Genomic DNA, 257,472 nt, shown 5'->3' on the forward strand with positions numbered 1-257,472 from the left:
AAGGGCAAGCACAAGGGGCATCCAGTGTCCCGTCAACGTATGGCTCATTGGCTGGTTGAGCTGATCCTGCTGACTTATAGACTACAGGGGGTTGCGCCTCCCAAGACTATAAGGGCCCATTCTACTAGGGCGTACTCGACATCAGCAGCTCCTCTTTCAGGTATTAAGATGGATGACATCTGCATGGCGGCGACGTGGTCAACACAGCAACCATTCATCAGACATTATGCTGTTGACCTGCGTATGGTACGTCAGGCTGATTATGGGAGAAGTGTCTTGAAAAGGGTGCTACCATGAGGGGCATCCTTCTGCACCCGCCACTGGGCAGGGTAAGCTAACTAATCACCCATTTACTTATGGGCTCAACGGATCACGATCCAGAGAAACAGGTTGCTTACCTGTAACAGGTGATCTGGTAGTGATCCGTTGAATCCATAAGACCCGCCCGAAAACCATCCCCACTGCAGAAGGATGGCTACCAATAAGCGGATCGCATACAGTAGGTTAACGAGCGCAGAGAGCGCGAGGGGACAGTTGGGCGTCGCGAGGAGCTACTTAGTCGGCCCGCGAGGTGCCTGCGCAGGCGCAGAACCCCATTTACTTATGGATTCAACGGATCACTACCAGATCAGCTGTTACAGGTAAGCAACCTGTTTTGTCCTGCCATTTCACCTCACTCCCTAAAACAATTCTGCTGCCGTGATCATATAACGTGTACTCATTTTCAGCACAAGAGACAGGGATGATACAAGAGAGCTGTGGCAACAGTAGAGTGGCTATGTGGGCAAAGCCAGAGTTAATTTTACCTTCATCTCCTACAGTAGCCAAAAATGGTTGGGGAGGTGGTACTTTGCGACCCCCACCCATTATTGTCCGGCATCGTGAGGCAGTGGGGTGCTAGAGTCGCATTGTGAAAGTGCCTGGCTGCCAAGTACAACTAGAAGGGAGTAACGGCTGATCAGCCCACTCCGAGCACTGCTGGCCCCACAGCAGCCACACCCCTGCACAGTGGGGCTCCAGCTGCCCTTGTTGCCCAGGGTGTCTCCCCCACTGTGGTCTCTGTGGCATCTTTCTCACTGCAGCAGGACACTTAAAAGGGGTATGTTGACTCTGGAGTTGCCAGCCTGCCCACCTGTGGGATCAGTGCTCCACTGCCTGGCAAGGCCTCAAACACCTCTTTCCATTTGAACAAGTAAAGAGACAGTTCACACTGACTGGCAGCAGTGAGAGAGAGCTCTTTTCCTGGGGCTTGTTCTCACAACCCTCCTGGAACATATGCATGAAGAAATCACATGGAAAGACCGCGTGCCATGGGGTGGGGTGGGGGGCGGCTGAACTGTAATGTTTAATATTGAATTAATTTGTGCAGGGTGGGGGGAGGAGTCCCAGCCTGTTCCTTGAACACTTGCACAGGGAATCTCAGGACACTGCTCCAGCCATTTCTAGCTGTTTGTCTCAGCACTGTTTAATTTCAACAAAGAGATTATTTTATGCCGCATAATTTGAAACAAAGCAAGCGCCTTTGCAAGGGAACCTGAGGGTAATGCTTACCAGCCGCAGGACTGGACTCCCCATTTCATCACTCTCACAATTTTGTTTGTGCAGCTTCCACATATACAAGAATGCAGCACTTTTATTGCTAGGCCTGCACCACTGTGCCCACACAACCCATAATGGAAATTCCTTTCCCTTCTGCTGCAACAACAAAAGAAGCCACTTGGACAAAAATTAAGAGGACCAATACTGGATTTGAAACCCACTCAAGAAGGAGGAAGGGCAGAGTAGCCTGACTCAGAAATGGACAACATCCCTTCTAGCACACATATAAGCAGAATTCTGGAATAAGAAGGGTCAGAGGCCACCTGTATTCCATTAAAATGATGGCAATATGGCTCAGAACAAAAATATACACTTTAATACAGAAGACAGGAAGTCAACCTCCCAGCAAAGTGCAGAGCCAAAAGCACCTGCAGGGAACCATATATAGAAGTAATCTCCCCTCTCCGGGAAAAGTGAACCAACATTGCACTAACTGCAGGTGCAATACCCTTCCAGAGGACAGCTGACATTTGGCTTATCCCCTTCTAAACAACCCCTATACAGAATATCACTGGCTCCTGCAAGATATACTGCAGGTGGATTTAGGATGCCAAGCAGCAGATTCAAATGCTGTATCAGCAGGTCCCTCAACTGGGCCTGGTCCTTCAAATGTTGGAATGCCTACAAGACAACCACTCCTTGGGGAACATTGAAAGCCAGTTGGATGCAGGTGGATTCATGTGCAACATCTTACTAACACTGATGGTTTGAGCAAAAGAGTTCAGTGCAAAGCCCCATTCCTCAGTACTGCCCAGTTCCTACGGAAGTGCCTGGAACTTGCACAAGTCGATCAGACAGTGAGCAGTGCACACCAAGGACTGTCCAGAAGCTGTTGCTATTGACGCTTGGCTTTGTATGGCCGGGAACGTTTCCGCCGGTCAGGCTTCCGTTGTTTGTGGAGACGCCCAATGCTAACTCCTTGCCGTCTACGTACAGAGATGTTTTGCTCTACAAGACTAGCCAGCATTCCTGCAGAAAGAGATATTGCAAGGTTGGTTAAAGAAAAAACTAAAGAGTGCACATAAGGATGTTCTCTCCCCATTTTTCAGCCAGTTCAAGACACGAGTATTTAGAGGGTTGGCCTTGTTAGTAAACTACAGGAAAGGCAAGAAGGTAGTCTTGAGGCACCTTAAAGATGAACAGATTTGTGGATTAGGACTTTCATGGCTCTAGTCCAGGACAGCTTCTGCCAAAGGAAAATTTCCACAATAAGTCTGTTCACGTCACAAGACTCCTTTTTGTTTCACAAAAACATACTAGCTGACATCCTAGCAAAGTGAGGATGCAGCTGGAGGCTTCCCCACTATTGGAGGCAGATGGCTATTTTCACTGATCTTCCCTGCCTCTGGAAGTGTTCTGTGCCTTCCAAAATATGTCCCTGAGTCCTAAATGACCCATGGGGACATATACTTGGGAGGAACAGAGCACTTCCAGAAGCAGGGACGATCAACAAAAACTGCTCCCCCCACCCCTCATTTCATTAATTTGGATGTCATCCAGTGTGCTTGTGAGTTACCACTAGCCAAGTCTTGGAAAACCTGAAACAGCAAGATAAGCTTGGTACTGTAGGTTAGGAACATCAGTGTATTTATCCAACACAAGTCCATGAAACAGTAGCACAGAAATCCACCAAGCATGAATGTTCCTCAAAAGGTCCTCCTTTGCAGAAATACCTTCCAGAGAAGACTGCAGAATTAGAGTTGCTATTTAAGCATGGTTTGACCCACTATCCCCGCAGACGATCACTCAGTCGGCTGCCCAGATGGTTACTGGCTCCATCATGGAGCCGGTGCAAGTAGCAGCGTTTGGGAGCCTCCTGGCCCCCCAAAATCCTTGAAAGCACCGCACTTATGTAGTGCCTTCTGGGGAGCCTCCCAATGCCAGGAGGCTTGTCGTAGCGCGCCCCCCCCCCGCCCTTGGAGGAGCTACTCTTGAGTCAGTGCAGCATGAAGCCACGCTGCACCAACACATGATCATTTAGTTCCTGAAACACGGGTTAAGCGGTGGGTTACCCAAGCGGGTTTGCCATCGAGCCACTGCCAGGAGCCACACGGCTCCCACTGGTTCTCATGTGTGGCTAAAATCAGGCTGGGCTTCCCTAGCCTGATTTTAGCCACGTGTGAGATGAGCCTCTAAGAGTAGTAGAATACCTTGTCATTGCCTCACTTATAACCAAGAAGAACTGAACTACTGAGCTGGAAATAGTAAACACTGTAGAATAGCCATCCAACCCATTTCAGCTTTTGGCTCTTCTCCCTAAGGTAGAAGAGCTAACAGGTTTTAATTTCCAGCAGCCTTCCAGTGGATTAGCTTCCCTTCCTTTAAGGATCTGTTTGCAAGACCAGCATCCTGTTTATCCAAAGGGGCTTCAGCTGTTCCTTCAAAACAGGTGGTGAGCAAATGCTGGCAAAGAACCAGACCGACAAGAATGCAGTTCCTAACCACGCAGCCTGTTTTCACTACTGGCTGCAACTCAAGATTAAGACAGAAAGTACTAAGTGATTTATCAGCAAGCAATTCACCTCCTTGCTGATAAACCACTTGGTACATTCTGCCAGTTACTTTCTAGCCAGTTAAGACAGCTGCCTCAAGGTATTGCCAGGAGTCAGGCAGAAGATACTAAGTGGTATTCTCAGCAAAAGGCCCAATTGCTGGTCCAGGAAACTGCACATGAATAATGTACTGGTCCATGATTTCAAAAACGTCGAGAAACACTGATCTAGGATGTTATCAATATGCTGATAACACCCAGGCCTATTTCTCCATACCAGCTTCATCAGGAACTGGCATGACCACCCTAAATGCATGCCTGGATGAGGGATAACAAGTTGAATCTGAATCCAAACAAGATGGGTGTACTATTTGTAGGGGGTCAGGACCTGAGGATGGTTTAGATCTGCCTCTTCTGGATGGGATTACACTCCTCCTGAAAGATCAGGTACATAGTCTGGGAATGCTCCTAGATCCTAAACTCTCCCTGGTCTCTCAGGTTGAGGCAGTGGCCAGGAATGTTTTTCATCAACTTCAGATTATATGCCAGATACATCTATTTCTGTAAGTAAATGACCTTAAAAACAGTGGTACATATGCTGGTAACCTCTAGGCTTGACTACTATAATGCACTCTACATGGGTCTGACTTTGTATACAGTTCAAAAACTACAATTGGTGCAGAATGCGGCTGCCAGATTGATCTCTGGGTCAACTCGAAGGGACCATATAACACCAATTTTGAAAGAATTGCACTGGCTGCCGATATGTTTCTGAATGAAATACAAAATGCTGGTTATTACCTATAAAGCCCTTAACAGCTTAGGCCCAGGGTACTTAAGAGCGCCTTCTGTGTCATGAACTCTGTCGCCTATTAAGATCATCTGGACAGGTCTGGTTATGGTTGCCACTGGCTCATTTGGTGGCGACTCACAACTGGGCCTTCTCTGTGGCTGCCCCAGGGCTCTGGAATACGTTCTCTGCTGAAATATGAGCATCTACTTCTCTGTTTGCTTTTAGGAAGAACTTCCAGACGTACCCGTTTTCCCAGGCTTTTAACATAAATCTAAATATGTTTTTACTTATTAAGATTATTTTTATCTGTTTTATGAATTAACTGTTTTATATTGTTTTTGTATTATATTAACTTGTACACTGCCTGGAGATTTCTATATCAGGCGATATAGAAATATAAATAAATAAAATCCCAAACTGAGATTCCTAGAGCTGCCTCCCCTTCATTAGAGCTAAAATTCAAGATTTCCTCTTGAATTTGAGATAGTTTTCCAAGTTCTGAATGCAGCAGCTCTGAGTATCTCATAAACCATGTCACCAGAAGTGGGTGCAGATGAATAAGTATGTACATACGTGTGTGTGCACACAAACACACAATATCTTCCCACCAGAAGAGAGTAAGCGGGAGAAGGAGTAACCTGCTTTCAGATACCATATTGCACCGATGGAGAAGGATGCACCCTCTCGCACAGGTGAATTCACCACCACCCATTCTAAACATGCTTAATCCTCATCCTCAAAAATTCTGTTCTAGTGCCATAACTACACAACCAGCATCTTACCTTCTTGTGCCAGCATGGAGATAAAGGTGCAAATGAACTCATCATAATTGTGAGTTCTTCGCTGGTCATCAATCTAAGAGGAACAAATAAACAAGGAGTTCAGTGGTCGTGTTGAAACATTTTACAGGGAAAAATTTGCCAACATTATCTTTCTGACTGGCAAGATTGAAGCCAATTAAGTCTGCAATGCAACAAAACGGCCAAGAAAAGTTTGGGCAATCATGGTCAATGGCAGACCAGTGCCAACTAGGCAGGCAAGATGGCAAACCTCCACTTTTGTCAGATGTCCAGGAAGAAGAAAAAACAAACAGGATTTCCAGCTTCAGATGGAAGGCACTGCTTTGAATACTGGTATTAACTCAGATTTAACAAGGCTTAGAAAAAGCCACACGCTAGCATAACTTCAGTTAAACACATAGGATGTTTGTCTTTAGAGTAGCAAAAATAGCAGAGGCAACAGGGACAACACACTTACTCCTACTTTGTTCCCATCAGAAGTTATGTTGATGGCCAAGGACAGTCATTGTGCACGAACCAAATTTAGCATTTCAGACCGAATCTGAACCAAAGCGCTGGTCCACGAACCAGCTCAGTCGAACCAAACAGGCAGTGTGGTCTGTTCAACTGAATCAATTCAGCAGTTTGAGGGGCTATGCTTGTAAAGAGGAATCCGGTGAGGAGTCTGCTTTACAAGAAAAGAGGTGGGGGGATCCTTGAAAAAGGTATTCTAAAGGGTAGCCGGGGAGGCGGTGAGAGAGCTCCTTTAAAAGTAGATTAAGGTTCTTATTGTCTCAGTGGCTGCTCCTCCTCAAATCCCCCCTGGCAGGTGGGTTGCTGGAGAGTGTGCCACGCACTTGGGCTGCACCAGGGGGGTGTCGAGAAGCCATCACCAGCAGGCCAGGAAGAACCTTAAACTACTTTTAAAAGTGCCCTCTTGCCACCCACGACCGCCCTTTAGAAGAGTTTTCAAGGATTCTCCCATCATTTTGCTTGTAAAGGGGAATCCTCACTGGAGCAAGAATAGCTCCTCAAACTAGTCCACCACGGAGCGGACTGGGTTTGGTTCAACTGTGGACCAGACTGCCTTTGGTCCAGTTTGTGACTGAATCATTGAACCAGCCCAGTTTGAGACGAACCTGTTCATGATCAAAGCGTTCATGCACACCCCGACTCCTAACCTACCTGGAAAACCCTCAAGGAATTCCACCGTCCCAAAACAAACATACCTTGAACTTTTTTCTTTTCTCTACCTCCTCCTTTAAGCAGGCTTCATAATTAGCGATTTCAGCTTCCACACACTTCAGCAGCGCCAGCAGCTCCTGCCAAAACCAGATAGAAATATGAGCCCTCCCAATCCGTAGCTGTGAATTACACCAGCAGGGACAGGAAGAGGAGGAGGAGCAGCCAACCCACTTCAGCACATAATCACAACACAGCCATCAGAAGCACTGCAAATCTCATTATAGCTTCAGCATCAGGTTAGTCCATCTTGTAACCAGACCACGTGAAATAAACAAATAAGCCCAGCAGCATTGGAAGAGGCTGTGAAGAAGAAAGCAGTTTTACCAAACTGGAGCCAAAAAACCCAACAACCCGTTATTAACATTCACAAAAAGGTGGGGCAAAGTTATCAAGCCTGAAAGTTTCATTTTAATCAAGTTCACAGGCATTAAACTATCTTAAGCGTAATTATGAGAATTGGCAACTTCTAGAAACTCTTGCTACAAAGAAACAACAATTCTATTTTCCTTGTTCTGTTTAGATTTCAAGCACTCCTGGGTATTTTCAGCTAGACATTATTGGCCCTTGCTTTCAAATTCTATCTGGCAAGGTGAGAGTTCTAAAATACTAAACTGAAGAGGAGACCTTCTCCAGCAGAAACACTTTGCATAACTGAAAGTTATGCAATCTAGTAGTAGGGTTGGTTTTTCAAAAACATAGTTGCTTAGCTTATACACTTCATTTTGGTTTTACAGTTTGGGGATGAGGGATTTTTAATGGTTTTATTCCAAGCTGATAGGATTTAAAGAAAATCCCTCCCAATGCTATTTAAATGCCAAGTGAAGAGGCCAAGTCCAAGGACATCTCACACATGGGGGTTATGCTGTACACGTGACCCTAAAGGCAGGACTATGTAAATTAGTTAGGCTTTTTAAGGCTAGGATGAGCATGACCCCCTCAGTCCTTTTAGTTCAAGAGGCAATAAGCATCTCAAGGCAGACAAAAACAACCTCTACTAGTAAAAAACAGACCAACAAAACTGTTGGAACAAACTAAACCAAATCTTTTCACACACACACACACACACACACACTTACTTTATTTTAAATATTTACACCCCATCCTTCCAGTACACTACTGCTCGGGGAAGCTCACAACAATGAAAAAAAATCCCTTGGTGCCTGCCTCAGCAGAGCACAGTGGTATAAGGCCAAAAAGAGAAATGGAGGTCAGATAGCAGGTTAAAGAAAAAAGGGGGTAAAGTACTCCCAAGGTCCCTGCAAAGTAGGCGCTGGTGCTGAAGGATGGGTCGAGACACTCTTGGACTCTGCAGCAAGAAGGAGCCTTCATGGTGAGTAACCTATGCTCCATTCTCCGCTGCTGTAGTCCAAGGGCGTCTCATGTGTGGGGACATACATGGTGAGTAACCTATGCTCCATTCTCTGCTGCGGTAGTCCAAGGGCATCTCATGTGTGGGGACATACCACAGTCCTAAGTCCAACCAGGGAGGGTGCACCACACCGACTCTGAAGAAACCTGCTGGAGGACTCTCCTGCCAAACGCTGCTTCAGCAGAGGCGAAGGCATTCAATCTATAGCGCCTAGTAAACATGGAAGGCCTCCTCCAAGTGGCAGCCCTGCAAATATCCTGGACAGGTGTGTTCATAGAGAAGGCCGCAGACGTAGCTGCCACCCTTGTGGAGTGTGCAAACACCTTCGTGGGTGCCCTGAGGTTTTGCAACTCGTAGGCCAAGGCTATACAGGCCTTCAGCCACCTAGCTATGGTGGCAGGTGTGATGGGCTGGCCCATGCCGTGCGGTAAATAGGAGACAAAAAAGGGACTCTGTAGATTTCATGTGCCTTGTACACCTTAAGGCACCTACGAACATCCAGCTTGTGCCAAGCCTTCTCTGCCAGATGAACTGGCTTAGGGTAGAAAGAAGGATGGATAAAATCTTGAGAGACATGGAAAGACGAAGCCACTTTAGGCCAAAAGAAAGGGTCTGGAATATGTTTAACTGAGCCCCCCCCCCAAAAAAAACCCAGTGGTTTTTGTGCACCAATAAGGCCCTGGGCACAGGCACCCTATATGCTGAGGTAATAGCAATAAGGAATGCCAATTTGAAAGCAAGTATGAGGAGCAGAATCGTGGACACTTTTTCGAAGGGGGGACCCTGGAGTGCCTTCAAAACCATATGCAGATGCCAAGTAGGCAATGAACCACAGGAGGAGACAGAAGAGTAGCACCCCTCAAGAAACGTTTCAGGTGAGGATAATGTTGCATGGATCATTTTGTCGTCCGTTATATGAGGCAGACGAGGGAGGTGGCCTGGCATTTCAAGGTATTTGCAGAGAGACCCTGATCCAGTCTGTCTTGTAGAAACTGTAAAAGGTGTTTCATATTGGCCAATCCCCTAGGGACCCCATGTCATGCTGACCATTGCAGGAAGGCCCTCCATGTGTACTGGTATATTCTGTTAGTGGATGGCTGTCTAGAGGAGAGTATTGTGTTGAGCACTTTGGCAAAGTACCCATGACGTTTTAGGATGCACGGCTCAATTGTCGGCCTGGATCTGGTTGACACACTGGGCCTATTGTTCTCTCTAATTTTTCTCATCTGTGTGCACAACGAGTTTTGTTTCTACCTCAGGGCCCAGTGTGTCAACCGGATCCAGGCCAGAAATTGAGCGGTGCATCCTAAAACTTCATGGGTACTCGGCCAAAGTGCTCAACACAACACTCTCCTCCAGACAGTCGTCCACTAACAGAATATACCAGTGAGCCTGCGTTCTGATGGCAGGAACAGCTTGTCTTGCTGGGTGTCTAGAAGGACTCCCAGATGAAGAAGCTGGTGCACTGGTTGCAGTTGGCTCTTTTCCCTGTTGGTCAGGAAGCCGTGGTACTCGAGGATCTGTAGGGTGGATTGCAGGTCCCTCTGATCTGTCTGTATAGATGTAGACTGGATCAGGAGATCCAAGAGATCAGCTAGCTGTGCAAAGATTCTCACACCTTGGAGCCGGAGATGGGCAATCACCAGAGGCAGGATCTTCGTAAATACGCATGGGGCTGACGGGAGGCCGAATGGAAACACCCTGTACTGGTAGTGGAATCCTGCGTAGAGGAAACTAAGCAGGTGACAGCTGTCTTGGTGAATTGGCACGTGTAAGAATGCCTCCTTGAGGTTTATGGATGTGAGCAGGTCCAGATGGTGGAGAGCCTCCACGATGGATCGAAGGGATTCCACACAGTGTGCGCTTGCGCACAAAGCAATTCAGATGCTTTAAGTCCAACACCGCCTGAAGGGAACCGTCCTTCTTTGGCACTTTGAATATTATCAAGTAGATGCCTGTGCCCTGCTGCTCCACTGGAACAATCTGTATAGCCCCTATCACCAGAAGGTGTTGAATCACCCCCTGCAGGCCTTGAAGGCACGAGGTTGGGGTGGGTAGAAACCGGTGGCGGGCGGGGGTGGGGGAGATGGCTGGTCAGCTCTGTGGAGTAGCCCTCTTTTATGGTGGTGAGTACCCAAAAGGTCTGATGTGGTGCCCTCCCAAGCATTGCCACCAAGGCACCACCCTGCAAGAGGTGACCACCAAGGGGAACCCCCCACCCCACCCCAAGTTATGCCTGTTGCTTGGCCTGGGAGCTGAAGAACACTCTGCTCCCAAAGCTCTGTCTGGTTATTCTGGATCTACCCAAAAAGGGACATTGAGACCTGAAACCCCAGTCACTGCCTCCAAAAGATTATCTAAAGGGGTGAAAGAACTGAAAGGGTTTCCTCCCTTGAGGGCGGTCCTGCTTCCTGGTAGAGGAAGGCATGGATTTCTTTTTATCTTTAGACTCCACCAAAATATCTTTCAATGCCACGTCCCCAATTTCTCCCCATCATAGGGCACGGAGGTATGGTTGCTTTTAAAAGCAGCATCCATCTGCCAGTATTGTAACCATAAATTGTAGCGGCCCACTACTGAGGCTGTAGCTGCTCTGGATGCAAAACGTAGGGAGTCAAGAGTAGCGTCCAAGATGAAGGCCCGTGCCTTATGCAGTTTCAAGAACGTTTGGTGCAACCTGACCGGGTCTGAGGGAGGATCCTGAATCAAATCATCCAGCCAAATTAGGGATGCTCTTGCCACCATAGAGGCGGCTACAGAAGCTCTCATTGAAAAAGCTGTGGATGCATGAGTGCATTTTAAGTGCCCCTCCATGAGTTTGTCTGCGGGGTCCTTAAGGGCAGACTCCTCATCTCTGGTCAGGATCTAACCAGAAATCATTTGCACCACAGGAGCACCTGTAGGAGGCGTGGTGAAAATCTCTCCCCACTCCTGCTAAAAGGCACAAAACTTGTTTGCTATGGCTAGTGCCCTTTTAGAAGATATGGAAACTGCCCATTCCCCTTTTGCTGCTTCTACAAGCTGTTTAGGGATTGGGAGAGTCACATTGCTGGGCTTAGAAGCCGGGAACACCAAGGCACTTTTATTAGTTGGCTGGATCTCCTGAGAAGCTAGAAGATTAAGACCCAAAGCATGCACTGTCTTAGACATGAGAGGTGCCAGGTCTATAGCTTGAAAAAGCCTCTGTGGCACCTCTGGACCTTCTGGTTCCTGGCTATCCGACCATTCCCCCCCTGATTTAGGTTGCTCAGGATCCCCTCTCCTCAGGGGGTCTGTAGGTAGCTCTGGATTTCCTGGCAATGTGGGTTCCTCATATAGAGGGATGATGGCAATAGGTCTTAGTGGGGGCTTTGGTGTAGGTCTCTGGAGAGGGTTGGTGGGCAGATCCCCTTTGTCATTGGGAACTGGGGTTGGGGGAGCCTAGTTCAAAGTGTTCAGATGAATGTACACTCCTTTCCATCTGTTTTGATTTGGATCTCCGTTTTTTTAATTTCTTAGTATGTTTACGCTTTTTCTTAGCTTTTTTTAGGGGCCGGAGTCTCTGAAACAGAAGAGGCTGTACTGGAGGAGGAGGAAACCCACTTGTTTCACTTCCTTTTTAAAGTTTTAGTTGGTCATATCTTTTAAAGGACGTGACTAACCAGTCCTCAAACCATGTGCCCCAGGCAGGTGGCATGTCCCCCCAGTGGCTGCGACAAGGCTTGGCCCCCTGGGGCAAGGTGGGACAGGTTAGATAACCTTGTGGGGCCCTGGGGGGGGAGGAGGGGAGTGGAGTCAGAAGGTCCAACCTGGGCCGATCTCACCAGAAGCCGAGCTCCAGGTCACCATGGTGCGAGGGGCTGGTGCTGTTTTGGGAGCCGCTGGGCCCACTCCTGCTCCCTCTGTCACTGCTGCTGCTTTTGCATGCCCAGTCTTCTTCGAGGCCTTTTGACCGCTTGAAGATGCCACAGCCGGTGGAGCCAGGCCCAGCTGTTCCTTTGCGCGCCCCAGAAGGCCTCGATGAGCGAGCAGGCGTAGCTGGATCGCTGCCACAGTTGGCGGGCAGCTCGGATGGCTGGCGGGAACTGGCAGCAAGGTCAATGCCTAGGCCGCTTCCCTGCCCTCCACAATGGCGGCTAGCTTTCTCCTACTCCGGAACGCCGCCAAATAGCTGATCAGTGGCGGCTGAGCATTCCAGAGCCCCCTGTAGTGCCGCTGAGCAAGCCAGTGAATGAAGCCTCAGGGGCGGTTTCCCGGCTGCTCTGATGGTCGTTGGGAGGCCTCACTGATTTCCCCACTCTGATATTTGGATGTGAAGTACCTGAGCTGCTCTTTCCATGAAGCGAGGGGAGGAGGCAAAGTCGGAGGGAGAGGAGAGAGAAAGCGAAAGTAGCAAAGGGCAAAGAGGTTTTTTGTTTCTTTTTTTGAAAGAGACTGAAGGAAAAAGAAGAGGGAGGAAAAAATCTGGTAAGAAACTCAAAAGGTAGTGAGAAGACAAGATCTGAGAGAGTTGAGAGCTGCCTTAGAGCCCCACCCACAGCGCTAAAAGATGTGAAGGGGTCGTACTCATTCCAGCCTTAAAAGGCCTAACTCCACTGTTCCCAGATATTGATTCCCAGATATTGTTCACTACAGCTCACAGCATCCCCAGCTGTAATGGCCTTCGGCTGGGGATTATGGGAGTTGTAGTCCACATTGTCTGGGAATCCCTGTTAGAGGGAACATTGCCTAACTCATCTACATAGTCCTGCCTTTAGGGTCATATGGGCAGCACAACCCAGACATGTAAGACGCCCTTGGACTACAGCAGCAGAGAAAGGCGGGTGGGGGAGAGAGAGGGGACTGAGGAGAGGAGGAGAGAGTTGTGTCAAGCAAAGAGGTCTCTTCATTTAAACCAAACAGCTCTCTCCGATTCTCAGCTTTAATTAAAAAGAAGTCTTCCTCTTTTTCAAGTGCCCTACAGTGATCAACTTTGTTATTCTTTAAAAGGAAAGGAAAAACCACATGCCCCCTTAAACCCCACCTCTGTTTCTACAGAAGTTACATTAGCATCAAAGCTTAGGGTATCTATCAGACTTTAGTCTAAGAGAAGGGCACAACTAGCACCCACAGTCTCCATGTAAGCTGTTCAAAGTGGTGCTTCCAGTTGGCACTGGCCTCCCAAAGAATGGGTCCAATACAGGCTAGGCATCCCTCACTGCTGCAATAATGCCAAGATGTGCATCCAGTTTCAGGTACTCTTCAATGGCTTCCCATGCTTCTGATTCCACACAGGAAACTACTACTTGAAAACATCTTTTGGAACCATAATATGCAGTTTAAGAAGGAGTTAATGACACCCAGACTCCCTGGCCATAGGAAAGGGATAACTTTGGCAGGAGGCATGCATAGCCCCTTTCCCACTTCTCCTATATCTCCAGCCAGAACTGGCATCAGGAGTTGTCAATGTCAGGCATCTGCTGAGGGCCCTCAGGCAATCCTTGAGACTACATCTGTGCCCACAGCCTTCATTCTCTGCTCAGAGTGTTGCTTCTTCTTCATCATCATCTCCCTTCTCTCATCCACCAAGATACAACCCACTACAGAAACTGAGGTGGGACAGGAAGTGAGGGCAGATAGGAGGCCATTGAAACTTGGAGCCAACTCTGGCTCCAACAGCCCCAAGAATCAACTGTTTGAGGAGGCCACCCATCAATACTCCCAGAGCCACATTCCTACAAGGAAGGCCTAACCTGTATCTCATGCTGTTACAATGAAATCTCAGCAAGAGGCTTACACGAGAAGGTCAGCTATCACCTCTCAAAGCATACCTGCTTTAGGAGTGGGCAGGCAAGAGACTTACTTTGGGAGAATACTTTTCCCCACAAGGCTGATCACTAGCTCGGCTCAATCCAGCCTTCTCCTTGCTATCATTTGGTTCATTTGAGTCTCTCCCCTCTAGTTTGACAGTGGACTGGACCTCTTCACTTGATTTGCTGGAAGGGGAGGAGCTTTTTCCACCATCTAGCAAGTACAGAGAAAAGAAAAAGAAGAAACATTAAATCCACAAAGTGCATTCATAACTTTAGTATTTTACACAATTTAATTACATGTTGTTTTTAGTTCAGGAGTACATAATGATGCTTCTTCTCCTAGGGGAATAATATGTACAACCTTAGGTCAGACTCTTGTAACTGAAAAGGTTATAGCCATGCTGAGTAGCTGGAATTTCAGGCATCTTTGCACATTACAGTGACACAGGCAGAGAAGAAGTTTCACTTAGAGTACTCTGGGGCTAGAAGTTGGGGTAGAAGGGGCCAAATTTGCAGATGGCACTAAATGTTTAGGGTAGCAAAATCCAAAACAGATTGTGAGGAGCTCCAAAAGGTTATCTCCAAACTGGGTGAGTAGATGACAAAATGACAAATGTGGTTCAATGTAAGCAAGTATAAAGTGATGCATACTGAAGCAAAAAAAAGCCCAATAGATTGTACTTCACATATACACTTATGGGGTCTGAGCTGACTGTGATTGACCAGGAGAGAGATCTTGGGATCATGATGGACAACTCATTGGAAGTGTCAACTCCATGCGTGTCAGCTGTGAAAAGGGCCAATTCCATGCTAGGGATCATTAGGAAGGGGATTGAAAATAAAAATGTTAATATTATCATGCCCTTATACAGTCTACGGTGCAGTCACACTTGGAGTACTGCACGCAGTTCTGGTCACCATATCTTAAGGAGGACATTGAAGAACTGGAAAGGGTGCAGAAGAGGCAATCAAGATGATCACGGCCCAGAGCACCTTCCTTTTGAGGTAAGGCTACAGCATCTGGGGGTTTTTTAGTTTGGAAAAGAGGTGACTAAGGGGAGGCATGATAGAGGTGTATATGAATGGACTAGAGAGAGTGGAGAGAGAGAAAATCTTCTCCCTCTCTCACACCACTTGCAGGGAAGCAACAGCAAGAGAGAGGGCACGGCCTCACCTCTTGCCTGTGGGCTTCTCAGAGGCATCTGGTGGGCCACTGTGTGGAACAGTATGCTAGAAGAGACAGGCCTTGGGCCTGATCCAGCCAGGCTGTTCTTATGGCTATATACAAATGAACATAAACAATATTAGGTATTTCTACAGGATATATTTATAAGGGTATGTCGCATTCCTATATTTTTCACACATGTGTGGTTCTGGCCAGAGTTTGTTCCTGGCTCTGCTTCTGACAATACAAGCAGCCACTCCCTCAGTGCTGGAGAAATGGAAGAGAACAATGTGCCTACCAACTATGTGAACAATGTGCCTACCAACACAAGAGTCAGGATAGGACTCTTGCCCAAAGAGGTGTCTATTCTTGCTCTTCTGACAGTTGGCCTCTTCTTTTTGAACACTACAGGACTTTAAAGTGCACATTAAACTCAAGGGCTTGTTTGTATGAACATAGCCAAAGCTGCACTTCTTGGAGAGACCACATTACTCCTTTGCTGAAGGAGCTACACTGGCTGCTAATAGGTTTCCAGGCAAAATACAAAGTGCTAGTTATAAAGCCCTAAACAGCTTAGGCCCAGGGTATTTAAAAGAGCATCTTCTTCACTACGAGCCCCGCCGCCCATTGAGATCATTTGAGGAGGTCCGTCTCCAGTTACCGCCAACTCGTCTGGCGGCTACACAGAGACGGGCCTTCTCAGTCGCTGCCCCAAGATTGTGGAATGCGCTCCCTACTAAGATACAATCCTCCCCGTCTCTGGCAATTTTTAGAAAACATCTGAAAACTCATCTTTCCAAACAAGCTTTCTCAGCTTTTAAAAATTTGTTGGTTTTAATTTTGTGATTGATTTAAATTGTTGCATTGTTTTAACTTTTTATATGTGTTTTAATTGTTTTGTTAACCACCCAGAGACAAAAGTTTGGGCGGTATATAAATTTGATAAATAAATAATAAACTACTTTCTGGCCCTGACTTCATGCAAGTAGTCTGAATCCAGTTCACACACCTTCACATTGCTGGCCTTTTTCTCTCTGTTCATCGTGGAGACAAGACTGCTACAGGCCTCTGGGTCAGCCCACCATGACCAAAGCCAGAAACCTCAACACAATGTGAGAAGATTCCAGGGAAAGGCCATGGCCTTTTCCCTTAGCTTTACCTGTAATAGTCAGTGGGCAGAAAACTCCATCTTCTGAGAGGTGCAGCAAGCCTGTGCTGATTATTGGCCCCAAATCCCTCACAGCCCGATTGTAGCGCATACAGTCCACACGAATCAGGCCATCTTCTTCCCCAAATAGCACCTTGGAGATGTGAGAGGTGACAGGGCTGGAGGGGCGAGTGGGATTGGCTGAGCGGATGGGGGAGCGAAGCGGTGAATTGAAGGCACTCCCAATCTCTGATGCAGTGTCTGTGCTCTCGTTGCTGGGTGTCGGAGATGGCTGGGAATGGGCAACTACGGCAACTGCAGCGCCACCACTGCTGGTCTTAATAGACAGAGGAATGGAGAGATCCTTCTGAGTTTCCTTGAGCTTCTCGGCCAGGACATTGATGGTGTTGGGCTGGAGTATGGAGAGCTGGCCATCTGCACTCCCCACCAAGTGCTCCTGTGCCACCTGCCCCTTCCTCTTGTATCTGGTCAAATCAGGGAACAGAAAAGAAAAGACCAGGCTGAGAAGGCAAAGGACAAAAGACACAGCAAGCCTATTGTCAAGCATTAATGGATATGGTGAGCAAGGTTCCATGCATCCCAGTTCTCTGCACTCAAACGCTGGAGGACTAAGAGGTAGTCAGGCAATTGCTTTGTAGGCAGTTCTTTCTGCAACTGATCAGAAGCTACCTGAAAGGACACCAGAAAAGCAAGCTTCTAGTCTAGGAATGGAAAAACATCTGGAACAAATCAGATGGACAAACGACCCAGCCGACTCCAGATAGCACAGAAACAGATTTCTTTTATATAAATATATCCAAAAATGGGGGGCGGGGGGGTTGGTTTAAAGATTTAAAATAAAAACAGACCCAAAAAACCAGAACAGGAAAAACACAAAAATTGCAGAGAGGAAAGACTGAAGAGAGCTGTTCGCCTGTCACCATCTTAACTCTCCCCCACAACCACCTGCTTCTGTAACACAAAGAGAAACCCAGAGCTCCTAACCCAAGCCAGAGTCTGAAGACACACAATGCAGCCACACTTTGCTGAAGCTAAGCAGGACTAGATCTAGTCAATGCCTGGACAGGAGGTCACTTGGGAACTCCCATGTACATTGCCTTGAGTTTCATCATGGAAGAAAGCTAGGATATAAATGTAACAAGCAAGCAAGCCTTGAGCCACCCAAGGACTCTTCCAAGCTATGCAGGAGTACAAGTTTAAAAAATGAAAGCCAGCTACATCTCTTGCCATCTTTCCCCTACTTATACTACCATCGCCTTTTTTCAAAGTACGCCTAATTCTGGAATCATATCACAAATTCCAGAGGTCTGCCCTTGATGACATTTCTGAAGTTGTAGAATATTGCAACCCACCCACTGGCAGGGTTTAGGTAAGGGAGAACATATTTCCAAACAGCTATGCTCCAGCTGTGCTGTGAGCTTCCAGACCCAAATAAGGTGCTAACTGTAAAGTCTCCGTGTCCTAGGACTGACACACCTTAGAGATCACCTCTTCGTACATAAGATCATCCTTCAGAACCTCGCCCCAAGTCCCTTCTATTCAACAAGAAAGAAATTGCCATGACCCAGGACTTTCTTGGTGGTGGTCCCAGTTGCAAGGAATGATCTCCTTCAAGAGAGGGAAGTTATTTATAAAGAGCTGTCTTAAAAGCTTGGGGGGTGGGGAGAGAAACTCGGTGTGTTATGTGGCAGGAAAAAGTTTGATTTTTGTTCAGTCGTGTCCTTTTGTGTTTTATTTTGCTTTCACACACACACACACACACACACACACACACACACACGTATTTTAAATAGTGTTTCAGTTTATATAATGTAAGACATCCTGAGTAGTTCTGGGAAGATAGAATAGAAGTGCTCTAACTAAAGTATAGACATTTGTATTATATACTGTATATGACTTCCATCTTGCACTGAAAAAAAGCTTCCAAGATTTTGGGCTCTTTGCCAGCTGCACTGAGCCCCCAATGCAGGCCTGTCCTCAAGCCATTACCTCATGGCAGGATTGGCACTGCAAACTTCCTCCTCTTCCTCCTCATCATAATCATCCTCATCGTCTGAGTACTGCTGATGCTGCCGCACTGAGACCCGGCTTCGGCCCACTCCGGCTGCAAGGTCTTCTTCCTCCTGCAAGACAAACCACATGGGCTATCTGAAGAGTCTGTCCTAGGAATCGTATCAGCGAGGACACAAACGCTGCCCTCCAAACCCATCTTTCAACAACAAACAGAAGAAATCTCTGTGGCTGCATCATCATGAGAGCCCTGGCTAAGCTTTTAGAGAACATGGATTTCAGTCTCCTTGCTCAAGTAGCTCAACACAAAAGCAAGCCTAAAACCAGTGAGTGTTTGCCGCCCCAATCCCTTGTGAAAAGCATTCTGGTACCGTACTGACATAATTTGAACATTTCTAGCAATCTGACCTGAAATTATTCACATCTTGGAAACAAAAGACTATAATAATTATATTCCCGTACTTTGCTAGCAATCAAAATCCCTTTTCATAAGGATTCTTTCACCAAAGCTGCTTTGCATGGGCAAAATCATACTCAGAGTGTAGTATGGCTTTGCCACCAGATGCTTCTATTACAGAGACAGGCGGCCTGTCTTGTCATTATTGCTTCTGCAGCAGATGCACTTTCAGGTATTGTCTGTGCTTTCTACAAGCCCAGTTTTTGCTCTGAAGACCAAGCATTCATATTAGGCATGCAAATTCCAACTTGCATAATTTATTCTATACTTAGAAACTGGACTTTCTGCCCCAGAATTGTAAACATCTTGGACACAAGGTAAGCAGCGATGCCAAACACCTATCCACAGAGAAGGAACAATTTTCTCTGGGGGGTTCAGATGCCACAAGTTCGATCCAAGAAAGCACCATCCAAGCAGCTTGTGCTGCTAGGGAGAGCACAAAATCTTGATCAACCCCCACTTACCTGCATGGGTGATTTAGCATAGTTGTGGTTATCCAGGAAAGCTGGCAGTCTCTGCACAATGGGACTGGGGTTTGCCAGTGCCCCATTGATACTGCTCACAGGTGGCCTAGGGCCCACCTTGGACTTGCTCAGGGGACTCCGAGTTGAGGCAGGCTGATCCTGGCCTGTGGAATCCTCCGTATTGTCTGTAAAGTACACACACTTTTTATTCAAGAGGCAACTCCTGCAACTTTAGAAGCTGCTTCCAAAGTATTTACTTCTCTAGAAGGAATGAACTTTTTCATATTCACTTCACTGCTTTCCAGAACTCCACAGCCTTACACCTAATCCAACAGAAGCAAGCAGGAACATTTACTTTAGAACTATACAATTTGCAACACTGCTTGCATTAAAATAGGCTTGGTTGCATGTAATTCTTTTCAGCAGCAAAGTTTAGCACAGTAAATACAAGCCTTCAACCACTGCCATCGACAATGTGGATCCAGACGTCAAACCTTTATGATCACATTCTGAGCACAGTTCTTAGTACTACTCTTTCGCCTGCCCCTGCATTCCGAACAGCAACAGTACCTGCATCTAGACCCGTAGACGAAGTCCCATACCTGCCTGTGAGCTTTCTGCGACCAGTTGAACTCTCCCCAGCTCCAGTGCAGCAGGGATCTTGCTGTTAGCTGACTTGGGCTCCTCAGAAACCTGGGGATCCTGGGATTTCTGGGTATGGACTAGCTCTGGCTGAGTCACTCGGATTAGCTAGTGTGGAAAACACAAAACTAAAGCTAAGCAATTCACAAAGTGAAAAATAGTGATATGCAAATTAATTCATTTCTACTAACCCACCTCCCTTTACTCTCCAACTAAAAATGGGACTGTAGCTCAGTGGTAGAGCATCTGCTTTGCACACAGAAGATCCTAGGGTCAATAACTGGCAGCTCCAGATATGTCTGGGAAAGACTTCTACCTGAACCCCTAGAGAGCTTCTGTCAGAGTAGACAATACCGGGCTGGATGGTAGAGATGTCGAAACAGGTTCAACCCAGAACTGTTTGAGGTTGAACCAGTTTGGTTCAACCATTTGGGGTTAAACTGAAACACACACACACCCCAATTCGGTCCGACCTTGGACCGAAACACACACACACACCCAACGGTCCGGGAGTTCATGATTTTTTTTAAAAAAATTAATTTTTAAAAAAACCTTTAGCCCTTTGGGGGGGCTTTCTCTAGGCCGGGGAGGGAGGGGTCCATGAAGATTAATTTTTTAAAAATGTTTTTTTTTTAAAAGCCACCGCACATGCGCAAATGGCCCCTGTGAGGCCCTGGGCCATGCCAGGCCTCGCAGAGGCTGTTTGTGCATGCGCGGCGAGGAACAAAATGGCCACCGCACCAGCATACAGAGGCCCAAATGGGCCAAATAAAGCAGCCGAACAGGCCATGGCAGTGATGACCCAAGCTGGCGGGGGGAGGGGGAACCTTCGCGGACCCTGCCCCTCGCGGCCTAGAGGAAGATCCCCAAAGGGGCTAAAGGTTTTAAAAAAGTGGGTTTTTAAATCATGAACCCCCCTGGACCGAACCGAAACGGGAGGGGGGTTCAAAGGGGTGCCGGATCGAACTAGGCCATCCGATTCCATGCACATCCCTACTGGATGGACCAAGGATCTGATTCGGTCTATGGCAGCTTCCTATGTTTACAAATCTTCTTACAAATAGAAAAAGACTTAGCTTTTTTTAAAAAGTAAAAAGAAAAGAGTAACATTAGCATCTCTCTCCTTTTTTATTTTTTTTAGAGAATTCTGGAAGTTAGTCCAGTTTTGACATCCAATACTAGTTTGGGGGCTTTCTCTTACTTAATTCAAAAGTCTCTTAGAACACAGTCATTTCTGCTGGGCTATTACTTTTAGATCATAAACAAGGGAAGAGGATGTTTCCTCCTTGTGAGCTCATTTTAAAACTAGTTTTCCATTCCTCAGATCACCTGTACACATTTTGTACCTCCCCCAATTTTTTCATCATCCTTTCAAGACATGTGGCCTCCACAGACTGCATTAAGTCTATAGCATTTTTAAACAATGGAAACAAGCATTTCTGGCCCAATAGCTAAGCTGGATAGCCAAGTAATGCTGCACAACAAGCAGAACAACCAGAGTGCAACATAAACACTACAGAAGAACAGGACATCTGATGCCAGAGGCAAACACATACTAGCGAGGTCTGCCTGCAGAAGCAGCTAAGTATTCTCTTCCACTTTCCAAGAGGAGCAAAGGTGGCCACAACCTAGAGCCTGGAGAACATACATTGAGAGAGAGAGAGAGAGAGAGAGAGAGAGAGAGAGAGAGAGAGAGAACAAGAACAAATACAGCCCCTCTTTTTACAGCCAGATGCAGCAGAAGAGACAAGAATACCCAGTCATTTGGCTTATCCCACCCCTCCTTACCTGCTGCAAAGCCTCCAATACAGTTTGCCTATTCATCTTCAAGATATGCAGCTTGGATTCATATTTCACCCTCCTGTCAGGCACCACTGCCATCAAGTTAAAGCGGATGTCATGATATGGCTCCCTGCAAGGGGAGGGGGGGAATAACATCAGCTGCTCAATATTCAAAATTCTTTTTTATATTTTTTGAAGTTTGTTTGTGCAAAACAAAATCATACATCCTGATTACCTACAGATATCAGATTCAGACAATCAATCCCGAGACTTAAATTAGCTGAATACACTACTTTTTACACCATAATACTGGGTGAAAGGTTTAAATAATGTTTTGGTATTTTTAGAAAAAATTCTGAATATATTCATCATGTTTTAAAGGTTCTTGTTCTCAGATTTTAACACTCAATCAGATCAATAATTCAAAAATAACATCACGCCCAAGAGAAGATGATCTTTCTAAGATTCAAATTTACTATGACTATGTATAGTCATTGTTCAGTAAAATGAACATTTGAAACTGAAATCCTACAAATTCCCAACTGTTCTTTTACTTCCCTTTTGCAAGCAAATTAATTTTTTTAAAAATCTATGATATATTTAATTTTTTGAATGTTCCTATAAATGTAATCTACGCAAATGACTTTGCCTGGTCAACATTGGGCCTCATCTCCTAGTCCTAAATATTTGTGTGACCATAATGTCACTCCAGTTCACAATCCTCGCTGAACTGATTAATCTGTTGGAATGTTCCATTCATTTGTGAAGTTGCAACAAGTCCTAGGACTAGGTGTTTGGCCTCAACAGTATCCTGCAGACGGCATGAATAGAATTACAGCACAAGAAGAAAATACTTGCAGATCATGAAAACCCAGGGGAAATGGAGCATTGGTTCACTCACTGCGAAGGCTTCTTTTTGCTGCTACAATCCAAGTACGTCTCAGTGGGGTTAAGCCTCTCCACATGGCTCGAAAGCAGGACTATGCAAATTAAGTTGAAGCCTTTAAGAGCCAAGGGAGCATAGCCCCACCCAGTTCTTTTAGGCGAAGAGTACCTCGAAGATAAACACTGATCAGTAAACATAAAACAAGCAGAACCGCAAACCATGACAAAAAATCAACCCCAGAGTGTCAGGAACAACTGGCAGACAGTCTGAAAAAATAACTCCCAAAGATTCTCTAGATTAAAAGGAGGCGCGGGTGCTGAAGGGAGGGTCGAGACGTCCTTGGATGCAGCAGCAAGAAGCAGCCTTCATGGTGAGTGAAGCAATGCTCCATTCACTGCTGCTGCAATCCAAGGACGTCTCAGTGTGGGGACAAACCACAGCCCTCAGCCCCAACTAGGGAGAGAACACCCCCTCTTACTCCGGAGGAAGCATCAGCGGGAGAACTCTCCTCCCAAAAGCCACTTGGGCGGTGGTGAAGGAGTCCAATTCATCTTGTCTGGTGAACATAGAAGGAGCCCTCCAGATAGTTGCTCTACAGATATCCTGGACAGGAGCGGTAGTAGAAAAAACAACCGAGGTAGCTGCGGCCCTGGTAGAATGAGCAAACACTTTAGTGGGAGTCCTAAGGTAATAGGAGTCATAAGCCAGGGTTACGCAAGCCCTTAACCAGCGAGCTATGGTGGCAGGGGAAACGGCCTGACCCATCATTTGAGATAAAAATGAAACAAAACATGATTCCATGGTACGAATATGTTTTGATGTTTTACATACATCTTTAGATATCTACAGATGGCCAACCTGAGCCAGTCCTACTCCATCGGGTGTATCAACTTTTGGCAAAGTGAGGACAAAACCACATCTTGTGACATGAAAAGGTGAGGCCACTTTTGGGAGAAAAAAGGAGGCCGGAATTAGCCCAACAGAGACCTCAGAAAAAATACACAAGTTCTTGTGCACCAATAGGGGACAGAGCTGACACCCTGCGGGCCGAAATGACTGCTATGATGAAGGCAAGCTCTAAAGATAGGAGGCGTAGAGGGATCAAAATTCCCTGGTTCGAAAGGGGAGAGCCTGAAGGACAGTATGCCACTTCCAGGTAGGGAGACAGTGTCAGGAAGGGGAGACAGCAGAGTTGCCCCTCTGAGGAAACACATTAAGTGAGGATGCTGTTGCAGAGAGCATTTGGAAACCCCTGAGATGAGTCCCACCAGGGCAGCAGCCTGGCATTTTAACATGTTTGCAGAGGGACCCCAGTCCATCCTGGAGGAATTTGAGGAGGTGCCTCATGGTAGCCAATCCCTTGGGGATTGCATGCTTGGTAGACCATCTTAGGAAGGCCCTCCAAGTATGTTGGTAAATCCTACTTGAAGGATGTCAGGAGGCTAACATTGTGCCAAGCACCTTGGATGAACAGCCATGCCATTTTAGGAGGCACTGTTCAGTCTCCAGGTGGCTAGCTTTGACTGGCCTGGATCTGAATGACACACTGATCCCTGCTGAAGAAGGGCTCCTTGACCAGTAGCATCAGGTGTTCTGCTGTGGCTAGGTTGGTGAGTTCTGACAAAAGGGTATTTTTGGCCAGAACGGAGCCATAAGGATGACTTGTGCCTTGAGTTTTACTCTCCAAAGTGCCCGGGCAAAGAGCAGGGTTGGCAGGAAGTCATTCAGGAGACCCTCCAGCCAGTGAGCTGAGAGTGCATCCACCGCCTCTGCCTGAGGGCAGGGGAACCTGGAGAAAAAAGGCTGTAGCTTCACATTGGCTGGAGTCACAAAAGGGTGCACAGACAAATGGCCAAAGCGTGTTGCGATAAGGTGGAAGGTCTTCGAGTTCATCTCCCATTCCCCTGGGAGAACTTCCTTCCAACTGAGCCAGTCTGCCACCGTGTTCAAATCTTTCCTGTACACGGTGGGCTGTTATGGATGTCACATGATGCTAGGCCCCCTGGACTGCTTCTGCCTGCAGGGATCCTGATCTGGTCCCAGTGGAGATTCATGTGCGCCTTTGCCATGGTGTTGTCTGCGCGTATCAACATGTGTTGATAGACTGGAGCACCTAGAGTGCCATCAGGATCGCTCAGAGCTCCAGCCAGTTGATACTGTGCTGCTTTTTGTCTTTTGACCACTTTCCTTGAACTGACTCGCAGAGGCAGTGGGCGCCCCACCCGTACTTGCTGGCGTCTGTGGCAATGATGATCTATGGCAGATCCAGGAACTCATTTCCCACCAAGAGATATGGAATAATTGTCCCCCAGTGCGGGGACCAAAGTACCAGAGGCCTCAGGGTGACCCATCTGCTGGTACTGCAATTTCCGGAAGGAATGATAGGAGAAACCGCTGCAGGAGCCTCAGATGAAAGCGTGCCCATGGCACTGCCTCCATGGCTGTCACCATCATGCCCAGGATCTGGAAAGGGAGAGCTCTTTACTAGGGACCTCTGTACTAGGACTTGTCTCATTTCATTCTCCAGAAGTTCTCCATTGCCTGAGCTCTGGGGGCAGGAATAGTTTGTCCCATTGCATGTCTATCGGAATGCCCAGATGGAGCAGTTGGTGAGATGGGGTGAGCTGGCTTTTCTCTCTGTTGATCAAGAAGGTCCTGGAGCACCCGAAGGGTGCTTTGTAGCTCCTTGTCTGAAGTGAAGGAGATTTTAGCAACAGATTGTGCAGATATGCAAACATCCCTGTGCTCAAGAGGCAGAGATGCGCTAGCACTGCTGACCAGATTATTGTAAATATGCGCGGTGCTGAGCAGAGGCCAAAAGGGAGTGCCTTATATTGGCAATGCACACCTGTGTAAAAGAAGTGCAGTAGGTGGCGACTGTCCTGGTGTATTGGGGTGGCCAGTAAGCCTCTTTAGGTCCATTGCTGTTAGACAGTTGAGATGCTGGAGGGCCCCCGCGATTGACCTTAGGGACTCCAAGCAGAATTTCCATTTTTGTATGTAGCAATTGAGAATTTTAAATCGAATACCGCCTGTAGGGAGCTGTATTTTTCAGGGACCGTGAAAATGGAGTAGATGCCTGTACCCCGTTGAACTGTTTCAACATGCTCTATGGCCCCTATTGACAAGAGATGCTGAATTGTCCTGTGAGACCCTCATGTTTTAAGGCTAGGCGGGAGGTTGGAGTGGGCAGGAAGCGTTGAGGGGGATTTATGTCCCACTCTTATGGGGTAGCCCACCTTGATGGAGATGAGTACCCAGAAGACCGAGGCGGTACACTCCCAGGTGTGCAAGTGTACAGAGAGGCGACCACCCAAGAGCACACACACCAGATGTCAGAATTGCTGCTTAGATTATTTTGGGGGGGGGGGTGTCCGCTGAAGGCTCCTCCTGTGTGCACTCAGGTTTACATGTTGAGGAGGGCAGAGCTTTCTTCTTGATTGTATAAGTATTTCTTTTAAGGCCTCATCCCCAAACAATTTCCCCCCACTGATGGATGGCGGGAGGTTGGGCTTTTTGCGTTCTCTGGAGCTCTGGGGGCTCTCTAGGTAGTTGGGGTAATGTGGTCTCCTGGGTGGGTTACTGGCTGCCTGGACGGCCTTTGGAAGGCCTTGCTGGTGCTTTCCCTTTGGGACCCCAATGTGAACATTGCATTTAGCTTGGTCCATGCAGCAAAGGGAAAGAAAGAAGACAAGAAAAAGCAGTGGAGGAGAGGAGGAGGGGAGCAAAACTGAAAGTAAAACTAAAGCTAACCTCTCCCCTTTTCCTTTTTTGATAAGATAGAGTTTTAGAAGATCTCTGAACAAAGAAACAAAGCAGACAGTCAAAAAGAATAAAAGGAAAAAAGGTGAAGAACCAAGGAAGCAATCAGAGAAAAACTGAGAACACACTGCCTGGAGCCAAACAAAGGACTAAAAAAAACTGGGTGCTATGCTCCCCTGGCTCTTAAAGGCTTCAACTTAATTTGCTCAGTCCTACCTTTGAGCCACATGGAGAAGCATAACCCACACTGAGACATCCTTGGATTGCAGCAGTAGAAGCATTGTCTTTTGTCAAGAGTGACTCCAAAACTCCCCACAATTTTAGTTTATGTTCACCCCAGACTGATCTAGGTATTTACCCTGCTGTGGCAAGTCCAATCCTCTCCATGATAACTCTTCTGGCTTTGTCTGTCCATTCCTCATCTTCAGCCCAGGGCCCTGAAAAAACAAGATGCAAAACTATAGAAACATACAAAATGGTGATTCTTGCTATCATATTAATTCTCTAATTAGGCTTGAACTGCAGGGGAAAGAGAGGTATTTTTGTTTAAGAATGACAGGGTCCATCACGTACATCCATTTGGAATTGGGTTAACCATCATCCAATTCAGATTTATTCTAAACCATGTGTACTACTTCAAGATAAATTCAAAGGAGATGTGAAACCAACCCCTCTTCTGTAGAAAAGTAATTTAAGCTGTTTATCTTCATCTGAGATACAGAACATAAAAGAAACATACACAAAACCCCAGGCATACACATTTATTTGTTTGTTTGTTTGTTTGTTTAACATATTTTAATACCACCCAAAACGTATGTCTTTGGGAGGTTCACAAAAAAAACCCCCAAAGTAAAACATTAGTTAAAACAAAAACAAAAAGTTTAACACATTACAACACTTCTAAATTTTTAAAACAATATTTTAAAACAGCATTAGAACCATTACAATAATATTAATTAAAAACCTGGGTGAACAGATGCGTATTTAAAGACTTTTAAAAAGTTATCAGAGATGGGAAGGCTCTTATTTCACTAGGGAGCGCATTCCAAAGCCTCGGGGCAGTAGCAGAGAAGGCCCGTCCCTGAGTGGCCACCAAACGAGCCGGTGGCAACTGCAGACAGACCTCTCCAGCTGATCTCAGGGGCAGTGGGTTCATGACGAAGAGGACACTCTCTTAAATACCCAGGGCCCAAGCTGTTTAGCGTTTTATAGGTTTTAACCAACACCTTGTATTTTGCCCAGAAACATATCAGCAGCCAGTATAGCTCCTTCAATACAGGAGTTAAATGGTCTCTCTGAGATGACCAAGAGACCAACCTGGCTGCCGCATTCTGGACAAACTGTAGTTTCCGGACTACATACAAGGGCAGCCCCACATAGAGCGCATTGAAGTAATCCAGTTTATGCTGGTCTCTGACTGTAATAAAGCTTGATTGATTGATTGTAATCCAGTCTAGAGGTTACTAGCAGATGTACCACTGTTTTGAGCTCATTCATCTCAAGAAACAGACTCAGCTGGCGTATCAGCTGAAGCTGACAGAAAGCATTTCTGGCCACCACCTCAAGCTGGGAGACCAGGGAGAGGCTCGGATCCAGAAGCACCCCTAGACTGCATACCTGTTCCTTCTGGGGAAGTGTGACCCCATCCAGAACAGGCAGATCAAAATCGTCTCTCGAGTTCCGACCCCACACAATGAGTACCTCCATCTTATCTGGATTCAGTCTCAGTTTGTTATCCCTCATCCAACCCATCACCGACTCCAGGCAGGCATTTAGGGAGGTTATGCCCTCTCCCGATGATGCTGACATGGAGAAACAGATTTGCGTGTCATCAGCATACTGATAGCACCCTGCACCAAATCGCCTGATGATCTCTCCCAGCAGCTTCATGTAGATGTTAAGAAGCATTGGAGAAAGTACAGAACCTTGAGGGACACCATACTTAAAGTCAGATTTTGAAGAACAGCAGTCTCCAAGGGACACCATCTGGAACCTGCCCAAGAGGTAGGAGTGGAACCACCGCAAAGCAGTGCCTCCAACTCCCAACCCCCTCAGACGCTCTAGAAGGATACTATGGTCTGTAGTATCGAAAGCCGCCAAAAGGTCCAAAAGAACCAACAGAGTCACACTTCCTCTGCCCATTTCCAATTGGAGATCATCCATTAGGCCAACCAAGGCAGTCTCCACCCCATAGCCAGCCCGAAAGCCAGTTTGAAATGGGTCAAGATGATAAGTTTCCTCCAAGACTGTCTGGAGCTGGGAGGCCACATTAGGATTAAAGAGCCAAATCACTCATTCTCTTTGTACCCCAGTCCTTGCCCCATCTTTTTCTCACAGATCAAATCAGTACTCCTCCACACTCTCACACAAACCAGTTGTAATACACAACAGGCTTGTATTCATTTACTCTGAGCGGCATTCTTCAGCAGCTGCCCCTTACTTTTATGAGCCTTTGACATGGCAAGAGCTGATTTCCGCTATTGCAAAGAGGTGCAACATGCTGACTAGTGCACACATTGCTATGAGATACCAGTGACAAACCCAAGTAGGTTTTTAAAAAGAAAGAGATGGGAGAGCATTGGTTGCAATTACATGGAGATAGGCAACAGTCACAACACACTAAGAATACTGATGGGAAACAAAGCAGCAGCCCTGACAACTCAGACTGAAAAGCAAGAACTGTAAAGAACTGTATAGCACTAAGCCGCTCAGAGAACAATCTGTTATGGGGCAGCTAACAAATAATGTTGTTTATTAATAATAACAACAACAGCTTTTGAAATGGAAAAAAGTGATTCCTTTTACAGAAGAGAAAGGCAAGCAGAAATCTGACACAAATTTCACATAGTCCCAATATGCTAAAGACAGGTAAAGCACAGATAAGCAAAAGAACTTTACCATGATCAATGGGATAAACCTTCAGGCCATCCAGTTCAAAGAGTCGCCCTTTGATAGGAACATAGCTGACAAAGTGAAAAGCCTCCATGGTCCGCACAGCACTGATCCCATTCTGTTTTTCTGGCAAGTGCCGGGGTTCTGGCCTGCAAAGAGAACATATAAGGAGTCGGAAAAGGCATGGCCCATTTTACTCACCAAACAGTGTTCTGCAACCATCACACCTACCTAGCATGGCTGTTATGCGCCTTGGCCAGTTCTGGGGCATTTCCAATGGCATAGCCTTTACTCTAGAAAGGAGGAAAAGGAGCAAAAAGGTAGGACAGATTTTGACAATCACATACAGCTTTACACATTACACATCTCACTTATTTTTCTATGCAAACCGCTTTGAGAACATTTTAGAAAAGCAGTATATAACTATCCATAGTAGTAGTAGTTCTTTTGCCAGAGCTGCCTATCACCTAAAGGAGATCCTCCACCCCAGACATCTATAATTCTCTCCCTTCCCGTACAGCAATCTAGAAAAACAATAAAAATGGCCTTGATAGAATTCACCTAGCCAAGAGGGCTGCTCTCTCAGAGTGGAGTAAAGTTCATCTAAATACAGTTCTGTTTAGAGACCATGGCCACTTTCATCTGACAAACCAGAAACAGGAGTTCTCCGATGTGACTCTTCATTTCTGACACACCAGAACAGCAATTCATTATTGTGCTTGTCAATAACTGTATTTAAGGAGCTTATGGACCAAGTCCCTGCAACATCCACAAATTTCATGCTACTCACATTTCTAGGACTCTTCCTCTCTGAGGAGAGGATAACTTTAGGTTAAAATCCCTCATTTCAACATTTCCATCTCCCATGTATTTAATCTCTTTCTCTGGCAATATTGAAAATGAATACACATGGTTAAGATAAGTTTCCTTAAACTAACAGGGCAAACAAGAAAAAGACATAGAGAAAAAGGTCAAATTAGCAGGGAGAGGAGATGCTATTAAGAAAACCAGATTCCACCAACACCCCCTGGGAGATCTGCAGCCTACAATGATCTCAGCATGTCTCAGGCCACGTACTGCGGCACCATACCTCTGGACTGAACCCTTTGGTGAACTCTTTCATTCGGCTCAGAGTTGGCCCCAGGTCCACGCTGCTGCAGTTCAGGAGGACACTCAACAAGGCATGTGTGGCACAAGAATTGGGAATGAGCTAAACCAAAAACAGAGATCACTTACAGGCAACAGGAAAAGCAACACGGCAGTTAAGACAGTGCCTCTTAGTTCAGTCTTTACCTCCCCCCCCCCACCGCCTCCCTTGGCTGTTGTCTTTCTCAAAACCAAAAATTCTACTCTGAAAATGCAAAGCCAAAAATCAGTTAACTGACTGCATATTCAGACTATATCAAATTCATCTTTAATTGATGAATTTTTCCTTGGTAGAGCTTGCACACACTCTCTGCTTAATATGTTTCTTCCAACATGCTTCCTGATGGAGAGAGAAGTGCTGCAGAGGAAAATGCTGAAAATTAGATTCATCTTTTAGTCAGCTCAGTAACCTGCTCTCTTAGGAACCGATATTTTTAAAAGATGCTGCTTTGACTAAGAAACAGCTTTCTAATATTACCATCCTGCACTCTCTTCACTCATAATGTCACTTGAATGGGGGTGAGGCTGTAGTTAATGCAGTTAGTGTAGAGTTTGTCCTCAGCTGACTCCTTGGAGTATATAAGTGGCCTTGCTCGGGCAAAGCTACTCTCTGATGACAGTGGCATGATATCATTGTTATTACTGTGGTTTGACTTGTGGAGGTCGATCCTTATAGGGCTGGGGAGTACATGGGCCTTGCAGCAGGGAGCTGAACTCTATGATCTTTTGGTTCCTTTCAATTCCATAGCTCTCACTGAGCATCCCTGTGTAGTAGGGATCGATGTTAAGCACAGGCAGGTCACCCATAGTTTGTTGCAAGGGCAATGAATTTGAATGCACAGGAGAGGGAAGTCCCCAATTCCAGTTTTATGCCTAAATACTAAACTGAGAAATGCTGAAGCTCAAGCTTGCCTGAAGACCTGCCCTCTACCCAGAAAGACCATGCCTTTATCCCAAATGCATAGATGGTGGCTGCAGTTAATCAGTGTGGAGGAAAAGGAGGTGCTCAAAAACAGATTGTTTACCAATACTTTACATGTTGTGGAACCGACTTTAGGAATGTATTTCACTGCCATATCAGCTCACATTAAACCCTGTCCTCTGCCTCACTGGGGAGAACTCGCTTTATCCATACCTGATGAGCAAAGAACATGTTATTGACAATATCATCATCAATCACCGATGTCTCATCCACCAGAGTAGAGACCTTCCGCCGAGACCGACGCTCTTCAATCCATTTGAAGAGGAATATGAACCCATAGACTGGTCTGGAGAAAAGAATGGAAACGTCAAGGTAAGGTTTGCAGCTGCCTGAGCTGACTTCTCAACATTTCTTTAATCATTCAAACTCATGTGAATTCTGAGAGTTTCACTCATTCACACAGCTGATAAGAACAGGGGGCATAAAAAAGTGAACAAAGCCAACCCTATCCCTCAGGAACCTTATATTCCCTTTACAACCTCCCTCAGCAATCTCTTTCCTGATATTGCCACAAACTGGATATTCAGACAACCACCAAGCACAGCACAGTTCGATACCACTCTTGTGCTGCAGCATAGAAGGCTTGGAGAAAAGTCAATCACTAGGATTTTTCAGCCGTTTGGGTGACTGCAGAACAGGACTGCACAACTTTGGCCCTCCAGCTATTGTTGGACTACAACTCCCATCATCCCAAGCCACAATGGCCAATAGCCAAGAATGATGGGAATTGTAGACTAACATCTGTTGGAGGGCCAAAGTTGTGCAGCCTTGCTGCAAAACCTTATATAAAAGCTGTGATCTGAATCTAATGGGGAACATCAGGAATAAGATACTACAAATCTAAGCTGTTAAATCATAATGAGTTTCCCTGTTAACAGTCTTTTCCTGTTTTCAGTTCTGCCATGACTCTACTCATTAGCGGCCAACCCATTAAGAAGACGCATGGCATTCCAGATCTGACAGAACTGGAAAAACATTCACAACAGTTTCATCTATATTATTAATTCCTGTAGATGGACCAGGGGATGCGTGGGGATGTGGCAAGCCACGCCCACCCTGAAGCCGTGACCAATGGCGGGCCCAGAGGGGGAGACTACCAGTTGGGAGGAGGCGGCGGGAGACGGCGGTGAGAAATAATGGTGGCAGCGATGAGGTGTGTGGAGGTGGGAGGAGGCGGCGGGAGGCGGGGAGAAATAATGGCGGTGGTGGACGGCTGCCTCACAAGGGAGACCGGCAGTGGCGCACGCTGGCAGAGAAGGCAGGCAGGTGAACATGGCGGGGAGGGAGGGAGCCTGGCGGGGAGAGAAAGCGCTGCCAGGGGGCGGGGAGGGAAAGCTGCCGGTGGCGGAAGGAGGACGGGGACCTCCGGAACAATGGGGAACGGACTGGGGCAGAAGGGAAGGTGGAAGCAGCGGGGAACAGACTGGGGAAGGATGGAGAACAGACTGATGCAGAAGGGAGGGGAGAAGTGGTGGGGAGAGAAAGCGGTGCAGCCTGGCTGGGCAGAGACAAACTAGCAGTGCAGATGCTATGCACCGGGTCTGCTAGTTAATAATTATTCACAGATGTCAGGACAAACTGCAGAAGAATAGTTTGGTTTTCTCAGTTAGAATAATTGATTATTAGCAGCTGTTAGTGATTAGTAAACATTAGTGATTTACCCTTGACATTTGCTCTGTAGATCATAGATTTCTTCGACTTGGACCCCCTTAACACCTACAAGAAGATACAGCAGAAGTTAACATATGAAAAGTTAACATATGAAATGTTTTAGACTCCTGGAAGGGAGCCTCTTGCTAGTTACATTGTTGCTGCCATGTAATTAGCTGAGCCTGGTACAGGTATGTGTCTTGGGTAATCCAGAGAAGGGGAAGCAGGGGGCATCTGTACAGCAGCTATTCCAGTGGTGGTGGTGAATCAACGAAGATTTGGCACTGGTAGATCAGCAAGTCATAATAGGGGAAAGGAATTTAGAAATTTAATCATGGTTTCCCCCTCAATCAGGCCTACCACCTCCTTGACCTTGGAAAGCAGTGCCTACAACCCACAGAACCTCACCTTATTACTCTGCAATGCTAGGTTGGTCCAAAATAAGCTTGAGATCATCCATCACTTGATCATGGATGAAGGTGCTGACCGAGTCTGCATTACAGAGACCAGGTTGGGAGAGGCTAGTGGCCTGGTTTGCTCCCAGCTCATCCAGATGGGTTACTCAGTGGTGAAGCAGCAGAGAGGATGTGGGCTGGGAGGTGGGGTGGCTGTGGTCTATAAGAATATCATTTCCTTTACCAGGATCCCTGTCAAGGAACTGGTCTATATCGAATGTGTGCACCTAAGTCTAGGGACCAAGGATATATTGGGACTTCTGTGGGTGTATCGATTACCACACTGTCCAATCAAGTCCCTAACTGAGCTGACAGACCTGGTTGCAGAGTTGGCACTGGAGTGGCCCTGGTTGTTTGTGGTGGGGGACTTCAATGTCCATTTCGGGACCAGGTTGTCAGGGGCGGCCCAGGAGTTCATAGCAGCCATGACGACTATGGGCCTATCCCAAGTGGTTTCTGGACCAACGCATGATGCAGGTCACATGCTCAACTTGGTCTTTTGCTCTGATCAAGGTGGTGTTCCGGGGGTGGGGAATCTTGTCATCTCCCCACTGACATGGACAGATCACCATCTGGTTAAGGCAAGGCTTGCAGCTACAACCCACCTCTGCAGGGGTGAAAGACCCATTAGGCTGGTCCAGCCAAGAAGGTTATTGGATCCAATAGGATTCCAAGAAGCCTTGGAAAGGTTTCAAGCTGGCTCTGCTAGTGATTCTGTCAATGCTCTGCTACAAATATGGAATAATGAACTTACTAGACTGGTAGACATAATCGCTCCTAAGCATCCTCTCTGACCTGCTTTAAAGTCAGCCCCATGGTATTCGGAAGAACCATGGAAGCTGAAGTGGCAAGGTAGACTACTAGAGTGCAGGTGGAGGAAACTCAGCGTGAATCCAACAGATTGCAAGACAGAGCTCATTTGAAGATCTATGCTCTGGCAGTGCGGGTGGTAAAAAAAGCAGTTCTTTTCTGCCCACATTGCTTCTGCAAATTCACATCCAGCTGAGTTGTCTAGGATTGTGAGGGGGCTAGTTCATGCCCCCTCCGCCTTGAATTTGAACTTGAATTCAATCTGTCACTCACTGTGAGGCTTTTAACAATTTTTGTGTGGATAAAAACTCTTGCATTCTTGCTGAACTAGACTCCACAGTTATTGCAGAGTCTGTCGTAGAGGTGTACAGCAACTCCTCTTGTAGGATTGGACTGGATCACTTTCAGTTTGTTACTTCTGAGGATGTGGACAAACTGCTTCGGACTGTACGCCCTACCACCTGCTCTCTTGACCCTTGCCCAACTTGGCTTATTTCATCTGGCGGTCACATTATTAGAAATAGTCTGGTAAATATCATAAATGCTTCTCTGAGGGAGGGCAGGATGCCTCCTTGTCTAAAGGAGGCTATTATTAGACCTTATTTGAAGAATCCTGCATTGGATCCCTCAGAGTTGGCTAATTAGATTATCTAGACCCGTTCCAAAATGGCTTTTGGGAGAGTATGGGGTTGAGACTGCCTTGGTCGGCCTGATGGATGATCTCCAATTGTCTATTGACAGAGGGAGTGTGACTCTGCAGATCCTTTTAGAGCTCTCGGCGGCATTCGATATCATTGACTATGGTATCCTGCTAAGTCGCTTGAAGGAGGCGGAATTGGGTGACACTGTTCTACAGTGGTTCTGTTCCTATCTCTCTGGCAGATTCCAGATGGTGCCGCTTGGAAACTGTTATTCTTCAAAGCAAGAGCTAAAGTGTGGAGTTTCACAAGGCTCCATACGGTCTGCAATGCCTTTTAACGTCTACATGAAACTGCTGGGAGAGATCGTCAGGAGGTTTGGTCTGTGATGCTATCAATATTCTGACGACACCTAGAGTATAGATTTCTCCATACCAACTTCATCAAGAAATGGCATGACCCCTCTAAGTGCCTGCCTGGAGGCAATAATGGGCTGGATGAGGGATAACAGGCTGAAGTTGAATCCAAACAAAATGGAGGTACTGTCTGTAGGGGGCTGGGATCTGAGAGATGGTTTAGATCTGCCTATTCTGGATGGAGTTACACTCCCCGTAAAAGATCAGGTGAATAGTCTGGGAGTGCTCCTGGATCCCAAACTCTCTCTGGTTTCTCAGGTTCATGCCAATGGCCAGGAGAGCTTTTTATCAGCTTTGGCTAATACACCAGATATGTCCATTTTGGGATACAAGTGACTTTAAAACAGTGGTACCTGGTAACCTCTAGGCTTGACTACTCTAATGCACTCTACGTGGGCTGCCTTTGTACGTAGTTCGGAAACTACAATTGGTACAGAATGTGGCAGCCAGATTGGTCTCTGGGTTTACCCGAAGGGACCATTAAACACAGATTCTGAAAGAACTGCACTGGCTGCCAATATGTTTCAGAATGAAATACAGAGTGCTGGTTATTACCTATAAAACCTTCAACAGCTTGGGTCCAGGGTATTTAAGAGAACGACTTCTCTGTCATGTACCCTGTCACCTGTTAAGATCATCTGGAGAGGTCCGGTTACAGTTGCCGCCGACTCATTTGGTGGCAATTCAGGACCGGGCCTTCTCTTTGGCTGCCCCGGGGCTTTGGAATGTGTTCCCTGCTGAAATAAGAGCATCTCTTTCTCAGTTTGTTTTTGGAGGACCCTGAAGACGTACCTTTTTTCCCAGGCTTTCAACTGAAATTGAAATTTTAATGTGTTTTTATTTGAGATTTTTATCTGTTTTATATTAATTATATGTCTTAACTTATACACTGCCTGGATAATTCTCTATCAGATGGTATAGAAATAAAATAAAATAAAGTCCTGCAGGAGGCACCAGAATAGACTGAGAGATCACTTTACTGTCAGACTCACCAAAATCCTCCACTAAGAGTGTGAAGAGCCCTGCAAAGGAACACAAGACAGATTATTACTGGCTGAGCAATACACATTCTGCAGACAATATCTTTTGCCATTTATTTCAGCCTAGTTGACTCATCATGAATGTTAAACCCCCAATAAAGATTAGGAATTCTGCAGTCAAACAGTGTTAAATGCTTTCATACAGACTTCAGATGGGTGGTATTTCAACCTACTGAACGACTGGGGTCAGCTTGACAACTGGCAAAAAAAGAAGCTGCTTGAAGTGAAACAACTCAAGGAGCACCACAGCATGCCCTCCACTTCCATTCCTGTCTCGATGTTAGCCATTCTTTTTGTTGTTTTCCTCCCTCTTACTGTGATGCATGTGTGTTAACTTGCTATTTTTACTTACCATCCAGAGGGGTGGAGCAGCAGTAGTAGCAGCACATGTATCTTCTAGTGTGACACCAGTCCCATAGCACTTGGCTACAATACTATCAGTGTGGGACAAGGCAATCAGTTGCCCTACAGTATCAGCCACAGGCGACCTGGCTGACCCTGATCTGTGTGATCTGATTCCTCTGTGTGTGCGAGGGGCTAGGTAGACACTCACAAAATGAACACAAGGAAGCAGCAGTGTAGTTTGCCTCACAGATGATGTTACTCCTCCAACTCATAATGGGACTTGTGTGGGAAGAGAACAGCAAGGGTTGACTGGAATGAGCAAGCAGGAGGAAGCTATCAGGCCTAAGGGAAGAGAGGGGCACACAAATACCCTCTGACTTCAAGCATTATCAATTTGTTTAGTTGAGAAAAGCATATGGAGAAGTAGGAAGGGGGTAGTCTCGAGTGGCTGCAGAAGGAAAGTAACTGTCTAAGAAATCTGAACCATTCCTCCTTTCACACTTGAGCTGGAGCAGACAGTGCATACAGAGTAGAGAACAGAGGAGCTCAGTTTTCACAAAAGACCGTATGCATATGTGTGCATGTTTTGAAGAGGAAATTTTACCTCTTCAGCCTCCTAACCTCAGAGAAAAGAATCGCTCCTCTCTACTACTATCACCCCTGCAGATCTTAATATATTTACTCACAGGTAAGTTCCACTGGTGTTCCTGGGTTTTACTTACAAGTAAATAGTTAGTTAGGACAAGAGTGCTTTCCCATCCTAACCCCTTTTTCCTGAGAACTGAGGGATATGCAGTCAGGGTACAGGGGACAAGAAATGTTGGCTCTGTTCATCAACCAAAGAAAAATGTTTACTTATCGAGCTATGTCAGTACATTATTTGTCTGGATTTTTTTCATTCATCACAGACAAGCAGGCTAGTGGATTTCCTGAGCCCTGATGAGGGATCATGGGTGTTTCTATTAATTCAGTTCCCCAACAGAGGATTCCCATGGGGTTGGGGGAGAGGCTCCTTTGTTGAAGTGGAGGACTGATGTTGAACAGTGCAATAACTGGGTGTGTAAAGATTCTCCAATTTTAAAGAAGTATATGCCACTTCAGAAAAAAAGGCAAAACATAAGTGCAAATAATAAATTTGTATATCTTAGTTGTTTTCTGAGGAAAGCATCTACTGCCACAGCAGCATAAACCCTTTGTGTTGCAGCCTTCCCCACTTTCAAATAAATCTGCTGCACCTTTTCATGGTGTTTCCCACACTATTTGGTACTGCATGCATTTTTAAATCCTACTTTCACCGTTTGACATTAGATATCTGGACTCTTCTTTCACATGAATTTTGTCAAGTGTAGACAGGCAAGTGTATGGCACAACAAGCAAATGGGAACAGATCCTGTCACCATGGGACCCATGACATAAGTTATAAACGTTTACATAGACCAGTGTGATTTTAGAAACAGCACCATCTAAAGATTCAAAACTGCCTGGTGCACAGCAGCATGAGTTTCCCACTGAGATGAGGGGAGGAGATAGCAACCGGTCACTTATAATTGGCTAGCAGGTTCCCCCCAACTTTCCATCTAGGAGTCCCTTAAAGTTATAATCACTTGATCACCATCATAGCCGACATCAAACACGTAACCATAGGAGGTTCCCCAGTCATCACCAACCATCTTATAACCACCAGCACTCCACTGTTAGCATCCTAACCGTGCTTTTCCTCGTAGGCAGCTTCCATAAACCGAGTCAGACCACTGGTCCACCTAGCTGAATACTGTCAACACTGGCGGGCAGTCATTCTTCAGAGTTTCAGACAAGAGCCTTTCCTATGCCTACCTGACTGAAGCTGAACCTAGGACCTTCTGCATGGGCTCTGCCACTGAGCTATCTAACCTTTGGGTGGGCGGGCGGGTGGGGGGAGAAGAGAGCTCCCCCCACCCCTACTCTCAGAGTCTCTTTCGCCTCTTTGCTACCCAACCTTGCCACCTTTCCCTTTTGGGGGCCTCTAACCGTACTGCGGGGGGGGGGCGCTTGCTCGCTCGCTCGCTCGCTCGCTCACCGGGGTCGCTCTCCAGCTCTAGCCAGCCCTTATTCATCTTCCCCCTGGGTCAGGCCTCAGCGCCATGACCGGCCCCAGGCGCCTTCAACCACCGCCAGCCGTTGGCAACTCCAGCCCCAGAGCCGCCTCTTACAACAACAGGACCCCGTCAGACTCATCACACCGCCTACTACTCTGCGTCATATTAACGCGACTCCGTGGCACCGCGAAGAAACACCTTTAGCGCAGGCGCACTTGCTGGGAAGGCGCGCAGAAAAGTCGTGACGTGAGAAAAAAAGTCACAGTGGGCAAGGAGGGGTCTCGCAGTGAGGATATCCGGTTTTTCTCTGTGCCGGAATCTCTCGTTCTCGAGTGGGCGGGGCTGAGGTCTGTATTCTGTGTCTGCGCCCCAGTGAGTCCCAGGCTCTGACTTCCCCGACACATCCTCCTAAAACGGGGGAAGGGAAGGAAGGGAGGAGTTCGGGGAGGGGTTTTTCGTTTTCCTGTGTACCGGTTGCCCCCCGCCTCCTCGGGCTCTGCTTACGTGCCAAACAACTTTTGACCTAAACGGGAGGGGGACAAAGGAACAATAGGAGAGGCACAGGCAAGTGCATGAAGGGGAGAGCCAAATGAGACACACACAGGCCTGAGCATCAAAAGAGTGCCGTATCTGTTAGCATGTCTCCTGCCCAGGGGTAGTACTAGACAAGTATAATGGAAGTGCTGCACAGTGTTCATTCTCAATGCCTAGTAAAGAAAGTGCATATTAAACTAAACTTAAATAGAGTTTTTAAGCTGCTTTGTATTGGCTTTTGTATTTTCTTTTCTTTTTTCCCTGTTATTATTTAATGTGTTGTGTGTTTTTAATTGTGTGTTTTAATCCTCTGTTGTGAGCCGCCCAAAGAACAATTTGTTATGGGGTGGCTAACAAAGTTTATTTATTATTGCTATATATTATTGCTTTAAGGGCATGTCTACATGAGACTGGACTTTCTATCCATAATCCCAAACTGACACTTAAGTGCAGAACTGGAGGTATTCAAAGCTAAGCTGGCAATTAGAAGGTACAGTGTAAATTGAGACTTGGTGGGCTAGCATTGTGCTTTTATTCATGTGACTTGCATCATCCACACACAACCCTGCATCTGCTGTTGGACATGTAGTGGGGGGAGCACAGAAGATCTATGAGGGCTATGTGACTACTGATGGACTTAATGAATATACCCAGGAATTTGGAAGATACTGCAATACAACTTATACAAAAACCATTTCACTTAAGAGAAGTTCTAGCATCTGAATTGGCTTCTGAAGTGACACTGACACTGTTGGAAAGCAATAGGGCAGCCGGACTAATGAGTCTCAGGGAAGACACTGGCTCCCTTGTCCTGCTCTCCCTTCTAAAATATAGCAGTATGCAATAGGCACCTTGCTTTTCACTACCAACAATTCCCAAATACTAGCAGAATTAAATATCAAGAACTACAATTTTAAAATCTAATTTTCAAAAACAGTTTTACACAGAAGGGTCTTGCATTTCATTTTTAAAAGCATTACTCCCTGTGAATTTTGGCACTCAGCACTGTAGGCAATCAAACTGTTACAGGCCATAATTTGCAAATAAAGAACCTGAAAATCAGACACTCTGGCCCAAATACGCAGAAAGTTGTGTGTTGATAAATTTATTATTTATTTTATCATATTTTTATACTGCCAGATATATACATCTCTAGGCAGTGTACAAAATTCAAAAGCAATATAAAAGTCACAGATTTAAATCCACAAAACACAATAAAAACAATACAGTTGTCCTTCGCCTATTGCGGTTTTCCCAATAGCAGATTTGCGTATCCGCGACTGGGAAATTGTGACCACCCTCACCAACTGTGACCTGAGTATCCATGGCTTGGCGATTTTTTTAAAAAATGGGTTGGGGGGGTAATTTCAGGGATCAGGGTCATTTGGGGGGTTGAGGCAATTCTTTCAATTTTTAACTTTATTTTTGGTTGTGTGACCACGATTCCCCTAACCCCCTGTTTACCATTGAAACCAATGGCTCATCTACTACGAATTCACCAATCGTGGAGGTTTCCAGGAATTGAATCCTCGCGGTTGGCAAGGGATGACTGCAGCATAACATAGTTATTAAAACAAATTATTAAAATTAATTATAATTAAAAGCCTGCAGGAACAGGTAAGTCTTGAGGGTCTTCCTGAAAACAAATGGAGAAGAAGATGCTCTTATATCAGCAGGGAGCATATTCCAAAGCCCCGGGGCAGCCACAGAGAAAGCCCAGTCCCAGGTCACCACCACATGAGCTTAAGTCTCATTAATTGCAGTTGGACTTAGGCATAACTAACATTCTTTGGATCAGGGCTCCTATCTAAATCTCCATGGATCTGCTTTGATGCTAGTCTGAATTAAAAAAATTTGAAATATTTATTCATGCTTGTGGTTCAGTCACTTGAGACTTGGTGTAGACTCATTTATATATGAAATTTTTTTCCCATTTATTCAAAAAATTGAAAGAGAATCAAGAAGATTTTTCCCCCCTGTAATAAATATTGGCGGTTATGCAGGTAACAGAAGAGAATATTGTGAGAAAATAAAGCATCAGGTTGGCCACATGATGGCAGTATCACTCCTAGAGTGGGTTTTGTTGTTGTTTGTTTTTTTAAATTAAACCCTGATATACTTTGACAACATTTTACAGTTTTGGTTCAGTTTATACTCCAGCCTCAACAATCTCTATGTTTTACAAGGCAGTCCCTCTTCTTTTGGGTAAGTTATCCTAGAATAGTTTACTAAACGGGAAATATAGCCTTAATATTGGCGGCATCAAAAGGCCACGTAGTGACTTATATGGCCCCCAGCTTGAAGAGAAGACAATAATCTCTGTCCCTCCCTTGTGTCAGTTTGTATCTTTCATAGAATTCCATTATCAGAAGCTGTTCCACAGATGGTACCAGAATAGCAAACAGCTCCAGATGGTGCAATCATGTGAACAGACACAGATGAGTGTAGGTAAGAAACTCAGGCTTACTAACCCATTTCCTTTTCAACCCTCGGATATGCCTGTTATACCTTTCTGAGCAAAAACAATCCTCCAGGACTTCCTGAGGGATTGGTGGGGGCAGAAATAGGCCACATAATATCAGTGCCCTTGGATTATTTGAAAGGTTGTTGTGGAAACAACTATAGTGTATCTTGGTGTACACTCACCTTAGAAAAACATTCACACCTGCAAGCTCCATGATCAAAATGTATTAATCAAACCCAAGTTTGCCTTCAAAGTTTTGGTTACAAAAAGAACAATGTTGCATTTCTTTCATCTAGTTGACAGGTTCTGAGCTTTTAAACTACAGTGTGTTTAGGCTTCAGTTATGTTCCTCTCTGTCACCATGTGGACTGGAAATGAACACCTTAAAGAACAGCTGCTTAGAGCCTCTCGGTCAGGAAATGAAGGCCCCTGGGAAAATCTGGGCCCCTGAGGGATGTCAGCTAATTGCCAGCCTAGATGCAAAAAAGGTGCGGAGAAAATGGAATTTGTGGCAACAGATCAGGGATGGCTATATGTAAAGGACCAATGTGGCAGCTGCTTGATAGGACATACCACTTTTGGAAATTTGCAGGGTGTTGGAACACAGACAAGTGTGAAGGAGTAACTATATACTTCATGAGTTCTGAACCATTCTAATCCTGGAGTATATTCTTTGTCTTTCCCCTTGTAATTTGGACCACCAAACTGCATGTGGTGTCCACTTTAGCTTGTGCCATGGCAGCTGCAGCAAACGGGACCCATTCTGAAATAAAGGACTGGAAATGAAACTAAGGGGTTTCCTTAGTTTCAACAAGAAAGTAACATTGGATACCTATTCAGGACAGACTATCTAAATTCTGCCATGTTTCCACTACTGAGTCAGCTAGTGATTGCCAGACCAGCTGATTACAGTTACACATCACGCTTAGATTATGCTTCCTCCACCTTGTCCTCCTTAGAGATATCCATGAAATCTTCCTAATACTAGAGTGAATGTTCTCCCATGAGTAAATATTATTTGTGCAGTCATCACATTTTGTGCTAGGAATTACACGCATGTTATTGTGAAATAAATAAGCAATGGCTTAGCCGGTGGGGGGCGGGGAGGAATTAGTTCCAGTCATCACTTCTTGGCACTGGTACTCTTCAGGGATCTTTCTTTCCAAGTGAGCAGAAGCCTCACTTGGGGCTAACAGCTGCCAGGGTTGTGGTGGACCAAATCTTTTCAATGAAGCGGCTGCTTAAGGGAGTCCACAGGGAATGAATTGAAGTGCCCGAGTAGCCAGAAGCCAGCAGGCACTTACAAGCAGTATACTCAGGGATGTGTGGCAGACCAGCCCCACATGGAAGGCATCACATGCATTGTAAGGCCTGAAAGGATTTGCCTAGTCAGTGTATACTCAACAGACCAGGCATATTCACACGATTGCAAAACATGATTGGATTACTTTTAAACATGTATATACTTTGAATTTTATTCACTTTTTATTCACTTAATGAACTTAGTTCAAGACAGATAGGTAGGTTTAGCAGTGCATAGTTAAGGTGTTAGATCAGTCTCAGATAGATCCACTGAACCACTCAGTGAACTACTGTCCCTTTAAGAATTACATGGGTGGGAGAACTTAGTGGGTTGTGGATGTAAGCACCAAAAAACTGCAATTACAGAAGATGCTGCATCTAGTGCAATGCTCTGGTTTTGAGCAGCATGCTCTGCCCTCACCACCACTGCCCCAGCATTAGACGGTCTACTTGCCAACAGACATGAGGAGCCCTGGAAGTGTCCTGTCACTGTACACAGAGCCCAATGAGGAATTGTCTGCCACCAGGACATTGAAGGACACATGTTATAAGGTTGTAAGGACACAGATCTTGAAGCTGATTTCAGGTCTCCTGGACTGTGCAACAATGACTAAACTCCATTCCCCACTAGATCTCTTTTCTGTCTTCCATTTTCTGCCTTGATTAGGGCATTATTCTCTCATCCCAACTTTCAGTTTTCTTCTTGGTTGTCACATTCAAAAGCTGTAATTATACTAACAAGACCACACCCTTCAAATTATGGCGCTACGGAATCTGTTGGATGGTACAAGTAAGGTATGCTAATTTAACTTGCTCAGTTTGCATGTTCATCACTTGCATAAATCCTTGCCAAACCTCTGGCACTGGTGTAGTTCTCTGTTTTGAATGGTTGCCCTTCTTAAATACGTATACAAAAATGACAAATGTATATTTTAAAATGTCAGGAAACTCTTCGATCAGGACAAAGCCATTCCTTCAATGCAAATGCAAACTAAACAACAACAAATGGCAACTGTCCTCAACAGAATGGGAACTAACTAAATGAACAGATGATACTAACATATCAGAACTAATAAATTATGTTGCACACACAAGTATTCCATGTTCCTGAATCCAAACTTCACACAAACAATTAGAACCCAACCTTCATCCTTAGGCATGCATTGAAATGATGGGGAAAATCTGTCTTCTCATTCTTTACAAAACCATATCATGTAAGAGTATTAAGAAGTAACACATGATCTAAAATGATCTTCAGTTTGCAGCACCTTATGTGATTGGAGTATACACATCGTGAGGCTGTATTAGCAGCTCAAAATGTAGACCTATCAGCCAGGTGTTCTGTGTGGTCACACGTATCTTTAAGGCTTATGAACTAGGGTTCTCATCTCAAGACAGCACACTGGACTTCCAGAAAACAGAAATAGGCTAGTCAGTAGGAGGCATTTCCTTCCTAACTGTAATAGCTTTTCAACCATGGAACAATCTGCCTTGCACAGTGGTGGGCGCTCCTTTGCTAGAGGTTTTCGAACGGAGGCTGGGTGGCCATTTGTCAGAGATGCTCTAGCAGATTTCTGCACTGATCCAACAGTTGGATTAGATCTCCAAGCTCTCTTCCAGCAATAACATGCTATGATTCTATGAAGCTGTTCTCATGAGCAGCCTAGTCCAGGGTTGGTGTGCAACTTTGTTAGTTGAGGGATAGTCAGAGAGCCACACATCTCAAACATATGTTTGGCAAACCTCACAGAAGCTGGCCAGTCAATCCTATAGGACTACTCCCAAGATTCTATTTTTGCTATTAATAATTTGATTTATTATAACAATAAAAGTAGCATGCAAAGAATTCCATCTTACCATGAATTTTTAAACAATATTATATATGAATGCATGAGTGTGTGTGTGTGAGAATGCAAGTCATCATCAGGAATGAATAAATGTTACATTAAATAAGGAATAATCACCCCAAAAAAGTCCAACAATAAAATAAAGTTATGTAAATTTGCAATATATTTAAATTTAAATTTATTGGATTCTATTGGGGTGATCATTACTAAGTGCGACTCCAGTATATATCTCCCTTGTGATTGCTGTTTGTTTACACTAGATGGTGAAGACATTTAAAGAGAAAAACAATCAACAGAAAAGAAAAATGCATGCATTGTGATTAGACACATGCACCTCACTGCAGCTATGGGCCATACATGTGCAAAGCAAGTCTCCATGTGTGAACATAACCGGATAGGAAATCACACACATGCACAGATGGTGTGCATGCAATTCCTCTTGTCAATCCAGTAGCCAAGTCAGGGTACATGTAGCCCATCTGTGAGTTGCCTGGCTGTTCTGAAGGGATAAGAGAAGGAGCTGGAGTCAATTTCCCCTTTCCTGCCAAACAGCTGAAACTTAGCTTCTTAAAAAGGGCTAAGCATATATTCTTTTATGGACTGGAGCTGCAGAAGAAGAGAGTGGCCAAAGCAGAGCGGCCAGGTGCAAAGGAGGACAGGATTTATCTGTAAGAGCGGTGTAGAAGAAAATATTTTGGCAAGCTGCACCTGCTAAATACCTGGTATGTATTACAGAGACCTGGCTGGGAGAGGCTGGGGGCCCAGTGTGGTCCCAGCTTCTCCCTCCAGGGTACTCTGTTGAAGAGCAGGGGAGGTGGAGTGGCTGTGGTCTATAAGAATAATATCTTCCTTATCAGGATCCCTGTTAGACCATATCGAATGTGTGTACTTACGTTTGGGGACCAGGGATAGACTGGGACTTCTGTTGGTGTACTGATCGCCCCACTGCTCAACAGAGTCCATAACTGAGCTGACGGACTTAGTCTCGGGTTTGGTGTTGGAGTCCCCCAGGCTTGTGGTGCTGGGGGACTTCAATGTTCTTTTGGGGACCAATTTGTCTGGGGCGGCTCAGGAGTTCATAGCAGTCATGACGACTATAGGCCTATCTCAAGTGGTCTTGGGACTGACGTACATTACAGGTCACACGCTTGCTTTGGTCTTTCACTCTGATCAGGGTGGTGTTCCGTAGCCTTGGAGGGATTTAGTGTTGGCTCTGCTGGTGATCCTGTTGATGCCCTGGTGGAGAACTGGAAAAGCAAACTCACCGGGGCAGTAGACATGATCGCTCCTAAGCATCCTCTCCGACCCGCTTCAAAATTGGCCCCTTGATATACAGAAGAACTAAGGGGGCTGAAGAGGCAAGGTAGACGACTGGAGCACAGGTGGAGAAATACTCAGCTTGATTCCGACAGATTGCAACATAGAGCTCATTTGAAGATCTATGCTCAGGCAATATGTGCAGCAAGAAGCGATTCTTTTCTGCCCGTATTGCATCCGCAAGTTCACGTCCAGTGGAGTTGTTCAGGGTTGTGAGAGGGCTAGTATGTGCCCCTCCTCCCTTGAATCATAATCTGGAACCATTGATTACCTGCTGTGATATGTTTAATGAATTCTTTGTGGGGGGAAATCTCTCGTATTCAGGCCAACTTAGATTCCGTCTCCACAATTACTTCAGCATCTGATGTGGAGGTGTCCAGCGACTCCTCTTATGCGGTTAGGTTGGATCAGTTCCAGTTTGTGACTCCTGAGGATGTGGACAAGCTGATTGGAACAGTGTGGCCCACCACCTGTCCTCTTGACCCTTGCCTGACATGGCTTATACTATCTGGCAGGGCGGTTGTTGTAGAAGGCCTGGTAGAGATCATAAATGCGTCTCTGAGGGAAGATAAGATGCCTCTTAGTCTTAAGGGCAGAGGCGCAACTTCGGGGGGGGGCAGGCAGGGCACGTGCCCTGGGCACCACTTGGGGGGGCGCCAAAGTGCCATGTGGACCCCCGTGCCACCCCCACCCCACCCCAAATTTTTAGTTTTAGCTTTGGGGAGCCCGTGCATGGTGCCGCGTGCCCCAGCGAGCTCAGCTCCGGGCACCTTCATTCTTGGGTGAATGCAATGACACTTTATTGTTGTTGAGAAAGCAGCAAGCTTCCCCGTCCTCCTTTTCCTGGCTCCGTCCTCAGCTTGATTGTCGTAGTCCTCTGCTCCTTGCTCTCCCCGCGCAGCAGCCAGGCAGCCTCTGTCCCGGAGCAACAAAAACACATACGCCTCCCTCCCTCTCGCGAGCAGCCTCAGTGTGCAATGAAGCACGTGCGGTGCAACTAGAGATTACAGAGGCGCGGGGGGCTCCAAGGCAGCTCACATCTCTGCTCACTCACTCAGCCCCTGCAGCGGGGAATCGCCACCGCCGCTGTGGGTGCTCCTGAATGGGCTCCGCTTCTGAAGGCTGCTCTCTGCTGAATGATCAGGGTCTGGGATGGGCCGCGCGGCATATGAAAGTAAACGGAGCTGTTCCGTTTACTTTTAGGTGCCGCGCGGCACACACTCCGCCCTGATCATTCAGCAGAGAGCAGCCTTCAGAAGTGGAGCCCATTCAGGAGCACCCACGGCAGTGATTCCCCGCTGCAGGGGCTGAGTGAGTGAGCAGAGATGTGAGCTGCCTTGGAGCAGCTCATACAGGACAGAGAGCCCAGTGCGGCGGAGGCGATTCCCCGCCCGCCGCAGCAGGGCTGCTGGCCACCACCTTTACTCCTACAAATGCCACTCGCCCGCCCCTCCTCAGGCACATTCACGGGCCACACGGTGGGCACACCGCCGCCGCATATTTAAGCTCATGATGAGTGACCACCAGAGAAGATAGCTTCGTTTTTAGAAGATAGCCAGCCATCATGCATTCCCCTCCCCCCTCTAATGCATGCAGAGATAAGAACTTCATTTTACTCCCCGTCTTTTTTATTTGTGCTGAGGGAGGGGGGTAGAGGACGGGGGGTGGCTGCTCTGTCAAAGTTTTTGTCTGTGGCGACATTTTTGGGTTGGCATCAGCACCAGTTGTTACTTCTGCCAGTTCACATGGGATGCAGGGTGAGTATTACTGGTGTGCCTCAGTGGTGATACTATCTCAAAAGCCTTGTAATAGGAAGTACCTATAAGATTTAGTTCATTGTATTCCATCCAACGAAACGTGTACCATATGATGTCTTCCTTGTCACTTCCAAGTTGGTGGCAACTCTTTCCCAGATAACAAAACTGGTCTATTTATTCAAGGTAATAGGATGTGTAGAGTTGGGGGGCAAGGGGGCAGTATGAAAGATGTTCTAAAAGTTGCTGCAAAAAGCTGTGCTATATCTCTCTGAAATGCCTTTTTAAAAGCAGAGGTCAAATAAGCTTTGGTGAAGGTGACAGAAATTGCACTGACAGTGTGCAACCCAACTGTGTCAATTTTGCAGAGAATTCTAAATAAACATGATCAGGTAGACATACGCAGATTTTTTCATCATGCTGTTTAAACTTGCAACAACTTCACAAGATGGTGCTGCCTCAACACTGTGAATAACATCCTGAATTATTTTAAAACAGTCTGCTTTGCAGGCAAGATAATGTGGTAAGCATTCATTGCACAACAAGTGTCAGGAAGAATAATAAAGGCTTTCTGATACATTGGGGAAAGGCAAATAGGTTGAAGGTTGTAGTAGTGCAGGACTAGCAATAAATTAGTCAAAATCACATTTGCCTGGAAAGAACCTTATAAGCCATGAACCAAGGATATCTCTTCTTTATAGTTCCTCCTGGTAAGCTGCTCTTTCTTTCTCTTTCTTTCTTTCTTTCTTTCTTTTGGAGCTAATATTATGATCAAAGACAAGTTTTCTGAAAGATGGGTGTTAGATGTTTGGAGGCGGGGGAGCGGGGGCGCAATTTCAGTGCTTGCCCTAGGCGCCATTTTCCCTAGTTACACCTCTGCTTAAGGAGGCAATCATTAGACCGCTTCTGAAGAAGCCTACCTTGGATCCCTCAGGACTGAGTAACTACAGGCCTGTCTCCAACCTTCCGTAGCTGGGCAAGGTAATTGAGAGGGTGGTGGCCTCCCAGCTCCAGACGGTCTTGGAAGAAACGGATTATCTAGACCCATTTCAAACTGGCTTCCGGGCTGGCTATGGGGTGGAGATAGCCTTGGTTGGCCTGATGGATAATCTCCAACAGGGAATTGACAGGAAGTGTGACTCTGTTGGTCCTTTTGGACCTCTTGGAAGCTTTTGATACTATCGACCATAGTATCCTTCTGGAGCGTCTGAGGGGATTGGTGGTGAGAGGTACTGCTCTGCAGTGGTTCCGCTCCTACCTCTTGGGCAGGTTCCAGATGTTGTCCCTTGGAGACTGCTGTTCTTCAAAATCTGAACTTTTGTATGGTGTCCCTCAGGGCTCCGTATTGTCTCCAATGTTGTTTAGCATCTACATGAAACCGCTGGGAGAGATCATCAGGAGATTTGGTGCAGGGTGTTACCAGTATGCTGATGACACTCAAATCTATTTCTCCATGTCAGCATCATCGGGAGAGGGCATAACCTCCCTAAATTCCTGCCTGGAGTCAGGAATGGGCTGGATGAGGGATAACAAATGGAGACTGAATCCAGATAAGACAGAGGTATTCATTGTGCGGGGTCAAAACAATTGAGACAATTTTGATCTGCCTGTTCTGGATGGGGTCACACTTCCCCAGAAAGAACAGCTATGCAGTTTGAGGGTGCTTCTGGATCCAAGCCTCTCCCTGGTGTCCCAGGTTGAGGCAGTGGCCTTCTATCAGCTTCGGCTGATACGCCAGCTACGTCCGTTTCTTGAGACAGATGACCTCAAAACAGTGGTACATCTGCTGGTAACCTCCAGCTATGACATCGTTTATCCGGCATTAAAAAGGTGTTGTTTTTCCTGGTTGTTAGTTTTCGCGAGACTGCTCCCCCTTCAGATTTTATGTTTTGACTGCGATTTGCCTGAACGAGGCATTTAAATATTAATTAAAATATTAAATATTATTAAATAAATAAATATTAAATAAAATATTTAAAACCCCATCTTTTTACTCAGGCCTTTTCAGCTTCTTAATAATGTACAGTGAGGGAAATAAGTATTTGATCACCTGCTGATTTTGTCTGTTTGCCCTCTGACACAGAAATGACCAGGCTATAATTGGAATGGTAGGTTTATTGTAGCTGTGAGAGACAGAATAACAACAAACAAACCCTCAAAAGCCCAGTGCCCAAAAGTCAGCGATGGATTTGCATTGTAGTGAGGGAAATAAGTATTCGATCCCCTATCAACCAGCAAGATTTCAGGCTCCCAGGTGTCTTTTCACTATATGCAGGTAACAAGCTGAGATGAGGAACACCCTCTGTAAGGGAGTGCTCCTAATCCCAGCTTGTTACCGTACCTGTATAAAAGACACCTGTCCATAGAGCAAGCAATCACTCAGCTTCCAAACTCACCACCATGCCCAAGACCAAAGAGCTGTCGAAGGATGTCAGGGACAAGGTTGTAGACCTGCACAAGGCTGGACTGGGCTACAAGACTATCACCAAGCAGCTTGGTGAGAAGGTGACTACAGTTGGCACGATAACTCGCAAATGGAAGAAACAAAATAACTGTCAATCTCCCTCAGTCTGGGGCTCCATGCAAGATCTCACCTCGTGGAGTTGCAATGATCATGAGAATGGTGACAAAGCAGCCCAGAACTACAAGGGGGGGAACTTGTCAATGATCTCAGGGCAGCTGGAACCATAGTCACCAAGAAAACAATTGGTAACACACTACGCCGTGAAGGACTGAAATCTTGCAGTGCCCGCAAGGTCCCCCTGCTCAAGGCAGCACATGTACAGGCCCGTCTGCAGTTTGCCAATGCACATCTGAATGATCCAGAGGAGAACTGGGCGAAAGTGTTGTGGTCAGATGAGACCAAATCGAGCTCTTTGGCATCAACTCAACTTGCCGTGTGTGGAGGAGGAGGAATGCTGCCTATGAGCCCAAGAACACCATCCCCACCGTCAAACATGGAGGTGGACACATTATGCTTTGGGGGTGTTTTTCTGCTAAGGGGACAGGACGCCTTCACCGCATCGAAGGGACGATGGACGGGACCATGTACCGTCAGATCTTGGGTGAGCACCTCCTTCCCTCAGCCAGGGCATTGAGAATGGGTCGTGGATGGGTATTCCAGCATGACAATGACCCAAACACACAGCCAAGGCAACAAAGGAGTGGCTCAAGAAGAAGCACATGAAGGTCCTGGAGTGGCCCAGCCAGTTTCCAGACCTTAATCCCATAGAAAATCTGTGGAGGGAGCTGAAGGTTCGGGTTGCCAAACATCAGCCTCGAAACCTTTCTGACTTGGAGAGGATCTGCAAAGAGGAGTGGGACAACATCCCTCCTGAGTTGTGTGCAAACCTGGTGGCCAACTACAAGAAACGTCTGACCTCTGTGATTGCCAACAAGGGTTTTGCCACCAAGTACTAAGACATCTTTTGTGAAGGGATCGAATACTTATTTCCCTCACTACAATGCAAATCCATCGCTGACTTTTGGGCACTGGGCTTTTGAGGGTTTGTTTGTTGTTATTCTGTCTCTCACAGCTACAATAAACCTACCATTCCAATTATAGCCTGGTCATTTCTGTATCAGAGGGCAAACAGACAAAATCAGCAGGGGATCAAATACTTATTTCCCTCACTGTATAGGTTTTAATTCTGTGATTGATTTTTAAATTGTTAGTTTTAAATTGTTAGTTTTTAATTGTTTTTATGTGGTTTTATATGTGTTTTAACTGTTTTATCATTGTGAACCGCCCAGAGACACGTGTGGGGGGCGGTATAAAAGTGTAATAAATAAATACATACATACATACATACATAATTTAGCCACTTTTGAGTGGCTAATCTGGAAAGCATCCAGGCGGAAGAAGGTGAACATATACAAGTAACATTTGTACTTCTGCTCCTTTGCTCTGTATTCAGAAAGGTTAGCACTATGAAGGCATGGATCAGGCAGATTTTTCATGGTTATATCGCAGCTTCTCTGTGGAATACAACATATTGGTTCTCTTTATTTTCTGCACAGTTTAGGGTGTTTTCATTTAGGGAGACTTTTGATATTCTTCATCAATCACCATCATCATCATATTCCACAGACAGCCTGAGCTAGTTTTAAATGTCAGTTTTGCTTTGCTTTTAAAGAGAAATGTGATTTTATACCTTTTATTGTGCACTTAGGGTTTGGAATGGAGACACTAATATGTTTTATAAATACATAACTAGTGCTTTTCCTAGTTCCCCTTCTCACAGCAAACATTAGCTTAGCTTCACTTAAAAACAGAATACAAACAGGCCTCTTGGTGGTATTTTCAGTGTGTTTGCCCACTGTAGTAAGATTCTGTGAGATTCTGCTGAGTTGCTTGGCTACATTAGCTTTCTTCCCTGCCTGGAAATAATTCCTGGTCAAGCATTTTAGTGTGTTGATGGAAAGGCACAATTTCACTCCTATTGCAGATGGGGTGAAGAGATTGTAATTAAGATGGATCAGGGTCCTTGAGATTAAGACTAGAGTACAATCCTATAGATGTCTACTCAGAAGCAAGCCCTGTGTTTAACAAGGCTTACTGCCCACTAAGTGTGTTTAGGATTGCTGCCAAAGAATGCTACAGTCACTTCCAGGTAATTACAGTTGTTAATTGGCCATGTACTGTACTTCCATTTACCTTTTCTCTTGGGACAAAACGCTTTACATTTCTGCGAAGCCAGTAGTGCTTGGATATTGTTTACTTTTTCCATCTTAGTAGCAAGCTGTGCCAGTGTCTCTTGTTCCATTGCACAGGTTCTAGCATGGAAATGCAGACCCAGGAGGCTTTCTCTATTGTTTCTCTAACCACATGTAATCTAGTAGCATGTGCATTTCTCAAATGCCTAATCTACATTGCCTGGGAGTTATTCACACATGGCTTCATGCTGCGGGGTAAATGTTGAGTGAAGCCACTTCAAATTACACTCACGGTATTGAGGGAAGCAGCCCCTCCCCTCTGCTCTCAGGTTTTATTTTATTACAGGTTCACATTGCATGCCTCCGTGTTTTCATCCTAGCCAATGGGGTGAGGGGAGAGATTTCTAAAGCCTATATCTGCATTCCTAAAGACTGTTTACCTCTTCTCATATTAATGATTCTACATCAGTGCCTCTCCCTATTTGCTCCAGCGTTTTCAGAAAAACCCACTTAACACCAGCATTTTTAAAACCCGGAAATACATCGAGATAAGTTAGAATTCAGAAGACAAAGCCCGGTTTGTGTGTGGAGTGCTTCCAAGGATCTCAAATGGACTTTGGTCTAAGTTTTGCTGGTGTGTGGGTGCGCACACTCTCTTCCGGAGGAGATTTGGAGTAACAGCCCTGTCTGTAGAGCCTGAAAAGGAAGGTTCCTGAACCTGTATCAGTTGTTTAGAAGAGAGATTTTCCTCAGACTTGCCTTGATAGGAACATCTATACTGGGTGTAATTTTCTGTTCTATGCACCCTGTGAAGGTGCAGGTGTCCTCTTAGGGTTTGGGCATATTTTAGTGACAGGGCTCCTAAGTCTGCTCCTTGATAGAAGAAATAGAACAAGTAAAAACAGGTTTCCTTTCACTTCAACATCATGACAGGAAAAGCATCACTTTTTTACTCAGGGAATGATTAAAGTTTGCAATCCTGCTCATTCTCAGTCACTCACATATGAAGATCAAGGCAAAAATCCCATGGGGCGGTCAGTGAAGTTATGGGAAGATCACAGACAGCCACCTCTCATCCCAACTATGGCACAACCACAAAGATTCAGAGAAGGAAAGGAAAGCCAAATCCCATGCACATTTACTCAAAAGGAAGCTCCAGCATATTCAATGGGATTCTCACACACACACACACACACACACCCCGCTGCCAGGTAAGTGTGCATAGGACTGCAGCCTTAGCATGTTTGTGGGAAGCTTGAATTTCATGAAAGTTATTGGAGTGCTCAATTTAACCACAATACAGCGTTGGATCCAGGGGCATAGCAACACCCAGGAGTGAGATTTTTGGTGGCCCCAGCCACTCAGCTGCCACTGCTTTGCCAGGTCACATTGCAGTCTAATTATATTGCCACACTGGCACAAGCACATTACCTCGTCCCAGTGAGAACTGGTGCTGCTGTGGTGATGTCATGAGACCATTTCACAGCCCAGCAAAGGGGGGCAGGCTGGTGGTCCCTGGGCATTGGCAACCTGTGTGCCGCTGTACTACCTGCACTTATTATAGCTGCATGCCTGATTGGAGCTATTCCAGTTCCCGTTCATGTTACCAGTACGAGTTTGACATTATTTTATGTGTGTGTGTGAAATATCAGATTATTATTTCTTTTTTCTGTGTCAAAATGTAAACTCAGGTTGCATCTGCATTAATTTCTGTTTGTCAAAGAAAATAAAAGGTAGTAATAAATCAGTACAAACATGAATAAAATACAAACGCAAGTCTATTTGTCCTCCTGGGCCTGTTCTCGGGAACAAAGCATGTCTTTTTTCTTTGGCAAGAGTCTGACACATTATGAGTGTTCTACTCACTGAATATGGAAAGGTGAGAGTGCTCCCAGAGAGCCAAAAGGAGCGGAGATTAAACCAAGCTTGCTAATGCCAAGGAACATCACAAGTTTCAACAGGTAATCTGCTAAACACAGCTGTTCCTCAGAGCTATCTCAGCAGCTTTCTTTTGGTCCAGTTTAAGGAAGTTTGTGGTGGGGGGGTGGGGATTCTCCTACCTTTATGGCATTCAAGACCATGATCTAAAGCTAACTGGCAGATATGCACCATTTGTTGAGATGCCTTCATGTGTTCCAAGATACAAATACCCAAGGATAACAGTGGTGTTTGCATTTGTAGCTAAAGTGGGTAGGAAGACAAACAGGGACATTTGAAAAGAATTTAGCTTGTGAGGTCTTGCTGAAGAAAATCTATTCAGGAGCTGGCAGAAACCAGTGTTAACCAAAGGTCATCAAAATTAGGATCAGGGGCGTAACTATAATAGGGCAAGGGGAGACAGTTGTCTGGGGGCCCACTGCCTTAGGGGGGGCCCCCAGAGACATGTCACATAACTGACTCCCCCAGCTGTGCACCCGCCCGGGCTTCCTTCAGTTGTATTCATCCTCCGAAAGTGATGTGAGTGTTAAGACCTGGAGCTACCAGAACAGCATGTCTTTCTCTAGTACCATTAAATGACTTGCATTGTCCACAATTTACAAAAACTTTTAAAAAATAATTTAGGATGATGCTCTATTGTGGAACATAGGTGATATAGATATAGATATATGCTTTTTGTTACCACTATTCAGCCTCATTTAAGATTTCTTTACTTCATGAGTCGAGCTTCAGTGTGGGGGGAGGCATTATAAAATCTTGACTCTGGGCCCACTCCAACCTTGCTACGCCCCTGATTAGGATGCAAAGAAGTGGTCTAAGCAGAGGTGCACCTAGGTAATTTTGGAGCTTGGACCTAAAGGCCTTTGGAGAGGCCTCTCTCACACAAAGGCTCTACACATGATCAGTGTGTGGAGCCGAAAGGGGTTTCGTGGGGAGAGCAGAACTGACCCACTCTCCCTGCAGACAATCACGGAACCCTCCTCTAGCGGGCAGATCGCCTGCCCAGATGAGCCACGGCTTTGCTCCAGCTCTCCTGCACCCAGCCACAACTTGGCAGCTCCGGGGGTCTGGCAAAGAGAAGAGTCCCACCCCCGGGAACCCGGGAACTGCAGGTGCATGGTGCATTCCTGGGATCCCCCCCTCCCCAAGTGTGTCCGCTGCGACTGCAAGCAGCCACAGCAGACACATGACCAGGAAAACAGGGTTAACGTTAACCTCATTTAAGGGGGGGGTATTTAGGTGGGCTTGCCGCCAAGCTGCCACCGGGAGCCATGCGGCCCTCATTGCTGCACACGAGCAGCAGACACCGGGCTGGGCTCCCTTCGCCTGGTTTCTGCTGCGCGTGAGAATCACCTCCTGGTATTTTTAACACATTTTTAACATGCCCACACCACCTGGGACAGACCAAAAGGGATTTGGGGAGGGGCCCAGGGGATGTGGAGGCCCCGGACGTCTGGGGGTAAGAGTGCCTCTGGATCTAAGCAGCAGTTGGATGAGGCTCATTTTCTGTTCTCAGTGGCAGGGTGCCAGAACAGGGGGTCGGAGTCTGGCAAGAGGACGTTAATATTACCCTCTAATATGCTGTGTTAGCTGTCTTGCTCACACACACATATAACCTGGCTGATTCATCCAAGGCTTAGGTGACTGAAGCTTTTCAGTGGGGAGCAGTGGGCATGTTTCCTGAAGAATCTGCTGGAATTGAAATCTTGCCAGCTGAGACCTTGCAGTAGTAGTCACTCTGATGCAACCACTTCTCTCATGTCCCCACTGTGCACTGCAGTAGACTCAAGTGCAATGGAGGTGTCTTAGCAGCCCAGAAATCTCAGAACCCTCCAAATGAAGATCTGAACAATGTCACTCACACTCATCTTTGAGAGGACTCCAAAGCTTAAATTTGAGGGAACTGTTTTTGGACCCGAGGAACTTTATATACTGCTCTATCCCTATCTAATCCCCATTAAAGACAACTGCATTATATCCATACACACAGTCTGTGTTAAGCTGTTGCATCCAGAACTATGGCACACAGCTGGAGGACTGAGCAATTTCCTCTAGGCATAGAGTGCAGGATGCAGGTGTGTGCCTATTCTGTAGACCGCAAAGTCTGACCTTCATTTTGCAGCTGAAATTCCTTTTATAGGCTCCACAGTATGGTTTCTACTTCTTCCAGTGGATGGGGAGACATAAGAGCTATTGTTCATAACCATGTTAATTTGTGCTTTCTATGCAGCCTTTAAACTGTTACTTTATTACTGATTTCAGTCTTTTGAAAAATGCCTGGATATTTAAAAAAAAAAAAAAAAGATGTGAAAATCCCATTTATTGTGTATTACATAATATGGGAATAAAGGAGACTTGCCTGCTTTTAAACCAACCTGCCTGCATGAGGAATGATGTATGCTAACTAAATTGGTTGTGTAAGCCATTTTCTAATTCTTTCTTTCCTTTACTAATTCCCCTAAATAATTTCCTTTGTCATAGAGACTCAGTTCCCGATCCAGCATATCTGTGTAGAGGTTCGCTACAAAAATCTTTTCATTATCTCTCTGATGGAGATACTTTAATTTGGGCCTCCTTTCCAAGATGTCTGTCTCTCTTGCACATATCAAAGGATGACCAGTAACCAAGCAGCATTCCTCCCAACTTAACAACTGAAAATGTGGGGTGGTTTGCTGTAATTAATGAGATCTTCACATCCTGAAAGGAATGGACACCAGTAAACATGGAACAATTCCTCATTGTGCCCTCCTTTCTCTCCGTATTTTAGACACCCATTCGGAAGCACTGACGTCCATAAACAACTCTGGTTTACTTAGTCCAAGTCAGGCTGGGATCTTTGTTTTGTGTGCGTGTGTCTGTTTCTCCTTTAGTAACAATGTTCTTCCCAGCAGAGCCGGGGGTTCACACTATTGTGTGACGCCTGGTCGACTACAGGAAGAAGCAAGATCCTTATCGGCCTGAGGGAGTTCACTGAGCAAGTGAGATAATGCTGTCCCCATAAAAACACATTTGCCTTTTCCAGCCAGAAGAACTGTTGCCGGCTACAGAGACTTCATTTCCCTTCCTTTGGCTTGCTGTAGAAGTTCCTTTGTACTGCTTCTGCTTCCATATGCAGGCTCCTGCAGTACAGATTTTCAGGAATATATAGGTCCAGGTTACCCCCTAACCCTTTTAAAGCATCCTGTCATCATTTGCTGGAGCCTGGAAACTGGGCTGCCCACTTATGATGGACACAGACATATTTAGTGCCAAGTCAAAAATGGGGAGTAAAATTTAATGGACATTTTCATCCCCAATAAAATGCACCCCTTCTTGCTGATTTTTTGCATCTCTTTGTGGAAGTGTATGAAGCGGTTTGCAATGGAACCAGTGTCACGGAAGAGAAAACATATCCTCAGTGCCAAGGCAATCAGGCTAATGCTTTCTACCCCATCCTGTTGTGTTTAGTTGATAGTAGGAGCAGAATGTGGAAGAAAATGCACGTTTGGATGTGTTGTGACAGTAGCACAGCATGGAATGTACATGTGAATATGGATGTTGCCTACATTGCTATTGAACAGCATGGCTTGCAATGGGATTTGCATGTGAATGCATATCTGAGTAACTGGCCCTATCCATGTGGCCCTATCCAGATTCCTTGAATCGGAATCTGGAACCATTGATTACCTACTGTGATGTGTTTAATGAATTATTTGTGGGGGAAATCTCTCGTGTCCGGGCCAACTTAGACTCCGTCTCCACAATTACTTCAGTGTCTTCTGATGTGGAGGTATCCAGCAACTCCTCTTACGTGGTTAGGCTGGATCAGTTCCAGTTTGTGACTCCTGAGGATGTGGACAAGCTGATTGGAACGGTGCAGCCCAATACCTGTCCTCTTCTCTTGACCCTTGCCTGACATGGCTTATACTATCTGGCAGGGGGGTTGTTGTAGAAGGCCTGGTAGAGATTATAAATGCGGGAAGGTAGGATGCCTGCTAGTCTTAAGGAGGCAATTATTAGACAACTTCTGAAGAAGCCTACCTCGGATCCCTCAGAGCTGAGCAACTACAGGCCTGTCTCCAACCTTCCGTGGCTGGGCAAGGTAATTGAGAGGGTGGTTGTCATGGGCATGCTGGAAGACTCCGAAGAGGAGTTGGAGATTGAGACAGAGCAAACAGCAGATGAGGGTGGGCAAGGACCAGAGCTTGCTAAGGAGAGTGGGTCTGCCGTACAGGGAATAGAAGAAGAATTACAGACAGGTGAGGCAGCTCTTGTGGAGGAGGTGCAACCAATCCCAGCTGTGGAGAGGCGCTGATCCAAAAGACAACAAGAGCACTCAGCAACTCTTAATTGACAGCACCAGGGGGCTCAGCCTATTTAAAACGCCTGTAACAGAACTTCCCTGCTGATAGCAACAACAGTTTCTTCCCTGCTACTTGGCTGTGTTTCTGTGTTTTTCCTTGAAAGTGTTTAGACCTTGGACTGACTGACCTTGCCTCTGGATTTCGCTTTGGACCTTGTTGAATTTCGGATTGACGGACTGGTTTGGACAATTTATTCCCATAGCAGTTTGTTATTCTCCTTATGCTTCTGGCTGCGTCTGGCTAAGCCCGGCACTTTTACGACAGCGGTGGCCTCCCAGCTCCAGATAGTCTTAGAAGAAATGGATTATCTTGACCCATTTCAAACTGGCTTCCAGGCTGGCTATGGGGTGGAGACTGCCTTGGTTGGCCTGATGGATGATCTCCAATTTGGAATGGACAGAGGAAGTGTGACTCTGTTGGTCCTTTTGGACCTCTCAGTGGCTTTTGATACTATTGACCATAGTATCCTTCTGGAGCGGCTGAGGGGGTATGGGGTGGGTGGCACTGCTCTGCGGTGGTTCCGCTCCTACCTCTTGGGCTGGTTCCAGATGGTGTCCCTTGGAAACTGCTGTTCTTCAAAATCTAAACTCTTGTATGGTGTGCCTCAGGGTTCCGTATTATCTCCGATATTGTTTAACATCTACATGAAACCACTGGGAGAGATCATCAGGCGATTTGGTGCAGGGTGCTATCAGAATGCTGATGACACCCAAATCTATTTCTCCCTGTCAGCATCATTGGGAGAAGACATAACCTCCCTAAATGCCTGCCTGGAGGCGGTAATGGGCTGGATGAGGGATAACAAACTGAGACTGGATCCAGATAAGACAGAGGTACTCATTGTGCGGGGTCGGAACTCGGGAGATGATTTTGATCTGCCTGAATTGGATGGGGGTCACACTTCCCCAGAAAGAACAGGTACACAGTCTAGGGGTTTCTGAATCCGAGCCTCTCCCTGGTTTCCCAAGTTGAAGTGGTGGCCAGAAGTGCCTTTTATCAGCTTTGGCTGTTACACCAGCTGTGTCCATTTCTTGAGACAGACGACCTCAAAACAGTGGTACATCTGCTGGTAACCTCGAGACTGGATCACTGCACTGCGCTCTATGTGGGGCTGCCCTTGTACATAGTCCAGAAGCTACAGTTGGTCCAGAATGTGGCAGCCAGGTTGATCTCTGGGTCATCTAGGAGAGACCATATTACTCTTGTATTGAAGGAGTTACACTGGCTGCCAATATGTTTCCAGGCAAAATACAAGGTGTTGGTCATTACCTATAAAGCCCTAAACAGCTTGGGGCCTGGGTATTTAAGAGAATGTCTTCCTCCTCATGAACCCCACCGCCTATTGAGATCATCAGGAGAGGTCCGTCTGCATTTGCCACCGGCTCGTCTGGTGGCTACTCAGGGATGGGCCTTCTCCGTTGCTGCCCCAGGGCTTTGGAATGCGCTCCCTAGTGAAATAAGAGCCTCCCCATCTCTGACAACTTTTAAAAAGTGTTTAAGGATGCATCTGTTCACCCAGGCTTTTAACTGATATTGTTTTGTTTTAATGTTTTTAGAATATTGTTTTAAAATTTTAAATTGTTGTGTTTTAAATTGCTTGTTTTTAAATTTCTTGTTTTTGTTTTTAACTAATGTTTTATTTTTGTTTTTATCTTGTTGTACACTGCCCAGAGATGTACGTTTTGGGCGGTATAAAGATATGTTATATAAATAAATAAAATTCCACCCCCAGCACAGTACCTCCAGTGACTATTGCTGGTGTCTATCTTATGTTTCTTTTAGATTGTGAGCCCTTTGGGGACAGGGATCCATCTTATTTATTTATTATTTCACTCTGCAAACTGCCCTGAGCCATTTTTGGAAGGGTGATATAGAAATAGAATAAATAATAATAAATAAATAATATCTCCATCTGCATTGTGCCCCAATTAGTTAAGTGCAATGAACACATGACTAGAGCACGATCATAGCAAAAGTCCTGCCATGCAGCATTGGCAGACAATGAACCTGTTTGTGCAACATAATAAGGCAGAGTCTGTCAACCTGGTTAATGGAAAGGCTTCCCCTCACCCCATCCCAGTGGAAGTCAAAGAAGATTGGGGTAGTGGTGCAGCGCCATTGGAGACATTTTCACACACAGCCCAATGTCAACTTTTGTTGCAAAAATCGGACCACATTAAAATCTAGCACTGCACTGCTAACATTGCATCATGATTAAATGGCTTTAAAGAAGATTGGTACTGTACTGTGGAACTTGGTAACTATGGAGCAGGCACAGCAGTTTGCCTCCATGGAAAACAAATGAGTGTTCTGTATAACCACTGTCTAAGGAGATCCCAGGAAAGCAACTCATGCGATAGTGATAAACCCATTAATGCAAGTCCACTATCAAGGTAGAGGCAGGCAGAGAGACCATCACCACACCTGGGCCCCTGGTGGTGCAGTGGTAAAACTGCCGCCCTGTAACCAGAAGGTTGCAAGTTTGATCCTGACCAAGGGCTCAAGGTTAACTCAGCCTTCCATCCTTCCGAGGTCGGTAAAATGAGTACCCAGAATGTTGGGGGGTAATATGCTATATCATTGTAAACCGCTTAGAGAGCTTCCAGCTATAGAGCAGTATATAAATGTAAGTGCTATTGCTATTGCTGCTGGATCTGCTGGAATGTATTCCTTTATCACCGGCAGGATTTTTTTAAAAAAATCAGGTAAAATATGTGTGCTGAATCAACATTTAAATGCAATCTCTTTGTTGTTTCCTCAGCCTATTTATCGGAATCATATGCAGCTGCAGTTACTCATCTGGAGGCCTGAGGGTAATGGAAGGCTGGAAATAAAAATAAAAATGAATAATACTAATTCTGAGAATTTCTTGTGATTTCTCTCTCTTGAGATATAGCAATTCCTGGAACTCCCAAATAATCTTGAAAGAAAGCAAGAAATGGCCTGCAGAAAAAGCCCAAATGCCACAGAATATTAGACATCCTTCCATTTGGAGTACAATTTTCAACATAATGCACACCCTCCTGGAGGTTTTTCACACATGGCTTTATGCTTCGGGGTATTTGAGGAGCAAATCTACTTTGCGGCTGCTTCGAGGCAGTTTAATTTGGGGAATTAGATGGACAGTTCACATGGCCATCAGCTTCCCCATTCACTCCCTGCAATCTTTCTCCTTTGCTACGATCATCACAAATGGTTGCTGCATCTCCAGACAGAATGTTTAGGTGGCAGTAGTAGTTTACACTCCAAACACATTGCTTTTCAGAGTGGCTTTGAAAATGATGGTGAAAGACAGCACAAACCATCTTACAGCACGTCTACCATAAGAGTGAGCTCAGGGTTGATTTCAATCTTGCATGGTCTCCTCTTTTGCTCCAGAAGCTCACGGATGTGGTTTAAAAGTTGTTGTTTTTTAAGTGCATATTTGGAATCACATAACCCTTAAGGCATATGTAATCTCCATTAAATTATCCTGAGTATGTTGAATTGCTTAACATTGTTTTAGACAAGGTTGTGCTCACCTTGAAGCAGAGGTTTGGTGCTTGGGATTACTTCTGGGCATGGCACTCCTACTGGACGCCCAGGTAGAAGCTGTGGCCAAGAATGTTTTTTACCACCTCCCTCTGGAGAAATCAGACCTGACCTCAATCATTCACACCCCAGTCGCCACCAGATTGGGTTACCATCATGTGCTTTATGTGGGGCTGCTCATAATTTACATTTGAAGTTGGGCGGAGAATGTTGGGCAAGTTTTGGGAATGTGGCATGGGAACCAGACTTAGGCAGGTTCAGATATCGTGATCATGCCTCCCAGGAGTGTGCACTGTCACATGTCAGAAAGCCTGGGATGTGAATGGTTTGCGGGCTTGCAGGAACTTTACCTGCCTACTGCTTCTATTGAAGCCCTTCAACATGTTTTCCCACTGCCAGAAGTGTGGGTGGCTGGCTGACAGGCAAGCAGGAGGGCACAAGAGATGGACCCTTCTCAGCTGTGATACCCAGGTTATGGGGTAACCTTCTAACACAAGTACACCTTCTCCCCATCACTGCCCCAATTTAGGAGGGGCAGAGAAGACTGGTGCTCTCTTTTTTTAAAAAAAAATGCTAAAGTAATTATTTTATTAGGTTTGTCCTATTGCTTGCCCTGCTGCTTTAAAAGCTGTCATTTTCTTTTTTCATCATAGGTTGTCAAGCTATTTTGAATGCACAGAAATGCAGAAAGATATGTTATAATGATAAAAACACATCAGACGTGTTTTGCTGGACCAGATTAAGACCTATTTGCTCAAGTATTGAATCTCAGCAGTTAGCAGGCACTATGGGAAACACCTATATTGGGCAGCCGTGATATAGGAAGATGCTGAAAGGCATCATCTCACATTGCGCGAGAGATGGCAATGGTAAACCCCTCCTGTATTCTACCAAAGACAATCACAGGGCTCTGTAGTCACCAGGAGTCAACACCAACTTGACGGCACTTTACCTTAGTGGTCTACCAAAAACTGGTCAATGGTTCCCCAATGCAACCCACTCTCTCTGCTGCCCATCCTTACACTAGGACACTTACTCTTCTAGTCCTCAGGCTTCTTTCTGGGCTAGCCACGATCAGTCCAGCCCCTCTATGGCTTCCAATAATTGGCACTAAGGAAACCTTCCATATGGAAGTCCATTAGGTGGGGCAGAGATACAAACAAGCTGAGCTATAGTATGAGATAGGGAAAAGAAACAAGGCAGCATGATGAAAGCATGCCACCCACTTGGAATCCAGGCCTGAACAGGATCCAAAATCTCCCAGCCTCAATGGACCCCTGATAATGAAACATCTCATGAGATTTTTCTGCCTTTGTGATTTTGCGTGTCAGTCTGAATACTGAGCACAGATTCATTCTAACAGTGACCAGGCATCTGGCAGCGGCTGTAAAAAGACCAAAGAGGACAAATCCAGATACTGGAATGCCAGATTAGAGGCAGTTTCACCCTTCACTGTGGTTCAGCCAGTGACCAATACTGTACTGCTAGATATCTCAACACCCACCCACCCTCCAAAAATACCTGCAGCACTTTCTGCCTTCTATCTCCTCATACCTATAGAGAGGCGCCACACCCCTGGATGATAGCCTAGATACTTCATTTTTAGCAGGACAGAGATGCTTTAAAAAAAAGTTTTTTAAAAATCAGATTTTGAATTTTTCAGTATATGCTAATTTTTAAAAGAAAGCTACACTTTTTAAAAAAAAACTGGTTTAAACTAAAATCCGCATTAAATGCAAACATATTATCTTAAAACTGAACATATGATCCTCCTCTGAAAAGAGCCTTTGTAAATGAGAGGATTAGTTGCAGCAGGATCGGTTGGTTTGTACACTTTATTTAATCTAGAGGCAGTGTGGGCTGTATACACTCTCCACGTGTGCCCCCGCTGTTGTACAATCCCGGCTGGCACTAACTCCCTCACTTCCAGCCCAGAGCCTGGCTTGCCTTTCCTGTTCTTTCTCTTGGCAGTGGCAGGGAGTGGGAGGGCACAGGCAGAAGAAGGGGAGAGGGAAGAGAAAGAGAGGCCATGTGGGGAGTCCAGGGTGTGCCATGCCAGGCCAGGAGGGAGAGCAAGGGGAGGAGTGAAGAGAAGAGAGACGGAGGAAGTGCATACACTAAAATGCACATGAAACAATCCTCTCTCGTCCAACTCGGGAGAAATGTGATTTATTTATTTATTTAGCTCCATTTCTAGAGTGGATCTGGGGGCCATTTGTCACAGAAAAGCATGGCTTTACACGTGTGTCATGTATCTGGGGAGCAACATCCTCCATAGAAATAAGCCCTGAAGCTGAATCAAACTGCCATTTAGAAGACCTCAAAGGCTACTCTCTTGTGCAAAGGGGAAAAAAAGTGGGAAAACATCTTTGCCAATCATCATACAACATAATAGTTCCTATACTTATAGTACAATATTGAGTTAGATGGACCAATAGTCTGACTTGATATAAGGCTGCTTCCTATGTTCCTTTGACACTTACCTTCCATGTCATGGTGAACCACTTTTTGTGTGGAGGGGGGACAGGGCAGTTCTAGACAAAGGAGAAGGCTCAGAATAGACTAAAACAGAAAGGAACACTTGAAAGGAGAAGCTCCTTCTAAAGTTGATTCCAATGAGGACTTCTCTCCAAAAACCTGTCATAGGTGCAGGCTGAAAGAAAGACCTAATTTGGGAGTATTTTGAAGAAATACCTTCACTGCGCAAAAAAGAAAAATGTGGAAAATGTAAAGAGTGCAACAGTTAGATGCAAGGCACTGTTGTCAGAATGAAGCAACATTAAAAACAATATATTTTAATGCTCATAGCAATGAATTAGTATAGACTTTTATTTTGAAAGTATCTAAATAGTTAATGGAGATTTTTTATATATATTAGTTTTAAACTTGGCTCATTCTTTGATGATTTAAATCAGATTTAAATTGACTTGATCTCAATCAACTCTGGTTTTTGAAGGAGGATACTAATGCTCCTGTCCAATATGGCACACATCCCCAAAGTGACTGACTCAGCACCTTAAGTTTATGCACGTAAATCTACTTTTAATCCAGACCCCCACTGAATTTAAACTGGTTCTCTAGCTATTAATATACTACACTGCAGGAAATCAGAAGTATGTATAAGTAACACAAGACAGGCTAAAAGGCATTCTGGCAGCCCGACCTTATGCTTGTTTTCTTGGAAGCAAGTCAACTGGAGTTTAATGGCACTTACTCATGGGCAAATGTGCACAGGAAATAACAGCTTCAGGTGGCAATCACAGAGAAATCAATAGGATTTATGTATAAATAAACAGACTTAGGATCAGATTGTTCGGGTATCTGCAATAGCTTGATGCTGTTGAACACTAGAATGCAGTGCCCGTTTACTTAGCAGGTGGCGCATGGCCATTAAAAAAAAAGTGCTGCTGCAGGATTTGTAAGGTATCTGAATGGTGAGAGATTTTTTTAAAAAATTCTTCCTTAACTGAGCCAAGTGGAGCATTGTCTTTAATGCTGAAGAAAAATGTACTGCATACACAGATAACAAAACCCCACTCTTTAGCCTCTCTCACCCTATGTGTTGTTTTGCCTCAACTTATGCTCACTTTCCACTTTGTAGGCATTCTGCAAAAATAAACTGAGTGTAATTCTATTCCAGCAGATGCAGGAAAGAAGTTCATTGTCTGTCTGTCTTCTCCCCTGACCCCTTCACACACGCAGCTTCAAAGACCTGCCTGCACATTAGCTCATGGGGCTGTATCTAGAGAAGGCAAAGATCACAAAGGCTGTCTCCTTTCAGAAGGAGTTCTCTTGACAGCGGATAGATCACATATCAAGTATACACTAGACACACAAGGCTTCAATTCCCATCTCTCTCCCCACAAACATAATAATGGTAGTCATTTCTATCAGTCATGTTTCTGCCTTGAGAACCTTTATATGCTTAGCAATTTGGCCTTCCATTGAACTAGAAAATGCTCTGATCAACAAACAGAACAAGTCTAGGAGAACTGAGGCAAAGGGGGAAATAACCCTTTCCTAAGACCTCACAACAAATCCATGACTATGCTAGCAATCCATTCACATTAAACTTGAGGTTACATTTTATCCAACTGGTGTATGTGATTGTTAGTTACTATCCACAGCAATGGATGGATAGATGCACATCTGTGATTGGGGAACATTCATAAGTATTTCCATAATGAACAGAAAGCCAAGGTTTGGTGCACATATCGTGCTCTTCTTACTAGCAAATTAGTGCTTGAATTCTCCTATCATTATTATAGAAAGGTAGGGGGGTGGTTCCTTAGATTTTATGATGGCCCCTTTAGAAGAAAATGGGGCCCATGATGTGGCTTCAATTAGGAAGAATCAAGAGGCGGGGCTTGCAAATTACATCAAGGGCTTACTTTTCCCTCCAGAACTTGTAGCAGTCTGACAAACTACCTCCCTTAAAATGTGGGGTACGAAGTCTACCTCACAGCAGCAGCCAGTACTGCAAGCCAAGAGCAAATGAAGGCACAAAGCCAAATGCTGAGTTTTTGGCGTCCCCATTTCACATATCTTCATAACCCTCAGAATGGGGGGAGGAATATTCCCAGCGACAGGCAAGTTTATGCTTGCAGAACACAAGATGTATCTGTTAGTGAGCTGGTCTGGACGATCATCTGCCGGCACACGCGATCAGGACAGGGACGCGCTGAGAGAGCACCCGCCTTGACCTCACTGCAGGAATTCTCAACATGCGGTAAACCCAGAGGGTTTTGGAACACGTAGGGGGAATTCAGATGAATGCCCCCCCCCTCACATGATTAAAGAATGCTCTGACAGCACATCAAACGTCCTGCAGTGATGTCAGGACAGGCAGGCTCTCAGCGCCTCCCTATCCTGACTGTATGTGCCAGTGGGCAATTGTTCAAACCAGCCCAGAATCTATATCAAGCTATTCCCAATAACTGTTCACACTACTGTATTCACATACAATCACATGTATAATATCATGTGACCTCAATATCTCTCAGTACTGTTTTGTTTTTCAATCACTATGCCACTCTGCTCTCCCTGCATCTAGAGCTTGTGACAATTCCCCCCACCCCCGCCGGCACTCAGTGTCCATCCTTGCCCCCTGTGATTCATACTTCTTCCTGATCAATGGGGTGTTGTTGATTTAAAGGTGAACCATACAGCTGTTCCTCTCCTTTTAATTAGAATCTAGGCAAACTGTCATACTTGCTTTCCCCTCAAGCCTTGTAAAGGTTGTATGGGGTAAAACAGCTATTTAGCCCCAATATTTAACCACAATGATATTTATGGCATCAATATTTCTTTCCCCCAAAATTGCACCCAGGTGAGGGCCACTCCTCAGGGAGTTCCTGCTGCATAGAAACTGAGAGAGATCTTTTTAAAGGGGAGCTGGTTGCAGAGGCGTATCTAGGGAAAATAGCGCCTAGGGCAAACACTGAAATTGCACCCCCTGTCCAGGCATCTGACACCCATCTTTCAGATAACTTTACCATAATAACAGCTGAAAAATACAAGTCAGGCTCGTTAATCTTTTACTATTTCAAAAACTATTTTAGCAGTGGACTTAGCCAGACCAAAAAATGCTGGAAAACTACAAATTTCAGTATGCTGGGGCTCATGAAATACCCAAATACTATGTGGAGGTGTACTTGGAAAACTAAACAGAAGTGCCTGTCTAATTCTCTACTATGCATTGTAGCATCACCATTACATAAGTTTTAAAAATAAATGGAGAATTTGACTTTTTCCAGATACTCTGTAAATAATTAAAGGATATGCAGAGTAAACTGTGTCACTGCTTGGAACATATTCTAGTATTTCAGAAAGACAGTTAAAATGAGAGAAAGAGAGCAAGAAACTCCCAGTGGGCCTTAATATTAAGGATTTCACACTGATTCAAAGACAAATTCACCATTAATAGCCATATTAGCAAGACATCACATTTAACTCACTTATCACAAGAAGCAAAGTAAGAGCAAATGAATACAATCCTAGCTCATAAGCATCAGCTCAGTATTCACAAGCCCTGATTCTCTGTACATAGTGCCAATCTGAATATGTGTACAGTGACTTATATTATATATTATTATTATTTTACCTGTAGCCCCTTCGGGGGGCTTCCTAAATGCTGGGGGGTTTGCAAAGGTTCCTCCTCCCCCCACTGGCCTCTAGGGCCTCACAGGGACCATTTGAGCATGTGCGGTGGCCATTTTTAAAAATCTTTTTTAAAAATGGCTGCCAAAAACAAAATGGCCACCACGCATGCTCAAATGGCCTCTGCAAGGCCTGGCATGACCTAGGGCCTCACAGAGGCCATTTGAGCATGCATGGTGGCCATTTTGTTTTGGGCAGCCATTTTTTTTTAAAAAAATTAATTTTACAAAATGGCACCCCCCTTCAAGTGGTGCCCAGGGCACGTGCCCTGCCTGCCCTACCCCTAGATATGCCCCTGGTTGGTTGTACATGGAAACTATTCTTTATATAAACAGAAAAGCCATCACCACAAAGAACAAAAGTCCATTCGTAGAGCTACTAGATTATATAAAAGCTGAAGCAAAGACCCACCCTGAACACGTTCTTGTCAGAGAGTTCCTCTGGACACAAAGAATGTACCAAGTTCTATTGACTCCTGTCTCAGAACTAGACATCTAGGTAGACCTTAGAATTCAAGCTGCATTAGACATTTGTGTTATTAGTAATATTATTAGTAATTACAGGAGAATGGTGTCCATGTATATGTCCCTTGAACGCTTTGATATCTCTTGTGCTTATGGTCTGCTTTCTTTTTCAACCCACTGTTTTATCTCTAATTTGGCTTATACAGTGCAAGTAGAAAGTTATTGCAGTTCTAGACACTTTTGGAAATTCCAAAGTAAAACTGTTGTGCCATGCAAACAGAACCCTTAGTTTTACAGCTTCCATGGGCAATTTTTTGGCAGGAAAAGTTGATGCATTTGTTCTGAGTGCCAAATTCTGAGGGATCCTTTTGATGCAAAGACAGCTTCAAAGATCAGCATGAATAAAACAAAATACTCATCTGCTGAACTAGCAAGTGATGGTTGTCTAAAAAGGAAGTAGATCTCTCACTAAATAGTCCTGGAAGGACAGAGGTGGTTGTTGTGAAGCAATACTTTAAAACAGGGAGTGTTTGCCTATTGAGGTAATTGCTAAGGTGAATGTTTGATAATTGGCTCAGATTAGCACATTTAACAATTTCATTGTTCTCTTCTAAAGACAGAAGCACTAGCTTTGATTATCTGATCAAATTCCAGGATTATTTTCCTTTCTCTACATTGATTTTTCAGATTCAATTGGACAGATTTTTTACCCTTCTTGGTTGATTGATAGGACTTCACACTGCTCTGAGAAATATTGTATGTTTAGCAATACACATACAAATCAAACAGAAGGGGAAAAACCACCCAGAAGCCCTTATAATAAAATCTGTCAGATACTTGACAAAATGCAAGAGTTTTCACTTGGCATCAGGTCAATATGTTTGCATTCCAAAATGAAGGTCCTGACTCTGGTAGATATCCATCTAACGTCTGCAGGGGAACATATGCCAATGATCTCCAAAAGGGCATATATTTCCATAGGGCCTGAGAAAAATCCAACATGCTTGTACCAAAACTGTGTGGTTGGATTCTATATTTCATGTGAGATACGAGTTGCATAATTAGAGTCTACACCTGCTGAATTTTTTGTGCTCCTTGCTTACACATGAAAAATCCAGCCAGTGTAGATAAGCATTCACAGTGGCAAGGGTGGACTGCTGTGATCTACTTCCCCACTACAGGTTGTGCGTACAAAATGGCCTGGTAATTGGATCCGATTCAATGCAAGGTGTATCGGCCAACTATGCATCAGATCGGATCTTGGTAATGACAAGGACTGATTAAATCCACTCCAAATCAAGGTTGCCCAATAGACCCTGCATCCAATCATATTGAGTCAGACCATGCCTAGTATGATCTCCCCCCCCCTTTTGATTAAAAAAAAAAAAGCTGCTACCTCTGTGGGTGGCAGCAGAGCAGCGGTGGTGTTTAAAAGCACCACCTTTCTCCCCAGCAACTGCCCCACGATCACTTAAGGAAGGAGGCAATATCATTATGTTGCATCCTTTCTCCAGTGCATTACTGGGGGGGGGGGGCGGCGGGATGGCTGACCTCTACAGCAAAGTTTGTCAGAACCAGCCCAGTGCTGCAAGGTAACAATTTTCAGAAGTATTTTTAGAAGCACATGCAGTGGTGCACCTAGGTAATTTGGGGGCCTAGACCACTCCCAGCATGAGCCCCCCCATTAAAAAAAACCCTGAAGGAGGGGCTCTGCTGTTGCTGTCCCCACCATGCTGAACCACCAATCTTTTCCATAATTTTAGCAGCCATGCGCATGGCCAGGGGTGGGGATGAGCCTAGCAGGCCTCCCCGACCCCATAGCGGCGGGGGTGGATGGAGTGGCTGCTAGGCCTGTCTGTCTGGCCCAGTGGCCCTTGAGAACTGCAAGGTGCTCCAGTGCACCTGCACAGTTGGAATAGCTTATCGCAAGTGGGCTTTTGCAGTCTATCATTAACCAGTTAAAGTGGGAAAAGAGGGCCCCAATCCTTTCTTCCCGCGGGAGGAGCCCCCCAAGTCCCTTCCTCCCCAACTGGAGAAGACAATCTATCTTTCCCCAGGGACATTAAAAGAGGAAACCCACAAGAAGAATGCAGGGATCCTCACAGCCAGAAGTGATAAGCCATTTTTAGGGATGTTTAACGCCAACTCAACAAGCAGATTCCCCCTAGGGAGAGTCCACTTGCTGGTTGTAGACTCACATCCAATGACGGGAAATGGGTTATCACTGGAATTGCGACCAGGGGGAATCCCCATGACAGCCCTTTTAAATGCAGCGACTGCAGACTACAAGCAGAAACACTCGCCCTTGTCTCCAAGCTGGGATGATACAACACAAGTAACCCTGCCTACTGAAAGGTGGTGGTTACAATGGCTTCGCCAGGCACTGCCTTTCTGGACAGAGTGCAGTTCCCAGAAACACCAGCAGCAACTAATTTTTATCAGGTCTGCCCATAGGTCCCAGGAGCAGCTGTGCGGACACCACACAGCATCCATTTTCAGGGGAAAGCATCCCTTCTTGCATCTGCCAAGCCAACAGTCCACTGCCCACTTGCTTCCATTTCTCAGGTACTGCTCAGCATCCCTCCCCCAAGACCCCAGGACAATTGGAAAGTGCCCTTTGCCATCCTGCAGTTGTCAGTGATTGTGCTTGTGCATGGCTGTCTGGTTTCATAGTTCTTGCATAAGCAGTGCTGTGAGTGGTGTGATGAAAGTGTTAAAATGCCTTCACCCTGCTAAGGATGGGTGATCAATGCTGAAAAGGCATGCTCGCAGTGGGCACGACCCCCTAATGCTGTATCCAATGGTTGCAGCTTCACTAGCATGCTGCCGCCTTGGCCGCAATATGGCAACACGAGTGGAACAGAGCAGACTAGGAAGAGGAATGGACTCCTTTTCCCAGAAGCCACAGGCTGCGAAACCTCAGTTGAACAATCATCTTCAGCATGATTTCCAGCTTCACCGATTAACCACAGCTTCGTCTACCCAAGGTTTCACACTATGTCCGAATGGGGCTGTGGTAATTTGAGCTTTATTATCTTGCCTCTGGGCACATACACTCTTCTATAAGTGTTTGAGAAAAACAATCAACTTGGGTTGCATACAGTGTCATTGTAGGAAGAGGTTCTAACAATAAATCTCAGTCTCAGGCACAGCTTGCTATGAGACCATTCATTGTGTGGATGAATGTCAAATCATTGAAAGCAAAAGAGGAAACTTGCCCCACAGCCTGAACCTGCTGCATAAGGGTTTGATTTATTTGTTGAACAAACTGGTGGTTTCCATTCAGCTGTTGGTGTTTAATCAATTTCATCTAAGGAATCAACACAACCTCAGAGACAACAGGAATGGAAGACAGAGGTAAATAGCCTTCCAGGGCTCTGACACTGGGCCATGGCAATGTTGCATGCCCTAGTGAATCTTGCGAAGGAATGGCTGAAAGACACAGACTGGGAAGATCCTGTGTGTGGATTAAAATATAAGGCTGTTCTGGGGTTGCATGCAAAGCACAGGGCATTTTGCATACATAAGGCCAAGGACCAAATTTCACTTTAAACTGCAACCACGTGTAATGGCAGCTCAGGGACTCCTCCTTTGCTGCAAAGTGCCTGCAGGGAGCACACTTTGTGGCTGAAAGGGAAAGGGAGAAGGAGGTGCTGAACTCTTCTCCTGCCACCCTCATTTCCCTCCTGAAATTCCTGCTACTACTACAAATTGCTCTCTGGCTTTGCAACTGAAAAGGATTCATCTGGCTGAAATGCAGCAGGTCATCTGGCCAGAAATTACTTTTGAGCCTCTCTTGCACTATTTATGTGACAATCTGATAGTTGTTCGTGTGGAAAAGAAAGGAGAAGAGTCATTTGAAATAAAAATGATCAGCTTAGCCAATGTGGTTTCATATTCACATTACAAACATAAGTGGAACAAGAAGAGCCACTTTAAGTCTTATATATGAAACCTTTCCAAAGCTTTCTGCCTGTTAACCACAGAAGGGATGCCAACCCTTCAGAACTAGCCTGGAGTCTCCAGAAATCAACATCAATCTCCATGTGACGACTGAAACAATCCTGGAGATTTTAATGGCTTGATTGGGGGGGGGGCAGATTGGATTAAAAAAATGGGGGAGGGGGAAATCAAGGAATATCTTCAGTCAACGTTGACAACCCCAAACCAGAGCCATAGTAAGCTTGGGGCAATGAGGTTCCTAGATCTACAACTAACATTGCCTTCCTCCACCTCCCCGCAAGGACAATCACATCCATTCACTCTCTCATATCATACATTTCAGGCAATTGCACTGGAACTGGGCATCTGCCCCCCCCCACCCCCAAAAGGACCGATCTTGTCACCCGGTGTTGATAGCTGATGTTTCTGGCACTTGTCACTCCAGCAGAGCTCTGTTCCCTGTGTCCAAACCCAGCTGCAATTATCCATCATTCCCACCTGTTGTGGCTTCTACCACTACTGCTGATAGTCTCCCTTTGCCTGTAACCTGACACATGGTTGGGTGTCCCCTCCCAGAACTCATGCCTCTGCATCATGTAGTTCGGTCATCATTAATGCCCTACCCATAGGGTTCAGCACTGGATATATACACTATATCCAATATACACTGCATTGGGAAACCATGTTGTTCATGAGTAAGGCTATTCAGTGCCTTTCCAGGTATGAAATAAACCACCACCAATATGTGAGTGAAAGGCACCAGTCAGGGATAAGGAGGAAATGCTCCAGCTCTGGTCTTGAGTCATTGTCACCAATGCCAGGGGCACAGGGAAGTCGTGTGCTCCCAGCAAGAAATGTCTCCAGGCTCAGCTGATCAGCAAGGTGGGCCCTCCCATCTGGACAAGCCCCGTCATAAGGACTGTTGCTAGAGACGGTGGTTCTCATTCATGAGGAGGAAAGCCGGTCCATAATGATCTTTCTCCTCTCATGTTCTCCTCTTGCCAAGTACTGGCTCTCCTTCCTCTTATGTGGCTGCTGCTTGCCTAGGCACCCGGTTTCTCTCGCTGTGCTGCTTGCCCCGCCCCTTTTTGCCACCATCCAACATGTTTTTGCTCTTCGAGGGCCTGACTTTGTGCCGCAGTTGGCGGTCCCCGCACCATACACGCTCACAATACTCCTCCACTCTCTGCAGGTTGGCATAGCCAATAAGGTGCATGATGTCTTTGAACCACACCCTCTGGCCATGAAGCATGCGGGGATCAGGCACCAGGCAAGGTGGGCGAGGCTGCTCCTCCTCCTGCTCCCGCTGGAAGACCTGCTCCAGCTGCTCACTTTCAATCACATCCAATGTGATTTTGGTGACCGTCTGAGTGAAACTGTGCTCCTGAGCCTTGCAGTAGTAAGTCCCAGCATCCTGGCGGAAGAGCTTGCGGAACAGCAGTCCTTGCTCTGTCTTCATGATCCGCTCATCAGTTTTCACCTAGAAGAAGAAATAACACAGAGGCCAAATTGGTACAGTTTCCAGTGGGGAGCCATGACTGACTCACAGAAGTTGAGTGAATGAATAGACTGACAGCCGGTTAGGAGGAGGTTGTGGCAGAGTTGAGAGTATTCCACGCAAGCATTTCACATTTGGTACTGGGTGCAAATTCAGCAACCTCAAGGCCAAAACATGTTATATTAAATGTATCGTTAAAGCAGACATGAATGGGTTTTTTCCCCCTAAGCAAGAACTGTGGGGGACCAGTCTGGATCAGGACCAAAGTGTTGGGCAAAGAGGGCTTTAACCTTTTGCTCCCACCATGGACTGGCCTCCCCACAGCCTCCTATTTGCCTCAGGAGGAGGGCTTCCATTGGCAGTTTTCTTCCTAGGGCAAGTAGGAGCCATGGGGAGCCCTGATCCAGAGAGGGTTAACGGGTTAGAGCCCCTAGCACACTGAAGTCCTAATGAGGATTCCTCCCCATGGCTCCTACTTAGGGTGAGGGGTGGGGGGAGTGTGTCCATTGTAACGACGCACCCAAGGTAGCATGTAGTTTGACTCTCACCGGCAGCTGCTGCTGGAGATACATTTGCACATCTGACTTCATGTCTAGTTTGGTCCTGAGATTTGGTGGCCTGTAATTTTCAAAGAAACCAATCCTTCTCATTTAAAACTCCCCAGGCTGTACACATTCCCTCTTCCTGCCCATCCATCCTTTGCAATGTTCTGTGAACTTCTCCAGATGCTTCACTCCTCCTTGTATGCAAGCAACAACTTTCTCCTCAACCCCAAATGGTATCTCCGGGAAAACAGCACTCGCCTGAGCTAGCAGCAACACCCAGGAAGGCCACCCAAAGTGCACAGTGCTCTTAGACAGATAAGCATCCTTTACAAACAAAACACCACGACAAAAGAGTGGCATAACAGGCTGGGTCTTGAGGGAGCCTTTGTTCCCCTGCTATTAATGTCTTTTACCTGTAAAAATCCCTTCCAGTCAGTCTCATGACACAAGCCTTGCCTCATAAAGGAAAGCTGTTGCACCCAAAGTCTAAGCTGAGGAAAAGAAGGTGGCAGCAGGCAGGAATCCTTTTAATTTATTCTTTCTTTTTGATGAGTGACTTGTATTTATTTGCCTTACATGCAGAACAAGGAACCCCGGCATGAACGGCACATTCCATTGCTCTGTGTGGTCCTTTAGAAAGCTACAGCAGTTGGGGGAGAGGAGGGGTTTGACACCACTCCACTCTCCCTAGGACACCAATCCTGTCCTTATTAGCAAGCGGCAGTCTTGAAGTGGAACTAAGCAGCTGTGTTTACTGGTCAGTCCTGCCTTCTGTGCCCCTTTTGCTCCAGGGAATTCCCCTCAAACCTCACACTATTATCACTTCTTTCTCAGCTCAGCTCCCTGAGAACTGAACTGGCCTGCTAGCTCTGGGAAGAGAGGGGTGAGACCTCACACAGTAGGAGCGTGGGCTTCTCTACTTTCAGTTTAATTCAAGAATTCCTAGTGGAGTTCGATGGAGCAAGGAAGGCTACGAAACTAAAACGAAGAAGGATAATGGAAGCAGGAACCTCCTGAAAAAGTATATGAGGTAACAGAGGCCAAAGGGAAGAACAAAGAGATTCTAAGTTTAGGCCTTTGCTAGGCCTCTAAGTGCCATGGTGGTGCATTATAATGACATCACTGTGTGATTCAATGACATCATTATAACACGCTGCAGCAGTTAGAGGCCTAGCAAAAACAGCCAGCAAATGGTGGCAGCAGAAGAGGAGGAGGTGGTGGGCAGCAGTGGGTAGCCGGTGGGCACAACAGCACCTTCCGCCGGTTTCTGCCCTTGGCAACCACCTAGGTCTGCCCAATGGCCTGGGTGTGGCCATTGGTATGCATTTAGAGGGAGGCAATAGATTTCTGTTCTGATGACTACAGAAAGTGTTCCCTATTGGAAACAACCAAACTGAATGCAATGGCACTCGCCTCACCTCATCTCGTAGCTCCTCTGGAGACCGGTGAACAAACCATTGCACTGTAGCCTGGGATGACTTGGGGATGCACTCCAAGAAGGTGCTGTTGTGCTCTGTCCCATACACGATCTTTTCCTCTGTGCTGTCAAAGTCATCTACTACAAAAACAAGAAGGTCCACATCAGAGACCAATAGGTCAGCATTCCCCCAAAGACGATCAGGGATGCCCACTGAGCAGAACATTGGTGCTGAACATGGGAGGCCTGGCTCAAGGGGTTACTGGGTAGCTCTTCAGCCCAGCCAGATCTGTCTAATGTACAAAAAAGGGACCACGCTCAGAATTTAAATTCCACAAAGTAGTTGCTCCCGAGGTTATCCAAGACAGGAAAGTATGTATGAGGATTATGTCTTCCTCTATGTCTTCCTAAGTAATTTAGCCTCATTTTTAGTCTACTTTCCAGTAAGCTTATGAGATCACCTGGCGTTCTGTGTGTGTGTCCATGTGTCCCCCACTATCAACTTCAAAACGCCTGGACCAATATGAACCAAATCAGATACAGTTGTAGGGACACGTAGGGACACCTCAACGGTGTAGTTTGTGATGATGTCATCCACCCTGATCCAAGATGGCGGATGTGTAAACTTTTGAGGTGCAAGTGAGCTAACTTTTGAACCACTTAACTGATTTGTACCAAATTTGCTACAGCTGTAGGGACATATAGGGACACCTCAACGGTGAAGTTTGTGACGATGTCATCCACCCCGATTCAAGATGGTGGACATGTAAACTTTGGAGGTGCAAGTGCACTAACTTGTAGACAATCTAACCCATCAGAACCAAATTTGCTACAGCTGAATGGACACACAGCGGATGCCCCAACGGTGTATTTTGTGATGATGTCATCTACCCCAATCCAAGATGGCAGATGCATAAATGTTTGAGGCACAAGTGCACTAACCTGAGGACTCCCTAACCGATTAGAACCAAATTTGGAACAGCTGTAGTGAGTGACACACAGGTACACCTCAATGGTGCTGTTAGTAATGATGACATCCACCCCAATAAAAGATGGCAGACACATGAACTTTTGAGGCTCAAGAGATCTAACTTGTGGACCTTGATTTGCACCAAATTTAGTCCAGTTGTAGAAACAGTGAAAGGAAAGTAGACTGATTAGTTCTTACTAGAACAACTTGTTACCAAACTGTACAATGAAAATATGGCTTCCAGGGAAGTAACCTGCCTAGCGAGCAAGAGGTTGCTAGTTCGAATTCCTGCTGGTATGTTTCTCAGAATATGGAAAACACCTATATGGGGTAGCAGTGGTATAGGAAGATGCTGAAAGGCATCATCTCAGACTGCACAGGAGGAGGCAATGGTAAACCCCTCCTGTATTCTACCAAAGAAAACCACAGGGCTCTGAAGGCGTCAGGAATCAAAATCGACTTGCCAGCACACTTTACCTTCACCTTCTAAGAACATGGTGCTGTATCTTTACATTTTTCAGACCACAAAACATATGCTACCCAAAGCAAAGGTTTGGCACAGGTGCCCAGGAACTATAACTTCCTCATAGGTACATGGAAGACTCACCTAAGATTGATTTAGATATTTGTGATTTTTTGCTCTGTCCCATACAACCCATACATACCACCTAGAGGTTTTTATTAGGTAGTATTATACATGTAAGAAAGACATCAATACATCTGTATGCTGCTTTTCATCTACGCTGGAACTCAAGGCAGCATAAATTACATGGGGGTTCCCAGGCAGTCTCCCATCCATGTACTGGCCAGACTCAGATCAGTTTAGCTTCAGTAAGGTGCTTGCTTCATGTGCCTTCAGACCAGACCCTGGGACCATCACCACACAACAAAGGCCTCGGCTGATACCTGACCAGACTCACAATTTCTCACCCTTTCCATGATTTGAGAACCATGGGTCGTGCAGGTAACATATGAAGGGTCCCTCCAGACACATACCCAACTGCCTCATTCCCCCCATTGTCCATATCACTCATTTCCCTCACATGTCAAATTCTGATCCAGGCACTGGTGCACAGGGTTCCCATTACGGATGTCTTGCCGACGGAACCGACGTTTGCCAGATGCCTGGTACCTGGTGCAGGAGAGCCCATCCCAGGCACAGTAAGGGTCCCGTGCCAGGCAACACTCAGCGCAGGCTGAGCCATAGGTCTCACACTGATGCAGTCTCACCTGGGCAACCCCCAGCCGGGAGCCCACGTAGAGCATTTGCTGTCAAAATAAATAGAGACACAGTAAATTAGACAATAATAAAGAGTCAAGGCCTCGTTCTTCAACCAGCTTCCAAGTCTCCAGGAGAAACCTGGGTCCCATTCCCACTAGGTATTAAAACCAACTTCTAGAAATTGTCTAAAGACTAATCATCCTTAATAACAGTCACCATCATAGGAACATACAAAGCTGCCTTATACCGAGTCAGACCATTGGTCCATCTAGCTCAGTATTGTCTACACAGTGTAGTATCAGCTTCTCCAAGGCTGTAGGCAGGAGTCTCTCTCAACCCTATCTTGGAAATGCCAGTGAGGAAACTTGGAACTTGCATGCCTCTTGGGCAATACTCCACTTTCACTACCTGGCTGGTGGATACTACATTAAAGATTTGTGAAAACTCAGTCTACAACAGCCAGAGTGTAGCTGGCTGTTTTCATGACCTATATGAAAAGGAGCAATGGAAATTTCATATCAGGAGGTATCAAGACCTCCTGGAACTGAGACATATCATCAGTGTGATTTAAGGGACTGGTAAACAGTAGGGAGTCTCCAACCAGTTTCACTATTTATTCTAAGGATTCATGATCATTAAAGTCATGGGCTCTTTTTTTTTTTTTTTAAAGGTCTAACCAAATACAACAAAAACAGATGAATGCCATCTGTTCAGACAGAAAAGAATCAAGTGGTAAAGAAGAGCAAAGAAAAGGATAGACAATTATGAGAGTTTCTGAATAGTAGTAATGTATTAAAATGAAGATATCTCAGGCATGTTTTATGAATATCTCTGTGTTTAATTGAGTGGCATAACTATGCATTAGTCCTTGGGATGGTCATGGTGTCCAAGTATCACAAATCCCAAACTGAGCTCCATCTTTCTGAAGAAACAGAGTTTTTTCCTCCATTCAGCCTTCCAGCAATGATGGGTTCTGGGTATGTATCTAATTAACCAGCACTTAGGAAGAACTCTAGAAATGTCTGCCCTGCAATGAGATCTATATGCACATGCTATGTCTCTGAAACCGGCATGGAGGTATGGATTAGTTGGTTCACGGCATTTGCTAGAAAAACAGAAGCAGCTTTACTTAGAACACCATAACTGGGGAGAGGGGCTCCCTCCCTCCCACCACTGCCTATCATATGGACAGGGAGCTCTCTCGCTCAGTGTGTGTGTGTGTGTGTGTGTGTGTGTGTGTGTGTGTGTGTTGTAATTTAGGAATCCTAGAAAGCTTGATGGGTGGACATGTGTGGTCACATTTGGACAATCAGCTCCCCAGCAACCATTCCATTTGGGAGAGGGCATTATTCAGCAGCACAGCCCGCTGCACACAACATCCACAGCCAGCAATAGTTCTAGGGACTCCCTTCTTACACAGTGGTTTCTCCACCATCCAGCTTGTCCCGTAAAGAAGCCATTCATTACTCACTCTTTTGACAGAAATTTCCATCTCCGTAATAGGGATTGGCGCCTGAGGGAAGGAAAAAGAAATGGTCTCTCAGTTCAAATGTGTCACCAAAATGACCCCTGCCCCATCCCACAGCTGCACATTTCTGTCCTGCATTTCCTACAGACATTCAGGGTCATTCAGCTTTCAGTTATGCTTATACAAATACAAAAGCACAAAGCTGCAAACACACAGACACGCACACAACTGGGCAAATAACTCTGTCCAAGTCAGAGCTTTATTAGAGCTAGAAAGAAAGAAATGCCCTAGGGGAAACTCAACCAATCTTCTTCCTAGCACTACCCATAGTTTGTTCTTCATAGGTCCATCCCTGGGAGAAACCCATGGGCTAGCGGACATAGCGCTAGACATGAGGCTTGGAAGACTGGAATTTAAAACCTACTCAAGCTCCACCATGAACACACCAGGCGGTGGCACTGGGCCAGTTACCCTTCCTCAGCCTCTGTTTTATAGAATGGCAATGTTGACTTGTAAGGATGAATGAGATTATGACCCTAATGCAAAGAGATGCTATAAAAGTGATAATGATAATTTGAACATGATCCTGAAAATATCCAATTATCCCTGCTGCATATGGGAGCTGTGACGATTCAGAACTTCATTAGGCACATGTAATTGACGCTTGAGAACAATTTCTATTCACTGTAAAAAAAATGTAGGTATCTGTATTGGCCCATTAAAAACACAAACTCCAAAACCCAAAGTAGGGTAATACCTTTATTGCTGACTACTTTGTGTTCTTTTAATTAGTCCTAAGAAAGATATTGCCCTACTTTGGATCCCCCCCCACATTCATTGTGGTGCTCATATATGGGAAAGCTTCATCTCTTTCCTTGTCATTAAGTCTTCAAGGTAACAAACTGTATATTGCATAGGAGCATCTTCTATCCACAAGGGCTACACTAGAGTTATACTATACTCCCAAGCTCACTATGATAGAGTTTTTTAATTCTCACTTCCCACTAAAGCCTATACATCTGGCCATACCTTAGTTGCAAGGCACACACTTTGCATACATAAGATCCCAGGCCCTATCCCTCGTATTTCCAGTTAAGAGAGCCTAGGCAGCAAGAGAGGGTTGGACCTCAGCACAAGCCTTGAGGCCAGGCAGTGGCATGACCTGGGAAAAAGTGATGCTTTTAATCCTTGAGTTTTTACTGTCCTCTCACTTTTCACCCTTTTCTGTGAATGGAATGCAATAGTAGGACAGGCAATAGCCTAGAAGCATCCAAGCTGCATGTATGATCAAGACAGGAGGAATATATGCCAATTGCACGTGGGCAAAGATAAAGAGAGTATTAAATCAATGATACATCTAAATGCAGGCATGCTGACCTGGGTGACATGACTGCTCACTCAGTATGACTCTCAGCAGTTTGCATACATGCTGCATTTGTAATTCACCTTAAACACCTGCAGCTCCTCCAAAATGACTTCTTCAGCAGCTGCAAAGTTCCCTCTCTGAAGAGCTATGACTTTAAGGACTGAGCCAGCATCTAGAAGGCAAGGAATGAAAGAGCACACTGACAATCAAGACAATCTCTGTGGTCCCAGATATTCTGAGAGAGGCAAATCTTCTCCTCTCTGCCACAGACACATTTGCTTCTCCTTGGGAATCATGCCATGCCCAGGAATAAGCATTTTAATGACACAAAATGCAACCTTGGAAGTTAGGAAACCTTTGACTCCTGGTTGCACATCTGGTCTCAGACATCTTTATTACTCTTTTTAGCCTTGAATCCTCTTAATGTATAAGCTATTTTTGTAGAAAGTCTTTGGTAACCAAAAGAAAATGGGTTTCTGGATAGACAGAGGTTTTCTTACCCAATCTCTAACTACAGAGAAAACTGGAGCAAGATAAAAGTGGAGAGCCCCTAAAAAAAACCCCCTTCCTTCAAAGATTGTTTCCCCTTCCTACACCTAGTCAAACACACACATCATTTATCGCACTTTAGAATGGGTGCATTTTAGGGCCAAATGACATTTAAAGCATTATGAATCAGAGCTCAGCCCTGGAACATGTGAAGTAATAATAAGGAAGATATTGCCTCTAAATACTTAGTATTCCTTTCCATTACAACTGGCCCCACAGATCTGAGATTAAAGGAAAGGGGGTCCAGGGCCAGTGGTGGTGATTCTGAGGTCTAAGTCCTAACACTCTTCACTATCAGTCTTCAAAACCCGACCTGTGCCAATGAACATGACATCGTACTGCCCATCCTCCGCTTCCACACGGTCCACCACTATCTGTCGCAGGCGGTGCTGCAGGTTGGTTTTCACCAGCACAGGTTGGCGATGTAATGGATACACAGATTTGCTCATCAACGGGTGGGCACGGGCAAAGTGAAGAACCTCATCAGGGAAGTCCTTGGTGGAGGAGTACTGCCGGCTCGGCTGGTTGGTGGTTTTGCTGGGGCACTGGTAAGGAGCAGAAGGTACACCATTTCAGCCAAATGGGAGTCCTCTTTATACTGCTCATCTATCTGCGAGCAGGATCAGTTGCCATAAGAAAAATCCAATATGAATCCTGCCTTATAAAAAGGACTTCAACAAAGCTTATGATAATAGAATTGCCTTGCTAGATCAGATTAAGAAGTCCATTTAATTTTGCTCTGTCTCCACCCACTATCCGTCAAATCTGGAAAAATCTTTTATAAATTAGCCAAATAGCACAGATTCCAACAGAGATTCTTGGGAGAGATGTCACTGTCCAATTGTATCTTACAGCTTAGAAAGGTATCTAATGTTAACATTGGATACCTCAAGCATTAATGATTCTGATGGGCTAGAGCTGTTGTCATTCTATCCCTGATGCTTAGTTTTGGAATCAGTAAAATTGATGACTGCCTCTTTTTTCTTGAAACTTGCTCTGCAGAGACCATGGTGCTTTCCAGATTAAACCCTAAAAGAGTGTCACTACGGTCCTGCTAAGTGTGCCTCCATTACTTCCTGTGTTGTGACACCGCAGTCCCTGCATTGACAGCAAGGTGCAATTCGCATTTCCAATGCCTTCTTTCAGATTTTATCTTTGTGTTCTAGTGCTACAACATTGCAAGTCTGTTGCAGAAAAATAGCTGTATTTCACCGTTGTAGGAGTTTGAGATTCTGGGGATTGTTTTCAATACGATACCACCAAATTAAAGCATTTTACCCCTGTTGTAGGGTTTAATCTGGAAAGCACCCATGCTTTTGTCTTTTGAGCTCCCTCTCTGACTGAGGGACACTTTGGCCAGTTGCAACAATGCCTTGGTGACTATAGGTCAGAAGTGTCTACGTCTTGACTAGAATTTGGCGATACTGAAAATGTAACTACTTGCAACTGTTCATCTTGAGTTATTGCTTTGGCATGAGCCCTAACACACATAGCCAATGTGCATATGCTTATTTGTTAAAAAATAAATAAATCCTAATGCCATATTGCTGGGCCTGTAAGTCTATGATATATTTTTCCTGGAAGTCCACTTGCTCATTTTGAATTGTGTTTCCAGTTCACCCCGTGCCTTAAGATACTGCTAGTCACAAACTTCTTCAATATTAAATAATAATGGAAGGATATGAATGTCATGGGGCGAATAATGACACAGAAGAGAGCTTAATCCAGAGTAAGGACTGCACTTTTAAGTCAGGCTGAGATTCCCTCATGATAAACTGGTGACAGCTCTACCAAAGTCTAATACCTCTGTGTGCTGTTTTGTTGTATGTGTGTGGGAGGGAGGGATTATAATCTATCACAGACTGAGTCTAAAGGGAAGAGAGCCAATTTCCCAAGATTAGCATCTTAGTTTGTGACAGACCATGAAAAGGAAGTACAAGGTAAAGCAAAACAAAAAAAAGCCAATGGAAAAAGCAGTGGGCCACTTTGGTTCAGTGCCAAATGAACTCTGTTCTGAATTCAATTGGAAAGCACCAATGCCCTGCAGCAAGTATGGATCCATCAAGCTACCCCTTCATGCATCTACTCCAGCCACTAACAAGAATTTTTCAAAATAGAAATTTGAGATACTTACAACTCCTGGCCTCGGGTAAGGCACTTTGCCCTCATAGGCTGCCCACTGATGATCAGGGCCATCTTGATGGGCAAATGGCCCATTAAAAACTTCCCAGATGTCAGCCATGCGATATACACAGATGGCAAAGCCTTGGAAGACATTGCTGTAACGAGAGAGGTTTAACCCACACTTAAAACCTGTCTGGGGGAAAGTGCTTCATAAACACATCCACAGCATTGCGAAAGGATTGTTTTTATGTTTACTGAAGTGCGCATTTCAAAGCAAAAGTATATTGGGGTGTGTGTAGCAATGTAACAGTTACATTCCCATTTACATTCCTTACACTTAATTCCACAATAATCTAGGAGGAGTTTGCTTTGTCAATTCTTCAGAACAGAACTTCACAGCATCTATATTTACAGTGTGAATATTGCTTGGGATCTGGCCATCACTCAGTGGAAGAGCACATGCTTCACATGCAAAAGGTCCCAAGTTCAGCCTCTTGGGAAACACCCCTGCCAGAAACCCTGGAGAGATGCTGCCAGTCAGTATAAATACTGAACTAGATGGACCAGTGGTCCGACCCATTATAAGGCAGCTTCCTATCTCCCTATATTCTGAAAAATGGCAATTATAATGATTCCTTAACTCATGAAAAATAGATATGGAGAGAAAACTGGATGCATTGGCATTGCTGATACTAGGCACAAGGGCACATGCCCCAAATGTCCTGAACCTCTTGACTGCCTATCTGTGTCCCCATCAATGACTTTGGCTGAAGCAGGAGGTGGGCGGGGGGCATGCTCTGGGCTGGAGTTAAAATTCCAGCTCAGCAGGTGCTCCCCGCCATTTCCTCCATTGTGCATTGCTCCCCATTTCCTCCATTTTGCATGGTTTGTAATGGAAAGTGGGAAGGATGGAGCCAAGCACCTTCTCCCCAGTTCTTCTTCAACTCTCTATTCCTTCCCTTTCCACTTGGGCACAAAGGGGAGGGGGAGGCGGTTGCGCTGGAGGTTGGTTCTTTTGGTAGAGGACACCCTCAAATTGTGCCCAGCAGCAATACAGCTCCCAGGTTCAATGGAGGGGGCAGCAGCTGGCCCTCATAGAGGCAACCCAGCTGCTGGGCCCAATGGAAGGGCTAGTGCATGGCTCTTGTGCCCAGAGGCAACCCAGCTGCTGGGCTCAATAGAGGAGGTGGCAGGCAGCCACACCACTGGGTTGGTGCTCAGCTCAATGGAGGAGATTGTGGCAAAAGCCCTGGAGAAGGAGGTGAGTAACACACACACCCCAATACTGTTAATCCCCACCCAACCCCCAAATTCTGCTTCGAAAAACTGCATGCCAGCAAAGCTATCAAAAAGAAAAGGGGGGAAAAAGTTGAGGAATAATATATGAATTTACAGTAAACTCTCTCAGACTCCCCAAATTTAATGTGGTGGCAAGTCCACTGCAAGAAGTGATTGCAAAGGGGAAGGGAATTTGAAAATAAAACACTATGGGCCAGGTGCCGGATCCTAATAGGACCCTAACAATGCAGAGTGTGTTGAATTCCTTTAGAGAGCATGAAGGGAAGGTTGTGAGTCTGAGTAAGGCCCTTTCAGCCCAGGGCTCAGATCTTTTAAGTATCTAGCAATAGGGATGTGCAAACATGTTCAACTTCAAACCAGTTCAGAACTGAACTAATTTATTTACGGTCAATGACCAAATAAACACTGCAGCAAAGAGCAATACAGTACAATACAATAACATAAGTAAAAATTTAAAAAAACAGTTTGCAGACACCTTATTTTGCATGCCTCCGAACAAAAGCAAGCAATCCTATGAGTAACTTCTTCATGCTTATCTCCTACAAAGCAAACAATAAAATGTTCCTCAGACCAATCCAAATGTTTCTTTTGATAGGGGGCGATCTGAATGGAACAGGCAATCTCATAGAAAGGGCAGTTAAACAAAATATGTGTTAATGTTTCCACCTCAGCAGCTCCACATGGGCACAAACATCATCATCATCATCATCATCATCATTAAAAACTCAATTTCTATACCGCCCTTCCAAAAATGGCTTAGGGCGGTTTACACAGAGAAATAACAAAGAAATAAGATGGCTCGCTGTCCCCAAAGGGCTCACAATCTAAAAACGTTCCTCCAAGGGGATCCATCGAAATCTGCCCTCCAGCACAGCTGAAGAGACGACATTAAAACAGGCCTGAGAGAAGACCCTTCTCAGCCTGGGTGTAGGCAAATGTGTAAGGTACGCAGCTGGCCTCGGGTAATTTGAAAAGCTGAGATAATTATATCTGGAAGCAATCAGGCTAAGATCACTCTGCTTTTCTATGTCTCTTACCCTCTTTGTGTAATGATCTTTTTTGCCTGATCATAATTTAACGACCGTAATATATTGCTCCTAGAGGCCACAATTACCCAGGGTGTCATGTATATTCCTCTTCCAAGTGGAGCAGAAATCATCCACCAAAGTTAGTGAGCCTAGCCCTTGGGGACAGCTAGTAAGTTTAAGCCAATATAAGACTGCTTGCAGCCGGGCCTGAACAGTTAATCTAATAACGCCTGCTTCCAAACGCAAAGCTGCACTCAGGACGCAGCTGGGAAGCTGGAAGATGTCCTGTAAGAACTTTGACTGAACAACTTCAAAAGATTGTAAGTTCCCAGCTAAAAGAATCTAGGCACCATATAGCATCTGAGCTCGAGGTTTCACCTGATATACCCTTAGCACTGCCGGGATGTTCTGAGTGCCTTTAGAGTAAAAAAATTTCTTAATAGCTGCAATGGATCTTTGAACATTTGCAGTCACAAACTCACAATGTCGTCTCCAGGAATTCCTTGAATGGAATATGAGGCCCAGATACTTATATGCTTTAACTTGTTGAAGGCTCCTACCATTGATTAACCATTTATAAGATCTCCTACGCTTACTGAAAACCATTATTTTTGTTTTTTGGGTACTGATGGACAGCACCTGCTCTTCACAAAACTTTGCAAGGGCTCTCAAAGCGCGTCTCATTCCTAATGGCGTGATAGATACAATCGCCGCATCATCAGCATATAATAAAATAGAAATGGCTCTCCAGGCTATTCTTGGTTGATGGAAAGAAGGCTCATTGAGACAGAAAACGAAGGAGTTTATATAAAAACTAGTATTTTTTAGCCCGTTTTAATAACGGGCTCTAGTGGGGGGGGGTTGCTGCTCTTGTGTTCTGAAGCCGCCACCAGCGGGGCCAGTCGTTCCTGCCGCTGCCGCCGTCTTTCCCTGCTCTCTGCTCCCAGTCCGGGAGCCAACATGGCCGCCTGTGTCTGGGCAGCCGTATCTTTCTCGGATGTTCTGGGCATGCGGCCGAGAAAGACACGGGCCGAGAAATGACACGGGATCACGATCAAGCCTTTTATTATAGAGGATTAAACAAAAAAGGGGCCAAAATACAGCCCTGCTTTGCCCCCCTCTGTGAGGGGACTGGATTTGAAAGGTGTCCTTGAATGTCACATTTGACTCTTTAAAAGGTGTTTTCATATAATGAACGAATAAAGAATAGCAAACGAGGGTCTAATGAAGTTTTAGCGGGTTTATACCATAGATGGGTACTAGGGATCGAATCAAATGCAGCCTTAAAATCTATAAGGCTACATATAGGAGCACATCAAACCAGTTCAGTTTGACAGTTTGGGGTCAAACTGAACCACGCCCTGTTCAGTCGAACCCCGGGCTGAATGCCCCCTCCCCGCTGTTCGGGGGGTTTGCATGTTAATTTGAAAAAAGTAGTAGTAGTAGTAGTACTTACTCCCTCCAGGGGGCTTCTCCAAGGCCTTGGGGGTGATGTCTATGGAGGTTCCCCTCCCTCCCCCGCCGGCCTTCCCCGTGCCAAAGATCGTCTGGTTCGAGCATTCTTTGGCCCTTTCCGGGCCTTTCCCCCATCGCGGTGGCCATTTTGGAAGCTGCTGTGCATGCGCAATGGGCCCCTGAGTGGCCAGGGCATGACCCAGGCCACACAGAGGCCCATTGTCCATGCACCACGGCCTCCAAAATGGCCACCACAAAGGAGAAAGGCCTGGAAAGGGCCTAAGAATGCCCAAACTGGGGGGGGGGAGGGGGAACCTCCACAGACCCCTTCCTGCATACTCGGAGGAACCCCCTGGAGGGTGTAAGTACTAAAAAAAATCTTTTTTTAAAAACTGACTCGCGAACCCCCTTGAACCAAACCGGGGTGGGGGTTCAATGGGGGGCAAAACTGAACTGGCCCGGTTCTGTTCAAACTCAAACCGAACCAGGTCAGCCGGTTTTGTGCACACCCCTGTCTAGCAACACCCTTTGAACACTCCTCCTTCCCTTTAATGTTTTATGGATTGTTTTCTTTGGTTTGTTCCCTCTAAGCTTTGCAGGGGCTAAAAGGTTGCTGACCAACAGCCAAGTCTGAGGCAGCAAGTTGTGGGCTGCAGAGTTTTGGAGGGAAGGTTACTAAGTGTTCAGGCCGAGACAGAAAGTTCTGGTTGCCTGAGGGGAGAATCTCTCTGATTTGGTTCATGTATGTCTCTGGAATGGGATAAAAAGGACAGAACTGAATAGCAAGAGGAGAGTACTGGAGAGAGCTGCTAAGGAGCAGGGTGATGTGTGAGCTGGAAGGCTGGAACTAGGGATGTGCACAGATGGAGATTTGAAGTGCGATTTGTAACACAGCCCCTGCACCTTTAAAAATGGAGGAGGGCAGCCTAGCTGGAACACTAGCAAAGGGGGGTCGGGCTGAAGCTGCTGGGGAAAGTGGCAGGGAGGGAGCGAGGCTTACTGGAACCTGCTAGGCCTTGGATGAGAAGGCTAGCGGCTTGTTTGTTTTATATTGTTAACTTATACTCTTGCCCGATTGAATTTTTCAGTTTGTTCCTGTACTATTTTTTGACTTATTGGAAGACTTTATTACAGTAAGCTTGTTCTTGGTTTTTCACTATTTTACTGGTGTCTCTCTCTGTTGTTTTATTCCCGTCTCATGTCTACTTGCCCACTTTATTTACCACACTGCTGAGTTTTTTGTTTGTTTGTTTGTTTGTTTGATATTTTCTGACAGTTCAGTGACTGGGAGTGGAACCAGTCAAAAAAGCTACTACTGGTGGCTTTGGAAGCTAATACTGGTGGCAGTCTGAGGGCTGCCCTCACACATCCCAACTGGATGCTTTCCATTCCAATGCATTGCCAATGTCCAAGACTGGAATGGTTCTGTGGGCAGCGTACTGGACATGGGCTGAAGTGCTTCAAGTTAGCCCAGAGTTCTAACCCCAACTTCACAAGGTCTATGCATAATAGTAAACACATAGTTTGTGAGCCCTTTGGAGACAGGGATCCATCTTATTTATTTGTTATTTCTCTGTGTAAACCACCCCGAGCCATTTTTGGAAGGGCGGTATAGAAACCAAATAAATAAATAAAAATAAATAAATAAAATAGTTTGGCCCCGTGTGTGTGTGTTCTTAAAAACTTAAATAGGAGCTGCAGGGTGTGTGTCTGTGTGTGATTAGATTGGGATACATGGGGTGGTGACATTTAATCTTTTCCCTTCATGCTGCCGTCCTGGTGAAAATGCCACCCTAAGCTGCTATTTGCCCCAGGGGCGAGGTGCCCAATGTCTCTTCCGGTCTGATCTGAGGAGGAGAGAAGCCTTAGGCCTCTAGGGACAAGGAGAAGAGAAGCTCACTGGCTGCAGTACCAGGCCTCCCTGGATTCCCCTTGCCCACTGGGTGGGGAATTCCCGAGGAGAGGGAAGTGGGGGAAATCTCCCTTCTCTCTTGGCCCAACCTTCCCCTCTCCCCATACAAGTTCCTTGCAGATCACCACTTGTTCTTACATAATTCTGCTATTTGCAACCAGATAACGCCCCCCCCCCCAATCAGCAGTATAGATAAAACCACAGAGGATCAAGAAACAGGAGCAAAAATCTCACCTGATGGTGCTAAAAAGGGCATAGACCTCAGGGCTCTTTCCATCTTTAGTTCTCAGAAGAAAGACATCCTCTATTTAAGAGAAGTTTGGTTCACAGCATTTAAAAGTCTCACGTCTCCAGAGTACATCCCATGCACCTACTCTGACTGTTGGCTCATCAACACATGCATTCCAAAGACCTAAGATCTAGTTTAGTTCTAGTCAATAATTTCTTCCTTTTCTTTCCTTAGAGGTGAGTTAGTGGAAGCAGTATCAGCTATGGAGGTGTGTGCATTGCAAGCAGTCGAGCTGATGAGCTCTGGTACCAAAGAGACAACTACCTTTTGGCTCTGCTGCAGCAAATTCTAAACATTCTGCTAAAAGGAGACCGCCTGACCTAGAAGTCATTCACGTGGTCCATTTTGCCACACTGCTCCCAGCTCACAATTCCTGCAGTCTGGTGGCCTACTCAGGAGAGCTGGTCTTGTGGTAGCAAGCATGAATTCTCCCCTTTGCTAAGCAGGGCATCCCCTCTGGGGATGGGGAAGAGCACCTGCATGCTTGCATGCAGAAGGTACCGTCCCCTCCCTGGCACCTCCAGGACAAAGCTGAGAGAGACTCCTGCCTGCAACCTTGGAGAAGCCACTGCCAGTCTGCGCAGACAATGCTGAACTAGATGGACCACTGGTCGGACTCAGTATAAGGCAGCATCCTATGTTCCTAATATGACCGCAGGCTGCAACACACCAGTAGAACCTAACCTATAATTTAGGTGTCCCTCTTCTCTGATTACTTCTTATAACACAAAGGCATATTATCCTCATATTATTATTTTTTTACTTATTCTACTTATAACCCATACCCAAGACTCCCAAAAGATTCGCATTGAAGGGACTGATCTGATCACAGCTGCTGAGCTTCAGTATTGTTACAGCATCGAGAGCAGGGTCTGTCCACTCATGAGGCAGTTGCCTCAGGTGGCGGATTGGCAGAGGTGGCAAGATTGCCCTGTGCCTGTAGCTTCCACCAGCTGCCTCACTTCACCTCGCCACCCCAGTGCCTCCCCTTATTTGGTGGTGTGAGCAGTGACATCACTGCTCTGCCACTGCCATCTCTTCTTCTTCCTCCTCCTGCTCCCTGGCTTTGTAAAGGTGAGGAACAGGGAGCAGAAGGAAGGCTAACTCACCACTCTATTCTCCTTCCTCGCCCCATTCCCAACCATTTCTAAAAGCCAGGGAGCAGGAGGAGGCAGAAGAGCTGCAGCAGCAGGGCAGGGCAGAAAGCACCCTCTCTGCTCACAGACTGATGGCGGGGGAGGGAGAGAAGTGCTCTCTTTCTGCCAGAAGGAGGAAAGAGCTCCCCGCCGCCACCTCCAGCATGTAGGGGAAGAGTGGCACAAAGAGTGGTTTGCACGCTGCCAGAGGTGGGGGGCTCCACCTTGCTGCCTCAGGTGTATTTCAGGCTCGGGCTCGGCCGGATCAGGAGCTATCAGCCCATTCATTGGGCCCCATAAAGCAAGTTGCAATATTCAGGGCTTGACTTCTAATGAAAGCAAGGAGCTGGGGCCCCCAAAAGAAGGAGCGTAAGTTCCTCTTACCCAGTTCATCAAAGTATGTGTCAATGCCATCTGGTCCTGGGACGGAGCACACAAGCCGGGCCTTGTTGAAAGTGCTCCACTTGTTGACTAGCACTCGTTGTCCCCCGGCATCATTCTGGAAGGAGATGAGTAAACATTGCTCAGAAGTGGAGGCAGCTCAGCGAATACTTCTAATCGGAGGCCTCTTTACAATCAAAACATTTAATATGCTTAAGTTGTGTTTGTGGAATCCTTCCAGGAAGAATCAAGGCTAAAAAAAACCCCGGGAGAACCAAAAGGACAGATCTGGCTTCCATTCAGATCATTCTAGTCCCTGCTCTTTAGATCATTCATTTTCAAGCAGTGCAACATCACACAGATCTGTCTGCTGAGGAACCCCCGCGTGTAGTTAAATATTTCTGCATTACAGAGGATTCTAGGAAGTGTTTTAGGGTGCACCATCCGTTTAGGCACACACAAGATAGGCCTGTTGGACAGGGGCATAACAAGGCTGGAGTGGGCCCAGAGACAAAATTTTAAAATGGGCCCCTCGCTGATACACACACACACACACACACACACACACACACACACACACTTCACAATATACAGTCATGTGACTTGCCTCTGGGGGCCCCCTCCCCTTGCCTAATAGTAGTTACGCCCCTGCTGTTGGACTTTTCCATTGCCCAGAGTACATTCTAGATCACAGTCAATACTTCCCTATGCACTGACTGCAGAGGGGAGGGCTTGGCAGTGCGATGGACAAACTGTCTTTCATGGTTTCTACCATTATTGATCTTCTCTTTGAAAATCTCTGATAGCCTTTACTAGAACACCTTTTGAAAACTACTGCTTTAGAGCATGAAAACGTTGTTTACTCTATTATTGAGCACATTATGAAACTTAAGCTATGGCAGAACCTAGAAAGGCATAAAACGTATGACATCACCTCATACTGAGTCAGTTCAGTGGTCCATCTAGATTAGTATTGTCTACTCCGATTGGTAGCAGTTGTCCAAGGCCCCAGGAAGAGTTGAGGATTCAAGGTCATTTTAACTAGAGTCTAGAAACAGAACCTGGGGCCTTGTTCATGCAAAGCATGAATCACTGATATACCACGGATCTATGGGTCCTCTCCTCGTCGGTAAAAATTGATTAATACTCAGAGACACTGCTGACAAACCAGGGGAAAATAAAACATAGGCTTTAGTTCCCATGTTATGATATTTAGCAACATTCAAGATCAGTGCTTGTTTCTTATATTGGTCTACATGTGTCCTGAGCATTACTTCACATCTCATAGTATACATGAATCTAAAGATTTAAAGTGATTTCCCTTGATCTGAGCTCCAAAACATGCCCCCAAATTCACACCCATCATGTCAGTAGCAGAAGTGTCAGATGTCATATCTTTGCAATTAAATGTAATATCTTCAGACTAGAAGCCCTACTATCATCTGGGCCTGCAAAACGAGACCGGCTTTGCTAGAGTACAACGCAAAGTAGCACTTTCTGACTGGAAGCTCCCCAGTTGTGAAATGCCATCCCTGAAGAGGCCTCCACAGCCCTATGTGATCGGCCTTTTGGAGGCAAAACTCTTTTTTGTGCTAAGAGGCACTTCTACTATAAAAGCACTTGGTTCAATAGGCCTTCAGCACAACGGAATTGTTTTTTTCTTTTTTTCAGAATGTGTGTGGGTTTTTGGGAGGAGGGGCAGTATTTTAATTTTCAACTTTCGACCCTAAAGTATATGAATCTGGATGCTGAACAGTTGGTGGTTTGTTTGTTTTTTAATTTATCCCAAGACATGTGTTTTATATCTTTCTTCTCACCACTCCTAAAAATAGTGGAGTGTATCTGGGTACCACACAAGCACAGATCGAATAGAAACTTCCAAACAGGCTTGTCTCTCTGAAGGGAACTGCTGGGATTCTGTACTGCTCATGCCGAGACCGCTTTCCAATGAACTGCACCTCTGACTGCATTCCAGGAAGGCTGGACCAAGTTCCATCACAGTGACCTAACAGCACCAGTGTGGTTTTTCTTCTTTTAAATAAAACTGAGAAAACATTTGCATCTTTTTGTAACCCTCTTTTTAGACACCTACCAAGAAAAGCTGTTCCTATTTTCATGCTCTCATTGCCTGCAGTCATATACTGACAAAAACAGTATACTATAGTTATCCACTTTATGGTATTCCTTTACTTTGTAGTTACCTGCTGCTACTCCAAACCCCATAGTTAATAGCATGGTGTAGTGGTTAGAGTGCCAGACTAGGACATGGAAAACCCAGGATCAAATCCCCACTTAGTCAAGAAATTTACCCAGTGACTTTGGGCCTCTCTCTCTCTCTCTCTCTCTCTCTCTCCATTAATTGTTGAAAGGATAAAATAGGATTGGGTAGAGAATGACAGACACCATGTACAATTCTTTGGAAGAAGGGTAGGATGAAAATGAAATTAATAAATAATTTTCTGTCTCATTGTTGACCAGGTTCCTTTCCATCTGCCTCAACACTTGAGCAATCTTATCTCCATTTTCTAGACTTTTTGGCATGTAGTGCAGTTCTGGAGTGATCACAATGAACACGACACATACAATTGCAACATCCTCTGTGGGCTGCCTTGAAGATTGTCTGGAAACTACTACTGGTGCAAAATGCTGCTGCCAGGGCCCTGTTATTCATAGCGTATCACTCTGACCCTTTTCAATTGGCATTGACTCCTGGTTTGTTTCCAAGCACAGTTCAAGGTTCTGATTATTACACTCAAAGCCAGAAATGACTTGGGTCAAAAGGTATCTCAAGGACTGCTTGCTTTCTCACGATGATGCCTTCAGAGGGAGGCTCTGCTCACATTCCACCATGCCTGAGGTCTGATGGGTGGCTACATAGGACAACCATTTTCTCGGTGGTGGCACCAAAGTGCCAGAAGCCACTCCCTGGTGCTCTCCAGATCAGACCCTGCAACAGTGTCACGTTGTATCTCAGAAGTGTGCTTCCACGCTTCCTGCGTTGTGACACCACAATCCCTACGTGGACAGCAGGGTGCCATTCACATTTCCAATGCCTTGTTTTGAATTTAATCACTGTGATATAGAGCTAGGATGTCATATATCTGGCATAAAAAGGTTGCTGTTTCTTCGGGTTGTTAGTTTCTGCGAGACTGCTCCCCTGCTGTTTACGTTTCGAATGCAACTTGCCTGAATGGAAACATTTTGCTGCTGTTGAGCAGTTTGTCTGGAAAGCGCCCCTCAGAGCATCTGACTGCACAACCCTCAGAGACATGTTTTTGATGGCAAAGAGCACTTATAGTACAGGGGGAAGTGACAAAAGTCTTCCTCCCTTTCCCCACGCATACTCTGCTGCTTCGCAATACTCTGGCTGTGCTCCAAGCAGCCTCTCTGTGCTGAACACAGCTTCACTACTTCTCAACTTGGCCGCTCTGCATGTCAGCCATTGGTTGGTGGGTTTTGTCCCTTTGGTCCACCAGAACCTTGATTTCTTAACCTTCAAGTTACTAAGAAGATTACCACAGTGAAATATGTAGATTCACAGAAGGGTATCCAGACTCAATTTACCATGCATTCTGAAAAGAGTTACGTTTTCTTTGTCCTCTTATCCTTGAGCAAAACCTTAGCTCTCATACCACCTTCCTTGACTTATTCAGTTGAAAAGCTCAAGATTAGGTATTAAATGAGTAATCTTGTTCACAAATCAACAAGCCGGGGGGGGGGGCAGATCCAGTAGTGTGTCTCCCCCATCCACTCACTCACTCTGCAGCAACACTTTGGTGGCATAAAGTTATTCAAGTCTATGCTGTCAAAATCACTTCCCTTTCCACTCCACTGAAGAACCAAAGCTGCCTGAATCAATCTATGTTTCAACAATAACAGGCCAGCAAGTTCCAGCGATGGTGCTAATCTCAGTATGGGAATAAATATGTCTATAAAAGATGTTTATTTCCCTTAGACAAAACTCAACAAGATGCAAACAAAACACAGCTGCTAACTGAGCCCTGAATCCTCTGGGCATAAGGTTATTGTGTGCAAATGCTCTGGAGAGATGATGGGTGGTGCAGCTAAACCTGTTCATTCTGCATGTGTTCAGCCGGCCAAAGACATGGGAGAAGGTAAGACAACAGATTGCCTTGGCTGCACTGAGCAGAGCATCTCTTTTGACTCCTTTGGCAATATACCAGCTCTGGAAGTCTGGTTGCATCCCCACTTCTGCCTCTCAAACACACACAGGAATCTCTCTGTGCAGGGATTGATTAATGCAATAAATAACCATTTCAGTTTTGTCTTAATGTTTATTTCCAGGATTAGGGGGAAAGCAAGGAATTCACAGCCAGCAGAATTTTTCTATTTGTATGGAAAGCTGCCATCTCCTCTTCTCTATCCTCGGCCTGGTGCACGCTGCCTGGTGCTTGTTCCAGAGAAGTCGAGTTATCACAGGCAGGCGCCGCCATGATAATTTCCAGCTGACAAATGCTTCTCTCCAGAATCTCAGCAGCCTGGAGGTTTTTGCTTGTGAGTGGCAGAAACCACAACTGAAGCAAGCTCTTGGATGCTGGGAAACCTGGATGCTCTCAGATTTCCCAGAGGCCAAAAACCTCTCCTATTCCTCAGAGGCCAAAACCTCACTCTGCTCCTATTTAGTGACTCTAGTTGACTCTATCAAATTAATTTTTAAATAAGTTTATTTTTAAGAACTTCTTGGACCCCTAAACTCTAATCAGAACACAAGCCATTGTGGTGTGTTCGCTAACACTAACTCTGTTGTCAGGGGTGGTCCAAGACACCTGAGATGGCCTGACATCTTGTTGCCTGAGATGGACCACAGGATGCCTCCCATTTCCAGACAGGTGCTCAGCATTTTCAGGCCATGCTGCCAAGACAATGGCGGGAACATGCGAGTACTCTCAGACTACGCCACCCAGACAGGCAGTGGTGGAAGCAGAGTTCTTAGCTCAAGTCGGTGGGAGTGGGAAGAAGAAGTGTGCCCCAGCAGAACAAGGAGGGGGAAATGAAGAGTGTGCCCCAGTGGGGCAAGGAAAGACGGTGGCACTGGATGGTGGGATGGCACCCTGCTGGTGGGGACTCAGCACTTGCTGCCCCCCTCCCCGCACCTATGGCCGAGGCAACCACCTCGCCCTGCCTCATAGAAGGGCTGCCTCTGCCTGCTGTCCTGCTTGCAGTCTCAGTAACCTCCAGAGAGTAAGTCATTTCTAAAACATCAAGACAACAGATGAGGAACATTAAAGTTTCCTGTAGGAAAAAGACCTTGCATTTTAAAACTAACTTGTATTCAAATATTTCCCCTAGCTAATCAGTACCAATAGATCAAGAAAAGAACTCCAAACTCTTATAATCTTAATTGTAAGGAATGTGACCTCTCATTAAACATACACAAAGGTCAGGTCTAGGTGGTTTAAATAAATGTTTTTAGCCATCAAGATTGCAATGGAGCAATAATAGCAATGAGGCCTGATGACATAGAACAGTGAAACTCATCCATTTAGATGCTAATCTGGCAATGTCCCTCCATGAGTGAATGCAACAGCTGTGGAATCCCAAGAGACAAAAAGAGTGGAAAGAAAGAACAAGCGTATTTTGCAGATTTCTTATCCAAAAGTACTGGAGTAATCCCAACCAAATGGCACTAGGAGAAGGGAAGCTAGGCAGGGGGTAGACCTTCACTGTTCCATATGGTGGAGATTCTCATCAACATTCCAAGTGTATGATGCAGATATACTTGCAGGGACAGGGGCCTCTTTCAACATGCAAGAAGCACTGCTAATATCCTCTTGTCCAATGTTAATTCCTCAGTGCCTGCCTTGATGTTCATTCTCCCATTGTTTCTCCATTTATTTATTTATTTTGCCTAAATGTTGCTTGACATATGCAGGAGTTCATATGCAACATGGAACTGTAGTTTAAAGCTTCAACTTTTTAGTTTGAACTAACACTTTCTTTCAGATGCATAAGAGGTGGAGCGCCCAAGCCTGTGGTCCTTCAAGGCTCACTCTTGTAGTGAGAAACCACAGCTTGCCATGATCTCTTAGGCAGGTCTGCATGCGAAGCAGAGGCTGCTAACGGAGAGGGAGATCAGAACTTCCCCTACTGGGCCCAGAAGCAGCAGAGGAGGCGCCATCCCACCTGCCTGAGCCCACATGCCCGCTACTACCCCTTTTCCTTGCCATCGCCACTGCAAAGAGGCCAGTAGAGTGAGTGCTAGCCTTGAGTCTTTTCACAGACCCTCTTGGTCAACACTCTACTGGCCGATTCCTTGAAGCTAGTGCTCTGCTGGGCACCACCTGAATACACCTCCACTCCAGTGGACCTTTCCAAAGGGACAGCAAGAGCCTAGAGCAGAGGAAGAGAGAGAGTGCTGCCAGAAAAGATAGGCCCTTGCTGGGAAGCCAGGCGGATGAGCAGGCAGGGAGGCGACCTGCGCTGGGGGTGGGTGGAAATAGCTGCTTGGCATGCAAAGCAGCTTGGAGGCAGAGATTTGGAACAAGAAGTCGGGCAGCAGAAAAAGCTGCCCAATGTACTTTGCATGCCGAGATGGGGGGCAGCAGCAGCCAACCATACAGTTGCCAATAAATGGCAGCAGCGGGAGTGGGGAATCCAGGGGGCTCCGAAAATCCTGCTGGCAGACCTAATACTGCTACTACTGGGCAAAAAGGAACTTTTTAAAGTGATGGTTTTCTTATATTTAGCGGGGCGGCGGGACTAACTGTCCAGCACAGACAGTCCAGCACAGCATCCCTCCAGTCGATTATTTGTGTATATGTGTTTATATGTGCTCCTCTGGGAATAGAGAGCCATTTTGTATACCTTTTGCTGTGTAAACCACTTTGAGAACTTGTTTGTATAATCATCATCATCACCTCCTCTACCATCATAGCTCTACCACTGAGCTATGGACAGCTCCCAGTAGCCTGAGAGAGATGTGTATTTCTTGTGAAAGCCATCTTGATTTATTGAACTCTTTTGCTTAGCACTTAGTCACATCTATAAAGTGAAGCTGTAAATTTCAGACCAGTTTTAAGAAAACAAGCACCTAACCATCAGCACTGAAGAAGAATTCACGTACTGAGGCTTGTTTAAACAAGCTCCCCTTAAATCTCAGTTAGAGAAGTTTACTTTGCCTCCAAGAAAGCAATTGTTGAATTCAAAGAGGCATTTATGTATGCAATGAATGGTGTTAATTCAAGAGAGGCTATAATTAGGAAGTGTGCATTTGCTCACTCTGCACGCACACATACAGTATCACAAAGCAGAAGCAGCCTGGGTTAAATGGTGAGATGGTGGGGGCCACACAAAGCAGTTTAAAAATCAGAGATAGGGCAAAAGGCAGTGCTCCTGTCACACAAAGCATGAGATGAACAGAACGGAAATATTAAAAATATAATTGGCTTGATGCTGGATTAAAGGTTGGCTTGCACTTTTGGCACTCCTTTTTATTCCATACTATTATCCTCTGGCATGTGTGTAAATTGGTCTGTGCTACACGGATAAACTTTGTGGCATCTTGTGTAGCTGTTGAGATGGTGACATTGCTGTAGTGTACACCCACATACCACTTGTTTACACAATATGTTTTCTCCATCTGTTTAATACATTTATATGCTGCCCTTCAATATAAAAATGTTCTCAAGGCAGCTAACAAAACTAAGTGCAATTGAATAAGACACACAGAATTAGTGCTTGCACATATGCACGAGTGCGCGCGCGCGCACACACACACACACACACACACACACACACACAGTAGATTAAAATGCCAGCAACAACAACCTCTCAGAAAATTTTTAAAAGTCTTTACTCATTACCTAAACAGCAGCAAAGTAGGTGCCTGGGGGTAGAACTTCTCTGGGGGTAGAATTCCATGATGGCGCTGCCAAGACTGAGCAAAGCCCTCTTCTCCCCAGTCCCCACCCACCTGGCAAAGGGGGCACCAAAAGGAGGGCTTTTGATTATGATGTCCATACTTGGGCAGGCTGATGTGGAGGCAATGATTCCTCCAGGTATTCAGGCTGGATCCAAGCCAGATAGGGCTTTAAAAAAGAGTATCAACTCCCTGTGCTCAGAAAAGGTCTCATGTTTAAACACAGGCGAGGTATGCCACTGAGTGTGTCAGTGTGAGAAGACGTGACTAGCCGGCACACTCCCGCTCGCCCCCTCTCCCCACATTCAATAAAACAGGGAGATGACAACTGAACAAGGATAATATATCCATCTTATCTGGATTCAGTTTTATTTTTTCAGCCACATCCTGTCACTTACTGCCACAAGACATCTGTTCACAGTCTTTGCTATCTCCCTGAGATCTGATGAAAGGGAGAAATGGAGCTCAGTGTCGTCAGAACACTGACAACACTTCAGCCCAAGTCTCTGGATAACATCATCCAGAGGATCCATGTAGCTCTTAAAAAGCATAAGAGACAAAACCGAGCCTTGCAGCAAACCACTGGCCATGGGGCAGAACAGCATTCCCCCAACACCACCTTCTGGGACCTGACCTCTAGGAACAACCAGAGCACCCAGATGGTGCTTTCCCATCACCCAATCCTGCAAGGTGAACCAGAAATTAGCATGGTTGATGGTATTATACACAGCAGAGAGAATCAAAGTGACATTCCTTTCATCTGCCTCTCAGCTTAGGTCATCTAGACTAGAGTGACCAGGGCATTTTGGGTTCAAGAACTGAACTGGAAACCCAGATTGAGAGGGATTCAGATAATCTCTCATCCAGGAAAACCTGGATGTCTACATTTGATGATAGTTTATTATGCCGAAAGTATCACTAAAAAACATGACCACAGAGTGCTGCAAGTTTCATAGGATCAGAATCAGCTCCTTCATTATTTTTGCAGTTAGTCCTTTTCCTTGCAGTTCATTTCTAGTAAAGATACACACACCTGATGTACTAGAACCTAAGAGCGGGAAATGGTGTCAAGAATCTTTGACAGAATATATTGGAAGCAAGGCAGAGCTCATGAAACAGCTGTGGGGAGAGAGAAAAAGAACCAAGAAGAAAGGAAGGTTGGAATTGGAAGTGACTTGTATGGAAAACTGGGGAGTTTCCATTTGGATGAAAGACAGAAGAATGTAAAGCTGACATTCAAAGGCTTGAGGGGACTGCCCCCTCCTTTTCTCCTGTTTTGCCAACTACATTAAAGAGAACTACCAAAAAGAAAAATCCCATGCTCCTAATTCTGGCTGAAAAAGAAACACTTACAGTCTTGAGAGATTTATGCAGCCCTCATGGGCCAGGCACTACCGATGATGAGGTCTTGACTGAAATGCTTAAAGTATGCTCTATGTGCCAAACAGACTTCCTCTACTGGACTAAGCTCTGCATCAGGCACCAAAGGCAATGGGGAAGCAGGTCTGATTTCAAAGCTCAGCACAATGTAAGTGAGGGGAAGGGCCATTTTCTCCCCCTGTGAAATGGCACCTACAATTTTCTATACTCTTCAGAGGTGGGGCCTTTAGGTTTTTGGCGGGGCAGTAGGTTGCACTGTGAGGCACTGTAAAGAGAAGAAGGTGGTGGTGGCGGCGGCAGCAGCATCCATAGGGAACCTCCCTTCAGCCAAATTAAGATGTAGCTTTGGGGCGGAGGAAGTGGGTTCAAAAACGGCATAACCAAATCTGATTGGTTGTGTGATGACATCACTGGTACTAGGAAGAAGAGCTGTTTTCAAACAAAAAGTACAGATATGCTTTCACCAATGCTAGGTAATGCTCATATTCATTTAGAAGCCAAAACCTCAGGAGAAATCTCTGAGGCAGCCCAGTGGGATTTCCATACATTCAATTCCCAGCGCAATCCTTATCTCACTCTGCACATAAAATGGCTCTGAAAACTCACCGCACAGATCCTCCCAACACGGCTAAAGATGGCACGTCCTTTGTTGTCTGACTCTGTTGCCTTTTCAGTGAAGAAGAAGTAGATCTTATCGTTGTCCCGATCATCATTGTCTGGGATCAGATAAGCAGCAACAAATTTGGGTGCTGTACAAAAGATTACAAGGCATGTGAGAAAACTATCGCAAAAGGAAGTCTGCAGCTCAGCACACTCTAAAATATTCCCATCTTTGCAGACTCTTTCCTAGCACTATTGGTGGAGCTCCTGTCAATGGAGCTCCACTTATTAAGAGGGGCCACATTCAAAGGAGCTTTACTATAAAACAAACACCCACCTCATCCTTATTTTCCAAGTTCAAATTCCTTATAACCCTGACCTCTAACCCACCTCCACTGTATTATTAGTTCTGCTGACGAACATTTCCTTTTTCATTCACCATTGTCTAGAAAATATGTGCTTTATTCATTCACCTTTCCTCAAGCTACCTACTTCCCCTCAAGCTCATGATTCGGTGACTAAGTTATATGTAAAGCACATGTACTTCCTCATTTGTCTAAAATGGAAAGAACTATTCATCCCACCCTGCTGCAGAATGGAAAGTACACAACATGCTCTTTGGCATGATAAAGTGGTGTAACTATATCAGTCATGTTATGTCAGACAGCATCAGCTACATAACTTCATCAGAGGTTACATACATAGGGTATGGGGCCTTAGCTAAGTAGTAGTGCACCCGCTTTGCATGCAGAGGTTCAATCCCAGGCATCTCCAAGTAGGACTGAGAAAGATCCTAGCCTGAAACCCTGGAAAGCCACTGGCAGTCAATGGAGACAATGCTGAGATAGATGGACAAATAGCCTGATGCAGTATAAGGCAGATATGTATGTTCATACATGTAACCTCCTACCATTAAGCAAACGCTGGTCCATCTCAGTGCGCAGAGAGGAGCGGTGCCCCATGGTCCGGAAGATCACAGAATCCCTGCCCAAGAAATCTGCTGTTAGTCCAGTATACAAGTCTCCACCTAGGAAAGAAAGCCCACAGAAACAATAAGGACTTGAACAACATCCCCATGCTTATAGGAGTAAGTCTACAGATTCTTAGCATTATAAAGCACTTTGAACATTCCAAAGAGTTCAACATGCATTATCAGCTTACACAATCCTGTAAGGTAGACCAGCAGGATTACAGATGGAGGGTGGAGGTTGAGCAAAAGTGACGTGGCTAAAGTCACCACGTGAATGTTGAGAGCTGAACTGGAGACATCCTGGCTTGGATCACGACCCACACTCTTGACCCCAGTGCTGCTGGACTGCAATTCCCATCATCCCCAGCCATAATGGCCATTGTACTGGGGATGACGGGAGTTACAGTCCAATATCTGGGTGCTTTCCAGGGCGTTTTCCAGACTAGCTGCTCAACAGCAGCAAAATGCCTCCATTCAGGCAAGTTGCATTCAAAACATAAACAGCATGGGGAGCAGTCCCGCAGAAACTAACAACCCCCCAAAACAGTAACTTTCTTATGCTGGATAGACAATGTCCTAGCTCTATATCACAGTGATTAAATTCGAAACAAGGTATTGGAAATGTGAATGGCACCCTGCTGTCCGCGTAGGGACTGTGGTGTCACAACACAGGAAGTGTGGAAGCACACTTCTGGGATACAATGTGACCCCGTTGCAGGGTCTAATCTGGAAAGCACCCAGATTAGCCGCTCAACAGCAGCAAAATGTTTCCGTTCAGGCAAATTGCTTTCAAAACGTAAATAGCAAAGTGCCTAACAGGGAAAACAGTCTTGCAGAGACTAACTAAAAAAAACCAAGCAACTTTTTAATGCCGGATATACGATGTCATCAGAGGTGCCCCTAGGTGATTTTGGAGCCTGGACCTAAAGGCCTTTGGAGCCCCCCCGCCCCCCACTGCATCATTTTTTACATGTAGGTTCTTGAGGGCACAAACTACACTACCCAGGACAGTCTAAAGAGGATTGGGGGGGGGGGGTAGGGTGTGTGGAGGCCCTGGACTTAGGCCCTGAAGTCCAGGGGTAAGAGTGCCTCTGGACATCATAGCACTATATCACAGTGATTAAATTCGAAACAAGGCATTGGAAATATGAACGGCACCCTGCTGTCAGCGTAGGGACTGCGGTGTCACAACACAGGAAGTGTGGAAGCACACTTCAGAGATTCGTCATGACCGCGTTGCAGGTTCTAATCTGGAAAGCGTCCTGGGGACCTTCAGTTGGGAACCTCTTCATTACACCAGCTTTCTGAGAGCATGGAATCTGGAAAAACCTGATGAAACTAGTTTATCCAACTACACCAGAGAGGCAAAAATGTACGTCTTCACTTAGAACACATCTGTGCAGAGTTTCTGAAAGGGTTCAAAAAGGCATTTGATGTACTTCTGAAACCAATAATACACGTACACACACACGCCTACCTGTCAATGCATTGGTACCGGTTCTTTTGGCTCCTTTATATAATCAGTCTTCATAATCAGAGCTGAAACCTTTCTGATCTTTTTCTGTGAAAGCCTTCCACAGACCAAGATGAGAAAGATTTCAGGTCTGATTATGAAGACTGATCATACAAAGGAGCCATGTTTTCAGAGCACCTCTTCCTTTATGCTCTCTGCCGTTCCATACTTTAGAACAGAAAGCAGTTTTGTATATATGCCCTTAGAAAAAGCTTCTCCCAGTTTGCACTCATTTCCAGATGGACACAAATCAGTCCAAATATCCGTAATGAAAATGTAAAAGCAAGAGAATTAGGAAACAAATTAAGAGAAGAAAACAAACTGTGCAAAACTGGAATGGATTTTAGGCAGTTTAAAGTCCCCCAAGGTTAGAAAATACCAAGTTTGTGTTGTGCGTTCATCTGCTGAAAGATTACCTAAGAAGAATTCATCACTAGGCTCACATTAGTTTTACATGGCAGGTATAATATATTGGCCATGTCTAAACAGGCTTGAGGCCACTAAACAGGTTTGGACCCAGTGCTGCCCAATCTCCAGTTTCCAGGGCCAATTGCAGAGAGCAGCTGAGTGCAGTCTGGGCTTACAGGTGTTAGAACTTTGTGTATACACTGCCATTAGTATACAAGACCCATGTTCATCTAGTTTGGCACCTACCAACAAAAGTGCTCGCAAATGCCCTATTGGGCTCATGAGGACATCTGCCTCGGCCACTTTCTACACTTGTAGGATCCAAGCTGAACACATGCTGGGAAAACAAAGAGTACAAATTATTAACGAAGCAACACATTAGAGCTGAGAGAATCAGGTTGGTACACAAAGTCTGAGAGATTATGTGGGTGTACTCCTGTGGAAGAAATGAAGGGAGACTGGAAAGATGCATTAGATGGAATGTGAAAAGGAGCATGCCACAGCATCACACATCTACTTGGATTAAGCCTCTACAGCTTTTCTTCGAACAATAAGTAATTCAGGCGATACAGGCACTGTTCAATGAAAGTTAACTGTCAACGTATTTTTAAAACATGTAGTTTTCTCAATATTGACAAAACTTGAACTTCTTTAGCTTTGAAAGCATTGTGACTTTGGTGTATTATTGTAATAAGGAATACTACTTATTTCAGATTTGGTGACAAAGAAAAATATTACCAATGGCCTGAGCAATGTCCATCTTTCCTGTCTTACAAAGGAACATAGGAAGCTGCCATGTACAGAGTCAGGCCATTGGTCTATCTAGCTCAGTATTGTCTGCGCAGACTGGCAGTGGCTTCTCCAAGGTTGCAGGCAGGAATTTCTCTCAGCCCTATTCTGGAGATGCTAGAGAGGCAACTTGGAACCTAGATGCTCTTCCCAGAGCAGCCCCATCCCCAGAGGGGAATATCTTACAGTGCTCACATGTAGTCTCCCATTCTAATGCAAACCAGGGCAGACCCTGCTTAACAAAGGGGAGAATTCATGCTTGCTACCACAAGACCAGCTCTCCTCTCTTAAAAACACTTAAGGGAGGATCTCCTCTTCCTCCTATAAATTTAGCTGGTCATAATTTCGAAGCTGTGGAGATAACTTGGATAGCGAGAAACAAAGAACTTTCTGACACAGTAAGATGACCCTTTGTGCATTAGAGCCTAGCCCGATTTATATCCAGGGTCTAAACAAATCCACTTTTTGCCTTGTTGTGAGGGGGCGGGGGACTTTTATTTATTTGTTTGTTGGGGTGGGGAGATCTCCAGGAATAGCTTCAGTCAGAGTTCACAACCTTAGGCTCAAGTCTTGAAGATTCTTACTCTTACCCTGAGATTGTGACTGAGAAAGGAGCATGACGAAGGAGCCTTTGTCAATGCCACCTTTTGGGCAGGAAATTTTTTCTTGTGCAAACAATATGCAGTTGGTCCATTTTCAAGAAAGCAGTTGTGCTAATTTTAGCCTTAGCCCTGTGGAGCATCACAAGACTGTGTCTCGTAGGAGATATAGATTAGCGATAATCCTTTGAGCTGCAGTCTCAGAATTCTAGAGTTTCCTTTCAATTTAAAGAAATTTAAATTAAAAACATTAAAATCAAAGAACTTAAAGGAATAGTTTTCTAAAGATGGAAATTTAGCCTCTGACCACCAGTAAAAGGACCTATGTGAGACTATGGGCCTAATAATGGTGAGGATCCCTGTTATTCCCCTTCTGCTCTGCAGTGCTGCTACAGAATGTGCAGCATTTGACATCTGCTTGCTTCCCTGCCAGTTATCCACTTGGCTAGACAAAGCAGGCTCTTCAAACTGCCTAATTATGGGCCGACATCAGGCCCACTTGACTGTCCGCCTACACTCAGACCTAGTATTATTCCCAAGGCAGCTCACATGCCAAGAGAAGGCCAAGGCGAGGCCTTGTTAAATTTCTGGGATGCTGCAGCAGCAAACACAAACAGGGCCCCAATTGTGTTTAGTTGTGGGTCTCAATACCAGGTTAAAACAGTGTGAACGTGCACCGGGGTGGGGTTGGTGGTAGCAGATAGGGTTGTGGTGCGAGAGGTCAGGGGGACAGTCTGTGATCATCCCTTTTGCTCATGATAAACAGTGTGCTGAAAGGGCCCTTTCTCTCACGCACTCAATAAAAGCTTCTGAGTACGGAATCCTCCGAAGTGAGAGGGGTTACAGGGTGACGCTGGATGACCTCCCTGCTAAGGCCAGCTTGATTTATGAGCAACGACTCAGAGGGAAAGCAAAAGATTGAGGGGGGAAAGAAATGCCACCCACACAGTTATATAACCCTCTAGCACAGTAAGGAACAAACATGGTCTAAATCCCTAAAGACAAGACAAGACTTCAGGGATTCATCCAAAAGAGGGATCATGTGGGAAATTGAATCCATTGTCAGGCAAACAGAACTCCTGGGCCTTCCTTGCTTGGAGGAAGTTTGGCTCTGTGAAAGGTTCTCCTGATCTGAGGCCAACTGGCGTGTTCCCAAAGGCTCCTATCTTCTAAGGGCTGACACTGCTGTGTGCTGGTCTGCTATAGCAGCAATCGTGTAAGACACTCAAGCAATGTCCTAGAGCAGGGACAAAGAACAATACCTTCTGAAGGCAGGCGCCTTAGTACTAATCTTTCAGGATAGGTTGCTGCACTTCTGAGTACATTTGTCTGGATCTCAGTTTCACCTGCTTCTACTTTCCTTCCCAACTCTATCCCTGTTCCATGCTTTACTTTCATCATCATACAGTCATCTCTTCATTCCCTCCTCTTATCAACAGCACCTGGGGCTGACCAAACATGCTTGGTAGAGGATAGGGGATTTCTTGTTAAAAGAAAGGAAAAGCACTGTGAGTTGGAATTAGATATGCAATGGAGCATCAATCAGCCTGACAGCTTAATAGATCCAAAATCCATTTCTTTCCTGGATGCTTGCAAGGCTGGACTAATTCCACAAAAGCAGCCATGTTAAGCTGTAGCAGGAAGAACACCATGTGCAATGGGACGTAGACTGGTTTATTGTGCAATGAGTTTTCATATGCAAGAGTCTACTTCATCCAATACCTTATCAAAGGTTGAACAGTTCAGATTTTCCACAAGAGATGAGATCTAGTTTTGCATTTCCTCAACACTGAATCTCCCCTCATCACACATTTATACTAAACAGAGAGAGGCGGGTTTTAAGTGCTCATATCTCCCTCTTATCTTAAGCAGAAAAAGATGTCACAATTTGGCATCCAGTTTCTATGGTTAGTATTGTAGGAGATAATATAGCTGTTAATACTGCTCTGGCTAAAACGTGATTTGATTTAACAGCAAGCGAGCTCAATCCTTCACTGTGGAACTCAGTGAAGAATGTTGCAAAGACCGATCACAAAACGCACTACGAAGATTTGGGGGCTGAAAGATTGCTTCCTCCCATAAGAATCTGGTTGTACATTGAAATCTGTTGTGGAGGCATCTTATACTTCTGAGGCTCGCTTGATTCGGGATACAGAAGCAGGCCTTTTCTGTGGTCACATCCAGGATCTGGAACTTCCTTCTCAGAGAGGACCATCTTACTCCCAACCTGTCTGTCTTAACACTGCAGTGGAAAACCTTTCTTATGTAGGCAGGCTCTTAACCTGCCCGTGATTGTTTGTGCCAGATTACTGGCACAACTTGAGATCTGTTGTGCCATTTTTGCTGCTGGGTCATTTTTGATTACTCTGTTCTCTTTTATTATTTTATTATTACAGTGATCTCATCAAGGCATCTTACAAAAAGGGGGGTGGGAATCAGAGAAAAGTGGTGTAAAAAATCAGTGTAAAAATGCTAATGAACAACAACAAAATGATGTGAATGTCAATACCCTGCTGTTTAATGTCCAAGTACAGAACACAAACATGGGCATAGTAGCTACGTCTCCTAGTATCCACAGTAAAAAAACAGTGCATGAGGACGGGGCAATTGGAAGTAGGATTGCAAACTAGGGACCTTTATAGGGGACATGCAAATAATTTGGGGACCAAACAACTTTTCCCCCATGTGTTGTGGTGTCCAGGTTCTGGGAGCAGCGGGAACATTTCCTTTGCTCAGAACACTTTGCTCTCATGAGCAGCTTCTCTTCTGCTGTCTCCTTCCCCTTCCTACTGACCATCCATCCAATGGGGAAGCCAAAGGGGAGGGTCTGGCTTCAGTGGCAGGCGGCAGAGCCCTGTGATGCAGGAGCACAGATAGGTGGGCCCGGCAGGTGCAGCTTGCTCTTTTCATGGGGTGGCAGTGAGAAGTTAGCAGTTAGCTAACTAACTTTCCTCAGTTAGCAGCTAGCCCTGCTAACTGAGTAAAAAGCCACCTTTTGGTGAATCTTTTCTATGGTGAATCTTTTCTATTTATCATGGGGGGAGCAACTGGCCCCATTCAACCCAAGCAGAGCATTCCTTCAATGGCTGATGCTGGTGTTACCTTGTGTTTCTTCTTAGATTGTGAGTCCTTTAGGAGCAGGGGAGCATCTTATTTCTTTTTCTTTGAAAACCACTGTGAAACTTTCTGTTGACAAGTCATATATAAATGTTTGTAGTCATACAGAACAGCATGCGAGTGGGAGACCGACTGTGTATGCACCACTGTGTCAGTGTGCAAAGAGGCTGGCTCGGCAGCTAGCTGGATGCCCTGCCTTGCTGGCCTGGCTGGGGAGAGCAGGCTGGGTGACCCTTGCGGGAGGAGGACAGAAGACTGTGTGTGTGGTGAACCTAACCAGGGAGTTATTCACACTTGGCTTCAGGCTTCGGGGTAAACGTTGAGCGAAGCCACTTCCAAGTACACTCGCTGCATTGAGGGAAGCAGCCCCTCCCCTCTGCTCTCAGTTTTATTTTGAAACAGGTTCACATGGCATGCTCCATGTTCTCCTTCTAGCCAATGGGAGTGTGGTGGGGGGAGAGCTCCTGCAGAGACAGATCTGTATTTCTGAAGAGAGCATGCCTCTTATCATGCTAATGATTCTATGACAGTTCCTATCCCATTTGTTCCAGCGGTTTCAGAAAAAGTATCTTAAAACCAGCATTTAAAAAACTCGGACATATGTTGAGATAAGCTAGAATTTGCATCACAAAGCCCGGTTTGTGTGTGGAGTGGGTTCAAAAATCTCGAAGTGACTTTGAGGTAAGTTTGGTGTGTGTGTGAATGCACACACTCTCTTCTGAAGGAGATTTGGGGCAGAAGCCCTGGGTGTAAAGCCTCCAGGAGATGGATTTACATTTAAGAAGGAGGGGCCTTGAGAACTCTGCACCTAGACAGCAGGCTGAGCAGACATACAGCTCACCTGGTCATCAGCTTCACAGTGGTGAGCTGTATTTATGTTATTCAATTTTATCAAAATATGCATATATAACAGCAATAAACATATGCACATTTTATGCAAAATGGAGAATTTTCGGTGAAAAGTGTCCTCTATTTCCACTTTTATTGGTGATGGAGATCAACTTTTTTCACCATCTGGACCTGGAAACTGGAAGTGGAGCAAGTCACATGATGCAGGAATAGGGACAAAAGGAGGATGAATAGAGACTGGAAATACAGATCATGGGCACTGCCGTCTCAATTATTATGGTGAAACAAAGTCACAGTACATGCAACGCCACAGTCAAACAGGAAGAAAAACATGGAAGAAGGAAAATCATGCATCCAAATACAGTATAGAGCAAGAAAGGAACATGTACCCCTAAAGTCATATGATTATGTATGTCAGTACACTATTGACACTGTTATCTGGTTTGGCCCTTAGACTAACTGCAGTAGATACCACTGAGAATTTAAAATAATTTAATTGGTCATAAAATGACCACTAGTCTGCTTCATTCCATCTCAAAGTGTCCTTCCTTACCTCTCCTCGGTGTCCCACATAGATAAAAGCACAGATGGGGTTGAAAGCTCCAGTCCCACAGGCCAATAGATGTGTCCGGTTTAAAGGATAAAGCACTCGGATGTAGTTGGCACATTCCGTCTGGTAAAAGAGAAACAGAGATTCGTTGGGGGGGGGGGTGCACGTGCATGTCGCAAAGAATGATGGAGGAAGAGTGGATATCTGGAAAATGGCATAATGACCACAGCAGAAAATTGATAGTATAGTAAAAAAAAACAAAAAAACAGCACACCATACACTTGTAATATCAAGATATTATAGCATAACAGCACACTAGTGTAATATCAAGATATGGCAGCATTGTCCCTTGGGTCAAAGTCAGGAATGATGGGATGCCGTAGCACTGAATCCTGGGTTTCTCAGTTCCTTCTCACATCTCTCTAGGACCAAAATAGCGGGAAGTAATACATGCTGATATAAGGCATATGGGATTTTCCATCTTCCAGAGAACCATGGCATCCACGAAGTCTGCTTTTCCTGGTTGTTGCTGTTGTAGTTTTAATATAAGTACATAGAACAATGTCATTCCCATGAAGCATATACCTCCACTGTCTCCCCGAGTCATAAGATTATCTTTTTTCTCCAGTGTCACATGACCAACTCCCAATTGTACTACTGTCTCCAGCAGAGCAATGGGCTCTTCTTGTCATTGCAGAAGCACACAGCAGATTCCTGCACACTTTCAGGCCATTTGGCACGTATCCCACATCCCCTGCTCCTCCACTCTAGCCAACATAGTTCCCCCCCCGCCCCGCCCTCTACCTCAATTCCATTGTTTTATATTATCTCAAGCCAGGAAGTAAGGTCGTCTTATTGCCTTGCGCAGCTATTTCCTGTATTAGCCAAGATGCAGGCATCATGGTCTGTCCTCTCCACAACAGTGGTAGGTCAGCAGAAAACAGGAAGAAACCATCACAATAGAACTAAAAACAACATTTTTATTTAGGAATTCCAAGAAGTAGAGTTGGCAATACTTATTTAAAATGATTAACTTACAAGAATCCTAAACTGAAAAAAATACACCTTAAAAAGTCATTTTCTTTTAGTTTGCATCAGTCACTGTTACCGTTTTTTAATGCTATATAAATGCTAGGAATTATTATAAATAAAATATTAATAATATTAATATTAAAGATTCACTAGAACTTTCGCAAGAAAATACACTTTAAAAAGTCATTTTCTTTTAGTTTGCATCAGTCACTGTTACCCTTTTTTAATGCTATATAAATGCTAGGAATTATTATAAATAAAATATTAATATTAATATTAATATTAATATTAATATTAATATTAATATTAATATTAAAGATTCACTAGAACTTTCACAAGAATTACAAATTGCCAGCAAGCAAGAATTGGTGGAATCATCCGATTGAGAAGGTCACAGAAAATGAAGAGGCAAAAATCCTTTTGGATTTTTGAATACAAACTGATAGGCATTTAGCACACAACATGCCTGATCTGACAGTCATTGAGAAGAATCAGGTTCTGATAACTGATATTGCAATCCCAGGGGATAGATGAGTCAACAAAAACCAATTGGAGAAAATAACTAGATACAAGGACCTTCAGATTGAAATTGAGTGGCTCTGGAAAAAGAAAACAATAGTGGTGTCAATGGTTCCCTTGTTGCAGTACCAAAAGAACTTGAACACTATCTTGACACCTTGGGCATCAATAAAAAACACATCACACTTCCCAGGACAGCACAAATACTACAATGATATCTTTAATTCTTCTTTAGTTATCCTAGACCCTTGGAAAGGGCCCAATTATTAAAGTACCAAATCCAGTCAATAACATCTGGTAGACTGTGTGTAAATAGCATAATAATAATAAAATATTAAAATTTCCAGTGTTATGATAAAATTGCAAGAACCATAAATTCTGCCCAAGGGGGAACTTGAAAACCATCTTCAAATAGGCAATTGCTTGGGGAGCAATTATCTTTTACTTCCAAAGAAAATAAAAACAAGAGACAATCAACTTAAAAGGAAGGCAGATTACAAGAAACCCCTAGAGGAACCAAAGCAATTCTGTTCAAACATAAATGGGATGGCAACTTGGGACTTCCAAACATAGAATTATATTATAGAGCCTCTAAATTGAAAGCTATATCAAAGTGGAATATTTCAGATAAATTAAATTCCCCTAGAAGGGAAACTGAACATTATTTATTCCAACTTACTATGGTACCCAAATAAAGTCTGGGAGAGGTTGCTTTCTAATATTTAGTGGCAGACTCGTCAAAAGTGTGATGCCATCTTAAGGATAAAATTATTATTTATTTTATTTTCACTTTTATATCCTGTTCTTCCTCCAAGGAGCCCAGAGCAGTGTACATGGCTGTGTTTTTCCTCACAACAACCCTGTGAGGTACAGTAGGTTAGGCTGAGAGATATGTGACTGACCCAGAGTCTTCCAGTGAGTTTCATGACTGAAAGGGGATTTGAATTCACGTCTCCGCAGTCCTAGTCCAACACTTTAACCACTACACCACACTGGAGTTGAGAGCTGACTGAGTTGGACCACATCTCTAAGTGGGTTAGATTCCATCTTCATCAAATCTCAGAGCTGTGAACAGGAATTGGGATGCTGTCTTATCAAAAGGCCACCTAATGGCGCAGTGAGGAAATAGCTTGAGCCACCCAGAGATTGCTGGTTTGAATCCCCGCTGGTATGTTTCCCAGACTATGGGAAACACCTATATTAGGCAGCAGCGATATAGGAAGATAATGAAAGACATCAGCTCATACTGTGCAGGAGATTTTGTTTATTTGTTTGTTTGTTTAATTTTTACATTTATATCCTGCTCTTCCTCTAAGGAGCCCAGAGCGGAGAGAGAAGTGACTGGACCAGAGTCACCCAGCTAGTATCATGGCTGAATGGGGATTTGAACTCGGGTCTCCCCGGTCCTACTCCAGCACTCTAACCACTACACCACGCTCCTATATTCTACCAAAGACAACCTCAGGGCTCTGTGGTCACCAGGAGTCGACACCGATTTGGTGGCACACTTTACTTTACCTTATCAAGAGACGTCAAATGCAAACACAAGGGAAGTGACCCTTTTTTCTAGTGTCTCCAAACTAAGAGATATAATGCTGACATTGGTTCAGAAATATGGTATGATCTGGTGAAAGACTATGGCAGAATATATGTTGACACAGAGCAAGGAAAGAAATGTTTACATGATAGTACCATCTGTTGTTGAAAATGAACTTAACTAGATCTGATTATATTGGTGAATGGGACAGAGAATTGCTGGTTTCAGTTGAAGAGAGAAAGAAATGGTTAACAACAAACTGATTGTTAATTTGTTAATATCCCTTTAAGGAAAAGTTTGTATAAATTACAGATGGTACCTGACACCTCTCCTTTAAAAGCATATTAACCATTTGCTAGATGACAGTCCATTGAGATGGATTTATTACATATCTTTTGGCTGGATTCACTGATTATGATTTTTTGGAACAATATACTCTCAGTAATAATAAAACAGATAACAGGGCACAATTTGACATAGGACTCCAAACAGTCCTCTATGGATATATAAAGGAGGAAGTGAGAGGAGAGCTGGTCTTGAGAGCTTGATGGTAGCAAGCATGACTTGTCCCCTTAGCTAAGCAGGGTCTGCCCTGGTTGCATATTACTTGATGTGTGAGCACTGTAAGATATTCCCCTCAGGGGATGAAGCCGCTCTGGGAAGAGCAGAAGGTTTCAAGTTCCTTCCCTGGCTACTCCAAGATAGGGCTGAGAGAGATTCCTGCCTGCAAGCTTGGAGAAGCCGCTGCCAGTCTGTGTAGACAACACCGAGCTAGATGGACCAATGGTCTGTCTCAGTATATGGCAGCTTCCTATGTTCTTAAGCGCTGAAGGAAGATTTTGAGTTAGTCATTCATCTTTTGACTGCAGCTAGGATGTATGTAGCATCTGCATGAAAGAAATCAGTGCCACCATCTAGATCAGAGTGATTAAATTATATTTGGAGGATTGCATTTATTATTAAACTCACATTATAATTCAAAAGATGATAACACAATACAACAGACAAGTTTGTATAAATGGATTGTATTCATCCAGTATTAAAACAGTAGTCTACACCCAAACTAAATGTTGCTTGCTTGCTGGGAACACTTCTGCTTGTGCACAGAGGAAAGGGGTGATTTTCACCAATCCTCCCTTCCCTCTGCAACTGCTTGTGCCTCCCAAAACTATGTCCCCAGGGGTCCCATGAGAGGGGGATGGTATAATTAAAAAATCATTGCTCCTCACTAGGGATGTGGATGACCCGCAGTTTGAACTGCCGTTCAAACACATTTCAGGAGTGGGGCCCGGGAGCTTTAAGAAAGAGGAGAGCACCTCTTCTCCGTACCTACTCTCCACCACCCCATGCCGTTTCCTGCTGGGGTGGCACACATCCCAAGGAGCCCCATGAGGCATCAGCATGCACATGGGTTCCACGTATGCACGGGCGTCATTTGCATGGTCAGCAACACCAACTGACACCCGCACATACGCGGACACTATGTGCATGCTGATACCATGTGGGGTTTCTTGGGATGCATGCCGCCCCAGCAGAAAGTTGTATGGGGTGGCGGAGAGCAGGTAAGGATCTGCTCTCCTCTTTCTTAAAGCTCCTGGGGCCCACTTCCAAAATGTGCTTGAACCGCTGTTCATGCACATCCTTAGTGGGTTCGTGCACATCCTTCTCCCCACCATGCGCATGTGGAAGCATTTACCATGATGTACAACTCTTAGTTTGGATTGGATGTAAGTCAGTAATGTGAAGGGTTGTGTTTATCCATATGCAATGTTCCCAATGATATTATGTGCATCACCCTATTGGGATTATTAGGCTAATTTATGTATTTTACTTTTTGTAAGTTTATAAGCTTTGATATACAGCCATCCCGCACCAACCGCGAGTTTCCCAATCATGGTTTTAAGTATCCATGACTGGGAAATTGTGGCAGGTCTCTCCAAGCACGACTCGAGTGTCCACAGTTCGGCAAGATTTCTTGGTATTGGGGGGGTAGTGATTTCTGGGGGTTAGGGGGTGATTTCCAGGGTTCCCCTTCACTCCTTTTACTGATTCATGGAGATTGGGGGGGGCTTTGGAGGGATTTTTCTCTAATTTTAACTATATTTTGTGGTCTTTTCGCAACTGCACATAGTTCATAATTATTCCCCTAACCCCATTTGCCATTTCAGTAGCTTGCCAACTGCGAATTTGCCAACTGTGAGCTTTTCCCAGAACAGAACCCTCGTGGTTGCCAAGGGATGACTGTATTACAAATTTTAAAATGAAGGTAGATTATATGTGAATAAATGGCCATTGGAATAAAGCATTTTGTCACAATAAATTCTGCCTTGGTGCAGATTGTTGAAATACATATACACTGAAGTTCCTTACAACTTCTTCATGTAGAGCCAGCGTGGTGTAGTGGTTAGAGTGCTGGACTAGGACCGGGGAGACCCGAGTTCAAATCCCCATTCAGCCATGAGACTTGCTGGGTGACTCTGGGCCAGTCACTTCTCTCTCAGCCTAAGCTACTTCACAGGAGTGAGTGTTGTGAGGAGAAACCTAAGTATGTAGTACACCGCTCTGGGCACCTTGGAGGACGAGTGGGATATAAATGTAATAATAATAATAATAATAATAATAATAATAATATGTCAGCATCCCAAAGTACTGGGTTCTGGGCGATCATGAACTCACTACAGTAGAGCATAGATCGGATACAAAGATACAAAATGGGCAGAAACCTTGATGAAGCTTTACCAGTTTACAGCAGCCACACACACGGTGTCTCCATATGAGCATTTTTGTTTGTTTACAAAGCACAAAGGGGCAAGACTCCCCATTCACCTGCCTGTTGCCACCTGAATGTTTACCAAGGAAGTGCTCCTCCGTTTTGCTTTCTCTTCTGAGACAGAAGGTACTGAATAAAGCCAGCACTAGCAAGCAGCCTAGTTTCAGCTGCCCTCCTATTCTGGTTAAGATGCATATGTGTGCATAAAGTATGTAATAGTGGGGAACAACAGCAGGAAATGAAGGAGACACACAACCTTGATCTGGACCAACTAGTCATTTAAAAAGGAAGTGTAGCTAGTTACAGGGCAGGATGACAAATGACCATTCATGAGTCTGACCTGGATTAATTGCTCCCTTTTCCGGAGCAGCGATCTTTGGCAGATAAGCATAGATAAGTCAAGAAGACTGCTGAGGGAACCTCCAAATTCCAAAGGCCTCTGAAGATCTATTCATCTCACACCACACAGAAGGAACAATATCCACTGCTGTAGAAAAACAGTTCCTTACTCACTCTTACTCCTATCTTGGCCTTCTATCTTGCTCCAGTCTCTCCCTCCACATCACCTTATCAAATAAGACATACTATATCCTCTGATCTCCATCTTAGCCACACCACATTTCTTTGACAAATTGTATGTCTTGGGGGACCTGAATAATGGGTTACATAACCCTGTGCTTTTAGTACGCTTGGGTTCAAATCCAGGCCAGAGTTGGTAACTACTTAAAACTATACAGGAATTAATATAAAATGAGGTCAGTCTGATTTATAGCATGGAAGTGGCACATCATTAAAATCATTCTCATAAACCAGCAAAAAGGTTCATATCCAAATGTGCTTAAATAAACCCATTATTCCTTAAAAAGAAGTAGTATTCTCTTCAAAGTGAGATCCAATCCATCTTCCCATTGATTATTCAGACAGATTTTCTGCTTGTAATGCAGTTTCACACCACCAGTTATTTCACTGCTAGCTTTCCAGTAGATAATTATACAGTCGTCCCTCATCAATCACGGGTTTCCCAGTCACAGATTTGAGTATCTGTAACTGGGAAACTGCCTCACCACCCTCACCAACCATGACCCGAGTATTTGCAGTTTGGTGACTTTTTCAAAAAAGCTGGGCGTTTTGCGGGGTCATTTCCAGGGATCAGGAGGAATTTCTTTCTTTCTTTTTTCTTTATTTGTAGGTACTTACCCAATTGCAATTCCCCTAACACCCTGTTTCCCATTCATTTCAGTGCCCTGTCAATCACGAATTCACCAACCGTGAGGGTTTCCAAGAACGGAACCCTCGCAGCTGGAGAGAGACAACTGTATTGCCAATACCATTAGTATCCTTCATATTTTAATTTGTAGATGACCCACTCAAAAGAGTAAGACAGATATATTATACCACTATACAGATATGAAAAGTACGCTTTCCTGCCCAGAATATATATACGGTATACTCTATATTCCAGTTACAGGGGAGAAACAGTGGGAGAGAGGACATGCCTTCATCTCTTGCCTGTGGACTTTCCCCAAGGCATCTGGTGGACAATTTTAGGACTCAGGATGCTGCTAGCTGGTCAAAAGAGATCAAATGGCCAAAAGAAAGACAGCACACATCAGGTAAGAGATTCAGCGTATAGGTGCTTATATGCCAGTGCCAGAAGCTTCCAAGCCAAGATAGACGAGCTGGAGTGCTTGGTTGCTAATGAAAACATAGCTATAGTGGGCATAATGGAAACATAGTAGAACAGTGAGAACCAGTGGGACACTGTTATTTCTGTATATAAACTCTATAGAAAGAGTAGGGATGGGCAAATTGGGGGTGGAGTAGCACCGTATGTTAAAGAAGGCATAGACTCTAACAAGCTAGAAAACCTAGGAAGACCAGTCCTCCACAGAAACTCTACGTGTGAAAATACAAAGCCTGAAAGGAAATGTGGTGCCCTCCAGATCAAAACACTGACAGTGACTGGGAGTTGCAGAAAGAAATCAGGAGGCATCAAAGAGAGAGAGCTTTAATTATGGGTAACCTCAATTACCCAAACATAGACTGTGTAAATTCACATTCAGGTAATGACAAAGAGGCCAAATTTCTAGATACACTGAATGATTGTGCCCTAGAACAGTTGGTCCTGGAACCAGTCAGAGAGAAGGTGACCTTTGACTTAATCTTGTGTGGTACACAGGACCTGGAGTGAGATGTCAGTGTCATGGAACTTTTAGGGAACAGTGACCATAGTGCCATCAAATTCAGCATACATGCGGGGAGAGAATCACCAAGGAAGTCTAACACAGACACTTTGAATTTGAGAAGAGGAAACTTATCTAAAATGAGGAGTTTGGTGATGAGAAAACTTAAAGTGAAAACCAGAAGAATCACTTCGCTCCAGAATGCATGGCGTTTATTTATGTGTGGATAAATGTGATCCAGTTACATAGGAACAAAGGAAGCTGCCATATACTGAGTCAGACCATTGGTCCATCTAGCTCAGTATTGTCTACACGGACCGGCAGCAGCTTCTCCAAGGTTGTAGGTAGGAGTCTCTCTCAGCCCTATCTTGGAGATGCCAGGCAGGGAACTTGGAACCTAGATGTTCTTCCCAGAGCAACTCCATCCCCTAAAGGGAATATATTACAGTGCTCACACATGTAGTCTCCCAATCATATGCAACCAGAGCAGATGCTGATTAGCTAAGGGGACAAGCCATGCTTGCTACGACAAGACCAACTCACCTCCCTTAGTTGACATAGTATATCTGAACTTCCGAAAAACTTTCAACAAAGTTCTCATCAAAGACTGCTGAGGAAACTTAGCAGTCATGGGATAAGGGGACCAGTACATGTGTGGATTGGTAACTGGTTGAAGGACAGGAAACAGAGGGTAGGTATAAATGGAGACTTTTCACAATGGAGGGAATTAAGAAGTGGGGTCCCCCAGGGATCTGTACTGGGACCGGTGCTTTTTTATTTATTCATAAATGATCTAGAAGTAGGGGTAAGCAGTGAGGTGGCTAGATTTGCAGATGATACCAAACTCCTTTGGGTAGTGAAATCCAAAATGGATTGTGAGGAGCTCCAAAAGGATCTCTCCAAACTGGGTGAGTGGGCGACAAAGTGCAAATGTGGTTCAATGTTGGCAAGTGTAAAGTGATGCACATTGGGACGAAAAACCCCAACTTCAAGAACATGCTGATGGGATCTGAGCTGTCAGTGACTGACCAGGAGAGGGATCTTGGGGTTGTGGTGGACAGCTCGTTGAAAGTGTCGACTCAATGTGCGGCAGCTGTGAAAAAAGCCAATTCCATGCTAGGGATCATTAGGAAGGGGATTGGAAATAAAATGGCTAATATTATAATGCCCTTATACAAAACTGTGGTGCAATCACACTTGGAGTACTGCGTACCATTCTGGTCACCACATCTAAAAAAGGACATTGTAGAACTGGAAAAGAGGGCAACCAAGATGATCAGGGGCCTAGTGAACCTTTCTTATGAGGCAAGGCTACAATACCTGGGGCTATTAAGTTTAGAAAAAAAGACGACTGCGGGGAGACATGATAGAGGTCTATAAAATCATGCATTGTGTGGAGAAAGTGGATAGAAAGAAATTCTTCTCTCTCTCACATAACTCTAGAACCAGGGGTCATCCCATGAAACTGATTGCCAAGAAATTTAGGACCAGCAAACGGAGATACTTATTCACACAACTCATAATCAACTTGTGGAATTCTCTGCCACAAGATGTGGTGACAGCCAACAACCTGGATGGCTTTAAGAGGGGTTTGGATAACTTCATGGAGGAGAGGTCTATCCAGAAGGATACCATGGTCAATGGTATCGAACGCCACTGAGAGATCCAAAAGAACCAACAGAGTCACACTCCCTCTGTTGATACCAGGATGACCAAGGCAGACTCAACTCCATAGCCTGCTCTAAAGCCTATTTGATATGGGTCTAGATAAATCGGTTTCCTCTAAAACTGCCTGGAGCTGGTTAGCTGGTTAGCCACCAGTCTCTCAATCACATAGATATCACCGATACACTGAAAAATATTCATATATATATGAGAGAGAGAGAGAGAGAGAGAGAGAGAGAGAGAGAGAGAGAGAGAGAGAGAGAGAGAGAGAGACCTTGTGATACTTTGTCAGTTCAAGTTCTCTTTCCCAGCATTCCATGAACTGCAATTTATAGAGTTTGAAATCTAACAATATATTTAGTTCTTTTGCACAAGAAAAATTCATTTCTCAATCATTTCTTGAATTACCATGTTTTCTAACATATTTTGACAGATATGAAAATACTGGGGGAAAGGGCAGATTAAATGTCTTGCTTCATAAATCTTAATCCATTATAAGATGAAAAAGTATATACATTTTAAAAGATATTTATTGCACTCTTTTTTAATCTTAAGGTTGGCAATACAAGGAAAATACTCCAACAAAAGTTTTAATGTACTTATTACTATGCTGCTATACCAAAGCAGAGGAGTTTATTTAGGTCCATAGTCCAGCTAAGCAATCAGGGTTTCTTAATCTAATTGCTTCCATTTATCTTTCCCTAATAAGCAAGTTGGCTCTGAAGCCCTTGCTTCAATTTCTTCAGAATTGCAAAGGGGTATTTTTCTAGTGGCGTGAGGAGCTCTAATGAGTCTATTTAATCCTGTCAGCCATGATTAATCTTTGTTTTCATTAGGCTGAATTATGGCATTTAGAGAAGCCTTCTGATACAAGTAGCCTTGCAAACATACTTCAGGAGGAACTGGTTTTTCTCAGGCACGGGGTGTAACTACCATTAGGCAAGGGGAGGCGGCTGCCTGGGGGCCCCCACGCCTCGAGGGGCCCCCCAGAGGCAAGTCACATGACTCCCCAACACCTGCAGAGCTTCGGTGCCGTGGAAAAGCCAACCCCAAGTTCGGAGCAAAGGCTGCATGCATGCAGCAAAGCCCTTGTCTGCAGAAGCAACTCTGAGCCGGGAGCACTCTTCCCCATGGGAGGGTGGAGGGACGGGGTTATGGCGAGGGAGTGGAGTTTTCTAGAGAAGCTGGCATAATGGGGATGTGCGTGTGAGTGCACTATATATTGTGAAGTGTGTGTGTGTGTGTGTGTATCAGTGAGGGGCCCATTTTAAAATTTTGTCTCTGGGCCCACTCCAGCTTTGTTACGCCCCTGCTCAGGCAAGAGGGCACCAGTGGTGGTCAGTGGGGAAACCCACCAGCAGCAAAAGCAAAGAACACTTATTCTAACCTCCGCCTTGCCGTTTCCATCTCTTCCCCCTGCTTACTAGCTAACAGATGTGAAATGTTAGGTCGATGATACACCATGTTTGGTAACTAGCATTTACTCAGCCAATTGGCTCAATTTCTCTTATCTCCTCAGCATCCAATGGACTGTCTATGGAGAAAAGCCAGCCAGCAGCTGTAAAATGATGGCCTAATCGCTGGGTGTCATACATTAGCTCATAGTAGCAATAAATAATCCAGAGAGAGAAACAATCATAAGGAATGAGCTCTGTTAAAGCATCATGAAATGTTAACAATCAAAGGAAACAAAAAAATCATAGAAATCAACTGTCTGCTTAAGAAAAGTCAAGTAACACTGGCAGGATCATGACATTACCCTTACAAAGCTTTTGGGTGAACCAGGTAAAAACTTCTCCATAGACCTACATGAACCTTAAACTGAAGTTCTGTTTTGAAGCACCTGATTGTGGCATGAACCTTTGAAGGGAAGAGCAGATGCATGAATTGGGTTAACTTTAAGTAGAACAAGTGGGAACAAGCAAAGTAATTGCTGGGACGCGGGAAGAAAGGAAGGATACTTTTTATGCCTTTGCTACCTTTCCTCTCCCCCATAACAAAATGGATTGTTGAAGAGGTTGGCCTCAGATAAAACGTTCCCTGAGCCCACCCCCACCTCCAATGGCTGTGTATGGCCTCTATCCACTGGAAGCTCAAGGGAAGAATAAGCATGCACTGTTCCTTATAAGTACAGGGAAGAGAGAATGACGACAAGAGCATTTTATCCATCAGACTGGTGGATCTGTAGCGTGTGTAGTCTCTGAAGCCAGTCAAAGTACTTCATCTGACTTGCAATGTTCTGTTCCCAGATGCCGAGTTCTCCTCACCCTGTTCAGAGCAGAGACCCTGTTCTACCTGCTCTGAGGCTGGACTGTTGGTTCCATGGCCTCTCTCTGTTTCTTCTACAAAAGTGACTCCCTTAACACACACAGCCACAGCCACCCACCTACTCACCCTAAAATAGCAAGGAACAGGAACTGGAAAAGCTACCCCAGAGCCCGCAGCCCTTGGTGAGAGACTGCAAAATAAACACGTGGAGGCTGTAGTGAGTGATGGCCACTCTTGGGAGCAATTACTTTAGGATGGACTGTCAACAAGGAGTTTGCCTCCCCTTTTAGGCCCCTCAATTTCCCCATTGTCTCAGGTTGTTTTTAAATAACTACTTGCATGACTGTGAAGTGATATTTAAAGTCTTGGCACCACATGGCTGGCAAGCAAAATGTGCAATGATTCCTCATGCAAGGCTTCTACAAGCATTCTCTCCGTCTTGCTTGTCCACTGCTAGTGGCCGATCACTCTGGGAGTACAGACCCCAGCCTAAGCTCAAGCTCACTGCACTGTTTTGCGTGGTGAGTCACTGGAACTATTCTCACGACTGTTTGGGAGGTAGTGAGGGGCAGCGGGAGGCTGCGAAACCTTCCAACAAGATGATCCTTTGAATGTGCTCCCAGACGAGCAGCACTGCACCAGGCAGTGCAGAGCTCTGGAGGCCAGGACAATTCATCCCATTACATTACATATGAATCAAATTGGGTACAATAGTAGGAACACTTCAATGGCATAGTTTGTGGTGATGTCAAGCACCCCACATCAAGATGGTGGACGCATGAACATTTGAGGCGCAAGTGGGCTAACATGAACCGCCTAACCGATTTGAACCCAATGTGCTTCAGCTGTAGGGACACATAGGCATGCCTCAATGGCAGAGTCTGTAATGATGTCATCCACCCGATTCAAGATGGCGAACATGTGAATGTCTGAGGCACAAGTGGGTTAACTTGTGGAGTGCCTAACCAATTTGAACCCAGTTTGGTACAGTTGCAGTGAATGACACATAGGGATATCTCAACAGCATAATTTGCGATGATGTCATCCATCCGGATTCAAGATGGAGGATGCATGAACGTTTGAGTTGCAAGTGGGCTAACTTGTGAATCACCTAACTGATTTGAACCAAACTTGGAACAGTTGTAGGGACACATAGGGACACTTCAAGGGCATAGTTTGTGATGATGTCATCCACCCCCACCCCCCAATTCAAGAAGGTAGATGCATGAACGTTTGAGGCAGAAGTGTGCTAACTTGTGAAGATGGTAATTATCAGTTAAGATTCTAGTGAAAGGAAAGTAAGCAGATTAGTTCTTACCAGAACTTCTTGTTAGTTTTTATGGATGTATTTTAATTTGTTGTGAACTGTCTTGAGACACTGGTTGTAACTGGTATATAAATATGCAAATAAAAAGGGTTACTACTACAGTGTCCAATTCTGTTACAGCCTCTGAAAATGTGTCACGACTGCCTCTGGCCTTGTCTACACTTCAAATTTATATCAGTTTTATTTAACAGCTTTGGTGTCCCACAGAATCCTGGGAATTGAAGGTGAAGTGTCAAGAATTCTGTCAGCTAGCCCTAGTCACTCTTAGAACTACAATTTTCAGGCTTTCCTTGGTAGAGGGAATACATGTTAAGCCAGTTTGTAGTGTCCTCTATTGATAAAAGTGACACAGGAAGCTGCCTATACCATTGATCCATCTAGCTCAGAATTGTCTGCACTGGTTAGCAGCAGCTCTCTAGGATTTCAGATGCATATTTCCTAGCCTGACTGAGAGATGCCAGAGAGTGAATCTAGACCTTCTGCATGCTAACTGGATGTTCTTCCACTGAGCTACAGGCCCATTCCAATATGTAGGAGGAGCAACAGAGGACTTGTTCAAAGGGGATGTAGGATGAGTTGATCAAGAGGATATCAAAGAGGGATACAATTTGCCTTTTCAAGTTGCCTGAAATTCACTTCACAAAATCATTATTATCATCATTAGGTGGGAGCCAGAGCAAATCTCTCATGATTTTTAACAGGGAATAGTGACTTACCATTGGGTCTTTTCCTTTCTGAAAACATTCTTCTTTTTGTCCAGGGAGAGGTGGCCAGTAAATCTGTAATATAATGCAGAAACATTAGTGCAAATCATTCTGGAGACAGAGCATAGGCAGCAGGGATAATACTGAGTAGAAAATCCTGGGTGCAGGAAATTGCAGGCTTTCAGACTGTTTCCTTTTTGCTGGTCTTTTACAAACATGTAGAAGTCTTCATTAGGTTGATTCCTAGACTTGCTACAGAACACCAGGAATAAGTTATTCTGCACTTGGAATTTTCCCATGAGAATGTTAGCCAATCCACTTATAAGATGCACTGATCATTATAAATATGAGGAATTAATAAGAGTTAAAGGTGGACAGGGAAGCAGGCAGTGCTTGCCTTGAGCTCTGCAGTAGCCAACAAAATACACCCTTCTATTCCAGCCAAATTCTGCTCCACTTCTTAGAAGCCTCCTTGTCTCCAGGTCTCTCCATCAAGATCAGCTTATTACACTTACATCCTGCTATTTCACTGTAGATTGCATTCTTCTATTCTACCCTTGGAAAATAGTGTAGTGGGAGAGCCAGCATAGCATAGTGGTTAGAGTGTTGGATTAGGAACAGGAAAACCTGAGTTCGAATCCCCATCCATCCATGAAATTCACTGGGTGACTTTGGGCCAATCATGTATCTCTCAGCCTAACCTACCTCACAGGGCTGTTGTGAGGATTAAAATAACCATGTACACCGCTCTGAGCTCCTCGGAGGAGGAGCAGAATATAAGTGTAAAAATTAAAAATAAAAATAAATACCTTTGAGTTCTGAAATAATAAAGGAGAAGAAATGTGTGTTGCCTGCTGAACCTTGATTACTCATTCAGCTCTTCTCAGATCTTGGTATCACAACAGGTTTATTAAATAGGAGTATTTACAGCTCCCAGAGTACTAAACACCAGGCCTGCAGCAGGATTTCTCCTCATGTACAACATGGAGTGAAGAGTCTACAGGATGCACTCCATCTAAGGGGACTGCACAATTAATTCCCTGTGCCCGAACACAACTAAATACATTTTCATGCATTGTTAAAAAATTGTAAAAGAAGTGCAGAGGCTGGGAGACGGTGAACTTCAAAGAAAGGGGTGTGCTAGAGAGAAAGGATGGGGATGTCTGTGTGAGCTCTGAAGCACAAGGACAGGAGTAAAGATAGTGAAGGAATGGAGTGAACCAAGGCTGAAGAGGGGAAGTCCAAAAAGATCAGGTGGGGTAAAAAGATCACGTGCTGATGGGTGTGTGGAAGAAAAGAGAACAGCAGCAGAATCAAGAGAAGAACACAACGCAATAGGCACAAGGAGACTGATCATGTGATCAGAAAAATAATCCATATTGATTGATTACATAAAATTCTTTCAGTGGGAAGATGATAAAGAAGAAAGAAAAGTGAAAGAAAGCATAAAGTGGGGCGACTGAGAGATCCCACTGAGAACAAGTGAGTAGAAGCAGACATGGAAACAGGAGAGTTGAGAGAACTGATGAAAAAAGATAAACACTAAGAAGATGGATCACTCACTAGGCATAACGAATATTTACATCATCCAAGATAATAATTAGAGGAGAACATGAAAGAAAGAGAGAAAGCACATACGTACAGGATAAAACAAAACTTTTTTCTATGGCCTGTAACTGATGTTTCACTCCATTTCCTTTACTATAATTAACATTAGATACTAGATCAATATATATATAAATAAGAGGTTCTAGAGCTGTTTTATCTCAAACAAGAGGTCATTATACTACACTTAGTTGCAGTTTTCTGAATAAAGAGAGATCCTTTTAAATAAGGCACATCTGGTTAACCCTAACCTGGCCTTATAACTTGGCTTTTTATCCATAACCCTAACAACTGTTTATGCAAGCCAAGGACTGATTTATAAAGTTTGTTTTACAGGCTGTTGGCAGAGAATTCTGTAAAAACATTTTAAAAGGAAGAAGATAGGGAGAATGGTCTTCTATGACATTCCATATTCCCTTTGCATGGGTTCACACCCTCAAGACATAACAAATGCACAAACAACAATTTGATCTTGTTGCTGTGCCTAAATAAAAGTAAAAACGTACAGCTGGCCAAGATCTCAGCTCAGTCGTGCTTACAATCCTCCTTCCAGAATGGCCTCCAGAAACCAAATTATGTGATTAACAATAATTACGTTCCTCTTCTTCCACAGAAAATTCCATAGCCTTGCCAGATACGTTTTGCCATCAGGATTGGGGACGGTGGAGTATTTCAGACCAGTATTGTTACCAGAGCAAGAGCCTGCAAATGCATCCAAGAGAGAACCAAGGTTCTGTCTTCCCAGCTGGCATTTTAAAAACTGGAAGTGCCAGGGCTGCCAAACCTCCAGGACTGGCCTGGAGTCTCTAGGAATCAGCATCATTCTCCAGGTGACCACTGAAAGCAATCCAGGGCGCTTTCCAGATTAGACCATAAAACGGGGTCAGGACATATCTCTGAAGTGTGCTCCTGTGTTGTGACACCGCAGTCCTGACGCTGACTGCAGGCTGCCATTCATATGTCAGATGCCTTATTTTGAATTTAATTGCTGCGATTTAGTGCTATGACATCATTTATCTGGCGTAAAAAAGGTGTTGTTTCTCCGGGTTGTTAGTTTTTGCGAGACTGCTCCCCCTGCAGGTTTTACATTTTGACTGCGATTTGCATGAACGAGGCATTTAGCTGCTTTTTAGCAGCTAAACTGGAAAGCACCCAGAAGATTTTAATGTCTGGATATGGTGAAAAATATTGAGAGGGTGAAATCTCCAGAAATAGCTTTTGTTAGCACTGGCCACCCTGGGGCAGGGAAAGGGTCGTACACAGTGCTCTTGACTTACACATGAAGGTCAGAGTAGAGCCTACTACATGCTTACAACTATATGCAAGCAAAGCTTTCCTCATGAGATTAAAACCCCTGTTTTTTTAGGGTTCCCAATCATGTGGAGACAGCTGTATATAGGCTCAGTTTCAACATTTGAATGAACTGCACAAAAGGTCTGGGATGTGGCCTGCAGCCATAATTCCACCCCCAATCCCCCGGCGAAGCACATCCAGTCATTCTACATTACTTGTGTGAAATGGACTCTAGCCCCCACTCAGTTGTACTTGCTTTAGTCTGTTGTATCTGAACAGAAGTTTCTTATGGCTTTTTTAGATTAGTCAAAGCGTGCCACAGTTACACTGTAAGGTCTTTCACATGACCATCTGGGGGTGTTTGTGGGGAGGAAAGAACCTCTACCCTGATTCCCACAGACAATCAGATCCTCATTTGGCTCTGGTCACTCTCCACCCAGAAGACTACTGCAAGTTCTTTGTCCATGAGGTGTTAAAGCGAACTAAGTCCTCCAAGTATTCCATGATGCATTGCACTCCCAGTAGAAAGTAAGCCCTCAGTACAGAGGCAGCTATACTCTGACTGGCCCCTCTAGCTGCAGACCTCTATGATAAACATGGCAGCCTCAACACACGGTCAAACTCCGAGATAAGCAGATGCTATTTCTGTCCTACCTCAAATAAAATCAAGATTAAAAAGTTAAAATCAAGGTTAAAAACTCATATTTGTGTGGGCTGAGTTGGAGGGCTTCCTATGAGTTTTCACAAGCAGCAAATGTTGCTGCCTTCTACCTTTATGTTGCTGACCGTGAGAATGAGCTCTGTGTCTTCTGCTGACTTGATTTATATATGGAATCCTTATGCAATAGATTCCAAACTAGCTTTGCTGAAAGTCTATAACCCTGCTGTGGACAGTGTAAAGAAGGCAAGGCACTTTGTGAAAACCAAGGTTTTCAATGTTTTGGACAGGATGAACAGGAAGCTCTGCCTCATCTGAATCAACTAAATTATCTCTTTTCATAACAGCTCTGAATTGCCATTAGGCTATACAACAGAGTAAAATTATGTATGCTAAGGAGAGGAGGTGACTGACTAGTCATTATTTTCTGTCAATTAACAGGAAACACAGCCACTAAGCAGCTAGAATAACCCCACATCCATCTAAAAAGTCTCCAGGCCATTTAGTTTAGTGGGAGTTGAAGTGATAATACAGCTGATATTTATTTGTTCTAATGAAATGGCTGAAAACATAGGATGTAACTAAATTGCCAGTGTCAAACACCTATGATTACTAAATACAAGTCAGCTACTTCCTTCCAGCCCACAGAAAGAGAGGGAAATGAGGTTCAATTATATATACAGTCTATCTATCTATCTATCTATCTATCTATCTATCTATCTATCTATCATATATTTGTACACCACCCCAGACTTTCATCTCTGGGTGGTTAGCAATAACACAAAAACAAGTTAAAACATACATAAAAACTTAAAACAATTTAGATAATTTAAAATCAAACATAGATTAAAACCCAAAAATTTTAAAAGCTGAAAAAGCTTGGGTGAAGAGGTGGATTTTCAAATGATTTTTTTTAATTATCAGAGATGGGGAGGATCGTATTTCAGTAAGGAGCGCATTTCACAATCTCAGGGCAGCAACTGATAAGGACTGCCCCAGTGTGGCCACCAGCCAAGCTGGCGGCAACTGGAGACGGACCTCTCCAGACGACCTCAGTGGGAGGTGGGGTTCATAATGAAAAAAACGTTCACTTAAATACCCAGAAATTTGAGGGATGTGCACAAAACAGATTGTGTATTTTGTTTCGAGCTCGAAACAAAATGCAAACAGCTGAAACGTTACATCAAAATAGCAGCTGAACCAGTTGTTTCAACAAAACAAAACTCAAAACGTTTCGAGTAGGGGTATGCACTGAATCAGTTTGGCCAGTTCAGTTTGAGTCCAAAGCAGATTCAAACCAACTGGACCTAGTTCAGTTCTGTGTCCACTCAAACTAGGTCCAGTCCAACCATCGAACAGGGCCAAACTGGTTCGGGGGATCTATTTGTAAAGGGGAATCCAGGGAGTGGGGGACCATTTCATAGGGGTGGGAGACCATTTCAGGAGTAAAGAGCAGCCAGGCGGGGGCAGCAAGCGAACAAGTAAGCTGCTTACATGGCTGGTGTGGTTGCCGGTGCCACCACTCATCCTCCCAGTGGCAACTAGCAGCATGCTCCCCCGCCCCCTTTACCAAGTCAGCAGCTTGGTAAAAGAGGCAGAGTGCACTTCTTGGGGCTGCTGGGAGGGCAAGTGGCGGCGCCAGCAGCTGTGCTGGCCAGGTAAGAAGCTTACTCAGTCGCTTGCTGCCCCTGCCCAGCCCACTTATTGTGCCAAACCAGTTTGCCCCAACCAGGCCTGGTTTGGTTCAATCATGGACTGAACCACCCACGGTTCAGTCTGTGATCAAACCAATGAACTGGCCCCGGTTCAAGGCAGTTCAGCACAGATAGTTTGTGCATACCCCCTAGTTTTGAGTGTTCTGGTCATAGGGAACAATGGAGAAACTTGAAACACCCAATTTTCCCCCATGGGTAGCTCCTGGGGACACCAAAGTGGGTTGGGTGGTAGGGCATGATGAGGGCTACCTACCACACAGCCCACAAAAAATGGGGAGCAAGTGATTTTTAACCTTTCCCCAAAACCTCCATAGCAACCTATGAAAAGGTTAGAAAATGATTTCGAATCACCCACTTGCCCATTTCTTTTGAGAGTTGGGTGGTAGGTAGCACCCATCACACTGTACCATCCAACCTACTTGGGTGTCCCTAGGAGCTACCCATAGGGAACAATGGGCTGCTTTGAGTTTCCCCATTGTTCCCTATGGCTGGAACAAGCTACACTCACAGAGTGCATGGACACAAGTTTTGCATTGCAGTTTGCAATGCATTTTGAAACTCTGCCTTAAAAAACACTGCAGAAGCACACAGTAAAAGGAAATCTGTCCCTCCCAACACACATTTCAAACACATTCCAAAAATGGCTAAAAAATAATCACTGACCCAGAATTCACTGCCAGCCGCAGTGCCTGCGCTGCAGTAACATCATTGGCACAAGTTGCTCTCTCACATACAATTATGACTCCTTACTTCCTAACATTGCAACAGCCACCATAGCAGCACTCTTGGTAGCAAGCATAGCCATAAGCTCAACTAGAGCAATTTCAGCCACATTTTGACTGAGTATACCTTGCAGTGCAGATCGCAGAGCAGACCAGAGCAGTGAGTGAAGCACAAGCTAGTCTCAGTCAGACATGGAGCTTATCACAGCAATCACCAAGAAATATTGCATGCACACATGGAAAGCTGCCACTGCCCATTTCTTGCTACAAAACTATCTCATGAACAAAACAAACCACAATGCCAATGGAGGCATAGTTGCCCATGACAACACTTGATTTGTAGGATAACAAGCCAACCAAGAAGCAAGGAGATCACAAGCCACCACCAGAAAATCAGTCAGTGAGGGGAAAACAGGCCTCCAAAATGGCACTCAGAACATTGACATCTCAACTCGAAATCGGGTTGTTTTGTTCCAAGCTCAAAACAGGCCTTTTATTTAAAGGGTGTTTTGTTTCAAGCTCAAAACACTCGAAACAGCCCATTTCAAGTCAAAACATTTTGCACATCACTAATACATTTCCCTCTCAGTTTAGTGTACACTGGAAATCATTTGTTCAATATTGAAGGCAGAAGTACAACATTGATATAGATATAGATATAGATATAAAGATTGGCTGCACTGTAAGTTTAAATTATATATTCATGGCATCTGACTTTCAGTACTGAGCTGAAATAAATATTGAGTTTTAAAGAGCTATTTATTGTTGGAATAATTTTGTGTATACTGCATAGGAATAATCATTCAATTTTTTCCATTACTTAATGGAAAACATTTAATGTTTGAAATTATGTATGCAATTATTGAAACATTTTAAATGTTTATAGGAATAATTTTTAAAATTTGTTTCATTACCATTTGATGTTTGAAATCATATATATAGGAACAAAGGAACATAGGAAGCTGCCATATACTGAGTCAGACCATAGGTTCATCTCGCTCAGTACTGTCTACACAGACTGGCAGCGGCTTCTCCAAGCTTGCAAGCAGGAATCTGTCTCAGCCCTATATTGGAGATGCCAGGGAAGGAACTTGGAGCCTAGATGCTCTTCCCAGAGCGGCTCCATCCCCAGAGGGGAATATCTTACAGCGCTCACACTTCTAGTCTCCCTTTCGTATGCAACTAGGGCGGATCCTGCTTAGCTTAAGGGGACAAGTCATGCTTGCTACCACAAGACCAGCTCTCTTTCTTAACACAATTTTGTGTGTTAAAAATCAAATCTAAAATACATTTCCTTAGCAACTTCTTCAGCACTGGAAGACAAATGGGATGAAAGGTAGACTACGATAGCACAGTCACAGTGACTAGTCTATATAAGTTTTAGAGCTCCAAATCCCACTCAGTTTTTCTCAGTCTCCGAATGGGAGAAAGAAACATGCTTGCACATATAGTCAGTCACACCTCAGCTGAAAATTGCAGGGTCTCCAGTTTCGGAGCTTTAGCTCAACTTGCCAAAGAGGAACCAACTGGCAGTACAAGAGGATGTTATATCACTAATAAATGGAAACTATATTCTGGAGCTCACTCAAGGAGGACCCAAGATCATATACTGGATGATTCCACGTATCATCATTCAACTAAACCACCATCAAAAACTGTGCCCATACTTGTTCCCCTCTGTTATTAATAGCAGCTTCAAGGAGAGGGCAGTTCTGATCAGGGCAACAGCATGAGGGTGGAGTTACTATGAGGGCTGGATCTCCCTTCCTGCATAGCCCAAATCCCAATCAGCCCCACACCCTGCCACCATGGTTGCTTACAAAAAGAAAGTTATAGGGGGGTTCCAGCCCAATGTGATGGGTAGCTTGGCTTTTAATGGCCTCTCACAGAATCATTGTAAGGATGAATCGTATAATTACCAAACCATATAATTACCGTAATTTGCACACACACACACACACACACACACACACACACACAAGACTAGAGTCATTTATCCCATCAAATATCTCATTTCCTGTCACAATGTTTGCTGAGTCTTGACCCAGCAGTTGATTTAACCATTAAACCTCTACGAAAGACAGATCCTTTTGCCATATTATATTAATTGCTCAGAACCTGATCACTTGTCCAGACTTCCCATGCTTCCAGTTACATTTAATTGCAATATAATCTCCTTTGGCTGGAAACCTCCTTAAGCAATGTCCCCCCACCTCCAAATACACACACAGTCTTGGCTGGTGTCACATTTCTGTTTAATAAGATCTGTGCCCTGGGCTCTAAAGGCACCTAAGGCCTAACTTTGCCGAGTTCCTTCTGTTCATCTCAGATTTCAGCTTCTATGGAAAAAAAGCTCCTCTGAGGAATGACCTGTGTTCTTACGGTGTCTACATGGAGGCCACTGAAAAGCACTTACCCATCCTGGCACTTGCTCAATGGACACAACATTTTAGAGCCACTCTAGGCATTGGCCCATATGCAAGCAGCACATGCACAGCGGCATTACCACCAGCGATATTCCATGCTGTTTTGCAGACACAATAGGGAGTAATACCCAGGTATGGAGCTTTTAAATGTTATGCCTACCTTGTGGGAACACCAACATGGGAATGTGGCAGTGTCATGCATGGAGGCCATAAAATTTAAACAAGCCACCCGAGGGGAAATGTCTTAGGCATGTGAGGCTGGGGCCTGGGGCTTCAGAACAGCACAGCAATAAAGTCCAATCTTTTGCCAGTTACTAACTGGCATAAAGTAAAGTATGCTGTCGAGTCGGTGTTGACTCCTGGCCACCACAGAGCCCTGTGGTTTTCTTTGGTAAAATACAGGAGGGGGTTACCATTGCCTACTCTCGCACAGTATGAGAGGATGCCTTTCAGCATCTTCCTATATCGCTGCTGCCCGATATAGGTGTTTCCCATAGTCTGGGAAACATACCAGCAGGGATTCAAAACCAGACTGCTTTTAATGATACTGTTGTTATGTTTTATCTTATCTCATCATCAAATCTCTTTATTTCAGTCAGGGACCAGCATGAGATTAAAACAAATGCAGAAGAGAAAAAAATCTCATCATCTTACGCTGGCCAAAGACTAAAATAAATTGATTGATTGATTCATGAGACAGACCTTATTCACAGTTTTCAATTCTTCCAATTCTGGGTCATATAGAACAAAGTTATAACAGAGGTTGATTTTAGCTCACTGTTGTTGACAAGAAGTGCAGGTTCTACCCAATGACTGATAATCAGTGAGGCTGTTCACACGTGCAGCAAAGACTGGGCTTAGACAGTCTTTGCTCCACGTGTGAACCGCCAGGAGGCGCGGGACTCCCAGGAGCAGCAAACCCGGTAGGGAGCCTCGGCTGTTAGCTACAGTTAAGGGCGCAAGCACTGTCTTACCCCTGGCTAACTGAACATGTGTCAGTGCCACGCGGCTCAGTGCCGCACCTACACATGAGTAGCCTCTCAGCCTGCTTCAGGAGGCTCCCCATAATGCACTGCACACCCATGTGGTGCATTATGGGAGCTCCGGGGGACAGGGCCTCCCTGCCCCTAAACCTCCATGCTGCCGGGAGCAGCAGGCAGTTGTCTGGGCGGTCAATCCACCGCCCAGCAATGGCACAGAGATCTTCTGCAGGAGAGTGTAAGCATTGCAAGGCTTCCTCCCCTTACCCCATTTGGGCCCTTTCTCCCAATTGTCAAAAAGGGCTCAGAATCTTCTCTCTGCTCTCCGAGTGCCATTCCACCATAATCAACCAATCAAACAAACAATGAACTTATTTCCTACCTAAAGCACGCCCACCATTTTTTTCAGTTCATTTGACAACTATCATCCCAGCCTCATAAAATGAGTCTATCTTACGTATAATATTGCGTAGAGCCCAGCTGGATCAGACCAAAAGCCCATCTAGTCCAGCATACTGTGTCTCACAGTAGCCAGGTTATTATCTATATAACTCCCAACTACAAGTAAGGCACGAAGAAATAGCTGGCGTAAATGTATGCCTTCACTGTTCTTCCTCACCAGAGTATTTGAGGGACCTCACCTGCAACTCCCAGGGACAGATGTTCAAAACTTGCGTTTTGGACGGTACAGAAATTTATTAAACAAACAAACAAGCAAGCAAGCAAGCAAGCAAGCAAAGAGGCATCTTTTAAAAGTGGCAATTCTCTTTATTTAGCAGGGGGAGAGCAACTGGCCCTTTCCATTCCTAGCACAGCATCCCTCCAGTGACTGTTGCTGGTGTCTATCTTATGTTTCTTTTTAGACTGTGAGCCCTTTGGGGACAGGGAGCCATTTAATTTTGTTTGTGCCTTCTGAACTTATGAATATGACAAATATTTATATACCGCTTTTCAACAAAAGCTTTGGGAACTTTTGTTGAAAAGTGGTATATAAATATTTGCCATAATCATATGTTCAGAAGGCGCAATGGACTGTCAAGGAAGTCAGCAAAAATGGCCCCTCCTCCATTACATCCACAAAATATTTCTCAGCATATGCAGTGTGAGTCAGTGCCACCTACAATATCTCTTTGCAGCCTTTAGTCCATAAGTAATACTTGGGATAAGAAGACTGGTCTATCTAACATGTTTGTCATAAAAAAGAGTACAGAGATAATATACATGAAACATTTTGTGCTTCAGAAAATTGCTAATTGTTAAGCATTATTACATGTACAATTGCAAGTATTAGCACATGCCTATATCTTGAGAGCATTACCTCCTTGGCATCCATGTTGGTTTGATCCAGCCGAAGAGAGTACAATGTGTCTTTTCCTCCAATGAACAAGCGGTCACGGTATTCATCAAGATACAAGGAGCGGAAGTCTAAAATTCCCCGATGGCCAAGAAAGAGGACTGAGCGGTTAGTAGCCAAAAGATCTAAAAGGTAGAAATCAAACAGAAATATATTGAAGATCTTAAAGAAACTGAAAAAGTAAGGTGCACACTTCCATAGTAAACCAACTTATACCATGCACTGCGCTTCTGTACAGTTGGGCAGATCATAGGTTTCCTTAGAAATGTGGCACAATCCACAACCCAGCAAAAGTTAATAAGAACTTTTCCACTGGAAGCAATGGAATCATGCCTGCTCAGCTAACAAGTCCCAATGCTTTATTTATTCATTTGTATTATATCCCACTCTTCCTCCAAGGAGCCTAGAGTCCATTTTATCCTCACAACAACCCTGTGAGGTAGGTTATGCTTTAAATGGGATTAAGGCCCAAACTGTGATGTGATGTTAAACGCCTCATCTATTTTCAGTTTCAAACCACAGAAGCTGGGGTCCCAATATGAATCAGAACTGTGATGCAGAAATTGGGTGGTTTAACCTCTACGCTGTTTTCTTGTTGAGAACAGCCCTCAAAGCTGTTGTGGGCTGCTGAAGGTGCCCCCAATCCAATTGCAGGGCTAGGCTTTCAACAAAAAAGCTGTCAGGAGAGCCTTCATTAATCTCCCCCACATCACATCTAGCTTGACCTCTATCAGCTAGCAGAAGCCATAACTAGCTATCCATTTTAACGTCATGAATTCCCCCAGTCCCCCGGCAAATGCAGACTACTATGAGTGGAGTAGTTGGCAAAGGTTTCTTTAAAGCTCTCCCTCATTACCAGCATAGTGTATGTGGCTGGCCTCTGCTGGGCTGCTCAAGAGTCAAATGGCCTGTTTTCTTCATTAAAGAAGGGGGTCCGTGAAATTGGATCAAGTTGAAACCCATTTAAACCTCAGCTCAAATTCCTACCCAATGCTGAGTCACCACAAAGCTTGAGGCTGGGGGACTCTGATGACAAAGACAGTCCTTTGGCACTCCCACCATCGTTTCTGCAGCACAAGGGCTGGGGGTGTCTGTTATATCTGACCCATTGGAATCAATCTCCTCAGCCTGTGAAGCTCATCCTCACACCCAGGAGGCCCGGGTCACCAAGCAATCTCCAGGAGCACTCAACGCTGTCTGAAGGGATGGAAGGAAATGTCATTGCCTGGGAGCGAAGACAGGAGAGTACTTTACTGCTGATAAAAAAGCTAAAGATAAATGCCCTATTTAAAAAAAAAAATCTGTCAGTGGGGCAAGGATAACTCCCTGACAGTTGCAGACCAGAGTTTTATCAGTGGCTGCTGAAAGCTGGGGTGGTTTCGAGGTCTCCGAGAGTGTGAGACATTATGGGAAAACATAAGAGCAGCAGAGCAGCGGAAGAAGGGAAAGAGGCTTCTTGGGGCCTTGTGGGAAAAGAAACCGTGGAGATGAACTGCCCAGTTTAGGAATAAGTCTACACAATTGCTTGTTGCTCTCTCTTGCAGCTGTTGCCATATACTTGGATTTATGGTATCTGAATGACAAAATGTGGCAAGGCTCCTTAAGAAAATAGACATTTCCATGTTAGCATTTGAAGGAATTTGTAGGATTGGGTCTGGAAACCTGTGGGTTGTGTCTCAAAACACAAGCTCTGCGATGGATACATAGTTACAGAGAGTTGGGGCACAAGCAAATACAGTACAAGATTTGTGCAGAGGAACTTAAGCAGGAGGTTGAGCTTTCAAATGGGATTTTCTCAGGGGGGAAACAGGGAGTTATTCACACATGCCTTCATACTGTGGGGTATACAAGGAGTGCGCGAATCTGCTTCGCAGCAGATTCACAGATGTTTAATTCGGGGAGCTAAATTGACAGTTCACATAGGCTTTGCTCCTCTCCGCAGTCCCTACAGATCTTTCTCCATGCATGTTCCCACCGCTTGCTCCAGGTTTTTTATCCAACCAACCACAGGCAGAGACCTTTTTTTTTTTTTGTTAGTTTGACAGAGGGAGCAAGAGCAACACTCACATTCACATAGGCTCCTTCTCTCTCCCCTCCTCTCCTCCCTCCTTGGCCAAGCAATCCCCTCCCTGCCCCACCCCAATCGCATACTCAGAGGGAGGTGGCGAGGGTGGCTGTGGGGGAGAGAGGACCACAGCCACGACTGAGGAGGCTCCCCCTTCTCCTCCCTCCCCTCTGCTCAGTCCCTTCCTCCCTCCCCTCTCGGGGTTGGTCCATGTGTGAGGTGTTTATGAAGACGGCAGCGACTTAAGGGATTTGCTTTGGCCACTCCCCACCCTCCCCGGCTCTACATGTTTGCTGCACTGAGGAGGAGCTGAAAGAGGAGCCAGCCCCCCTCCTGGCCCAGATTATTATTTTATATTTTTTCCCTTCCTCCTCTTGTTCCACGGTGGCCCAGCAATGGTGGCAGCAGATCCTCTGAGGAGGGAGGGGGCAGTTTCCCCCCCTTTCCAGCCCCCTTGCTTGGCTTTTGGTTGGATTCAGACGGCATTTTGCTTAGTGCTTGGAAGATGGGAAGTAATGATAGCTGGCACCCGAACTGAACTCTGTGCCCCCAGTGCTTGCAATTGCAAATCACTCAGAGCAGTCCTGACCGTACACAACACAGCTGTCAAACTCCCCTTCATTGAGTTTTGAAAAAAGCCGAATCACTATTATGGCCCCTCCACACGTCTCAGGAGAAGCTGCGGGGAACATCAGAAAGCTTTTTTTAAAAAAAAAAAAGATGCCACAAATAGAGGATTTTTTAAATCCCAGACATAATTCGGGCCAAGCAAGAATGTGCAGTAATTCTTAACAGTAATTTGGGGGAAAGCAGAGTGGGTGTGCACTCGTCCCTGATAGCCTGCAAAGACGTCTGAGTAAATGAAACGAATATGTCGATTGGCACACCCCAATCTGGAGGGGATTCGAAGAAAGAACCCTGTCTGTAAAGCCTCCAGGGCACTTTCCAGATTAGCCACTCAACAGTTGCAAAATGCTTCCATTCAAGCAAATCACATTCAAAATGTAAATAGCAAAGCACCCAGCCGGGAGATCAGTTCCATGAAAACTAACAACCCGAAAAAACAGGAACCTTTTTACACTGGACATATGTTTTATCAATAAATTGCAGCAATTAAATCCAAAACAAGGCACTGGAAATGTGAATGGCACCCTGCTGTCAGCATAGGGACTGCAGTGTGGAAACTCACTTCAGAGATACGCCGTGACCCTATTGCAGGGTCTAATTTGGAATGTGCTCAGGAGTAGTTAAATTGTAAAAGGAAGGTCCATGCAAAAGTACAAAGTAAAAAAAAAAACACAACACATAGTGGCAGATTGTTGCTCTGATTCAAAATATAGATTCTGTTCAGTGCAGCCTCTGGAAATTGGGCACTGAACTATTCCTGGAATATGTTTGTTCAGCCTACAACTGGGACATCCTACCGACCTCCACAAACAAGCCACAATGTCCTCTCTAAGAAGTATTAACTGAAAAGTGGAGATGTATATGCTGCTTGAGGGGAGTGTCTCAGAAAGCAAACAATGAGACTGGGGAAAGCAAAATCCAACAGTTCTCCCAGCAGAAATGCTCCCCGAAAGAAATGGGCCAGCACTAGTCTCTGGGCATCAGTGTGTCTTATTTAAGGAAGCAAGGCTTTGGTATGCACCATGCAATAAGGCGTCGGTATAAACTGACATCTAAGTCCTTTATCCTTTATGTAACTGATGCCCTGGAGCTCTTGGTGTGCTCAGCCATGGAAATCCTCCTGGATGTTGGGCAAGGAAATAAGATGGGTACAGTCCTGACATGGCTACATTGTTTGTTTATTTATGTAATATACCACCTGACTCCAAAGACTCTAGGCGGTTCAAATCCATCTCAAGGGCATTCTCCCACCACCACCCTGCTCCTTCCATCAAATCTCCGTTCCACAGTCTGAAGACACCAAGGTAGTCTTGGACAAAATGTGAGCTTGGGCATTTGCAGCCACCATGATCAGTATCCAAGCCCATAGAATGGTTCTTCCTGTTAAGGCCTTGCCACTGAATCCTAAGGATAACTGGTTTACAAAGTAGAGAGTAAAGAAAATTGCCTAGTGGATGTGCACTGTGCACTACACTATGTCAGAATGCCAGTTTCAAAGAGAAGACAACACTTGGTCAAAGCAAGGCCTTCAGATTTATGATTCCCTGTCTGAGGAATATCTGAGCATAGTGGTTTCATGCAAGCTGCCTGGCCAACAGTCTTCTGTAATCCTAACTTTCATAAACCTATCTGTAAAAGCTATTATAAGCCCCTGACTTCAAAGAGGCTAAAATGAATGTGGGATTGGAGGAGGAGCAGCAGCATGGGCATCAGGCTCCCCCATATTCCATAGGACATCTATAACCCCATCTACACAAATGCAGGGCTCCCAGTCACATGAAGAAGACCTTCCCATGTGCATGCAGAGGCTGACCACTGACACCACCCGGATGAACATGTGCAGGTCATGGGCAGAAACTTCCACTGTGATGCTGCCCTCCCCCCCGCCATTAATTTCAGTAATGCAAATTAAAAGGTGAAACTGATATATGAGACAGACGCATTACATGCAAAGCGAGATAAGTCAAGCCTTAATTTGTTATAATTGTGATGATCATGGCGTACAGCTCATGAAAACCCCAAATCCACAATCCCAGAAAATTAGAATATTACATGGAACCAAGAAGACAAGGATTGTAGAATAGAACAATATCGGACCTCTGAAAAGTATAAGAATGCATATGTATTCAGTACTTGGTTTGGGCCCCTTTTGCAGCAATTACTGCCTCAATGCGGCGTGGCATGGATGCTATCAGCCTGTGGCACTGATGAGGTGTTATGGAAGACCAGGATGCTTCATTAGCGGCCTTCAGCTCTTCTGCATTGTTTGGTCTCATGTCTCTCATCCTTCTCTTGGCAATGCCCCATAGATTCTCTATGGGGTCAGGTCAGGCAAGTTTGCTGGCCAATCAAGCACAGTACACTGTATACTTTTCGGAGGTCCGATATTGTTCTTTTCTACAATCCTTGTCTTCTTGGTTCCATGTAATATTCTAATTTTCTGGGATTGTGGATTTGGGGTTTTCATGAGCTGTACGCCATGATCATCACAATTATAACAAATTAAGGCTTGACTTATCTCGCTTTGCATGTAATGCGTCTGTCTCATATATCAGTTTCACCTTTTAATTTGCATTACTGAAATTAATGGACTTTTGCACGATATTCTAATTTTCTGAGTTTCACCTGTATTTTCTCCCACCAGATGTCCATAAGGGACTCAAGTTAGTGGCTATCCCCACATCCTGCAGTTCCATAAGTTACTTATACACAGTGGTCGACATACTGACTATACTTACTAGAGGGAGTCCTACTGAAAGAGAGCCAGTGTGGTGTAGTGGTTAGAGTGCTGGCCTAGGACCGGGGAGACCCGAGTTCAAATCCCCATTCAGCCATGATACTAGCTGGGTGACTCTGGGCCAGTCACTTCTCTCTCAGCCTAACCTACTTCACAGAGTTGTTGTGAGAAGAAACCTAAGTATATAGTACACCGTTCTGGGCTCCTTGGAGGAAGAGTAGGATATAAAATGTAATAAATAAATAAATAAATTTAGATTACTCCCTGAGTAGTACTATTGAGTAAGCCAATGTAAAGAATACTTCCTGTACCTCACTGGGTGCCTTTGACTTCTAATAATATGAGAGAGGAAGGAAGGGAAATGCCTTTGATTAGTAGCAGAAAAAGAAAACACAAGGAGAGCAATCTAGAAATAATATTTGGGAACTAAAACTCATTTGTCCCCTTGGTGGTCAAACAGGAGGGACAAATCTGGAGGATGAGGCATTAGTGCATGGGAATATCATGATTCAAAAATGCACCATTTTCCTTAAGTTATCTATCACACAAGTCCAAAATGAATGTATAGAACTGTAGGAAATATACTTTAATCTACATGAAACATATCTAAATTGATTTAAAACTATTTCAAGTGGCAAAACCAGTCACTGAACCTTTTTTTTTTAAGCATATGAACTGGAACCCCCAACAGAGTTAATAAACATGAATGAATCTGAACTGGGATGAAACCCAAATGTTTAACTTAACAGTTCAGCTCCCTGGGTTGATTGGTGGTGTTTAAACACCATGTCTTCTAGACTGGTTAAAAGGGTGGGTGGATCATCAGCTGTCTTGCTGCACTAGCACTCCCTCAGCTTGCATTGCTGTTGCAGGAAAGCAAAGATTGTGCCATTGAGTCGGTGTCAACTCCTGGCAACCACAGAGCCATGTGGCTTTCTTGGTATAATATAGGAGTGGTTTACCATTGCCTTACTCCTGCACAGTATGAGATTGTGCCTTTGCCATTGTCCCTGAAGTGAGCATCTACCTCCAGCACCTTCCTATATCTCTGCTGCCTGATACAGGTGACTACAAATATACATTTGCTAGGCACAGTCTGGGAAGCACACCGGCGGGGATTCGAACCAACAGCCTCTTGCTCCCTAGGCAAGCTGCTTCCCCACAGTGCCACCGCAACTGATGCACTGCTGTTGTAGCAGCTAATAAATATTATGGCAAAAAGTTTAGAGCAGACATTATTTGTGGGAAGAGGTCGATGTGTGGGCGAAGAAGATGCAGAAAGTCATATGGTCTCACATAAGCAGTGGGTTCCTGCCAGCTCAGGTAGCTTTTGTCAGTCTTGTAATATATTAGTTCTGCTGTGCAGCAATGATAACAGGCACAGGAGGGCTGTCTTTCAATCAAACTCCCAGCTCCAAGGGTGGAGTCAGATGCTGGGGTTTCTGAATCATTCCCCCAGCTGTCAACCACTATGCATGCCAATAAGGAAAGGATCTTCAGGGAACAGCATTCCAATTTTATCCTTAAGCATCCACCAACTGTTTCCCCATTCTTCAAGCTAGGCTGCAGCCATTAGACGAAGCAGCCTCCTCTGTTTCTAACCATAACTTCACATGAAGCAAACCCAGATAGGCTACCTCTGATATTTCAGATCATAACTGACTGAAAGAATCTGACCACTCAATATTTTTTTATTTTAAAATGTTATTTTCAAATTTTTAAAGCATATTTTAAAGAACTCCCTATAAAGTTCAACAGTCATTGTCCAGATCTGACTATCACAATTTACTAAAACCTGGTATTCAGTATCCACTGAATTCCCAGGCACAATGAAATATCTTTCATCCGTCTGCTGTATTTTCGAGAGCAGTTGCTCTTTTGTATATATATGTGATAGCTTTCTTTAATTCAATAAATTGCTGCTCTTTGTCACCTCACTGGACCCTCCAAGACCAATATTTTCTCCTTTAAAAAATGATCATTTTCATGCAGGCCTCCTGAACGAAGCAGAATATAAATCAGAGCAAAAGAGGAAGGGAAAGGGAACGGAGTGTGGGAGATGCTGCTGAACAATTATGTGCTGAAAAGCCAGGCAAAGTTTTTTTAAAACCCAATAAAATTTGACCTGAGCATAGTCCCCACATTCCAGATTCATCTCTGGATGAGTTAATTCCTTTCCCATTATCTTGGCTCAGTGCTGGGTAATTCTGCACACCTCCTTGCCTGGCCTCTCAGCAATGAGGCAGCAACCAGCCCAATCTAAAGCCAATCCTGGACACTGACCTGCCCTGTATTTGTCCATGTGACTAAAAGTTAATGGCTTTTCGATACTCACAAGGCTCCCTATCATTCAGAGGCATTTTCTTCAATTATGCTTTTGCACCCTGTGTATTCAGAACAAACCCAAGACCAGAAAGGAACAAGGACAAATAAAAGGTCTAACAATCCAAGCTGGTTTACAAAGGTGGGTGCTCAAGAAGCTGCTCAAAACTCAACCAGCATTCTACGGGTGTTTGTGAAATGGCAGACTTCAGTGGGCAGCTGTGAACCACAGGGGTCAGCAAGCATGGGGCACCCTTAGAGATAATCACACCAATCCTCTATTCCAAAGGAAGGAAGACGTCGGCTACTCACCGACACCGATAGATTAAAAGGATCCATTTCCACAAGTGTAAGATTAGATCATTGTTAGCAACTATTTCTGTTTTCTTTTATTGGGTAAAATGCACTGCAGTCCTCCTTACTACATCAAGTGTCACAGAAGCCCTGTGAAACATGTCATCAATATTCCTGATTCCCTAAGTTCATGGCCAAGGCAGGATCTGAATGCAGCACTTCCTGACCTAGGCTCAGCATTTTGTCCAGTGAACCACAGTGGCCATGATGATGATGATAATGATGATACACCATGCACATAGTGCTTTACAATTCTTGTATTGATTTAGGAAAGCTAAAGGTGACTCTGAATTACTTCAGTCCCAAAAACTGATAACAAAGCTATAAACTCATGTGGCTGTGTATTCACATCCTCTTGCATCATTCTGGGGTTACTGTCTGATGGCCTTCAGCTCTACATCAGAAGGCTGAATTTGAAGTTGACCATTTAGTCTGGGCCAACAACTATGGTTGGGGCTGCAGCGCAGGTACTGGGAGAACCCTGTTTTACACAGGGAGAGAATTATGGTAATCATAGAAGATCTTTTCCCACGTTGTTGCAGCTGTAAACAATAAAACAAACACCTCTGGCATCTTGCCATATTTATAATCCTCATGACGTTATGCAGACAATGGGCTCATCATTAGGATGGAGGCCATTTGTGGAGCTAAAATGCCATCTGTAGAATTCCTGCTCTCCCACATGTAATGGATCTTTCAACAGAGCTGAAGAACTGGAGAACACATTCTCTAGACTAGCTGGGACAGAGCCCTACTGTAGGGGACTCCTTGGCTGCCATGCCAGAGCCCACAACCAACAGCTGCTTCTACTTCACACTCTGGCTTCCTTTCTTCATGGGTTGTATATCTGAGGAACATCACTTGTTCAGACCAGGGCAGAAAGCAAAGATGGGCCATTCTGCTCTTCCCCATTCCTCAGTCCACTGGAATTCTTTTCCCCGCTAACATGCCTGTATGTGGGCCCCTCTCTCTAAACTCCCCAGTTGAGCAGCCTCCTCATAGTTAACAGCCCTTCTTCACCACACATCTGGAATGGGTTTGATAGTCTCCACATTCAAATTCCAATAAAAAGGAAGATATTTCATGCTTCACTGCCAAGCCTTGTAAGACATACTGCTCTCTTCTTCTCCACGGCTGTCAAGCCAGAATTAGGATATAACAGGGAAGCAGGCTATTAAAACAGCAAAGGTAGAGCAAGTTACAACTCAGTGGCAGTCTCCACAACCTGGCTATCAACCCCCTCCTCCCCAATAATCACCACTTCCTTCTATCAAAGACCACAACATGCTCTTGTAGATTAGATGGAGAGGTAGGTGTATCACATGCTGCAGAACTCCATGTCTTTCACACATTACAGTGGGACTCTGGGACTCGAGGCATGATTGCCAATTCACGCATACTGGCTTAATGCAAAGATAACCAGAGAAATGAATATTGGTGGAAATCACCCACATCACTCCCTTGCTCTCTGTGTGGCGAGAGCAGCTGAAGATTGCCAGAGGAAGCAGAACTGGAGCTTTGAAAGGAGTCTGCCCATTTGTCTGCTTAATGGAGTAGCTATTGTAAAACAGAGTACAGGGATTATGGCAGGATGAACATAAGACAATGGCTGGCAATCAGTCTCAGGGCTTGCTTCCACCTGTAGATTGGAGTGTCAGAATTATCCCCTCACCAGCTGCCTGTACTGAAGTTAAAGTGTGCCATCAAGTTGGTGTCGACTCCTGGCTGCCACAGAGCCCTTTGGTTGTCTTTGGTAGAATATAGGAGGGGTTTACCATTGCCTCCTCCCATGCAGTACGAGGAGGAGCTTGCAGCATCTTCCTATATCGCTGCTGCCCAATATAGGTGTTTCCGATAGTCTGGGAAACATACCAGCCGGGATTCAAACCAGCAACCTACGGCTTCGTCATTTCCCACTGCACCAGGTAGGGAGACAAAAACCAGCTCCCTTCTGCTGTGAGCTCTTACAGGCAGCAGTAGGCTGGAATCTCCATGCATTTCTCTTCAAGCAGTAACATGAGTCAGGTCAAGCACATGCAAAGATATTTAAGTTCTATCTAAACGAGGGTTGCACAACTTCACACACACACACACACACACACACACACACACACACACACCCCAGAGCTGTTGCTGGACTACAATTCCCACCATCCCTGACTCTTGGCCGCTGTGGCTGGAGATGATGGGAACTGTAGTCCAACAACAGCTATAAGACTGAAGTTGTGTGCAGCTCCTCTGATCTAAACACTACTGAACCTTGACATCTGTCAGATTACTAAAACTGAAGGTTAGCTTAGAGAGAAGCAATGAAGGAGATGGAAAACTTGAGGAAGGCAGAACTGGCAACTTCTGTCTGTTGCCCCTCTGCTGGGTCCGCTTTGCCGTCCAGCCTTCCTCAGCCCTCCCACTCAGGCGCCTTAATCCCCTCCCAAATCCTCCCCTTCATTTCCCCCTCCTTCCCTTTTGATGGAGTTTATTTTAAAAGCCCAACATCCCCCCCCCCCCACATCCCAGTCTTGTTTTCTTTAGCTGTGTCATTTATTTCCAGTTGACTCTTTGCTTATTTGCATTGGACTGTGTAATGATTTCTCAAGAGACGCTGGCTGGGCTCTGACAGGGCCCAAGTCACCTGATCCTGTGAGAGACCAGAGACACAGAAAACCATTTATAACCCAGTTGGGGATCACAACAAGAATCCTGTCAACAGAATGGAGAGCATGCGGGGCGGGGGGGGGGAGGAAGAGAGGAGCATAAACAAGAGACGTGTGAAGGAGAATGAAAAGCAGTGACAATTCCCAGAGCTAGGGTGAGATACAGCTCTGAAGAGGTTATAAATTAATTGAAGAGTAAGTTGACATCAAGCCGGGGGGGGGGGGCGGGCGGTGGTAAGTGGGGCACAGCTTGCCTGAAATGAATAGTTGTCCCTTTTCTTGTTCTTAGGATGTGTCACAGTGCCCACATGACAAGACAGAGGAACTACACCTTCAGTGGTTTTAGCTGTATATTTTCCTGCTTGTCTTGGACCTTAATAGACAATCAGTCAAGCTGCATATTCTAGAATCTCTATGACACCACCTGACCAAGAGGATTCTGACACCGTCTGCCTGTTGGGCAATTCCTGAATGCATACACCATTACAGCAGCCATGGGACTGCTAAGGAAACCTGTTCCTTACACAGCTGCCCATATCTTTTTCCCTGTGAAAAGAAAAGCAGACTGAGGGGGGGGTGATTTTGACAGGAAACTAGCCAGCAGGGAAAGGGTTAAGCACCCCTCCACATACATGCACACCTTCTTTTTCTTTTTTTAAGGTGAGAGCAGAAAAACTCAGCTCCAAATGGCAGAATGTTTTAAAATAAGAGCTGATGGTGCTGGGGATGGGGAATTCAGCTGCTCATGTGCCCCACACATCTTCTAACATTGGAGGGATAAAGCCTTCTTCCATCTTATAACCGCGACCTTGTAGCAGCCATATCCAAAAATTGGCACTTCCTGCCCATCCTCACCTATGGACAGATGTTGGGCTCATGCTCCCCCCACTACACACTCTGCTTGACTTCTGCTTCCACTCTGGGGAGAAGGTCTGGGCATGCTGCCCCTATTTTTATAACAAGGTTTTATGGTATTTGGTTAGGCACCCAGCAGGCTCTGGGGATGGACTTCAGCAAATCTAAATGGATAGCTATCGTACTAATTCCAGATGTGGCATAACTGGGAAGTCACTGGGCAGAACAATCTGTCCTTTGCTTTAATGGCAACTAGGTTCCTCTTTCTCAGAGGAACTTTATAGCACTGGAGTGAATTTTATTGCCAGGATGTTTCTTTCAAGTGGTTTATAACAGAAACTTGTGCTCTTTACTGTCTGATTGGGCTTCACCTCACTCCCAAAGACACAGAGCTCGTCTGCATGAAATGCTTGTCCTTCACAGACTGCCTCCACACATTGGTTTACCCACATCATAACATTTAAAAAAGGTTACCATTTTACACATCGATATCACATGGAACATCTCAATGCCACAATGTCCAGTGCTACTGTGGTGAAACACAGCATGAAGCAGGTGACCAGCTCTTCACATTATTATGGTAGAAAGCACAAGTCATTTTAAGGATTCTCTGCATAATAAACATTATGTAGCGTGTAGACCAGGCCTCAAAATCTTCCAAAGGGTATTCAAACCCTATCCAGAGGGTTTGAGAAGGAAACATTAGTCCAACAATAAAGCAAATGTTGCTCTAAGCCCCAAAGATCAGTTATGGCAGCTTAACTTTTATTGTATCCCAGTATATGAAAACAAAGATATATCTTTTAACACACACTAACCAAGTAATAAGCAATGCAAGCCAAGAAAAAGACTTTGTTTAAGCAGAGTCTCTTTGTGCCGTCTATCCTGTAGAGTGACCAAAATATAATTTGTTTCCTTACTGGCAGGGCCACCTCTGGCTACTGCTGCCATGACAGGAAAACAAATCAGTGAGCAGAAACCCAAAACTACAAAAACAAACACAGAAATATGACATGTACCAGGATAGGGAAGTAAGGATCATGCATGAGTATGTACATCCACACCAGCTTATTTGTGGCAAAAAGCCAAACATACAACTCTCCCTCCTACAGAACAGTAGTGGGGAGCATAGCATCACATACCTCTTTGGCAGTATAAGACAACCGTTTCCATATAATACCATCAAATCAGCACTGACACACAGCATTAGAAGTGAGGGGAAACAAAGAGGCTACTTTGATAAGCAGGTACCTTTTAAACATGGGCTCATACAATGACCTGGCCATGCATATGATCGTTATGGCCTTGGCCCCACAATCTCAGCTATCTGCATTGTGGGGTGGGAAGGGACAGGCTGGGGACCAGTATAGCAGGGCTGGCATCACTGGGCAGCTGCCCAGGATCCTCAAAATAGCCCTCTGGCAATTCCCAAGACCACTTCTGTGTCCACTTTTGTATATCACCACCACCACCACCTTCTCTCTCCCATCACATGGGCCTTGGAGGGAAAGCATTTGCAGAGGGGTGGGGGCCTGCCTGAGGGAAGCAGTGATGAAGCACTGGATCACCCAGCCAAAAACTGCACTGTCATTGCCTCCTCTTTTCCATCCCTTCCCATCCCATCCCCCAACCTACCAGAAACCCTAGGGAAGTTCACCCAGGTGGAAGACGCACCCAAAAGGAATTGTGCTGAGAACCCTTGAAAACCTGGAGCTAGACAGAAGTGCACCTGCTGCTGCATGGGCCCATTACCTTAATCAAAACCACTGTGTGGGTGCACCCAAACTCCATGCCACAGATTAGCAGGCATATCAAGGCAAGGATATACTTCCACCTGCAAGGGAGCAGTTTCAGCATGGCCATAACGATGTGTAGATAGATATGTAATCTGCACCCTTTGTAAATATTTATTTAAAGTTCTTTTTAGTGCCCTGTTTGTGAAAAATACGTTAGTCGATCAAAATATTGAAAATCTCTCCTATAAAGAGCTGCTGTAATGTAGTGACCTGCGAGCCAAGAATTCCCCAACAGAAATTTTACCTCAGGCATGAACTCACAAAAATACCCTTAAGAAAGCCACCATCTCTTATCTCCATATTGCAGGTGTGAAGCTAATAACACCAATCTACCTTATTGTTGTAAAGATTACTAAAATATGTAGGAAGTGCTGTGAACACAAAAAGCACTGTATAAAGTTTGTTATTATTAAACACAAAGCTGGCATTTATTTTAATATCTCCTCTGATGTTATGACAAAGAGCAGTCATTTTTTCTTTATACAATGTTTGTACTTTGCAAGACTCTTCACAGCAACACGCATCTATGGTCTGCTTATAAGAACAAATCAGGGCTCACAGAAAGATACCATCATACATACAAACATCTAATATATTCCCCATTGCAAAAACTGTCCTTGCATTAAAAGCAACCCAAGCGCAAAACAATACAAATGGCATACTGAGGCAATCACCAGGCACTCAAGCACAGAGGGAGAAACAGCGTGATTTCCTCTGTGTAGAGACCAAAAGCCGTGGTCCCTGGAACACTCGTGTGAGGTTAGCACATCAGCCCCACCCCCACATCAAGGAGAAACACAAGCCCTTCTCTCTGAGAATTCCACTTCCCACTGCCAGGAATAGAAGCCCAGAGGAAAGGCTGTAACCCTTCTTATTATGCGAGGGGTTGATCCCAAGGATTCCCAGCAAGAACTGCTAGCGGACAGCTGCCACCCGCCTGCCCTAGCCCCATGTCCCCTGCTGTGTGTGTGGCATCCAATCTCCTTCCATACACATTGGTATATGAAGGATTATTATTGAAGGGCAATGGACCAGCACAGGGGTCTTGCAGCTGTTCTGTAAGAGAGGCAGAGCCTTGCTTCTTCTTTCTCATTCCCATGGATTCCCACAGAACACACACATACAGAAAGAAGGGCATGGAATGATACATTAAAAACCCTGATAGTAAGGGGGCTAAATCTGGAACATAAACTAGTCTGGGACCTGAATCACTAGCAATCAGATCCCTAGATACAAACTACCCAGCTTTTCTAAGAACCATGATAAAGAACATAGCCCTGCACGGCCACCGAGACAAACATTAAAAGCTACCAAAAGTTGACCAGGGCACTCAAAAAGTGGGCGCTCAAAAAGTGGGCCAGGGCACTCAGACCAGGTTGAGTGCAATATCAGAACTCTAGAAAGGATGCTGCCAATCTCCATGTAACACATTCAGCCTTTGGTAAGGGTAAACTGTTGCCTGTTCCCTTTCCTATAAGACGCACACTTGTGCTGTCAAGTTGGTGTTGACTCCTGGCGACAACAGAGCCATGTGGTTTTCATGGTAGAATACAGGAGTGGTTTACCATTGCCTTCTCCTGTGCAGTATGAGATGATGCCTTTCAGCACCTTCCTATATCGCTGCTGCCTGATATAGGAGTTTCCCATATTCTGAGAAACACACCAGCAGGGATTCGAACCAACAGCCTCCTGCTCTCTGGGCAGGTTGTTTCCCTGCTGCACCAGTAGGTGGCATAAGACACACAGTACCACTCTTCTTTCCCCTCCAACCATCTGAACATTGGTTTGAATGTTCTTGTTTTATTTGATGTTGCCTTGATCTCTTGGGAAAGGCAAGTAAAAGAAAACTACTTCATTCAAAGACTCCTGCCTGTAACCTTGGAGAAGCCGCTGCCAGTCAGTGTAGAGAATACTGAGTTAGATAGGTTCAGATCATGGGATCTGACTCTGAATAAGGCAGTTTCCCATGTCCCAAGATGTTTGGGTTGATTCAGCAACAAATGCACATAACTGCTTTTAATGTTATTGTTTTAATTTGTAAGCTGCTTAGAAACTGTTGATTAGGAATACGTCCAGGCTGGCTCCCCCAGTGGCCCTCATGAGCCTCTTGGTCTACCCTGATCTGCCTCAAACTACTTCCTAGGAGGAGGCCTCAATTAGAGGGAGGGGGTTCCATGGGACTCCTCCTCTGCTCTCTAGGTAGTTTGTTCTCCAAGCTGGCTTGCTGGCTCTCCCTGCAACTTGCTGTCACTGTTCTTCTCAGCCTCACTACTCTGTACCCAAAACAGATCACAGTAATCCTGCGCCTGTCCTCCAGCACTGCGGGAAAATCACCCCAACTCTCACAAGAGCTTGCTGCCAAAACGATGGGCCACTTCTGGTTCACCAGCCAACCAACAGCCAGGACTGAGGCTTTCACTGCTCCCACACCATATGCTGGGTCCTGGTCTACCTTCACTCTTCCCCGATGCCCTCACAATCCCTTTGAAGTCCTTGCAACAAAAGGATGCGCCCAAGCCAGGGGAGAGCATAACATCGGGCCCCCATAGAGACCAGCTCTAGCCTGTGAGGCCTGTTGGGGCAGCCCCTCCCCCCCACCTTCCCCGGAGTATGGAAAGACCAGTGTGCCCTGAGAGGGAGGCAAGAAAGGAGGCACCCAGGCCAGGGAGCTCTTGTCCTCAGCTCCTGAGAAGACCAACAGCCTGAGACAACCTTTTTTTAATCTTCTGTAATTTGCATCTCTTAATATTGTAAACCGTTTTGGGTGCCTTTGTCAAGGCAGAAAGGCGGTATTAAAATGTTGTAAATAAATAATAAATAAATAGTTGGTACAGGCATGTAAAGAGTCTGTTTCCTCCTGACACCATGCATACCAATAATATGAGAAGGCTCTTAAACAGATGTAAGACTGAGACCGAAAGACAACTAGCTAGGCACCCACTTATGTAGTCTCTTCGCCATTGAGCAACAGCCAGTCTGTCTTACACCTGTAGTGTACTGGTCTCTTAGCAATTAAAGTGCTAAAGTGGCCACTTAAGGAGGAGTTATTTTTCTATTATTAAACAGAAATAATATTTTACTCCCTCAGAACAGCATTGGCAAAGGTTCTCGACCTTTTGTTGTTTCAGAAAACTTCCCCGTGGCAAATTCCTCCCTGGATAGGGAGCTTTTATATTTGTGTTAATCTGGCCAGACTTTCCTCCTGCTCAAGTGCTGCTGTCATATAGAAAGAAAAAGATTAATGGTGAAAGTAGGTTTTTTTTTAAATGGAGGAAAGTCAACTGCAACAGCCGGATTATGCCTGATCCTCTCAAGAGAGAGAGATGATTCACTGAAATCTAATCCCTCGGGGAGAATTTGTAAGAGCATGGAGTGCTGAACTATCACTATCTTTAGTGGAAGTCCAACTAATAATCAGATTTCATTGCAACCATGTATCAGAACTCTTGACATCTCCATGAACTTCATTACATAGGTCATATTCAGAAGGTTTGTCCTCACTGCCAAGTTACTGCAAATTCCTTCAGCTTCTGGAGAAGTGGAATGAAAGTTTTAATGCACAAATCCATCTCTCTGTATCTTTGTTTAACATCTACTATTCATTAGAACTCCTGTATTCTTCCAAGACTTAGTGGTCCACCAATGTTAGTCCTAGACACGTAGGGCTACCTTTATAGTTTGGTCATTCACATCTACTAATAATTTGGCAATAGGAGATAACCTGTTGTGCTTCAAGACCTATATGCATCTCATAGTCAACAACAAGATCTAATAGAACATTAAATATACAGAGAACTCATTATCCTTTCTGTATAGAGCCTGCTGTTTCAACAACTGTTCTCTGACTTGTTTGTTACGGTCAAAATAATGGTTTCTTTCTTCAACACCTAATTTACCAGTAAGTGAGGAGTGTCTGGGCTCTGTGCCGAGAAGTCCTTCACACACTGACAGCACACCCCACCCCCACTCACCCATGCAGGCCTGCTGCTGTCAGGGATCACGGACCTGAGAAGCTAAGCAAAGAGCCACATCTTCCAACTCAGTGGTGCTGTTGACACATCCCTTCTGCAAAATCTTTACTTGGCTTTTGACAAGATCTCATGCTGCCCTTCTCCCTGCTGCATTATTGTATCTCCATGGTACTTTGGGAAAAGACAGAAACCTGGCTCTGCTTAAACACCCTCTTTTTCATCTAACAACATGACCACATACTGATCAGAGTCTGCTGCGGGCATGACAGATGGCCAATTGCCAAAGCAAGGCCTCCGCACACCCTGGGAAACCATCATCTGGGCATGAAAACTTGTGGGAAATGGTAACCCAACCTCTCCTACACAATCACTACATTCCAACCTCTGGAGATAGTTTCTCACTTCTTTGCCCTTGAGAAGCTCCATAAAGATTACAGATGCCTTCCTGAAGTTACTGTTGTTGAAAAGACAGAGCTGAAGGAGCTTGGCCAAAATTTGGGGTAGCTCAAACAGAGATGAACTTGGTGAGTGTGTTGGGAGGTGAGGGGGAGAGGATTTTTACTCTAATTCACGAGTTGAAACCTAAAATGTATTTTGAGAGTCCTTTTAAGTGAAGGGATTTTTTTTTTCCCAGATGGAGAGAAGTTTAATAGAAACAGTGGCTACGTTTATACACTTAACTTTGCATTTCAATGTACCAATAAAATAGCTCATCAGGACTAAAGCTGCCATCTTTTCCAGAACAGAGGAAAACAGCATGAGATCTTGTCAAAACATGCCCTTCAGCATTTTAATGCCTTTGCTAGAAGAGTCCTGAGAGCTGCGAGATCCAAAAAATATTTGGTGTATCCATACTGAAGAAAAAGTCCACCAAACACAGCCTTTCTAGATTCTAAGAGTTCAAAAGGACTTTGGGAAGCCATGTATTGATTTCTTATTTTTTAGCCTAAAAAAAAATCATCACTAAAATAGTCAAGCATATATTTCAAACATGTTGACATTTTTAAACTTTTAAACTTCAAAGTTTGAAAGTCACTCTTAAAGTTTTGTTTTAAAAGTACTTTTAAAACAAAATCGTCTTATAGATCTCTTTACAAGATGATCAGGCTTGGACTTTGGTGAACCTCAAGGGGAAGAGGGAACTGAGGAGCAGAACTGAGGAGCAGCTACCAAAATCACCTCTCTTTAAGCTCTTGTTTTTCTAACCTGTTGCATAGACAAGACATTAACAGAATGGTCTCTTTCACTGGAGGGATGGATCATAGTGGATCATATGGGTGGAGAGATTTTTGACAAAGTAACTATGAATCGTACAAAAGCAGCTATGATTTTTCTGGATGCCGAAAAAGCCTTCGATAATTTGGAATGGCCCTTCCTGTTCTTTGTGCTGGAAAAAATGGACTGCGGTTTTCACTTTTTATCTTGGATTCATAGTATATATCAACAGCAGTTGGTGAAAATAATTGTTAATGGATTTTTATCTTCAAACTGTATCATTAATAAAGGTACTAGGCAAGGATGCCCGCTTTCTCCGTTGTTGTTTATACTTGCTCTCGAAACTTTGGCAGTTAAAATTAGACAAGAGGAGCAGATTTGAGATATTAAAATAGGTGATTGTGAACATAAAATAAAACTATATGCTGATGATGTATTGCTTACTGTTTCGCAAGTCAAAGACTCCTTGGACACATTAATAGCACAGATACATCAGTATGGGTTAGTTTCTGGTTATAAGATTAACAGAGATAAAGCTCAGATTATGACATGGAATCTTTCTGAAGAGGAAATAGAATATTTCTCCAAAGTTTTATGATTACAAGTAACAAAGAAGCCAATAAGATATTTAGGGATTAATCTTACGAGGAGCAATAAAGATTTGTTTAAAAGTAATTATGTTCCAATTTGGAAATAAATCATGGCTTACTTGGGCAGATGGAATGGAAGAAACTGACTCTATCTTGGCTTGGAAGGATCTCAGCAGTAAAAATGAATATTTTACCTAAGATGAATTTTCTCTTTCAATTGATCCCAATAAAGATAGACAATAAGACACTGAATAAATGGCAGAGTCAGCTCAATCCATTTACTTGGAATTATAAAAAAACCTAGAATACAATTTAAGGTGATGCAAGATTCTAAAGAAAGAGGGGGTCTTGGAGTTCCTAACTTGAAGCTTTATTATCACGCCAGTAGTTTGACTTGGATTTCAAATTGGATTTTATTTCCTTATGATAATTTCACCCGAATGGAGAACTCTGGCCTTACTAGAGGATTGCATAATTATTTGTGGATTTCCAGTTCGAGAAAAGATATGGAGATTCAACATCACTCGATTCAACAGAGTCGTCTTTATGTTTGGGATAAATATCAGAAAAGAATAAGTCCTAGATTATCACCTCTGGCTTCAATTTTGAACATTTACTTTCATGAAGAAGAATTTTCTCTTGCATATAAAATTTGGAGAGATAATTTATATTCTTTGCAAAGTCTGGTCCAATATTTAACTTCTGATAAATCAACTTCTGGACATTTAATTCAACAACCATCTTGGTTCCAACAAGCCCAGATTAGTTCGATAGTCTGGAAGGAGCTACAGTTACAAGGTGGGAAACTTAGAGACCTGACTTACTTTGAAGAATTAATCACCCGAAATACTGATCATTTGTTAGGAAGAATTTGGTGCTGAAGTATGAGACAGAGACTGAGCAGATTAAAGAACGCAAGATTAAATGGATGCAGAACTTCAATAGATCAATTGATATTTCTGACTGGGAATACCAATGGGGAAAGAATATTAAATTTACCCTGTGCACCAATTTAAGAGAAAATTGGTACAAAATGTTTTTCAGGTGGTATATGACTATTCATAAAATAGATGGCTCCTTCTCTAAGAAACACTGGAAATCTAATTCACACTTAGGCTCATTTTATCATATGTGGTGGACCTGTGATAAGCTCAAATGTTTTGGAAACAAATTCATATGAAAATTGAACAAATTCTAGAGGTTAAGATTCCCTTGCTTCCAGAAATTTTCCTTTTAAGTATGACGAAATCTTACATCCCTGATAAATTAAATGAGTTGTTTTTGTATATGATTACAGCGGCCAGGATCATATATGCTGCTAATTGGCGTGTTTCAGAAATTCCCTCTTTAAATGAATGGTTCCTGAAAGTGTGGGATTATGCTTCAATTTCAAAAGTCTCATTTTATTTGCATGGTATACTTACGGAGTCATTCATGTCTGTTTGGGAACCTTTTATAAATTACAATATCCGTAAGTGTCAAACCTTGTTCCCATTTTCTGAATTTGATTTATAGTGTTTTTGATATGTTTAAGAGTCTGAAATTTATTTTTCTTGTTATTTTGTTTTTGATGTCTTTTCTTATCTTTACTGATGTAATTAAGTAGAAAAAAAGATGTTTCTCATTATGATGATATTGCTTTATACTATTTCTTTGGCATTTTACTTTTCTTTTTCGGCTTTCTTCTCTTTGTTTACATCTTAATAAAAATTTATTTGAAAAATAAAATAAAATAAAAGTCCCCCTTCTGCATATGCCCAAGCCTTTCCATCTCTACTAGAAGGAGTATTGTATGTTCACATCACAATTTCAAGTGAACAGAGCAGGCAGTGCATGCCAGAGATTCTTTCTGCCCTAGACACACATGGGTGTGGGGGGCACACACAGTAGGCCACAATTCAGTTGCACCTGCGCGTCATACCCAGAGATGTGACGCAAGGTCACAGCCACACAAGAGCTGCAACTACTCTGCCTTTCCAGCTGCTGATCAGAGATGGACCTAGGTCATTTTGGAGCCTGGACCTAAAGGCCTTTGGAGGCCCTCCTGCTGCAAGTTAAGCATCATCTTTAACATTTGGGTTCTTGAGGGCGCAAACCACACCACCCAGGACAGGCTAAAGAGGATTTGGAGGCCCCCCAGGGGGTGTGGAAGCCCTGGACTCCGGCCCCAAAGTCCAGGGGTAAGAGTGCCTCTGTGGCTGATTGTTAACGTTGTGACAATAAAGCCCTTAATTCCCTAAGAGGAGCTATAGTATACCTGAATAGCAAGCATTTAAACTTGGAGCAATAATAATAATGTAAAAGTGGGCGGCGGAAGCAGGGAGGTCGCTTTCTAACTCAAAAGTTTAAAGAATGGTTACATACAGAATGGTCACCAAAAAAAAGTTTACTTTTGGGGCAGGGATGGCATTTTCAAAACTTCATTTTCTGTGTCTAGCAAAAGCCAGCATATACCCTTTTCACTACTCCCTCTCTGTGGGAAAAATCTTGGCAGTGCCTGCCACAAACACCTGTTTCCTCCACAGCAGATAAGGAATCTTAGTGTTCATTGGCACTTATCAGAGCACCACTCCCAAGCTGCCAAGGAACACGTTCCAGTCCCCAATGGACAGAACTGCAGTTGCTTTGCCCATGCTGGCAGGATTGCACAGGCCTGCCCCCACCTCCTTCCATCAGGGAAATTCTGGCAGGATAGAGTTTATGGGGAAAGAGAGTGTGAAATTGTAGTTACTCGAAACATAATTCTAGCTTGTCCTGATTAACTGCTTATATTTGCAAACATCTGAATCTATATCAAAACAAGAATCTGTTTCCAAACAAGTGAAAAATTACTGTAAGCAGCAGCTGTTCACTCGGAACAACATGGAACAGAATGCCATAAATTTAAAGTATTCGTGTGCTGTGCATTAGCCACAAATGCATGAGATCAAAAGGTACATGACATTCTTTTCAGTTCAACCCACCTTGCCCTAAGTCAGGGATCTTCCATACAGCTGCATACAGAGCCACTCCACAGTGCTGCCTTGTGTTAACATAGGACAGAGAAACAGAGGCTGCACATATGGCCAGAAGCTGTCCATGGGGGACTTTAGCTCTGTGGCCTTCAGCTTTTAGAGTTTCACAAGGTTCCATCTTGTTAAACCACCTGGGAGCAGGCCTTGACAAAATGTATTTGGATCTAGGAGCCAGCCCAAAACCTTTGGCAAGATTACCAGACAGTGATGGCCATTGTGTGGGAGGGAGGGAGGGGGAAATGGGCTTCACTTTATCCCCTTTACAAGTAATGTACTTAGAACAGAAACAAGGCTGCTTGAGACAAACATTGTATTAAATAACTCTCTAGCTCTGAATATCCTAGTCTAAGCACCATGACTAATCACCATGGTTCCCTGGCACCTGGGATTTGTCAAGCCCTGCCTGGGAGACAACAGATCATTAGAAGAGGCGATAATGAGATTTGGGCTGCAGTGTCATGAGTATGAGTATGAGTATGAGTGTCATGAGTATGCTCTATCTCACTATGTCATCTAATCCCAAGGAAGTAGAAGCAGTCCTAAACTGTGATGGGCTGAATGCAGGCTAAGAAACAAAACTTAATTGAGACAAGACAGAGGTGCTCTTGGTCACCTCTGTGGGAGAAGGGCTTGGCCTCTTCTGGATGGGGATTATCTCCCTCTGAAAGGTCAGATGAACAATCTGGGGGTGATCTTGGATCCAGCCTTGCTCCTGGAAGCTCAGGTAGGAACTGTGGCCTGTACCTTTCCCAGACTGCAAGCTTTACCGCAGGATTAAGAGGGGTGAAATACTGTGAGTTACGAGGCATATCAGATATTTCAAATTTGCCAAAAAACCCAATGCAAAAAGTGGAATTTTTTACCCTGGACATAAATTGGGTTAAGCTCCAATGTACAATGAAACCCCTGAATTGTGTACAGAGTGCTTCCCAATAGTTCGCAGGGACTTCGATGTAAATCTAGACGATGTGTGAATGCACACCTGCCCTTACAATGTAAAATCGCCACCGGGCTCTGAGAGCTTTTATACAGCTCTTCCCAGTTCACCAACCTCATGGAAGGCAGTTTGTCAAGCTGAAACCTAGAGCTGGCCCTGTTTCCATATCTTAAAGGCCACCTGTTTTCCCATATGCATCTACCCACTAGCTGAGATAATCTGTGGAGGTTTCGGTCTATGTGCTTACATCAGCAGAGGTTTGGCTGGGAAGGATGCAGAACAAGATCTTCTTGGTAGCTGCACCCAAATTTTAAACCACCCCACTCTGATAGGCTCATGCACTCTTATCTCCCATAATTTTCCAGTACCTGATAAAAACCTGTGTGTTCCACATGGCACTTGAAGTTGGGAGCTTTAATTTGATCTGTCTTTCTGTAATTTTATTGTATTTTAATATTTTATTATAGTTGCTTTATATTGTATGCCCCTGTAGGGTTTTTACAAAAAGCCACTTTGAAATCTAATCAAAGTTTCTATTAAGATTATCTTACCCTGCTTCATTATTTTTATCAGATGGCAACACTACAAAACATATTGATATAACCAGTGCTTCTGCAGTGAAAGGGGTTTCTAAAATAGGTTCATGAAGATACATAACTTGGTTAGGATTTTAAACCATCAGTTCTATTCCTGCCAGTAATGCAAGTGTTTACAGCTGTGGTTCCTTGCTCTACATCTACAAACTTCATCTTGCAAATATGTTTAACATTACCTCTTAGTGCCAACAGAAGGGCAAATGTTGATAAAAGTTTTCAAGAAGTATAAGATATTACTGTAAGAGGTTTATACAAAAAGAGATAATCTTCCTTACACATAAAACTCTGATACTGTAGAAGAGAGGATACGTGTCATGATTGCAAAAGGAGAAACAACTCACTCTTGCAGATGGAATACTCGGGTGTCCAGGTTCCAGTGTGCCAGCAGCGGATTCTTGAACTCAGCACTGTAAATATCTAATCAGAGAGCTCAGCGTGTCATACCAAAGGTACTTGTGTCAGTTGAGCATCCAGTTGAGCATTTATGCAGCATCAAGTCTTCTAACCAGCTCATCAGAATCATCATCTGAAGTTTCAATATCACCCATATGTGCCTGTGTAGAGGTTAACAAACTGGACAGGCAAGTTGACTCCACCTTTAGTTCCCAGCATTCAGGGGAGGATTAAGCTTTTTGCTGCCCATAGGTTTGCCTTTTTTGTTTAAGGTAAAAGGGTGGACTTTCTCCTTGCTCCACGTGTTGCAACCGCCACTGCCACAGAGAGGGACAGCAAAATTTGATGAGGGGCAACATTTGCTGTTCCTCAAATTTTGCCGCCATAGGCAAATGCCTACTCTGCCTCTCCATTAATCCACCACTGCCAGCATTTCTGAAAAGCACGGTGGGAGTCCCAAGAGATGGGTTTCAATGTGAGCTTTCCTATGGAAACAACAATGGCCTCAGGCAAGTAGCACAACTTCCTCAGAACAAGGAAAATGACAGTACTGGAACCTCATGAAGGCATCAGAAATAAAATGCTAAGTAGCCATGGTATAGGAGAAAGATGAAGATTTGGAATGACTCCTGCCAAAGGCTGGACTATGTCCATTAGGATATCTCACAAGCAGAGGCAAGCTTTGACTCCGACAGTTAGCTGTCCAAAAAGGATAATCAAAGTGCTCTCAAAGGTGACTGGGTGGTGGCAGTGGGGATGCTCCCAAGGTCTGGAGTAAGGAAGTAGAAACCTTTCACCCTTTACACAACTTCAGTGGTGGACAGTGTCCCTGAGCACTTAGCCACATATCCTTGCCTCTCATACCATGTTGCCTATTGATGTCATTCTGCTCATGTCTATATGAAAGCTAGTGGCTGGGGTGTTGGACTGAACTAGGAAAACCCAGATTCAATCCCCGGCTCAGTCATGATGGGCGCTTTCTCACAATGATCTGGGCTGGCAGGAAAGTGGAAATCCATGGGAAGAGAGCTGGCCTTGTGGTAGCAAGCCTGACTTGTCCCCTTAAGCTAAGCAGGATCCACCATGGTTGCATATGAAAGGGAGACTAGAAGTGTGAGCGCTGTAAGATATTCCCCTTAGGGGATGGGGCCCCTCTGGGAAGAGCATCAAGGTTCCAAGTTGCCTCTCTGGCATCTCCAGAATAGGGCTGAGAGAGATTCCTGCCTGCAACCTTGGAGAAGCCACTGCCAGTCTGTGTAGACAATACTGAGCAAGATGGACCTATGGTCTGACTCAGTATATGACAGATTCCTAGGTCCTAGGTCCTAGGTCCAAGCAGCGGACATGCTCCCAATTTTGTGTTGTGAAAACCCAGAAATGTAAGGCTTGCAATTGTGCCCAGCCCACATCGAACCCAGAGCAGCCACCCCAGAGCAAATCCTAAATCACTGATCTGGTGTCAATTTGGAGCGTGTGTGCCATTTAGATTGAGGGTTTCCATTTTTCCGCCAGCCCAGCTCATCATAAGAACATGCCCCCAGTGATCAGATATTGGCCTCGTTACTGTTTTTCAGTAACCCACTGCATAGAATTGTTGTGTGGATAAAATAGGAAAAATCTACATAGGCTGTTCTGAGTAAGGAGAGATATTTGCTTAATATCCTACTCCAGAGGTACCCAAACTTCGGTCCCCAGATGCTGTAAGTCCAGCAACACCACCGAAGGGTGGGAGCCCCTGTCCTAATCTATCCCACAGACTTAGTGGCTTGCAGTGTTTTTCCCCCTAAATATTAATAATCATGTCCTGAGGAACTCAAAATCCCCAAAAGTAAAAATAAAAGCAAAAGAGTGGAGCACAAGAGTGCTAACCCAAAACAGATACAAGCAACCTAATCTGGATATGCTAGCATAAGGGGCAGTCCTATTATGAGGTGGGTGTCAGTGTTCCCTCTAAGGCGTGTGTGTGCGTGCACATGCTCACACTTTTTAAAAAGTCCGCTCAGTTAATTGTGACACCAAATTAGTTCCTTATATATAACAGCTAATCATGACACTATGTCCCATGAAGTATCTATTTTAGAATCCCAAACTGTGGCTTTTGTATTAAGGTGCTGACGAGGGAGTGGAACACAAATGACTTTAATAACGCACACTGGATTAAATGAGCAGGAATTCCGCCTTGCTCCCCCTCCATCCTTCCTTCTGTCCGGCAGGTGCAGAATGATTGGAAGGAGATATGCATTTTTATCTCAGCCCCGGGTATAAACCTGTGATCAAGCTTTAGCCTTGACTTCTTACAAGAGCAACATGTGGCACTCAAGGGGGAAGCATAACTTTCCCTTTGGGATTGGAAACTAATCAGGCCCTCCTGCACTTTGAAGGACAATTTGGGCCAAGCCAAGGGAGGCTTAGCAACTTTCTCTTGACGTAGGAGCTCCCTTAGATGGCAAAGTTTCCACACACAAATAAGCAGCTTTGGTGTCTGTGCCATATGCAAAAACCAAAATAAGTTTTGTTGTTTTTTTAAATCCCAAATAAAAGAAGCTTTTATTCTCATCAAGGTGAACTTGTGAGGCAGCTGATCTTGGGAGGTGGAAAATGCTCACAAGAACTTCAAGGAATGGAGCAGGCTTTTGCCTCTTTCCAGTTAACCCATTTCTGGCTGCCTCTTGCCACACCACACATGCAATTAGGGCTCTCATGCTCCCAAGCTTCCTTGGTTCCTCCTCTTAAACTTGCTGTGCGTTTACAGTTTTTGTGAATTGTTTACCCATAAGAAAAAGGCATAATTGAGAACATACTATATTTTGGAACAGGAATGGGTATTGGCAGCCTCAAATGTGTGAAAACGACACAGACGACACAGGCACTTGCAAACCATAAAACTTCAAAAACAATGAGATACGCTCATTTGTTTTTGAGGTTCACAGTGTAAAATTGTATTTGACACTGATCCAAGTTCAAATGGTGAAAAAGCACAGAAACTTTCAAGCTACACAGGTCTGTTTTTCAAGCAAAATGCAGAAAATATCGTTTCTATAGATTGGCGGCAAGGAAGGGAATCAGGCTGCTTAGCTAAGGACAGTGAAAGGAGAATTCATACAAAAACATTCCAGACTGGTTACACGTGCAGAGGTCCTGGTCATTCTGTCTCAACGTCCACAAGGGTTGCTCTGGTAGGGAGAAGGGAGAAGAGAGGGGGACTGCAAGCTTGACCGTGAGAGTCTCCTATGTAAAATACATGCCACCGTACAGAAGAGCAAGAGGTTTAAAAATAAATTACAAGGGAAAGGAAGTTGAGAGGCTGAGAGGTCTGCAAGACACTTCAGTGAGGGAGAAAGGCAAGGATGTTTTGGCCCCCACTTTCATTGAATCAAGAAAAATAAAAAGGTCATACTGAATGTGAGATGTAATAAATAGTTATCCACCCAGCATTGTCTCCAGACACAACCACCCACCATCTGCTCAGTGCAGGAGAATTCACTAAAGTCATCCTTATTTGTGCACAACTTGTCATGGTATTCTTGGTGCTTATGCCTATGCTTTTTGCTGCAATTCAAGTAACAAGAGTACAGCAAAAACCAAAACCACAGAAAGACAAATCCCACAGGTAGCCTAGCCAATTGGACTTGCAGAAAAATTCCTTCTTGACTCCAAATATAGTGAATTTCTGGCAGTGAGAGCTCAAGCTAGTGGTTTTAATGCTACTACGGTCATAGTAACCAGCCTTCCTTATTCCATCAACATCTTGACTGGATGCCACATCTCATCTACGTATTAGCTTTCAGACCAATTATTTGAGGCAGTGTCCATTATTCACTCTCGTCCTATGCAACTTTGAACATCATGGACCCTGACTATCTTCAACTAAGTACTACAGTAGTGGAAATACAACACTATCCCAGCATCCTGAAAGCAGACACTGAGGATGTATGTAGAAGATCCATGCTGCATTTGCCACCTTCGGGGTGAGACATAACCAGCGGCAGCTGCTGGTTCCTGGGATCAGGGATAGGAACACAGGAAACATAGGAAACTGGATGAGGGGGTGCCAGGCACAGCAAACGATGGTTGGAGCCACAGGTAGTGAGAGTTGGAGCCAATTGTGGGCAGCTGCAGGAGGTGGAGCCAGGACTAGGTGGATGCCTTAGCAATAACTGACAAAGTGTAGATTTGTAGCTAACAAGTGGGATCAAAATACAAACATGCGCGCACACACACAGACACACAAATCGCAATTGCTTATCAGCAGATATACAGAGAAATATGGAAAACATCAGTAGCTTTATAGTGCTTAGCAGGACTACACTAGTGTGTAGATTTGTACAGTGGTCCCTCGACTTACGTAATTAATCCATTCCGAACGCACGTTCGGAGGTCGAAATTTTCGTAAGTCGAAGAGCGCACCACGGAAGTCTGGAAACATTCGTAAGTCGAGGAAACCGCATCTAAAAATTCGTAGGTCGAGTAAGCTGAATCTAAACCGGCAACTACTTCCGGTCTTTTTTGTCGCTCGTAACTCGAAAACATCGGATGTCAAGTAGTTCGTAGGTCGAGGGATTACTGTATCTAACATGGCAGGATCAAAACACAAGCACACACACACACACAAAAAGAACTGTACAAGTCACATGTAAGGCACAGACCAGCTACAAAAGACTGCTTCTGTGGAGAGTAAATGCATTCTGAAGTCACCAGGAGTCAGGATGCTCTGTCCGCCTGATTGTTTCAAAAATGAATACAACTATAATTAATTAAAAAAGAACTCTGAGCCAGAGTGATACAGTGGTTAGTGTTCTGGACTAAACTGGGGAAATCCAAGTTCAAATCCCCATTCAGCCATTAAACTCACTGGCTGACTCTGGGACTCTCTCACTTATCTCTCAGAATAACCTTCCTCATAGGACTGTTGGGAAGATAAATGTAACCATGTGCATCACTCTGGGCTTCTTGGAGGAAGCACAGGCTATACATGTAAATGTAAATAAATCCTTATAAGCAGAGGCCAGCTACGAAAGGGGATAACAAATGCATTCTGAAGTTACAAGGGCAGCTCTGCCTGCCTATTTCAAAAATGCATACATACATAAATCACAGGTTTTTCAATGATGCTTGCTGCAGCTATGAACCATCTCCTGTAACTTAGAGGACACCATGGGAAGCAAAGATGCATGGGGGCACCCTCTCCCTACTCCCTGTCTGCTGAACAGCTGAGTGCCACTCTCTACCCACCTTGGATGCCCACCACTTAACTTGGGTGTCCATCCTGGCAAGCAACAAATGTTTTTAATAGATAGTTCCTTAACTCTTGCCCAATGAACCATAACCCCCAGTGGACTTATTAATGTTATATGTACTGGCCACAATCCGGAGAAAAACCTGGTTAGTTCTCTGCATAGCAAATTGATTTTTATAATTATTTCCCTTCCAATAAAACCCATTCCTTCTCTACATGCACCACACCCACATGGAAAGCCACTTCTGCAAGTATCTGAAAAGCAGTTTGGACACAGAAATCCATGAATATGCCCTAAAAGAATTTTCTGGCTTCTTATGCCAGTTTCGAATCTAATTAGTCCAGTGTTACAGTCTGCTGTTCCTTCCCATTTTTTATGGCATGTCATTTTGGGAATGGACCATAATGCTTTGCATACAGATCAGAGAGCAAGGGAGAGAAAGCAGAGGTTGCATCCTCCCTTCCAAACAAAGCCAGCAGAAGATCAGACTAACAGCCAGCCAGCCTCCCTGCTCTCTAACTAAAATGGTGATTGGATTCTTCTGAATAGCTAAAAGAAAAAGGCTGGACACTCTGATTGGCTGCCTGAGGAGACAATCATCCTAAGCCTGGCACTGTAGAGAAAAACAGTTGGTTAGAACAAGCCTCATGTTATCCTGTAAAATAACCGTGTGTCTTTGGTGGTGTGGTTGCTGCTACTCTGTCATGAAATAAACAGGCAATTGGAGAGGAGAAATGCAGACGTTTTGACTGGGGCTCCACAGAAATGTGGAAACATTTGAATCTCCTCTCAGTCAGGCAAAACCATTGGGATGCAAATCCACAAGCATTACCACAGTCACAAAGAGTGATTTTCAGCAGGAACCAAACCACTGAGGTAATGTTTGAATCTGAGTGAAATCCTTGGCATGAAAAAAACAGATGTTGAATATTTCCAAGGGTTAGACTGACAGAATGGCTTTTGTCTTGACCTGCTAAAACACTAAGACTTGACGTTTTAAAACTAGCTCCCTTTCAACACCTCTCCAGGAGTTTTTATAATGGAGTACCTGTAATTTGTATGGCAGCATATGAATGCTCACAAAAACAATAACTGTTGTTGTTACTGAAAAGGGGACCACAAATGATCCCAGCAATAATCAAGGCACTTGGAACAATGCCCAAGAATGTGAATGAGTAGCTCACGATAACAATGGGTGTGGAATTCCAAAGGGGTTACAGTGCCAGTGCGTGTGCGCACACACACACGCACACACACACACACTTATGTTAAGGTGCCACAAGACTCTTGAAGAAGTGTGGAAGACCACCACAGATTTCTCCACAAAAATAGGATTACAGGAATTCCAGGGAGAAGAGGTTCTCAAACAAATCAGTAGAACCCACAAGTAGCCTGGTGTTGATTCATTGTGGTTCACATTTGCTGGAAAACAAACACTGAGAGTTTAGCTTTTTACTAGATTATGCTTAGACCATGTCTGCACCAACCTGCTGCTGGAATGGGAAGCACAGAGGAGGTGGCTATACGATGCACTCTGCACCTCTGAATGCCTGAACTGTGAATGCCAAATCCTGCCACCTTGAGCCCCTTTAGTCTTGTGTATATCCAAATGGCCTTAACAGCTGTGCCAGTCTGTTCTCTGCTTCAACTTAGTGCCGAACCCCAAAACAAAAAAGTGCCCCTTGGATCGGGTCCAAACAAATCTGGGGAAAGCAAGTTCTCTTAGTGTGGATTTCCTTGCAAATATTCAGATTTATATTCACATTATTTTACAATACTCCCTATTGTGGATGTTGTCCAATTTAAAAAAAAATTAGAAAAGCAAGGTATCATATTCTGAATTTGGCAAGTTAATTCTTGTATTATTGTCTTACACTTTTTAACAAGGTTTATTTTACTTCCCTTCTGTGAAGAGGCAAACCTGTAATTAAAGAGTCCTTGCGCAGGATAACTCTATTGAGGATTCTATGTAAATACATTAATTACCTTTCCCAGTTCTGAGGCTCTCAGATAGTTAATTACAACACCACATCAGGCTGGGCCTTAGCCAGTACCACATGTGTCCTCTGGTGAAAATCTGCATGAGCATTCATTCTGAGCCAGCACAAATCCAGCTCTTCTGTTTTGTGTTTCCTGCATTTCCCCCAACTGCTCCTTAAGGCAGACTTTCTCCCATTTCCCATGGCAAGTTTGAGGTTAAGGAGACTTCCCTTGCTGGCCACAGAATCTCATTTTGCATGCAGTTGGATCTTGGAGCAATGAAAGAACATCCAGCCAGAAAGTGGGTTTTTTTTAAAAAAAAAAAAAAATCTAAATATGTACAGCTGCTGCTTTAGCTATAGCAATACTTCAGTGGAATGTCACACTTTAAATTACTCACAAACATGGGCCCCTATACATAGTTCCACAAGCACCAATGGGGATTTGACAACTGGCTTCCATAGGAGCTTGCCAACAAAACTCCAAAACAAATTTCAACCTGTCATTAGGACTTGAGCCCACATTTTTGCCTCTGGGTCTCACCTTTTGCACTTTCCTCTTATCAGCTTCCATTTTTACTTCATGAAGTTGACATGCTAACACTCTGTAGCCACCTTGGCACCTGAGGTGTCTTCAGCCCAAGGATCTCCGTTCTCAGCAAAGAACCATATGGTTCTCAGCTATACTACTGACACACCAAGCGACTCTGAGATATATGCTGAAGCCTCCAAGCTTTACTCGCCTTACTGGAACTCAGCCAAGCTTGTGGTGCCAGGAAGTGCAAGGAAGTCCTGTCCAGGGCTTTCAAAAATAACTCAGACTTTGCGTCCAGGATGGCTATAAACAGTTAACATGTTATTCACATTTATGTACCACTTTTCAACAACAACAAAATTCTTGAAGTGATTTACATAGCAAAAGGACTAAAAATAAGACTAACTTAGGAATCAACATTTAAGAGGCAGCTTGCAAGAGACTGAAGAAAGTTGCCGATTTTCAGCATTGAAAGGTAGATACTTGCCTTCCATTCGACTCATTCACCAAACAAAAGGCAGATACAAAATGTTTGTGCATAACAGTTTTCACAGTGTAAGGCTAACAAACAATGACAGAGTCCCATACACCTTGCTAAACTTCTAATACACTGGGTTTAGGGCTGCAGTTATGTCCTGGCACCTGGGCATATACTTGGAGCCTGTTCACAGAACTCCCTGCCCTGTCACTTTGTCTAGTGACAGCAGAATTAAAAGCTCCAGCTGTCCAGCACCCCTAACCCTAGAAATGTCCAAAATGTCCATTACAATTGCCGACAACTCTGCCAACTCATCACTATATTATGCACACTTTATGAGTATAGCACTCTGGATCTGGCAGTAAATCAACATCTGGGAGAATGGAATGGCAACTGAATGACAAAAGGCCCATTCCTAACAAGCCTTTGCCCATCCAATCATTCACAGCATTCAAGTGAGGTCCCCTTAGCCAAGCAGGGTCCACCTTGGTTTACATTAGGATGGGAGACTACATGTGAGCACTGTAAGATACTCCCCTTAAGAGGATAGGGCCATAGCTCAGTGTATGCTTGAATGCAGAAGGTGAGGTCCCAGGTTCACTCCCTGGTATCCTCAGGTAGGTCTGGGAGAGACTGCTGCCTGAAAGCCGAGAGAGCCACTGCCCGGCAGTGTACTAGACCAGGGATTCTCAATGTTGGGTCCCCAGATGTTATTGGACTTCAACTCCCATAATCCCCAGGCCCAGGGGCCTTTGGCTGGGGATTATGGGAGTTGTAGTCTAATAACATCTGGGGACCCAACCTTGAGAATCCCTGTACTCGACCATACTAAGCTAAGATGGATCAATGGCCTGACCCAGTATAAGGCTGCTTCCTATGTTTCTAAATTCAGAGCTTGCAAATATGCAGATCAGGCATTCCAAATATGCATGCTCCTTGGCTGCTCCTAGGCATAGAAGTTCAATCTCTGCTGCCCTGACAGTCAGACCTGACCTCATTCACTCATGAGGAGTGTAAAAGGGCAGCAGCAGTCAAGCCAAGTTACATCTTGGAGGTGTGAGCCTTGGCTGACCCCACTGCTGAGAGGGTTCGGAGGCACCTGGAATATCCCCTCTTATTCCCAATCATGCCACCTGTCCTGTTCCAAGACAGAATAATCTCACCCATTTTTGGCCAAAGAAAACAGAGCCTTGACAGCTGAAACAAAGCAGGCTAACGTTGTTACAACTTTCTCCTGGGAACACAGACCACGGGGAGGGCCATATCGCTCTGTGCCAGAGGAGTGCATGCCGTGCATACAGAAGACCTCAGGTTCAGTCTACTGCATCTCCAGTTAAAGGGGATCGTCAGTAGAAGGGCTGGGAAAGTGCACCCAGTTGTGACCTGGCAGAGCCATTGCCAATCATCAGAGTAGCCAATTGTGGGCTAGATGGAACAATGACTCAACAGAATGTAAGGCAGCTTCATGTGTCTATTAATAGACGCTGTCATGGAATCATAGAATGTTGGAGAAAGAAGGGATCTTGGAAGCCTTCTAGTCCAGGGTTTCTTAACCTTGGGCCCCCAGATGTTGTTGGACTACAACTCCCATCATCCTCAGCCACAAAGACCATGTCTGGGGATGATGGGAGTTGTAGTCCAAAAACATCTGGAAGCCCAAGGTTAAGAAACCCTGTTCTAGTCCAATCCCCTCCTCCTGCTGCTCAGGGCAGGAAGCGACTACAGCATCCCTGACCGATTATTGTCCAGGCTCCGTTTTAAACCTCCAGTGAAGGAGAGCCCACCACTGCATGAAGAGACTGTTCTGCTGTCAAACCGCTTTTACCATTAGAAAATTCCTCCCAAGGCCTATCCTAAAACCTTCACCTTGTAATTTCAACCCACTGGTTCTAGTCCTGTCCTCAGGAGCAACAGAGAAGAAGTCTTCTCCTTCTTCAGTGTGACAGCCCTTTGGATATTTGAAGATGGCCTTCATATCTCCCCTTGGTCTTTTCTGCTCCAGGCTATACCCAGTTCCTTCAATCATTCCTCATAGGACTTGTTTTGCAAACCCCTCACTATATTTGCTGCCCTCAACCCATTCCAGTATATCAACGTCTTTCTTAGGAACACAGGAAGCTGCCATATACCGAGACAGACCATTGGGCCATCTAGCTCAGTAATGTCTTCACAGACTGGCAGCGGCATCTCCAGGTTGCAGGCAGGACTCTCTCTCAGCCCTATCTCGGAGATGCTGCCAGGGAGGGAACTTGGAACCTTTTGCATGCATGCAAGCAGGCAGGTGCTCTTCCCAGAGCAGCCCCATCCCCTGAGGGGAATATCTCACAGTGCTCTCATGTAGTCTCCCATTCAGATGCAACCAGGGCAGACCTCGCTTAGCAAAGGGGACAAGTCATGCTTGCTACCACAAGATCAGCAGGGCCCAGAATTGGACACATTTGAGCCTGTCATGAATCTCATTCAGTGTTTGCTTGATGACTAATTAATTATACCTTCACTATTGACAAGAGATACCAGAGTGACATTTCAGCAATGTCCATGAAAAGAGCCCAGAGGTATCCATTAGTCATTTGCTGCTTTGCTTCCAGTGCTCTCCTGCTCCAGTGCTGGGATCCCACAGAACCCTCACCGGCCTTCTACAGCTTCTTCAGTCCCCTGCTAAATAGGAATGTGCACGAAATGGTTCAGTGGTCCTTTCTGGTCTGCCAGACCAGTTCAGAAGTCCAGAGTTTGGGCCATTTTGGCAGCAGGGGGTCACCTTTAAGAAGCAGGGAGGGTGCTCATTCCCCCCACCGTGTTTCCCCCACCAGCGTTGTCTGCATAACCACCGGTGCAGGGCGTTAGAATACCTCCTTGCTTCCCAGGTCAGCGTCAGAACTTGACATGCGCATGTCATGCATGTGCACCGGCCACTTCCGGTTCGATGCTGACCGGGGCAGCAAGGAGGTATGCAGCTGCCCCGCGTCAGTGGTTTTGCAGACAGTACCAGCAAGGGAAATGAAGAGGGGGGATGAACACCCTCCCTGCTCCTTAAAGGTACCCCCCACTGCCACCAAACCGGCCAAGCGCCGGTTCGTGCACATCCCTACTGCTAATTGAGCAAGGAAACTCCTTTTAAAGTGGCGATTCTCTTAAATTTAGCAGGAGGAGACTAACTGGCCCTATCCAGCCCCAACATAGCATCCCTCCAGTGGCTGATGTTGGTAGCTGCTTTATGTTTCTTTTTAGACTGTGAGTCCTTTGGGGACAGGGGATCATCTTAATTAATTACCTTAATTAATTGTTTTTTAAAATATAAACTGCTTTGAGAACCTTGAGCAGAACGGTATATAAATATTCATAGTAGTAGTAGTAGTAGTAGTAGTCGTCGTCGTCTTATGAAAATGTATTATGTAAATAGGGTTGGAGTCTATGGGTAATATTTGAAGATTGGTGAAGAACTCCTGCCTTAGTGTGACTACATGAAAAGTGGGCATGTGCTCAGGGCCAAACTGGACAGGACTTTAACATGTCTTTCAATCCTGTGCTTGGGATTTCAGATGCATTTAATTTAACCACAGAGGAGGGAGCTGGGCTGGGGGGACCCATTCTGTTTCCCCACTGAAAATTCCACACACATCCCCAAACCTATGTGCTGAAAAATGAACCTTTGGGTGGAGGGAGTGGTTTTCAGTAGGAAAACTGTACAGGTGGGAAGGGATAAACTCCACCTCACACCTGCACCACCAGAGTCCCGATCCAAATCAAGTCTCCACAACTGCTTTTGGTTAATTTGAACATTTCAGGAATCCAAAGATGCATTTAAGGTCACATCTGGTTGGCCCTCACAGTGTCACACCAAATAATATTTCAGGGGTGCATAGTGTACCTCTAGAAGTGAATGATTTGTATCACTTATCTTGTATCCTTGGAGTGTTACATGGAACCAGAGAAGCCAAATAAATGCAGAATGAAATTTACACCTCAGCTCTGAGGAGATTCAAGGGTTGCCAGTCTTTAACGGGTCCCTGTCGCTGTGCCTTTGCAGAAGTTTGATCTGCAGACACTGACAGGCAGTGATGCCATTTAGCTCCACGTGGTAAAAAGCTTTCCCCATTCATTTCTATATACGAGTAGCTGTTGAAGGCACGTGAGCAGACAAGGCAAATTTTATTTTCTAGTCAGTTGGCAGCCACAGTCCATTTCCACATTTCCTTGAACATGCTTTTCCCGATGTGTGATGCAGTATATGTATGTGTATTGTTGGATGTGTGCTTGCATGCATGAAATGTCACATGTGGAGAAAGACGTAAGTGTTGATATGCAAATGCTTGAACACCTCCCTTAATTCCATAAAATCTTCCAACACTTCTACTACTTGATTCTCACCACCTTCATACTCTTGATTTGTGGAACATTCACACTCTCACACAAGCCTAGCCAAGTTTGCCTCCCTGGCATCTCATTCCCTACCCTTTCCCTTACCTTACCAAAGTTTCACAATAATTAATAAGTAAGGATCAAGGTGATTAAATGGAATGTGTCACACCCCTCCTCTTAAGAATGTGGATCTCAACCCAAAGAAACTCCATGTGGGATTTGGGAGCCAACCATGAACCCAACAAAAAGAGTGAAGCTACCTCCACCTGAACTGCTGAGAGAAATACACAAACACCATCAGTCTGTTCCAGAGAATAAAACAGAAATGACATTAATTTAAGAAGTACCTCCAAGCCCCTCTTGCACTTCTTGATGTAGAGGAATGTAATTCATACACAAATAGAAAGTGGAAGAGAGCCAATCTGAGAGATCAAAACGATGTGCATTCTGGCCAAAGCTATGTTAACATTCTTCTTATATACCACTTTAAGCCAAAAAAATGTTTAGCCTTGTGCATAAAGACAGGCTTGACACCGGGAACCCAGGGTTCAACCCCCCATGCTTCTCTGACCCTTTCCAGGTTGTACTTGCTCTGCTTAGCTTCGGTTCTGGAAAATGGGTACATCAACACCTACCTCAAAGGGTTGCTGGAAGAATAGTTACGAAGAGCTATACAGAGCATGAATCAGAAGAGAGAGTGCTTCTTGCTGAAAATGATCACTACGACAGCTTACCTTTATATGAGAGGCGAAGTCGGGGCACGCTGCCCTTGGTGGCGTCGCAGGTGGCCAAGAGATACCAAGTGAACCACCACCAAGTTGCCAGGCCAGCAAAGATGTATCCACGCTGCATGCTGACTCCCTTGCCTGTCACTCAGCTCTTGCTCCCACGGCTGCTGCCCTGCTCTGGCAGGGACCACCTCCTTGCTCCTGTCAGCTCAGGGGGCTTTTGCCACTAATCCCCCCTCTCCAGTCTGCTCAAGGATGCACTCCAGCTGGCCAGGGTAGCCTGCACAGCCTGCTTGTCTTCCCTCTCAGTTAACAAGCAAGCGCTGCTTGCCCTAAGGAGCTCAGCTGGCTGCGAGTCTACTGCAAAGTTTTATATAGGCATGGCTCCACCCAGCTTCTCGCAAGGAGATTGCCACAGAACAAGCCCTGAGAGGGGAGAGAGAGAGAGAGACTCAGCCCAGACCGCCTTCCAGGACTTCCCGGCAGCTGCACGGCACGCCTGCTGCCGCAGAGCTGCCTACTGCAGGCTCCCAAAGAACATACACACACACTGCCCTCTGAGAAGAGAGAAGGGCTCTGTGTGTGTGTGTGTGTGTGCCCTTTTCAGCTCTACCCACTTTCTGGCGAGCCGGATGGAAAGGCAACCACAAGGCTAAATTGCTCCCTGCTGTAGTTCCATTGACTGACTTTCATCCATTCATACGAAAGGGATGGATTTGATCCTTGGCAGCAGAGTGGGATAAAAACAAAAACAAAAAGCAAAGCCGATCTTCTAATCTCCTGGGATAGTTTCCTACGAACCACCTCTCCATGCCTGCAACAGTTTTTCTGTTCCAAAACCTCCCCTTATTCTTTTAAAAGAAATATATTGATCATAACTCTAGCCAGATGGAAAGATTCCAGGAGTGTCCCTCAGTCCTCCTCTCTGCCAAATGTCCATTTTGGACAGACCCATATCTGATCCTTTTTGTTTCTCTAAAAGGTGATATCATTTTATGTGAGCCCTAAGGTGGTGCCTATAGCTGAACAAAATAAAAGAGAGCAGAGGGCTGGGTTGCCTAATATTGGCTAGATTTTAAAAACTCAATCAATAAATCCATGGACTTAAGCCGTCGGGTTACCACACCTAACAAGCCTATGCACACTTACTGTTCCATTGAACACGGTGGGCCTTACTTCAAAGTAAACTGACATCGCACGGGGCTGCATTTTGTAAACCACTTTTTAAACAGTCTTGAGCATTTTTAGCCTACTTTCCAGTTGGTTTATGAGATCACCCATTGCAATGCCTAGACCAATGTGAACCAAATTGGGTACAGTTGTAGGGACACCTCAACGGCATAGTTTGTGATGATGTCATCTACCCCGATCCAAGACGGCGGACGTGTAAATTTTTGAGGCACATGGGCTAACTTGTGAACCGCCTAACCAATTTGAACTAAATTTGCTACAGCTGTAGGGATGCATAGGGATGTCCTAACGGCGTGGTGTGTGATGATGTCATCCACTCCAATTTAGGATGGCGGCTGTGTGAACATCTGAGGCTCAAGAGAGCTATTTTATGGAGGGCCTAACTCATTTGAACCAAATTGGGTACTGTTGCAGTGAGTGACACACAGGGACACCTCAATGGCATAGTTTGTGATGATGTCATCCACACTGATTCAAGATGGCGGATGTGTAAACTTTTGAAGAACAAGTGGGCTAGCTTGTGAACCACTTAACCCATTTGAACCAAATTTGCTGCAGCTGTAAGGACACATAGGGACACCTCAACAGTGAAGACTGTGATGATGTCATCCACCCCAATTCAAGATGGCTGACGTGAACATTTGAGATGCAAGTGAACTAACTTGTAGGCAATCTAATCGATATGAACCAAATTTGCTACAACAGAATTGACACATAGGGATGCCCCAATAGTGTAGTTTGTGATGATGTCACTCACCCCAATCCAAGATGGCGGATGTATACACTTTTGAGGTGCGAGTGCACTAACTTGAGAACTGTCTAACCAATTTGAACCAAATTTGGAACAGCTATAGTGAGTGACACACAGGGACACCTCAATGGTGCAGTCTGTAATGAAGACATCCACCCCGCTCCCAGATCGCGGACACATGAACATTTGAGGCTCAAGGGATCTAACTTGTGTACCTTGACTTGCACCAAATTTAGTCCAGATGTAGAGACAGTGAAAGGAAAGTAGGCTGATTAGTTCTTACTAGAACAACTTGTTTAAGAGATCAAGATGGTGCAATTTCCCCCCTGATAATAAATAAATTAATAGGTTCTACTGTGGCTCAACCAGGCCAGCATCTCCCTCTCTCCAACAATAGCTAAGCCCACCAACAATAGCTAAGCCCAGCAGCTTGAGAAATATATAACAGCATAGGTTTCTAATATGAACCTCCATTCCTGTACAGCTTTTAGATAATGGAAAGCATTAGGTAGAAAGCTCCAGGTATCTCTCCCTACTATCAGCCACTGATACTGCTAGTTGTAGGCCACCGAGTTGGGCCATCAGAAATCCAAACTGAAAAAGTCAAAAGGTTGCTCATTATTTTGCAATGTTTTAGATGGTCCTAATAGAAGTATTACCCTATGTGACTTTTATTGGAGTTTTATGATTATTTATCTTTTCCTTTGGGGAAAGTAATTTTAGCAGAGTATTCCAGCAGAGTTTAGTTGCTGCAGCTATTTAAGGAACATGCATGGAGATCACTGCAGGAGACCCTCACTAACTACCTCTACTCCCAATGCCCCTAGTGGTTATTAGGACAGTCAGTGCAAAAAGCTGATGTCACTGGAACTCCATCTTCAACCATTTTTACATCATTAGAGTTGGTTGTGTTGATGGAGGAAGTTCCACAAGCACCAAAACTCTGTTCTCAAGGTTACCAAACCACAGAGGATCTTTGAAGTTATTCAACCAGTTAATGCCGAGATGATGGGCTCTGTCCCATATGAAGCTGCATGTGTTTTTGCTTGAATCAGTGAATGCAAAACTTTCACTGGCCAGAATACCCACTCAGATCACCAAATCCTCCGTTCCACATTAACATGATCACACAAGCATGTAGTCTGAGAGGCTCAAAAGCTACTTAAGGTTCACATGGGGAAATACCGTAAGAACCCTTGCACTGTGCTTTTCAATTTGCTACATATCTAACATGCAACTTTAGGAAAATTTCAGTGTCAGATTTCATATGGGATAGCTTTCTGTGACTTTCATTTTTTAGCAGTCTTGCAGGTATCTGTCTTAATGATGCAGTGATGGAAGAAACTCTAACCCATGCTGAATCTGGCAATCCCACCCAAGTCTTCCTGCCCACTTGGTTCTGTCACACTCCCTCAAGATCTGCTAGTCTGGTGCCAGCAGTGGGAATGGTTCATTCATTGTGATATGTAAAGTTATTTTGCTAACTGTTTACATGAACATCACCAGGCACCATGTGGTGGTAGATAACATTTGGACATGAGCACCATGTTAACATGCATGCATCTAGTGTCTGCATTCTCAGGCTCCAAATAGGAATAGAATTAGAAGATGAGAAACAGATTGTAATGACTCTATTAAGCTTCCGGGGGCGGGGGGTGTCTATGTGTAGAAGCAGAAGGCTTAGTTTGAATATGGCTTTGGATTGCCTAAAGACATTTCCCAACTTGCTTAAGTTCCCTCTGAGTATTACTACAAATACTTGTAATTACAGTATACAAACCTTCCTGCCAAAGTACTTTATAATTTACATCTTTTCTCCTTTGACCCCGAATTGGGACTTTGCAAGGAACAGTCCCACTCCCAAAGGCTAACTTTTAGTGAATTATCTAAATGTTAGTCCAAATATTGATTTGCATACAAGCAAACATTAAGAAATATCCACGCAAGGGAGCATTAGAAGCAGAACAGGAATGCTGCATTCTGCACTCCATAGATGCTAGGTGCTTGAAGGCAGGACTGAAATAGCAGGGGAAATGCTTTAAACAGATGTCAGGACTGGGCGAGGGAGTGCCGGGGGTCCAAGGTGCAATTAATTACAGTCTGTCATGGAGGAGAGAGTGCTAATTGAATTCAATTAGTTCAGGGCTTGCCCCAGGATCCCTAAGGAAGAGTTGAGGAAGGAAAGGGAGGTAAAGGACCTGTGTTTTAGACAGGAGGGGCAGCAGAGACATCAGAAACAAGAAAGGCCCTGGCCAGATTAACAACTGGACAACTTTAGCAGGTGCCAGTGGCCCTTGGTTCTCTAGCAAAGAAGCAAACCGTGTGTGCTTTTACAGCTGACAGTCTGATAATTAACATGCTTATATTTGTCTCATCACCACAACAGGCTGCCCTCTAGTAAGTGTTTCATGTATTAAATTGAGCTGAAAGAGGACACTTGCAGTCTGCCAACCAAGTCAGTAAGCTTCCGTTAAAGGCTCGAGCAGATCGCCCCAACTCTATATTTCCTGGGCAAAATTGAAGCAGTAAATAAATGAGGAAGACAATTGTGAGGGTTCAGACCTCCCTCAGCCTCTCACATCTCACCAAGGCTGCTGTCTTAGGCGCCCTTATTGGAAGGTAAGTACCGCTGAATGCAGTGGGTTTCCCATAGACTGCTCCATCTTAGTGTCCCTGTAGGCAAAATATCACAAGTCCTTTAGTTTGTATAAGCTGGTCAGCACTGCTGCAAAGCTCACAACTGGCTAATGTCCCTCCATCACACAGGAAATTTTCAGAGACAAGGTTTAGGTTGCAGGCTCCATTAGCAGCTTTGAGAGCTGAGGAGTTCACAAGAGTGCACCACAATAGCTCTTCAGAGGGAGGTATCACAGCGAAGATATTTCCAGCTAGCACATTCCAGCCAAGCCTAGATTGCTTCCACAGCTATTCTAGCAGTCGATAAATAACTGCTTAAAAAGAACTGTTGGGGTAGGAAAGAGTTGCCTCCGGGTTCTGGGCTCTCCTGCTTTTCATCAGAGTGGAGAAGATGCTGATATGACCCAGATAGTGCGGCTCTTCTCTCTTGAATGATGCAGAGTCTTTTGAAGTTCTCCTAAAAGGCATGGCACCCCATTCTCAACAGTCCTGATTTAAAACAAAGAACAAAAAGCACCACCCTCAGTGCAAGTGTGCTGAACACCTAGAGATGATTCATGCCACACATTCCACACCCCTGCTGCCTCTGCCATTTTGTGATTTTCTCCCCGCATGTCTTTAACAGATTGGCAGCCTTGCATCTTGTTGTCAAGCCACTCAGTGCTGGAGCAGCCATCCAGCCTTCTTTATACAAACTGTGTCAAGTCTTCCTCACCCTCTGCCCCCTCTCCCTCTGTAGATCCACCACATGAATGTAATAAATAAATAAAATTCCAGAAGTTTAATTATTTTAAAACCTCCTCACTTGCTGCACAAAGCCAGTGCTGGAACACTTATGTAGCCCTGTATTTAAAACACAAATATGCCAACAGTAGTATATTGTACTACTGGTGCTGGACCAGGGCTTAAAAGATTATTGTGCAAGTATAAAATGCAGCTGGGGCACTTTTTGGATTGTATATATATATATATATACTGTAGGTCTTGTGTCCCTGCTGCCTCAATACTGTCATAATGAGAAATAATCATTCTGTGCCCAGTTAACTTTACAAGCAGCTACCATTTTGTCTCTCATATTGTGAATATTATTTTGAGAAAGAATAACTTGAGAATCAAACTGGATACTCCAGTTTTAATAGATGGGGCATCTCTTGTACCTGTAGTATAGAACAACGTTTTTGGAAAATGCAATACCTACAAGTCTCAGAGAGATTACCCAGAATTAAATTTGCAGAAGGAAAGAGAAGGTTCTAAAACTCAAAAAGGACTTTTTGACTTCACACAGCAGTGCTCAGGCGCTTCTACCTAACGAAGGAAATGTTCATTCAGCATTACTTAGGCTGACCAATGAAATACCAAAGCCTGTTGCTAGGGGGCATCATGCTGCAGCTGAAAACAACAAGCAAGTGTCAAAGCCCCCAGAAAAGGAGGAAGCTTTCTACAAGGGGTGTTTTAAACCTCGGCTGCCACTGAAAGCCATGCCTTCCAAGAACGGCTATTTTCTTTACCATTTGACAATTGCTGGAAGACTTAAATTAGAAGAGAGAAGTGCTGCTATTCTGGAATGATGTAATATACCCTTGAAAAGGAGTGGCATCTAACAGAAGCGGAAAGCATCTTTAAGTCACGACTGTACAGTAGGCTATGCTCCTATTGGTACAGTTTGGATTATCATTATTAGTGTTAAAATATGTATATGCTGCTTCTCAACAAGAAACTTCACAAAGCAATTTACATAGCACAAGGTATGAAAAAGCGGTCCTGTCTCCAAAGGGCTCACAATTTCACTCACACACACACACACACACACACACACACACCACCAAGAACAGATACAGGGAGAAATGCTATGCTGGGCTGAACAGAACAGTTGTTCTACCCCTTCCAAATATAAAAGAGAACCACCACCTTCAAGGATGCCTCTGTGCTGAGTTGGCACGAGCGTTTATTTCAGCACATTCATAGGGTTGCAGTAAGCAGGGTTGTGTTTATCTCAATGCATTTGCCTCTTTTGTTAAGGGCCTTCCAAGGCTTTCGTATACCTAATGCACAGTTTCTTGTCCCTAGAGCTGCACACATAACTGCATTATGCCAAAGAAAGTGGGCTGACCCTCAAGAACTAAGGGTAAGCTCTTCTCACCAGTCGCTTGCAACATACCAAAAGGGAATATGCATAGAAGCGCCAGTCAACAAAGGGGAAAACTTAGGGAGATTGCTGCAGTTACCAGTTTGTGACAGTTGCCCTCCTCTGAACCAGCACAATTTTACATGTAGTATTTTAAAGTGTAGAATCATTCTGCCAGAAGAAGCCACCTAATGGCACAGTGGGGAAGTAACTTGCCTAGAGAGCAAGAGGCTGCTGGTTCGAATCCCCGCTGGTCTGTTTCCCAGACTATGGGAAACGCCTATCTCAGGCAACAGCGATATAGGAAGATGCTGAAAGGCATCATCCCATACTACGTGGGAGGAGGCAATGGTAAGCCCTTCCTGTATTCTAAGAAAACCACAGGGCTCTGTGGTCGCCAGGAGTCAACACCAACACGATGGCACAACTTCACCTTTATCATTCTGCCAGCACTAAGTTCTAGATATTGGTCAGTGTGTGGTAGCATTTTCTGTGCTAAAATGGTAATGATAATCATTGAACATAGGAAGCTGCCTTACTGAGTCAGACAGGATTATGCTCTATCTAGTTCAGTATTGTCTACACTGATTAGTGATGCCTCTCTAGGGTTTCAGGCAAGAGTCTTTTCCAGCCCTACACGGAGGTGTCTGATTGCCAGAGAGTAGCCACCATTCCCTATTTGCACTCAATCACACTCCCCCACCCAGCTTCTTCCTCAAGGATGAATGAATTGTCATACTACAGTATACTGTAGGAGCCAGTCTCACAGGAGAGGCAAGAAGGCAGGACAACAGCAGCTCTTCTACATGCAAACAATTTCAGAGACCCCAGAGATCAGCATCTCACTTAATCAATCAGTAACACAGAGATGACCCTGATTTCTTGGCTCATCTATCCAGTTGGCCCATCTTGCATCCTGTCTCTCACCTCCCTTTTTTCACACTTTTCTCACTTGGGCTCTCTGTGGTTTGTTTATTTTCCATTCTAGCTTATGTGCATATTCTTGGCCAAGCTCTTAACCCCCTTCCCACAAAGCCTTTTAATAAAGGCAGCATTAGTTAGCAATAACCAGCCCAATCTGAATCCCTGCCAAGCTTTGAGAATCCCGTATAATCCCCTTCCTCCATCCATCCATTTGCCTTGTGGAACTAAGGTCTGCAGCCCACACAGCTGTAATGACTTCATCTAGGTTGCCCGGGCACATGTCACAACACTATCATGGAAGAGGATCATATTTCTCCTGGAATAAAGGACATTGCTGACCTTTGTCCTCCCCCACCTCTGCTTTGGGGCACATGATGGGCTTCCTTCATTAGCCAGACTCCTGTCATCAGCAAACAGTGCCATTGTTCCTTTGATCTAATTTTCTATTCTAAAGTTTTTATAGGACAGAGGGGAGAGAAATTGCTCAAACAACAAAGCTTCGTCACAGAAGCAAAGAAAGAAAAATTCAAAGCGTGTTCGGGAAGGGGAAGAAATGTCAATGCAATCAGGTCTAGGGGAAAATATGTGAATGATTCCGTAACAAATGAGAAGCAGCCACTTTCTGTCTCATGGTAGAAATGTGAAGGCCCCTCTTTAATGTGCATGGGATGGAAATATTTATTCCACTCCATAGTAGAATTCTCCTCAAGAATTCAACCACAGAGCACATTCATTCAATTTTTGTCACTATTAGATCCCAGTGAAATCAACAGGACTAAAGTCTGCCATGACTAAAGCTCATTCTGCTGCTTGCCCAGTTAGTGGGATTTAATGTGGACTAAAGCCCTATTCAGACATTATGTTGTACATGCATTCAGGCATTTGCATACACATACATGTTTTTGTGTGAATGACTGTACAGGTGGACCTTGCTGTTTATGGTTCCACATATCTGTGAATGCCTAATTGACACCCGGCCTTGTTATTCAGATACAAAAGCATTAAAAGCCATGTATGCACAGTTCCTAGGTGGCCATAAATGACCTTGGGGGTCATTTCCAGCTGCCATGTTGTGAAAAGGAACCATTTTGTTGCTTATTTGTTTTTTTAAAAAGCATTTTCCCCATGAATTTCTGTGGAAAAATGGGGAATTTCAGACTAGGGTGGGGGCATTCCTGGACAGCTGGAGACCTGTGGAGCACAGTAGAGCACTTTTTTTACCACCACCCCAGTTTTATGGCCCATTTTCCAGTCTCCAGGAACCTAACCCCCCAATCTGATTGACTTAATGCAGTTGTAGCAGAGAACAGAAACCCCATGGATAATGTGGTTCACCTGTACACTAGTTCATTTAAAAAATGAACCTGAGTACAGGCCTTTCACATGCATGGTGAAGGTAGGAAGTGTACTGCTATATTTGCATTCAGCTTAACTTGTGAATAACTACGTGCATGAAGATTTGTATGTTTGTACACTGTACGCTGCTTGTACATGCACTGAACATTATGTGTGAATAGGGCTTAACATTTGCTGGACTGTGTTCAGAGTTTAGGACAGAGCTGCAAATTTCCTAGAGAACAGGACCACTGAAAGGCAGGTCAGGCCTGGATCAAAATCTTACACTTAAAGCTCAGAGTGTCTTGCCTTCACGGAGAGGTTCTCCATTTATTGGCTATCCACAAGCAATGGATGAGATTTCTTGGAAGCAGCAGGGACTGATAATGTGATCCTGGCATGGGGAAGTAGTTCCGAAGCGGCTCTCTGGAGTGCAGATAGCAGAGGTTTGTCAGGAGGAGCCTGGTGTGCTCTGAACTTGTTGAACGCTGGGGCCTGCATCCAACCATCCCTTTTCAATCTGCAAAACGTATAAACAGATTTTCACAAGTATGCCATAAGCCTCCACTGTTCTTCTTTCCTCATAGTAAGCTGGCCTTGGAAAGTTTAACTTCCAACAGCTTGGAGAAGTGGGAGAGATAAGTAAGAGTTGTTAACCAAAGTGCTCCAGCAGGAATGCAGTATCATGCATAGAATCTCTGTTTTAAAAGCATATGCCGGCCAGAAATGGGTTCCTCTCACCCTTCAGCCTGCCTCCAAACATCTTGAATTGGAAGACCATGGTTTACAGGTTAGAGCCCAAGCAACTTCCATTTTAGAAATAAGCTTTGCCAGTTCTCTATTATGCTAGGCACTCTACAAACTGATTGCGATTGACATAAAAATGCATTAGCACAGTTGAGAAGGTCAAACGGTGAAGAATGAATGTGGTGCGGAGGGGAAATGGAATGCACCAGCTCAGTCTCCATACATTGATCAAAATGTGCATAGGGGCCTATGCAAATACATCCCAGTATCCATAAGCTCTGAATGTGCAAGAACCTCTTTCCACCATTTTTGCAAAGTGCAAATCACACATTCAAACTCCACATATGTGCACAAGTTTCAGGCAACATGTGCAGATGAGGGATGGGGGCCCAGTCCATTCATTTCTATGCTGTTTGGCCATCTGCAAAGGGCTAGAAACTTTTCCCCATCACCGAATCAGTTGCAGCCTTCCATCCATTGCAAACTATTGTGCAATTGTCCTGTGGTCCTTCCACAGCTACAGAGCATCGCATGTACTACAGGGAGTCCAACAGAACCCATCCCTAACAACCAGTTCAGAGAAGTTTTTTTCAGTGAATTTTTATTTATTTATCTATCTATCTATTTATTTACATTTCTAGCCCGCCCTATACCCAAAGATCTCAGAGCAGGTTACAATAAAACCAATATTTTAGAGCAGGTTACAATAAAAACAAGGGAGATTGTTGGAGATGGCCTAGTTAATATCATAAACGCATCACTGAGGGAGGGTAGGGTGCCTCCTTGTTTTAAGGAGGCATTGATTAGACCACTCCTAAAGAAGCCTTCTTTGGATCCCTTAGTGATGGACAGTTACAGGCCAATCTCCAATCTCCCTTGGTTGGGCAAGGTGATTGAGAGGGTGGTGGCCGACCAGCTCCAGGCAGTCTTGGAGGAAACTGATTATCTAGATCCATTTCAAACTGGCTTTAGGGCTGGCTATGGGGTTGAGATAGCCTTGGTTGGCCTGATGGATGACCTTTACCAGAGAATTGACAGAGGGAGTGTGACTCTACTGGTTCTTCTGGATCTCTCAGCAGCCTTCGATACCATCGACCATGGTATCCTTCTGGATCGCCTGGGGGGGTTGGGGATAGGGGGCACTGCTTTGCAGTGGTTCCGCTCCTATCTCTCGGGTAGATTCCAGATGGTGGAGCTTAGTGACAATTGCTCCTCAAAACGGGAGCTGCTATATGGAGTCCCTCAGGGCTCCATTCTGTCACCAATGCTTTTTAATATCTACATGAAACCGCTGGGTGAGGACATCAGAAGATTTGGTGCTGGGTGTTATCAGTATGCTGATGACACCCAAATCTACTTCTCCTTTTCATCTTCAGGAAATGGCACTCATTCTCTAAATGCCTGCCTAAAGGCAGTAATGGGCTGGATGAGGGAGAACAAATTGAAGCTGAATCCAAGCAAGACGGAGGTGCTCATTGTGGGGGCTTAGAATCTGAAGGGTGAGTTAGATCTCCCTGCACTGGATGGGGTTACACTCCCCCAAAAGGATCAGGTGCGCAGCTTGGGAGTATTCCTGGACCCAGGCCTTACCCTGGTATCTCAGGTGGAGGCCATGGCCAGGAGTGCTTTTTATCAGCTTCGGCTGATTCGACAGCTGAGCCCATTCCTTGGAGAGGATGACCTCAAAACAGTGGTGCACCAGCTGGTAACCACCCGGCTCGACTACTGCAATGCACTCTACGTGGGGCTGCCTTTGTACGTAGACCGGAAACTTCCGTTAGTTCAGAATGCGGCAGCCAGATTGGTCTCTGGGGCAACCCGGAGAGACCATATTATGCCTGTTTTTCCGGGCAAAATACAAAGTGCTGGTTATTACTTTTAAAGCCCTGAACGGCTTAGGTCCGAGTTATCTAAGAGAGTGCCTTCTTTTGCATGATCCCCACCGCACCTTAAGATCATCTGAGGAGGTCCATCTCCAGTTGCCACCGGTTCGTCTGGTGGCAACGCAGAAGCGGGCCTTCTCTGTAGCTGCTCCTGGGCTGTGGAATGCACTCCCGGCAGAAATTCGTAATTTGAGATCATTGCTGTCCTTCAGGAGAGCCCTTAAAACCTACCTATTTGGCCTGGCCTTCCAGGGTTTTAAATGATTAACTGTTTTAAATTGTTGCCCTGATTTTCAGGGCTTTCAGCTGTTTTATTGTGTTTTAATAGTTTGATTTTAATTGTTAATTTGTTTTAATTGTTTTTATCATGCTGTGAACCTCCCTGAGCCATTTTGAAAGGGCGGTATATAAATCAAATAAATAAATAAATAAATAAATAAATAAATAAAACATAACACATAATTAGAATTCAGCATCATAAAATAAAAAAATACAGTAAAAAATACAGTGCCCGAGAGAGGAAGAACCACTATATCTCTAATCAAAGGCCAGGCTAAAGAGGTGCGTCTTCACCATTCTCCTGAATGTACACAATGTCAGAGCTTGGTGCACCTCAGAGGGGAGGGCATTCCACAGCCTAGGGGCCACCACAGAGAAAGCCCTCTCACAGGCCCCTTACTCCTTTAACTGCTGACAATGGTGGCACTACCAAGACGGCCTCTCTTACAGATCTTAACTGACGGGCAGGTCTATATGGGAGAAGGCGTTCCTTCAGGTATTTGGGGCCCAGGTTGTTCAGGGCTTTATAAGTCAGTGTTAAAACCTTGAATCGGGCTCGGTGGCAAATTGGCAACTAGTGCAGTTCCTTTAAGACCTGAACCTGAATGTAAGAAGCTCAACACCAATTTGAACCGTAACCGTAACTGAACCCCTAAACAAAGAACAGGGCTCTGCCTACAGAGGTGCAGGGCCCAGAATAAAAGGGGGTGTGGGGCCCTAGTGAGGTGAAGGGGCATTCTTGCCTGGAGTCTCCCTGTACCCTCACTGCCAGCCCCCAGAGCATGGCTCCTGACCCAGCCAGGCAGCTGGCCCCCACAGCATGCTCTGCTTGGCTGCGTCATGCAGTGGCAGCTCTAGCTGGGATGTGCTTCTCTCTGTGCTAACCAGCAGCATTGAGGACAGGAAGACTGCAGGGCAATGGCTATGGGGACAGGGGCATTCTAGGCAGGAATCTCCATGCCATCACGGGAATCAGAGCAGCATCGGGCGATTGCCTCGATTCCTCCATCACCACCAAAGGACAGCGCTGACCAAAAAAGCGGTATGTGGTTCAGAATAAGTGGTTCAATAATGGGGCATTGAGACATGCTTTCCCAAGGAGCGGCTAGAGGCAAAAACTACAGTTGGTCAAGAATGTGGAAGCCAGGTTAGTCTCTGGGTCATCCAGGAGAGACCATATTACTTCTGTGTTGAAAGAACTACACTGGTTGCCGATACGTTTCCGAGCAAAATACAAGGTGCTGGTTATTACCTATAAAGCCCTAAACAGCTTAGGCCCTGGGTATTTAAGAGAACGTCTTCTTCACCATGAGCCCCGCCGCCTGTTAAGATAATCTAGAGAGGTTCGTCTGAGGTTGCTGTCAACTCGTTTGGCGGCTACTCGGGAATGGGCCTTCTCCTTTGCTTCCCCTGGACTTTGCGCTCCCTGTTGAAATAAGAACCTCTCCATCTCTGGTAACTTTTGAAAAGGCACTGAACACCAGTGGTCCCTCTAATTTTTTTCATCTCTGTGCAGAATGAGTTTTGTTCTGGGTGGCAGTATCAAGGCACTGTGTGTGCACTAGGGATGTGCGGAACCGGTCCGGCAGTCCAGTCTGGGGGTTCATGGTCGAATCGAAAAACCCCCACCCCCTTCCATCGGACCAGAACCGTACCACCGGGTCCGGACGAGCAGGTCCGCGGTTTTTTTAAAAAACACACACACACATTTAACCATTAAGCAAGTACCTGTAGCCCCTTCAGGGGGCTTGCTGTAGCCATCGGGGGGGGGTGTCTGCGCGGGTTCCCTCTCCCCCTCGCCGGCCTTCCTCGTCACCGCTGCGGCCGGGTAAGTGAAGCCTTTTTGGCCCTTTCGGGCCTCCGTAAGAGCGAGCGGCCGCCATTTTGGCAGCCGCCACGCATGCACAAATCCCCTCTGCGAGGCATGGCCTTGCAGAGAGCATTTGCGCATGCACAGCGACTGCCAAAATGGTGGCTGCTCACTCTTAGGCCCGAAAAGGCCAAAAAGGCTTCACTTACCCGGCCACGGCGGTGATGAGGAAGGCTGGCGGGGGGAGAGGGAACCCGCATGGATACACCCACCCCACCCCACCCCCGCAGCTACAGGAAGCCCCCTGAAGGGACTACAGGTACTTGCTTAATGGTTAATTTTTTTAAAATTGTGTACCGGCCTGGGGCCGGACCAGGAGGGGGTTCGAGGGGGGCTGGACCAAACTGGCCCGGTTCCATTCGAGGCCAATCCGGCCTCGAACCAAACCGTGCCAGACAGTTCCGTGCACACCCCTAGTGTTCATATGCATTCAGAGTGAGGCCTTCCTAATTCAACCTGAGCGGGATCTAAAATTAACTGAGTGGACATCAGAAAACTTGTAAGCGTGCACACGTGCACATGCCTTAGAGGGAACAGTGCTGAAGACACATTTATTCACCCAGGCTTTTACTCAGATTTATGATATTAAAATCTGGTTTTCAATTTAATGTTGGTTTTCAATTTAATGTTGGTTTTAAATGATGTTAATGTTTAAATGATTTTAATTGTTTTTATTTTGATGTAAACTGCCCTGAGCTATTTTTGGAAGGGCAGTATATAAATAAAATAAAATAAATAAAATGAAAGACCAAACCAAAGTGTGGGTACATGGAGCCTCATTTCTAAAGCCATCATCATATACTAGACTGTACAAAGTATTTACAGCTGGCGTGGAAGTATTTTCATTTACGGCATGGAAAGCACGTTGGCGCTTTCCAGATTACATGCTACAACAGTGTCACTACTGTCCACTAAGTGTCCTTCCTTACTGCCTGTGTCTCAACATTGAACTCCCTGCACTGCCAGCAAGGTGCCGTTCATATTTCTGATACCTTCTTTAGGATTTTATTCCTGCGTTTTAGTCCTACAACATTGCATGTGCGCCGCAGAAAAATAGTTGTATTTTCCCATTGTAGGAGGGCTGCAGAAGCTATTTACATTCTCAAAACTATCCTGCCAAGTCGAAGCATTTTATTGCTGAACAGTGTGTAATCTGGAAAGCGCCCTTAACTTGCAATTTCCATTCTTTTTAGAGCACAAGCAAAAATGTCAATCATCTTAACTCTCATCTCAAACTGAAGGTCTTTGAATTACTGAATTTCCAGGCATTTTAAAAATCTGATTAGACATTATGGAGAAGAGCCTACCCATGCTTTTTAAGTAGAGTCCCCCATTCTTATGCAGTAAACCTCTGGTGTAAAACCTCTAAGTTCAAGAACAGTCTGCCACCACCTTAAATGCCACCACAAGGCCCCAGTCATCTCGCTTCCTCCTTACATTCCCTGGTAATTGCTGCCATGTGTGCCTTCTACCTCATTGCTGCCATATGTGCCTTCACAAGTCCATTCGTCACCCTGTCCCCACTGCCTCATATAGCTTGTAAGGACCCATCTTATCTTGCCACCAGCTTGTGCTTCCTCATCAGCATTCACCCTAGCTTGAGTTCTCTTCCCATTGCCACCTCCTTGCATTCCCTCACAAGTTCATACACCACTCCACCGCTGCCATGGAAACAGCACTGGGCGGAAGTCCACTTCCCAGGGGCCCCCAGGTGCTTTCCCAATGTCCCTGTTGTGAATTCTCAGCCCCATGGGCTCTGCTTCCTGTAGAAGAGGCCCTCCCAGCACTAGGGATGTGCACAAACCTGTCCGGAGGCCCTTTTACGGCTTTCTGTGGACCTCTGATCAGGTTCGAAAGACCGACGGTTTGACTAGTTCAAAGGTGGGGGGGATACCTTTAAGGGCAGGGGGAGAGTGCTCTTACCCCTCCCACCGCATTCTCCCCACAGGCACTGCAGGATCCGGGGGGGGCGGGCAGCAGCGCACCTCCCTGCCGCCCTGTTGCCTCGTTGAACTGGTGGAGTTTTCTCCACCATAGAAGCTCTCTCTGTAGTTGGAGGATAAATTTGATTCTGTTGAAAAACTGTTGATTGTGATCAATATTCTTTGGAGGGTACTGTAGTATCTTGTTTGACAGAAGTTACTACCCATCCCACTCCAGACTATTAGCATTACAAGCCTCAATAACTGGGCTGGGCACAGAACTGATCTTCACAGAATACCACCCGCACTTAAGTACCATGAGTCTCTCTTTCTTTTCTTTTTTGGACAACACATAGTTATCAAAGGATATTTTAAGTCTGCACACTTGGCAACACTCCATTCAGCCCAAAAGAGCAATCAGGATCCAAATGGTGGAATTTTCAAACTGCTGTTTTGACTGAACTTCTATAAATTACCTACCAAATAATATAATCATGTGAGCTCAAACCACAATGTAGAACTTCTTGATGTTGAACACCAAAACTCTGTAAAACTTTCAACTAAGATAAAGTCCCCCTCCCCACATCCGCCTGAAAAGACACATCTAAATGAAATTAGTGGATTCAGTAATAGTGACAGTGTGATCCCACCTCACGATTATTCAGCAGTGAATAAGGACACAAAAAGGTAATTTATGTTCACTTTAAATCTGTGCTTCATTTTTTTCTTTTTCTTAAAACACACACAATGATGATTAAAAACAACAAATGCTTTAACAACCATGTCCAAAACTGTTATCTTACAGATTATCTTCCCAGAGCTTTCCCATAAACCTCACAGTTCTCCTGCTTGATTCAGTTCCCTTCAGGATGGTGGTATCAGCAAAACAGTGGTAGGCCTTAAGTCAATCTGACTGAAATGGTAGTTATTAACCCTCATATATAGTGACTCATACTCAGCTTTATGAGCCCCTTAGAGAACAAAAGCCCCCAAGTCTTGAAACCCCAACTCTTTTAAGGGATGGAAACCTATAGGAGCCCTTATTATATCTTCTTCTTTTTCTCCTTCCTACACTCAGAAGGACATGCAGGCCTTGAGCAGCAGCCATCCCCACACACCTTTCTGGGGCCTGTTCTCTGTCGGCAGATGAGCTCTGAGGAGCTGAAATGAGCTCTTCTAGTCTTCTCCTTTCAATAAAGTTGTGGCATGTTTTAATGATACTTATTTGTGTCTGTCTCTTTTCCTTCTGTCTAGAAAGTAGTATATTTTAAAAGTTGTACACGAATGACATAGCCTCTGAGCATGAGTTATTCCCTTTAAGCCTCAGGCCTCCACTTGATGGTTAACGACTGATAGGCTAATGGCTTTCTCAAAGTAGTCTCATTGAAATTAAAAGGACATTAGGCATTCCTTAACTTTTTTTAAAAATTCAGTAGGATTACTTTGATTAATGCTCCTCATAATGTCAGTCACTATCTCTTTCTTGCTGTATTCTTTACAAAGTAGGAGAGGATGGATTACTGGCATTTTTGTTTTAAATATGCTAACCAATCTTATGCCCTGTGGGATGCTTTGGCTAATATCAGATTCTTTGAGAACAATCTGGCTGCTGGAAATTTTCCACACTCAGCTTTTAGCCTGCATCTCCTCTGGAATGGAGCAGGCACGTTCACATATTGGGCAGATTTACCCCAAAGCCCCTGTGAGCTATCGGGAGCACGTTACACACAATTCGGATTTTTCACTGCTCGTTATATATCCAGGGTTAAAAAAATCCACTTTTTGCATCGGGTGTTTTGGATAGTGTTGAGTTTGCACTAAGACCTCGCAGAAAACTTGCAGTAAAGGCTGCTGTGTGGAGAACTCCCTGGTGGGTTTACCTCACAGGATTTCTACATTGTTTTCTACTCACATTATTAAAAGGACCTTTCCATTATTCTCTTCCCCAAGGCCATTGTTTAACTGTTTCTTCATTATATAAAAGCAAGTCCCACTGAGTTTAACCATGCAAATGGCCACTGTGAATGTGCAGATGCCATGTGTGTGTTGGTGTCACACAGGGGCAGCTGGGAGATGCCCCATTGGCATGCAAGCATAGCTGCAGGAAATGCCGCAGTTACAGAAGTGGCAGTGAGCAGAGGAGGAGCAGGTATGGACCTGCTCTCCTCCATGTTAAAGGGGCTGTGTAAGCCCTCAATTTTAAAGGAGTGCTGCGAGTGTCGCACAGGGGCAGCTGGGAGATGCCCCGCCGGCACACAATCATAGCTGGTGGGGGGGGAGCACCATGATTACAGAAGTGGCTGCCATTTTGTAACAGATTTGCACCAAATTTGGAGGGGTGGTGTCCCTTTCCCCCTTGTTGATGTGTGCACAATTCCAGACGGATTGAGTGGATACTTTTGACCTTATAAGCAATAGAATGTTCAGGGCTCATAATAGTGGAATGTTGAAAAGATTCATCTTAACTATACTGGCTGGCAGGGCTGTGCCAGTAACAACAAATAAGCATGCCTTCAAGGGTTGATGTCACTAGCTAACAAGAAAAGAAAGCAATGGTTGATGGTGAATCTGTGATCGATGGTGAACATGAATAAATTTGCATGACTGAATTATAGAGCGGGAGGGAACATATGCCCACCCACAAGACAACATATCCAACACCGAAATATCTATAGTTATGCTTATCTAGTCTTCCCTGAAACCTTCCAAGCAAGGGGATTCCCACAGATTCTCCCTAAGCAGTCTACCATAGAAAATGGGAAGCCAGCAGTTGAATACCAAAGGGGGGGGGAGGAGGAGATGGTTAGAGAAACTAGCCAGGAAAAACTTTGCTAACAAATTGACACGATCATTCACTCTCAGAGCAGCACACCAAAATAGCTTTCAAGAACTCCCCACAGTGGGATTGCCTTGTAACAACCCAGCACTAGACCAATTCATTTAAACAGGGCCCAATACACTATCTTGTAATGAAAACCATATATTCTCCCCACCCCACTTACTATACAATTCGTAATAAACAACATGAGGTCTATTGTTGATTTCATTGAGAAACTCACAATGAAAGTTTATTGCACTTTTTAGGTGTTAACTTCATATCCATTTTGCTGTTTATTATGAAAGTCAATCTTAGAGAGTGATGCATACAGGCATCTGCATTTCCTGTTTGAATATCCTGCAATCTGTAACTAATATATATATCATTTAGTCAACAGAGATATGAAAAACTGAGTTCAGTACAGTCCAGCATGTCTTGGATCTACTTGGAATGTATATTAATCATCTCCTGGGTAAATAAGTTATACTATAGCTAGGAGTGGTAAAACTGTACATTACATTTATTATGCCATGACGGCATCATAGGGATACTGTAGAGAATTAAGGCGTTACTGCTTCTTTATTTCAAGTCCATGCTTTTGTAAAGTATATTAGCTGACATCCAGACTAGATTACTCATGTGCAGTCCCAGTGACATTTATGGGACAAATTAACATGTCCCATTAATTTCAGTGGGACTACTCATGAATAATTTAGTCTGGATGTCTGCTATTATGTTTTGCCTTAGGTTTCAACAAATTGTACCTATCTCACAGTTTAGACTGCCTGATCTACTTGATTTAATGAACCACTAAAGGATATTTTGCTTTAAATGCATTTGGTGGCTTCTCAGCTGGAAACAAACCCTGAGTGGACCTGGGATATGCACAGGCTAGCATAACCTCTCCTTACTGTGCACCTCCCAGATTTCCAAGGCATCTGAAAGATAGACCTTGGTAATAGCACCCCACTTGAACTATCAGATTGAGATCAGTTAATCTGATTCATTTATATCCTCCCTTTCCATTCAACAAGAACACATAATGTTAGTATTTAATTTCAACATACTAAAAACCTATGCATCTTTGAAATGAATATAGCAACACAGGCAAAACACAACAATAGAGTCTCAAAAGCCTATAAGAACAGGACGCTTAGTGCTCTTCTTAAATATCAATAGAAGGGGAGCTCACAGGTGAAAACATTTCACAATTGGGGTGCCATGCTGAAACGTGGAAGCCAGTTTCACATAAATTAGGGGAGTTTTCCAGTATGGAGAGGCTCAGGTGTGTTGGATCTTAGTCCTGTCCTTTGTTAGGATAGGTGCCAGATACCCTGCCCTTTTACAGATAATGCAAAGAATTATATGATGGAATGTGTTAAAGTTAACATTGGTATCTGGAGCAGGGGGCAAGGGGAGGCAGTTGCCCCTCCCTGGATTCAGCTAGTCCCACTGAATTCCATAGGGCTTATTCCCAGTAATTGGGTACAGGACTGCAGGCTTTACATAGAAACATAGGAAGCTGCCTTATACAGAGGCAGACCATTGGTCCATCTAGCGCAGTACTGTCTACACAGACTGGCAGAGGCTTCTCCAAGGTTACAGGCAGGAGTCTCTCTCAGCCCTACCTGGAGATGCCAGGGAAGGAACTTAGAACCTTCTGCATACTAGGGGTGTGCACGGACCATTGTGGTAGTTCAGTGCAAATTCAAACCAAACAGCCACTCTGTGAACCAGTTCGGTCAGATGGACCAATCCGTTGGGCCAGTCAAACTGACGAACCAGTTCATGATTGAACCGCTCGAAGCAACCTGGTTTGCAGCAGACTGGTTTGACCGCAAACTGGTCCATGCACACCCCTACTGCATACAAGCATGCAGGTACTCTTCCCAGATGAGCGCCATCCCGTAAGGGAAGTATTTCACAGTGTGTACATGTGGTCTCCCATTCAAATGTAAACCAAGATGGACCTTGCTTAGCAAAGGGGGCAATTCGTGCTTGCTACTACAAAACCAGTTCTTTTCTCCTCCTAGAAATATGTTCTATCTATGACCCTCTCAAGGCCAGTTCTTCTGTTACCAGGGTGACATGGGTGTTCTCCCTCTTTGACTCCACACTGTTCTGGTAATGTGGAGACTATGTGGCAGGGGAGCAAATCATGTGGAAAGAAACATGCCAGCATCAGATGCCCTTCAGACAGGCAGCACTGACATGGTTCTTCCCATGTGGTTTCTGCATTTCCATGTTTCCAAGTGGCATAAGATAGAAAGAGAAGGCCTGGTCTGGTCAAGTACCTTGTGGGAGGGGGGATCCCTCCAAATGAACAAAGCCTGAAGAGAGGATTTTCTACCAAATCCTATAACCCTCTTAATTAAAAACACTGAATTTGCCAGGCTCTGACCTCAGGGTCACAATGAGTCACAGGTCAAACATAAGAGTTACATGTAAGGCGGTAACTAGAACTAACTTTGTTTGTGACTGATCTCCTGAGGAGAGGGAATCCCTTCTAATCCCTGTCTCTTTGCCTTGCATCTTCAAAGGAGACAGGCTTACAAACTGCTTTCTTTTTCATTTTTCATGCACTCAAGTAAGGCGATAAACAAAACAAAGGTACTTTGAAAATGTATCAGTACGTTGCCTGGTGGTCTTCTGGTTCATGGGGCACTGGGCAAGAAACACAATGGTCTGTTCTTGGCAAACTAGAGGAGAAATTCTGCTTTAACTTTGCAGTTCAACATTCCATTAATTTGTCAATTTGTCTATAACAGGGTAATTTTGCTGAACACTAAAATATTAAAACTGGGTACACATATTCAGGATGCAGTCGGGAACATAGGACACCGCCTTCTACTTGTTGGAGATGGAGTTCCAGTGCATCCGACTATCCAACTTTTGCTCCAACTATCTTAATAACCACTAGGGGCACTGGGAGTAGAGGTAGCTAGTATGTGTCTCCTTACCTGTCCCTGTTTGCCTCTACTCTATGACCCCTGTCTTAACTCCTCAGGTACTTCCTGTAATGAGGCAATCCTCTTCCTTTCCTCCTAGAGAGAAGATGGAAACATCTTTCTCTCTCCCTACCTATCCATTATGTAGCTGACAGATAGGATAGGTCTTTCCTAGCTCAAATGTACTTCACCAATAAATCAATTTAGTTCAGACTCTACAGCAATCTCCATGCATGTTACTTAAATAGATGCAACAACTAAACTCTGCACTCTTTAACTGGAGTGGTAGCTTCCTTGGTGCTTTGCTAAATAATCACAAACCCCAACACTACTGAGTCAGACCATTGGTCCATCTAGCTCAGTACTGTCTACCCAGACTGGTGGCAGCATCTCCAAGGTTACAGGCAGGAGTCTCACTCAGCCCTACCTGGAGATGCCAGGGAGGGAACTTGGAACCTTCTGCAGGGAAGCATACAGGTGCGCTTCCCATACTGGCGCCATCTCCTAACAGTTCCAAGTTTCAAGTCTGAATACCATAAGAACATAAGAACAGCCCTGTTGGATCAGGCACAAGGCACATCTAATCCAGTATCCTGTTTCACACAGTGGCCCACCAGATGCCTCTGGGGAGGTATGTGCATGCCCTCTCTCCTGCTGTTGCTCCCATGCAACTAGTATTGCGAGGCATCGTGTCTCTGAGGCTGGAGATGGCCCACAGCCACCAATTGAGCAGCCATTGATAGACCTGTTCACCATTAATCTGTCTAAGCCCCTAAGCCATCCAAGTTGGTGGCCATCACCACATCCCATGGCAAAGAATTCCATAGATTAATTATGTGCTGTGTGAAAAAGTACTTCTGCTTGTCGGTCCTAAATTTCCCAACTTTCAGTTTCATGGGGTGACCCCTGGTTCTAGTGTTGTGAGAGAAGGAGAAAAATTTATCTCTGTCTACCTTCTCTACTCCATGCATAATTCTATACACTTTGATTATGTCTCCCTTTAGTCGCCTCTTTTCCAAAGTAAAGAGCCCCAGATGCTGTAGCCTAGCCTCATAAGGAAGCTGATCCAGGCCCCTGAGCATCTTGGCTGCCCTCTTCCACACCTTTTCCAGTTCTACCATGTCCTGCTTTAGATACGGTGACCAAAGCTGTACGCAGTACTCCAGATGTGGCCGCACCATAGATTTGTATAAGAGCATTATAATATTAGCATTTTTATTTTCAGTCCCCTTCCTAATGATTCCTAGCATGGAATTAGCTTTTTTCACAGCTGCCGTGCACTGAGATGACACTTTCAATGAGCTGTCCACCACAACCCCAAGATCAACCCCCATAACTATGTCCCATGAAAGTCAGAAAGTGCAAGATGGAATATCTGTCTTGAAGATAGCAACATCACAATGAAAGTTGCTGTGCACATACAGGACAGCTGCCAGGGAGGGACATCTGTATGCAAAGCATGTGCTCTTCCATGGAGCTACACCACTTTCAAAAGATGTCTCTTTGCCCAGTGAGCAAGGGTTAAATTACCAATTAAGTCAGAGACACAACAGCTGTAGCTTCTCCCATCTGTTCTTTCCCCAGTTCTCTTGCCTACCCTGTTTCCCCACCTGTTACAAATACAACTATAATTGGTCCAGTATAAGCATGTCAGCTACAGTCCTAAGCATAATAGGAAGCAAGCCCCACAGAATAATGCAACAGAGCTGGTGTCCCCAACTTTGAGCCCCAAGATGTTGGACTACAACTCCAATCATCCCTTCCCACAGTGCCTTTGGTCACTGTAGCTGGGAATGATGGAAGATGTCGTTGTGCAACAACATCTGGGGAGCTGAGGTCAGGAACCCCTGTAACAGAATAAATGTGGAGTATGTGGATGATAAACTTTCTTTAGGTTACATTTCTGAGGGCCAAAGTTACCAGAGTAAACATGCATTTGGAACTCTGGTGGGAGGAGAGAGTAGCTGGGAGAGAAGTGGCAGGCGTGGGAAATGTTAATCACCTGTCTCCCAAATTCTCTGCTTCACTTTGCCCCTTCCTCAAGCCCCTTTTTCAATAGGGGGGGAAGTGGTCAGGGATGAGCTACACAAGTAACATCTATTTGGGCCCTCACTCACAGCAAAAACATGCTGCTTCAGCTTAAGAAAAAACAATTCCTTATATTAGACCACCTTTGAGGGAGTAAAGCTGGCAACATCTAATCCACTAATGTGTCAGTCCAATAAAAGATATCCTTTTACTTGCATTAAAGTCTCCTAGAATAACAGCCCCCAGGAGAGTGGCTTAAAAGCCCCCCATTAAATAATGCATATTTTGTATTTCCTAGTATATTCGCCTTTTTTTGCTTATTATCCTCCATCCGGATTCTCGGAGCTGATGCTTTTTAAGAAAAAGTTTCTAGTTCTGCGAGATTTGCAACAATCAGCGTGTAATCAAGAGCAACAACCTCCTGGTCCATTGTAGTTTTTCAGTCTGATGATCTCACTGCATTTATATCACCAGGCCTGTAATCCTATCTATGCTTACATGGGAGCAAGCCCCAGTGAAATCAGTGGCTTACTTCCAAGTAAACATTCATTGGATTTTGTAATGCTGAGGAACACCAAATAAATTTCACTTATCATAGTTGCAATTGGAGGCTTTTGTTTTGTTTTAAGATTAAAAACTATGGGGAAATAGCAGCTAACATACAAGCAAGAACTTCTGGGATACCCTGTTCCTGGATTGTTTTAGCCTTCTCCCCCCCACCCCACCCAAGTATAGGGTGAGCTCACCCCTCTCAATTTAAGCACAGATATTTTCACATTTTCTCTGGAAGAGAGAGAGAGAAATACTGCTCACTTGCATGAGCAAATTCATTCAAATATATGTAAATATAAATGGGTTCATTCAGTAGCTTTGAGGATGAGTTTCGCTTGGTCAAACTAATAGTCTATAAAAATGCCAAGCTGGTATAAAACTAGTACAGAGGCAATCCAAAAGGGCAACAAAAACCAGAGAAGTAAATACAGACACTCAGGCCACCTTCTTTTGATAAGATATATTGATTGCCTCTGTCTTTGCTAGTATAAAAAGGAAGGGAGGAATATTAGTGGTACCATAGCAATAAGCCAAGAGAAGGAACCAACCATCTCTCTTGTACAGCAACAGATTTACAATAATCCCAGTTGTGTGGTGGCATAGGGTCCCTGAACAACAGAAGGACCTCTGCGTGGCTGCTGTCCAGAGGTGCTGCTGTGTGCTCCAGAAGAGAGTCTAGATACTGTCTCTCAGCTGAGTGAAGCGCTTTCACCGTTCCTTCCCTCTTTTCCTCCTCAAGGCGGTGTGTGTATTTGTGAGGAGCGGGGGCAGGGGGAGTTGTCAAGGAGAAGAAAGGTGCCTCAGGAGGAGATGCAGAACAAAGTGTCATCTTTGCTGACAGGCTTCAGCAGTTTCCCCCCACCCATCAGCAAAGACAGCACTGAGGCTTGTTCAGCAGCAGCTGCAGCCTGCTTGATAAGTGTGAGGGAGAAGGTGTCATGCACATGTGCTTTGCTGGCAGACTGAGCAGTGACCTCACCCGCCATGTCTACCTGCCTGGCTAGTATCTCTGTTCTGCCCTCATTTGAGCATGCACGCACGCACAAAGAAAAGGAGGGAGGGAAAGCCAGGCTCCTTGAGAGCAAGCTGCTGCTGCTGCCACCACCACCATTGAAGCTAGTTTAACAGGTTTTCAAGTTTTCACACTACAAAAACAATCTCACGGTAGGTACCTCATTTTATTTAGGTCCAGCCAAGAGGGGCAGAGAGGCAGAGGTCTGGAGCAAAGATGAAGGTGAGCACAGGGCCATCCTAACGCTAAATCCATCTCTGTTCTTTTAGGGAATTACTATGGGCTAGTCAACCCTTTCAAAATAAAAGTCCCATCTCTACAGGCATTTAAACTTTCAGCAGTTTGAACTATGCTGGATTGTACCAGGCCTCCTCACTTAATGCTGTTGAAAAGTGCAAAGGTGGTTTCCTGTAACAATTATCTGCTCCTAGGCAGCTCAGACATTATGTTGACAGACTAATTACCACTAAAACCTCCCTCTTAGTAATGCAGTGAATAGTCCCTTCCATGTCTTCTCAGGCCAGGCATCAAAGGGACCTTGAACAGAAGCACGGCCACAAACACGTGATACAGGCAATTCAGTCCAGTAGTATTGCACTGGAGGCAAGTAAAGAGCACATTTGCTTCTGCTTCATATTTCTGGCCCCAAGGAAGCCTTTTCCAGCATGATGCTACATCTCCCTCATGGCCAGGAAGAGTTGTTACATCTTCTTTCTAGCAGGGCTTCTGTGCCTTCGATAACTTTGTGAAGGGCAGAAATTCCACCTATGAAGCTTTCCCCATCACTTCACCCGCCTGGTGACAGAAATTCCACACTGTGAATTTCTGCCTGTCACATAGCTATGGAAGAAAAAGATGAAGCCCTAAGTACAGGGGCATTGGCTTCTTCATAATCTTTTGAGGAAATAACACTGACATCCCTTTTGATCTTGGATTATTTAAAGAAGCACATTTCTTGAACAAATGTGTTTTGTTTCATTTATCTCACTTCCACAGCCTGAATCAAGCACAGTGAGAACTGGAAAGAACTCACAGCATCTGGCAAGATCCACCAGTCTCCAGAAAGAAACTATTTTCTGTAGTCATAGTGACCAGAGAGCCCTCTTTGTCCTCTTCTCGACTGAGAGCGATCATCTGTTGCCCCACAAACACCATCACAAATCCATCCAGGACAATGGCGAGAATCCAACATGCCAGTGTAAGCTTTTTATCCCCCATTGCTTCCAGGGCTGCAGTCTAAATAAATAATATTAAGGAGGAAGAGGGTCTTGACCTACACAACTGTTTTTAAAACAAGGTATTAGTTTCTCCTGATGAAAAGATTCAGAGAAGAATGGAAAATATGTTTACAAAAGTCAATAGCCATAGCATTATGCAGAAAATTAGAAATAAAACATATTTATAAAACACAATGTTAAGCAGAACACTGACCCCGACCAGAGACTGCAGGAAGGAGCTGAGCTATAACCAAGATAGTTAAACAATCCCATCAGCTATCATTCCTTCTCTTTGGATGTTCTACCCAGCAGCCTTCAGAGTTCACATAGAGGCCACTCAGTGTTCACACAGACAGTGTAGACAGTTCCCAGCAACTCACCTCATTCAAAGTTCTTGACTCCATTAAATCCCAAATTTAGCTAGAATATAATTACACATCTTGCCTCCCACCAGGATCCAAGTGCCTCCATCATCCAAGCAACATCTGCTGATGTTGCTTTAGAGAAGTGGTCCTCTGCTTTCCCAAATCGAGACTCCCAGACTACAAGAGCAATGAAAAAGATTGGTGGGGGGGCTTAGCTCATGATGATACACGCTAAGAGGTCTAAGTATATGAAAACAGAAGGGACCAAGTGTAACCATAAAAACCTGAAGAGTATTCAGAATCCAACTTCTCCAGAATATTTATAATTACCAACTGACCAAGAAAAACGGCTTAGCCTGCTTCTGTGCCTTTAATAGCTGCCTGGTTTACACAACTCAGGAGCTGAAGCTTTTCATAGCAGAGAAATAGGCAATATCACCTGCTAATGTGATAAACCTGCTAAGTCTTTGGAGGAGGTGATATACAAAAATAAATAAATAAATAAATAAATAAATAAATAAATAAGTCTGCCGATCAAGCTGCTGTTCGGGCACAGGAGTAGGGGGCGGTAATCTTAGTTATTTTTATTAGTTATATATACCACTCTCAACTGAAAAATTAACAAAGCAATTGCATAGAAAAAGAAGATGGTTCTCTGTCCTCAAAGGGTTCACAAAGGCAAGTGTATCTCCTAGCTTGTTTTCGCCTGTCAGTGCCCCTATGAGACAAGCAGAAATTCAGCAGTGAAGCTTTCCCCCACCACAGCATTTTTCACCTGCTGAATGAAAGTTGAAAGCCCTATTGATAATATATTAAAGCAATTGCACAAACAGGTAACTTGGCCCATAATTTGCCCACCTATACCCACAACCCCATAAATACACCTTTGGAATATTCAAGCATCACTTCTGGTTCCATTTCTAAGTGTGTGTGCGTGTGTGTGTGTGTGTGTGTGTATACACACACACACACACACACACAGATACTCTCATAAGTATATGTGTGTATGAGTTATTTGTAGGTATGTTGAAGGACTGGTGCTTTGCTTGGTTTTCTTTGAGATAGGGTCTATCTCTGCGTATCTCTTTAAGCCAATTTCCACATTTTTAGATCTTTATTGAAGCACTGAGAACACAATGGTCCACTCATCAACTGAAGTCATTCTTAAGGCTCACTAGAGCCTGATAGGTTTCCAGCTGGAGGGAGTTATCACAAGAATGCCTTTTAGCCTGGAATGTATCACTTTTGAATAGTGTTAATTTGCTGTAGAAAGCGAAAGTGGAAGAGGGCCATTTTCAAATCAAATGCACATTCTAGTTAAGACAGACTTTTCTTTTGAAAAAATGAAAAAGCACCTCATCACTTGTGAAAATAGAAAGCGAATTATGTAGCACCTATCATGTATGAGACATAGATCTGGCTAACAGTTAAAAAAATATATACCTTTGTCTCAAGGCTACACTATTGTAACACACTCCACATGGAGTGGCCTTTGATGACTGCTTGGATTCAGAAGCTGTAGTCAGTGCAGATTTATTGGTGCAATACCCTCCCTCCTGATCAACATGTTTCAGGAACACAGTTTATCAGAGTCCCAGGAACCGCAATGGAGCCATATAACTTTGCTTAGTTTTCTTCATATCAATGTGACTTCCCGTTCATCTTTCAACACAGTTATACTGCAACATCCATATTTGCTCTCATGTAAATATTTTCTTCGTATTTATATATCTGGTTATTATGTCCGAATCCTTGGAGCCATATAACTTTGAGGACATAACTGACATTAGAGATGACCTGTGCAGCACAAAACGGTTGCCAGGCCACAATGCAGAGATGTTGCATTTACTTCTTAACATGCTTGGAGCGGTGCAGGCACGGGGGTGGAGGGGTGGGGATACCATTACCCATGCAGCCGCAGTTTCTCACGCCATTTCTCCCCCTGTGCCATTCCCTTCATCTGCCTTCCCCACAAGCTGCAGCAAGCAGGGTAACATTTTTGTCTTACAGCAGGCAGAGGAGGTGAGTAGATGAAGCAACTTTAGGAGGGATTGGAGTGGGAGAAGTCAAAGCAGGATCCCCTTCCATCACACCGTAAGGCTGCAGCCTAGCAACCCACAAAACATACAGAACTTGAGCTAGGGCTCAGGTCAGGAACGTGAAGTTGCAATGAAGACAAGGATATACGGTATCTCACAACACATACAGAGTGCAGTTCCCTCACTGAGCAGCCACAACCTGCCTCCGACCACAAGTAAAAGGGTACAGTTACCAGGAAGGCTTGAGTCCCAGAAGCTTTCTGTAGAAATTAATCCACAGCCCACAAACACTTAAAAGACCACCTCCTCGAGAGCAGCCAAGAGCAGCAGCGAGTGTTTCCTTGACTATCTGATCCATGCACCACCAAAATACTAGGACAGCTAGAGACATATTCTTGATAGGGTGTGGTGTTTTGTTTTGTTTTTAAAAACTCACTCCTCTATATAAACAAATATAATATAAATGAATATGTACTGTATTTTATGGACTATAAGACTCACTTTTTTCCTCGAAAAATATCCGCCAAAATTCAGGAGCGTCTTATATGTTTTAACAGTTTAATATGTTAAAACTCTGAAAAACTGGATTAAAATTAAGGTGCGTCTTATAGTCTGTAGCGTCTTATAGTCCGTAAAATACGGTATATCCTAATTCCTTTTGCTATATAAACAGCTTTGAGAACTTTTTTGTTGTAAACCAGTATATAATATTTGTAGAACTGTAATAATAAGTGGTGCAGCGGGGAAATACTTGACTAACAAGCAGAAGGTTGCCGGTTCAAATCCACACTGGTACTAGAGAGGGCAGCAGCGATATAGGAGGATGCTGAAAGGCATCCTCTCATACTGTGTGGGAGGAGACAATGGTATACCCCTCCTGTATGCTACCAAAAGAAAACCACAGGGCTCTGTGGGCGCCAGGAGACAAAATCGACTTGACGGCACACTTTACCTTTACTTTAATAATTTCTTTGTACATTATATGGTATTTTTAGGCCACTTTCCCTTCAAAACTATGTGCTACCAATTAAAGAAATTATAATAAACAGAACCACCAGCATACACATTTAAATAAGGCAAATCAGCAGCAAAACAACAATCTGGAAGGGAATGACTATTCCAACACAAAAGCATAATGAATAAAACCATCTGCAATGCCTGTGAGGTGGGGGGCAAATGGATGTCTCCTGGGGAAGGAAGTGGAAAGCCTGGACACTGCCACCAAAAAGGCTAGAAGAAGAAAAATGTTGACTAATTGTGGAATCCTTTCCTCTTGAGACTTAGAATTTTCACAAAACCCTATAAGATTTTCTTGTTTGGCTGCCTTTCAACTGGTATGGGATTGTTTTAGTTTCTGTTTAAATTATCCTACCTGCCTCCATCCTTAGTATGAGTTGAGGTTTTTTTTAAAAATCTGAAGCTAGATAGATAGTATGGGAAATTCTGTTTTACGATTCCCCTCTGCCTTGTGTCATCCTCCATTACCAATGTCTGTTCAGGGGCCTATACTCTAGAAGACATTGGCAAAGGAAAGTAGTTAGATCTTTATTGTCTTGGCCAAAGGCAAGAGCAATGCTCCAAGAGAGTGAGTGCCAAATGCTGGGAATCAAGTGAAGTCACTGATGTTGACATCTTTATCCCTGCGTAGCTAACTCTGGAGCTTAACCTTCCTATGAGCTGAATTAACTTTCTCCTGCATGGCTGGTGATGACATGGTTAGTTCTCTTGGCAGGCTGGGCCTTTAAGAGCAGAGAACAGAATGCCAGGAGTCTGTAAAAATATGAAGAAAGAGAACAAAATCCTCAGTGCCATTTTTTACATAGCGACTAGTGAGTCCTCAACTTAAGGTGCTCCAAGTTAAGACAAATTGCACTTAGGATTTTTGTAAATTGCCATCTTGTTTCAACTTTACAGCTGTGTTCCATCTTTACTACACTTGCCACGGCCGGTGTGTGGACTAGAGGAGGGGGAGGAGCAGGAGGTGACAATGGTGGCTCAGGCTCACATTGTCATTGAGACTGGCAGTCCTGGAGGCAGGTTCTGAGGCTGCAGAAGGATTGGCCTATTTGCCCATCCAAGATGCTTTCCTGCTGCCCCCAGAGTTACTTCCACTCCTCCTCTTCCTCCAAGCTCAGCTGCTGTGCTGTGATGGAGAGAGGGAGACAGTCCAGCCTGTTCTCAGCTCACACGCTGCTGCTTCCTGCCCACCCTCTATCCTTCCCTGTCTCACTATTGTCCAGGAGGTGGAGGAGACGAACTACCCAGTTGCCTCCCTCCCTCCCACAGAAAAGCCAGGAAGGGACTGGGTAGCAACTCTGGATTCTTCCACCATCAACATATCTGCTGCGTGTCTGCAACTGACACACTACCAGCTTTGATACCAGCAGAAATAAATAGGGTATCTGGCCTTCGTTTAGGAACCAAACCCCCACTTATAACATTGTTTCCTATGGGAAAATATGTTCTGAGTTAAGACATTAAGCGCCTTTGGCATTACCCTCATGCCAACAACAACCAACCCCAAACTCCCAATATGAGTGGTTGATAGGATTTAGCTATATCATTAAGACCTGTAGATGACAAGGCCCATGCTTGCCTGCACAGATACAGTCCTAACTACGTATTATGACCCCAGATCCAGGATGTCCCCCTATCAGGAGACAGGTTCAGGGGATGAGCCTGAGTGGGAAGACTCTACAACCCAGGCCCCAGGCAACCCCACACCACCAGGACTCTCTATTCCAGGGCAACTGGGGAAACCAGAAGCAGCACCCCTACCCATGACCCAATGACACAGCCCTGCTTTCATCCTGTGACTCAGAAGAGAACCTTAGAAGACCTGTTTTTTCAGGTAGAGGTCCACTGGAGCCAGCACCTAGGCAGCTGGGAGCCTTTCCCAGGGAAGGGGTACAGTCAAACCACTCTACCTGAGTAGCAGCTACATAAACCAGGAATCAGCTCCAAGCATCTCCTGAAGCAACATCCAATTTACCCTGTTGTACCCAGCTCCCTTGCCTGCTTGGAGCTATCTGGGGTCATGACCCCTTTTACTGACTGTGCTTCCCTTATAGCTGTTGGAGCTGTGTGTCATGCCTGGAATACCTTCAGCATCCAGACCCCTACCTTGATGAAGGCCTGGTTTGGCCATTGGCCCTCACCTAGAATAGCATACAAAGCTCCTAGTTGGACCTCTCCTGGGGGCAATCCAATCCAAGGCTGAGTTGAAATGAATTTGCTCTCAAAATTATCCTCTAGGAATATTAATGTCAATGTTCTCCCATGTCTTAATGGATGGCATTTGATTAACTGTACTGGACACTCAATTACATTTGATTTCAACCTTTGATAAAATAGCTGACGTTATAGTAATAGTAGTACAGTAGGGTATTTGATAGTAGGGTAAAGCAATACAGTTTCACATGGTATTATTATTTTTAAAAAATTGATATTACTGACTAAATTGGTAGCAGATACTCAGTGACATAGCACTGTGGTTTTGCAAAACTGTCTACCCTCACAGAATACTTTCCACATCGATTTGTCTGTCAAAGAACCCCTCAGCATCTACCACATCATAGCACTGCATACACCACATTGCTCAACTATAGCCTTGAATGTGCATGCTATTCTGTTTGATGTACAGGAGGACCTCGTTACCTGCAGATCCAGCATCCACGGTTCCACATATCCGCAGTTGGGTAATTGACACCTGATCTTGGTCTATGCAGGGAAAACCCGGGGAGGGTTAAATCCATATATCCGCTGATCAGGAATGGATATGGCCTCAGAGGTCATTTCTGACTGCCATTTTGAGCTCAGTAGCCATTTTGTGGCTTGTTCTAAAAGAAAAAAATAAATTAAAACCATGATCTTTTGCTCAAAAAGTGGCAGAATAGAGACTGGGGATGGGTATTGCTGGACCGCTGGGGACCCATAGAGCAAGGTAGGCCACTTTCCCCCTCATCTCTGGGCCATTTTCACAATTTTTCCCCCACTTTTTTGCTAACCCTCGCGATCCCATAGACATAATGATTCAGTATTCGCAGTTTTGTTGTCCATGGTAATTGTGGAGAACCGAACCCACATGAATACTGAAGTCCTCCTGTATTTCCCTTTTGACTTTTCTGTTGGAAGTTCACAGGATTCCAACTATCTAGGCCAACATTATGCTCCTGTTAATTGGCCAGCAGCATAGTAGGATCATAGGACAGCTTTGTTCAATATTATAACCAATGTTAAAAATAACATTAAAATATGAATTTATATTCTGAATTCCAATTTCCTTTAAAGGAATACATGATGGAATTGGGAAATTAGCAGTATTTCAAATATTATAATTGCTTCTGTTCTACAAGTAATAACTAGCTGGCCTGGGCACACAGCATCTGAGCCTCTAGTTCACCCGCATGCTCGGCCCCTTGTTCTCAGCCCTCCCCCTCCTCTTCCCTCTTTCCCCCTCCAATTTTTTTTTCCTCTGGGTGGCCACCAGGCTAGCCACTTTTCCCGGCTGGCTGCTGCTTTTTTCCTTCCCACCCCCACCCCCCGGCTGCCGAAACTTTCATTTTTCCCCAGCCGACATTTTCACTTTCTCTCCCCGCAGGCCGCCACTGCTGCTTTCTCTCCGCGCCCGCCTGCCTGCCTGTTCACTGGCCTGACAATTGGCCTTATGTTCCCTGCCGCCGTTGCTGTCCTCTCCCACTCTTTTTATTTAGGGTTGACAATAACAAAGCTACCTAGCCTGTTATTTTGGCACCTCTCTGACAAGCTCAGTCAATTTATTCATAAATGATCTAGAAGCAGGGTTAAGCAACGAGGTAGCCAGATTTGCAGATGATACCAAACTCTTCCGGGTAGTGAAATCCAAAACGGATTGTGAGCAGCTCCAAAAGGATCTCTCCAAACTGGGTGAGTGGGCGACAAAATGGCAAATGAGGTTCAATGTTAGCAAGTGTAAAGTGATGCACATTGGGACGAAAAACCCCAACTTCAATTATATGCTGATGGGATCCGAGCTGTCAGTGACGGACCAGGAGAGGGATCTTGGGGTCGTGGTGGACAGCTCGTTGAAAGTGTCAACTCAATGTGTGGCAGCTGTGAAAAAGGCCAATTCCATGCTAGGGATCATTAGAAAGGGGATTGAAAATAAAACGGCTAACATTATAATGCCCTTATACAAAACTATGGTGCGACCACACTTGGAGTACTGCGTACAATGCTGGTCACCACATCTTAAAAAGGACATTGTTGAACTGGAGAAGGTACAGAAGAGGGCAACCAAGATGATCAGGGGACTAGAGCACCTTTCTTATGAGGCAAGACTACAACACCTGGGGCTTTTTAGTTTAGAAAAAAGACGACTGCGCGGAGACATGATAGAGGTCTATACAATCATGCCTGGTGTGGAGAAAGTGGATAGAGAGAAATTCTCCTCCCTCTCACACAACACTAGAACCAGGGGTCACTCCATGAAATTGATTGCCAGGAGGTCTAGGACCAACAAACGGAAGTACTTTTTCACACAACGCGTGATCCACTTGTGGAACTCTCTGCCACAAGATGTGGTGACAGCCAACAACCTGGCTGGCTTTAAGAGGGGTTTGGATGACTTCATGGAGGAGAGGTTTATCAATGGCTACTAGTCGGAGGGCTGTGGGCTACCTCCAGCCTCAAAGGCAGGATGCCTCTGAGTACCAGTTGCAGGAGAGTAATGGCAGGAGAGAGGGCACGCCCTCAACTCCTGTCTGTGGCTTCCAACGGCATCTGGTGGGCCACTGTGCAAAACAGGATCCTAGACTAGATGGGCCTTGGGTCTGATCCAGCAGGGCTGTTCTTATGTTCTTAGGTTACTTTTTGTCCCACGCAGAGCAGGTGCATTTGAAGTCCTGAACTAACAAAATGTGTCGACAAAGAATAGCCTGTCCTTGGCATCACCTGTTATAGCTAGGCCAGGCCCAAAACATTTTCTGAAATAGGATTACCAACCCAGGAAATTTAGTACTGAAATCTAGAAGAACAGTTTCGCTGAGTCACACAAAAAGGCAAGGAAATTTTTCAAACGTATTGCCCACCATCTGAGTCAAGTGCGAGGAAAAATTACTTCATTTTTATGCAAATGTACTATGTGGTCATAGTTTCACATAAGGTACAATCTTAGGAACAAGAAACAAATTGGAACTTAATTTTAAATTCAAGGGTAGTTGAAACTTGGCGCTCTGCTATAATATAGCAATAACTGATATCCTAGCTGACAGAAGTTTCCGCTTCTTCCAAGGACTGTGTTATTTGTGATGGGCACATTCTAGTTAGCATCCATATAGTCACCACTATATATTGTATTGTGTTTGTTGCAATGCGAAGCCTCTGGCTCCAACTATGCTGTCTGATTCAATATTACAGACTTTTCATACACTTTTCAATTACTCAAAGAACAAAACTGTCAGCAACATAATGTTTGCAATACTAAACATGCCACTGGGAGCCAGTGTTGACTTTTCCAATGTGCAGCTTGAAATGCTATGAAAATCTGCTAAATTCGTTTAACCAGAGACCACAGCAGGACGCACAAAAAGAATACATGTACTCTAACCAATGCAATGACTTCACTCTACCATGCCTCCTCCAAATCTCTTTGTACAGAGTCTTATATTCATTCTCTCTCTCTTCCCAACCTCCATACTCTGCATAACCAATAGGCAATGCAAGTTAGTGCTCTTATCTTGCCAGCATTGCTTGCCTTACAAGCTAGAGGTCTAACTGCCAGAGCCCCAGGAAGAGACACTGGGAGGTAATTAAAAGCTTCCAGCCTGCAAGGTCAAAGGGAAAAACAAGAAGTTTCCCTTTCCCTAAAACACTCAAGGCTTCCCTGACCTTTCACCCTCTCTAGGGATAGGTTCTCCGGGCCACAGAATTCATGAAAGGCTCATTAATACTAGAAGTCTCTTTCCAATCACTCCCGCTCTGCAACCCTAATTAAAATAAAAGTCAAGAGCATGAAGTTCACATCTGACTTACGCGATCTTGGGAGAACACTGACTGATGGTGTGTCAGCCGCCCAAGCAGAGAACAATCCCCCAGTTGGATCGTCCTGCTCCACCACCACCTTTCTCTCACATTTCCTAATATTGCTTTTGTAATCCATCCTAGCCTCACAGCTGCATGGAGCAAGTGAAAATTGCCTCTGATCCTGCTGGCAGGATGGTTGTTTCAAAAGAGACTAGGACTGTAATTTGAAGACAACATAAAAGAGAAGACTGGACAGGGGAGATGCCCACTTGCTAGTGTTTGGTTTTGCATTCATATTTTAGAGCACTGAATGCTGATCTAATACCTCATCTCAGCAAGCAATAGCAGATTAATTATACAATTTGTAGATTAGAAAATCTCTCTTCCTGGCACTAGTTGTTCTTTCAGGAACATAAAAGTAATTGCAGCCTGCTTTGGCTATACTTCTATATATTTGATGGGGCTGTTTAAATTTTCCATAGCTTTCAAGATATTTAATTTAGGAGCTTACTAAGCTCCTAAATTAAATATCTTGAAAGCTATGGAAAATAGCTCAGCTTAGTGGCCTAAGGGTTGCCAAAAAGACAGTTTTAAACCAACATGGTGATGTATTTTTCTTCAAGCTGGTTTTATTAAATGTTAAAATTACATTATATTAAATGCACCCCCTACCCCCACCAGCTATATAAGAGGAGACATTGCATCTGATGGTCATGAGCAAAACCATCTTTCTTTTGGCCACCTGCACTACAAATTCAAACCAATTTCAAGCCTGTTTAACTGTCAAGGATTGCAACCAAGAGTTCAGCCAAGAGTTTTCTAACAATGAATTCTGACCATCCTAACAAAACTACAATACCTCAAGTTCCACATTTCTGCACCACATGATAATACAAATCTAGTTTGGCACCGGAGGATTTCAGAGTGTGCAAATATTTCAACTAGTTTCATGGCAATATTAGGCCAAATTCTCTGTGATGTCTCTGTACACTGCACCGATAGTCAAGACCAGTGACATGTCCAGACAGGAAATGGGTTGAAACTGGTTTATTTTGACATAACCTTGGTTACCTGGCCCTGACTTTCAGAGCTGTATGCAGACCTTAAAAGATTGCCCAACCTAAGAAGCTTGTCAGAGGTCATCCTTCTCTCCAAACACCCACCACTACACCCCAGATTCATTGATGGGTGTTCTGAGCCAGGATTTGGTCATGCAGGAGAACAGTAAATATCTGTAAACAAAATAATATTGTTAACAACATATTATTGCCCTCCCCTTTGCTATGGTGGATTGCTAATGTGATTGGATGTCATAATGGGCATCCTTTGCCATTTTCCTAACTTCTTATCTTAATTTCTAATAATTAAGCAGCAGAGGGAATTGCAACAGGGAATAGCAGTTCTATGAAATGATGAAGAGTTGTACCTACTAAAATTATTTCTTCCATGCAGCTCTTTATGGTCTTGAGCTCTACTGCATCTGGAGGGACTGCAGTGAACTGTGGTCCTCGAGTTCTACTTCTGTGTTTCCTGAGGTATATCCAGGAAAGGTCTGAGAATAAGCAGACAGCAGAGAATGTCAGGTGCCTCCGCAATGCCTGCTTTCAAAATGACTTCATCCACTGGCAGAGACAAAGTAAATGGAAGGTATGTTTTATATGACAGCAACACACAAGCCAGTGATGATGCATATGCCAGACTGGCAACAAGACATAGTGTGAGGACACTATCATTTTAAGAAGGTTGGTCTTGACTATATTACTAAGTGATTCAGCAACCTCTCAGTAGAAGTTGAACTGGCAAACAGAGCAGTCCTGTTAGAAGCTCTCTAATTATAACAAGGGCCACCTAACGGTGCAGCGGGGAAGTAACTTGCCTAGGGAGCAAGAAGTTGCTGGCTTGAATACCTGCTGGTATGTTTCCCAGACTATGGGAAACACCTATATTGGGCAGCAGCGATATAGGAAGATGCTGAAAGGCATCATCTCATACTGTGTGGGTGATGGCAATAGTAAACCCCTCCTGTATTCTACCAAAGCCAACCACAGGGCTCTGTGGTCACCAGGAGTCAACACAGACTCGATGGCACAACTTTACCTTTAATTGTAACGAAGACTTTCCAATTATGTAAACATTTAATAAGTTTTGTTGTTCGTTTAACACGCTGGCTCCTGGACATTGTTCCTACAAGAATATCACATGGTACCAGGAGTGGCTAGTTGATTGCCAGTTGGAATATCTGTGTAGAAAACACCAGGAAAACAAAAAATATGAAACTCAGAACCTCAGCACCCCCTTACTCTTTCCAGGAATGTAGCAGAGAGCTGGAAAAGATACCAACAAGAATTTTGCCTCTTTATGAAGGCAAATGGGGCTGCTAAGAAGGATCATTATACTTAATTCTCTTAGCCAGCCACCAGCCATGCATAGGGATGTGGCAAGCCTATGCGTGCCGGCGAGGGAGGCATCTGATTGGCTGGGCGCCGTTTGGCTGCTGTTGGCAGCAAGGAGAAGCAGGCGAGGTGGCGACGGGCCCGGCCATGTTGGGGAGGTGGTGGCGGACCCAGCCTCAGGGACAGACGGCGGCGGGGAGACGGGCGGCATGCCCAGCCGTGAGGGCAGGTAGATGGCGGCTGTGGCGGTGGGCGGTGGGGAAATGGTGGTGGCCCGGCCGCGGGGTGATGGCGGCAGCGGGTGCAGGCCCGGCCACGATGAGGAGGCAGCAGCAGCGAGGAGGCAGCAGAAGGAGGCCGGCCGCCAGGGTGAGGAGGCAGCGGCAGAAGGGGAGGGGACGAACTGGCTTGAAAGTCAGCCAGAAACGGAGCGGGGGAGAGCGGGCTGGGCGTGTGTCAGAGACGTCTGGGGGAAGAGGGCGCAGACGTTCTGCACCGGGTCTGCTAGTGATAAATAAAAGAAAGCTTCCTTTTGTTCAACAGTTTGCACCTGAGCAAAGAACAGCAAGCTACTTAGAAGACTGTGTTACAGACATTTCAAGAGGACTGACCTCTAAACTAAGTGGAACGTTTGAGAGATATCAGTTTCGTGTGCGAGTGCAGAAGGAAGTGGAAAGATTTGAATCTTTTATTACAGATCTTAGATTTTTAAGTAATTTTGGAAAGCTTGCAGGTTCACTAGTTTGAAATCAAATTGTTATTGGTATCCAGGCCTAAGAAAAAGCTTACTTGGAGACTATTATCTAAACCTGGAAAAGGCAATCAGCATTTGCCAGGTGCAGAGTTTTGGAGGGAAAACAATGGTGGAGATGCAGCTCCTGCATGGCATCTTAGCACAACTAGGGGTAGAGACAGCCCCTAAAGGTATTCCCTCTCTGACCATGCTTGAGTCCAAGCCCTGGATTAACCATAAGGCAAAATAAGCACGTGCTTAGGGCATCAAGGGAAGAGGGGCACCACAGAGTGTTCCCCCTAACTATCATGCCCTTAACTCTATCACTGAACATAAGAACACAAGCACAGCCCTGCTGTATCAGGCCCAAGGCCCATCTAGTCCAGCATCCTGTTTCGCACAGTGGCGCACCAGATGCCACTGGAAGCCACAGACAGGAGTTGAGGACATGCCCTCTCTCCTGCTGTTACTCCCCTGCAACTGGTACTCAGAGGCATCCTGCCTTTGAGGCTGGAGGTGGCCTGTAGCCCTCCAACTAGTAGCCAATGAAAGACCTCTCCTCCATGAAGTTATCCAAACCCCTCTTAAAGCCATCCAGGTTGTTGGCTGTCACCACATCTTGTGGCAGAGAATTCCACAAGTGGATTATGCATTGTGTGAAAAAGTACTTCCCTTTGTTGGTCCTAGATTTCCTGCCAATCAATTTCATGGGATGACCCTTGGTTCTAGTGTTATGTGAGAGGGAGAAGAATTTCTCTCTATCCACTTTCTCCACACAATGCATGATTGTATAGACTTCTATCATGTCTCCCCGCAGTCGTCTTTTTTCTAAACTAAAAAGCCCCAGGTGTTGTAGCCTTGCCTCATGAGAAAGGTGCTCTAGGCTCCTGATCATCTTGGTTTCACTCTTCTGCACCTTTTCCAGTTCTACAATGTCCTTTTTTAGATGTGGTGACCAGAATTGTATGTAGGTGGCCGCACCATAGTTTTGTATAAATGATCCCTAGCATGGAATTGGCCTTTTTCACAGCTGCTGCACATTGGGTTGACACTTTCAATGAGCTGTCCACCACGACCCCAAGATCCCTCTCCTGGTCAGTCACCAACAGCTCAGATCCCATCAGCATATACCTGAAGCTGGGGTTTTTTGTCCCAAAGTGCATCACTTTACACTTGCCAACATTGAACTGCATTTGCCATTTTGTCGCCCACTCACCCAGTTTGGAGAGATCATTTTGGAGCTCCTCACAATCCGTTTTGGATTTCACTACGCGGAAGAGTTTGGTATCATCTGCAAATCTGGCCACCTCGCTGCTTACCCCTACTTCTAGATAAGTTATGAATAAATTAATAAGCACTAGTCCCAGTACAGATCCCTGGGGAACCCCACTTCTTACTTCCCTCCATTGTGAAAACTCTCCATTTATACCTACCCTCTGTTTCCTGTCTTTCACCCAGTTTGCAATCCACACATGTACTTGTCCCCTTATTCCATGACTGCTAAGTTTCCTCAGAAGACTTTGATGAGGAACTTTGTCAAAAACCTTTTGGAAGTCAAGGTATACTATGTCAGCTGGATCACCTCCTTGATCCACACACTTGTTGACACTCTCAAAGAACTCCAAGAGATTTGTGAGGCAAGATTTACCTTTGCAAAAGCCATGTTGGTTCTCTCCCAGTAGGGCCTGTTCTTCTATGTGTTCTACATTTTTATCCTTGAGAATGCTTTCCATCAATTTGCCTTGAACGGACATTAAGCTAACTGGCCTGTAATTTCCCGGACCACCCCTGGATCCCCTGGATCCCTTTTTTAAAAACGGTGTTACATTTGCTACCTTTCAGTCCTCCGGTACAGAGCCTGACTGCAGGGATAAAGTATATATTTTGGCAAGGAGGTTGGCAATTTCACATTTGTGTTCTTTGAGGACTCTTGGATGGATGCCATCTGGCCCTGCAATTCGTTAGTTGTTAGCCTCCATCCCTGAAAAATCTGGTTCAGGAACAGGTAGATGCTCTGTATCCTTTGCTGTGAAGACGGACAGAAATAACTCATTGAACTTCTATGTAACTTCCATATCCTCCTTAATAACCCGTTTCACTCCTTCATTATCTAATGGTCCAACCATCTCCCTGGCAGGTTTCCTGCTTCTGATGTATTTAAAGAAGTTTTTATTATTCCCCTTGATACTTTTAGCTAAATATTCCTCAAACTCTCTTTTCGCCTCCCTTATTGTCACCTTGCATTTCTTTTCCATCTTGCATTGCACTGCCACACTCAACTTTAGTCAATTTTTGGTAATTGTTTTTATCTGCTGTGTTTGACTTTACTCTGCATTGTTTAAAAAACGTTTTCTTTGGCTCAGTGAGTGACTAAAGTTTCGAGAAACTACTAAACTATGTATCTGAAGTAAAAAGTCATTGATTTGCAAAAGATTACTGTAAAGAGCAGTACAAAATATTGATAAAACTTCACATAAAAGATGGTTGTATGTTATAGCAATAGCAATAGCACTTACATTTATATACCGCTCTATAGCCGGAGCTCTCTAAGCGGTTTACAACGATTTTAGCATATTGCCCCCAACATTCTGGGTACTCATTTTACCGACCTCGGAAGGATGGAAGGCTGAGTCAACCTTGAGCCCCTGGTCAGGATCAAACTTGTAACCTTCTGGTTACAGGGCAGCAGTTTTACCACTGCGCCACCAGGGGCTCATCATGTTATGATGTCTTACCTTGAAGATGAAATATTTTTCTCAATCATTCCTTCTGTTGCGGCTATTTATAAGAAATTATAGGCAGTGCAACTGTTTTGTTTTACCTTACAAAATCTAGAAGAAAACTTTTAAAAATTTAAATCGACATTAAGGTATAAGTAAATAATTTACTTGAGTCTTAATGTCTTGTCAGGGGGGGCACCATTGTTGGGCTGTGCTTAGGGCATCAGTTGCCCTTAATCTGGCCCTGTTGAGTCCCCCTTTTGTTGGACAGATAGTCTCAGATTCATTCTCTCACTTGAAGAGAGACTCCCGTCTTCTCCCTTCCCGTCTTCCTGTATGTAGGTAGCTAGTGGCTGGGCATGTAGACTTCATCTGTCTCCTTTACAGATATCCTAAACTACTTTATTTAGAACTGTAACTCCATGTCTGCAGATAATTTTAATTAGCAGTGCTCCCCTTAATCAACAGTGTACTTCTGCGTCAGCTGGGGTAGAAATCTCCCCTCCAAGCTCTCTAACAAACAAAACAATGCAACAGTTAATTGGATGCAACACAGTCTCAAAGCAAAAAGAGCGTGCAACAGCAAAACAGGTTGGAAGTTTCTTGCTCAAACTATACAAGAATTGTCAGAATGAATCTGACTGCAAAACACAATGTAAATGACTGTTCACGCTGTGGAGGCAGACGCCCAAGTCAGGCAATGCCTTGCCCTTGGACAGACTTGTCATATTTGCAAAAAGCGGAATAGCTTTGCAAAAGTCTGCAGGCAAGCACAAACTGTGCCTAGAAAGAAACAAAGTATCAGTGTTCTGCAGAGTGAAGAAAGCATCAGTGTTCCTTTGCACAGCAAAGATTTCACAATGGAAACCTTTTCTATGGAAAGTTTGCAAGATGCAATAACTGCCAGTGACTGACAGACAACAGTGACTATAGATACCAAAGGGACTTTTGTTACATACAAGCTCAGGATGGATACAGGAGTTCAGGTAAATGTAGTATTACAGATGTGCGAATCGAGGTCCAACTGGTTCGCCTTCAAACTGGTCCGGCTTGAGGGCTTGCCCTCGACCTCGAGCCAAACCCCACCCCACCCCGTCAGCCAGCTCAGGGCTGGTTCAGGGGTTCTAATGTTAAATTTAAAAAAACAACTCACCAATGGGTCCAAAGGCCTCAGCGGGCGGGGGGGGGGGATGGCGTGGCCATGAGGCATCGCCACAGCCTCCCTCTCCCCCAGGGCCTCTAAGGGCTGTTCCTGCCCATTTTCGGCCCTTTACCCAGTGGCAGTGGCCATTTTGAAGGCTGCTGTGCATGTGCCCTGGCAAAGCATGGCATACCTGCTATTGTCATGTCAGATAATGTGCTTCAGTTTGCCTGTTTGCACGGCCCAATTTGGGAGGGAGACCACACCCCCGCATCTGATGTCGGATGCGGGGGAATGGCTAGCCGGGCCCCCGCATCTGATGTCAAACGCGGGGGTGAGGCCAGAGGGCCGCGGCAGTGGCCACACGTGGGCTGCCACCAGCCTCACTATGCTCCTGCTCATGTGATCTTCCATCTTTGCACCCATGAGACAGGGTGAATTTCTATAATAATGAAACATGAGTACGGAAGGCAGTGGTCACTCGAGGAATAGCTCCTTGGTCTTATGAGATGCTGACTGGTAATAGGAAAAACCCTATAGGAGAAACAGGAGGGCTCCACAGCTGATTCCTAGACAGAAGGGGGAATAAGAGATGGCTGCAGACACAGCAACCAGTGTTAAATGCATCGTACAGACAACATCAATGGAAGTTAACAAAGACAAGCAGAGGCTGAAATGCAGTTTACACTTTGTAGATCTATAAGGCCAAGAAAGTCAACCCAGATGCTAACAGGAAATTGTGATTAATGCTTCTATATTTCATTCCCTTGTTTTTCTTGGAAGATGTTAGGACACTGTCACTTTAAGAAGGTTAGACTTTAATCTATTACTAAGCGAGTCAGCAACCTCTCAGTAGAAGTGGAACTGATGAACAGAGCAGTTCTATTATTAGGTGCTCTCTAATTATGATGAAGACTAGTTATGCACATAGTTAATAAAGTTTTGTCTGTTTGTTCAATACATATTGGATTCTGGAAGTTTTTCCTACAAAAATATCACACATAGTACTTAGATAATTTGGTGCTGCCAGGAAAGATCTGTTGTTTGTACCTCTTACAAAGGCCTACATTCACTTTAATAATTAACTCCCTCCCCTTAGGAAGCACAGCCAAGTTAAGATGGCATGGGATGCACAAACTGACCTGGGATTCCTGCTCTTGGACAAGTGGCTTGCATGCCCCCATCTGAACACGAGGGCTTACAGCAGGGTTTCTCAACGTGTGGGTCCCCAGATGTTATCGGACTTCAACTCCCATAATCCCCAGCCCCAGTGGCCTTTGGTTGGGAATTATTGGGAGTTGAAGTCCAATTACATCTGGGGACCCACATGTTGAGAATCCCTGGCTTAGAGCAAGCTGGTGGAGATCCAGATGTTCCTTCCTGTAATTTCTCACTCCAGTGCTCAGTTGGGAAATGCACACAATTTCCATGAGAGTTTTGGCTTAAAGTGGGGGGAGGGAGCCTTTTTGGCACAGAACAAGCAGCAGGAATCCAAGAAATGATGAGTCCATTGCCTTCCCCCATGGCTATCAGCACAAACATAAATAGAATTCTGCTAGGCATAACAGATTCCGTGCCCATACATCTCGCTCCATCAAGGAGTTCAGCAATGGAAGCGTGAGGATCTATGAGTGAGGCCTATTCCCATTAATCACCAATTACAGAGGTATCTCTGGATTATGTTCCTTGTGCTTGAACTTCAGTCAGAAATGAATCATAGTAAGAAGAAAGGGCCTCTTCATAGACAGAAACATCCACATACTGCCAATGCAGTGCAAACAGTGCCAGCCAAACCTCAGAGGCAAAATGCCTCCCTACCTCCCCACTGCTAACAAGAATGCAGCTCTCCTGCACACACTTTTCAGCTCTTCCCTTCTACCCTGTACTCATTCCCATTCACCCATACAGCCAAGGTCCAAAACCAACCATGCTTCCCCCACCCCACCCCACCCCACCATGTGTAAAGAACTTGACATGTACCTACTGTCACATCTATAGCCTTACCTATACATGCCAAGTTAACATGGCAGGGATTCTTGGCTATAATGAGCACTGTGCTGCCATATATGCACATGTATGCACATGCAGGAGGGAAACCAGTGGCCTGGTTTAAAGCCTACACCATGCACATGGGGCTCTGCATGGATTTTTTTCTCTCCAAACATGCCTGATACCACATTTAACTTGGCCCTAAAATAGCACTTGCACTCTACTTCGGTGAATGAAACAGAGTTGCCTACATACTTTCTTGAAGAGGCAGGAGGTAAATAGACCTTAAATATCCATGCTTGATTTAATAACCTCCTAGATACTGAAGGTGTTTCTGTAATAGGGAAGCTATACCTAACCCTATACATGGGCAGCAGTTTATTGGATTGTGTGTGTCCTACATTTAAATACAGATGCTTTGTATTTAGATAACTTATCAGCAGCAAAGTAGACAAATTGCAATTTGCAGAATTTTACTAGGTACAGCTTTTTCTAGCAAAGTGTTGCTGTGACAACAAAAGCAGCACCGGGTAAAATTCTCCCTTCGATGCCACCCTTAAAAGGTGTAAGACCTTCCTCAAGGCCTGAACTTGGCAATATTAAAGATAGCTCTAGAAGTGGCTACTTCTCAGTAGAGGGACACTAGGATGCTGAGTAAGCCTTTCAGCTACCACATGCATTGCCTCATTGGAAAAAGTTATTCACAGGAATGATTAATTTTTGGAGAACTTAACTGCAGCTTATTATTTAATAGGTACTACAAGAAAAACTAGAATTGAGGGCTTTATTCCATAAGATGATCCCAAAATTGAGTACAAACAAGAGAATTACAAAAAGTTTTTTTTTTCTGGTCTAATCTGCATCCATAAATGTTTCAAGGTTTTCTACTGGATATGATGTTGTTAAGTTTTAAAATTTTATTTGTAGTAATTTTATCTTTTATGTGATTTTTAGGTTTTGATTGTTATTTGATTAAACCACCCCGAGATAACTATCCTTATATATAGGGCAGTATGTAAATGCAACAGACAAACAAACAAACAAACAAACAAACGTGAAAACAGCAACACACATATCATAAGCTACTGTCTCTGGTGACTAGTCCATCCAGACTTAACACTGTTCAGGTCCCTGATGAGATCATACAATTTTAACTGCCCCACCAACACACACAGTGAGATCATACAGGCATGCTCACACACACAACACCAAACAAGAAACTGTTTCCTCCCGTTTACTCACAAAGCTTGTTTCATCCAAAGGCCTTCTGGGCTTTCCTCTTAAAGAGGCAGTACACAGCAATATCCATTTAAATTGTCCATTCTTTTTCCTTCCACACATGAGCAGTTCTGCTTTTTCTAAATAAATACAGGTTATTAAAACACATTATGTAGATTAAAGTGACAGAAAGATTTGATATTTAAGGCTGCAATCCGCTGTTCTTGGAAATATATCCTGTTGAACTCAGTAGGTTTTATTTCTCAGTAAACATGCACAGAATCACGTTGAATCCTTTTTCTTGTGAGAACTCTAAACTCCACTTCAAATAAAGCCAATATACTTTGAAAATAAAATAGTTTTACATATGGTACATTTGATCCCATGCTGATAAGTGCCAGAATGTCTGTGAGTACAATGCCACTGAAGATTTTAAAGAAATAACAAACACAGTTAACATTTCTGTGAAATTCTTATTTCACAGATCTAGCAGGGCTTGTAAAGTTTTGGATAAAGGTGAATGGATTGTAGATCATTCAGTCCAACAGATGGATGCAATGTTAAAATAGTCATTAGAATTTTACTATGGAATATACAAGTTTTTCAAGTTTTGTTATGCAACATTTAACTTCACAAGTGAGATGCTGCAGAATTCTAGCTTCTTACATTTCCCATACCCCAGAGACAGCCAGTCAGTAAAGGTGGAAAGGGCTTTGCCTTCCCCCAAACAAACACACAGGCTAGTAGCTCTGCTCAAAACATACAGGCAGTCCCAGAACAGGAATCCTGCAAAGCAGAAAGCATCCTCCTCTTGCTGTAATTTCCTCCATTTTCTTATTGCCCCAAATAACTACTACTCAGTCTATTCCAGCTTCTGATTCCTTGGGGGTGGCTCCAGGCATCACCACCAAAACAAGGCACAGGAGTGGGTGAGGGGATACACACCTTGCAGCACCAACCAGCATGTGTATTTTCCCACCTCTTTTTGGTTTCTCTTGGAGACTATGCCTGAAGCCATCTCAAGAAATCAGAAACCAGAATAGTTTAAGTAGCAGCTATTCCAGCCAATAAGAAAAAAGAGGAAGTTGTAGGAACAGGGAGGAGGCACTGGAGGTAGTTCTCTGCTTTGGAGGATTTGTGTTCTGGGGCTGCCCTGCTTATAGGTTTGAGCTTAGATAGATTGTTTAGATTGGTGGGTGGGTGGGAGAGAGATGCACGCCCTTCTTTCTCCCACCCTCCCTGTTCTCCTCTACGCTGGCAAGTTTGGGTATTTAAATAGACAGAGGCAGAACAAATAGCTGAGGCAGAACAAAGCCAGGAAGAGGGACTCCTGCCTCAGTGACTGAGGCACGAGCACCCCCCAGCCACCTTCCTCTGTGCTAATTCGGGTATCTAAATACCCAGGCTTGCTGGCATGGAGGAAAGCAGCAGGGAGGCTACTGCCTTGGCAACTGGGCTTTCTGCTGCACCCCCAGACCCAGTGCCCACCAGCCACTGGTGCCATACCGTCTGCATTGGCTGTTGTCCCTATAAACCCTAGGACTTGGCAGTTGGTTGTGGTTACTCAGCTGTGCTTCAAAGCTGAATTACAATGGTGAAAAGAGGATCTGGCATTCAAGGGACAAGGCAATACAAAGTCTGTAGTTATGGTATTCAGGGCATATGTTTAAAATCCTGAGAATCTTAACCTTTCATCTTTTTAATCATGAGAGACTCAGTCTGTGAACTAATGATGTGAAATGTAAACCTGAGTTTGAAAGAACTAGGTTTGCTAAATTCAAGTACAGAAATGTAAGTAGCTCATGGAGTAGGCCATAGATCTCTGGACCTGGCTAAGGAGATAACCAACCCCTTCAGCCAGGGCTGGCCCTAGGGTAAATAGGGCCCTGGGCAAGGAGTGCCTTTAGCAGCTCCCAGACAGTGGTTAGTTTATCAGTGTTGCCAAGTTGTGCAGCTTGTGCAGGATTGCATACCCTAGAAGTGTATTAGTCCTAAACGGTTCTCAGCCTTTCACAGCAATGCCCATCAAAAGGACCTCTCAGTCATTTGCTGCTTTGCTGCCAGTGTTCTCTTGCTCCATTTCTGGGATCCCACTCAACTCTCACAGGCCTTCTGCAGCTTCACTGTAGACCAAACACTCAACAAAGAGCAAGCTGCCAAGCTCAGCTCACCGACTCCTTCAGGTTGGCACCCTGAGCAACTGCCCAGGTTGCCCATACCTATGGCCGATTCAGCCCCCAATAGTTCCCTAATGAAAATAGGGACATGCTTGTGAATGTGGAGAGGCTGTGTGACCAAGCAACCTGGGAGGTATGACATAACATTCCGACTGCAGTAATGTTCTGTAGAGAACATGATTATTCCAGATTATCAAAGTCGATGAGTCAAACCTATGTCCTCCAACATTTCACAGATGAAAATAGGGATACACTTGTAACAACCCGTTCTCATACCAAGGATTACTGCCCACGCATTCACCCACTATGACATATTGACTAGAATTCACCCACTGTATGTTGTGCACTGCATAATGCCTGAGTGTTCGGCACCCATTTACATAGAGGTGCACTAGAGACATGATGCATGTCCACACACTTGGAGATTTAATTTTGGAATGACGACTCTAGCAACTTGTGAAAAGATTGAGCAAGACATCCCCAACTATATAAAATAGGGACAGCAATTTTCCAGGGACAGATTCCATAAAATCTCCTAGATCTATTTACCAAGGGACTCTCCTTATGTAAATGGGGCAGTTGGAGCCTGTTCTAATTGTTGTAGAGCAATAATAAGGCCCTCTCTAATTCCAGTCTTAGAAAATAGACAAAATAAAAACAATAGAGCCGTGCTCTGTTTTGTTTTTCCCCAATGTGGTCTGACAAAACTCTAATTTCTGTCTATCAGGCTATCCCATATTCAGATTATTCTACATATCAAACATGATTTGTTTCTATCTATACCCATATTCGTTATGGTACACTTTACCCCAAACAGTTCAATTACTACTATTACTATTATTTATATATCACTTTTCAACATAAAGTTCTCAAAATGGTTTACACAGAAAAACAATAAGAAGCTGGAGCAGGAGGAGGGACAGATAACTGCGTTTCAATGAGAATATGGACACTCCTGCCTGGAAAATACATTGCAGCAGACAGAAAATATAAATGGCCACCAGCTTACAACAAAGCATTAAACAACCCTTTACTCTCATTTTGAAACCACTGCACTATTCCCTCACACTTTGAGATGCATAAAGAATTGCATATCTTGTAGTCCAGAAAATGCCCTGGAGCTTTCTGGAATTGGCATCAATATCTGAGTGACTACTGAAAGCAATTTTGATGGCTTAGTACTGTGAAAAATATTGGAAAATTTTCCAGGATTAGCTTCAGTCAGAGCTGGCAACCCTAGGATCAGGACTGGAGGCTAGGGAAATGCAAAACATAACTTTACATGGTAGAGATGAAGCATTATCAGATAAAATTGCCTTTTTTCCAGAATGATTTTCAGTCTCCAAAGATATGTATATGTTGAGAGAGAGAGAGAGAGAGAGAGAGAGAGCGTACAAACTTTATAGACACAATCCTGGTAATAGCTCCTCACTGCTATAGTGAAGCAGCCTCATTAATCTGAAGTTTTATTTAAATAACATTCAATAATTTAAAATGATTTCCCCCACTGCCAAAAATTTTTTTAAATTTCCATCCTCTTCTCCTCCCATACTAAATATAATTACTTGTAGAAACAGTCATCATTGTTGCTTCAGGAAGTTATTTTTAAAGCTCTTGTTACATTTTCCAAATCTGAAAATAAGCAAAAAATAAATAATTAAAAATCCTAACTATTTTCTTCAGAGACTAATATCTCAGCAGAATGACTGTAGATGGGTTTATAATTCTGGATTCCTGCTCAAAATATTCCAGATCATCTGAAGATATAATAGACTGGAAGGAGTCACGAAAAAGTTCATCGTTGCCCATAGCAACCATCTAGGCATCTTGAAAGAGCGTGTTTTCCATTGGATTAAACCCTCAAGGAAAAATAGGGGAAATACAGAATGAGCCATCTTTCGTGGTGACCAGGAGACTGATCAGGACAGACTGTTCCAGGAGAGTGATCTTGGGGTTGTGACTGACCAGGAGAGTGATCTTGGGGTTGTGACTGACCAGGAGAGAGATCTTGGGGTTGTGGTGGACAGCTCATTGAAAGTGTGGATTCAGTGTGAGGCAGCTGTGAACAAGGCTAATTCCATGCTAGGAGTCATTAGCAAGGGGACTGAAAATAAAAATGCTAATATTATAATGCCCTTATACAAATATATGGTGTGGCCACATCTGGAGTACTAAGTACAGCTTTGGTCACTGTATCTTAAGAAGGATATTGTAGAACGGGAAAAGGTGCAGAAGAGGGCAACCAAGATGATCAGAGGCCTGGAACACCTTCTTTATGAGGCTAGGCTTCAGAATCTGGGGCTCTTTACCTTGGAAAAGAGTCAACTAAGGGGAGACATGATTGAGGTGTATACAATTATGCATGGAGAGAAATTTCTCTCTCACACACACACAACACTAGAAGCAGGGGTCATCCCATGAAACTGAAGGTTGGGAAATTTAGGACTGACAAGAGGAAGTACTTTTTCTCACAGAAATGCTGAATCATCCCTGCTAAGCTGCATGACTAGGCTTCTCCTAAAACTCTTCAGTATTTTTGGTAGGTTCAAAAATGGCTGCCACCACCCCACCACCACCCTGTCTTTATTACAGAGCTTGAAGCTCCCTGGGCTTGGGGTGAAATCCCAGCAAAATTTTTCTTTATTTTGCTACTAGACAAGTACAAAAATCTTCCACATGCAAGCCTACATGTGATGAGAACACTGATAGCTGCTGAATGCCTGAGGAGATGTGTTTGCACCAGAGAAATCCTCCTTTAGCCCCCACCCTTGCCCTGAATGAAAAACCAACTTGGAGAGGCTTGTAAAAGAAAAGAACAAAAAGAAAAAAGGTTTTATTCAGGTACTACAGCCTGCTTCCGTCTGAGGCTTACTCAGCTTTTAGTTAAAGATAAAAATACTAAGTAGGTTACAAGAATACTTCAAAACCACTCTGAATAATTCTGGGGCAGCACACTTTAAAAAATCTGGGTTACCCACTTGCAAAGAACAGGTATGAAGGGAAATGCAAAAGTGCACTTAAATGTGTACAGAGTCTTTTGCTATGCCCTAGGTATATTGATGGGATAGCTACAGAAATATGGCAGGCAACAGAAGAAGAATCAGTCAAGGCTCTAACCAAATTATGCCAGCAAATTTGGAGAACAACACAGTGGCCAACAGACTGGAAGAGGTCAGTCTACATACCCATACAAAAGAATGGAATGATATTTGCTCAGTTGGAAGGCTACTCTGTGAAGAGCAGACACAGCTGAGAAGGTGAGTAAGCTTTTCTAAACATCTAGCCTTTTCCCCTTCAAACAAACTAACAGGAAGAGGGGAGATTTTCAGGGGCTGTTTCTCTTTAAGTGGTAGGTCTTAGTCTCTCTCTGTGTGTCTGTTATTTGCTAGGGTTAGAATTTCCCAGGGCTAGGATTTGCTAGGGCTACCAAATTCCAGGTTTTACTTTGTCCCTGCGTGGAGGGGGTGGAGTCACCTAGGGCTAGGAGAGGCCACATTCCTTTGACTCACATGCTATGTCTCAGTTGGAAGGCTACTCTACACAAGAGGTGAAGGCCCGAGAGCATAGCGAACAGGGGTAGCAAATAGGACGTAGGAGTTTTGCAGGAGTTTAGCGGGAAGTGTGCCGGGGAGTTTTTAACAAACCCCTGTGATCACAAGGAGCCTGGTGGAGAAGAGAACATAAGTAGAAATCCCTCCCTCATATCTCTCATATTCTTAGCCAAGGCTGTTTGGACAGATAAATAGCTGACCATTACAGCTGAGACCTATCCTTCTATCTAATAAACAGATAATAAACTACTTCTAATAAACTATCTCTAAATACTGTAAACAGCCAACAAAAACAGTATGAAGATAGAAAGTCAGCAGGGGAGGGGGCACTTCCCAGTGTATTGCACAGAGTGCCATATGTATGACTATTTGCCCCATGGGCAGAAGTCATGGGTGTGTGCTCGGTGCAAGGAGCTCCTGGCTCTCAGGGAACAAATCCTTTCCCTTGAGACCAAGGTGGCGGATCTGGAGAAGCTCAGAGAGACAGAGAGGCATGTGGACGAGACCTTCAGGGAAGTGATAGAGACATCCCACTCCAGGGCTGATAGCTCCTCTGCTGTCAGGGAGAATGAAGGTCTTGGGCAAGGAGGACATCGGTCTGAGGAAGAGGGAAATGCTCCTTTCAAAGGGACCCCTTCCATGGATGATGAGCCCATATCCTCTCGCACAGGGGATACTCCTCTGGGGGGTGGGGGCCTCCTTGTAGTGGATGATTCAATCATTAGAGGTACAGAGAGATGGGTTTGTTACCCGTGTGTTGACCGCAGGGTAACCTGCCTGCCTGGTGTGAAGGTTGCGGACATCACACAGCGTCTAGACAGGCTCTTAGGCAGTGCTGGGGAGGAGACACCTGTCGTGGTGCACATCAGCACCAGCAATGTGGGGAAATGTAGTCAGGAGGTCCTGGAAGCCAAATTTAGGCTGATAGGTAGCATTTTGAAGTCCAGGACCCCCAAGGTAGCATTCTCAGAAATGCTACCTGTTCCACGCGCAGGTACAGTGAGACAGGCAGAGCTGAGGTGTTTCAATGCGTGGATGAAACATTGGTGCCAAGAGAAGGGGGTTAGATTTGTTAGGCACTGGGATACATTTTGGGGGAAGCAAGGCCTGTACAAAAGGGATGGGCTGTTCTTGAACCAAGATGGAACCAGACTGCTGGCATTTAAAATCAAAAAGGTTACAGAGCAGCTTTTAAAATTACATCTGGGGAACAGCCAATGGGAGCTGGGCAGTATCCCGTTTGGCAAAAGCCATCCTTTAAAGCAGGGATGGGGAACCTTGGCACTCCTGCAGATGTTGGCCTACAATTCCCATAATCCCTAGCTATTGGCCTCTGTGGCTGGGGATTATGGGAGTTGTAGTCCAAAAACAGCTGGAGTGCCAAGGTTCTCCATCCCTGCTTTAAAGTCTGAGGGTGCAAAGTATTCAGATAAAACAGAAGGGGACAGAACAGAACCGAATAAAGAGCAGACGGGACCCTGTGCCAGCTGGCCAAAGAGTCAAAAGATAGATAGCATACATCAGGTGAGAGATTCAGCATATAGGTGCTTATATGCCAATGCCAGAAGCCTCCGAGCCATGATGGGTGAGCTGGAGTGCTTGGCTGCTAACGCAGAAATAGATATAGTAGGCATAACAGAAACATGGTGGAACAGTGAGAACCAGTGGGTCACTATTATCCCTGGGTATAAACTCTATAGAAAGGACAGGGAGGGGCGCCTTGGAGGAGGGGTAGCACTGTATGTTAAAGAAGGGATAGAATCTAACAAGCTAGAAAACCTAAGTGGACTGGAGTCCTCCACAGAAACCCTGTGGGTGACTATACAAGGACGGAAAGGAAACATGCTACTGGGGACGTGCTATCGCCCTCCGGATCAAAACGCCGACAGTGACTGGGAGTTGCAAGAGGAAATCAGGGAGGCGTCAAGGAGAGGCAGGGCTGTAATTAAGGGTGATTTCAATTACCCACACATAGACTGGGTAAATTCAGAGTCAGGTAATGACAAAGAGGTCAAATTTCTAGATACGCTAAATGACTGTGCCCTAGAACAGTTGGTCTTGGAACCAACCAGAGAGAAGGCAACCTTGGACCTAATTCTGAGTGGCACCCAGGACCTGCTGCGTGATGTCAGTGTCATAGACCCTTTAGGGAACAGTGACCATAGTGCCATCAAATTCAGCATACATGCAGGGAGAGAATCACCAAGGACGTCTAACACGGACATATTGCATTTCAGAAGAGGAAACTTCTCCAAAATGAGGAGTATGGTGAAAAGAAAGCTGAAAGGGAAAATCAGGAGAGTCACTTCGCTCCAGAGTGCATGGAGTTTACTCAAAACCACAATACTAGAAGCCCAGTTAGATTGTATATCCAAAAGGAGGAAAGGTACCACTAAGTCCAGGAGGATGCCAGCATGGCTAACAGGTATCGATAAGGAAGCCATAAAAGGGAAGAAGACTTCCTTCCAAAATTGGAAGGCCTGTCCAAATGAAGAGAACAGAAAGAAACACAAACTCTGGCAAAAGAAATGCAAGGTGACAATAAGGGAGGCAGAGAGTTTGAGGAACATTTAGCCAATAGTATCAAGGGGAATAACAAAAACCTCTTTAAATACATCAGAAGCAGGAAACCTGCCACGGAGGCAGTTGGACCATTAGACAATGAGGGAGTGAAAGGGATTGTTAAGAAGAATATGGAGGTTGCAGAGAAGCTGAATGAGTTCTTTGCGTCTGTCTTCACGGCAGAGGATACTGAGCATATACCTGTTCCTGAACCAAGCTTTTTAGTTATGGAGGCTAGAGAGCTACGTCAGATAGAAGTGACAAGAGATGATGTTCTAAGCTGTCTGGAAAAACTGAAAACTAACAAATCACCAGGGCCAGATGGCATCCATCCAAGAGTCTTCAAAGAACTCAAATGTGAAATTGCCGACCTCCTTGCTAAAATATGGAACTTATCCCTGAAATCGGGCTCTGTACCAGAGGACTGGAGAGTAGCAAATGTAACGCTGATTTTCAAAAAGGGATCCAGGGGCGATCCGGGAAATTACAGGCCGGTTAGCCTAACGTCCATTCCAGGCAAATTGATAGAAAGCATCCTCAAGGATAAAATTGTAAACCACCTAGAAGAACAGGCCCTGCTGGGAGTGAACAAGCATGGCTTTTGCAAAGGTAAATCCTGCCTCACAAATCTCTTGGAGTTCTTTGAGAGTTTCAACAAGTGTGTGGATCAAGGTGATCCAGTTGACATAATATACCTGGACTTCCAAAAAGCTTTCGACAAAGTTTTTCATCAAAGACTCCTGAGGAAACATAGCGGTCATGGGATAAGGGGACAAGTACATGTGTGGATTGCTAACTGGTTGAAAGAAAGGAAACAGAGGGTAGGTATAAATGGAGAGTTTTCACAATGGAGGGAAGTAAGAAGTGGGGTCCCCCAGGGATCTGCACTGGGACCGGTGCTTTTTAATTTATTCATAAATGATCTAGAAGCAGGGGTAAGCAGTGAGGTGGCCAAATTTGCAGATGATACCAAACTCTTCCGTGTAGTGAAATCCAAAACGGATTGTGAGCAGCTCCAAAAGGATCTCTCCAGACTGGGAGAGTGGGCAACAAAGTGGCAAATGCGGTTCAGTGTTGGCAAGTGTAAAGTGATGCACGTTGAGACGAAAAACCCCTACTTCAGGTATACACTGATGGGATCTGAGCTGTCGGTGACTGACCAGGAGAGGGATCTTGGGGTCGTGGTGGACAGCTCGTTGAAAGTGTCGACTCAATGTGCAGCAGCTGTGAAAAAGGCCAATTCCATGCTAGTGATCATTAGCAAGGTGATTTGGCTTATATTCTAATGCCCTTATACAAAACTATGGTGCGGCCACACTTGGAGTACTGTGTACAATTCTGGTCACCACATCTAAAAAAGGACATTGTAGAACTGGAAAAGGTGCAGAAGAAGGCAACCAAGATGATCAGGGGCCTAGAGCACCTTTCTCATGAGGCAAGGCTACAACACCTGGGGCTTTTTAGTTTAGAAAAAAAGACAACTGCGGGGAGACATGATAGTCTATACAATCATGCATTGTGTGGAGAAAGTAGATAGAGAGAAATTCTTCTCCCTCTCACTAGAACCAGGGGTCATCCCATGAAATTGATTGACAGGAAATTTAGGACCAACAAAGAGAAGTACTTTTTCACACAACACATAATCAACTTGTGGAATTCTCTGCCATGAGATGTGTTGACAGCCAACAACCTGGATGGCTTTAAGAGGGGTTTGGATAACTTCATGGAGGAGTGGTCTATCATCGGCTACTAGTTGGAGGGCTACAGGCCACCTCCAGCCTCAAAGGCAGGATGTCTCTGAGTACCAGTTGCAGGGAAGTAACAGCAGGAGAGAGGGCATGACCTCAACTCCTGCCTGTGGCTTCCAGCGGCATCTGGTGGGCCACTGTGCGAAAGCGGATGCTGGACTAGAAGGGCCTTGGGCCTGATCCAGCAGGGCTGTTCTCATGTTCTTATGTTATATTCACGTCTATCAATGACGGGCCACTGCATGAAACAGGATGCTGGACTAGATAGGTCTTAGGCCTGCTCTAGCAGGGCTGTTCTAATGTGGTTCATTCTCAGCAGAGAGCTAGTAATACCTTGAGAAAGGAGTTGTATCCCTTGAACACCTTGCCTAATAGACATCGTGAACCTATTATCTCCCACATATTTATTCAATCATTTTCAGAACTGAGCTAACCTACACATAGCCCTTTGAAGTAAGTTCCCCAAGTCTGTTGGATGTTGTGCAAATCAGCACTTCCTCCTTGGTATGTTGTAAACCTGTTTCCTGTTACTTTCATAACATGTCCCTTAACTCTTTTATAAAAGAACATAGTTCTTCCTCATTCACTTCCTCCACAACGTTCATGATCTCATCCATCTCCACCAAACTATACTTCACAAAACAATAACTCCCAAAGTTCCTTGTAATTCTGTAGAGAGCAACTCTTCCAGTTTTACTGACAAGCATAGTTCAATCCTCCCCCACCCCTTTTCCTCAGAACAAAATTCTGCTTGCTCTTTTAGATCTTCCTTGAAATATTCAGTCTCTGAAGAGAGGGAAAGGGTAATATGAAGTAGCCACCAGCTTTGTGATACACTGATAATAAAAGGCCCTACAGGATGAGCTATGAAAACTGGCTTTTCAGTTTGTTGTTCATCACGTGCCCTCTGGGGATCCGGTGCAAGGGGTAACACAGTAGACCAGTCAAAGATTAAGTGTTGCACATGGTTACATTCATCTCATACAGTGAGCATAACTAGAAAGTTAGTTGAGTAGGGACTGAGGCGAGTGAGGGAGAGTAAAATGAAGACATTATCTCTCATTGAGAGAAAATGTTCACGATTAAACAAGCAGGAGGCCTTCACCTTTAAAAAAACAACAACCCAGTATTTTGACAGAGATTATCAAATCTGGAAGCAATTGGACTTGTTGGCAACATAAGATAAGGCATGTGTTCTGGCTTGTGGCGGAGAGAACATGGGGGAAACAGACAAGAAGTTGGAAAGAAGGGTTCCCTGCTGGTTGCCTTACTATAGTTTTCAAGACAACAAAATGACCTCCTTAGCAACAAAAACCCTGATGCATCTCCTGATAAAAGTTAAAGACCACAAACCTGTCATAGGCTAGCTGTTTGAAATACTATATCAGAGCCTTGTATAAGATACCCATTGCCTATCGATCTTCTTTTATAGCCGATGGCCATCATTCCCCAGGGGGTCCGTTTGGATGACACATCTGAGCTGGCTCTGCCCTGCATGCAATTAGGGACATGCATGAGCACATCCCCCTCCCCTTCCGGTGCATCTTTTCTCTTCTGATTGGATGAGATATCATTTGGCCAAAGCAAATACTAATGTTGTATTTTAATTGCATGTGAAGAGGCGATTTGGATGAACTGAACTTGTTCCTCCACGTGCAATGAGATGAAGGGGGAAAGGTGCACCACGAAGGGGAGTATGGCATGCTTGTGTACATCCCTAATCACACGTGATGCATGTCATAACATGTGATGACATGTGATGTGGTGTAGCATCCAAACCAGCCCCCAGTTGTTCCAGAGGACATAATTTCTAGGGGTGTGTGAAGATTAGATTAGATCCCAAATCTATTTCAAAGGGTGGCTCCAGTTAGACTCGGCAATTTGCAAGAAGCAGTCTGGTTCAATTCAGGCTAGATTAAATGGGTCTGGATCCCAAGTCTTGGACTCTGAGCAAACTTCACTCCACACTTTCCCAACCATTGCACTTACTGGGCAAGCAGGACATCTTTTTAACCCTCATTTTACTCTGGGCAACAAGGGAGCAGTAACTGCTGCCGCCTCCCTTTTCTTTCTTTCTCTCTAGCTGTGGACACTTTGAATTGCTGATCTACAGCTGCTTTTACAGAGCACAGTGAGGATGGCTACTTATCTAGAAGGAAAGCTTAGGCTGACTGTCCTGAACCCAGACAATTACTTGGAATGGCAAATTCGACTGCGGGTTGCATTATGAGCTGAAAAACTACAGAAAGTCACTGAAGAAGATGCCCCCACAGAGGAAAGCTCAGCTGCAACGAAAACTGCCAAAGAAATTTGGGAACTTAGCAATGCAAAGGCGCAGGCTCTCATCCCTGCTTCTGTGAGTAAACAATATCTTTCTACCATATATGATCTTGGGACCTCAAAGGAAATGCTAAGCAAGCTAGATTCCTTGCATATGATAAAGGGGTGGGCAAACACCTTTAACTTGAGAAAAAAAATGCAGACTCTCCAGTATAAAGATGAAGGCTGTTTTGCCACGCATGTGGGATGGCTATGGGATTCTTTTGCTGAATTTAAAGCTGCAAGAGAGGAATTTACAGAGAATCAGAAATTGGAAGCTCTGTTTCTGAGCATGCATCCGAGCTATAGGAATATAATCGGCCAATTAGAAACCCACATCGCTCTAACCTTTGAGAGAGCAGTGGAAACTATCTCTGCTAAAGCAAGCAGAAGACAAGTTTGAATTCTTGCTATGAAGGTGAACTGGCAAGTAACTTTGCTCTTAAACTAACACTTGGCTATGGCAGAGAAAACCCAAGCTGGGGAGGAAATGCTGCAAGAGGAAACTGCATGAGCTCCCATTTGCATACCAAAAGCTCTGGCTCCTTTGTCAAGGGAACTCAGTCCAGAGGAAGAGGTCACACGACCGCCAGCAGGGAGACTGCTCCTGCAATGTCTGGAATGAGGCCAACTGGGACTAATGCCTTTAGATGTTTTCTGTGCAACCAATTTGGCCACAAGGTGGTGAACTGTCCCAAGAATCAGACAAGAAAAGCTGATTTTACTGAGAGAGATTTAAATGTCTATAAGAGTGCTGATTCAAATAAGAATTACAGTGTTTCCCTATTACAAGGAGATTCAGGATTCATATTAGACAGTGGTTCCACAAGTCATATCTCAAACTGTCTGGATTTCTATACTGAACTGTTTGATATTCCCAAAGAGATTGTTTATTTGTGCAATAATACTACAATTAAAGCAAAGAGGAAAGGTGAAATAATTTTGTATTGCAAGTTACCAGATGGATCAATTAAAGAATTGTTAGTGAAAGGTGTTTTGTATACCCCTGATTTCTCAAGCTTCTTGCTTTCATTATCCAAGCTAGCCAGCATAGTGTAGTGGTTATAGTGCTGGACTAGGACCAGGGAGACCTGGGTTCAAATCCCCATTCAGCCATGAGACTTGCTGGGTGACTCTGGGCTAGTCACTTCTCTCTCAGCCTAACCTATTTCATGGGGTTGTTGTGAGGAGAAACTTAAGTATGTAGCACACCGCACTGGGCTCCTTGGAGGAAGAGTGAAATATAAATGTAATAATAATAAGCTAGAGAAACAAGGCTGTGAACTGTATATTAGAAATGGACAATGTGTTGATACCCAGAATGGAGAAGTTTGCCTAGTAGGCTCTGAATGCAAAGGCCTGTACAGTGTGCAGGAGCAACCTGTGTCAAAGACAGACAGAGAAAAACTAGCCTGGTCCAAACCTGAAGCATGCCAGCCTAATGAAGTGAACCTTACTCAGTCATGCTCGTGTGAGAACCGCTTGCAACTGTGGAATAGACACCTAGGACACAGGAGCTATGGATCAATCCAGAACATGAAAGAAAGGGTATTAGCTGATGGCATTGATTTTATACCATGTGACATTGTGACTAACTGTGTTTGTTGTCTTGAGTCCAAAGCAATTAACAAGTCATTTCCTAAGCAGAGTGAAAGGAAGACCAGAAGACCCCTGGAGCTGATCCACAGTGATCTATCCAGACCACTACCTGCGAACATAGGTAATTTCAAATACTGATTATTGATTATATACAGTTGTATTTCTATTAAAGGAGAAATCACAGATGCTCGAGAAACTCCAGGACTACGTGGCCATGGCAAGCAACAAATTTGAGTGGAAGCCAAAGATCCTGCGCACAGACAATGGAGAAGAGTAAATGTCCAGTGCCACACAGCAGTTCCTGAGAGAACATGGAATCATGCATCAAACCACGGTAGCTTACAACCCATTGCAGAATGGAGTGTCAGAGAACAGAACTCTCCTGGACATGGTAAGATGCTTGCTTGCTGATGCACACCTCCCACAGAAACTCTGGGGAGAAGGCATCGTGACTGTTACATACATACAAAACAGAATGCACACAAAGCCTATAGGAACAACACCATATGAACTTTGGCATGGTCATAAGCCGTCCATGATGCATTTGCATGTCTTTGAAAGCAAGGCTTACTCATACATCCCAAAGGAAAAAAGGACTAAGTTAGGGGCTACGGCCACAAAAGGGATTTTGGTAGGCTACTCAGCACAATCCAAAGGCTACAGAATTCTGGATCCTGACACCAACAAGATAACCATAAGCAGATTGGTGTATTTTGATGAGAATGAAAGAGCTACATCTTCAGAGGGGGCCTACACTGAAGCAAACGACCAGACCAAACACCCTGACAACTGGATTATGCTTCCTGATGTCAGCAGAATTGAGGAGGAGGAGACAGCAGATCCAGATCCAACTACGCTTGACACAGAGACCTCCAGTGATCCACCAGATGCACCTGAGATAGTGGAAGAGACCACAGAGGGTGAGGTGAGGCGATCAACGCGCTCAAACAGAGGTGTTCCAGCCCTGAGACTGTCCTACCTCGCAAGAACGGTGGAACAACCAGAACCCTCATCATGGGAGGAAATATCCCAGCTACCACAACCAGAAACCCATCAGTGGAAGCAAGCTGCAATTGAAGAGCTTGAGGTTCTACAGAAAAACAAAACCTGGACTCTTACTAAGCTACCTCAAAGGAGGAAAGTTATAGGCTGCAAATGGGTTTTCAAACTCAAACATGATGCTGACAGTGAGATTCAGCGCTACAAAGCCAGATTAGTAGCAAAAGGATATTCACAGAAATATGGAGAAGACTACGATGAAACGTTTGCAGCAATAGTCACACACCACAGTAAGGACTCTGTTAAGTATTGCTGCTAGCAAAGAAACGCATGTTGAACACCTAGATGTGAAAACTGCATTATTGCATGGCAAACTGGAAGAGGACATTTACATGTAACAACCACCAGGTTTCTTAGATAAAGGCAAAGCGGACCTTGTATGCAAACTGCAAAAGAGCATTTATGGTTTAAAACAGGCTGCCAGAGCATGGAACACAAAACTAAATGATATGCTGCTTCAAGCAAACTTCGAAAGAAGTGAAGCTGATCCCTGCCTGTACACCAAATACAGAGATGGCAAATAGACTTACATTTTGGCATATGTTGATGATTTGATTCTCGCCTATGAGAATCCAGATGACAGCAAGGAAATAATGCATCATCTGAACAGAGATGTAGAAGTTAAGCAACTTGGCAACATTGCACACTACTTGGGCATTCAAGTACAAAGAGAGAAAGATGGAAGTTTCCTCATCAACCAAGAACAGAAAATGAAAGAACTGATAAACCTGCTGAGACTGGAAGATGCAAATCCTACACCAACTTCCAATGGAAGTGAACTACATAAAGCAAGAAGATCAAACTGAGCCACTATCTGACAACCATAGATATCGTGAAGCATTGGGTAAGCTTCTATACATTAATTAGTACACTCACTAGGCCAGATATTAATACAGCAGTTGGCTTACTTTGCAGAAAGACTGCGTCACCAACAGTCAAGGACTGGAATGCGATTAAGAGACTTGTTAAGTACCTAAAGGGTACTGCACACTTAAGCTCAAGCTACCAGCTAACAAAAACTAGAAGCATACGTAGATGCAGACTGGGGTGGAGACCTAACAGAAAGGAAATCCACCAGTGGTCACATAATTTTCTATAGAGATGGAGCCATAAGCTGGTCAAGCACAAAGCAAGACATACTGTAACAGCATCATCAACCACTGAAGCAGATGCAGAATATATATCAGCAGCACAGGGCTGTCACGAGATACAGTGGCTGTGTCAACTACTGAAAGATCTAGGTATAGATGTAGCACAGCCCGTACCAGTGTATGAAGACAACCAAAGCTGCATTCAACTCTCCAAACAAGAAGAAGTAAAGAGGCGTACCAAGCACATCGATGTGAAGTCCCATATGGTGAGAAATCTGCAAAAGGATGGACTAATCAAGCTGATCTACGGCCCAACAAATGAAATGCTTGCAGATATACTCACTAAGCCACTACCAAGACCCTGCTTTGAAAAATTGAGAGAGAAGATGAATTTTGTGAACAAGACATTGAGAGGGGGTGTTGGAAGTGAAGGACTTTGCGCTGTCTCTTGTCTCAATGACAGAGGGGAACAGACTAGTGAGTCAGAGGACTAGAGAGGTCAAGACATTGGTCATCCCTTCTCCACTGCTCGGACACTATCCCTTTGGTATGTAGATTGCTACTCTTAGGGACTACCTTCCTTCCCACCTGCCTGCCACTTCCTCTTCCTCCTTCTCTTTCCTTTCTTCTCCTTTGCAACATGCAAGCTCCTCTCTCCCTGCACCATGTGTGCAGAGATACATCCATGTGCATCCAGCTAGCTAGCTAGATTAGAGATCCTATCTCTCCATTTACTTGATAGAATGTTCACTAATAAAGACTCCTTATATTGATTTGAAACTATGAACTGGCTCCAAGTTATTTTGCTCTCAGCATACACGCATGCCTAGGCAGACTCTGCTGTATTGTGCCTCTGTACACTCTGCTATATTAGAAGGGTATCTCTTACCAGAGAGAATTCTCAACACCCCTAGGGTTGCCCACTGTCCCACATTGCACAGGATGGGTCCCTACTTCCCAGGGAGAAATGCTCATCCCGTTTGGGACTCAATTTCTCCCACTTTTTGCCTGTCTTTTCTTCTCTTTTTACTTTTAAAGCTGCTGCTGCGCAGCAGCGGCAGCAGCGGCAGTGGAGCAGGGAAGGTGGCAAGAGCTCTTCCAGCCTCCCATCCCAAACTGTGACTGGCCGCCCAGTGAGGTCAGGGCAGGCATGCTGGCTGGAGGTGGCCTGGGCGCGCTGGAAGCGGATGGGAGAGACAGTGGCGAGTTCCTCCCTCGTGCCCGCCTTCCTCCCAAATGAGGTAAGTTAGGCCGATTTCAGGCCTCTGCACATGCACACGCAACAGAAATGAAAAAGGAATTTGAAAACAGAGAGTCAAAGAGTGGACAAAAGCACAACCTGAGGGGACAGCCAACTTGACTTTGAGCACAAAAACAATGCCAAAAATGTTCAAGTGGACTATATGTGAAAGCTTCCTTTCGCATTTCCAGAATAGTGTACTCCTGTCAGACCACTGGATTTTCCATCTGTCATTATCCCACTGATCTTTCCACAGCTGCTATGACCCACAAGTGAGGTTTTCTGTGGTGGGTATGTTCTCAAACTGCAAACCAGAAGTTTCAACCCAAACCTGTGAAGTAGGGCAGCTGCTTCCTGTCCTCTCAACAGTTCATTGGCTATCCAATGCCGAGGAAATGCACAGGAGCAATACACTCTGATATGACACCCATAAGCCACCTAATGGCACAGTGGGGAAGTAACCTGCCTAGAGAGCAGGAGGCCGTTGGTTCAAATCCCCGCTGGTGTGTTTCCCAGACTATGAGAAACACCTATACCAGGCAGCAACAATATAGGAAGATGCTGAAAGGCATCATCTCATACCGCACAGAAGATGGCAATGGTAAAGCCCTCCTATATTCTTCCAAAGAAAACCACATGGCTCTGTGGTCGCCAGGAGTCAACACTAACTCGACAGCACAACTTTACAACTTTATGACACCTATAACTCACACAATTTTGGGAGGGTGGGGAGGAGCCAGAAGGCTGTCTGTCATACAAATGACAATGCCAGGAACGCAGATAATCTAGAGTCCCTACAATTCGGAAGGTTAATCAGGACAAGTTTGCCTGTAGAATAAATACCACGTTAAGTTAATATAACCTACATTATTCATTTCAGTTTTTAAAAGTTTGGGCATAGTGCGAGAAGTTAATTTCATGCAGTCACTGAAAATCAACAAGGACATACATTTTTAGAAGTAAATCTGCAAAGCTCCTAACAACAGCCAGTTATTTGGCATGTTCTGAATAGCTGAAATCTTTGGGCAAAATTAGACAGCCTTTTAAAAATGCCAAACTATGCACTGCATTAAACACTTTTGGCCCAGCATGGGTTTGGGCTTGTGGTGGTGAATTAAATCGCAGCTGCTCAGTGGCACCAACAGAAGCTTCTCTTGCAAGGCTATGAACAACTGGGTTTTAATTTGGACTGTGGCATGAGGGGAAAGAATTACACCTCTCTCCCCATGTGCCATGGTCTGATCCTGATTTACCCCCATGGCTGCAATTTACATTTAAAAAAAAAAAAGACACATTCAACCGAAGGTACATTTTGCCAAGATGGCCATTGATTGTCTAATGCAATGAAGAAGGTTGGGCAGGCCAATTGCTTTCTAGGGTTAGTAGAAAGGTATTTAGGTATACTAAACAGCCACCTAATGGTGCAGCTGGGAAATGACTTGACTAGCAAGCCTGAGTTCGAATCCCCGCGGGTATGTTTTCCAGACTATGGGAAACACCTATATCGGGCAGCAGCAATATAGGAAGGTGCTGAAAGGCATCATCTCATACTGCGCGGGAGATGGCCATGGTAGATCCCTCCTGTATTCTACCAAAGAAAACCACAGGGCTCTGTGCTCGCCAGGAGTCGACACCGACTCGGCGGCACACTTTACCTAAGTATACTAAAGGAAAGGTCAAAAGAGCAACATATGTACCCAATGCATCAGGAAGAATTCCAATTCATACTCTCCCCACAACAGAAGAGAGTCCTCAATCTGCGGGTGCTTTGAAGTTCCTGGAAAAGCCCCTTTTTCATGAGTCTGCATTCCTTTGAGCCAGGATCACAGGGGCCTATCAGAGGATAAGCTCAGAGAAAGAAGCTGATATGCTTCCCCTTGAGATATTTATAAGGGTGTAATAAGGCCTGCAGGGAGATGCAAGGTGTTTGGACATGACCCAGGACCAGGCCTTCTGAATGCTGCTACAGATAAGCAAAGTCTGGCTGTCTGAAACTATATGGTTGGGTTATTCATTCTGTCCACCTCATGGTTGCATTTCAAAAGACCAGCCTTAAGGGACAAGTGGATTAGTCCTAAAAGAAAGGTGACAATTAAGCTTGTTTGATCACCTCCGAACAGCAAGGAATTAAAAGATTATGGCTCAATTTTTGCTTGTTCCTTTTTCTTAGATCTTAGAAAACTGGTAGCTCCAGCAGACCAGCTAACCATCTTTTCCTGGCCAGACAGTGGCCCACATAATGCGCAAGGCAATGCCAGCATTCACAAGTGCTGCTGCTCACGTGTTGCTGCTGCTCAGATGGAAGCCAGTCCTGGGGGTGTTTTGTATAAGAGCGCAGTTGTTCAGCTACTTACAGAGAGTGCCCACACTTGCGCAGTGAAATGTACGTCGTTACCATTGTAATACCATGTAATGAAATGACTGCTTGGAGGCAGTAATGGGCTGGATGAGGGATAACAAACTGAAGTTGAATCCAGTAAGACAGAGGTACTGATTGTAGGGGGGGCGGGGCAGGACCCGAGAGACAGTTTTGAACTGCCTGTTCTGGATGGGGTTACAATCCCCCTCAAAGATCAGGTATGTAGCTTGGGAGTGCTCCTGGATCCAAAACTCTCCCTGGCTTCTCAGGTTGAGGCAGTGGCCAGAAGCATTTGTTATCAGCTTGGGCTGATATGCCAGCTACGCCCATTTCTGGAGGCAAATGACCTTAAAACAGTGGTGCATATTCTGGTAGCATTCAGGCTTGACTACTGGAATTAGTGGGGCTCTACCTGGAGCTGCCCCTGTAGATAGTGTGGAAACTACAATTGGTACAGAATGTGGCAGCCAAACTGGTCTTTGGGACAACCTGTATATAGCACCAATTTTAAGATAACTGCACTGGCTACTGATATGTTTCCAAGCAAAATGCAAAGTGCTAGATATTATCTATAAAGCCCTCAATGGCTTCATTAAGTATGGTACAGGGTACTTAAGGGAGCGTCTCCTTTGTCATGAACCCTGTTGCCTATCATCTGGAGAGGTTGGTTATGGTTGTCACCGACTCCTTTGGTGGTGACCTGGGACCGGGCCTTCCCTGTGGCTGCCCTGGGGCTTTGGGGTATGCTCCCTGACAAAATAAGATCATCTCCATCTCTGATTGCTTTTAGAAAGTCCCTCAAGCCACACCTGTTTTCTCAGGCTTTTAACTGAAATTTATTTAAACTGTTTAATTCCTTTTATCCCCATGAAATTGTTAACTTTTACTCTGTGAAATTATTTTAATTGTTTTTACTCTGTTTTATATTGTGCTTTAAATTGTGTACACCACCTAGAGATACACATAACATGCAGTATATTATAAATAAAATAAAATAATAATAATAATAATAATAATAATAATAATAATAATAATAATGCAGAAGAGCAGTTGTGCTATTTTAAGTAATTGCACAACTACACTCTTGCGCAAGACTGCTGGGGCTGGCTTCTACACGCGCAGCAGCACCAGCCAATCAAAAACACCAGCGTTGCCTTGTGCAGCATGTGGGACAATCATTTCAAATATAACAGAAAGCATAGAGAGAAGTTGTGGCAAGTAACCCACACATCTCCTTTAGATGCTTCCAGTGTGACCTTTGAGCAGCAACCCATACATTTCTGTAGTTCACAGTTCAGGAAGTTACAGTGATGTTGGGAGGAGAGGCACCAATTAAAATCAGTACAGCCTTGGCCTGTCTTTTGCTTTTATGTGCACAAGGTACTAAGTGCTACCTGATCATGAGCACATTACCTAACAATAACATACAGGTAAGTGACTGCATAAAATGCAAGCTTCAGAATATTTGAAAAATTCAGTTGATACAGAATGCAGCTTCCAGAGTTCTCTCTGGAACGGCTCTCTCGGAGCACATTACAGCTATTTTGAAAGAACTGCACTGGTTGCCAATTTGCTTCCAGATCCAATTCAGGGTTCTGGTTATCACCTTTAAAGCCCTTAATGGTTCAGGCCCTGGATACTTGAAGGACTGCCGGCTCTCAAGGGTTTCTGCCCACCCAACAAGGCTGTCAGAGGGGCCTTTGCTCCATGTGCCAACACTGAGATAGGCTAAATTGTCATGCACGCAGAACAGGGCCTTCTCTGTGGTTGCCCCCAGGCGCTGGAATGCTCCCCTAGTGAATGTCCACTCTTTGACATTTGTGGCTGCTAAAGACTAAATACTTTTTTATTTGTTCAAGCTTTTACTCCTTAGGGGCTGCCAGGTCTCTCAACTTTCCTGCTTCTGTTTGTCTTTTTTATGGGGGTTGGGATTTTTTTTGGTGTGTTATGGTTTTTACTGGTAAACTGATTTTAAGGTTTTAAATGAGATGTTTATGGAGTTTTACTGTATTTTAACTTTTGTAAACTGCCTTGGTTTGCCTTATGAAAGCTGGTATAAAAATTGAACAATAAATAAAATAGGTTATTAGACCTTCACATGTATTTATTTGATAAGATGACCCTCGGGTTTCATGTGTCTTATCCAGCAGCCTCTTTCTCTTTCCACTATACAACATCTGTGCACATGCTTTTTTCAGAATTTTGCCCTTGCTTCTTATGGCCACTGTATGGGCCCCATCACCCACACTGGGACTGATGCCCAGAGATTCTGTTGAGTAGCCCAGGACAGAGAGATGACTTCACAAAGTCCTTCTGGGGAGAACTGCAGCCAACTTATTGCAGGCTAATTAAACACACATTAGTCAGATAAAAGGCTGCTGAGGCCTGCAAGGAGCCATAGCAGACTCAGTCTCACTTCCTCAATTAAGCAGAAATGCAAATCCATGGGAGCTGTAATTGGAGTCAGATGCTTTCATTAAGCAGCACACATTGGCTCTATTGTCTGCGCACATCTCCCCTCAGCGGGAGCAACATAGTCCCTACTGTTAGATTTAATGGGATGCTGTTTGGTAGGGGCAAGGAGTCAGTCAAATTACAGAGATGCTGTGTACCATATTCCAGGCCAAGGATGTTATCATCCAAGATCCTAAAGATAGGTGCCACTGGGCTAGGGACTAACTGTGCAAAACAATGGCAACCAATGCAGTTCAATGTGCTGATTTTAGCCTTTAAAGCCTAGCATGGTCTGGAGCTTTTATACCTTAAATATCGTCTCTCCTCATATGAGCTCACACTCATCAACTGATGTCTCATCAGCTTTTTTCTTCTCCAAGCCGTATCTTCTTCATAATGACTCCAAAACTAAGGAGGACCTTCGCCCCTGAAAAGCAATCTACAATGCTTTTGGAGTGCCTATAAAAACTCTCTCACTGTCAACAAGCTTTTGGCTGAACCGTGCTTTATTTCTGTAGCTGTTTATCCTAGAAGTTAAAGAGAGCTGGTGTAGCATGGTGGCTAAGAGACTGGGCTATGAATCATGAGCTCCCTGGTTCGAATCTAACCTCTGCCATGAACTCCCTCGGTGGCCTTAGGCAAGCCACCCCCCCATCTCAGCCTCAGCTGCAAAATGGGAATGATAATACTTTCCTTATGGGCTGCTCTAAGCATTCCATCAAGAGAATACATGTGAGCAACAGTGAATATTTATATACTGCTTTTCAACAAAAGTTCCCAAAGCAGTTTACATAGAGAAATAAAAATAAATAAAGATGGAACTCTGTCCGCAAAGTGCTCACAATCTCACAACTGAGTGCTTTGTGCATTCAAAGAGTGCTGTTCTTTGAGGTAAGTGTTTGGAGGTTTGTTTTTAATTTTTGCTGTTCATTTTATATTATTTATAGTTCTGTACTTTAATAATAATAATAATAATTATTATTATTATTATTATTATTATTATTATTATTATTATTATTAAAAATGAAAACTGCTTTGAGATGCCAGGAACTAAACTGCTGGTAGAGAACTATTTTAAATATTAACCCCCACCCCCCCAAAAGAGAAAGTAAAGGATTGGTGTAACTTCCTAATGATATTCGAGTCCTAGCCTTCTGGATGAATGAGACCCCATTATATGCACTGCTGTTAAGGGCCATGAATACCTGGCCCCTGCAACATTCCATAAGGCAGGAGAACAATTTGTATTATCTGCTCTTCAATGAAGTGTCATGGTTTGGAGACCCAGACTGGCTTCAACGCAGTATAGTACAGCCAAAGGCAGCCACCAACCTTCCAGTCGAGCAAGAAGACATAGCAATGGTTCAGCAGTTACGGGCACGCAGTGGTGGATTAATGGAGGGGCAGAGTAGGCATTTGTCTACAGCAGCAGCAAAATTGAGGAGCAACAAATTTTGCCCCTCCTCAAATGTTGCTGCCCCTCTCTGTGAGCAGCGGCTGCTGCAGCAAGGGTGGAGTGGGCGGGGAGGAAGTTCCCCCCACTTTTTACCTTATTTTTTAAAAAGGCCAAAAAAATTGTTGAAGGTAAAAGGGTGACAAAAACCTTTTTGCCTATGGGCAGCAAAAAGCTTAATCCACCCCTGCTGCCACTGCAAACTCCCTTCAGCTCTTCTTTGTCTCTCTCTATTCTCCAAGATAGTCTCTTTATCAACTTCTGCATGAGTCTATTTATGGTAGGCCTTTCAGGGACAGATTATTTCAGAGAGTATGGCATGTAGGATGCTCACTGTAACATACAGTTTGACTTGATATAGTGGGTTTTTTTAAGCGCAACTATTCTCTTGCAATGTACCAAAAAAAGTTTTTAAATGGCTACTGTTATCCACTTCAAAAGTCTCCCAACCTCCATCAATATCCTGAACCATCCATTCATAAGCCCCAAGGACACTTTCAACTTCATCAAACCAGCGTTGCTTACAGAGATTGTTCCTCCATGAAAGAGCAAAGTCCTGAGCTTACACATACCAAGGCCATTCAAGGCAGAACACAAGAACAGTCCTGCCGGATCAGGACCAAGGCCTATCTAGTCCAGCATTCTGTTTCCTAAGATCACAGTCACTGAAGGCAGATACAGGGCTGATTCACAAATGCGTGTACATCAGTTGATATCTCATGATTCAGTGATTCATTAACTGCCACAGTGGGAAAGTATTGTGCTTCGGGGGTTATATCAGGGGACACTAAAGTTCTATCTATGGCATTTAAGCAGTGATGGCCATTCTACACACGCCAGTCCTCACTTTGTATTGGAGTCTATTGGAGGATACACACCTGTGTACTCTCTAAATATATGTTGCATATGTTAATTATTTATTTGGTGACAGATGTGTTAATTAAAAAATGCCATGAACAGAAGTTAGTTATACACTAGGCCCTAGCAGGGCTGCTCAACTTCAGCCCTCCTGTAGATGTTGGCCTACAACTCCCATAATCCCTGGCTCTTGGCCACTGTGGCTGGGGATTATGGGAGTTGTAGTCCAAAAACAGCTGGGGGGGGCTAAGTTGAGCAGGCCTGCCCTAGGGTAATGTTTTAGCAACTCCCTCCTATCCCAAGATAGAGCAGACTGGTCAAACAGGGAAATTATAGAGTGGTGGTAGCAGCTGGAGATGAAGACTGGCAGCCATTAGGGAAACCGTGTGAGGGTGGCAGGGATGGAGTGATGAGGAGGGCTATATTTCAGAAATGAGGCATAGGGTGTCTGCAGTTCAAAGCTGCACTGGATCAGCAGAGCAGTGTAATACCTGTCACGCCTCTGCCTGGATAGAAAGAGAAAAGGGTCAACGCTATGAAACCAAGGATTTGTTCCTCAGGGAGATGCCTCATTTACTCTCGCTGTCTGAAGGCAGAAGCCAAGAAGGAGCCTGTCTCTGGTTACAATGAGAGAGAAAGACGGACCCATAAGCTTCAACTCTTCATGGAGGGAAGTCTACTGATGTATGGAGACTCCCGCCCTTTCCATTAACATTCCTTACCCACCAGCAGAGCCTAAAATTGCCAGTCAGTGATCCAGAGACGGGAGTCAGCTCGTCCCCCAAGCACCACCACCAATGGTGTTATTGTTTCCGTCACACAGAGCTTGCCCCAAATCTCTTTGCAGTCACGTATACCTCTGGATGGATCTCCCTCACCCACATTGACTTGCTCTACGTTCAGTGGCTTCCCCAGAGACCAGAAAGCAGGAAACACATGCCAGTAGAGAATGTTCTGCTCCATTGGTAGCAGTTGGCAAGGTTCAAGCAGAGGCTTTTAAAGGGGAAGGATCTTTGGGGGAGGCAGGAAACAAAGAGGATTCACGTAGCTCAGCAAGAGAAATGTCCCTGAATCAAAAAGTACAGTTGACCCATGAAGAACCGACATTTGCAAGTCAGGCCTTGTTATCAGGAAGTTTACACATATTTTTGTTTCTACAGCACTGACTTAATCTAGCCTAGGACTGATGCAAACAAGCTCAGTCTTCATATCTGATTACTCCAGAGTGCCATGTTCTCTTGGGGTGACCCACCATTAGCCAACCTTTTTGCTATTAACTGAGAAGGGAGGGAGGTACTGAACTTGAGATGTTCCTGCCTGTGTCCCCACAGGGCTCTGCACGTGGTTATATTCAAGAGCCACAGAGGCCCTGGTTGCTAGCTGGAGGCACCAGTGGGGACTAGCATGAGCAAGAGAAGGCACGGTCTCCTCCCAGAGCGGCCCCATCCCCAGAGGGAATATCTTACAGTGCTTACATGTAGTCTCCCATTCAAATGCAAATGGACCCTGCTTAATAAAGGGAACAAGCCAGGCTTGCTACCACAAGAGGAACTCTCCTCCCTACATATTTGTGTAGAGATAAGGAAAGCTGTTATGCTGATCCTACTTTTCATTCTCTGTGAACAGCCAACTATCAGCAAGAAATCTGTTCTTAAAATAATATGCCATCTTATTTTTCATGTCAGGTTGCCACTTTTGTGACTCTTAGCCCACCATGCAGGAAGTGCTCTTCTGTGTAATCCTCAGCACTAGCCTGCTCAGAGGGAAGACAGCCCTCTGCATACCACCAGGTTCTGGGGACAAACAGGAGAAGGGCCATCATCATCTTCATGCCCTGTTTGCAAACTCCCAGAGGCACCCGACTGGCACTTGGTGGAAATGGAATGGACAATGGACCAGGTCTCACGATCAGTGAGACCCGGTTTTGTCCGGTGAGCGGGAAGAGCGGGCTAAGCCCACTCTCCCCGCTCACGAGCGGGCAGGGAGCCCTGGGCGGCCGGATCGGCTGCCTACACGATGGCCGGCTCCGAGATGCGGCCCCCGCAAGCCCCCGCAAGCCCCACATGATGGCCGACTCTGAGACGCGACCCCCGCAAGCCTCCACGTGGCCCCCGCAAGCCCCAGTATGCCCTGCGCGAGCACGCAGAGCATACTGGGGAGACCCCCAAGTCGGGAGACTGCTTTTAAGCCTCCCGGCCGGGGGTCTACTCACAAGTAGCCGCGGAGCTGCGCCGCGGCTACTCACGAGCAGATAGCCCAGGTTTGTGGAGTGCTCGCTCCGCAAACCCGAGCTAAGGGGTGGGCTACAGGAGCGGGTTAACCGCTCGATTTTCCTAGCCCGATTTTTGTGATCGTAAGAATAGCCCCAATGTTGTATTTTAAAAAGGAAACTTCCTAGATGAAAGTAAAGGCTAACTTGCAGAACCGTCCTTCCTTCCTCTGTACCCCAGAATCAGTAACCTCTTCCCCCACCCCACAGGAGCTTTCTCTGTAACTTCCAAGCCCTGTGTTTCTTGGAAGTTCGATATCTGAGGATCTAAGCTAGCAGCCAGCAATTTTAGACTCTGTTCTGTGCCAAGAGGCAAAAGCCAACACAAAGACTCTGCTTAGCATCAAAGGCCTGGGTTCCACCCACTCTTCTGCTCCCTTTAAGTTCCGGGTTCCACTGAAAGACCACTTGCTGTTTTGCTTGGATCTGGGCCTGAGCAACATGACAACCAAGCAGAGCACCACAAAGCTCTTTAAATAGGGAGTGCTTCTGCCTTTAAAGGAAACTGACAAAAAGCCTTTGTTTCTTTAATGGATGTTAGATTATCATCTTTTTAACAGCGGGGACTGTGATGATCACAGAATGGATAATCTGTTAGCCCAATTTGGAGCTGTGGGGGAGCGGGTTCTAACACTGCACATCAATACACAGTTCATGCAGAACATCTCAAACCAGATGTCAAGCATCCCTAACGTGCTGGGATTCATATTTGTCAGTGCCTGCTGTTTGACCTTATCTTTTAAAACTGGCCCTTTTATCTGCTCTCTCCCCGCCTTTGGAAATTCCTCTGTCCTTTGTTCTCCTGTGTTTTGTGCTGCTCAGATTGCATGGAACCTTAAGGTCCACTAGGCCACTGTGATAGAAGTCTTAGACTGGATCGATGCATAAACAAGTGGTAGAATCCTGAAGGACTAGAGGGCAGTGTTATACTTCAGCCTATATTCAGGGGATATGATTTCTGAATGTTCCCCTGTATAAACTGAAAACCCACAAGTGGAAAATGAGCATGGATTTTTATTTTGTTTGCCATTTTAAAATTCTATTGATTTTTACAATATCTTGTAAAAATCGAAAATGAGCATGTTAGGGAGAAAGATTCTAGTTCGGCTTTCACCTATTTTCCAAAGGGAAGGAGGTTTATGAGATCGTCATGTCTGCATGCATGTCTGTGAGTGTCCACCACTAACTTTAGTGACCTCCATGATGCGCAGCATTACAGCAACATGGCGCTGGGCCCTGGAGCTGCTGTGGACTCCTAAGGCGGGCCCCATACTGTTCAGTTGCACAAATGGTGTTACTGCAAATTTCCCCCAGTTTGCTGAAATGGGGGAAACTGTGGTAGCAATGCTTGCGTTCCTGCTGCTTCTGAACCGCAGCCCTGGAACACAGAATTCTCTCTTTGCAATGCTGTGTATCGTGTAACCCAGTGTTTACAGTCCCTGGCTGTAACAGGGGAGCAGAGCTGGTCTTGCAGTAGCAGCCATGAACTGTCCCCTCTGCTAAGCAGGATCTGCCCTGGTTTGCATTTAGTTGGATGACTATATGTGGGCACTGTCTGCTCTACTGTAGGATATTCCCCTTAGGGCAGGAGTAGGCAAGGTGTCTCTCTCCAGATGTTACTAGACTACAACTTTCAAAATCCTCAGCTGTAATAAATTGTGGCTGGGGTGATGGGAGTTGTAGTTCAGCAACTTCAGGAGTGCTGCATGTTGCCTACCCCTGCCTTAGGGGATGGGACCGTAGCGCAGTGGCAGAGCGTCTGCCTGCAGAAAGTCACAGGTTAGAAGCACCTCCCCTACCAAATGGCATTGGGGGAAACTTGTGGACAAACAAAACCGATTTTCAAGTACCGTCATCCCTCGCCAACCACCAGGGTTCTGTTATGGCAAAACCTTGCGCTGGCAAATTCGCAGTTGGAGAGGCATTAAAGTCTATGGGAAACAGGGGGTTAGGGGAACCACGACCGCAAAAAGACTTTAAAATAAAGGAAAAAATAAAAAACAATTGCTTTAAAAAAAATCACACCCACCCACCCGCAAACCCTGTAATATCACGAAGAAGAATGAGTAGATCGAACCTCTGGACATTTTTTGACCTCCCCCCCCCAAACCCCCCAAAAGGCATTTAAAATTGGCAAGGGACAGCAAGGGTCACAAGGGAATGAGCAAATCAAACCTCTGAAGCACCCCCCCCCAGCACTAAAACACCTTGCCAACTGCGAATATTCGGGTCGCGGTTGGCAAGACCTGTCACAATTTCCCATTCACATATATTATTTCTATTTTTATTTATTTATTTAATACATTTCTGTACCGCCCAAAACGGAAGTTCTCTGGGCGGTTATACTCAAAACCGCGGTTGGCAAGGGATGACTGTGTACAGTATGATACTTTCGAATCGTATTATACATTCTTGTCTGGCAAACTAAACCCTTGATGGGACTTCTGTGTTGAAAGAAGCAGAAAGTCGATTCCATTTCATAGGTGATCATTAAAAAAACCTGGTCCACCCCCCACCCGTCAGAACTTTACTATCTCATCTTGCTGCGAGTGTAGATGCAGCCCAAACCTCTTCCTTACCCCATCACTGAAATGCTCTTTATGACGTGTCCCTCATCATTCAGATCCAGTAGCAGGGTCGAAAGTGGGAATAGTAAGAATGTGATTTCTGCCCATGTTGGCTATGAATGCCGTCATTTTCAGCCAGCACAATACCTCATCTTTCAAAGTGTGACCTGGTACCAGCAGAGAAGTGGACTATGGTTGTTTATGTCAGGAGTTGGTTTTCAGCCATGAATCGCAGAGCCTTGCCACCTCACAGCATGGGATCACTCGCGGTTAGTTTTAGCTGGGAGAGCTGTTAACTTCTTCCTTGGTAAATTGTTATTCTTGGTGAATGCCCTTTCCAGTGCTTAACAACTGTTTCTTGAGCTAGGCCTAGCTAATTAGCACTGTTCTAAGCCAAGGGTTTATTTGGCTAGTAATTCCAGAGGCAGGGTCCTGTGGCTTTGGTAACGGGAGTCATCTGGCAGCCAGCTGGGGACTTTACCCCCCTCATCCTCCATCAGGTGGGCTTCAGGTTTCCCATCCCTGGTGAATAAATTAAACTCTTTCAAAATATTTTCCCCCATAATCAGCTTTATACTCAACTGTGATTCAAAAACAGTTAATATGCAATACATACCCAAGAGATGGTTAACCCACATTCCAGGGTCCTCCATTCAGAATATTTACCCAGAAGCTTTAGTTGGTCAATGGGTATTTTTATACTTAGATATATTTAAATGAATTAATATAGGGAAATATAAACTCCAGGGTGAGGTGTGTGTGGATCTTATTGAGATGTGGCCATCCTGCTTTGCATTAGGGACTATTTTGAAAGTATCACATGGAGATATACAGTTCTCTTTGACTCAGTAATGTGGACAAACAATTCATTTCTAGAAAATCACTCAAATGCATTACCTGAATAAAGAGATTATACGGGGTTGTTGTTTTTTTGTAAAGAAGCCATCAGTATCAAACAGATGTTTATGAGACACCACAGCAGTTAAAGTAAGTTAAATTATTTTTCAACCTAGGAATTGCACTGTTGGTTTGATTTTAAATAAAAAGATACTAGTATTTCAAATCTGATTTGTAAATTTGAAAACAGGAAGCTGAAACATACATTTCAGCTCGGATTGCTTGGATTGTACAGAAGGTTTTACCAGAACCCTCGTCTTCCCCTTTGTCTCCCAAGGCCCAGTATCTCTATAGGGCAATTGGATTAGTTATTGATCGATTACATGTCTGGAATAAGAAGAAACAGGATGAAGAAAGAACTTTTGCCGTCTTCTTGGGGTTAGGACACCTATGACAATCTGACTAGCTGGAAATTGGCCTGAACTATTGAGACCTGCCCACCACTAATCTATCACACCCCATTGGGCCTGTCATCACAATTGCTCAGTCATCGTCTTCTATCAAGTTGAGCAGGTTTGGGGGCCCGAGAGAGAACCCCTGCCTTGGGAGACATGGATCTCATCTGTGAGGAGAGGGGAAGTTCAGACTCAAAGCATAATATTTTTGCATCTCATCTGATTTCAATTTCGACGGCTGCCTTCAAGTTATTCTGCTTGCTGTTGTGTTTTGAGTGGAGTGGAGACAGCGGGGCGGCGGAGAAAGGGGCTTCTGCAAACATTTGCACGCAACCTCAATGGGCTGTTCTGGAAACAGCTTCCCCTCCTGAGAGGGACACTATTGATACTCTCTCCTAAACATGACGCTGCACCATATGCACCGGAGTGTATGGAGCGCAGAGACACGGAACTCAAGCAACTATGCCACTCCACACCTGGCTTGATTTATCTGATGGGAGAAAATGCCCAGTGTGACAGACAAACTCCTGAGGCCCAGCTAGATTCAGGTCAAACCCCAGATGTGGCTGCATGCCGAGTCTGTTTCAGGCGGCTTTGATTGTGCTTGTCTCTCATTTTCATTGCATGGCTTTAGAGCATCCTTATGCCTTGTTTGGTTAGGAGTGTTCCCTGAGTACACATACACAATATATTAAGCAGCAGGCTCAAATGGATAAAAGAGTAGCCCCTTAATGGCTCAGACCAGTCCTCCACCTAACATACTATTGCCCCTTTAGCCAATATACGATGCAACGACAAAGAAATACTCACTTCTCCATGGTTCACTCCCAGCTTTCCCTCGTAGTTCCTAACATTCGGTTTTGCTTTTTAAACAGCTGCAGCAAATTGAGCGGATGTTTTCCACAAGCTGACCACAGTTATTTCAGGATCTTTTTTTCTTTCCTTCAAGCATTTACAACAGCTAATTTAGAACCCGCAACAGCATTGTATATGCATAGCTAGGATAATCCACCACCACCCCAATGTAAGCATAGGAAGAATAGATTACTTTCACTATATGCTGACCAACATGTAATTTCCTCCACCATTTTTGCAGCTTTCCCAATTTTGAGATTTTTGCTGAAATTCTTCCTTATCTGCTTGAAAGGGCTCTGTGCTGAATGTTTTTGTAATATCCATTGATATGGCCTTCACATTCTTTTAAAGGGTGTTAATGAACATGCTGCATGGCATAGGGATGTTCTGTCATGTACCTGTTTTACTGTGAAACCAGCTGTTTCATTTGCTTTTGATTTCCCAGCTAAACCTGTTGGGTTTTCTCTCTTATGTCATGACTGTTTAACACACTGTGAATGTTCTGGATAAGGGCCAACTGTAAAAGCCTGCATAACATAGACTGTACATGATAAATGTACAGTAAACATTCCCGATCATTTTATTCTACCCATTTGTGGGCTGCTAAACTGTCAGCTTCACTGTAGTTTCAAAGGTGCATACAGTAATCTTTGGTAAACAGACATAAGCCAATAGATCCTCTAGCCCAGCCAGCATTTGCCATCCTGCATTAGCTTTGCAAGGGGAAAGTGGAACATGCATTAGATTCCCTGACCTTTTCTTTTTCTACAAAATCTCAATGCAGAGAGAAAATGCTGGGGCTGTTCACAAGACTGTTAGTGGGGTGGGACCAGCATCCTATCCAGCTTTGGGAGCTGTGCACGCTCCTGATTTTCAGTCATCTGTTAGCAGAAACCTAGGTAGCAGGAGTGATCATGTGTGAGAGAGGCCCTGGTGTCCTACCCTGCTCTTGTACTCAGCCTTTTTACAAGGCAGAAGGAAAAGCCATCCTACCCAGCTTCTCTCTTATACATTATCACACCCTGATCCTCCTATCTAGGTTTTTGCTAAGAGACAACTGAAGATCAGGATCATGGCAGCAGCACAACTTCCAAAGCTGGCTAGGATACTTGTCCTCCACATTAACAGTCATGTGAACAGCCAAAGTGTCTTCTTATATGGCCTCTCAGCTCCAAGTGATCTTGGAGGAAACTGATTATCTAGACCCATTTCAAACTGGCTTTCAGGAGGGCTATGGGGTGGAGACTGCCTTGGTCGGCCTGATGGATGATCTCCAATTGGGAATTGACAGAGGAAGTGTGACTGTTGGTCCTTTTGGATCTCTTGGCGGCTATCGATACTATCGACCATAGTATCCTCCTGGAATGTCTGAGAGTGTTGGAGGTGGGAGGCACTGTTTTACAGTGGTTCCGCTCCTACTTCTCGGACAGATTCCAGATGGTGTCTATTGGAGATTGTTGCTCTTCAAAATCTGAGCTTAAGTATGGTGTCCCTCAAGGCTCTGTACGTTTTCCAATGCTTTTTAACATCTACATGAAACTGCTGGGAGAGATCATCAGGGGATTTGGAGCCGGGTGTTACCAGTATGAGGATGACACCCAGATCTACTTCTCCATGTCATCTTCTTCAGGAGCTGGCATATCCTCCCTAAATGCCTGCCTGGAAGCAGTAATGGGCTGGATGAGGGAGAATAAACTGAAATTGAATCCAGATAAGACGGAGGTACTTATTGTGCAGGGTCAGAACATAGGAAGCTGCCATATACTGAGTCAGACCTTAGGTCCATCTCGCTCAGTATTGTCTACACAGACTGGCAGCAGCTTCTCCAAGGTTGCACGCAGGAATCTCTCTCAGCCCTATCTTGGAGATGCCAGGGAAGGAACTTGGAGCCTAGATGCTCTTCCTAGAGCAGCTCCATCCAGAACTCCAGAGACAATTTTGATCTACCTGTTCTAGATGGTTTCTCCCTGGTTTCTCAGGTTGAGGCGGTGGCCAGGGGTGCTTTCTATCAGCTCTGGCTAATACGCCAGCTGTGCCCATTTCTCGAGATCAATGACCTCAAAACAGTGGTACATTTGTTGGTAACCTCCAGACTTGACTTCTGTAATGTGCTCAGTCCGGTAACTTTGATCAGGACTGAACTGGACCATTTGTTGATAAATTGGTTGTACTTTCTGGTAATAGCCATTGGCTGTCTCACAAAATGTTTAGACATTTGGGGTTCTGCCCACTAGATCTGGTGAGATTGGGTCCTCTTGTTGATGCATTGTTCTGCCCTTTCTAAAATGTCACAAGTTCTGGCTCATTCTGGCATAGCTGCTGCTGCTGCTTCTGCTTCTTCAGTGAACCCATCCTTTATTGATGTTGATGCTAATATATTGGAGTGTCTAGATTGGGAAATGTTGCGTTTCGTTTTGTTCAGGGGAATTGACCACACGACACACGGGCTGTATCTGTACTACTTTCTTAAACTGGTTTAATAGTCCTTCCTTCTCCCGGGGAAATTTGGAAGATGAAACCTGGGGTCAAAAATGCCATTCCACTGCAGCCCCTTTTCCCTTAAACCCTTCCTCGCAGCTTGAGGTTGGGCTTTTCATTAGGGCTGCTTCATGAAGGGGAAGTCCCCATGGATGAGCAAAGCAATGACTTAGGCCAGCATGTGGACCAGCGGTCATGGGATAAAGGGACAAGTACATGTGTGGATTGCTAACTGGTTGAAAGACAGGAAACAGAGGGTAGGTATAAATGGAGAGTTTTCACAATGGAGGGAAGTAAGAAGTGGGGTCCCCCAGGGATCTGTACTGGGACCGGTGCTTATTAATTTATTCATAACTTATCTAGAAGTAGGGGTAAGCAGCGAGGTGGCCAGATTTGCAGATGATACCAAACTCTTCCAGGTAGTGAAATCCAAAACGGATTGTGAGGAGCTCCAAAAGGATCTCTCCAACCTGGGGGAGTGGGCAACAAAATGGCAAATGCAGTTCAGTGTTAGCAAGTGTAAAGTGATGCACATTGGGACGAAAAACCCCATCTTCAAGTTTATGCTGACGGGATCCGAGCTGTCGGTGACGGACCAGGAGAGGGATCTTGGGGTCGTGGTGGACAGCTCGTTGAAAGTGTCAACGTGTGCGTTGACGTGTGCGTTGACTCAGTGTGCGGCAGCTGTGAAAAAGGCAAATTCAATGCTAGGGATCATTAGAAAGGGGATTGAAAATAAAATGGCTAATATTATAATGCCCTTATACAAAACTATGGTGCGACCACACTTGGGAGTACTGCGTACAATTCTGGTCACCACATCTTAAAAAGGACATTGTTGAACTGGAAAAGGTGCAGAAGAGGGAAACCAAGATGATCAGGGGCCTAGAGCACCTTACTTATGAGGCAAGACTACAACACCTGGGGCTTTTTAGCTTAGAAAAAAGACGACTGCGGGGAGACCTGATAGAGGTCTATAAAATCATGCATGGTTTGGAGAATTTGGAGAGAGAGAAATTCTTTTTCCTCTCACACAACACTAGAACCAGGGGTCACTCCATGAAATTGATTGCCAGGAGGTCTAGGATCAACAAACGGAAATACTTTTTCACACAACGCGTGATCCACTTGTGGAACTCTCTGCCACAGGACAGAGTGACAGCCAACAACCTGGATGGCTTTAAGAGGGGTTTGGATAACTTCATGGAGGAGAGGTCCATCAATGGCAACTAGTTGGAGGGCTGTGGGCCACCTCCAGTCTCAAAAGGCAGGATGGCTCTGAGAACCAGTTGCAGGGGAGTAATGGCAGGAGAGAGGGCACACCCTCAACTCCTGCCTGTGGCTTCCAGCAGCATCTGGTAGGCCACTGTGAGAAACAGGATGCTGGACTAGATGGGCCTTGGGCCTGATCCAGCAGGGCTGTTCTTATGTTCATTTCTGTTTGTCATGTAGATATACCTTCTGTGCTGCTGGATGAGGACATCCCATGAGCTCCAGTGGGCAGGACTATGAGAATTATCAGGCATTTTAAGAACCTGAGGGAGAGAACCCCACCTAGTTCTTCTAGCCCTGCATCCGAGTAGATAGGAGAGCTGGTCTTGCCATAACAATCATGGCTTATTGCCTTAGCCCAGCAGGGTCTGCCCCGGTTGCATATGAATGGGAGACTAGAAGTGTGAGCACTGTAAGATATTCCCCTCAGGGGATGGAGCCACTCTGGGAAGAGCATCTAGGTTCCAAGTTCCCTCCCTGGCATCTCCAAGATAGGGCTGAGAGACTCCTGCCTGCAACCTTGGAGAAGCCGCTGTCAGTCTGTGAAGATAGTGGTTAGAGTGCTGGACTAGGACCGGGGAGACCCGAGTTCAAATCCCCATTCAGCCATGAAACTAGCTTGGGCCAGTCACTTCTCTCTCAGCCTAACCTACTTCACAGGGTTGTTGTGAAAGAGAAACTCAAGTATGTAGTACACCGCTCTGGGCTCCTTGGAGGAAGAGCGGGATATAAACATAATAACAACAACAACAACAACAACCAGATATAACTGTAGTCGAGAAGAAAGAAAAACAAGTTAAATAATCAACATAGCAATACCAGGGGAAAGATCTACAAATTGAAATTGAAAGGCTGTGGCAGAAAAAGACCAAAATAATCCCAGTGGTAACTGGCGCCCTGGGTGCAGTTCCAAAAGACCTTGAAGAGCACCTCAACACCATAGGGACCACAGAAATCACCATCAGCCAGTTACCAAAAGCAACTTTACTGGGAACAGCCTATATTCTGCAACGATATCTATAACAACAGCAACAACATTGACAATAAAATTTAGCCATCCCAGGTCCTTGGGAAGGACTTGATGTCTGGATAAAACAAACCAGTCAATAACACCTGCACACACACGCACACACATACCAAAGGTCTGACTCAGTATATGGCAGCTTCCTATGTTCCTATGCTCTATGTGGGGCTGCCTTTGTTCGTAGTCTGGAAACTTCAGTTGGTTCAGAATGCGGCAGCCAGGTTGGTCTCTGGGTCATCTCGGAGAGACCACGTTACTCCTTTGCTGATGGAGCTACACTGGCTGTCAATAGGTTCCTGGGCAAAATACAAAGTGCTAGTTATAACTTCTAAAGCCCTAAAAGGCTTAGGCCCAGCGTATCTAAGAGAGCGTCTTCTCCACTATGAGCCTCACCATCCATTGAGGTTATCTGAAGAGGTCCATCTCCAGTTACCAACTTGTCTGGTGGCTACACAGAGACGGGCCTTCTCGGTTGCTGTCCCGAGATTGTGGAATGGGCTCCCTACTAAGATACTATCCTCCCATCTCTGGCAATTAAAAAAAATAAAAATCTGAAACCCATCTTTTCACTCAAGCTTTTTCAGCTTTTTAAAAATGTCAGATTTAATTTTGTAGTTGATTTTAAATTGTTGATTGTTGAATTGTTTTAATTTTTTATATGTTTTAATTGTTTTATGTTAATTGCCCAGCGACAAGAGTTTGGGCGGTATATAAATTTGATAAATATATCCATTGCAGTGGTAAGTGCCTGCCTACTCCATCACCTTCATACTGTCCTTACTGTTCTTCTGTTGTTCAGGCTGAGCATTCAGGGATGTGCATCTCCCCATCACACCTTCTACCTTTACTGTAGCAAACATCAGAATATCAAAAGGTGCCTGATAAAGTGAAATTGGTCCTTGCTGGAGGACTTTCAGGTATAGTCTGCCATCTGGTGGAACACGCACAAAAATGACTATCTTCTACAAAATCAACAATATTTCCCATTTCTTTAGTATCTGAATATATTTTAATATCCAAATGTTTTTTTTCTTAAAATCGCTTTTAATTCTGAATATTTTGACATGGGAAATAATAAGTAGAGCTGCAACACTTAAACCCTAACAAATATGCCCATAGACACAGCCTACAGTGGAAGATGGGGAGATTCTACAAAGATCAAATGACAGTGTTTATTATATCCATATTCATGCCTTACAACTTTATATATTTATTGCTTTGCAGTAGTGTCTGTAGAAAACACTGGGTTTTTGAAATTCTAATAATTATGAGTGCAAGCTTCACATCACAAAATGAAAGTAATGCAGATTTGAGGTTTCTAAATGTGAAAATGTGTTTGACCTTTTGGTAGGTGCTAGCAAGGCATACACTTTGAGCATAAGCCACCAGGAAGCCTAATACAGGTGAAACTCGGAAAATTAGAATATTGTGCAAAAGTCCATTAATTTCAGTAATGCAAATTAAAAGGTGAAACTGATATATGAGACAGACGCATTACATGCAAAGTGAGATAAGTCAAGCCTTAATTTGTTATAATTGTGATGATCATGGTGTACAGCTCATGAAAACCCCAAATCCACAATCTCAGAAAATTAGAATATTACATGGAACCAAGAAGACAAGGATTGAAGAATAGAACAATATCGGACCTCTGAAAAGTATAAGCGTGCATATGTATTCAGTACTTGGTTTGGGCCCCTTTTGCAGCAATTACTGCCTCAATGCGGCGTGGCATGGATGCTATTAGCCTGTGGCACTGATGAGGTATTATGGAAGACCAGGATGCTTCATTAGCGGCCTTCAGCAATTCTGCATTGTTGGGTCTCATGTCTCTCATCCTTCTCTTGGCAATGCCCCATAGATTCTCTATGGGGTCAGGTCAGGCGAGTTTGCTGGCCAATCAAGCACAGTGCACTGTATACTTTTCAGAGGTCCGATATTGTTCTATTCTTCAATCCTTGTCTTCTTGGTTCCATGTAATATTCTAATTTTCTGAGATTGTGGATTTGGGTTTTTCATGAGCTGTACGCCATGATCATCAGAATTATAACAAATTAAGGCTTGACTTATCTCACTTTGCATGTAATGCATCTGTCTCATATATCAGTTTCACCTTTTAATTTGCATTACTGAAATTAATGGACTTTTGCACGATATTCTAATTTTCTGAGTTTCACCTGTAGGTCTTGCACAAGAACACTTTCTGGTGAGTTCCCAAATCTTACTATCTGCTATACCTCCAAGTTCTATGCACCCTGGTTGCTGCCCATGCTGTTGTTTATTATATTTATATCCTACTAGGATATAAATATAATAAAAAAGCATGGACATTTTTTCTCCAACAGAAAAAGCAACTAACAAAAGAAATATACAATACAAACAGCTCTAAGAGGTCAATGGAAGAGTCTCCCTCCCTCCCATGCAGAGTAGTTGGCTGCTGTTGAAGTCCAAGAGGGAAGGGATGTGGTGGCAATGGGCCAAGCAAGCGGATAGAAAGGGTTTTGCTCTCTCCACCTCCTCTAAGCTGCTGTTCCTGTTCCTATGAGAGGGAGAAGGGCTGTAGAGATCACCTATGAGACAAACTTGTGGACAGCTCTTCCCTTTTCCCACCACAGAAAGCAGTTTCTGTCTGGCAGGATCTGCAATGCAGAAAACAAAACTACTCACCACAGTAGTAGTGTCCTTTCCCCTCCAATCAGAAGCAAATGTTATAATGATGATGCACCAACGGCAGCTCTACCTGTGCAGAAGTTGCTGATAGCAAACTACAGCTCATGCCATGAATGGAGGCTTTCTGACCCATGTTCACG

At 44.6% G+C, this 257,472-nt stretch overlaps 2 protein-coding genes and 2 long non-coding RNA genes across 17 annotated transcripts; 2 read left to right on the plus strand and 2 right to left on the minus strand.

Annotated features, from left to right (window-relative positions):
* Positions 1-1,893: 1,893 nt before the first annotated feature.
* Positions 1,894-39,041, minus strand: BAP1 (BRCA1 associated protein 1). Of its 2 annotated transcripts, XM_053298328.1 has the most exons (17): positions 38,814-39,041; positions 36,365-36,394; positions 33,065-33,119; positions 31,557-31,689; positions 30,366-30,485; positions 29,507-29,568; positions 29,282-29,424; positions 26,742-26,820; positions 21,742-21,865; positions 19,914-20,061; positions 19,312-19,496; positions 18,370-18,503; positions 16,372-16,844; positions 14,098-14,258; positions 6,892-6,984; positions 5,666-5,738; positions 1,894-2,568 (listed from the first exon to the last, which is right to left on the minus strand). In XM_053298328.1, exons 1-17 carry the CDS (start codon positions 38,848-38,850, stop codon positions 2,435-2,437), a joined length of 2,184 nt encoding a protein of 727 aa, XP_053154303.1. In that variant the 5' UTR covers positions 38,851-39,041; the 3' UTR covers positions 1,894-2,434. The 2 variants fall into 2 exon arrangements, with proteins under 2 accessions (XP_053154303.1, XP_053154304.1); XM_053298329.1 differs by lacking the exons at positions 31,557-31,689; positions 38,814-39,041 and adding an exon at positions 31,447-31,556 and having other exon boundaries at positions 36,365-36,391.
* A 47-nt stretch (positions 39,042-39,088) lies between these two features.
* On the plus strand, positions 39,089-61,955 carry LOC128345808 (uncharacterized). The gene is made up of 4 exons (XR_008316654.1): positions 39,089-39,179; positions 39,760-39,856; positions 41,706-41,814; positions 61,749-61,955. It is a non-coding gene; the product is annotated as an uncharacterized LOC128345808 (long non-coding RNA).
* Positions 61,956-72,147: 10,192 nt separating this feature from the next.
* On the minus strand, positions 72,148-219,434 carry SEMA3G (semaphorin 3G). Of its 13 annotated transcripts, XM_053299536.1 has the most exons (22): positions 219,381-219,434; positions 218,460-218,575; positions 210,339-210,480; positions 209,672-209,793; positions 204,897-205,078; positions 181,846-182,079; positions 177,125-177,664; positions 135,119-135,279; positions 124,414-124,476; positions 110,400-110,519; positions 104,739-104,829; positions 102,512-102,628; positions 101,608-101,750; positions 91,746-91,860; positions 90,171-90,240; positions 84,253-84,397; positions 82,432-82,663; positions 81,650-81,741; positions 80,207-80,248; positions 78,557-78,782; positions 76,545-76,684; positions 72,148-74,563 (listed from the first exon to the last, which is right to left on the minus strand). In XM_053299536.1, the coding sequence occupies exons 8-22, from the start codon at positions 135,131-135,133 to the stop codon at positions 74,108-74,110; spliced, it is 2,067 nt and encodes a 688-aa protein (XP_053155511.1). In that variant the 5' UTR covers positions 135,134-135,279; positions 177,125-177,664; positions 181,846-182,079; positions 204,897-205,078; positions 209,672-209,793; positions 210,339-210,480; positions 218,460-218,575; positions 219,381-219,434; the 3' UTR covers positions 72,148-74,107. The 13 variants fall into 13 exon arrangements, with proteins under 13 accessions (XP_053155511.1, XP_053155517.1, XP_053155514.1 ...); XM_053299542.1 differs by lacking the exon at positions 181,846-182,079; XM_053299539.1 differs by lacking the exons at positions 209,672-209,793; positions 210,339-210,480.
* Positions 187,800-189,474, plus strand: LOC128346347 (uncharacterized). The gene is made up of 3 exons (XR_008316920.1): positions 187,800-188,947; positions 189,066-189,152; positions 189,339-189,474. It is a non-coding gene; the product is annotated as an uncharacterized LOC128346347 (long non-coding RNA).
* Positions 219,435-257,472: the final 38,038 nt, after the last annotated feature.

This window comes from Hemicordylus capensis, chromosome 2 (genome assembly GCF_027244095.1).
Source record: "Hemicordylus capensis ecotype Gifberg chromosome 2, rHemCap1.1.pri, whole genome shotgun sequence".
Classification (NCBI taxonomy): Eukaryota; Metazoa; Chordata; class Lepidosauria; order Squamata; family Cordylidae; genus Hemicordylus; species Hemicordylus capensis.

Bases quoted from the DNA above. Each gene is read 5' to 3' on its own strand.
- BAP1 (XM_053298328.1), bottom strand. From the start codon at position 38,850: ATGAATAAGGGCTGGCTAGAGCTGGAGAGCGACCCCG. The intron at 31,690-33,064 runs GTAAATCACTAA...TCTTTTCTCCAG, and splicing joins CTACAGAGCAAATGTCAAGG to ACCAGTCTATGGGTTCATAT. The intron at 21,866-26,741 runs GTAAATACCTAG...CTCCCCTTGCAG, and splicing joins ATTGGACTTGCCACAGCAGG to GGAGCCATATCATGACATCC.
- SEMA3G (XM_053299534.1), bottom strand. From the start codon at position 172,720: ATGCAGCGTGGATACATCTTTGCTGGCCTGGCAACTTGGTGGTGGTTC. The intron at 102,629-104,738 runs GTAGGTGCCAAA...TTTCTTTCCTAG, and splicing joins ATTTGCGAGCACTTTTGTTG to GTGGAGACTTGTATACTGGA. The intron at 78,783-80,206 runs GTGAGTAATGAA...TTATTTTGACAG, and splicing joins TGGAAATTTCTGTCAAAAGA to CAAATGCTCTACGTGGGCTC.